Source organism: Chironomus tepperi, unplaced genomic scaffold, assembly GCF_022539635.2.
Source record: "Chironomus tepperi strain 1889 unplaced genomic scaffold, CSIRO-AGI_Ctep_v1 contig_461, whole genome shotgun sequence".
Taxonomy (NCBI): domain Eukaryota; kingdom Metazoa; phylum Arthropoda; class Insecta; order Diptera; family Chironomidae; genus Chironomus; species Chironomus tepperi.
Window position 1 is genome coordinate 871344 of NW_027226583.1, and position 288358 is coordinate 1159701.

A 288358-nucleotide genomic window follows, 5' to 3' on the forward strand; every position below is an offset into this window, starting at 1 on the left:
CGTACAAATTCTCGGTAATTTGTAAGGTTTTTCTTACAAAACCATATAAATTATCAAGAATTTGTACGGTTTTTGTCTGTTACAGGTGCCTGTTTTGCAACTCTGGTTGGAAGTATGTGACACACTATGTAATCTCGAATAGCACAATTTGATTACCTACTTACTTACTTTGCTGATTGTACAGATCAATTGTGATCCATGATTACTCTCAGATGGCACATGAACCTGTCCCCCTATGTAGCTTCCACTTGCTTCTTTCCAACTGTCAACTGTCTCTGTCAACAAGCTTCCTTCCATGAACTCTTTGGACCAGAGTTGCAAAACAGGTGCGTGTGACAAGCAAAGCCGTCGATAGAGATAGTGTCACACTTGGAATTGATAACTGGTAAGCGGTAGCCAGCGAAAGAGCCAGCTTGGGGAACCGACTAAGGGAGGCCATGGATCACACTTGATCTGTACGGCCAGGGAAGTAAGTAAGCAAGTGACAGGCAAAGCCCGTACAAATTCTTAATAAAACCATACAAATTCTCTACGTCCTTTTGGATAATTCAAAAATTCGGTTCCAAAAGGTATGACTCTGACTTGGTGTCGGATTCGGTTTCAATCTGGTATCATGCCAGAGTCACGCTAGCCTGTTGCCAAATTTGGGATCGATTATCTGACTTGTGGACTGTTCAGGAATGATTGAGAGATCAGTTTCTGATGAGATTCGAACCCATGTCCTCAGAAAAGAGAGAATTCATGACATTCATTGCATATCCATTCACCCACCGACTCCTTTCTCTTGCATTGACAGATTAGCCTACATATACCCTCGACACCCCAGATTCCTCTCTCTACTCCGACACCAAAAGTGTAATCAGTTCTGTTATCAGGATTATTTGGTTAGGTCAAGAACACATTGAGATTTAGAAATACTTTTAAAAAATTATGAATTTGAGTCAACAAACTTTAATCTCAGAGAAAAATAGGTATGTATGTCTTGTTGGCTGTTTGAATTGTGTTAGCTGGAATTGGTATAACTCAGAGTGTGGCTTTCTCAAAAACGACCGTTAATTTTTTTCAAAAAAATATTTTTTGTCGTTAATATTTAAATTTTTTTTGACCGTTACTTTTATTTTTCTTCGCAACGGAAATTTGTATTTTAAAATAAGTTGAGTTCGAAATGTTCGAATTTTTCGACAGTCTAATGTCGAAAAACTAGAATTTGAGACTAAAATAAGTTGAGATCGAAATTAGAGACAGCTACACTCTGGTATAACTTTTAGTTCGGTTTTGGGCAGCCAGCGTAAAGTACAAAATTTTTGAAAATGGCATCTGGCGTGTGCGGTTTCGGTCGAGACTCACGACCAAGGTGAGCTTAGATTGATCTCACCAGAGTTGGCAGGACTTTGGGAGTTCTGATTCCAAAAGTCCAAACAGGGGCCTCTATTGAAGTCCGGACTCAGCTTGTCTTTTGCTTTAATGGAGGCACTTCCACTTTAGAGTGATATCAACTATGCTTTCTTGATGTCGGGACATGAAAACTCCCGTCCGAATATCCTCCGGGACCGGTAATTCGGGAAAGTACCCCTGCAACTACTGGATCTGCCATCTGGATCTACAAATCAAATGTCAAATGACAACATTGGTTCCAAATCTGAATATTTACTCTTCATTAATGCCAAGAAACTACAAAGTTCAATATCAATCACCCTTTCAGTCACTTAGTTGTGAACACGAGTAAAGTTAGTTTATAATTTTCATTTAATTTCACTATTTATTGTGCACTAATTAACACTCAAAACTATTAAAATTGGAAATTTTTTGAAAAATTGTGCGAACACGCGACTTTACTCTTTCACGTTCGGTTTCAAAGGGAAAGATCTTCGTAAAAAGGGGTCTCAACGTAAGATTCGAAAAGAGATGCGAATATTTGAATTCGTAAAGTCCGTTAGATATCATCGCACAATTTGTACAATATAATTCGATTGTAAATACATTATAACATTGTGTAATTGTAAATAATTAATCATTTGTGAACAATAGTAATTAAAGAATGAGGAAAATAATTCATATAACTTGACATTAGAAAAAATAATAATATAATAATTCAAAAATGCAGAACTGTCGTAATACGCAACGACATCCTCGACCCCCGCCAAAGTTATTTCTCTGTAGCGGTAGTTGTCAATTCCTCATCGTCCAGCTGGACATCCTCATTGATGACTAGACTGCATTGTTCATCTGATGACGACAAGTGTGCGACTAAATCTGGTACCCTTTTTGGGGCTACCTTTGTCGTCCAATTAGTAACTCTGCGATCAACAGGCTTCACTATGCGAACTTCTTCTTCGGATGAGTCGTATACAAGAATTTCCTTTTCGGAAGTGACACTCCTCTTGCTCTTGATTGTTGTGACCGATAACTTATCCATGTCTTTACGCTTTGTCCGCTTGTTCTTGTTGCTAATTACACGTGCACTTGCCGCACTTGTGGATGGTTGAGACTTTTGTGTCTCATCAACTTGATGTGCAGTTGGTTTCACAATGACCGACTTCAATGTTGCAGGAACTTGCTCCTTTACTTTCATTGAAGGAATTGTGATTGACTGTTGTAAGACTTGTTGTGGCACTAAGTCTAATGTAGCAGCATTTTGTTCCTTGACTAATGCTACCGAAGCTAATTTGACTACTGGAACATGACGAATAATAGTAAGTTGGTTTAGACGATCAGCATCTTCTGACCATTCACACATACCGCGTTCGAAAATGTGAGCGTCAGGAACTCGAACCAACATTGGAACGTTGTCACTGAGTACAGCTGTGACTTGTCGATTAAATACTAAATGTGGCACTGGCTCAATTTCACCTCCAATCTCACGTGCCTCTCGTTGATATAAATACGTAACGAATCCATCGGTTCGTGTTTGACGTTTGACTGCGTCATAATTAAGACGTATACCCGTTATTACTGCTGAGTCTTCAAATGAGGTCACGATCCTCTTTAGGTATTCGGTAGTTCCAAAGCTATCCTTTTGCTTAGCTAGGCCTTTGACATGAACTGAAATTGGAAGTTGACCATATCGCTCGCTTTCAGTGCCTGATGTCAATTTGGCTCTGCCAAGAATTGAATCAACAATCGTCGGTGCTTGAAAATCACGTCCATCGCCCACCAATTCGATATAAGTTTGTTCCATAAATCTCGCATCGATTAATGACGTACAGAAGACATAAATGGTTCTTCCTAAGCGCTTTGCTCTGTAATCAGCTGTGCGAGCAATGCCAATAATATGTCTGGAATATTCCCCTAATTTAGTCAGCAGATTGTAAAATTTGATTCTGCTTGGAATCTCATCAATACGTAGTATGTAGTACGGGTTGGCAAAAATACGGGGCTCATCTATTTCATTCATGATAAAGACTGTAATGATAATAAGCAAATAAAATGTTAATATATTTCTCGTCTTGTACGAGATTTTAAAATCGAATAATTCAATTATTAGTTCAACAGTTAATTTTAGTGACAAGTTTGTTGCCACTAGTCACATTGATTTTATTTCAATCTTCGCTAAGCGCTTTACGCTGCGATTTTTTCTTGTTGCCCCATTAGGCATGAGCAAATCTACAACTCGGCCTATTTTATCTTTTCCGCTATAGATTTTAAGCACTCTTGCACGTTCCCAAGCTTTTCTGGTTTTATTGGGATCTATCAGCAGCACCAAGTCGCCAGTTTTTATGGGAGCACTATCTTTGAACCACTTAGTTCTTTTGGTTAGAACCGGAAGATATTGGCTGACAAACTTTCTTGCCATTTCATCTGCTAGAATTCTTCCACGCCTATATTGGTCTTTGTCGCTAAGTGGATCCGGAATTTCACTCAATCCATGAATAGACGGCAATAACGGCCATCCACTGCGATATTTTGCCAAATGATGAGGTGTTAGTACTTCCTCATCCTCAGAACTAATTGGGTTATGGGTGAGAGGTCTACAATTGACCCGGTGTGCTGTTTCCTGCAGTGCGATGTTGAACTCTATCCTGGTTATTTTCTTTCCTTCTATGGCTTCCTGAATAGATCGTTTAACGGTTTGAATTAACCTCTCGTAGAATGCGCCAAACCAGGGCGACTGCACTGGGATGAATGTCCAGGAAGCATAAGTCTCTTGTGCCAACTTGGCTTCTAAATCCTTCTTTGCTTCTTTGAGAAAATCAATTATAGCTTTACTATCATGTCGGATAATGTTGGCGGTACCAACAAAGTTGGTACCATTGTCAGAGATAAATTCTCTTATCGGGCCGTGGCTTGTCCACAAAACCATAATTGCTTGAAAGACTTCTAATGAAGTCAAACTATCCAGTACATGTAACTGAATAAATCTCGACATGGTGCAAGTGAAGATGAGAATCCACACTTTTTTCTGATGCCCATTCTTAGCATATATTGTGCAGGGACCCGCACAATCGAGACCAGTTACTTCAAAGGGCTTCAATTTCGCGTCTACCCTCACATTGGGTAACGGTGCCATTTTATACTCGACTGGATTAGCGCGACGAAAGCCACAATAGTTGCAAAGTGACTTGACTTCCTTCAGGGCTGATCTCAATTGCGGCATCCAATACTTTCCACGGAATTCAGCAACTTGCGCCTCTAACATAACATGTCTAAATTTGTAATGATAATCGAATAACAAAGTGAAACTTAATTCACTTTTCCTCGGCACGAGGGGAGCTAAAGTTTGTGCATAAGAATCATCCTCTGGTTTCACCCTTGAATTTATGCGTATTACTTCATTTGTGTCCATAAATACATTTAATTGGAGTAATTCTGGATTACTAATGCGCTTCCCTTTCCTCAATTTCTCATATTCATGAGTATAGACTTCTCTCTGTATGCGCCGGATTATAAATAATTCTGCACGGAGAATTTCTTCCTTTGTAAGTGTGTTGAAATTCTTGCTGGTCCTTATCGATTCTCTTGCCTCATGATTGTTCCATTGCTTTGACTTAAGTAATGGAATTATTGCTTCATAATATAATTTAAGAGCTCTTCCTATCGCTCTTACTAATTTTGACCAACGACTCAAAATTGTTGGTCTCAACAAGTCGATAATGAAATCGTTTGCTAGTTGGCAATCTATTGGTGGCAATTTGATGGTTGGTGTGACATTTATAGCCTGAACATTTCCAATAACTGCTTTTGGACCTCCTGAAACCTTTTGTTTCGGCCAATAATCTCTTGGTGCCCTTAAAAATGATGGTCCTTGATACCATACAGTATTAATGTCTGCAAAGTTTAACTTTTGAAACTTCGTTGCCAAATCTGCAGCATTATTCTTGCTGTCAACATAGTTCCACTGACTCTGCTCTGTCAGTTCCAAAATTTCCTCCACGGGTGATACAGCAAATCTCGGCAAATTGATGTTGTCATTTTTCAGCCAATTCAAGACTATTTGACTGTCTGACCATTGAAACCGCTCTAAATTAAAATCATCATGATGTTTTCTTATTGTATCCGAAAGTCTGGCTGCTAATAATGCTGACAACATTTCTAGTCTAGGCATTTCACTGATCTCTGTTTTAGTTTTTATCTTTATTGGTGCTACTTTCGCTTTTGACATGACAAAACTAACTTGCCTATATCCATTGAATGTTCCAACTAAGTATGAAACAGCTGCAATTGCCTCCTTGCCGGCATCACAAAATGTATGCAGTTCCAGTGTTGCAGCTTGTGTCATATTGTAGGACGGAAATCTTAAACGTGGTATTTTCAATAACGATACCTTTTCCAAATCGTTCAGCCAATTTAACCAAGCCTTGTGCTCATCATCGTCAATCTCTTCATCCCATCCTAACTTTTTCCTCCAGGACCGCTGCAGTAAAATTCTGCCTCTTATAATGCAGTGACTTATCAGTCCCAGGATATCAAAAATTCTTGCTATAGTAGAGCATTGGTCACGTTTTGTTGGTTTATGTCCACATTCTGTGACCAGTTTTATAAACGCATTTTTATTTAAATTAAATTCATAAGCATCTGTTTTGGGATTCCATGCTACCCCTAAAACCTTCGTAGTATAAGATGCTTCTTCAGCTGTCATAAACTCAATGCTTTCTCGCTTAACATTTTCTGTATTCAGAGCTTGTAGGACTTCTAAACTGTTACTTTGAAATCCTACTAAATCCCAGTTGATTGTCTTCAGGATCTCGATACATTGTGTTGCAACTTCAACTGCTGCTTCAACCGTTTCCTCGCTGCTTATCAAGTCATCCATATATGTGAAATCCTTTAATGCTCTTGCAGCTTTTGAGAATCTTGCTTCCCATTTATCAGCTGTTTTGTTCTTGACGAACTGTGATACAAACGGGCTACATTTAGGCCCGAATAACATTACTTGCATAATGTATATTTGCAGAGGGTCATCTAAATTGTATCTCCATAAAATCCGTTGACATTGTTGGTCTTGCTCACTTATAAATATTCGATGAAACATACTTTTGACATCCCCTGTGAATGCTATTTTATTCATCCTCATTCTCATCAGGGGTTTAAGCATATCCACCAGCAAATTAGGTCCCATTAAAAGTTGCTCGTTCAATGATGTGCCTTGGTAGCGAGCTGCAGCATCATAAACATTACGTGTCTTAATAGGATGCTTATTCTGATTAACTACCAGCGACATTGGAAGGTAGTTTACGTTGGGCCAGTTTCCATTTATGTCCTTCTCTCTTGCCGGTCGGACATAATTTTCATTAATTAACTCAATGAAATTGTTGTTGAATGCTTCCAGCAATTCAGGATTCTTTCTCAATTTGTTTTCTTGAGCTATTTGTCTCTTGTAGACCATTGGATAGTTGTCTGGTAGCACAGGATTGTCCGATGCCCATACTAGCGGAACTTCGACTGAGCCACTCGGCAGGATTTTCATTCCTTTCTCTAATTTCTCGATCGCTAATTGTTCATCTTTCTTCAGATGATTATGCATTGGCTTTATTCCTAAGCTTTCAATTGCACATGAATAAGTATAAATCCTATTCAATTCTTCATTCGCGTCTTGTATATCTACTGGACCTCCTTGATGCATGTTGACTGTAAATGCATGATGCACGCACTCTAATGCACCTCCATAAATCGTGTATCCAAGCTTACTCTTCAAAGCCACCGGTTTATTCTGTCCATCTTGAATGACTGGTTCAATAGCTTCAAATAGGTAAGCATGTGTAGAACCTATGAGTATAGAAGCCACTGCGTTTTCATATGAAGCAAACGGTACTTTCCTCAAATATGGGAATTGTTTCTTCAATGCCTCAACATTCAGTGTCCGTGGTGGAAGCGATAAATCATTGACAGCATAGCAGTTGTTTAACTCAATTATTTCACTGCCATTTCCTACTCCAGAAATCTTCAGTTTAATTTTTATTGCATCGACTAACTTCTTTGATGAGTCTGTCCATTGCAGTTCTATGATGCAATTCTCGCCAGTTATTCCCAATTCATCCACCAAATCTCTTTTAATTAATGTGATTTCTGCTGCTGAATCACCTATAGCGTAACCAATTGCATTACAATTATGTCCATAGAAAATTGTCTTGAACAATTTAATGGTACGTTCTGAACTTTCATTTACGGCACAAAGTTGCCTACTGATTGTAAATGTTGCATACGGTTTGACTTGATTCAAATCCTTTGGTGGATGACATGGATAGCCTTGCACTACATGTAATTGATTTGGAAGTCCATGATGAACGACAGCAGCAATATGATTATTCACACCTGATGCTTCTGGTTGATTTGATATTGTTGCTTGTTGTGATTGCTGATGCTCTTCGATTTTCTCCTTTGCTCTTGCTGCATTTGCATTTGTATTTTGTCTACGATGCTGTTTTCTAAATGTCTTCGAGAAATTAGTCGAAGTGTTTCCTCGATGCAGCGTAATATGATGTTTCGCTGAACATCTAGTGGTCTTGTCCACTTTGAATCCACATCCTGACTTTAAGTCACACTCACTTGCCATGTGACCAGATGTAAGTATGCAATTCATGCATAATCTTTTGGACCTCACAAGGTTGTACTTGCCATCCATTCTTAATTCGCGATAAGTCTTGCACTCCACCGCAAAATGATTTGTTTTGTTACAAATCTCACATTTTTTGGGCAATTGCTTAACTTTATTCATATCGTAACCAAGGTATTTGGCTGTTTGATTATCACGTATCTCATACTTATAAGAATCTGGAGTAAATGCTGATACGTTAGCTGAGTTGTTGATGACCGAAGCTGTCATCACTTGGTAATCTTTCGATTTATTCTTTGTTGCCTTCTCCTCTTCAAATTTGAAATTCCCTAGTGGAAGAGTTTTCGAAATATTATTCAGAAACTCAAACTGAACATCCAATCTCTCCATTCTTGTTGTGGCTTCAGGATGTTTCTCATAATAAAATTTGTAATACAGCTCTTGATGATATGGTTCCAGTTGTCCATGTAGCCTGGATGAGATGCTTGTATCAGCAATTGTTATGCCAGCATAACTACAAGCTGCCATAAAGTTTGCTATTCTTGTTGTTACTTCTACACATGAAGCATGAGTTAAGGGTCTTGATAGCTTGGTGCTCAACAATTTGTTTCGAGCACTCTCGACGACGATGTTTGAATTCCCGAAACTATCTTTCAGGTAGTCCATCATTCTTTGTGATGACATATTCATATATAGACTATCAATGCGTGCTAGGGCTTGTCCCGTCAACGCTTGTCTTATATGAGACTTCATTTGATCATCCGTATATTCTCCTTCTGCCCAATTCCTCATTACTGCTCGCTCAAATGATAACCATCGCTCTGGATTACCATCAAACTTTTCAAGTTTGGGCAAGTTGCGCCTTATTTCGTTTATTGACAGCTTATTGAGTTGCCTCAATGTTGTTTCAATGTGACTGTCAGATGTACTATTGTTTTGTTGATTAGGTAAGGACTGAGGACCTTCATGCTTTCCATGAACTCCAATCATTTCATTGATGACACGTGATGACTGACGAATTTCATCATCTAATCGCGTTGATGCTCTATTTGCATTCAAGACAGCATTAGTAAATGATGCTTCTTGATCTCTTGCATGATCAGCAGTATTATACGTGCCACTATTGGATCTTGCCCCAATAGTGCTTCCATTCATTGTCGATGATTGCAAAAATCCCATAATTTGAGAAATTTGTTCCGTCTGTGCGAGCACAAGAGACTTCAAGTCTTTATTGGATTGCCTAATAGACTTGAATTTCTTCTGTAACTTGTTGAAATCCGTCCTTAAATTATGTGACGACAGTGATCCATTTGCATTAATGTGCAACGATTCATTTATCATTTCATCATAATCGGAACTTGATTCCTCTGACTGATGAACGATATGACTTGTTTCCTTAATAAATTGTTTGATTCTCTCATCAAATGGCATCATGTAATATTCTGAGCTGACTACTGCTTGTGCTGCTGCATTCATTGGATTGGTTAAACAATACTGGCACATCCATGGTAGTTGAACTTCAGTTAAAGATGTAACATTACATCCAGCACAGCGTAAGTGATAAATCCTATCACACGTGATACATAAAACCAATTTTTGTAGATCTTCATGTTGTTGTTCTTCCTCTTGAGCTTCAAACCATTTGCATGCATTGTTTAATCCACATCGTACATGGTCCTTCACTAAATCAATAGCGAATATATAATTGTTGACGATCTTGCTCGTCGGGTTCTTCGCTCTATATTCGGCTTTTGCGTTGTGGTCGTTTAAAAACCATTGTGCGAGACTGCCTAAATCCTCGACGTTCATTCTGATTCGTTGTTGTAGATGGACTGATATTAAAGTGACTTGATCACTTTACTTGAAGTATGGAATGCGTTTCTTGCAACGTATCCCTATGAGAATTGCTACTTGTTTGTGCAACAATTTGTGAATGACAAAAATATGCGTCTTGTTGTCCGACGACTTGATATGAATGACAAAAAAATATGCGTCTTGTTGTTCGACGACTTGATGTGAATGACAAAAAAAAAAATGTGCGTCTTTTTGTTCGACGACTTGATGTGACTGATAAAATGTGCGTCTTTTTGTTCGACGACTTGATGTGACTGATAAAATGTGCGTCTTGTTGTTCGACGACTTGACGTTTCTGATAAAATGTGCGTCTTGTTGTTCGACGACTTGACGTTTCCCCTTTAATGTGATGATACACTTCCTTCAGAAGCTGCCGAATTATTGCACTGATAGCAGGTTGATAACGTGGAGAAATTCGATGATTGATGACGACTTGTAAATTTGCACAATTGTTGTGACTCACGATTGCACTTATAACTGGAAGTGACTAACTGGATGCACTTTTTTGCAAGTGACTGACGAAATGATGCGTCCCTTATTCGACGAATTTCCCAGCTTCAAACTAATATGTTTGTGCCTTTTGCACGGCGGTAAGTCGCCACTTGACGGCGACTATGATGTTGAATGTGAAAAATTGAAAGTGATGAAAAAATTGAAAGTGCCTTTTGAATAGCGGTAAGTCGCCACTTGACGGCGACTATGATGGTTTGTGCTTCTTGTATAGCTTGATGACCAGAATTTCGTGCCTCTGTAGGCTCTTGTTTTGTTGAATTTGTTTTTTCAACAAATTATTTGAATTTTTTAATGGGAAGAAAAAAAGACAAAATAAGGTTATAAATTTATGTGTACTCACTACAGAGGTGTTCTGGTCGATTTGACTGCGACTAAGCTTCTCAAACGGCTCTGATGATGATAATAATCCAGCAGATTTTGATCTTCTCACGCGGTGACAAATATTTTTGGCGAATATTTTTCCACGAGACTTTTACGCGCGAAATTTGGCGATTTTAATGAAACTCGATTACTTATCACTTCTTTAACACTATAAGCACACTTTAATTTCACTTTTCGTGAGTTTGCAAGTTATATTCACTTATAATTTTTTAATTGTAATAATTGAACCTCAAATTTTCTTCACTTTTGCAAATTTTTTCAACAAGATTGAATTTTTCAAAAGTTATCAATTTTTCAAAAAAGATGTGAACACGAGTAAAGTTAAATTATAATTTTCATTTAATTTCACTATTTATTGTGCACTAATTAACACTCAAAACTATTAAAATTGGAAAAAATAGGAGATTTTTTGAAAAATTGTGCGAACACGCGACTTTACTCTTTCACGTTCGGTTTCAAAGGGAAAGATCTTCGTAAAAAGGGGTCTCAACGTAAGATTCGAAAAGAGATGCGAATATTTGAATTCGTAAAGTCCGTTAGATATCATCGCACAATTTGTACAATATAATTCGATTGTAAATACATTATAACATTGTGTAATTGTAAATAATTAATCATTTGTGAACAATAGTAATTAAAGAATGAGGAAAATAATTCATATAACTTGACATTAGAAAAAATAATAATATAATAATTCAAAAATGCAGAACTGTCGTAATACGCAACGACACTTAGTCATTCAGGCAAAACAACAAAAAACTTGACAAAAACATCATCCATTAATTTTTTTGAAAGAAATCCAACAAAACAGACTTTTTTGCGACGAATTTTTTAATCGCACGATCTTTCCTCTCTTCTTATTTGCTGTGAAATTAATTTGACCATGTGCTTTATCAGCCAGTCAGTCATTCAGACGAAAAACGAACAGTGGATGAAGAAGAAGAAGTTGAAAAAATATTTTGACTTCATTTACGTCGTGTATATATTTTTTTGGAATTGATGTGATTTTTAATTCTTTCATTATAAACATTAGGAAATGTGCGTATATCGCGGATGTGGTGTGATTGTTGCTGGATATGTTAGTTGGAGACGTGGAGTGATCATGTCGGTGGACTGAAAATTCGTTGGAAAGGAGCTGTTGATAGGGATGAAGTTGCAATTGGGATTGGGAATTGTCTGGTGGATCCAACAACTTCAAGTGACATCGATGGGATGTCATGGATCTGTACCAGAGTTGCAAAACAGGCACCTGTAACAGGCAAAAACCGTACAAATTCTTGATAATTTATATGGTTTTGTCAGAGTGTGGCCGTCTCAAATTCGAGTTTTTCGACATTAGACTGTCGAAAAATTCGAACATTTCGAACTCAACTTATATTAACGAAAAAAATATTTTTTTGACAATATTAACTGTCGTTTTTGAGAAAGCCACACTCTGGGTTTTGTAAGAAAAACCTTACAAATTACCGAGAATTTGTACGGTTTTTGCTTGTCATAGGTGCCTGTTTTGCAACTCTGATCTGTACAGCCAGCAACTCTGTAAGCAAATTGCCAAAATTCAACAAAATGAGAACAAAATTCATGCAAATGTTTGCTTTATCAATTCCAATTTCACTGCTTACTGCTTATTTTCTGGTCGATTTCTCAGCTGTGCACATGATGTTTGAATAGAAAATCGGTCCATTAAAAGGCTTAATTTAATTAACATATCTAGATTGAAAGCATTTCATATATCTTAATTGACTTTTTACATACATGTTGAAAGCATTTCAATCATCATGAATTTGTGCTGTTGACGTCTAAATTTCAGGGTGACCTTCCTTGTTTATGGTTAGGTATCTGCATGATTTGGTAAGGATTGAGCCAGAAATTGCCAAACTTTCGAGAGTATGACATATTTATCAAGTAGAAATCCAGTGTTGTCATACTTTCCTGTTATATACTTAATGACACAGTAGTGCAGTGGTGGACAACCTTTTACTTTTTACGGCACACCTTTGTGGATTGCCTCAACCAAAACCATACACGTTAAACGGTTCTTGAAATTTTCAAAAAAATTAAACGGCGCCACTAGTGTGCCACGTCACACATGTCACCCATCGACGCACTAATGTGTCGCGAAGTACAGTATGAGTAGCATTGATCTAAATCAGTGGTGGACAATCTGTGTGTCGCGACACATTAGTGTGCCACGAAACATGTGTTGCTCGTCACTGCACTAGTGTGTCGAGAAGCACAGTTTGAGTAGCACTGTTTTAAACCAGTGGTGGGCAACATGGAAATGACATGAACTTAATGCTGTGTGCGGTTTCAGTCGAGGCATACCACCAAGATGTGTCGCGACACACATGTTGCCCATCACTGCCCTAAAACTCTCACGTATCAATTCCAAAAAAGCAAAGTCAATGAAAACATGTCCAAGAAATTCGTCAACAACTTTTAATTTGCTCAATAATTTTTTGAATAATTTAATGCTCATGTCTGATTATGTCCATAAACATTTGATCAATTCAACCTTTAAAGCTTATTAATTGCTATTTAATTTCGCTTACCACAGCGTTGTTTTTGCAAAAATCTAAAAATATTCACGACAAGTTTTCAACAATTAATAAGCCTACTCAATTAAAAATTAATTTTTCAACTTGCTGAATGTAAATGATCTGTTTATGTAACAAAGTAAGCAATTTTGCAGTCATTAAGTGTAAGTGTCATGACAGCAGGTTTGTGATGTAGTGGACAATAGGTTAAAGCAGTGGTGAGCAACCTGTGTGAGGGGAGGCACACTAGAGTGTGAGGGGAGGCACACTAGAGTGTGAGGGGAGGCACACTAGAGTGTGAGGGGAGGCACACTAGAGTGTGAGGGGAGGCACACTAGAGTGTGAGGGGAGGCACACTAGAGTGTGAGGGAGGTACACCAGATTATGAGAGGAGGCACACTAGAGTGTGAGGGGAGGCACACTAGAGTGTGAGGGGAGGCACACCATCAAGGTGTGCCATGAAAAAACGGTTGTCCGCCGCTTGCTTAAGGCAACAAATTTCACTTTAAACTATTTAACATGTTGACAAAACTATTTGAACAATGAAAAAAACAGTTAATTAAGTAGAATTTATACATGATTTACCAAATCTGTAAAACAAAAAAACACCACAGAAAGCTATTCATTCCATTTATATACAACAAAAAAAAGATTAAAGAAAGAAGAAGAAAATTAAATATTGCTGTGTTGTTTACAACTCTCGAAACCTGTTTCATCCATAATTTTATCCACACATCTTGTACATAATTCTGTGTATATGGAGTCAATTTGAGAGTTGAGCTTCTGAAATTTTTTTTATTTTTATTTTTGTAAACAATTGAATTCTGTATGTGGAATGGAAGCGAGAATTACATTAATATGAATATATGCATATAGTGTGTCATGCATACTCTTGCATTAGAGTGAACTGTGAAATGCAACAAGATATTATATTTCATTTTATGTGTGTGTATTTGTGTATGATTTATTCTTTCTGATTTTGCTTAATTTGAATGTTTTTAACTTTGTTTTCCACTTGAATGGATTTTGAGGGATTGTTGTTAGTTTGGCTTGGTTGCTTTGATGGTTTTTGATGATGTTTTAAAGTTATTTTACCTGGAAAATAAAGAAAATTACTGAATTTTGACAAATTTTCAATAAAATTCTGAAATTTGACAATATCAAACGGAGTGAAACTATGAAAAACCTGAGAAAATTCATAGTTTCAAACCCTTTTGCTTTGATAATTTTGTTTAATCTAGAAAATAGAGAAAATTATTGAAATTTAACAAATTTTGATCAAAATCTTGAAATTTAACAATATCAGAGGGTGTGAAACTACGAATTTTTTTGAAAATTCATAATTTCAACATCTTTTTTTCACTGTAAAATGAAGAAAATTGTTGAATTTTTCAAAAATTTCATTAAAATAATAAAATTTGAAATATCAAAGGGTGTGAAACTAAGAAAAACCAAGAAAAATTCATAGTTTCAGACCCTTTTGCTAGTTGAAAAATGACTGAATTTTGATATATTTTCACTAAGATTTTAAATTTTTAAAATATGAAAGGATGTAAAACTACGCAAAACCTGGAAAAACCAAGAAATATTATTAGTTTCAATCTCTTTAGCTCTTTAGCTTTAAAATTTAAAATCATCAAAGGGTCTGAAACTATGAAAAACTAACCAAAATTTCATAGTTTCACACCCTTTCAATGAGAATTTGAAAATTGAATGATCGTTAAAAATTTTTAATAAATTTCAACAAAATTAAAACTCAAGGGACTGAAACTACGAAAAATTATTTGAATTCCAATGATAAATTGATTGATTTTAAATTTATAACGGTCAAAACTCATAAACAACAAATCAAATGAGCCGGAAAACTGCGCTTAACCCTTTCAATTCATGAATCCATAACTGTGTGACTTTAATACCATTTTTGTGTTTTTGTTGTGCTCTTCAACTTTGTTTTTATTTCTTTCTTTTTCTTTCCCTTTTCGTTACACAAAAGAAGAAATGAATGTAAGTGAGTGAGTGAGAGGAATAAAGATTAAGAGAGAAAGAGAGCCTGTATAAGATTACAAAAGAAAACAAAAAACATACGATATTTATGTGTGACTGTATTGGTTAAATATGTAAATTTTCATGAGAAAATCTATTCAAAATTGAGAGAGAGAATTTTAAAATTTTTAATTAAAAATTTTTGCATTTCATTATTTTGCTGTCAGGGTTGGCTACGGAATGTCCAATAAATTTTATTCTGAATTTCTCATTTTTTAATTTTTATTTCCTTCAACAAAAACTTTAAAGTCACATTAAAATTTATGTTCCTATAAATATAACAAGTCGTACAAACACAAATGCAGCACATCCACAAAATGTCATTGAAGGAAAACGAAAACAACAAAAGGAAAAATCTGTTTTTCACTGTTTATGAATGAAAAAATAATAAATTTTCCCTTTTTTCACAATGACTACGTGCCATTCCTGACGTCCCTATCGTTATTAAGGATAAACTCTCTCATTTCTCTTAGATTTTGACTTCAATTCTCTCAATTTTTATCCACAAATTCTCCCAAATTATCCACAACAAGTATCATCGGGTCGAGTGGCAGTAAATAAGAAGAACCTGAGGGAACGAATGAGATATAACATTGAAAGACATCTTATTACGTCGTTTCTTTTAGAACTCTTTGCCTTTTCATCTACAGCAAGTCATGAAAAGAAGAAAATTCTCTTTTTTTTCTATTTTAAAGAATGGAAAGAACCTTTTTTGTTGTTGGAATCACATACAATGAAAAACTTATTTCAAGGTTAAAAAACAATTAGTAATTGGAGAAATTGTGCCGTACGTCATTTGAATACTATAAATTACAAAATATTAATAACAAAGGAAAAATCTTCTTTATAATTAACAATGAATTTTTAATTGTATATGCTTATAGTAGCTTATTCCGATTGAATAAATGAAAATTTCAGGTTTTTTATTCACAAAACATTCTGGTTTGGTCAAATTATGCAAAAATTTCCATTGAATATGTAAATGACGGCACAGAAGAGTCAATTCAGCAAGTGTGGATATGTATATTCACCAAATTTTGTATATATTCAGTGAAATCAATTTGGTTTGACTGTTAAGATTCGAAAAAATCATTGGTATGTTCGATGACTTACTTTTCAGCTTATAACTTCGGTTTTTTCTCGTCAAAAAAATGTTCAATTCAGCAACATAGTGAATTCAGTATTTAAACAGGTTTTAAACATTCAGAAGCTTTGTAACTGTGGACAATTCAGCAACAAAGGGGATTTCAGCATTTCAGCAACTTAGCAAACTCAGCAGCTCAGTAACTAAACGAATTCAGCAATTCAATAAATTCAACAGCTCCGCAATTAAATTAATTCAGTCAGTTGCCAAGTTCAGCAGCTCAGCGACTAAAGGAGTTCGACAATTCAGCAACCCCGAAACAAAAAATTATCAAATTACAAAACAAACTATCAAACCTCAGTAACAGGAGCTCAGCTATTCAGTAGCTTATCAAATTGCTCAAATATGCAATTAAACAAACTCATCAATTCAGCAAACTAACAAATTCAGGATTTCAAGAACTTAAGGGTTGTTCGATAATAACGAACTCAGCAACTTAACAAATTCAGCAGCTCAGTCAGTTAAGGAATTCAGCAATTCAACAAATTCAGCAGATTGTCAATTTAACAAACTCAGTCGTTTTGTAATTTAATGAATTTGGCAATTTAATTAATCTAGTAGTTCAGCAGTTTAACAAATTAAGACAAATTGACAAATTGACAACTTGACGAAGAATTCAGCAACAAAGAATCTAAGTAAATTCAGCAATTCAGCAGCTTAGCAACTAAATGAATTTGGTAACTTTATAAATTCAGCATTTTTGCAGCTAAATCAATTTAACGGCTTGAAAGAAATGAATTCAACAGTTCAGTCACAATTTAGCGAATTCAGCAACTAAGACAATTAAGAAGTTCAAAAATGAATTCAGCAACTCAGCAAATAAATTCAGCAATTCAGCAACTTGACGAACAAAGTAGTCTAATTCAGCAGAATAGAATCTGTTTACTACAAAATCTCATCACATTGTTCAACAATTCATAAACAAATCTCCAAGATGTTACTCAAAAAGAACGGAATTAGAACATACAAATCCGTTGATCTGAATGATCTCGTATTGTCATTAATTACTAAGAACTTTTTTCTTTTCTTTTTAAAATAGCAATTAAGCTATTAAAATGACACAAACAGATTCTATAATTAGAATATTATTCAAAGTAAAAAACACAGTAAACGTCTCCCTCAGCTGTTTATTGGATGCACCGTGCCTTTTTTTCCTCATTTCCTGTATTCATTCAACCATTTGCCCTTCAAAATAATAAAATACAGGCAGTAAAAACGAGAGAGAAAAGAAATTAAAAACGAATAACCCAAATTTTTTAAATTATTTTGTTTATAAAACTCGCCAAAAAGTGAGTGAATAAGAGAGACATACATAGAATATAGATACATAACGCAAAAAAACAGCAGCAAGCAAGAAGAAATAATCAATAGCAATATTTGCCGGCTTTTTTCCCAACGAAAACACCGAACATGTTGAACATTTTCAGCTCTTTTTTTCTGTATTTTCTCCCTAGGTACGGCAGAGACAGCTATTGCGTCGCAGAAAAATTATTCTTCTTGTCCCGATGTCTTGTTTCTATCTGACTTGTTTACAGCAGTGACTTTTTATCATATATAAAATTGTATATAAATGTTATCAATTGATATTAAGCATGTCCATTCTTTCAATTAAAAAATAAGACTTGAACAACTATAAATTAAACTATAAATAAAATTAAAACGACATATATGAGAGAGTGGATGTATATAATGCTTTATATAAGCTGAAAAACAACAGCAAATGCGTAGTTATTAAGTCTTTCGATACAGAGCAGAGCTGCTCAATGAGAGCGAAAATTTTGTCGAACGTGACTCATGAGCCTCTTGCAACACTGTATTTAACTCTGAGAGGATATTAGTGAGAGAATAGCTATAAAAACTGAGAGAATGACATGATTATTGTAAAGATTTGTCTGTTTTGCAATTACACATAGTATTTTTGTTATTCGTTCTGTATAGACGACCGGGTTATTTTTATGTATTTTATTTATCAAAGGTTTTAATGATAAGAAAGGCTTAAAAATTACAAAATAATTGGATAATTTAATGTATTATGAAAGACTTAAGCAATAGACTGATGAAATTTGTAACTTTTTAACGTCCAATTTGAATTTGAATTTTGTGATGCGAAATGAAATGATGCAAATTTGTCGCATCATTACGAGTTCAAAACCCCGCAAATCATAGTAAAGAGTTGAAATTATTTAGTGATGCAAAATAAAAGGATGCAAAGAATTTTCGCGTCATTATGAGTTCATAACCCTCAAATCACAGTAAACAATTGAAGTTTTTCAACGTTAAACTTGAATTTAAATTTAGTAATGCAAAATTGAACTGATGCAAAGAGATTTAGCATCATTATGAGTTCATAACCTCAAAAATCATAGTAAACATTAAAATTATTCAACTTTCAACTTAAAATTTGAATATAGTGATGCAAAATTAAACTGATGCAAAGAATATTCGCGTCATTATGAGTTCTTCGACCCCACAAATCATAGTAAACCATTTAAAAATTGAATTTATGTGATGCAAAGACTTTTCCTAATAACCTCGCAAATCATAGTAAACATTTAGTGATGCAAAATGAACTGTTGCAAAGAATTTTGGAATCATTATAAGTTCATAACCCCGCAAATCATAGTAAACATTTGAAATTATTCAACTTCCAACTTAAATTTGAATTTAGTGATGAAAAATTGAATTGATGCAAATAATTTTTTCGTATCCACATGAGTTCATAACCCCGCAAATCATAACATAAAGTTTGAATTTAGTGATGCAAAATGAACTGATGCAAATGAATTGATGAGTTCATAATCCCTCAAATCACAGGAGATAATTGAAATTTGATTAAAATGATGCAAAAAGAATTGATGCAAAGAGTTTCCGCAACTTTATGAGTTCATAACCTCGCAAATCAAAGTAAACAATTAAAATAATGAATAAAACTTGCTAAAAAGTATTTTAAAATGTGTTTTAATTCAATTATCACTGCCATATAAACAGAGATTCGCAATAATTGTGTGAATATTAAGAGATTTAATGAAAAAGTTAAATATAAATTCGAATCATTAAAAAGGATTTACAAGAATTGAATGAAAATGTTCTAGAACATTTGCTTCAAAACTCCTCTCATTTTCTCCCAATGCTCTTTGTGCAATCAACAACTCAAATAAGTTAAATAAACTTGAGTAAAATTGAGTTTTTTTCTCATTTTCTCCGAAACGATTCGCTTTGCTCGTCGCCATCGCCGTTGATTCGAATTCAGTTTGTGAGAAAAGATCGGAAGAGACAGACCAAGAAGTGAAATGGAGTGAAGTGAAATTTTTGTATAAAAAAAGAAAAACTCAAAGAAGTTTTTTTCTTTTTGATGAAAAAACATCGGCCTTTGTGTATGTCTCGCTATATTAGCGTTTTTACAATCATCGGTTTTTTATAAGAAAAGAAAAAAAGAAATATAAAGATATATAAGAATCCACACCATTCATCCCAGAAAGGAAAAAGAAAAAATTTAAAAAATAAATAAAATATTATTGAAGAAGAAGGAAAAAGAAGTTTAAAATAGATCTGGAATTATTATTGATTTACATCGGAAGAGAAGCAGAAGAGCAAAAAAATTCCAGTTTTTTGGCTGAATAAAAAGTTATTTTTTTGTTTTTTAAAAGAAAGTTAAGAGAAGTGGCAGAAATTTCACTCAAATAAAGGGAAATTTTCTGTCCTACACAACCACAACACTCAACAAAAACCTAAACCTTACATCTAACCGAATCGACAAATGAATGCATTCGATCCAAACGAGATACAGAAGTCAATTTCGTTTGAAAATATTGAAATTTAATTAAAAATCTATCAAATTTTGTTTTGAGATAAGCCAAATAATATCTTAGTAGAGAATTAGCGACGTTAATATCCATCAGATGATTAAAATTCATTTCAAAGATCTCCGTTCTTTGAAATATTTATCTAAGAGCTTAACAAGAAGTAATTAAGGCAAAAAAAATTAAAAAATAAGTTAAGTTTTGGGCAAGCAGCTAGCAAAAAGGCAAATTTAAATACATAAAAGAATACTTCCATTCAGCATCGGATATTACGCAGAAAAACGAGAGAGAGAGGAAGAGACAACAAAAATGGTGGAAAAAATTTTGGAAGAAAAACCATCAGATGCTAATTCGGGTAAATAACGTCCACATATCCTAAATTTAATTAACATTCCGTCATCCATATGCAATTGTTGTTGTGTCTCAAGCGTCCATTCCATCCATAATCTGGCAATAAGCAGCTAAATAAAAAGTCTTTCCTTAACACGTCAATTCAAAATATTTTTGTATATTATTTACACTAACACAATCACATCATATGCATTAGTGTTAGTGATCACACAGATGATATTGAGTAAGAGAGTACGAGTGTGCCTGTATATATACATAGAATTTGGAATGAAAAACAACAACAACAGCAACAGAGAAGCCGATGAACAACAATAACAAAAATCATACGATACTGACTGTAAAGGCTGAATATGGATAAAAATAAAGTTGTGTATACATACCCATGGTATGCATGTATTGTACCATTACCAACCTGCGATTAAACGGCTTTTAATTTTATTTTGGCAAAACTTTATGCTGCTTATTGACTGATTAAATGACAGATGATAATTGTTAGCCCGTATAAATGCACAATGCGCAGTTTATGATGCACTCCTCATTTCCCCCCGGTGACTTTCATGTACAAACAGCCGCGCATATGATGCATGACAATCTAAAAATACGTTAATATTCGTTACAACGGATTTTATAGCTTTACATCTCTTGAATCATTTCCATAACTTTGTAGAATTTTCTATATTAAGGCACATCTGTTGCTATGATTCTAGAATATTTTCCACCGAATTCTAATTTTATGTCCATCATATATCCTCTATAGATAAATCTGAGCCTCGAACACCAGCCGAGGTGACTCGCTATAGTAGCGAAGAAATGAATTCCGGTAATGAATCTAATGAAGTGCATTTATGGACGGAACAGGAGCGACAAGCTGACTTTAATCGTCGCAAGGAGGAGTTGCTTAAACGTAAACGACGCCGCAAGAAACGTACTAGCTCATCAATTCAATCAAGTTGCTTTCAAGGTAAGTCTCTAATATTAACTGAAATTTTTAAAATTCAATTGTTTAACTTAAACTTTGACTGTAACGGTTTTCAAAAAATCAAATTTTATTCTGTCTGATATTAGAGTTTAGTTAGCACTGACTAATATTCGCAATTATTTGATCATCATTATGCAATTTGCAGAGATTTGCAACGGAATAAGTTGAAAAATCCACGTTCAGGAAAAGTTTAATGAGCGAAAAGTCTGAAAGAATTATCTATGAACTCTCACTGGGTTCATGATGTAAAAACATTGAGTTCAATTAAACGTCGCCTACGTAAGAATAATTTATTTGGAGACGTCCAGTTAAGAAGCCACTGATATCTGTTAAGAACCGTAAAGCCAGAGTTCAATTTGCGAAGGAACACTTACTGGACTGCAAAAGAATGGTCGAAAGTTCTTTTTAGTGATGAATCCAAATTTAATTTGGCTCTGATGGTGTGAAGTTCGTGCGACGTCCAGCAACTCGTTTTGATCCTAAATACCAACTTCCAACTGTAAAACATGGTGGTGGAAACGTTGATTTGGGGGTGTTTTATCGTGAATTGGTCCTATTCATCGCATAGAAGGCATAATGGATCAGCAGGTATATTTGGACATTATGAAGGACGTTATGTTACCTCATGCGAAGAATAAAATGCCTCGTGGCTGGATTTACCAACAAGACAATGACCCAAAGCATACTGCAAAATCTGTAAAGCAGTTCTTTACTATGAAAAAAGTCAGACTACTCAATTGGCCTTCACAAAGTCCTGACCCCAATCCAATTGAGCATTTGTGAGCATATTGATCGACAGCTAGTTGGCAGAAAACCATCCAAAAAAACGATTTGTTTAAAATTATTCAGGATTGTTGAAACAACATTGAATTAAATGTTTTGATAAATTTAGTTGACTCAATGCCACGTCGCTGTCAGGCTGTTTTGAAGGCAAAAGGATATGCTACAAAGTACTAGTCTTTTAAATCATTAATAAACTAAAATCATTTTTTTTCCAATTTATTAAACTGTTTTCAAACTTTTGCACGGCAGTGCTTTTAATAAAATTTGATTTTTTAACAGTCAAAGGTTATTTTATTCATTTTTTAAATAATTAGTAAAAATTTCAGTTAATATTAGACGTTATTGTAAAAGATATAGCCAAAAAACTGAAAAAATCAAGGTGTTTTCAAACTTTTGCACGCTACTGTAAATCGAAAATTCAATTGTTTAATTTTTGTCTGATACAGAGTTTAGTTAGCACTGACTAATATTCGCAATTATCTGATCATCATTATGCAATTCACACTGAATGAAAAAAAATAAAAATGTATAAATACTTAATTTGCAATTGGATCTATGAACTCTCACTGGGTTCATGATGTAAAAACATTGAGTTCAAGTTGAGTCAGTAGTAGAGAAAAAAATAACAAACATATTAGAAGCATAGGTAGATGACTAGAATGCAGTTGATTGGAATTTGAAATCTAATTAACGGTTTTTTTGAAGTTTGAAATTTTTAACGGTTTTTCAAATTTTTAAATAATGCTTTGATTGAATTTAAAAATCTAAGGAACGGTTTTTTTGAATTTGAATTTTTAACCAGGTTGAAAAATTTGAAATTTTTGAAGAACAAACAGACTACTTTGTTTGAATTAGAAATCTAATTAACGCATAAATTTCAATTATTTAACGGATTTTTCAAATTTGAAATTTTTTCAAAAAGATTGCTTTGATTGAAGTTAGAAATCTAATTATCGGTTTTTATAAATTTGAATGTTTAACGATTTCTTCGGATTTGAAAAACAAATTGATTGCTGTGATTGAAATTAGAAATCTTAAAACCTGTTTTTTGAAATTTCAAATATTTAGCGGTTTTTCAACATTTGATACTTTTGAAAAACAAATAGATTACTTAGATTGAACTTTGAAATATAATTAACGAGTTTTTTAAATTTCAAAAAATTTGAAATCTAATTACCTTTGTTTTATTTAAATTTTTAACGGTTTCTTCAAATTTGAAATCTTCAAAAAAAGTAAATAGATTGCCTTGATTGAAATTAGAAATACATCTAATCTAACGGTTTTTTAATATTTCAATTTTTAACGGTTTTTTGAAATTTGAAATTTTGAAAAACAAATTATGAAAATTTCTAAAAATGTAAATTTCAACGATTACTATAATTAAATCTCAAATAAGATTCACATTGATTCCAAAATCCACACACATTAAGCAAGCTCGGTTGTTCACTACCCGGTCACATCATAATCATCAAGTCCACTCATTATATTGCAAAGTACTTTGCAAAATGATACTTAGAAAATAAAATATTATTATGTACTTTGAGTCGCAGCTTTATATACAATGCGACAACTCGACTGTAATTCAATTCTACATAGCACATTCGCTACTCGGATGAAAAAATATAGGTCAAAATTAAATATTATCGTTGTTTTTGTAATTTTGCCATAATTTTCCATCTAATGAATCACATTAATTGATATTGAGACATTTTAAATCCATTAAGATTAACAGCTATATCCAATACAGTCAATTTAGTTTGATTTTTTGTGTGTGTCTAAAGACGCACGACGCCATCTGCGGTCGTTAATGTAATTTTTCCTTCGTACGCTCGTCATCTTGTGTACATAGGTCTGTACATTGAAATTTTTTTGTTAAAAATAGCAAATAATCTGTGATACTTGCATCACACATCGCAACAGAACCGCCATAAATATGAACTTTCTCGTCATGGTACTACAAGCATGGGTTTTTGTGATAAGATCGGACATGAATAAAATAGCCTCCTTTATTCCACCATTTCGATGGCTAGCTATCGTGTGCTTTCTGTATATACATCATATCCAACATGTTCATTATGCTTTTGTGCTACAATATATGAAAATAAAAAAAAATGGAATAAAAATCGGAAGCGAACAAAAACTGATTGTTGAAATGAAATGAAAAGAAAGAAAAAAAAATCTAGTTTAGGTTATGAGGCAGTGGTGGGTAACCTGTGTGCTGTGGGGCAACTTGGTGGTAAGGGTCGATCAAAACCGTAGAGGGCAAAGGTTTCATGGCATTTTGGTAGCACACAAGTGTGCTCTAGTGTTTCGCGACACACAAGAATACCACAAGCATGTCACGTCACACAAGTATGCCCCTAACATCCCATGACACACTAGTATACCCCAAGCGGCATACAACTGTATCTCTAGCATGCCACGTCACAAAGTATTAGCGGCCCTTAGCGTGCCACGGTACACAAGTATACCCCTAGAGTCGCGGCACACAAGTATACCCTTAGCGACATACAAGTCTACCTCTAGCGTGCCACACCACACAAATATACCCCTAACGGCTACACAAGTTACCCCTAGAATGTCACGTCACACAAGTACACAAGTATACCCCTAGGGTGTCACAGATATACAAGTGTACCCCTAGTATTCCGCGACACACAAGTATACCTCTAGCGTCACACTAGTATACCCCAAGCGGCATACAACTGTATCTCTAGCATGCTATTACACTCAAGTATACCCATAGCGCCACACAAATTACCCCTAGCGTGCCGCGGCACACAAGTCTACCCTAGCGGTTCACAAGTTAGCCCTAGCATGCTATGTCACATAAAAATACACAAAAGTGTACCCCTTGCGGCACTACAAGTCTACCTCTAAGGTACCGCAGTACACAAGTTATCCACTACTGTTATAAACTATCTAACTAACTAACTAACTTGGGACAGCAACTGCATAGTATATATGGAAAAATTTCTATTTTTTTTTTTGTTACATTCACTTTTTGTGCTCGATGTGATTGTAGACATCTGCGTGCTGTAAAAGACTAAAAAAAATATTTTTATATCGACATGTCATAAAAGTTATCAAGCCTAAGCTTTAGACTTTGCGAAATTGAATTATTTTACGTAAATGAGCCAAAATATTCATAATGTGAATCCTCGAGCAGCAAAAGCAAACTATTGCAAATGACAACTGTGATTTCGACACTCGAATGACGTCATCGCCATTGGTTTGGAGCACTATGGAGTATCTCATGTAAACAGACAGTATTTTTTAATTTAATAAAAAATTTCATGTCGAGGCACGAAAAAAACGTAAAAAGCTCAGCATAAACATTACAAATTGGAGGTTATTGGCCTCAGCAAAAATGTACATTTTGTGTTTTTTTTTTAGGTGAAGCTTGTCTACACGCACTAAACGTCTCAAGACACTTTCAAAGTTGACTATGTCTTAAAGTAAATTTATTCACGTATAAAGACAATATGCATCTATAATGAGTCAATTGTAATATAGTCAATACTATGTAAATTTCTAATGTTCCTCCTTACGAACTGTTGCTTTATGTGACAATTTGCCTTTTTTTTTTAAATTTTATTTGATTTTCACAGCTCAATGAGAGGAAAAAATAATTTTTCAAGTCATTTTCTATGCCACTAGTTAGCTACGGTAACCTTCATGCCAATAACCATCTTGATGTTTTTGTAAAAATATAGCAAAGCACTGGCAAATGTAGTATATATTTAGAATAATAAGCATAAGATCATACACATCCCGAGGAGTACATAATGAGCATATATTGAGGATGTCAATCCTATATACACCTGGAAGTTGGGTCTTCTCAATGTGGTTTTCAAGTTGTTTTCAAGTCGGGATTCATTTGGCCACCTGGAAGTTGTCATCTGGAAGTTGTCTCTTCTGAGTTGGGTTTTAAAGCAGGGATCTTCCTATGGTCACCTGGAAGTTGGCTGTTCTGAGGAGAGTTTTCGAGCAGAGATCTTCCTATAGCCACCTGGAAGTTGTCTCTTTTGAGTTGGGTTTTCAAGCAGGGATCTTCCTATGGCCACCTGGAAGTTGTCTCTTCTGAGTTGGGTTTTCAAGCAGGGATCTTCCTATTGCCACCTGGAAGTTGTCTCTTCTGAGTTGGGTTTTAAAGCAGGGATCTTCCTATAGCCACCTGGAAGTTGTCTCTTCTGAGTCAGGTTTTCAAACAGGGATTCCTATGGTCACCTGGAAGTTGTCTCTTCTGAGTTGGGCATTTCAAGCAGGAATCTTCCTATGACCACCTGGAAGTTGTATCTTCTGAGTTGGGTTTTCAAGCAGGAATCATCCTATGACCACCTGAAAGTTGTCTCTTCTGGGTAGGGTCTTTTAGCAGGGATCATCCTTTGGCTATTCCAGAGTAGAATATCAATCCTAACACAATTTCCAGATGGCCATAGATATCCCGGCTTGAAAACCCTTAAAGATTCAACTTCCAGGTGGCCATAGGCTGATCTCGGCTAAAATTCCTACTGCAGACTGCTCTGTTGCTCATATGTATCGCCACAACATCGCACTTGTGCCTATGCCAATCCCACCATACCCATAATGTACATCACGGGCAGTAAGCAAGCATTAATTTTATTATTATTTTGTATAAATACATTGGAGGGATTCAAGAGGGATTGGCTCATTACCTATTCCGTGCTCGATCGCAGAAAAAGATATTATAATGAGTCGAAAGTGACAAGCAGGGATGCACTTTGGATATAAATGTGTATTTAATTTTTATTTTAAGTAAGGTGGGGACACGGCCGGTCATGTCAGAGAAAGTTGTTCATTTTGTACATTTCAATTTGCCTGAACAATTGAATGTAACCCGCCATGGATATCCGGTGATCATAACAAAAAAATTAACCGTGCGACAAATGTACTCTCATTGTATTGTCATCTCAAGATCAAAGAAGCCCAGCATTTTAATTTAACCCTCCCATTGTCAGTAGAACTTGTAATAGTCCAATTTCGACTAACAAACCAAAAAGTCAAGTCAGTTGCACAACAATCAAATAAAGTCTTAAAAAAATGTTAAAGCAACAACAACAACAAGCAATCCACATTTAAGAGCAACAAAAATACATAGATCATTAATAGTAAACTCGCGACAAGACAATTAAATAAGAGGCGCGGAGGTTTTTTGAGAGAAAAAGAGAGAAAAACTAGCGCTGCGGCATCAAAATGGCATTCAATCCGTTCATTGAACGCTGGTTACGATTGTGAAATGCATTCACATTGAAACTATGAAAAATAAAGTATAAAGCTATGAAAAAAGTTATGAAAATATCTTACGATCGAGCTATGCTCGGTGTGTACGTGAGAGTGAGACAAACATGTTATTAGATTCATAATGACGATTAGATGAATCAGTTCAACTAACTGACCGTCCCTTCAACAATATTCATTGAAGGTTGATGAGTCAAATTTTTAACGGTTTTAATTTGAATTTTGTCGAACGGAAACGATTTCACTTCAAATTGTTTTTTTTTTGCTAAATTCTGCTTTTAGTAACCATTTGTTGGCACAAAATGCACAGAGTTCACATAAATAACATGGCACAAACATGTTACATACACTCTAAGCACTTAAACTGGTTTAGTTTCATGAAAAAAAAGCAACATTAATCCCGCTAGTCAAAATGAGCATAATAACGCGTTTATCTAAAACAAAGGCGGCAAACAAAATAACTTTCATGTATGAATGTGCTACTGGTCACGTCACACGACACACGAGTATAGATAAATTCCTTTGTCGTAAACAAATGATTTTTTCCCTTGTGATCAGTAGAAATTAAAAACAACAATTTTTCAATGACTGCTGCACGACTTGATTAAAGGGAACGAAGTCGCCCTGGCAAGACATAATCTCGACGAGGTCATAGGGACTGAATTGAGAGCGTGAATCTGATGACATGAATGTGAGAAAGCATAATTCGGCATTAATGAGTCAAAAAAGAAAGCAAATAAGCAGTTTCTCGGTCTATTCACATTCAGTATGGCACTCTGTAGGAACATCTAACATTTATGACAGTTGTGAGCAACCTGTGTGTCGCGACACACAAAAAATGTTTGAAAATGCCATGAACCACATACCACATGCGATTTAGGTCAATGCTAACCATCAAAGTGTGCCATGAAAAACTAAAAGTTTGCCCACCACTGATCTATGCTAGTTCGCGTAACTTAAAAATAGAATTGCGACTTAGTTCTTCTAAATGTGAATTTATTAATTTAGCTCTCTCACCTTCTTCTATTTCCTAAGTCGTCGCCAAGATATGACAAGAAATTTGTCTATTTATAAAATTATACGAATTTGAAACAAAAATTTCGTATCTATCCGAATAGACGCGCATACTGGAGGACAAAACGTGCTAACGAGGAAGAGAAAATCACATATCACACATTTGTGAAATGAAGAGAAGACATAATATTGGTTTGATGATGTGTTACTATTACCATTGCACGTACAGACCAGGAAGTTTACAATTCTGCTTCTATTTTGTCCCTATCCTTCAGCTATGTCACTTTGACATGAGCTTCTGCTATTATTTATTCTAATATTAACTTCCTATTCTGTTTGTTATTGTGAGTCAAGGGAATAACTTAAGGTATGGATCAGGGTATGGATATTGTGTTCCGAGCGACACAAATGAAGAAGATTCCGCTGCGGAGCTTTAAGGGCTCTGCCAAATTTATTTTACTTACTTTACTGGTTGTACAGATCAATTGTAATCCATGGCTTCTCTTAGTTTGCGTCTGAAGCTTGCAATCGCTTGCCAATTACCGATCCCAAGTGCATTACCGTCTCTATCGTCCATATTGCTTCCAAAAATTGCCAACTTCCATTCGGTGTAACCAAGAGCTTTATCGTAGCCTCCAAAACTCCATAACAGACCCTTCTCCTCTTCTGCCACTCGGTCCTCATTGCACAAAAGCACCAACTGCATTAATAAACCTTTCAGTTCATTTTAATTGAAACGCGAATATGCTAAGTGGCGAATGTACAATAATTGAAAGCTATATGAATAAATTTTCCACAGAAGTGTTGAATTGGTGGTCGATGATTCATGTTGGCTATTGTAAAATAATTGGATTAAGTCTTAAATTACCACGAAATTGGTGAAAATGAATGGTATTATGTGTATTAATTTCTTGGAATTATTTTGATGATTTTTAATGCTATTTTCATTGTATGATTATGGGAAAATTGGATATTGAAGCTTTTTATAGCTTTTTATTTTGAAATTTGAGTCTTGAGCTTGAAATTTGTTGGATTCTGATGAAAATTTAGTTAATACATCTTCTGAAGTTCTCATTTGATGCTAATTTCATACTTTTTGATGCAATACAGCTGTTCCTTTATGTATTTCTTGATTCCGGCATCGTAATTGTATTAATTGTGACCTAATAAATGCACTAATTTGTATTAAATTGATAGAAATGATGCTAATTGTTTAAAATTTTGCAAAATACTGAAAATTTGTGTAAACAAAGGGTTGAAAACTATGAAACTATTTTATGAACAATTTATAAATAAAAGGGTCTGCAACTAAGTAACCACAAATTTCATTCAAATCAAAAACGACCGTTAGAATAATAATTTACAAAAATTCATCTCAGAAACCATTGAAATCATCTTTTCAAGTATTTTTGATCACATCACTTAATCTATCAAGAAGACAACAAGTTGATTGACTATATTAAGCACCCAACCGAACAACTAAATGACAAAATTCAATAATTGGAAGAATATTCACAAGGTTAAATTAAATAAAAATTTGATGGTTAGTTGAGCCAATAGTGATAATTTGTTAACAAAACAAAATAGTTAAATCAATCCACAGCAACTGAGCATGTCAAACAATTTCACCAAAAATTTCTTTAAATATTTGTCACTGATTTTTGTTTAAAGTTCATTCACTCATTTCGTAACATTTCATCGATTTTATATGACTTTTACACGACTTTCGTCATACAAAATTTGATCGATAAAAATGCCGAACATTCTAGAGCAGCTGTGGGCAGCCTGTGTGCTGTGGTACAAGTTGGTGATAAGCGTCGACCAAAACCTTACACGATATACGGTTCTTTGAATTTTCTAGAATTGTTGGCAGCACACTAATGTGTCTCGGCATAAAGATTGCCCACCAATGTTCTAGAAGAATCGCGAAACTATTTCACAGGCAAGAAGAAGACTCGTAACTTTCCTGAATCACGAAATAAATCTTAAACTTTATGAAATATTTTAAGTACAGACTATTCACGGTTCTAATACTAAATGGAAATAATTACAAATTCAAGTATGAGTCATGAAGACAAGGTGAGATAAGGAAATTATTACGTATCATCGTGCAAAATGCTGATGAAATTCACTCTGCTTATTTCCTTTGTCGTGAATCACAAAAAAGTTTTTTATGCGCGGATCTTTAAATGTCGTCATGTAAGCGAATATTTTTATTTTTATACAAAAATATCAGGTTTTTTTCCCGTGCTTGATGCTCTCCTACCGGCGATCGTCATGCAAATGACGAAATGAAATTTGAGAATTTTATCTTCTTACGTTAGTCCAGTGGTGGGTAGCGTGTGTGCCGCGATAAACTAAAATTGATCTGGAAAAGCCATGTACAATATCGGTCGAAGCCTTCTATCAAAGTAAGCATGAACCGTATGTATTGTACGGTTTTGGTCGAAGCCTTCTACCAAAGTATGCCATGAACCGTATGTATTGTAAGGTTTTGGTCAAAGCCTTCTACCAAAGTGTGCCATGAACCGTATGTCATGTATAGTTTTGGTCGAAGCCTTCTACCAAAGTATGCCATGAACCATATAAAATGTACGGTTTTGGTCGAAGCCTTCTACCAAAGTGTGCAATAATGAACCGTATGTATTGTAAGGTTTTGGTCGAAGTATACTAAAAAAGTAAGCCATGAACCGTATGTCATGTATGGTTTTGGTCAAAGCCTACTACCAAATTGAGCAATGAACCGTATAAAATGTACGGTTTTGATCGAAGCCTACGAACAAAGTGTGACAAGAACCGTTAACGGTATGCCACGTCACACAGCATACCCAACACTGAGCAAACCCATTAATGACGTTCATACCTGAGTTTATCAATAAAACAGATACGAAGATGTGTTTTGTTTGGTTTTTCCATGAAATTGTCTGTTAAAAATATACCCCGAAACTCGTTCCTACGTGTTATTATTATTGTTGTGTCCTTTGCCCATTTCTTTTTTAATAACATTGTTTATGTCCTCAATTTCTGCTACGTATCTGTTCTTGTGATAGCAATCATGATTTTTAATTATGAAATTCTTAAAAGAAGCAGCACAAAAAAAAATGATGAAAACAAAAACAGAAAAACAAATCGAGCAGTCTTATTATGGACGTAGAACGGAACAGTTGTAGCTGATCGTCTCTTGTGTGATATTTTTTAAAAAAGTGTTCAAAAATAAAAATTTATTTATTTCTCATAAAGTTAATTAAATTAATAATGACAGTGTTAATACAGTCACAGCCAATAAATATTAATGTGCATCACAGACGACGATGCAGACGGAAAAGACTGTCAATAGCCACACGATTTGATGGTAAATTTAAATATCAATTCTATGCTGTGGTACATAAAGCATCTGTGGAGATTATGTGGATGTATATGCTGCAATAGTGTGAAAGAACCGTTGAATTAGATCGGATAGTTTTTAAAATGGAGCAAGCATATCTAGCCCGAATATTCCATATTTCTATGCTTCATTCGGTTTATTTTTAGCGCATTTTTTTCTGTTTCTAATCCAAGTTGCAGTTTTTACTGTGTTTGTGCTTGCTGCTTGGTGAATCAAGAAGTTTCATGATGAAACTTGTGTGTTTAGCGGAAATGTGTATTACGCAGATGATTTTAATTATTTTGAAATAATTTTTAAAGAATTTTTTTGTGCGTTTTAAATTGAATTATTTTAAACGATGAGTCATAGCATGCGAGAATAGTTTTGAATTTCAAACCGTTGAATTTTCAAAATTTAAAAATCCGTTAAATTTTCAAAATTTACAAAATCTTTAATTTTAGAATTTCAAAAAACCGTGAAATTTTCAAAATGCAAAATCTGTTAAAATTTCCAAAAAAATTACAATTTCAAATTTTAAAACCGTTAAATTTTCAAAATTGCAAAATTTAAACTTTGAACATGAAAATTCTTTCAATTAAATTTCAAAATTTCAGAAATCCGTTAAATTTAAAAAAATTAAAAATCAATTTAAATTTCAAAAATCCGTTAAAATTTTCAAAATTATAAAATTTCAAAAAATTGTTTCAACTTTCAAATTTTTAAAATTGAAAAACCGTTAAATTTAAAAAATTTCAAAATTTGAATTTCATAAATCCGTTAAAATTTTCAAAATTCTGTTAAAATTGCAAACAAAAAAAATTTTCCAAAAATTAATTTGTTTCATTTCAAAATTTGAAAAATCGGTTAAATTTTCAAAATTGCAAAATCCGTTAAATTTCAAAAATTACTTTGATTTTAAATTTCAAAAATCCGTTAAATTTTAAATTACAAAAATTAAACCGAAATTTCAAAAAATTGCTTCAATTTTCAAATTTTTCAAAATTCGTTAAATTTTCAAAAAAAAACGTTCCAAATTCAAATTTAAAAATTCGTTAAATTTTCAAAATTTCAAAAATCTGTTAAAATTTCAAAATTAAAAAAACCGTTAGAAATTCAAAAATCTTATTTCAATTTTAAAAAAAAAAATCAAACTCAGCAATCATTTTCAAATGCTTTCTAGTCGCCCTCAGGCAATAACTCTTTCGCTCCGATGATTGCTTTATGCTGAAATAATAATAATATTGATTTGAAACGAAAAGAATGTGAAGAATTGAAATTTATGTAAATTTTTTTTCATTCGACTGAGCATATGTAAGGAGCTCAAGAGAGAATCTATATTGCATGATAATAGCACATTTTCCAAGAAATGATTTACTTTTTGCTGAACTGAACTGAACTCATTGATTACAATTTTTCTGATGAAATACACAATTTTGAGTCTAATTTTAAATATTTTTATATTTCTTTTGCAGAACTGTATAAATTGACGGGCGAAATATTGGGAGAAGGTGCCTATGCCTCAGTACAAACATGTATAAATATATTCACCGAAGTAGAGTGTGCCGTTAAAATTATTGATAAGATACCAGGTCATGCACGAGCTCGAGTCTTTCGAGAGGTGGAGACATTCCATCATTGCCAAGGACATCCAAATATCCTACAATTAATTGAATTTTTTGAGGATAAGGAAAAGTTCTACTTAGTATTTGAAAAGATCAATGGAGGTCCTCTATTGACGAGAATTCAAGAAAATATTTGCTTTTCTGAGCATGATGCAGCACAAATAATTAAGGAGATTGCCTCAGGATTGAACTTTTTACATAAGAAAGGCATTGCGCATCGTGATCTTAAACCTGAAAACATTCTTTGTGTCAATCCCGACACAATTTGTCCCATTAAAATATGTGATTTTGATCTCGGCTCGGGAATTAATTTTACGACTGATCTATCGGAATCGGTTGCTACACCGCAACTATTGACACCGGTAAGTTTATCTATTATATCTTATTATTTTTTTCTTGTGTATTGTGCGACTTACGACGTCCATGTCTCGACGACAAATACATGAATATACATATTGAGAACATCATGTTTATCACACTTGTATCGTGCGACTCAAGGACATTTGATATTGTATGCCTATTTATATTAAGCAAATAGCCACACATCGCGAGTAAATTCGCAAAGTCATTTGAACAGCACAATGTGCTTTGTTAGGGGCATCATTATGTGTAGGCGTATTAACGATAATAACGTGGAGTTGATCTGGTAGGGCTTCGTGATGACTGGGGGGAATGGGGTGGACGCCGGAGGGTGTCGCTGGGGGGTTTACCCTACTGGATCAAAGTAACCTCCTCAATAGACACTTATTTACTTAATTTGCTTGTCGTGCACATCAATTGAGATACAGAGCTAGACCACTGTAGGCACTCAGTAGACAGAACCACTCCTTTGATGATGCTACTGTCAAGCTTATTGCCTTTAGACTGCATATTGAGACTATAAGTCGTATTTCCATTGCATATAATTCAAAAAATGACAGGATTAAAAGTCTCCCCAGTCGAGTCTCGAACCCACGACCGCTTGGTCGGTATCACAATAATTACATACCGAACTACGAACCCATTCCGCCACCGACCCAACCACAACTCAATAGACAAAACCCATTAATTAATCCAGCTATAACTTTCCCTTTATTTTATGCAGTTTAAAGTAAATTGTCAACAACAATTACTGGTTTTGACTAGCTTGACTAGCATGTAAACAGACAAATGAAGATGAATATGTGATAGACATTCAGACACGTTTGCATGAAATTGTCATGTCGTACGATATATTCTTACGTACGAAAACATCCTTCTGTTTATTTGAGTTATTTTGTGAATTTAAAACGCAAATTATGGAATGATTTCATACTATTGGCGATAAAATAAAAGTTTTCGAGTTTACACAATTCAGCCAATGGAAGAAGAAAAATAACAAGATTGTCAGATTGTGTGTGCGAAAATGTTTAAGTATAGACAAACAGCACCAAGTCATATATTTGACCGGATTTAAAAAAAAAACATCATACATTGTTGTACATCGGGTATTTTTCTACGCACTCGCTGATTCTATGAGAAAACAAAAAAAAGTGTTAAATGTTCTCGTGCTGTTGATTGAGGGGCTTAAGCGCATTTTTGGTCAGAGATCAGAATTTGACTGAAACAATAAAATTCAAACAAGCAAGCATTTAAAATCAATTGAAAATTGTATGAAAAATAACGGTCAATTTTTTTTTGAAAATTAACGGTCGAAAAAAATTCATAATTTCAATGAAGCTAAAAACACGTGAATTTTCTTTGTATGGAAAATAACGGTCAAATTTGAATTTAATTTCAAAATTTTAAAATCACGTGTACTTTTTTTGTAAATTAACGGTCGAAAAAATTCAAAATTTTAAAGGGCTAAAAACACTTGTTTTTTGTAATGGAAATTTGAAAAAATCATTAATTAAAGCATTTAACCATGGAAAATTGAAACAGCTACCAAACATTTAATTATCGATAAGCTATTGACCAATAACTTGGTTGAATAGAGCTAATGCTTCAAACCAGAGCTCTCTACGATATTTGGTTGCTGAGATATCGCACCTAACTGCCAACCAGAATCCGATCAAATGAACTTCGAAGTGTAATTTTCACAAAAATGTGTTAAATTTTAATCGCAGATCTCGTGTTCTCAAAAAAAATATATTTTCGCACATCGGAATATGTAGATCGACATTGAAAGAAATAGCTTAATTACGCATTAAATAAATAAAAAAATTCTTTGATTATCTAAATAGTCAAAAAAAAGAATCTTTCGAGTTTTGCAATACATACATGACTATGGATATGTATGGATGTGTATGTATGTCATTCGATTAAAGCTATTTTGTATTTTATTTTCTAGTTTATTGTTTTAAAGTTGATACTTTATATTTTCTCTGAGACGACACATAGCATGAGCGATAATAGAGCTTCCACTTAAATTCCACAAAAAGAGTTGTTTACGGCAATAAAGAAATTTTTTTTTATATTATCACACGACTTAACCTATATTTTTACAATATTTTTTTTTTTCATCTCAGTAGTCATTTAATTTAATGACGCAAAATGAAAAGATTCGCATTGACTCTTTATACTATAAAGTTTCAAGGTTTTCTAATAAACGTGGAATCTGCCTCTTTTATGAAAAAACGTGGTTTTTTCGACTTTTTGGTTATTTGCAATCGCCGATTAGTTTTGTTTTGATTTTAAATGCCTGAATTAATTATCGTGGATTACATTTAATGAATGTATAGACTTTTATTGAACTTAGACTTACGATTCACCTTCAAATTAAATAATTTATGATTATTTTTGGAAATTTATTTGTAAACAAGCGATCAAGGGTGTGAAACTGTGATTATTACGACAGTTTTGTCCCCTTGAAAGATTTTTTCTTAGTTTGAGGCCCTTTGAAATGTTTTAATTGTAAACAATCGTGAAATTTCACAAAATCAGAGCAAATTCACATCAGAATTGAGCAAATTATAGAAATACTCAACAGATTCAGCTCAGGAAATGAGAATATCATCAATATCAAGTCTGTTTAACTTCTAAAAATAATCAATTTTGAAAAATTTTGCTGAAAAAATGAGCCGGTAAATGAAAATTCATTATGTATCTTATCGCGTGACCTCGGTAGCGTGCGAGCGAGAAGGAAAAAGAGTAAGGCAAAGTATTTTGCCTATATTTATTGTATATTCACACATCTTTTGTTGTTATCAGTAGACTGTACAATGTTGCTGCTTTATTTGATAACGATTTAAAGAGTATTGAGGAGAAATAGTGATATTTTATGTAATATTGGGTATATATCATACCTGAGGGGTACAATGGGGTGATTCGGATACCGATCGCAGTAAGCATGGATTGAAATCCGACGTCACAGCGCTGTCAAGGCATTTTGTATGAATTTTGGCATTTTGTATGGAAAAGTTGACTTGAGTCGACTCGACTTCTGCTTACCGGCAATGCAGCAGTACCCTACCTAACACAACGTCCTGTTCGAGACATACTTCAGTACGACAAGTCGCACAAACTCAATTTCCTTAAATCATTAATGACTAATTCCTATTTTTACCATTTAATTTTAGGTTGGAAGTGCTGAATTTATGGCACCAGAAGTAGTCGATTTATTTGTTGGCGAACGTGAGAGCAGCTATGATAAGAGATGTGATTTATGGTCAATGGGTGTCATTGCTTATATTTTACTATCTGGATATCCACCATTTTCTGGTAATTGTGGACAAGAATGTGGATGGAATCGTGGTGAAAATTGTCAAAAATGTCAAGAATTATTATTTGAGTCAATTCGTGAAGGTAAGACATAAAGGAACTGATCATTGTTTGACAAGATTAATTAATTAATTTTGTGTATGCAATTTCAGGACGTTTTTGTTTTCCCGAAACCGAATGGCGAGACGTCAGTAATGAAGCTAAGGACTTGATTCGTAATTTATTGGTCAAGGAAGCATCAAAGCGACTATCAGCTGAGGCTGTATTAAATCATCCCTGGATAAGAGTCGCTGATGAGAATTGTGACAACATGAAGCGCCATCGTGCGTTAAAAACTCCAGGGATCATTCGAAGGTATGCATGTATAACATCACGTATTGTTATTGACACGAGGCGGCTCATTATCAGGCACACATGCTGCCGAAATTTATCAATAACAATCGATGACTGTTTAAAAGTTTTAATCAGAGTATGGCCGTCTCAAATTCGAGTTTTTCGACATTTCGAACTCAACTTATTTTAAAATAGAAATTTCCGTTACGAAGAAAAATAAAAGTAACGGTCAAAAAAAATTTGAAAAAATATTTTTTTGAAAAAAATTAACGGTCGTTTTTGAGAAAGCCACACTCTGGTTTTAAATACTAATAAGCCTTATATCTTATACTTTACTTCTTCTACTTCCAGCAATCAATCTGCTCGTAAATTATCTCAATTCGCTGAGTCGGCAATGGCTGTGAACCGAGTTATTTTACAACAATTTTCCATGCAACTAAATTATTTGAACAAGGAGCGATCCAACATTTATCAACCATCAGCAAAAACACAACCGCAACCAATTCCACAACAACAAAAGAAGCAACAACATCATCCACATCATAGCAGTTCAAATGATTCATTCTTAATGCCTGAAATGCTACCACCAACAAATCGTCAATTGAGTAGCAGCGATGATGATGACATACATTACATCAGTGAATCATCATCACGTGGATCCCATCCAACAACACCATCGGAACCGTCATCAGATGAGGATATTCAAACAATTTTGGATAATGTCCTTAGTGATACAAATAAAAGTGGAAGTGGCATGAATAATATCATTAAGAAATGCGATGATGATGTTGCAAGTCCAATACAATCACGTCGTCGTTCAGCACGACAATTGTACATTGTATGTCCAACGCCAAGTGGTTGATAAAACTACAAAAACAACAATTTTTTTTATACTTACTATCTCTTTCTTACTATCTATACATCCTTCATTGAGTAATTTAATCGTCTATGCCTGGAAAATAATCCTTTATTATGGAACAGAAACAAGAACATCCGAAACATCCTTTTTAAATGCAGTTTCTATTATTATTACTATTATTATGTAGTTCTATATACTATCTAAATGAACTTTCCCTAACCCCAACGGGAAATGCAGTTGTGTTGAACAGATTTTTTTTCTATTATCATAATTTATAAGAAAAGTCCCAGAATGTGGCTGTCTCAAATTCGAAATTCGAAATTCGAATTTTTTTTTCGAAATTCGAAATTCGAATTTTTTTTCGAAATTCGAATTTGTCTCAAAACATTTCGAACTCAAGCTATTTTAAAATTAAAATTTCCGTTAGAAAAAAAGTAAAAATAACGGTCAAAAAAATTTAAAATTTTTTTTTTTAAAAAATTAACGGTCGTTTTGAGACAGCCACACTCTGGAAAAATCCATTCGCATTTCCTTATGCTGAAAGATATGCGTTAAATACATTGAATAATATTGATAATAATACAAAAAAAAAAATTATAAACTATTTAAAAAACACAAAACCTCAGTGTACAGGGGATCTTAGTAGGCTCGACTAGCACTTGATGAGAAACATCATGGAATGTATCCATTAAGGCTGTTGAGGCTTACTAATCTCCTACAAAAAACAACAACCTTACCTTTAATAGATTCTTTTTTATTACTTTTTAAAATTAATTTAATTTTTTTTTACCTTCTAATTTTTTTAATTATTTTTTGAACTTTGAAGACCTTAAAAATTTTAATTTTTCTAAATTCCTGCTTTCCATACGAAGTTTTTTTGAGAGATGAAGAAGGAAACTGATTTTATTAGGCTGTTTTGAGGGGAATTTTTGGATTATTGGGGATGTTCATTTGTTACGTAAGACCTCCTTTCGAAACAATATCACCATGTTAGAGGTGACCACCCCTGCTCCCTAAAGAGCACCACCTTACTTAACTAGTGAACGACCCCCAATATTGGAATATCTTTAAAACTTATTAATTTTTATTGGAAACATTCAAATTAGGCAAGAATTAGAAGTAGTGATGAAATTATTGTTGGCCATATCAAATCCAAATGTATGTCTATGAGGATGGATGTCCAGAGAAGGGTATGCAACCACCCTCAACCTTGTAACTGGATGATCCATACTCTACAGATTTAACTATTGGATAATACTTAGAAACCTTAGCAGACAATGAGTATACAAAAGTATACGTCAATGAGTATGCAATAGTATACTTCAATGAGTATGCAATAGTATACTTCAATGAGTATGCTCATGAGTATACCCAATCAATATAATTGAACATGCTCGAGTATGCTCCTTGTCTGCTCGGGTAACCTTAGTCATCTTGCCTATTAGTTTAAAAACTGCACTCCAAAAGATCTCTGAGAGTCAACCCATGAACTTAAAGTATTTTAAAGTTGAAGCTCACTAAGGATATCCAATAAAATTCTCAATTATTCTTCCAAAGGAAGTCCAAAAAGTCAGTTTAAATATAAAAATTCCCAAAATTTGTTTATAAACGTTTTTGAAAACAATAAGAAAGATAGAATTTTACTCACTTTGTGCTTCAATAAAATGATCGTGATAAGATTCAAAGCAGCGTCCTTGAATCGACCATAATGAAAGAATTTTAGTCATAAGGTGATCCACAGATTCATGCCGAAACTCCTGTTTTTTTTAACTGTCGTGATTTACGTAAAACGCTTCTTAATAAAGTTTTGTTCTGTTACAAGATGTACAATCCTCCTTAAAAATGCGCAACTTCTGTGGCACCAAAATATATAATTTTTTATTGAGTAAAATTTTATCTTCCACAAAAAAAAAAATTTTTATTGCCTATTAAAAATGAGAGAAAATTACTTAAAAAAAAATACACAAAAAAAAAGTTCTCAGAATTGACATTTTATTAAAAATTGTGAACATCAATCCTATCGAGTGATGTATCCCGATCGACACAAGTTATTCATGGTAGTCAAAATGACAAATACGTGATAGCTACATAACTACCACGTAGCAACATGGCATCCTAATGACGACCACATGATGTCTACATGACATTAAAATGGCGGCCATGTTGCATTCAAATAGCAACCAAGTGGCTGTCATGTGGCAACCTAGTTGTGACCATGTGGCCATGTGGCAACCAAGTGGCGGCCATGTGGCAACCAAGTGGCGGCCATGTGGCAACCAAGTGGTGACCATATGGCAACTAAGTGGTGACCATGTGACAACCAAGTTGCGACTATATGGCGACCAAGTGGTGACCATGTGGCAACCAAGTAGCGGTCATGTGGTAATCAAGTGACAGCTACGTGGGAACCACATGTCATCCAAGTGGCGGCTACGTGGGAACCACATGTCATCCAAGTGGCGGCTACGTGGGAACCACATGTCATCCAAGTGGTGGCTACGTGGGAACCACATGTCATCCAAGTGGCAGCTACGTGGGAACCACATGTCATCCAAGTGGTGGCTATTTGGGAACCACATGTCATGTGGTCAAGTGACAATTTTATGTTGAATGCCATAAGAAAACCAATAGACTGCCATGAATAACTTGCGCCAATCGAGTATGTCACTCAGGATATCAATATAATCATGTGATTTCATTCAAGCATACGCCATTCATACCAAAAAAGAAGGGTACATTAATGTGTGTGTCAAAAATTTATGTTAAATTTTTGCAATTAAAAAATAATGCATAATGCATAACTGAACTACAACTTAAGTGCTAAACAAAAAAAAAACTTTGATTCCTTGTTAAGATTTAGTTTTACAAGATGGATAGATCTTTACTATAATGAGTTAACGAATTTGTTGATTAACATCGTCAATCTAGGATTTATGAGATAGTGTGTATTTATTAAAAAAAAACCTTTGATTTTAAGCATATCCTTTACTAAAATCTTTTATGAAATCACGTGAAAAATTATATTGTAAAGCTAGTGAGGAACTTGAGAATCTTTTAAATATCATCCATGAGATAACTTTCGTTCTATGGATAATATTTCTAGGATTTTAATCCTCACTCGGACATTTTTTTGCATAAAAAAACAAAAAACGATTCTTTTTATAAAAAAAAAATTAAAAAATGCAATAAAAGTCTATTTTTTATATTTGAAAATGCAAATTTTATGAAAAATTCAAGACAAAGTAAAAATTTTTTTTACAACGAAATTCTTTTTTTCTTTTTATTTTAATTCTTTTTTTTCATTTTTCCTCCTTTTTTTATGTCAACCTGCATAATTTATGTTAAATCCCGAGCGACACAAGCTGATGTCATTTTCATCATAATTTCCACGTACGTAGCTTTTGAGCATTTCCAATGTGGTTGTTATGTCATGACAGTATTGCGACCAATGTACTTGTTACATGATTGCAATATTGAATGGCTGTAAATGTTGCATTGACTGATTATGTCAAAAAGTTGTGCGCACACAAGCTGTTGTTACGTATTTTTATTGAAAAGATGGCTTTGGAATTTAATTTAATGTCACTGATGCGTGATGAAGATGTTGCTGATACGTAAGGATGAAGTAATGTTGATATAATGTAGTCGCGATGTTGCTGCAACGTTGATAATACGTAGTTATCAAGTTGAAGCAACGTTGATGATACGTAGTTGCAAAATAACTGTCAATATAATGAAATGTAGTTGTAACGTTGCTGCAACATTGGTAAAACTACGCAACATTACTCCAACTTTGATGATAAATATTTGCCATGTTGCTGCAACAGTGATAATAAGTAGAAGCATGCTGCAACAGTGATATAAATTGTTGCCATGTTGCTGCAACAGTGATGTTAAACGATTGCAATGTTGCTGCAACAGTGATGATAAATAGTAGCCATGCTGCAACAACACTTGATGATAAATAGTATGATAAACATGCTGCACTACAATTTTGATAACTCGAAGTTGTCATGCAACTGCAAATTTGATACTACGTAGTTAATATAGATACTGCAGCTTTGATGATAAATTGTTGCCATGTTGGTGCAACGTTGATGATTTGCAGTGATAATGCTGTTGCAACGTTGGTAATACATAGTTGCTAAGTTGCTGTAACTTTAATTATGTGTAGATATCATGTTGTTGTAACTTTGATAATACATAGCTAACACGTTGCTGCAATGTTGATGATACTTAGTCATCACGTTGTTACAACAAAGATGATACATAATTCCCACGTTGCTGCAACTTGATGATAGGTAATTGAAACGTTGCTGCAACTTTGATAATATTGACAATAATGTACGTTGCCACGTTGCTGCAACATTGATGACGTAAATCCATGTTTTCAAATTTATTTTTCTAGTGTTGCTTGCACATTAATGCAACACAACACAAATGACATCAATTCCATCAGCTTTACGCAACAGACTTACAACTTCCAGAACATTATTACTAAACAACCACTAAGGATAAAGCTACACATGTCGAAATTATTGATTAAATTATATTTTTTCATAACAAACAAGCTTCATCACTGACTAAAAGAAACTTGTGTCTCTCGGGTAAAACAAAACAAAAAAAAAATTACATGCTGTTAAGGCAGACTAAAAATTATTAAAAATAAAGCATTGTGAGAATAAAAAAATGAGATGAGATCCATTTTGGACAGACGAGCGATGGTTGTAGAGTTGGAGATTCCTTCCATTTCTTCAAAAAAATAAAAAATTGATTGCATTTTTCGGAAGAAAATCATTAAAACGAGTGTGATTTTTACGGTATGCTAATAAAATTGTATAGAGTCGGGCTGGTCGGGGACAAAAAACAAAAATAAAAAAAAAATTTTTTTACGAAGAAAATTAAAATTTAAAAAAAAAAAAAAAAAATTTAGTGATAAGGAACGGCAAAGAACTGAAGTAAAATTTATTTAGAGAGGTGACATTAGGGGACGTTAAGGAACGAATGTGGGGCAAAGACTGCATATTCTCAGGTTTAATATTAGAAAAAAACATTATTGATGACAAATTTTAAGAGATATGAAAGAGGAACGGCTATAAATTTTTTTTTGGGGGGGAAGCATATAGTAAGTGATGATGTTGATGATTGAGTGACAATATTTAAAAATGGCCATATCATTATTGAGTTGCAGCGATTTCCAACTTTAGCCGATCGCTCAAGCAAAAAAATACAAAAAAAATATTTTAAGCCCTTGATGATTTTTTTTGGTTCCCTAAACGTCGATGACTGGTAGACACGACATTAAAGTTATGAGATACATTGATTTGCCATGTTTTTTGGTTGCATCGGATAAATTTTGTTAATAATTTTTTTTTATTTCAATCGAATCGAATTAGATTCATTTGTGCGATGTTTTTGTTGGATTTCTTGATGATAAGAGTTTCCCAAGGGTTCCCGGATAGTCTCGGTCGTGGTCTTGATCTTGAGAATTAGATGAGTTCGAGATGGCAGGGAACCCTACTTGTTGGCTATTGGCATAAATGTCTTTGTGCTGTAAATTCGAGGAGTGAAGCGCAGTTAGAGCTTAGTTTAGCGAATTTCGGGAATTGAAGTAAAAGATCCTTTAAAAGGAGATAGAGCAAGCCTATACACTGAATCAGGGTGGGTAGGACTTCGGGAGTCGGACTTCAAAGTCTGACTCCAACTGAGTTCGACTCCATTCTAAAATGTGAGTCCTGCCAACTCTATAGTGAAGGATATTGCGTCCCTAAGTACCCAAAAGGAACAGGATGTGATTATTTAACCATTTGTTTCATAATAAACTTGACATTTGTGGAACTTGCCATGATATCATCATTGACATATCATGGCAATTTATTAAAACGTCAAATTTATTTCAAGATGTAAAGTCGACTAATCGTAGTCTATTCCACTGGTTAGTTGGTCTTTCTTGCTGTAGATGCAGAAGCTTAGTTGATCATGTATTACAAAGTGCCAAAATAAGGTAAATGGCTAAATTACTGAGGAAAGGAAATCTTTAAAAGTTCTAAATTTGACTAATTTATCAGATGCACGGTTCGATTCCCCACAAATCAGACCTACAAGTTCGATTCCCAAAGGATCAGATCTGCAGGTTCGATTCCCAAAGGATCCTCTTCCATCCTCCTGGTTAATTCTTCCATACTTCAGTCAAATTTCATGGAAAGCTTTCATTAAAAAGCTTTATTCTAGAAAAACAGACCATACATTCTAGTAAAAGCTAACTCGTGTCAATTTCAAAGTTACGAAAGGACTTTCCTAACTTTATGAGCTTCTTGCATAACCTCCCCTAAAAATTCGACATTCACAAAAAAATATTGGTCAAGTTCCTAATAAACAAAACTTGTCAAATCAATTACAGAACAAATTTGTGCACGACTTTTCATTGGACATGCGGCAGTCAACAAACAAAAGAAAGTATGCCAATGTCTACGTGAAATGCATTGAGAAATCCAACAAAAAAAGCTATCGCAATGTGTTAAGGAATTGTAATTTTCGAACATCGGAGAAATAAGTAGTTGTAGACTTAAGAACAAAAGCGACAATTATGTGACGACAGTTGAGTGCCGCGAAACAGTTAATGGTACATTCGGCTGTTGTTGATTTGATTAATTAATTTATAAGATTGAAAAAAACATAAAAACACACAAACAAGAAAAATGTTACAAAGTTGATAACTATTACCAAGTCCCTCTAACCCTCATCTTAATCTCTAATTTACAAAACATACATATTCATAATAAAATCAGTGGTGGGCAACCTGTGTGGCGTGACACACTAGTGTGAGGCGACAGTCTATTGTTGTGCGACACTCTAATGAAATGTGACACACAACTTTATTGTGATGCTCTATTGTGGTGTGACACTCAATTGTGGTGTGACACTCAATTGTGGTGTGACACTCAATTGTGGTGTGACACTCAATTGTGGTGTGACACTCAATTGTGGTGTGACACTCAATTATGGTGTGACACTCAATTGTGGTGTGACACTCAATTGTGGTGTGACACTCTATTGTGGTGTGACACTCAATTGTGGTGTGACACTCAATTGTGGTGTGACACTCAATTGTGGTGTGACACTCAATTGTGGTGTGACACTCAATTGTGGTGTGACACTCTATTGTGGTGTGACACTCAATTGTGATGTGACACTCTATTATGGTGTGACACTCTATTGTGGTGTGACACTCTATTGTGGTGTGACGCGCTATTGTGGCGCAACACTCTATTATGACACGACACTGGATTGTGACGCGACACACTAGAATGCAGTCTATTGTGACACAAAACTCTAGTGTGATGCGGCACACAGGTTGCCCACCACTACCCTAAAAATAACAAAAAAGAAAAAAATTATTAAAAAATATGAAAAAAATTTTATAAAAAAATGCTTTAAAAAATCCCTGAAAAAAAAAATAAGTTTTTTAATTAATTTTTTTTTATGTTTCTCACACAATCAAATATTTTTTTACGTACGATATAAAGGAAGTACTAAGTCTTTGAATGAAAAATTAAGAAAAAAAAAAATTTAAATAATTATATGGATAAGTGTCCAATAAAAAAAAACTGAAATAATATGAATTTTGTGATGAATTAAAACTGTGAGACATGCATGCGTACATGGACATGTATCCTGATTATTTAATGATTGTAATTACCTTAATCATAAAATATATATATTTAATTTTGATCCTATTTGATAACAAAATGAATAGCAATAATAATTCCATCATTATAAGGGAGACTATCCTCATTTTGAATAATCCAGGAACCAAATGACTGACTTAACAATTTTTTAAAACTTAGTAAGCTTATGCAGTCATTTGATTCCTGTGATAAAACATTAAAAATTTGAATGATTTTCTTCTCAATTCAAACTGGATCAGTCACTAATGGAAACAGTGACAAGAACTGCAAAATGTGCAAAAATTTTCGACGAATGATCAAAAAACTGAAAACTGCAATAAAGTTAGAAAATCATTCAAAATAATTTTTGGAAGCAGTTTAAAGGACTTGGGTGATTTGAGGATTTTATTGATGATGATCAGCTTTTGAGGACGGAGTTTTATTGGAAATTCCTGTTGAAATACTTTATTTTATTACTTTGTCTGTTCGGCACCTATTGAAATGTTGACTCGACTGACGAGATGGACGAGGCGGTACGAAAACAACCAAATTTGTCACTTAGTTCTGAGTACATTTAGGAACAGTTATTTCTGTATGGTGACATTTGTAACGGTAGAAATATAAAATTTTTAATGTTAATTTTAATTGATATTTGCTGAATTAATCAAGCATATTGGCATTATTACTGCAAGTTATCAACTAATTAACCGTAAAAATTTAATTAAATGTTTTAAATTAAAGGAGAAATCAATTTTTTGTGATAATTTTTAACGGTTATTCAAAATTTAAACATATAGCTAAAAGCAAAGCACACTTTCCAAACAAGTTGTTCCTAACGGGAATCGAACCCACGTCCAAGATTCAAAGTCGTACGTCTGCTCTACCACTGAGCTATGTGGTTGTTTAAAATGCTTGACAGAATTCCAATGTCCTGAACAGTGTGCGAATCCTTGTCATGTTCTGATTTGAAGGAAAAATTGAGAGATCGGTTTCTGGTGGGAATCGAACCCACGTACTCACAAGAGAGTGATTCAGACATCCTGTCAATTACCCAACCACTAGGCCACAGAGACCTTACTCTTGATTTGACAGTTCCGTCTATATATAACTCGATACCCCAAATACCATTTTCTCAGACCAGATCTCGAAGTCGACTCTGATTTTGTTTGTAGAGACAAGTTGCTTCGATTCCATATGAAATTCGGGTTGACTTCGAATTCTGGTTTGAGACACCAAACCTTATTCTAGCCACTTCCTACTTTTTTGATCAAAAATTCTTCCAAATTGATTCAAAATTGTTGCCTTATTTCTACTCTGAACTACAAAAACATGATCATCATCTCCAACAACAATCTTCAATCCACTCAAGTCTACAATTTTATACAAAACTGCAAATATATAAAGTAACAATTTTGTAAAAAAAACCAACTTATAATCTGGATTGTTCAGTATTTAATGTAAATTTTGGACAGAAAAGGCAAAAAAAAAACTGATCGTTATGAAGAGCTTGTAAAATGTGACTAGATGGTGTGAGCATCACACAGAATGAAGATATTATGAAATGCGACAGTGAAATGATAATAAGTGACTAATTGTACCTTTTAATGTGACAATTACTCAAGCAGAGCTCAAACAAAAAATCATTTTGTGAATAAATTTGTATAAAAAAAGGCATAAAAAAGGAAGCTCTGTTATGATAAAAAGCACATTTTTAATAATGATGATGATAAAACATAAAGTATCAAGCGATTTACTACTAAAACAAAGCATATTATTCATTTCCTTGACAAAAAATACATAACAAAAATAGAACGAGATGCATTTTTCAATGATTAATATAAAGTAATGCTAGTGAGTTTATGATTAAATTCAAGTCTTTTTAGAAATGTCCATTGGATGAAGCATGTTCGTTGTGGGGGACATTGGGGTTGAATTTTGGGAGTTGGGTATGAATTTTTAATGTTTTAGAGACATTATGAAGTGAAATTTAATGTTTCTTTGTTGCTTATGGTTACAGGACATGCGGAGATATATCCTTGTCATTAGACAGGCCTAAAACCGTACAAATTCTTGGTAATTTATTTGATTTTTTTCTTACAAAACCATACAAATTACCAAGAATTTGTACGGTTTTTGTCTGTCATAGGTGCCTGTTTTGCAAATCTGACCTGAATATCAAAAAATCCCAAAAAAAAAACAATCAAAGCAACCCAAAAAAATTTGAAAATTTACACCTAACCTCAAAATTCAATCCCCAGACCCCCCTATCGAATGAACCAAAATTTAATTCATTTTTCGATCAGTTTTTTTATTATCAAATGAAACATTTACAATGAAAACAAAAAAACAAAAATCACATAAAATTTCATAAGAACAGACGATTATTTGAGATACACGAAATGAAAAGAAAAGAAAAAGAAAAAAAAAATTTGCAGAAAAAAAAAATAATAAAAAATGTTAAAAATAAAAAAAAAATTCAATTTTAATTTATTTAAATTTCTTTCAGGGTTCCTGTTAATTAAATATGATAAGCACGAAGTTCTTTGGAATTTTTTTAAATTACATTAATGTTTGAATTTATTCTATTAGCGACTGAGTGACTTGATAGAGTAATGGATTAAATAAGTGACGGCTGAGAATTTAGATATGTGGAATTGCTAATTTAGAACCTGATTTAAGAGTAATTTGCATACATTGTGGGTTGTTTATGGAATTTTACGCTTGTAGTTTAAAGTCATTCCTTTATAAATTGAATTAACTGCCTTAAAATCAATAAAATTCCATATTTAGGCTAATTATCACTTATTTTGCCTTCCTGGATCTTCAAACAGCTTCAAACAATCATATTTACTTTATTTGCAAAGCTTACTTATTGAATTTAAATTCAAAAAATTTGAACTTCAAAACCAACGACTTTTAAAAATTCAAATTTCTAAAGTTCAAATTTCAAATTCCAAAAAATCCGTTAAAGAAAATCAAACTTCTAAACTCTTTTAAATCTCAAATATTTCTATCCACAGACATAAGAAAGTAAAACACTCAAACTTGGTCAATAAACTCAATATAAGCTAATGAAATTCAATAAAAATTCAATCACGCAAAATGAAAACAAAGCTCAAAACATAATAAAAATAAAAAAGTATTTATGACATTCCAATAAAGGTAGTTAAGGCAGTGGTGGGCATTCTTGTATTATTTGTGCCACACTTTAGAGCAGTGATTGGCAACCTCTGTATCGTGGCACAAGAGTGTGTCGTCAAAACTTTTTTGGAAATGTCATGAACCGTATCATCAAGTGGACCGCAGAAATAAGACGATTACCTACCACTGCCTTACTCTAAGAGTTCTCGATGCCAAGATAGTTACCAAGACTTCACAGGTAGTCAGTAGTGAAAAGTTGTTGATAGAGACAGTGAAGCACTTAATATGGATAATTGCCAAAGTAAGTCCAGGTGGCTCGGTGGCGGAATGGTTTCGTACTATGGTTTCTAATTATTGTGATACCGACCAAGCGGTCATGGGTTCGAGACTCGGCCGGAGAAACTTTTTCAACTGCACTTTTTCGAATCATATGCAGTGGAAACGCGGCTTACAGAACCTTTCTGTGTAGTCTAAAGACAATAAGCTGACAATAGCATCATCAAAGGAGTGGTTCCAGATCTCACTATAAACTGTGTAGGTCAATTGAATGAAGTGGTCTGGCGCACCTTCATTGACAAAAGACATCCAAATAAAGCCAAATTTAGACACATGCTGAGAGATGTCATGGATTACAGATCTGTACGGCCAGCGAAGTAAGTATGTAAAGTACCTTGGTGATAAGCTTCGATCAAAATATCACACGGCATGCAGTTCATGACACACTAGTGCTGATAAGCCTGGATTGAAACCGCACGCGATCATACGGTTCATGGCGCACTTGCATGTCGTGTCACAATGCACAGGTTACCCAGCACTGAGTCAACCACTTCATACAGCTTGTTGTTTTGTCTTCAAGCAATAAATTTTTTGCATAAATAATTGCCATCCACAAATATTTATAAAAGCTCATTCAGTCATACAGTATTAAAAATATTTTTCTTTTATTTCATTCCTTTTCTCTTTTTTTGTTGTCTTTTTTTTGCTTTCATTCAAAATAAAAACGAGCGAAAATCTTTATAAATTAATTTAAATACACAATTTCTTATTAATGATATACAGCAACAAAAATAATATTTTTTTTTTTCGATGTCTTTTGTCTTGTCCATAGTTAATTCCATCAATTGAGGAGACTAAAATGAACTTTCAAATCACAAAAATAAAAGACATATTGTCTATGTACGGATCCTCATTTGTTTTAGTACGTATGGGTAAGTAAATGAGCAGGAGTTTATTTAACATATTAGCACCGACTTTATCCACTGAAAAAGAGAGATTAATTCATCAATATTAGTCATTTGTTTACTAAATTAAATAGGATTCGTCAAAAGTTGCAGACATACAGCTTCGGACGAACTATAAGGTACAGTCCATAACTGCAGGTTTGCAGCTTCGGACGAACTATAAGGTACAGCCGATAACTGCACACCTCCAGGCTTGGACAAACTATAACAAACAACCGATAACTGCAGATCTGTAGCTATGGACGAACTATAAGATACAGCTGATAACTGCAGGTCTGTACCCTTAGGCGAACCATAAGGTACAGCTAATAATTGCACGGCCTACATACTTTTGGATGAACTTTAAGGTACAGCCGATAACTAAAGGCTTGCAGCCTTAGACTAACTAAAAATTACAGCCGATGACTATAGGACTGCAGCCTTGGACGAACTATAAGATACAGCCAATAACTGCAGGTCTGCATCCTTAGCAGCCTTAGACAAACTTTAAGTTACAGCTGATAGCTGCAGGCGATTTAAGCTCGAATCATAAATTTGGATACCCAATCTTACCTCATTAAGGTTCATCCTAATCTGATTGTCCTGATTTGTATCTTTACTCTTAAACAGCTCAAATGCCATCGTCAGATGAAGTATTGCAGACACAAAATCAGCTAATCTCATTGTTCCATCTCGCCTCATGTATCTAAAATGGAATTGATTTTTGGAAATTGTCAATAAAGTGTCTGATTACAGCCGGCAAAAATCATTTAAAGCTCAAAAAAATTTAACAATAGGAAGTCAATTTCCTCTTACTTCAAAATCAATATTGAAAGAATGTCAGTGCTGAGTTGAAATCCGACGTCACATAGAGCATCACGAAATCTTTCGGCTCTCAAAATTCCCGTTTTTTCTTTTGTGTGCATCTTGAACACACCTTGCCTATAAAATATTCATAAAAATTTATATATACTAAAATGTCATGTGAACTGCTTATAGAAAAATGTATGAGACATAACAGATGTTACTTCTTACCAAGTCTTTAAATTAATCATAAAAAGTTTGAAATCATTAAACGTGATTCGTGATCGATTTTGTTTATCCATAAGGCAAACAATTTGTCGACAAACATCTAAATTGGCACAACTTCGAATATAGTCATTTGGTAAGCATGCTTCCAATAGTTCTTGAAGATCAAAGCAGTTAATTGTTCTGAAAAATTAAGATAAGAAGATGATTAGGTTGCTGTGATCGAATTTCATGTTTCAATGAAAGTTGCAATCTGTGCTTCATCAGAGTAGCAATTGAAGTATCCGCGAAACCCAGCAAACCACTTCCTGGATACCAGAGTTGCAAAACAGGCAGCTGTGACACCCAAAAACCGTACAAATTCTTGATAATTTCTTCTTACAAAACCATACAAATTATCAAGAATTTGTACGGTTTTTGCCTGTCACAGGTGTCTGTTTTGCAACTCTGCTGGATACTACTACAATGTTGTCCAAACTTGTTTGTGCCACGACACACCTTCACAACCAAACCACCACACGACATACTGTTCATGCCACTTCCAAAACTCACAACATTGTGCCACAGCACATAGTACGGACAACACTGCACCACAACACAGAAACTTGCAACTTTCCACAGGAAACACCCATCAAAAATCCATCAAAATCACTTACTTATGATCATCCGCAAGCTGTAGAAACACTGGCTCATATTGTGTAGTTCCACTCGTAATGCTAGCGTCATCATTCAATTGATTTAATTTATAAGATGATCCAGATATACCAGTCGTCTGGAATGGATCAAGAAGAAGCATCGTTTGTGTTTCGAGTAGCGATAAACGTATTGAACTTCCGAGTACACGCACACTAAATGCTGACTCTTCGGCTGGTTCAAATGTTGTTGCCATAATAAGATATCGTCCCGCCTCCAATGAACATCTCTGACTAATTTGACGCGAATTTGTATATTGTGAATTAAGTAGCGACTTATGTTTCTTGAAAAATGTTTTCGGTAGGCACTCTGTAATTTTGGTTTGTTGTGCTAAATTGTTTAGACTATAAAGCGTAAATCCAATGACTTTTGGCTCCATTACGCTATGCTGATTCAATGATATAATAACATCTTCCCGTTCAGCCAGTACAAGTTGTAATTGTGGATTTATATGGAATGTATCGTGATTATTTCGACATCCACCGGCACTAACACCGCGTTTCCATGTTCCTTGATATAATCTCATTAGCCATCGTCGACAACGATCAGTTAAAGATGGCTCATCACGTGCTGTGTCGGAATCGAGATGCACACACTCAAGATGTGTAAAATTTGTAATAAAATCAACAAATGACATCCAGAATTCACCAACATCCAATTGTCCTAAGAGTCTATCACGTTCTTGAATCGATACTCTCTCCCATTGATTTGAGTACGATGACCAATCACCATTATAGCCGCTTGTTTGACCAAATGACGAATCAGCTAATGGATCTCTCAATCTTATCAATTGAACAGTATCACCCATTAAGGTTTCCGCTTTGTCTAACGAACATAATCGATAATTTGTTCCAGAATTTAGTCCACTTGCTGTTGTATGATGACTATTTGAGTTATTGCTACTATTGCTGCTATTACTATTATTATTAATGTTGTTATTTAGATTACTATTATTGTTGGTTAGACTTGAATTAATTGTGCACGTTATAATACTTGTGCAATCTAGAAGGCTATGTAGGACAGGTGGTCGAATATTAATTTGATCTGATTTTATGGACATTGATTCTGTAATTCCACCCGTTAAATCAGCTAAGCCATCGAGTAATGTTCCATATTTGAGTGCCTCATATGAACCATGCAGTCTAGATTATAATGGATATAATTAATAAGAAAAAGTTGCACGCATTCTACATCCGGTCACAATTAAAAAAAACAACTTACTTTGCATAAGCCTTTTCCAACAATCCAGGCCAAAATGAATTTGAATGTTGTGCTTGTAAAAATGCCAATTTCCCGTTTATTGTTGGCAATCGATCATCAACAAGCACTTCTTGCCATTCACCGCACCACCATATACGAAAACGAAATACACCGTAATATGGTTGATCAAATGTTTGATCGGCAGGTACGACACGATAAAATAATCCTTTAGATAAATATAATATACCTAAACATGACACAAGCCATCTATCGCCCATTTTACCCGGTGCAATATCAAAGTATGCATTGGAATCATTAACAAAGATTGGATGTGTATTAAGCTCATGTGGTCGCTTCCATTGAAATGTAAATGGCGGTGTTTGATGATAAAAAACAGATGTTTGAACTGCTGGAAAATCTGGATCCTCCCATAAGACTCCCTTTCGTTTACACTCATTCTTTATACGTTCGAATGATGATGTCATTGTGGATGTTATTTTTAACGGACCTTAACTTCTTTCCCACAAGAAATACTGAATGTCGCGCTTGAATAAGTAATTTTAATGTTCTTTTGCTGTGTTGCTTCTTCACTGCCACCTGTCACCAACCTTCTTATTTTGAAAAATTCCTTAATGTATTTATGTCTTGGCTTATTTCTTACGCACCGATGTTGCTCAATTAAACATTTTAATCATGCTCTTCACTGTCTATGCATTATTAGCATTGTGTTTGTGTGTACCTGAAAAGCAGATATAGGAAAGAGATTTCTTTAATATTCGATTGTGTGTTGCGCAGTTTCACTGCGATTTTGTGTTTGGATGTGCTTGTTAACATTTTGTCTTGCTTATATTCCTAAATAGAAGTTATGGCTTTGCCATAAAAATGGTATTTATTGTTATTTGATAGAGTCATTGGGGAAATGAAGCTTGGTGCACCTTCTTTTAAAATTCTTTACAGTAATTGCCGATGAGTCAAGGTAAGATTAAGACTTTAGTTGTTCTGAAGGCTGTCAATTGACGCACCTCCATGACAACTACTTTATTGCTGTAGAATCTATTATTTTATTGTGTCAATTGAGCTATAACCTCGTAAATCGTTACTTAATCTTGTAGATCTTTTGATATTTTATAAATACATACTTCATATAGATGGTCAAATTGAGGTTGCTTTGAGAAAATAAGGGAATGCTGCATGTCCTTGAAGTTTTCTGTTTCTTGAAAGTTCACTTGACCAAAGTATGGGAAAAATTGTGTCCATTAATCTTGGTCAACATGAGATGAAGTTGTTGAGTCCATTAAGCATGCTTTGAAAATTATGAAAGGTGATCTAAGCAGTAAGATAAGCATCTGAAGAGTTTGCTTGCATATTTTTTCTACAAATATTATTTTTTGGCACTCAATTTTGTAATATACTTTAACTAAGTCATTGTGCTCATAATTGTATATCGCCTTTAGCCTAATTATTATTGTACATTGAATAAGCTTGCTAAGTTTAATAATTTTTGTGGAATTTTTAGGTTATTAGCAAATTAGCCTAAAAGATTATTCCGCAAAGTCGATTAGGAACAGCTTCTCATTCGCTATGAAATGATGATGATGATGTCAGATGTAGAGATGCTAAGATTGCTTAGATTTACATCAAATTTAAATTGACATTTTTCTTGTTGGCAAATTTTCTGCAAAATTAACTACGAAATGATGTCAGATTTGATGATTATTACTTCCAATAAGATCCAACAGTGCAATAGAGCTTTAATAACTGTCGAAATTCCATGTTAATTACAGATAATTTATTAAAAATCGAAACAAAATTTTATGTAAACAAAAAAACTAAGCCAACTTCGCGCTTTAAATTATTCAAAACCAAATTTAAGCCAACTTCGCGCTTTACATTATTCAAAATAAATCCGTTACGTGGCAAATTATCAGACACAATTAGAAATAACTTCAGGCACGAGTCTAGTTAAGTAACATTGATGTAATTCATAGATTACTGACATATTTTACAGACACTATACCAAAACAGCGGTATTGACACTTGATATCTCATGCCGATCAACATTATTCGCAATTAAAAATGCGTTCAAATTCCCCCAACCCGAATCCCATTAAGCAAAACATCGAAACTTTCAGTTTTTTTTTTCTTTTATATTATTATTTTCAAAAATATATAAAAAGAGATATGGCAAGAGATGAAAAAAAGAAATCTAATTGAGCAACACGAGAAATATTTTTTTTGCTTTTCTCTTATTTTCATGTTTTTAATAAATTGGGACAAGCGGGCCTACCTATCGAAAATAAAAAATTGAATAGCAAGCAGCATAAAGCAAGAATAAGAAGAAAATGTGCTTGTCGCATTCTGTCGTACATAATAACGACTACAGGTTCGTTATCAAACCAACCATACAAGTCTTTCAAGACGACATTCTCAAACTTTTTTAAGCTTTTTATGTATTATAATGATGAATGTGTCAGAGGTTAAACGGTTATTGTTATAAATACACGGAGGCACGGATGAGATTTATGAGTGTGACGATAATAATGAAAGTTTAGACAGAGATGAATATTTATGAAATATTTTGAGCGATTAAGAAAGTAATAGAATAGAAAATTCATGTCATGTAACAAACGAATTGTATAAACATCGCTGGAACTTATTTCCATAAATATTTTGTTATTGTTTGCACAACAATTAGAAATTCCACGATTTTATGGAGGTTTTTGAGGGAAATGAAGTGGGCTGGTTGTGGCAGCTTTTAGCATCAATGGTCAAATCATTTCATTATTCTCATTGACATGTCTTTGTTACTTAATTCCGTTCATGTTCATGTCACATGCTATTATGTTGCGGTACAACGATTAATTGATAATTTGGAAATTTTAACGGTCGAAATATTTTTGAAAATTTATCCAAGGGGAAATCATTATTGAAAATTCAACAATCAGTTTACTATGATCGATATTTTGATCAATATTTAGGATTTTGACAAGATTTTGGTAGTTTGAATACGGAACTTTAAAAGACGTCTAAGAGTGGCTATGGATAGCAATTGATCTGTACGACCAGCAAAGTAAGTATATTTAGGATTTTCTGAACTATTTCAATCAATTCTCATCAAATAATGCATTTTTCCAACCAATTCTCATCAATGTATGCATTTTACAGACTTGTTCCTTCATATTATCCACCGGCAATTTCACTTGAATTCCAAATGATCATTTAAAAGTGCAATGATCGTGTACACTTACAATTTGCTGCATTTAAGTTGTAAAACTGCAATGCAATCGGAAGTATAGCTATCATTGTGAGTACATTAAGCTGCTGAGAAGCTCATGAATTATTCGAGATGATTTCCACTAATAAATAATCACGGAATTAAAAAGAGAGCACGAAAGTGTTAGTTTTGGTTTTCCGTTCAATTTCACATAAACATCCACAAACTGATGGTTTGGATGTTCTCGATGATTAGAAGCAGAAACGTAAATCCAAACATCATTACTGGCTTGAATAATCCAATGGCAAAGAACATTGTGGTACTTCTATCTAATTATGATCACAATTCATTGTGAAGTGCAAAGATGCAAGTAGTTTAGGTAGTAAAGAAAAGTCAAAGAAAAACCAGTTTTAAGAATGAAATGAGAGGGCACGAAACGTAATTGCGGATGGGAAATAAAAAACGGGAAAATCTCGATTACGAATTGCTGTATGCTGTTTCTTATGCTTTATATGTATCTATCATGCTCTTGTTTTTACTCTATCCATTACAAAACTTCACTCATATCTCTTTGCCGTGTCGTTTTAATATTAATATTTCTTTCATAGTCTTTTTTTCACTATTTCTTCATCATTTATGGAGTTTGTTGGATATTATAATAAAAGAAATGAAATTTTACTTTTTTTGTTTCTCTTCTTTAAAGTATCTCATGTATTATGACTTGTATATATACTCTTTTTGAGAAATTAAATGAATGATTCAACATTATTAAGGCAAATTTCAGAATAAATATTTAATTTTCTTTCCCGTTTTCACAGTAGTTAATTTTTTGTTACGCACACACACATAGTAACGGCATATCACATCTCATGAGCGACTGTAATAGACCTCATATAGCAGTTTAATTTGTATATTTTTGTGTAGAATCTTATCTGTATTTTCACTTTGGTTAACATGTTTATAACATGAATTTTTGCAAGATTTTTTCGGTATGGATCTGATAACAGTGACCTTATGGCATTTATCGATTGTGCATATGCCTGGAGAAACTGAATTTTTTATGTAATTGCTGTGGTAAGTTGATTAAAATTGATAAAAACTTTTAAATTTGTTGAAAATCTGAAGAATTGTTGTTGTTACGTAGAAAACTTTACGTACGTATTTTTCTTACGTAGAAAATTTTACGTACGTATTTCTTCTTACGTATAACTTTTACGTACGTATTTTTTTTATTTTTTGATTTTACGTACGTAATTCTCTTGCGTATGATTTTTACGTACGTTTTTCTCTTACGTATGACTTTTACGTACGTATTTTCAAATTTAACCGTTCAAATCCACAATAAAACGACTCTTTTGCTATAAATTAATCCACAATCTAAGATAATCGATGTCACTAATTATTCAATTCATAAGTAAAATCGCACTCAAGCTATTCGCCACTAATGACTCTTTAACTCATTTATATTTTTTGCCACAAAGTGCCACTTTATGCTATTCATATTTCGCGGTCGATTGTATTGGTTCAGCTCAGCTCTGCTTTCTTGAGCTCTTTCGTTCGTTTTCTTTTTTTTTATTTTTTATTTTTTCATTTCTCTTTTAATTTTCAATTCGTTCATCAAGCACAAAAATAAATTCCTGAACACGTTGTCATTTTCTCGAGAGAGGAATTGCAATATTTTTTTCAGTCAAATTGAATTAAAAAACTGAATTTATCGGAGTGGCAATCTTTTAGGTGTCTTTTTTAAATTGAAGAAGGCGTTGCATGTAAAACGATCGTTGGCCTTGACCAGAAGTAGTTTTATATTCGAAGAATTCTCCTTTTTCTTAAAACTGGAAACTCATTTTTGCAGCTTAAAATTGTGAATTTCGAGTTAAGGACGCCCACAAATTTTACCAACTTCTTTTTTTCGGATATCGCAAGACAAAAATATTTAAATTAAGGAATTAAAATATAAAACTGCAAAATCTACCTCCAACGTGTTGAGCTTTTCACCGTTCGCGTACGACTGACACAATCGTACGAAAGAGAAAATAAACAAACATGCCTATATGAATTGTTGAGCTTAACACACATATTGCCATACTTATTATTATTGTATTGGTGCCAGTTTTCGCTATTGCCGCTCATTACTCTCGATAGTATTTAGTGTGGAATGTTGAACCAAAACGTTCTCCTCATCTCCATAATGCCGCGGGCTTGAATTTCGTAAGATTTTCTTCTTAAGATATAAAAAAAGTTATGCTTGTATGTAGATATATTTGACTGTATATGCGAAGAGAATACTTAAAGAGCAAAATGGGAAAAGAGCAAGTGAAAATCTCATTAAACCGGAGATTTTATAGCGCACATACAGTCAGTGATGATTCATATGCTATCAATTATATATTCATCATATTCGCGACATTACTAATTGGACAATCTTTTAAATATGGATATGGCATCTGGAGATATTGATTAACACTTTGATGGCAGCCTTGATGATTGAGTAGCCAACAAACCTTGACTGAATATTTTTGGATTTTATTAATTTAGCCTCAAAATGATGATCAACGGAAATTTATGATTTGAAATTTTTCATAGTTTCAGGCCCCTTTTGGAATTTTTGTTGTTTACAATTTTTGGACAAAATAAAATCACAAATTAGGAAATTTAATGGATTTTTGAGGTAAATATAGCTAGAGTCATTGACTAATTGGTAAAAAAAAAAAAAAAAGTTCCATAAATTCTTCAAAAAAGAAGAAGCGATCCCTATATTTGAATAATAAATTTCAATTTTTGAGATTCGAACTCTTACAAACATCCAGAATTGAACAATTTTTTGCCTTAGCAAGCTATCTTTAAGAACAATGTGACAATTCTCGAATGAAATACAGCAATTAACAAGACAATATGCAAAAAAGAGCATCAGAAAAGAAAGAGAAACTTGGAAAACTCGTTCAGCTCAAAGTTTCTTGAGAAACATTTAAAGCAGAATGATGATGCAAGAAGAAGACGACGACGACGAAAAGATTGTCAAGAGAAATTCAAATTAATGTAATGTATGATATTTATATGAACAGTTATTAAACGACAGCGCAAAAAAGGCAATAAAATGACATTGTCAGGGTGAAGGAATTTCAACAAAAAGGAAAGGCGCAAATTTCTCTACGCGCAGCAAGTATTTCAATCACCTGTTATGAAATAGTCATAATGAGTATATTTTGGACTTGTTTCTATTTCTTTAACAGGTGATGAATGAGTACAAGACGTAAGAAGTAGAATTGCAACTTACTCCACCTGTTATCCAACTCTCAAAACAGGTAGAATTATCTTTTACCGCTCATCTTTCCGCTCTTTTACTATTCCTTTTACTTTATATTTTCATTCTTTTATGCTTCATTGTTACCTTGACTACGCGATTGTTGATACACAAAAAATATATATTTGTGACTAATGAAAAGATTCTTTAAAAATTAAGTTTTTGCGTATATTCCAGTGATAAAATGAGTCAAATTTAGTAGCAATTAAGACATCACGATGAGTAGTGACAAAGTACGTTGAAGATAATACCGGAAATCCTTTAAAAGATTAATAAAATCATCAATAATAATTTTTTTCACATCACATTATGAAATTTTTTTCAGGTTCTTTTTCGTATTGATGAGCCTCACGGTCAAGGTGATGTTGCATTTGTATGGCAGTCTGGTTCAACGACAAATTATCTTGCTACAACCGGTAGTGATGGAACTGTAGCTATTTATAATCGTCAAGGTCAACTGCAAGAGCGAATAATACTACAAGGCTTATGTGCTGGATTCTCATGGGACTGCTTTGGAGATATATTGGCTATAATTACACAAAATACATCGCACATAACAATATGGGACTCGAATCAAAGGAAGAAGCAATTGATTGATACTGGCTTACGTGATGCACCAAGTTGTCTTGTTTGGTCAAAGAAGGTACAAATCTTAGCAGTGGCAACGACAAGAGGTAACTTGGCACTTTATAATCATCAAACATCAAAGAGAATTCCAATTATTGGAAAGCATACAAAGCGTATAGTCTGTGGTGCATGGTCAGCAGAAAATATTTTAGCACTTGGCAGTGATGATAAGACAATGACTATAAGTAACGATGAAGGTGATACATTAAGGACTGTTCCAGTTCGTGATATTCCCAGTGATATGAATTTTGCAGAAATGAAGACAGATGAGCGTGTTCCTGGAGAGAATACAATCAGTATGATTGTAGGAAAGCGTACATTGTTTCTGTATCATCTCCCAGAACCTGATAGTCCAACGGAACTTGGATTCCAAGCTCGATATGGAAACTTGTTGCAGCACAAGTGGTTTGGAGATGGATATATCCTCTTAGGATTCTCATTAGGTAATGTAGTGGCAATTTCAACACATCCACGTGAAGTTGGACAGGAATTATGGCAAGTTAAGAATCATCGAGACTCGTTGTCTAGTATTGCGATATCTAAGGAACTGGAACTTATAGCCAGCTGTGGTGATAACAATGTTAAAGTCCATTCCATGTCAAATCTTCAGGAAACAGTAAAGATCTTGACATTGCCTGATCAAGCTGGACTTAAGAATGTCGACTGGAGTTCCGATGGACAACTATTGGCAGTTTCAAGCAGTCAAGGTGTCATTTCAGTGTTTGTGACTAAATTACAGTCAATTTATGCAATTGCACCACCAAGAATTGCTCTCCTTTCAAGCCTTGCTGAAGTGTCTATCTACCATTATTCACCAGAAAAGAACAAGACTCAGCCATTATTGGTACAGTTAGAAATTGAGCCTACATTTCTAGCAATCGGTCCATATAATCTCGCATGCGGAATGAATAATCGCATTTGGTTCTACGATTTAGGACGGTCAGTAACTGATAATCCGGTTATGTTAGGAGATCGAGAATATATGGCAGAAGTAAAGCAAATTCAATTGAATACAGATTACTGTGCTGTTCTGTGTGGAAGTCAAATTATGCTTCATTCGGTAAGTAGTCTTAAGTGCTACTTAATATTTTATACTATATTCTATCCATTTTAGATTGAGAACACTTCAAATTCCCAAATTGGAACAAATTTGGTATCGTCTCAGGACAGAGATCCAAAAATTTTTCCAGATGAGCTACAGGGACTGCACGACACAATTATTACATGTCTAAATTTAACAAATGATTTTCTATGTTTTGGCACTGACGTTGGTCACTTGATTCACTTCTCATTGGAACATTGGAGCACTTTGATACAGTATCGACACTCAATTGGAATTAGGTCTATATTTACTGATTTGGAAGGAACGCGTGTTGCATTCATAGATGAACATAATCAAGGCTTTGTCTACATGCCGGTAAATATGCAAGCATTAATATATTTGAATTTTAAATTAATTTAATTCCATGTCCAATTATAGACGATCGAAGATACAATTTCAATACCCAATTTACCAAAACAAGTCGCTGGCATTTTATGGGATTTTTCTCATCCATCTGTATTTGTTGCATTTGACAGTAAAATCTGTTCTACTTACATATTTGTACGACATTCAGTTGATGGCAAATGCGTACGCAAAATTGGTGATTCAAAATTACTTTCCGATCAGATTCCTTTAATGCTGTATGACGGCGAGTTGTGCCTTTATAGTAATGGAAAATTAACATCAATATCATTGGATACGCATAAATTCTCGATAGCTATGAAGACATCCGATCAATTAAGTCAACTAATTAAATTACAAAAGTATCAAGAAGCGTGGGATCTTTGTGTAGCCATAAATGATCCAGATAGTTGGAAGAAACTAGGAAATGCATGCATTAATGATCTCGAAGTGAATTTTGCCATACGTGTATACCGTAAGATTGGAGATGCAGCTATGGTCCAGTCACTAGAGGATATTAAGCATCATGAAGACATCAACCTTCTTGCAGGTCATTGTGCCGTTCTACTCGATAGACATGACGAAGCAAAGCAATTGTTTGCAAAGAGTAGTAATCCACTCGAAGCTTTAGATTTATGTCGTGATTTATTACAATGGGAGCAGGCAATGGCACTATCGAATAATTTAGCTCAAGATCAAATGCCATTTATAGCACGTGAATATGCACAGCAACTTGAATTAAATCGTAACTATACTGAAGCTTTAATGAATTATGAAAAGGCAATGGGTGAATATCGTAATGAAGTGGACATTAATGGCGATGATCCATTCTCAGAGCATTTAAGGATGGCTAAGAGTGGAATAGCTCGATGCTCTATAAGATGTGGTAACTTTTCGATTGGAATTCAAATTGCAACGGAATTGAGGAATAAGCAGCTTTGTTATGAATGTGCTGAGGCACTGGAACAAGTCAATCAAATATCTGAAGCTGCTCAGCTTTATGAGAAGAGTGAGGAATATGATAAGGCATGTGGACTTTACATCCAGCTGAAGCAATGGCATAAAGTTGACAAGATCCTACCAAATGTCACCAGCATAAAGCTCCATGCCCTGCATGCTAAAGCAAAGGAAACTGAAGGAAAGTACAGAGAAGCTATACAAAGCTATACATTGGCAAATGACTTGGACAGTGTTGTGAGGATACACCTTGACTACCTCTCTGATCCACACAGTGCTTCTGAAATTGTACTCGAATCTCGGTCCATTGAAAGTGGAAAGATGCTTGCTAAGTTCTACCAAAAGATTGGTGACTATGAAAGTGCATTGCAGTTCCTAATTGTTTGTGGATCAGTTAGTGATGCCTTCACATTAGCTCATAAGCAGAATAAGTTGAAGCATTATGGAGAGCTACTTGAGCAGTATGACGGCGCTAAACCAAATGACTTTATAGCACTTGCTCAATACTTTGAGAATGAGAAGTATACGCTGCTTACTGGAAAATATTACTTCCTTGCCAAGGAGTACACAAAGGCTTTAAAATTGTTAATTAAAGCTGCTAGTTTTGGTAATGAGGAACAGCAGGCATTGTCACTAGCTATTGACTGTGTTGCTTCCTCAAATGATGACAAATTGGCAGGTCAGCTAATAGAATTTCTACTCGGTGAAACAGATGGAAAACCAAAGGATCCAAAATTACTATTCAGGTTGTATATGGCACGTAAACAATACCGCGAAGCAGCAAAAACTTCAATTATTATAAGCCAGCAAGAGCAAGTGGCTGGAAATTATAGAAGTTCTCATGACTTGCTTTATTCGATGTATCAAGAACTAAGGAGGAACAACTTGACAGTTGCTAGTGATATGAAGAGTAGTTTGAATCTTTTGCATCGCTACATCCTTGTCAGAATTCATGTCAAACGTGGTGATCATCTAATGGCTGCAAAATTGCTTGTTGAAGTTGCTAAGAATATTTCGCAGTTTCCGTCACGTAAGTATTATCGATTTAATGATGGATTCTTCATGATCTCCTATATTTAGGGAGTATAGAAGATCTGACACTTACATGCCTTAGTTCTTAATCCTTGATCTTTGGTGATCCAGTAAAATTCTAATCATTCTCTTTCCTTTTAGATATCGTTCCAATTCTAACCAGCACTGTGATTGAATGTCAGCGATCAGGAATGAAGAAGTCAGCCTTCAACTATGCAGTCATGCTAATGCGTTCCGAATATCGTGATCAGATTGACGCAAAGTATGCAAAAAAGATTGAATCAATTGTAAGGAAAGCGCCAAAGAATATAAAGCAATTGAATGATTTTGAGGAAGAGACGATCACTAATGGCAGGAGCAATGATAATGATGACGATGATGTTCAAATGGCAAAGAGGAAGAGTACAAATGTTGATTCTAGTCCATGTCCTTTCTGTAATACTAATTTAAATAATATGGAAGTAACTTGTTTTCAATGTAAGAATACATTGCCGATATGTATTGCTACGGGATATCACTTGACAAGTGCACGGGACTGCTGTCAATGTCCCGAGTGTCTGTTTCCAGCTTTTAAGGATAGTTTGATACAGTAAGTCAAATATGAAGTTGTTGTGTAATTAAAGCTAATTTATGATACTTTCCAGAATAATCGAAGCAACGAAGGAATGTCCAATGTGCAATGAACAAATCGATATTAATAGATTAGAAGTAATAGAGGATATTCAGGCATATATCAATGAGATTAATGCTTAGAGCTGTTTAGAGCAATTAGAAGTGAAAAAACGAATTTCAAGGAACTTGATGTCATGCAATGAGAATTATTAGATAATAAAGAATAAAGTATAGTAAATGAAATTAAATCGGAAGTACGTTTTGTTTCATTGAAGGCTTTCCAAATTTTCAGCTCAAAGTTTTTAAAATTTTTAACGACTTTTTAAATTTTGAATTTTATGAGGGGATAAAACTATGATAATCTCAATTTTCAGAGTTGTTCATCAAGTAATTTAGCTTTAAAATTTCATACAACACAAAGAACAGGACCTAAAATCATCAGTTATCAACACTGTGTCGAGCCCAGAAGTTGGAAAATTTAGTTAAAAATGTCTAGTGTAAGAGATTTGTTTGCTATTTTAATGTTTATGTGGTTAAAAGTAGTTGAATTCTTCCAGAAAATACCTGTATCAGTTCCATATCGACGTGATCCGAAGAAGTTCCTGACACCGACCAAAGATAAATCAGAAAACTTGCAAAAAACGCCAAGCAATGAAAATTGTTCCAATAAAAAAATCACAAATTCAGGCAATAAATTTAAACATGTTTCGTCTAAAGTATGTACACATTGGTCACCAGAAGAGAAGCAAAGGAATGGATTAAAGACATTCTTTCAACGTAAAGAGCAGCCTGCAAATTATGGAGTATCATTATCACCAGAAATAATTCGGCAAGTGTCACGTGTTAAAGCTAATCGTCGATCACTTCCAGCACAAATTACATTAGATCCAATTGGATCAGCTATAGAGAGTCTTAAACGGGGACCAATTTATTCATATTCATCATGCAGCAGTAGCAGCAATTCAAGTTTTGTATCACTTCCGGAATCACCCCCAGACCAAAAATAATTGTTGTGATCAAAACAGCTAAGTTCCTTAAAGTTTTTACCAATGAATAATATTATTAATACCTAAATGGATATAGTTAAGGCATAATTTTTTATGGATATCATTTTTTGTTACATTCAATTTGAATAAAATTTTCATTTTGTAATTTCTGAAGATTTTGAACGTCTTTTTTGTACGTTTCTGGATCTCAGACGTCGACTCTTTGGATATGAGATTGTAGAGCTTAAGTCCATATCCTTTTTGTCACGTACCGGTAAACTGTCAATAAGAAGTTGCTTTGATGGTCCAATTTTGTATTTTTGACATAATTCCTCAATCATTTTGGAATAATTGGCACCAATGTCTGGATGTGAATCTTTTCTGCAGATTTTCATCATAGCAACACGTACACGATCATTTAATTCTGTCAATTCCTCATAATCTAATGAGTTCATACCAAATGTCCATAATTTTTCAATAAGAATGTCTTCCGATTGGAATGTCACTTGATTCTTATTGGACTTTTCTTCAAGATATTTATCCCTTAAACATTTAAGGCTTTCATTTTCAGCCTCAAGAATTCTTATTTTTTTCTCATAACTCTGGATCATAAATGTTCGTTCCTTATTATATCGTTTAAGGTCAATTACTGAATTTTTGATCATGTTTCGTTGTGCTGCTGACGAAGCTTTCTCATGGTCCTTTTTACAGCTTATATCCTTCAATTTTTTAACAGCTGCAGTCAGTTCCTCAATAGTTTTAGCCAATTTTGTGTTTTTTTCCTGACTTTTGGCACATTCAGCCTTAACAGACTCAATTTCCTTTAATTTCTGTTCATTACTCATTTCAAGGCTTGCTATGGATTCTCTTAATTCCTTGCATTGCTTCTTATACATTTCCATTCCATTTAGTTCCTCCATAGAATCAGAAAGTCTCTTTTCAAGTTCATATTTCTCTTCCAGTTGTGCCTTAAGTTCATTTTCAATTGTCTGGATCTCACTCATCTTTTGGCATATTGAGGAACGATAGCTGGTGTTAAGCTCTTCCAATTCCTGACTGTGTTTGGATTTCAGCTCATTTATTTCACCTTCTAATCCAAAATTTGATGATCTTTGACCTTCAATTTCCTCTAATAATTGAGATGCACAGCACAGCTGTTCCTTTAATCTTTTAATTTCCATGTCCAGTTCCCGATTCTGTTGCCTCAACAGCCTGACTTCTTCACATGAAAGTTCCTCTTTAAGCCTTTCAGTTTCCGACATTGACAATTCTGGATTTTTCATGCAGTCACTGGATGAGTATGACTCATTAAGGATCAAATTCTCGCATGTAGACTCATTAGAAGATGTACAAAGTGATTTAGGGACATTAAGACAGTGACAATTCTTCATATTACATTTACATGTGCTATTTCCACATGATGATTCCTTGGTCATTTTCTCAACTATCGACTGTACTTTTCCAGGTACAAATTCATTACATTTTATTGCTTTCTTTTTGGATGATGGGCGGGAATTTTTACTAAGCCGGCTGTTAAGTGTGTTGATGTATACGTCACGTTCTTTCAGGTCCATATCGAGTTGTTCTATTTTTCCCTGTAAAGGATGTATGAGATTTAGATGATAATTTAAGAATTATGAAGGTCCAAAGGTGATTTTGGATGTTTTGATGTTGATGCTGTGGATACTGAGGACGGAAGGGATGTAGGAATAAACCTTGGGAGTCGATTGCTCCGGTTATGGTATGGTATGGGATAGGTACTGATACTGATGCGGCACAGGTTTACCGTACTCTAACATACGAGTATATGCTCAATAAGCATCTTATGTTACCCAGTGACCATGCTAATTGGTACCGTAAGGTGCTCAACTCGTAAATTATGTGTACCGTCGCACAACTATATGATATCAGTTATATCCCGTAAATAAGATACTTAACCATACCAGATGTACCATTGTACCTGTACCTGTACCTTACCAGTGGTGTGCCTGTTCCGTAACACAATCGGAGTAATCAACCCAAGTACCATCCATTGGCTACACCTTAAAACAGTATATCCAATAACTTACAATAAGACATTCATTTTGCTGCTCGGATTCCATCAGCTGACATTCCATAGTCTTCAGTCTATTCTGTGATTCCCGCAATTTAACCTCATTCATCTCAGCCATTATGATGACTTCCTTTAAATTGAGTAGCTTGCATTCACATTCCTCGTACTTGGTCTGTAATTATCATAGTAACTCATTCAATTTCGGGGATCCTCGATTTTAATATTGGATAGACCCCTCAATACAATACCTTATAAAGAATCAGCTCAGCTTCCATGCACCTTATCATCTCAGCACGTTGCTTCCAAAAATTCCTTTCAGCCTCAAATTCAATGCACTTTTGTTCCTTCAACTCAAGCATTGACCTACTTTCTCTTAATTCTGCGACATATTGTTGGCACTGACTGCATTGTGTGTCGGAATTTACTCGAGTCGGTTCTATTTTTAATCGGTCACCGGAACCGCCATGTCCACATTTTTGAAGATCATTTTTAAGTTGGGCAATTTCTTTTTCCATCTGATCTGCCTCGTCAGCTCTGATTTTCATTTTCTTCAGCAGTTCCTCAACATTTGAGAGTTTTGATAGTTCCAGTTTAAGTTCGTCGCGTTCCTTGATGATTTCTTCGTACTTTTCGGTTCTAGCTTTGACTGTCTCTTTGTCATTCAGTTTAGCTGTCTGTTGACTATTGTCAGCAGTCTCGTCATCAGCCTGAATCTCAAATACTTTGCTGGATTTGGTGCCTTGTTCCATATCCTTAAGTTTCTTAGACAATGCTTTGTACATGTTGTGGATCTTATCAAGTTCCTCATCCTTCTGCTTAATTTCATCAATCAAACTATTGATATCAGATGAGCTACTTCCATCACTCATGAACTGATTGAGTTCATTACATGTCAATTTATCACGTAAGCCAATGGACCGCTGTAAGACATCATTTGACCATATTCGATTATCAGAAGATTCGTATCGCTTAATTGCAGGCAATGCCTTCTTACATTGCGATTTAAATCCTTTTCTATAAGGATAAATTGTTGAAAAAGCCATAATAAAAATGTTAAAACTGAAATTTTGATGAATTAAAGAAACTTAAAAAGCCAACTGAGATTTAACGGTTAAAAAAATATTCAAATGAAAAAGTTCGGTATAGAGAAGTTGAGAAAGTTTTCGAGGGGCAATCCTGATGATTTAAAGAGGTTATCTTTAAACTGAATTCCAACTTTTGCTTCAGAAACCGAAAGCATAATTATCACAAATTATTTTTCAAATACCATTGTTAGTTGTATTCTTTAAGTTCTAGTGATTAATTAGAAAGAAAGATAAGTAAGTGAAATGGCAGATTTACATGAAAACGGTGATCAAATGCAACAAGATGATGGTTATAATGGACAAGATATGGATCATCAAAACGGCGGTGGAGATTCATCAGAAATTGGACGCGACGATGACAGGTGAGTTAATTAGATCTCAAATAGCATTAAATGATCTTTTTATATCCCTTAAAATGCTTATTCATATGAAATTTTTAATTTTTTCATCATTTACAATCATGGCATCGCATTTTTTTCAAAAGCATTTTTTCCCATGAAATCCGATGCCATTTGCTTTAAAAGTTAATTAAATAAGAAGATTTATGTCTATATGTTAGTTTACGATAACTTTTATTCAATCCAAGCGGGATTTATTGTCTAAATTTTGAACTTAAAGATTTTCATTGACTACGCATATTTAAGAAAGAAGCACATGCTTGTTAAAATGGCGGAATTGAGGAAACATCCAGAAATGATGTAAAAAATACACATTTTCTTTAACCATTTCTCATGCTTCATTTAAAGCATTTTGTATTACTTTTCAATTTAATTGTATTAAATATCAGTCAAATTAAATGAAATTTCATTAAATTGACAACATCCAGTGGATGTTTTATAAATAAGACGCCGCTATGTGACATCATTAGCAGTTCCTCTTTTCCATACATTTTTTTCTCTTTTCGTTCATTCGAAATGCGTACAAAGCAAAGCCAAAAAGAAGAAGCCGGTAAATAATAATGCTGCCGCTTACTTTTTGCTTGTCTGATGTGTGTTGTATACACACATAAAAATGTTTTTTATAGATTCGTGCCGCGCTTTATATTATATATATATATATACGGGACATGAAGCAAATCTTCAAATTTTTGTTCTCAGACAGAAACTTAACTTGATCCTCATAATTTAGTTAATTTCTATTTTATTTATTAATTAGTGTATAAGTAAAAGATTTAATAGGTGAAAAAAAAGTAAGAAATTATATTAAATGACGTCATACAGCCAGTGACCAAAATTAATTAATTTATTTTGTGGGTGCCGTTGATTCTTCTCAAGCCAAGTCGTGTGTTTTTTAGTTCCATTTTAAAGTCAGTGAATTTTTTCGTCCGAATTACAAAGAGAAATGTGTGAATGAGTTTACTAATTCCTTTATATTGATTTATATATTTTTAACTTTTATACAGTAATGTAAATTTACATGCTGAGAACAAAATTTTGACGATAAATGCTTTTGTCTACCTGAACATGCCTTACCTTAAATATGACGCGTCGATGAAATTCTTTAAAATCTATCCTTTTTTTCTTGCTATACCTTTTTTATTATCTTTAAGGACCAGAAAAAAAACTACTTTTTTTTTGTCTACCTAGTTAAATTATTTCAGATCTTTATTGGCTTATAAAAATATATATATTTGGGAGATATTTTTAGTCTTTTTGCTATTTTTGTTTTTAAGTACCTGATAACGTACATAAACTATATATTTTTGAATGATAAAGTGTTTGTGTTCGCCGGAATATGTAAATTGATCATCGAATTGTCTAGATTGTTGGAATTGCTGATTCATACATAATATATATATAAAAAATTCGTTATTGCTGAATATATAATTAAATAACTGTAAGATTCGGAGTAAAATTGATTTTTTGTTAAAGTCAGTATAAAAAAAAAGTAAAGAAGACTAAATAACTTTAAAAAAAACATATAGCGTTATGTCCAAAAATTAGTCCCAGCTGTAATGAGTGAACTATAATCTTGTTCCTCTTATGCACAGGTTTATTTAGTGAGAGAGAGAGAGAATTGTGAATGTGAATGAGGATGTCTCGGAGGTAACGGATTTGAGATATACGAGGATTGTGACACTACTGCCACAAAATAAACACACGTGACAAATGACGGATGATCGGGTTGGACAATATCAATGATGTTGGAGGCTACAAGCAAGCTGTGACGAGAACATCCATGAGAAGTGAGATGGTATTTATCCGTCATAAAAAAAACACATAATCAAAAAAAATTAAAAAAAAAAAAAACTTTTTCCAAAATAATTCATTGATAATGAACAAATATGACAGATTTGTGATAATTTTAAGATCCAGCGAAGTTAAAAAAATTTGTTCTCTCTTTTTTGATCGTTTTTCATCTAAATTTATGACAATTTTAAACACAAGACTATTTAATTTTGATTAAGTCGGCCGATTTGAATTGAATTTCTGTTGTAATTAGTGCATTTTCCCGTAAGCAAAACGAACGTTAATGTCTGTAGATTGTCTGTTTGGTCTGTAGGTTTGTCCAATTTTCCAAAAATTCCGTTACTTTTCAAAAATGACGTACGTAATATTCAAAAATAACGTACGTAAATTTCAAAAAACCGTTTGTCGTACGTAAACTTTACGTAACATTCATAAATAACGTACGTATTTTTCCAAAAAAACGGTTACTTTTAAAATGACGTAAGTAATTTTTCTCTAACATTCAAAAAACCGTTACTTTCAAATAAGACGTACATACATTTTACGTAACATTCAAAAAACCGTTACTTTCAAATAAGACGTACATACATTTTACGTAACATTCAAAAAAACCGTTGAAATTTTTCAAATATTTTTTGACCGTTAAATTTTTAAATTTTCTTTGACCGTTATTTTTCCAACTTAACTTTATTTTCTATTGATTGTTATTAATTTTTGGCGGGTTCTTGTTCCATGCTGGGGAAAATGTGCTGTTGTTGTTTGGTCACGAGTGATCAAGTTTTGCTATAGATTTCTATTCAAACACACAAAAAATAAATATTTTTTTTTTTTTTGGTGATGATTCTTTTACTTTTGATGATCCAGCCCCAAATTTTTTTCGGATACGTTTCACTTTGCATTTGTCGAGTCACATCGTTTTTCTTAATTAATAAAATAACTTTTTTTTGTACTGTAATATTGTTATAATTGTAATAAAATTTTAAATACATTTGTTTTTACAGATTTTACTTACTTTATACTTGACATATAAACTTAAGAATAAAAAAATATAAAATTTGTAGCTTTGTTGCTGGGGTTGTTGAATACTTTATATACTTGGATATTAAGTCGTAATAATATTATTAATGCACACAAAGATACTTTTTTTAAAAAAATTTGCGTTTAAAATTTCGTTAAGTCTAATGATTTTAAATCCTTTTTAAAAAATTTCCTAATTATTAAAAAAAAATTTACTTTTATTCACAATTTTTATAACATAAAATTGACATATTTATAAACTTTATATAGACATAACTTAAGCACATTATTAACCTTTTGTTTTTCTCTTTCTTCTTCTTTTCTTTTTCGGAAAAATTCAATTTTGAATTTGAATTCATTTAAATATAAAAAAAAATTACAGAAAGCTGTTTGTCGGTGGATTGAGCTGGGAAACGACAGAAAGTGAGTATTTTCAAATTTGCCTACGTTACGTAAAATTACGTACGTATTTATACGTAGCAATTTACTAATAAAAACCATTTTTCCAATTTTTCAGAGGAATTACGTGATCATTTCGGTCAATATGGTGAAATTGACAGCATTAACGTTAAAACCGATCCAACAACTGGCCGTTCACGTGGATTTGCATTTATTGTTTATAAAGCTGCTGAATCAATTGACAAAGTTGTTGCTGCTGGTGATCATATAATTAACAACAAGAAAGTTGATCCAAAGAAAGCAAAAGCAAGGACTGGAAAAATTTTTGTTGGTGGATTAATTCCTGAAATCAGTGACGATGAGATTAGAGCCTATTTTGCACAATTCGGAAATGTGAGTGACTTGTTCTTTGTTATTTTATGTTATGTTGGGGTCTTTTGCAAGTGTCGTCAATATTTGGGATGGGATATAAGATAGGAATGGGGTTAAGCTAGTCGATGTCATTTGCGAATGACCCCTTATGCCATTAAAGTAGTTACTAATTGTTTGTCTTAATTGTTTTGTCGATATTCAGATTGTGGAAATGGAAATGCCATTTGATAAGCAAAAGAATCAACGTAAAGCCTTCTGCTTTATTACTTTCGATTCGGAAACAGTTGTAAATGAACTGTTAAAGACTCCCAAGCAAACGATTAGTGGTAAGGAAGTTGATGTGAAGAAAGCCACACCAAAACCAGATAATGCTCCAATGATGAACATGCGTGGAGGCGGTGGAGGCAGAAATATGCGTGGAGGACGTGGTGGCCGACGTAAGTTAAAAATTTGATATTTATTTTTGTTGATATATATATATTCCCCATATTATTCTCGTATAATTAATGGCAAAAAATTTCTTGGAACTAATGTAGAATTCCAAGGTGGAAATTGGGGCGGCAATTACAGTAGTGGTGGACCATATCAGAGTGGTGGTGGTAGTTGGAATCAAGGAAATTGGGGAAGCAATTACGATAACTATCAGGGTGGATATGGTGGTCCAATGGACGGCTACTACGGAAACTATGATTCAGGCTATGGAAACTACGGAAGTGGCAATTACGGTAAATATAATAGTAGTCAACAACATCAAAATTATAGAAATCAGAATTAAGATGATATAGAATGGACCTTTTTTACTGTAACCATTAAGATTATGTATATCTCATGCTCTTAATTGTTTTCATACATAATATATTGTCCATTCCACGCATCTTTTACCACAAATGAATACACATTATGCATATAAATACTATAATAATTATAAAAAAAAAAATAATAATCATAAAATTTGTCAGAAAGAAAATTTTTCTTCTTATTTCTTATTTTATAAAATATGAAAAAAACAAAATTTGAGCTTTTTTTTTTTGTTTCATAAATTTTTTTTAATACTTTTTACTACTTTTTATATACTTTTTTTCCCGTTTCGATAAGGATCGTTTTGTTATCAAATCAAACAAATACATAAAATAGTAGAATCTGAACGATATTAAACTCAATTTAAAAGTTAAATTTCTTTTCGTGGTCATTTGTGCTGTTTTTTTTAAAAAAAATAAGAATCGTATAATTTACATTTTGTTTCTTTACGCTCCATAGATCGCGCAACTTTCCTGCCTGAATCATAAACATCCCTGATTCGTGCACAAAATTGACGAAAAATTTCCGTCAATCTTTATACGATTTGCAATTGCTTTTTTGTTAGTTTCATGTCGTTCAAGAAACTTCTATACATTCACTTTTTATATAATTTTCTTTTTTTAATTTTTAATTAATTAGTTTACATTTTTCCTCTTTTTAATTATCAAAATTTCACTTCATATAAGTTTTTTGAAAAGAAAAAAAAAGAAAAGAATTAACTTTTTTTATACAAAGTTTCTCGACTGTTGCTGTTTTTTTTAAATAATAACAATTTTCTTAAAAAAATAATAATTCAAAGTTTTTGCTGAAAAATATTAAAAAATTAATAACAAAATGAATACCTTGCGAAAAATAAGAACCACGAGAAAATACCTCGTAAAATATTATTTTTTAAACTTTTTTTAATTTCACATTTAACGTAAAGAAAAAAAAAGCAATAATTTTTTGTGCTGATGAGTTACCAAAAAAAGATTTTAAAGGATTTTCAAGATTCAAATCTCTCCATTTTCATTATAAAATGTTGAATGCCAGATGCTCGCGATGTGGGTTACTTAAGGGACGATATTTGAACTTTTTTCAATTTTTTTTGAATTTTGAATTTATAAAAGCCGTTAAAAATTTGAAATTTGCCAGAACTAAAGAATTTGAATTTTTGAAAACCGTTAAAAATTTGAAATTTACCAGAACTTAAAAAATTTGAATTTTCAAAAGCCGTTAAAAATTTAAAAATTCTGAAAATCCGTTAAATTTTCAAGATGTTCCATTAGAATCGCATCTGATGCATCCTGATTAAATGTTGTGATTTAATCAACAAATATTCTTTAAAAGTGCCTTCCCACAAAAAAAAATAATAATAATTATATGTATAGCACATACACAACAAACAAAAAAAATGAATATATTCATCCCAACGATACAAAGAAGAAGCTTTTGACTATTTCATAAATCCCAGATGAAGGAGATAGAGGACAGTAGAGCTTAGCAAATTTAACTAATTAATTCGCTTAGTTAGTTTATTTTTTAATTCCTTTATTGGATGATGTCAGTGGATTGATATTTAAATATTGAGCATTGATATCTTCCAATGCTAGGTTTATATATTTTTTATATAATCGAAAATAATAATTTTTCATCCTATGGATGATTTTTATTCTTTTTGCGGGTTTTAGAACTGAAGATAAAAAAAAAAAATAAATAAAAAAAGTATTTTCCAAAATAATATCTTAGAAATAGCGTAAATGGGGGTGCAAAAAATTAAATTTTTTTTTTCTTTTAAAAATGACCTTTTTTTTTGAAAATATAGAAACGCGGCAGAGAAAGTTTTAAGGAAAATGATAAGCTTGGAAACATTCAGTTAAATTTCTTTTCATTAAATCATAAATTTTTTGAGGTATTTCTTAATTTTTTGGCACAAATTGAATTATGTCGAGTCTTACTTTTTTTTATATATATATTCCAAGTCAGAGTTGCTCCCCTGCTTGCTTTTTGATAACTATTATTTTAGGTTAGGTTTTAGTTGCTTATCCTTTAATTATTGCTTTTACAAATTTAGAATTTGCTTTTTGTATTAGGCTAGAGTTGGATACTCCTGTAACTGCATGTGGTTATGGGTGACCAACTCTGGAGCAACTCTGATCCTCAATAATGATGAAAAATCAAATAAAAAACTAAAATTTCTTGCATAAAATGCAATTTTTTTTTAAGTTAAATTTTTATTAGTGGAGTGGGTATGGAAGAAGCATAAAAAGGATTCTAATTAATTCTATTATATTATTATTATTACAATCATAAGAAAAAACAACAACAAAACATAAATGAAGTGCAAATATGCAACTTTCAGAATTTTTTTATCATTTTTTTTTTTTACATTTGACTTTATAATTTTTATTATTATTTTAGTCATGTAAGATCCAGAACATTTTTTCTAACATAAAATCCGGATAAAAAAAAAGAAAGAAAAAGAATAATTTTTGATGATTAAGTAGGCTTGTTGAGTAGGAGATTGAAGTTGAATTTTTATTTTAATAAAGGGTTTTTAATGGTTTATGTGAATTATGTCGATTAAAAGCTGATTTCTGAGATGAATTTTGCGATAATTCGGTTATTACGTAGTGGATTACGTTACGTATTGTTACATAGCATCATTAACTTACGTAAAATGTTGCGTTTTCGTATATTTAACGTTATTTTTGACGTACGCTTACGTTTGTATTTTTTAACGTACGTAAAAAAGCTTACGTTTACGTATTTTTAACGTACGTAAAAGCTTACGTTTACGTATATTTAACGTACGTAAAAGCTTACGTTTACGACGTACGTAAAACCTTACGTTTACGTATTTTTCTAACGTACGTAAAAGCCTTACGTTTACGTATTTTTCTAACGTACGTAAAAATCTTATGTTTACGTATTTTATTATCGTACGTAAAAAATCTTACGTTTACGTATTCATTTAACGTACGTATGAACCTTACGTTTACGTATTTTTAACTTGCAAAATAATGAAAATTAATGGAAAATTCCTCTGTTATTTGTCCAATATATTGAGTATCTCTGACATTTTTTCACTGATCCATGTTGATCAAATTAATCAAAAAAATAATCATTTAATAACTAAATGATTAAAAATTGTTAAAAAGCTTAAATTTCATAAAAACCAACGCAATATGCATTTATTGAAAAAGGAACCAACTTCATTCTCGTACATTTATTACATATTTAAAACGAATGAGAAGTATTTTTAAGTTTATTTGCTATAAAGTGGCATTTAGTTTGTGGACATTAGAGCTTATTGTCAATGGATTAGCATGATTAGTAGCAAAAAAAATTTGAAAAGCTTCTCAGCCGTTTTTTAAACATTTTTTAAAAAAACACAAAACAGCAGCAAAAAAGAAAAATTTTTGCAGACAGTAAAGAACAGCATAAAGAAAGTTGATTGCATGTTTCCAATGTTATTTTGAATTTATCTTCTTATTTTTGTTTTTAATTCTATATAAATATATATATATACATATTTTTTTTGTCTAATTTTCCATCTCTCCCTTGAAAAAAAAAATATACAAATTATTTAATTAGTTAATATGTGGCCGCCTCATGAGTTATAAAAACAGAACCAAAACTTATTGTCATTAATCATAATTTTTTTTTTTTATTGAAATTTTTCTTTATTTTTGCCCCGTCTTTTTTTGGTTTTTGGAGATATTAAAAAAAAAAAGGAAGAAAATTGAAAGAATTTCACTGAACTTTTTTGATGACAAACTTAAACTTGGGAAACGATTTGAAATTTTGATGAACTTTTTTACTTTTTTTTTTCTCTTTTTTTTTTTTTTTTTGTTTATTACTATTTGTATGGAAATTAATTAATAAGTATTTTTGATGATTGACACACAAACACAAAATAGAAATTAATCAAATATTAATGTCCAAAAAATTGAAAAAATTTTCAAAATAGTTTAAAAAAAAGAATTTTTGCCCCATTAAAATATAAAAATAATTGAATGATCTTGATCGCTACTTGTCTCTTATGAGGTGTGACACATTTTTACGATGAGAATATAAAGAAAAAAAAAGGTGAGATGATACATGAGAAATACATTGAGAAACATGATAAAAAAATTCATATTTTACACATAAATATATGCAAAAAAATCATCATTTAAGGTTTTATTCTTCTTTTTTTTTAAATTAATTAACAAAATTATTTTTTCTTGATTTTTACATTTTTAAAAAAACAAAAAAATTATTTGTTTCTAACACAAAATTCATTATTTTTTAATTTTTTTTTTTGAAAAATTTTATAAAAAAACATCAAATTTATTTGTGTATAATTTGCCAAAATTACAAAAAAAAAAAAAAATAGTGGAACCGGAAGATGAAGAAAAATTATACAAAAAAAAAAAGAAAAAAATGTCATTCTTGGAAGACAAAATAAAAACTTCTCTAAAATCGAAAATGTGTTTCTCATGATCGTCGCAAAATAAAAACAATATTTTTGTTGCAATTTCTTATTTTTCAGGCTCAAATTAAAAATGTGTCACATCATTATCAGCGTTCAAGGTCATTGCAATTTTCACTTTTTTCCTCAATTTTTTTACTTAAAGTTCTTAATACACAGTCAGTCAACAGAGAGATAAGATAAGGAAGCACTTTTGAGCTTTCAAATTTCTAAGTAATTGTTGAATTCTCTGTGACTGTTCTAGATAGTCTTAACTAGTTAAAATTGCAATCTATCGCTTACCTCAGTATGGATTAAGGTTTGATTTAAATTTACTTAAAAATTATTAGAATTTCAGGGATGTGAAAAAGTCATCAGTCATCAAAATTTCAAGAAAGTTGTTTCAAATTCCTTTAAAAATTTGTCATTTTCAAACTTTGAAAACCGTTACAAATTTACATTTTCAAAAACCATTGGTTCAATATCTGAACTTGTCAATTACTTCCAAAAACCGTTAAAACCTAATTTTGAGCTTGTCAATTTTTGAAACCCTTTACAACTTGATGCTTCCAAAAACCATTAATTGAAATTTTTAAACATGCCAATTTTAATCCTTTGAAAACCACTACGAATTTGTTCTTCCGAAAACCTTTAAAAATAGTTCAAATTAAATTTTTTTTGAACTTGATGAATACCAATTTTGAATTTTATAAATCCGTTAAATTTTTGTAACTTAAAAATTTGAATTTAAAATTTAAATTCATAAGCTTAATTTGAAATTTTGAATTTACAAAAACTTAAAAATTTAATTTTTAAATAACCGCCACCTAAATTTTGAATTTTAAAACCTTTTAAATATTTTGAAATTTTAAAATTTAAATTTAAAAATCACTAAAAATTGATTTTTAAAAGTAACTGCCACACATTTTGAAATTTAAACCCATTGCAAATTTTAGAATACGGTAAAAATTTAAACTCACAGAAACCGTTAAATATTTGAATTTTCCGCCACATAAATTTTAAATTTTAAAATCCTTCACACATTTTGAAATTTAGAAATCTGTTAAAATTTGAATTCTCAGAAACCTTTGAATATTTGAATTCACAAAAACCGTTAAAAACTTAAATTCACAAATTTCACACATTTTGAATCTTGAAAAACCGTTAAATATTTTTGAAACTCAAGAAACAGTTAAAAATCAACTCAAATTTTTATCATTTAAATTTCAACTAATTTCAATAGATTTTTGTTAAAATTCATACATTAATTGATGAATTAATTTTTAATCAAATATGCAGTTTGATTTACCGGTTAAATTTATTATCTATTTCCATTTAAATTTTTCAATTTCGTCGCTGCAGACAATTATGGCGGAAATTATGGTTTCAATGGTTACCGACAAGGAGGAAGAAGTGGTAGTAGAGGTATTTGTCAATCAAAATACACAATTTTCAAAACAATTCAAAACCCAGTCTTAGTGAAATTTAATTAATTTAATTTAATTTACATCCTGTCCTGTCAAATTTTTTAGACTTTTTAGTTCCAAAAAAAAAAATGCATAATTTATAATTTAATTCATAACTTTTTATTGCTTTATCATCAAAATTTTTAATTTGTGTATAAAAGTGTCAAAAAAAAAATTGCTTCTTTATGTTGTCAGCCAGTGTCGATGCGCTTAAAAAATTGAATCCACTTTACCTTGATATATTTAGAGACTCGTAGCGACTCTGGATGCAAAAATGAAGAAAATATTAAATTCGGAAATTATTTTTGACTTTTTGAGAATTTTAAGAAAAAAAAAGCATGTCCAAGAAATTGTTTGCATAGATGTTCATAGTTTAGGGAAATATTGTCAAAATTGCCACAGCTTAATTTTGACAATAATTCCCTAAAATCCACAGTTTAATTAAAATTACAACAAACAATTTCAATTAAATTAACTTAATTTTTTCATTTATTTTACTTTAGGCGGCGGCAACTACCAAGGTGGAAAGCAAAGAGGAGGCGGACGCCAACAAAGACATCAACCATACTAAATTCATTACAAAAACAAAAAAACCACACATAAATAATAGTTCATCTCATCATTACAATAAAAAGAAAATCCTTATTTGTATTTTTTTGAGTATAAGATACATACAACAAAAAAAAAACCATTTAATATCGTTCAGTGTCTTCGATGAAAAAGAATATTTTGATTGGATAATTCAATTTGATAGTAAATATTATAATAATGTAAGTATGTGCTGTTAATTCCTATTTTCATGCGTTGGATGGCTTAATTAACTTCAGAATCTACAATTTTCTCGGTTTATTATTCATGCTAAATGCCAACTAAATGCTTAATTTACTACGGCTTATTAGCAGTTAATTACATGTTTCATTTGTCACGTGATTTATAATGACTCAGCGTCAATCATCACAAATAATCACATGATTTAAAATTAATGGACATTCTTAAGCTGGTGAATATTTGAAGACAGTTAGAATTAGATTGAATCAAAATCAAGTTCTAAAATTCGTTAATTCGAGTTTTTGAATTCTTGAAATCCGTAAAATTTTGATTCTTTAATAATTGTTCAAATTTGAACTTTTGAAAACCGTTAAATTTGAATTTTTGAATGCCGTTAAATTTTGGTTCCTTGAAAATCGTTTAATTTTGAATTTTTGAAAGCTGTTAAATTTTGATTCCTTGAAAATTGTTCAATTTTGAATTTTTGAAAGCCGTTAAATTTTGATTCTTTGAAAATCGTTTAATTTTGAATTTTTGAAAGCCGTTAAAATTTGATTTCTTGAAAATTGTTCAATTTTGAACTTTCGAAAGCCGTTAAATTTTGATTTTTTTAAAATCGCTCAAATTTGAACTTTTGAAAGCCGTTAAATTTTGATTTCTTGAAAATTGCTCAATTTTAAACTTTTGAAAGCCGTTAAATTTTGATTTTTTTAAAATCGCTCAAATTTGAACTTTTGAAAGCCGTTAAACTTTGATTTGTCAAAAATTGTTCAGTTTTGAATTTTAAAAGCCGTTAAATTTTGATTTCTTGAAAATCGTTCAATTTTGAATTTTTGAAAGCCGTTAAATTTTGATTTGTCAAAAAATTTTCAATTTTGAATTTTAAAAGCCGTTAAATTTTGATTCTTTGAAAATCGTTCAAATTTGAATTTTTGAAAGCCGTCAAATTTTGATTCCTTGAAAAAATTCAAAATTGAATTTTTTGAAAGCCTTTTAAATTTTGAATTTTTAAAAACTGCAAAATCTTTTTGAAAACCTTACTAACTTTACAATTCTATTATCCATTTTCAGAATTTTCATTCACCAAAAAAAAGAAAAACAACAAACAAAAAATCAAATCAAATCACACACAGAGAGATAATAAAATATAAATAAATAAAAATACACACCGACGACCATCATGAAGGAAAAAAAATAAATAAAAAATAAAAAATTACTCAATGAAATGAGGAAATTTAATTAACATTGTTCGAGAACATGATTCATTCCACAAAACCAGAAACACCGTCGACACACAACCCAAAAACCATTATCTTTCCATTTTTTAAAAAAAGCATTAAATACATAAAAATTGATAAAAGAAATCTTTTTTAACTGATATGATCGTCGGAACTGATATCAGAATTTAATGATAAAAGGAAAAAAAAATTGTGAATTTAATTAAAATTTTCTCTTTTCCCGCGCTGAGTATTTTTCGATAGTGAAAAATAAGAAAACAATAACAAAAAATTATTTACCGTGTCACCTGACTGGATTTTTATTATTATTTACTATAATTTTCTCTTTTTTTTTTTTTGTTTTGAAATATTGTGAAATATTTTGTATTTATGATGATATTTAGACAGATTTATATTGTAAACAATCAATGAAATTAGGAAGAAAAAAATAATTGAAATATCTTTAACATTCAAAGACCTCGATATTTAAGATCTTTCTTCATAAAATAAGCATTAATGATAAATTTCCTTTTTTTTTTGACTTTTCTTCAATACAAAACTTTCCTTTTTATTTTGTCTTTTTTCATTAATTAATTTAACTATACACACAACAAAACAGACAGACAGAATACAGAAAATTGCAATTTTTCTGACTTATTTTTTTTTTTTTTGTTCTCATCCAGAAAATTAAAAAAAAAAAAAACTGAAATGAATTAAAAAAAAAAACACAAATAAATAAAAAAAAATATCTAGTAATTTAAAGAATAGAATTAATTCACGATGGTAACTTTATAATGAATAAAAAAAGTGAAAAAGTAACTATTTTTAATCATTTCTAAACAAAAAAAAATTTATTAATAAGATATAAAAAAATACAACTCTTAAGATTAAAGAATGTAATAAAAAAAAACAAATGGACATAATAACCGTATCTTGCATTTTCTTGGTTCAATTTTAAGACAAATTTCTATGTGTTTATCTCATTAATTAATTTACAACTCATAATTATCAAATGAATGATAAAAAAAAATAATATGGAAATAAAGAAGAAAATATTAATATTTAGTTTTGTGTACTTAGTAAATAAATGAAGTAATCGAATTTTTTTTTATTATTTTTTTCATCTGAAAAGTAAATCCATCATGTTAATTAATTAAAAACTAACGTGGAAAAAAAAAACATTAAAATAAAAAAACAAAAAAAAATTCTTTTTTTTCCAAAACAAAAAGGTATATCTTCTCTTGATATGACAAAGGCATATATTATTTTCAGAATATAGAAATTGATTTTTAGGTATCGAACCTGGACTTCAGATTGTAATAATATATCTATGAAGACTTTAATGGATATTTTAGTTTTTCTGTTTGACAATATGACAGATTTTAATTCAAATTAATGATTCGGATACATTGAGCATGCAGATATTTTGATAATTGTCACCTCAATATTATTGAATGATCTTGGGTATTTTGGTTCTATTTTTTAGCAATGCAATTTGGCAATACGTGAGGGTGTCAAACATCATCATGATGATGAAGAGCATAGTCACAATTTGTGTCGACGTGATTCAGGAATGAAGATTTGCATACTTAGGATAATAATTGACTATTTTGACATTCTTGTTTCATCCACTATCACAAATAGTAGAAAGCAGTCTATCAATTATGCTGCAAAGTAACTAATATTTTGAAGATACTGACTTAGACTACATAGAAAGGAGTCTGGTGTATCGAGCCTCATGTGAGCGAATCTCGCATAGTATAATTTTTACGTAGTTGACGTGCATGGCAACAGATCTCGAACTGTTAACAAATTTTTGTGAGACTCTGTGATCTCAATCATCACAAAAGGAAACGTTCGGAAATTAGGTAACGCTAAAAAGACTCCCCTTATCCTCTCAATAACGCTTTATAACAAAATAATGAACCAAAATTTGTACTTCGCTACAACATTGTAGACCACCTCCCATCCCATAAGCATTACTTAATTTCTAAACGTTCCCTGAAGAGCTTATCAATATGCCAGGAATTTCTCACCCAAATAGGCGAATAGCATGATTTTGAGAGCTTGCCCATTAGCCTGCTAGATCATTATGTTCACAACATTACAACTACCTCTTATAATCGACTTGAATTTTCCATCAAAAAATTTACAGGAGATTAAGAACAGCCAAAAAAGATTCTTTTTTTAAATTCAAATTTTTTATTAACAATAAAAACTGTGTATAAATGTTAATGAAATAATTCAATAATCTTACAATAATGATAAGTAACTAAAATTAAAAAAACTTTAATCGTATAAATTAAAATCGATTCTTTTTTTTTGACTTAAAATAAAGTCGTCACATATAGTAGTCAATCAGCTAATGAAATCATAACTGATATTATCTTCATCTCTCTTTGTACCAGTAAACTAGCATTGAAATCTAATAATCTAATAATTACATTAATTCCTTTATATTCATCTCTTACAGCTATTGTAAAATAATGAACGTCCTAGTGATTTAATATCAGCAAATTCTTGTTTTGGACATAGTCTGTTTGATTTTTCAAGTTCACGTTTCCTGTAATGGAATAAGAACAAATTATATGACATAAATCCATAAATGGAATCAATTAATGGTTCTACTTACTCCCTAGTTGGCATCTGCATCATGTCAACAGTTATGGACTTCACATACAAGTGATCATTACACCAGAATAGACACAGATTTCTAGGTTCAAGAACGTTCATCTCGTGACTCCAATTCAGCTCAACCTGACAAGTAGGAATTCAATGTTATAACCGACTTGAACTGCTTATTGATATCTTACCTTATTGACTCGATCACCAATATCGTTTGGATTCGTAATGACAATCATGTATGACTTGCCATGCTCAAATCGTTGAGTTCCTTTCGGAGTCAAATCTAAGTTTCTAAGGCTTTTCCCACGCTCAGTAAAGATGCCGGCAGTTAAGAAGCCCTGCACCCATTTTTCAGCCATGACAGGCCTAGCCATCTCAATAATAAATCTGTAGTGCCGTTGACACAGTGGTTCCTTGCCAGTTATAAGGAAGTATTTCCCCTGAACAGGCGCAATCGGTGGATAATTTTCAGATGGAACGACATCGTTCTCAGATGCATTATGATTATGGTAATTTTGATATGAATAAGGCATTGTTGAATGATATCCCATTAAGGCACAATTTCCTCCATTGCATTTGAAGCATTTACCGTCCGTAAAATGTTGATATGATGGGCAACTAGATGAATTATAAGATTTATTAAGCTTATGCTGTAGATTAATAATAGTTTATGTCTTACCGATGAGCCACATATGGACACTTTCCATTAATTGAGTCTGTAAATAATTTTATTGCTCTAACATGATTACAAGCCAGAAGAACTCGACTTGCCTCCTCAATTCCATCTTTTATAAGTGTAAGTGGAATCAGTGCACTGCTTTCTTGTGACAATATACATCCAGGCTGCTCTTTACCGTTATTTGGATAAAAGTCTAAGTGACCGCATGGCTGTGACATTCCATAGCCTGGTATTTCAAGTAGGAACAAGCTTCTTGCATCTGTATGAATGACATCGACGAACTGCACAAAGCAGAAGTATAGAGTAGATTGGAAATTCAATGATAAATGTATGACTACTTACTTTTGCATCACCTGGATCTAAACGTACGAATTCAGGCATGCCTTGAAAGAATGGCTCAGCTGGATCTAATCTGTTGGATGTAGAAAGTTAAGCTTATGTTAATTTCATTCATTACATATTACAACTGCTTTTAACAAGTCAAGATAAAGGCTTGCCAATAACTTGAAATGATTGCAACACTTACCCAGTAATGCGTCCTATATTCGGAATTCTTTCAGCTGTTGGAAAGACAAAAGCAAGCAAACGAGACGTAGGTGTTAAAATAAATACTTATCTAAGTAATAAGCGAGACATTTACCTGCATATGCGGCAAGATGAGAGCCAAGTGAATGTCCTGTAATAAAAATAAGTAAACATTATGCAATGAACCAGTAAATTTTGGGTCAATTATCTACAGAACAGCTTAAAAGTCATCAATGAGACATAAAAATGAAAGTATTACCTATTAAATGCACGTCTTCTGGATTAAGACCATGATCATCAATTAGTTTCTGTATTAAATACGAAAGTTCTAAACCTACAAGTCGAGTATTTGCAACAGCTTGTGTATATAATGGCCTAATAAGAGAAAATACAGCATTTAATGGCTTGATATTGAGTTTCTAGTGATCAGTTAACTTACAATGAACCGCTTCCCCAATCCACGACGATAACTGGAAGTAAATCAATAAAAAACATCAGAAATTGTCAAAATTTAAGCAGAACAAGCACCAAACTCACCTTGAATTTGATCAGAATGTTTGAGCAACTCCTGTTTCATCTCCGACACCCAATTAGACAAGGGTGTGTCAATGAATCCATGAATAATGAACTTAGTCGGTCGATCTGGCTTAAAATTAGATCCATTGATGGAGTCCTTTTCTTCGGCAACAAGTAGCTGCCCATCGGTGGGATTATCATTAGTATATAGGATGAATCGTGTATTGATGACATTTCGTGGTAATGGGAAGACATTGAATGGCCTATGAATCAAATGATACCATTCTCTGGTGATATTTAAGCATCCAATTTCACCGTAGCATCGTGTCTCGTTTTCAACTTTAAGAGAAAATAAAAGAGAAATTTTTTTTTACTTTAATTCATCGTGCAATTTATGTTAAGTGCATTCAGCACTTTTTTCACAGCACAGCTTTATAATAGCAGACCGATGATTGGAAGGAGAAGAAGATTTTTAATGAAATTTCAATGAGAAGTGAAATGAGATTTAATTGACTTGTTCCTTACTACACCAATTGGTTGCAATTCACAATATTTCAACAGATGCTTAAATGCTAAGCTTAACTTTTTCGTAGTAATTGGCATTTGAGTGCGTAAATTTGGCATTTAAATGATTATTGCACTTTAAGTGGTTAGTTTCTTGTATATTGGTTGATAATCCAGGTTGGAATGTTATCTTGATGAGTACATCAAGGCACAAATATTGTATTACTGGATTTTACACTGATTTTTACTGCTGATAATTTGGAATTTTTCAAATTTTATCAAAAAATTTGCTTTTAACTGTGTTTTTGCAAAATGGATGTCGATTTTTTAACTGTAAATGATGTAGCACAATGTATGATTGCTAACTAATGACTTCTTAATGCCTATTTAATAGAATTTTAATAAATTTATCTCTAAAATATCAACAATGACTTTGAAAACCTTACAAATTCCAACAAAATTTCAAAACATTTGTAAGGTTTCCAAAAAATCAATTATTCAAATTCCAAAAGACCGCTAGAAATTTCAAAACCATTTTAATCAATTTTCATGGTCAACAAGCACATGTCGACTTATAATCTTACAAAATATTCAACCGGTCAAATTATACTCAGTCAAATAGCTTTTCGCAACAAACATTCAAACAGATTTTAAGTATACATCTACGGATGATTGAGTTCAATAGCCTTTTTTAATACAGTGTGTTGTCTCGTAGAATTAGAAAGCTATAGCCGGCCTTTGTATATATAAGGTTTATATTTTCTCACACTTGTCATCAAGTATGCATGTATATGCGTAGTCAATAGACTTTATTGGGAGTACAAAAAAAAAAGAAAATTATGAAAGCAATTTCTCTTTTTATTTTTTGCGAATGCACGTGGACGTACGCATGTTTACCATAATGATGAATGAGTAATCAATGTTTATGTTAAATTGACATTGAAAAGGCATCAAGAAGAAGGCAAGAGAATCATGATGGAAGGAAAAATCGTCGATAACGTAATGATGATAATAAAAATATATCCAATATTGATTACCTTGAACCCATTTTTCTCTCGACTAGCAAGTCACACATACATTCGCATGTCTAGTTTACATGCAAAATTTACTAATAGGAAATGTGAGATTTAACAAATTTGCAAGCTTTGGCAAACATCTTTTATTATTTTTCACGCACTTTTATTTGTCAACCTTGACCAACTCACCGACTGATTGATTTAATTAGTGTTGTATACTTGCTGTTTAGAAACAAAAATAAAGTTATCGTCAACAAAACAGAAAAAATTGTGTTGCAAGCTCCAAAGGAAAGACATATTTTCATGGGCAGATCGTCAAGTCAATAATAAACGATCGTATAAGTAATAATTAGTATTATGAGCATATAATATAATGCATGCGCCACATATATATCTCGTAAAAAACAAATTTATTATGCAATTTTTTTTATATTTCTCATTCATTGAATTGCAAAGCTTGCTTAGCTTATTTCTGCACAAAAAAAGTTGAAGATCAGTTTGGGATAAGAGAATTATGGCCATGTGATTGAAAATTTCACAATTTCTTGTGATTTTGTTTACAAATGTTAGGAATTTTAAGGTTAACGACATTTCCATGAGCTTAGCTTTGGATGCATTGAAATAAGTATGCATATTTCCTTATATATCGAGGCTGTAAATCATGAATTTTGTTTACTCAATTCTTATTTTGTTTTATTGCGGTGAAGTATGTCTTGCATCATTTCATTCTAGTTCAGTTCTGTTCATAAATTCTGACTTCATTTCAAGTCAGTTCAAAAAATCTGACTTCGATTCAGTTCAGTTTAAAAATTCTGAATTCATTTCAAGTCAGTTCAAAAAATCTGATTTCAGTTCATAAATGCTGATTTCATCTCAGTTCAGTTCATAAATTCTGACTTCAATTCAGTTCATTTGACTCATTCAGTTCAGTTCAAAAATTCTGACTCTGAACGGAAGTAAATAAATTCATAAATTCTGACTTCAATTCAATTCAGTTAAAAAAATTCTGACTTCATTTCATTTCAGTTCAATAATTCTGACTTCAATTAAGTTCAGTTCATAAATTCTGTCTTCGATTCAGTTCAGTTCAAAAATTCTGACTTCAGTTCATAAATGCTGATTTCATCTCAGTTCAGTTCAAAAATTCTGACTTCATTGCAGTTTAGTTCAAAATTCTGACTTCATTGCAGTTTAGTTCAAAATTCTGACTTCATATTAGTTCAGTTCAAAAACTTTAACCTCAATTCATTTTAGTTCAAAAAATTCAAATTCCAAAAATTCCGTTAAAATTCAATTTTCTACAAAAATCCATAATTATGCGTTATTATCCCATTCAACTGCACTTTCAACAAATTTCTCCATCAACCCTGATATATATAGCAGAGCTTAAGCGTGATCCAGTGAAATATATACACACCAAAAAGCACATGTTTGTACATAAACAGTGCAAATGTAAACAGAGAGTCTGTGAGAAGAAAATTGGTGTTTAATGTTATGCAATGAACTAAAGTTTTAAATAAATTCAATTTTAAATATATAAAAATATTCATCTTGCTCCTTTCGAGGAAGATTTCAAATTGCTGACATAAAACTTGTGATGAATTTTAATTAAATTAAGGAGACTTGGTGACTTTGTAGATAAAATAAATTTGTATGCAAAAGATTAACTCACACGTGATGAGAGAAAACAGCTTGATTTATTCAAAAAGATTTTACAGAATATGATTTGGTAAAGCTGTCATTTAATATTCGATTATGAGGAAATATCAGATTTTATGGATGGTTTAAAAATGTTATTAATTTTTGCTCATACATTTTTAATTTTTCTGAGAAGCGTCGAGATGATTTTTATGTTGGACAAGGTTCAGATACACGTGAGATACAATTTTTATTGTATTGAAGGAATTGGCTGATATAAAATAAAATGATAATCTTTATCTGATCATATATGTAATCAAAAAGCAAAAAAAAGGCTAAAAGATAAGCTAAACGATGCAAAGCCTTAAATATTTAATATAATTAAAAAGGATTGAAAAAAAAAATGCGTGGAAGTTGAAATAATTTTTACTAGATGCAGAAACTCACACGATTATAAAAATGTTTATCTGATTCATAAAATATGCAAACTGGCAAATAAATTGCTTCAAACGATGCTAAAAAATCAATCAAAATGGATCCTCCAAAAGATGCAAAGAAAACTTTTGGATATGCTCAATTTAAAACTGCCTTCAAAGATGCAAAAAACTCAAAACTTTCATGAAAATATGCAAAAAAAATGCTCAACTTGCATGAAAAGATTCAAAACATTCTCCAGTTGCATCAAAAGCGGCAAAAATGCTCAAGTTACATCAAAAAATCCAAAAAGAAACAACATTTGAATCAAACAGTCCAAAAATGATTCTGAAAATGGATCACAAATTACGAAAACATACAGTAACTACATTAAATGTTACAAAATAGATTCAGAAATTGCGTTAAATTAAAAAAAAGTCTAAATTGCTTCAAAATATGCAGAATGAATTCAGAGATTGCTCTAATTGTAACAAAAGATCCAGAAAAAACAGAAACTGAATCAAATGATGTGAAAAAGATTCAAAAACAACATTTGAAGATGCAAAAAAGATTCAGAATTTTTTCAAAAGATGCAAAAAAGATTCGGAAATTGTATCAAAATATCCATGAAAATATTCAAAAAATTATGCAAAAAAATCCAGAAATCTGATTAAAAGATGCAAAAGAGATTTAAAATCAGCATCAAAAGATGCAGATAATCTCAGAATCTACATCAAAAGATGCAAAAAAATTATTCATATTCCTTTAAAGATGCAATTAATTGATGCACATAAATCATCTTGAAATGAAATAAATTATAAATTTTAATGATCGGAAGTTGAACATACATCGAGGAAACACATAAAAATTAATCTCTGCATCCAATTCCTTTAACATTTCAATAAAATCGCATCAGCAGCAATAAAACGCAGATTCTCTCCAAGTCAAGTCAATTTACAAGATAACAATCAAGCAGTTCTGTTGACATTCAAAAACATTTTGATTCATAACACATCAATATTGATTTCTTTGTTGAAACGCTTTTTGAAATTTAAAGCTGATAAATTATTTTAATTTAAACTCAACTGACAATAACATCAATGCTAAATACTTGTTTGAATGCAATTCTCGAAAATTCGATAAAAAAAGACAAATTTTTGTCTTCTTTTTTTTACACCTCGAAACAACCTCAAGCAAGCAAAAACCCGTGTCGGTGTCGATACATATGTAATTGCATGCTAATATTCTTCAAGGATAAGTAAAGCTCATCGATAAAAGAAAAGTAGATATCATTAACATTAACATGAAGATGATGACGACTGTTAAGTCAATAACTTAAATTGAAATGAATTTTTAAGTATACATACATAAATTGGTCAATTGATTTCAGATGTGAGACTAATTAATGTGCTTAATTACGTTTTCGCAGCAAATAAAGCGTGAATTGGTAGCTCATATAAAATTATTTAATTTTTTTATTTCGTGCCCAACTTTTTAAGCCATAACGCAATTTTCATTATCTGTTGCAGTCAAACCCGAGCGATATAGTCGACTAGAAGGCAATGAGTATGATTTTAAGAGTAAAGCAATATATGATCATCTATGCTCATGAAGAGCAAGCTCTAGAGAGCATGGTCCTTGCTTGTTATGAACTGAAACATTCGAAAAATGTCGATTAAATTGGATTCTTGATTTTATAGGATGGAAGGAATGATTTGATGCCATTTGATTTAGCACATCTGAAGTTCACTTCCTCACAAGAGTTATTGACAAGATTTTTGAATTCAATTATCATGATTAGACGAAAAATTGTTCAATTATTCAGACTTTCAACTGCAATTCAGAGCAAAACAGAGAAAGTCCCGAAAATCTTCCGGAACCGGGTTTTTAGGAAAGCATATTCAGGAGTAGAAAGTTTAGCTCATGAATGTTAAAAAGTGTCGCAATGAGAAAAGGAAGTATAAAATCGCTACCCCCAAATAAAAGACGAGCCCTAGTGCTCGAAAAACAACATGGCGTAGAACAGTACTGCGGGTATGTCAATTTAATGTCATAACAGAGAATTTGTACAAGTTTTGTGATGTGACCAGCAATAAAGTCTTTTTTAATAACCTAGGCTTCAAGTTGGAGTAAGTAAGTAAGTACTCGAAGTAGCACAATGCAGCGAAGATGTCAATGAACATGATGTGCTATTCGGGTACGTAATTTCCGAATACACCCAATTATTTGTTTATGTAATTTGAATTAGATTTAAATTGGATGCCGTTCATTTATGACGTAACGTTCTTAAGGAGGGTGTATGTAAAGTCGATGTTTTTGCGTTTCGTAATAAGTTAGTGGACCCTTTGGATCCCTATGTTTCTCAAAACCAACCCAAAAACTTCACTTCTCGGATCTCCTTCCATTCAACGGATATAACAATTCACTCAAGTCTTTCAAATTTCTTTTGACTTTTTTTTCATACAATTAATGCTCCGTATCTAGCAACAATGTAAATTTCAATTATAATGCTTCAATTACTTACATGGCAACCACGGTAAATTTACATCAATGGGAACTTTAAGGAAGAAATAGAAGAAAATTGATTATTTAGTATATTTATGTCACAAATTATTTACACCGCAAGGCAATCAATTTATCAATCAACTTTCGGCATGTCATTCATTGTTATGAATTGGAACTGCCTTATCCGGACCATTTTTGTTATGCAAAATTGATCTGGGAATGATATTTGGGCTTAATTCAGTATTTGCCCTCAATAGACAATGGACATGCTCATATGTTACTGTGATTCGGTCAAGTACCATTTAAGCATGTCCATTTGCCTGCTAAGGACCATCTGTATTATGTTCATAAAATCATAATCTGCAGCACAAAACTTACTTCGATCCGCTCTTGCCCAGGGTATTTCCACTCTCGCCCAATCAAGTGGACCAGCTTTTGTCAGTACGAAATTTAATGCAATTATTACAATTGAAGCTTCAAAGCTCAGCATCATTTAAATACTGAAAAATAAAATGAGATTTTAATTAGTTTTAATACTTATTATGCTGAGTCATTGCAGCCCAATTAACAGACGATTAGATTCTTGTCTGTTGTTTATATTTAAGGATTAGCTAATAAGAGCAAGAGATTGAGCGCTTAAATGATTGTATATGTTGAATTTGTTGACGAAGTTGATGAATTTTGTGTTTAGGCGTAATGACGCAGTGCAAAGCTTACTTTGGAATCTTGGAATTTAAGAATTATGATCAGAAAATATTCAGATTTGAAGGTTAAAAAGCCATCCTAAGTATAAAGTCACGATTATGAAGGTGGATTGTGTTGATCATGAATAAACGACCTTTAGAGCATTGACCACAACTTGAAAGTAATGGTCTAGGTCAAGAATATCATCTGGAATTCAATATAACATGATCTTTTAAACTTCATTGCCTACTTTGATTTGTTCTGTGCTTGTTTTATAATTATCTTATAAAAAAGCACTAATAAATCATAATACAGTAATCGTAATACAGTTCCAGCTGCTGAGTCAAACCAGTTAAAACTCATTGGTTTCTATAACATTCCAAACATTCTTTGTATTATGGACTGAATATGTAAATGACATAACAAAATATTCGAGAATTAAATAATTTTTAATCATATTCTCTTCATGTCTATATAAAGAAGTTCAGCTTGCCGTTTGAATTAAATTAATTATCAATTGACATTGCCCAAAAAAGAAACAAAGAAAATAAATTGCAAAACAATTGACATATCCAGTGCAAATCGCATTGTTTAATAGTTTATGGTCATCAGACTAGATGAATTCAAATTAATTGTTAAATTCATGCAAGGTAGTACGATGCCTTGACTGTTAATGAGTCAAATATGCCGATAAAGCTTCAATGATTGAATTTTAATTATTTTTTTTTCACATGAATTATATTTTAAGTCTTTTTAAGGAGGGATGTAAGGTTTGGAGACTTGATCTTTGCGATGTATTAAGTAATTGCTGGTTGTTAAGATAGTTACGGATTAAAGTATTGATGATGTTTATTGTTTGAAGTTAGAAAACAGACTAAAATATTTACATGAAGGGGTCAACAACTATACAAGGGGAAAATCAGCTATTTGTAGTTACATATATAATTTGAATACAAAACGACAGTTGACATAATATCAACATTCATTGACATTACATGAATCAGTAACTGACAATTTCGAGTTTCTAAGCCTGAAAAATGATATCACATTCAACATTATTACGCGGTTCGATGAAGCCATAAATTACATGTCCAGTTTTCTTTTGTCATAACAAGATCATTTCACTTATCTCATCTCATTTCACTTGCTATTATTATTATTATCTCATAAAAATATTATATACCTTTTGTGTTGTACCTGTTTGTACTGTATTTAAGAAACCTATAATAAATATATTAAATAAATAAATGTTTGGAGCACGTATGTAAGTAAAATGAAAGCGAAATCTGACGAAATGAAAGAAAGCAAATTGGAAGTGTAGGAAAGTTTTGATTTTTTTTGTTTTCTTTTACGTTATCGATTAAAGCTCAATGTCGTAATGGCTTTTTAATGGTATTTGTGGATCAGTACAGATTCTATTGTACTTTTATGCAATTAAATGCAGTTCTCATTCATTTTTTAAATTGTATAATGTTCCATCAAGGTAATTTAATTGAATTTGAGATGTTTCAGATGTTGAGTTATTTGAGGTTATTTTGGTTCAATGATGGAATTAGCTTGTGTCGTCTGTCTGGATCGCACAAAATGAATAATAAAACATTAACAACTATGCACGATTCAGATTCCATCAGCACAAACAGTCAATACATTTATCTCAGAATGATTAATTAGAATTGGATCAAGGAATGAAAATTGGTCAATTTATCCTCAATAAACAAACAAAACCTAATAAAAATTTGTTGAGTATTAGTCACCAGTTATTTTATATTCAAAATATAACCTGAAACCACAATTAGTTGATTTTCCCCTTTTAAAGTTGTTAATACCCTCTATAGAAATATTTGGTTTGTTTTCAATCTTCAAACAACAAGAATTCCTCCATATTTACACATTTAATTCTTCTTTCCCGTTAAGGGTTTATAAGTTCTTGCTTTTAAAAGTTACAGAAATGATTCCATCAAGAATCAAGAGGAACTGGAAGATTAAATTCCAATTTAGAATAAAAGGTGTAATCTAAAGTAATAGGTAAGTAAACCAAGAAGTGAATTCAATTTAATGACTATGATTGCCACTCTAAGAAGATAATATTGACGCCTCTCATCAAAATTAAATTGAATTAAGTGATGTTATATGTTATATGTTTTTGTTTGTTATGACTGGATGTTTTAAAAAAATTACACATTCACTATTTCATACAAAACGCTTCCACAATACGAGTAATTCCAATAATCTTCAAGATTTTTTTAAGTGAACTGCTTATTTCATGGCTTATGGCTTGAAAAAGTATGTTGGAATATATTCAATTATTTCAACAATTTGTTTAAAATGCATAGGAAATAAAGTAATTCATTTGTTTGTGCTTAAAATATTGTTATTTTTTTGTTGATTAAGTGCTTTGTTCCAACAAGAAGAGATCATTAATTATGAAGATTGGATCTGTGTTATAGTAATATGTGCTGAAACATTTGATCTTCGATTCCATTTGTATGTTAACCAATTTTTTACAAATTAAATTTGATTAATGAATAAAAATGAAACTACAGTTTGCAGGACTCCTTTATAGACATGGCTATTTGGACTTGTGGAGTTCAAGCTGACAAAGCCCTGGGTATAATTGCAAATTCTGAAGAAATAATTCTTCATAACGTTCATTTGAGATTTGTATAATATTTATTGTACATAGTTTAAGACCCCTTTTCATAAAAAAAATCATTCTGTTTTTAAACTCCAAAGAATAAACCAAGATATATAGATGTGTACATACAAAGTATACTCGACCATACGGAATTTCGTATACTAATGTAAACAATAACATTTGAAAAATATTGTAAAATTGCATTCAAAAATTTTCAAACAAATATAAATATATATAATAAAGCATATAATAAAGCATTTACAATGCTTCTGTACTAACTAAACTCATCTAAAAGTAGAAAATTTTGCAAATCAAATTTTTTATAAATTTTAGCAATTTTCTTTCGTAGTGTTAGTGTTTAAATTCAAATATTTGACCGTTAAAAACGACCGAATTTTTATATGAACACATCTATATATCTTGGAATAAACATAATCGTAAATAAATAAATCAATTAAGAGATCGACTTAATTAGACTACAAATCCCACAATTACAAGATAAGTCTTTGGTTATTGTTGTTAAACAACTTCCGATTTCCCTTTTGGCTATAGCACTGATTATAACAGGTGAACGTCTGTAAAATGTAAACATGTAGACTAGAACAACTATTTGTTAAAGACACAAGCCACAAAAATGTTATGTCCACTCACATGGTTCATTAATTCACATTATAAACAATAATAACTCAAACACAAAGAGTTAAATAACGTCCAAATCAGGCTTGAAATGATTAATTATTAATGAAAATTTTGTTGACTTTAAAAATATTTAATAAACTTGTTATAGCCTATCATTCCATTGTTGTTTTACATGTGATTCGGTGCATTGACATTAAACTGACAAAAATTTATGTCCGACAGGTTAAAAAGTATATTTTTGGCTGTCATTTAACACATAAAAGCTCATAATTGATCGATATCTCGTGTAGCTCACAATATTATATTTCATAATGCTATTTACGATCAGCTGTCTCTCAAAAAGCAACTCCGAATATGACAATTAAATTATACGATTGAGCTTTAGCTTTTTTTTTATAGATTACACAAGAGCTTCGCCTTCAAATCCAACATATATATTATATTTGCAATAACATTTTTCGCGCTTTTATAGCTTCATTTCCGTAATCAACTGCATAGTCTTATGCTGCCTTCTACACGCTATTCAAATGCTTACCACTTAAAATCATATCACAACTTCGTGGATAATCAATTTGATTACTTTTTTTTTGTAGGAAACAATTTTGTGGTCAGTCTTTTGTCAAAAAAAATCAATAAAAATTCACAAACTCAGCAACTTCACAAAAATAAATTAAGCATGATTTTTAAAATTTTCTTTCTTTCTCCTTCATGATCTAACTAATTTCCTGAGATTTTAATACTTTTTATTTTTACTATTAATTTGTCCGCGTCAATGATTATTTTTAATGAGAATTTTCACTTAAACAACGACACTTGGATAGGAACGACACCTTTTTATTTTTTTTGCACTTTCTTTAAACTAATATTAATTATTTATGTACGATTAAAACACGTTTTAAATGGACATCTGATCAAAATTATTTTACGACTTGCTTCTTCTACGATCGAACTAAGACTGAAATTGAAAAAAGCTTCATTATTACAGTCAGGAAAGTTTCGTCTACTCACCATTATTTCTTTTGGCTGTTGTTCACATTTGCTGTTGTGTGTGCGAGCTTGCTCTCGCCTGTACTTATGTATAAGTATGTCAAAAATTGCTTATTAAGTATGAAGATTGTTGTTGGCAGCAGACGGTCGATAATGATGCGAAGCTTTTCTTTCATTTCCATTAGTTACACAGGAGCTGTTATTACTATATCATTTTAATGTGATGATTAAACACTCGAATGTTGTTTACATTCATGTCTGTATGTTTGTTTTGGCTCATTCTCTCTTCTTTTCGTCTCCTTCCTTCACTTCTTGTACATACTCTCATAAACTGATATTGACGCAATACCATCGCTTTGTAATGTGATTTGTATGACATTTCATTTTTTTTCGTTTTGCAGCTTGTTGTACACAGCAAGTGAGATAAAAGCTCATTCAATACACAGGCAAGCATTAAAAGTCGTCGAAATCGTCCCCAAATGGAATGAAGCTTAATTTATTGAGAAATCGAGGTGAGATGGAAACTTCTCGAACTCACTTTTGCTCGAAAAGTTGAAGAATTTTGAAATAACTTAACTTTTTAATACTTACATGGTATTTATTGTGCAGGCATTAACGATGTCATTGTGAGTGCTTATATTTATTAAATAAAATTTACGAGACAGCATCACGTGTGTCAAACTTCTTATTTTATTGCCCTGGATTCATGCAGATTCTGTTTTTTTTATTTTTGGATCTTGTGCGTGTTTATCAGTGAAAGTTATCAAAATTTTAGGTCATTTATTAACTGTTATTCATTCTTGCTTATTATTAGCATTCAAAGTCATCTCGTGGCTGATAATTCATGTTTATTGCTTTGAAACTAGACCAAGTTCTTGACTTTTATGTAAATTTTCAAGATTTCTTCTGAATTAAATTACAATATTCTAATTAACCATAATTTATCAATACACACCTTGACCATTTATTTACAAAATGGTACTTGCGAGCTTATAACCCATAAATTAAATCGTATTTTTCTAGAAAAATATTTGTTAATTAATTTTTTTAATGAAATTATGTTGTTGCAATATTGTTCACGACTGAATACTGTTGTAAGGCTTTTGACGAAATTTTCTGGAAGTTTTTGATTTTTATGAATTTAATTATCTGCATTGCAGCTGAATACTGTAATTTTAATTGGGCAAAATTATGCTAAATGGGTTTATTTATTCGAAATGATGTTTATTCTTTGGAGTTCAAAAACAGACTGAACTTTTGTATGAAAAAGGGGTTTTCAACTATGTACAATAAATATTATTCAAATCACAAATGAACGTTAAAACGCTGAAACAGACTTGCTTTATTATTTAGGCTCCTGCATTGTTTAATTAACAAGCATTTTAAGTTATTTAGCTTCTTATGTGACACGAAACATGAAAAATACAATTTTTTAATTTGTTTACTTTTTGTATGGTTCTGATAAAAACATTACAACAGCAAATTGCAATTTAAATCATAATTAATCGTTACAAGATTCAACATGCTGATAAGACAACAAACTCTGTATAATTAACAACTTAATCCTTAATGTAATTCCACAACATGCAATCGTTTTGACCTTTCACAATTTAAAATTCTTAACGTACTGCTGTAAAGCGCAGCTTATTTCTTAATGAATATTGCAGAATAATGCAGCAGTCGCGAGACAGTCTCACTTAAAATGCAATGAATAAGTGTCAAGAGCTGATGTTATTGATATTTAAATTAACAATTTATGTATACTTTTTTTTTCAAAATGTGGCAACATGTGAGAATGGCGTCGAGTCCTTTACAATGCAGCAATTGCATCTCGTGCGTCAATCAAATGCGGCATTTAGCTTGCAGAAGAGCTCATGCTTATAATGTTATGGTGATTAACAATTCTGGTTACATAAAATTTCTTGGGCGATGATCACAGGAAGGCATAATAATTATAATGTTAAGGTAGGACACCAAACCAGACATGAGTTAAAGTCTTTGTTTAAATATTTGAATTGGCAATAAAATTAATGATGGATATAAATTTTAATACAAACATGTCTGTCTGCACATTTGCAGTCTCTTATTTGCAATTGAATGGGGAATAATTGTACCAGACTTAAAATCATTGACATAGAAATTGCTTAGACCATTGAATTTATTGATTTTTTTATATTTTTCATCATGCATTTCTTTACCATATACAATAATTTTTTATTTTATTACATCTTAACATGTTTTGTGTTAGCACAATTTTTTAGCAGATAAATGGGGTGCTTGTGCTCTTTTGTACTTGACCGATGATTATTGTTTGGCATAAAATTTTGTATCAAATTAGGATCATGGTCTACACGGTTGGACGTGTTGAAGAAGAAAATTTCGTGTTTTGTGGTTAAATTTTAAAAAATAATGTTATTTTTGACATGACCTGAATAATAAACTGTTTATGCACAAAAGGCTGTCCATCAAAAAGTTAGACTTTCAATCATCATTTCAGTCTCTTTCGCAAAATTTGCATATTGAAAATTTATTAACGGTCGTTTGAAATTTAAATTGTATTCAGAACAAAAGCAAGTTGACTCCCCTTTCAAAATTGTCATAGTTGGAAACCCCTTCATAGAAATATCAAGTTTGTTTACAATTATCAAACAATAAACATCTTTTACATTGTTAAGTCATTTAGCTTTCATAAAGCTGTACAGTAATGCTTTTAATTGCAGTAGATTTATCGTTGATACTTTGTCGTCAACACGACGACGTAGTCCTGCTCTAGCGAGTTTGTTATGCAGAATAGGAGTTCTATTTACTCAATGTTGCTTTCTTTGTGGAATTGTAATTTGGAAATTGTCTATTGTGAATCTTAAGATCCTTAACTTAATTAAGTGAAGCTCCTACTGTAAGAAGAACTTAATGGTATCAAGGGAATCACTTTAAAGTAATTAATTGAGGTTTGGTCAGATTTAGAATTAGAAATATGGTTCACTATCAAACCAAGTACATACTCTTATGATACTAGATGAGCATACTCAAAAGCGTGGTTCTCTGCTTACTTTGCTCTTGAGAGCACGCTTCCTGCCTACTAAGAGTTCCTATTTCCCAAATTATTGAATGCGATCAGCTATGCAATTCATGATTTACTCGATAATTTCCATATAAAATGCGCAAAATGTTCTTCCATTTTTACAAAATGCATTTCCATTGCCTACTTCATTTTATTCAATAAACATCATCTAACTGCATTATGCAATAAATTATTGTTTTTCTGCAATTTTTCTTCATAAATAAACATTAATTCTGGATGTAAATTCATTGTTTACCATAGCAATACATCAATCTGTCTTATCTAATTAATTGACCACTTTTCTAAGAGATTAATCTGCTTAATTATACAATTTCCGATGCTGATTTGAAATGTTTTGAAATTTCAATAATGATGGGTTTTGAATCTCAATGCAGCAGCTTGGTAGCCTTACATTCTTAACATAAACATGACTTATGGTGTTTTTGTATCCATTTTTCATGCATGCTGATGCAATTTGTCGATAATCAAGATGGTACGTATGTGGCTTTTTACACATAATACAATAAATTAAGACGGAAAAGAGCACATGCAGTTATTTAAATAATTATGGTGGAATAAAACTTATTTTTTTCGTAAATACTTTGAGTTATGTGTTATATTATGCTGAACGAAAAATTATTAGGTTTGTGTGTTAATTGACATTATGCTGAGTTTATTTCAAAATTAGTTAATAATGCTTCAGAATTTGAAGAAGTGCATTTGAAATCAATAAAAATATTCAAGTTGTGAATTTTAGTTTGGAAGAATTTATTTTAGCCAAAAATTTTTAACGGTTTTTCGAAAAATTCAAATTTTACCTAAATTTTTTTACCTTCATTCAACACGTCATTTTTTTGAATGCTGTTTTTGTATATTAAAGTTACTGAAATCTTTTTAAAAAAATCTTTTTTGGTTACCGTTAAGGACGAAAATAAATTTGTCAAAATTTCTTTCATTCTAAGAAAAATGGCTGTTGTAACAAAAAATTAACAGTTAATTGAAAAAGGGTTTATCAAATTTTATAAGATGATTTTTATAAAATTTGACCTCCAAAAACAAAATTCAAATTTTCAAAAACCGTTAGAAATTGTAGTTAGTTTGGAAGAAGAACTTTTAACGGTTTTTAAAAATTCAAATTTTATAAATTCTGTGTTTTTGAAATTCAAATTTTTAAAAGCCGTTAGAAATTTGCATTTTAGTTTGGAAGAAGTTTTGTAACTTTTAACAGTTTTTTGAAATTCAAATTTTATAGATTTTATGTTGATGAAATTCAAATTTTCAAAAACCATTAGAAATTGTAGTTTAGAATTTTATTTGGATTTTCAAAAATTCTGATGATTAAAAATTCAAATCTTGAAAGGACGTTAAAAATTCAAATTTCTGAAAACCGTTAAAAATTTAAAAAACTGAACAAACTTTTTACAGCATAAAATTTAACCTTGGTAAGCGACATAATCTTAATCTCATAAAAAACATGCAAAATCAGTGCAAAAATCACAAACAACATTTTAAATGAAGAAGAATTAGTCGAATTTCAAAAGCTATTATGCACACCGATGTGTACATCAAAACTGTACATTCATATTTTAATTGCTAAATAAATTGCAATTTTAGCTGATTCACGGCTTATATGAATGATATTTAGCAACATAATGAATATTCTTAATACTGTTGACAAATGCTTTGAATTACTCACCTTATTAACACAACTGGATTAACTCATAATTGTAGCAATATTATTTTTTATTATTGTCAATTCCATTAATGTGTCTCGTGTATTTATATTCGCGACAGAAGCCATTTAAGAGAAAAATTAATTTAATAACAAAATGGATTTCATTTAATTTTTTCACACATAAAAATAAATGTTGAAAAAATGTGCGCCAAAATGCGAACTAGCCCAATTTCTCAATTGCTTCAAGCTACAAGATATATTTGTTGTATTTCTAATTATTTTGATTAAGAAATGCAACAAAATTTATGTTTTTTTACACCTCTTTTGGCGAGACATGAGTTGTTATCTCTATCATCGCGGTGCTTGTATGCAGGGTTGATGGTGATTTTGTGTCTTAGTGTTGTCCAAATATCGAATTCGCTATCGAAGGATTAAAAAACGTTTTTTTAACGCGGCACACTCGACATTTCCACAGTGTCGAATTTTGTTGGAAATGTCATGAATCGCATGTCGTGTGCGGTATCAGTCATGTTTTACCATCAAAGTATGCCGTGGCACAAAAGAGTTTGGACAGCACTCAAGAATGTATGCATTCAAGAATTCAGATCAATCTCAAGTTCTCCATAAAATTTTTGCCTTTCTTTCCTGCATCATATACAGATTCTCTTAAACTTGTCAACAGGTTCACACTTGAGTCGTTAATTATTGGATTTCAGACATAACTTCAGAAACAGTCAATGATTATTATCTGAGATCTTAAACCAGCGATAGAGCCAGTTTTAGACGCCAACTGTCTAATTAATCACAGCTGATTTTTACAGCCGGCGACAGTAGCTTTGTAGATTATCAACACATTCTCAATCATAGTAACCATATCAACAACCCTGCCTGTATGTTTTATTTTCGGCATTAATGCATTGACATAATATAAACATCTAATTACATCATTGAATTTTTAATCTTGTTGCTATTACACTTAAGAGTTGGACCATCTATTTAAATCCCTCAACTTGCTACTACTAATAACTTGGATATGCAACAAAGAGCTCCAAAAAAAGATTATATAGGAGAGAAAAGTGCTGGTGATTAAATTTAATTCCACTACTTTTTTCTTCTCGCATTCACTTGTTTTTCATATTTGTACATGTATGTCTCAGATCGAATGGGAAAAAAATGTCAGCTGGATGTTATACAATTTTGTTAATGTCATAAAAGTCATATTATTATTATTATTCAATTTTTTTTATCTCAACTGAATTTAGAGCGAGAAAAAATGGTGATAGCCATTAAATTTAGGTCTATTTATGCTGTTAAATCTTCTGTTGCAAGTAATGCTCTAAAAATTTTCAATAACTCTGCATCTGATTAAGTTAGGTGAGATGAAGTCATGGTGTCAAAAGATAAACGGTTGATGTGATAATCAACCTTGAAAATAATCAACTTGATTTCATGCCTGTCATCATCCATAGGCCTATTTCTGATCTATTAACTTTTTTTTTGAAGAAAAAGTAGATATTTTGGGTGTTTCTGCGGAATAGCTGAGTGTTAATGAAATCATTGACCCCTTGGTGGTTTTTGTGCTGGATTTGAATGATGTTGAACAATTAATTATGTTAAATTTGTTTTTGGATTGAAAATTTGTTGTTTTTGCTATGATATTCTGATTTCCACGCTTTTGACTGGATCTAGAAAGATACATTTATTATGTATTGGTTGATGAAATGATGTTGTCGTGATCCAATACTTACCAATAATTAATTAATGTTTAAAAGCGGCTTTCTTTTACAAAATTCGAATCAAAATGAATAAAAATTCCCACCAAAATGTGATCCTTCGATTTTTCTGAATTTAAAATTTTCAAAACCGTTACAAAATATCAATTCGCAGAATCCTCCACTTGCGAAAGCCTTTCGTCACTATTATTTTTATCAGACGAGACGTTTTAAAGAAATAAATTAATAAATAATTAATTTCTTCTACTGACAGTGTGGCAAACAGTAAAAAAATATTTTAAAGGCCATGCAAATCATTTTGTCAATTCCTCAACTGTGAGGCACAATAAATTGTAAATAAAGAAAAATTGCACTTTGTAAAAAAACTTCAAAATTGCCTTGAAGATCGTTGCTTGCTTAATAAATCGCAAATGACAAAGATTCCATTATTCTCTGTTATCCATGAAGGCATAAACTGTTTGCAAATCAATATTCATAAATTTGTCATATTTATTCCAATTTTATTGATGGATCTACCGGCTTTTTAATGATACGATCGGAAGATGCGGAAGTACAATTAATGTTATTAATGTATCTCTTAGGCATCGACCTTTAAAAACAAAGCAGAAATCTTATTTTTTTTTTGTGTTCGGAATCTTCGAGATGCATAAATTTTATTATGTTTACACGTGATCTTCCGCAGTCAATGATCTGTTTTCAAAGTCAAGTCAATGTTTTGTTGAATCTTATTAATTCATGTTTAATATGATTTAACTTCCGATGGGGGTCTGTTGATTTATGACAGCATGTGACATTTTCCCGGACAGTATGTGTTTGTAAGTGCCACGCTACGTCATCGTTTAAGTGACAGGACACGAAGTTACCTGACCCTGATTTCGACTTTTACGTTGTGGTTCTTCTGCATCGTGCTGGTCTGTGGATTAGAAGACTATGCGACATTGAGGGAAGTATAAGTTCTCTGCAGAATAGACCCAAATTCGAACAGCAAAACTGTACAGCAAGCAACTGTAAGACCAAAGTTGGATCACCCTGAGTGAAGACTTACTCTAATGGCGCTACGACGGATGACTTCGACCCTCGTTCACAGGTATTGTTTCTCTGGATCTTATACAGCGTGTTTGTTATGGCACCGGTACATCGCCGCATCAACGATAAAACAGGTGTTGTCCAGACGGCGCCGTGACTTCGACGCACTATGTCACTCGGGCAAGATCGCATAAGAAGATAAAACCTTTAAAATTAAGTTTTCAATTAACATCATTTTCGGACAGTTGTGGACGATTCCGATGGCCTTCTGTGTTTTTCGAGAATAATGCAGAACATTGAAAATCAATCAAAGACATTTGACAATTACAATGATCTTGAAATGTTCACTGTTAATGTCTGCCTGTTGTTGAAGCTTTAAAGAAATTCACTGACCTGCATCAATAATGTAATTTATTTATAGTCATGTAATCGCGATGAAGATGTTTAACTCATATGATTGTTATTAGGTCAATGGAATTTCGTCAAAAATTTACGAAAATATAAAAATATTGCGTCCATTTTACGCTAAATACTGTAATTAATCTTCTTTCTTTCGCTTCATGTGGATGCAAATTTAGCGTAGCTCGCAAAAAACAGTCAGCATAGCCATAAAGTGTGAACGAGTAAAAATTGGGACAAAGCCTAGATTTTTCTCTCGTTTTTGGATGAAAAACTTGATGAACTGGACTGGATTCATGCATCACTTTTATTTTATCTTTAATGTATGTGAAGTAAGTAAGTTGTTGCGATTATGCAATTAAATAACATTTCGTTTCTCTCTTTCCTTGGTGCTCAATCTTAAACTTATTGCATGCATGTCTACCCACCCATCTGGCATGACTGTATGTGTAGCATGCATCTTTCTTCTTCTATGAGAAATCGAGAGAAAAAATAAGTGAGTAAAAGAAGAAATCTCACACTCTGCACGGCCTTGTACTTCCGCTAAGAGTAAATGAATGCAGTTATCCGCAGAAAAAATGCTGTTTCATTAATTTATGCGAGTCTTTTGTTTATGTTTTTAAGATGCTTTTTTGGGCGTTTCTCTTTTTTAACATTTTGCGCCTGAAAATTGACTGTTTTTATAAAAATTTATTCGAAGCACGTCGTCGAGCTTTCATGTTCTTATAAGAATAAGCTTTAATTACCAATACAATAACACTTAAAAGTACAAATTCTCAGTCTAACTACAAAAATAACCATTTATTGTTTAACGACCGAATTAAATTTGAATTTAGAATAATTTGTATGGTTTTATCTTCCATCTTTAAAAATTGTGTGGGCGAAAATATAATTTCCTGTTGTAAAGTTTTGAAAACTCAGAAACCATTGTAGGGTTTTCAAACATTTCCAAGTCTACTTCAATGTACTTTATTTAAGAAAATTAAAATAAATTTAATTAAACTTACATATCAGCTTATTAACTAAGCTTTCAAACTCCACAAATCGTAACGTCCACACAAATTTCAAATTGTGCTTATTGCGTCGCAGGTGGTGTAGAAATCTTAATTAAAACTGAAAAAACTTGGTGTTTTTCGTCAGATTTTCCGTCGATTTGGTGTTTAAAAATTTCCTGAGGCTTAAAATGGCATTAAACTTGTCAAGGTAAGTGAAATATTGTCCAATAAATAGTTGACAATACAAGAAAATCTCAATAATTAATTAATTAATCAAAATTATGTAACTTTTCGAATAAAAAAATACAAACAATAAATCAAATCATAAAAATATTCTAATTTTAGGACTTTCTGCAATCGAGCTTTGCTCTTCAATCCAGCAGTATATAAAGCTCAATTAAGTGCTGCACGATGTGTATCATTGAAAGTTGTTCCAGCACAACCACCATTAAATGAAAGTCATGATGATAGAAATGCAAGAATGAAACGTCCACAATCACCACATCTTACAATTTATGCCCCTCAATTGACCGCTATGCTTTCAATTACACATCGTGGAACTGGATTTGCATTGGCCGGATATGTTGCAATGTTAGGAATTGCTGGTAAGCTTAATTAGTAATATTTTGTGATTCCAATTGGTTATTTTGTTTTGTTTTTTAGGACTTGGATGCCCAGATGGCGCAAATGCTATTGTTACTGGATTAGAATCATTACAACTTGGAGCTGCTACATTAGCTGGACTGAAATTCTGCGTTGCTTTTCCCTTTGCTTATCACATGATGAACGGTATTCGTCATCTTTTCTGGGATACCGGCAAATTTTTGAGCATTAAGGAAGTTTACATGACCGGATATGCTATGGTCTTTGCCGCAACAGTTATTTCTCTAGCACTCACATTCATGAACTAAATAAGCAGTCACAGTCAGTACAAGAGTATTTCTATCTATTTTGAACAAATTCACAAGTCGTAGATGAGATATTCAAGTCATGAATTTTTCATTTAAATTATAATTTGTATTAATTAAATTAAATTTATTATTGTGTTGGATAGTGCATATATATATCTGAAACGACAAATACCAAAATAAAGATTTTGAATACCTAATAAAAATGTTATATCTCTAGATTGTTTTGTTTGTTCTTTAAATTTACTTTCAGATATGTTAAAACAATCTAATTGGCTTAACGTGTGGTAAACAAACTTTTGCTCATCGTCAAAAATGGAAATGATTGATTCCAAAATTATTGTCTTTAATATAACGGTAAAATAAAAATTCAAACAAATTAACGGTCGTTTAAAATTCAAATCTCTTCGGGTTTTAAAAATTCTCTCATTTCTTCTAGAACGAAATTAATTTTGCAAATAACTGACTTACTCTGCAATTTATCAAGTTGAGATAAAAGTCAGAAGATGATTTTAATAATAATTCATATTAATAAAGAACAATCAAACTGTAATTTGGTGTATTTCAAGAGAAAATCGGTTAAATAAGTGAACGTGTTTGATTTTCCCCTCAAATTTGTCTCACAAGCCGATTCTCCCCTCCAAAAAAATTCAAATCGCAGAGAGCATATAAAAGCCGTTTGACGGTTTTTCTCATTATTTGAAGTTTGATATCCAACGTAGACGGACGTTCAAGCTCTCGCTTAAAAGCATTAAATTAATTATCTCAAGTTTTTGTGAAGTTATAATACATTAAAACCAATCAAAATGGTAAGTAATACAATAATAATAAGAAAATTGTAAAATTTGGGTGAAAAAAGGTCAATTTTCCAATGAAATATCGATAAAACATTTTTTCCGTTGAAAACGCCATTTTGTTTTTTCCGGTGAATCAACTTTCACATGATTTAAAGTAAAAATAGGGAAAAGTACAGTTAATTGCTTTATGTCGTGCTATGAGCTCAACATAAGAAGCATTGAAAAATCGATTTTGACTTTCTAAATTTCATGTGAAAGCCTTTTTTCATACCACGCCCAAATTTTTATGAATAATCGATATAAATGACGTGTATGACTCATACTTAATTTTCTCTTATTTCCTTCATTCCATTTCTATAGCGTGAATGTATCTCAGTTCATGTTGGTCAAGCCGGTGTCCAAATCGGTAATGCCTGTTGGGAATTGTACTGCTTGGAACATGGAATCCAGCCAGATGGTCAAATGCCATCAGACAAGACAATTGGAGGTGGAGATGACTCATTCAACACCTTCTTCTCAGAAACTGGAGCTGGAAAGCACGTTCCACGTGCCGTTTTCGTCGATTTGGAACCAACTGTAGTCGATGAAGTCAGAACTGGAACATACCGTCAACTTTTCCATCCAGAACAACTTATTACTGGCAAGGAAGACGCAGCCAATAACTACGCTCGTGGTCACTACACTATTGGAAAGGAAATTGTCGATTTAGTCTTGGATCGTATCCGTAAATTGGCTGATCAATGTACCGGATTACAAGGTTTCTTGATCTTCCACTCATTCGGTGGCGGTACTGGATCAGGTTTCACATCATTGTTGATGGAACGTCTCTCAGTCGATTATGGCAAGAAATCAAAATTGGAATTCGCCATCTACCCAGCACCACAAGTATCAACTGCTGTCGTTGAACCATACAATTCAATCTTGACAACACATACAACATTAGAACACTCTGATTGTGCATTCATGGTCGATAACGAGGCTATCTATGATATCTGCCGTCGTAACTTGGACATTGAACGTCCAACATACACAAACTTGAATCGTTTGATTGGTCAAATTGTTTCATCAATTACAGCATCACTTCGTTTCGATGGTGCATTGAATGTCGACTTGACTGAATTCCAAACTAACTTGGTCCCATACCCACGTATCCATTTCCCATTGGTCACATACGCTCCAGTCATCTCAGCCGAAAAGGCCTATCACGAACAATTGAGCGTTGCTGAAATCACCAATGCCTGTTTCGAACCAGCCAACCAGATGGTTAAATGCGATCCACGTCACGGAAAATACATGGCCTGTTGTATGTTGTATCGTGGTGATGTCGTTCCAAAGGACGTCAATGCTGCTATTGCAACAATCAAGACAAAGAGAACAATCCAATTCGTCGATTGGTGTCCAACTGGTTTCAAAGTTGGTATCAATTATCAACCACCAACTGTTGTTCCAGGTGGTGATTTGGCTAAGGTACAACGTGCCGTCTGTATGTTGTCAAACACAACAGCCATCGCTGAAGCATGGGCTCGTTTAGATCATAAGTTTGACTTGATGTATGCCAAGCGTGCATTCGTTCACTGGTATGTCGGTGAAGGTATGGAAGAAGGTGAATTCTCAGAAGCCCGTGAAGATTTGGCTGCTTTGGAGAAGGATTACGAGGAAGTTGGCATGGACTCTGGCGAGGGTGAAGGTGAAGGTGCCGAAGAATATTAAACAACTTCAGACGAGACGAAAATTCATGCTGCATTTATTTTCTGCTTCATCTCAAATGAAAACAGCATTGGACGATAATATATTGTAATAATTTATTATTTGCAAATTCAACTATATTTTGAGACATAAAAAAATCCTCAATTGAAAAAAAGAAAATAAACAGTAAAATTAATGAAGAATAGCTTAACAAAAGCATGAATTGAAAATATCTCTAGTTTTTATTTCGACTTTCATGAGAAACTTTCTCATTTTTACAGGCAATTACAGACTTAACATTATTTTTAGACACCGTTAGACATAAAAGAAGTTTAATGAACCTGCTGTTCGTTTTTATATGCTGCATATGCTTCGTCTACTGGAAAGCATTCATTTGCTTATGCTGGATTACTTATTATTCATTTGATGATGCATGCAGTTAAGAATCTAAATTTTAAATGGAATTTTCATATGTGTGTAGATGTTTGTTCCTCTTAAATCATGCTGTGCACTCAATTGAAACGAAAAAAATATATAAATCAAATAACATCTATTTATAGTATGTGGGCAGACAAGTTGAAAATGATTTCATTGACTACTTCCATTTAAGATTATTGTCGATATAAAAGCACAACACACGACCATGTATGAATGAATATTTTAAAAGTGTGTGGTTAGATAGACAATTACATCATTCGTTAAGGCAGTGGAAAAAGTTAATAGCCATATTTGGAGATGTTTTGAATGTAGAACCTGCAAACAAGTGACGCGACTAAATAGAAATTTTTTTGATTTCCATTAATGCACAAGGTTTGATTTCATTCCAAAATCAATATTATTCTACGACTTTGGCTCAGATTTATGCTGCATTGCGGTATGTTTTTCTTTTTTTCGAGTTTTCTTCTTATGAGTCATGTTTTTGGGTTCTCTGCATTGTTCTTGTTTTATGCTGTACGTGTAAATTCTTGATAAATTGTTATGGATACGGCAGAGGAAATGGTTTTTAAAATGAAGCCTTAATTTACTGGAGTTAGTAAATTTGAATTTTATGTCAACACTAACACTATGATTAAATCTGTTAATTTTAAATTCTCAATGTTTTACATATTTTGCTGCATTTCCTTAATTCCAAAGCATTGCAATCATTGAGACTACCATTAATCTTGCTGTTCCAGTTAGAATAGTATTGAAAAATATCTTATTTGAGTAAGAATTTCTGATAAGAATTTTTATTACTGGATGTTTTTATGTGTTAGTGGATGATCATAACACAACGGCTTTTAACGGCATGAGCTGACATCGATATGATGTAATGTTATCATAAATAATTAAATAATAAGTAATCCAAAATTTAAGGTATATTAGAACTGAACATGTCCCTTTAGTTTCTTAGAAATGTTGAAAATTGTTTAATTTTTCTGATTTAAGGTCAATTAATTAATGACAAATAGCTCAAACATAATGTATACAAATAGAAATCAATGACTAACCGATAATTAATTAGACTTTTTGTAATCTTAGAGTAAAATTAAGATTTTTATTAAGGAATCAAAATACAGCTAAAGCAGTGACAACAGCTTTCGATGTCATTAGTCCATAAATGTCAAAAATTCTTGTTCCGTCCATAAATTAGCATAATTACTTCCATACTATGCATATTCATTTTTAACATACATCCAGCAACAATTCTATGGAAGAAGATAACATTTCTTGATACGTGTATATTTGCATGTATTTCTGTGTTAACATGATGTCAAAGATCATGAGAAATTTCTTATGTCTAGAGAAAATCGATAATGCAGATTTCCCGTACTCAATAAATTGCAAATCATAGATTCTTTGTTATGAGTTTTTAATGCATTCAAATGCAAAATTTTCAATAACTATTAATTAAAGAGTTTTTAAGGCCAGGAATTTTTTCGATTAAATAATAAGCAGGCATATTGTAAGTAATATCTTATCAGTCATATCTATCACCTTGAATCTTCTTCTCATTTCCAAATAAAAATTTCATTGTGTTTATCGTAGTGAGCATAAAAATTTAAATTAATGTAGTTTTTCAATTAGGACGGGATTTAAGCTACGTATCATCGATTAGTTAGCGGCAAAAGACTTTTATTAATTGATGTGATAACAAGAAATAGTTAGTAATATGGATAATACAAGGATTATAATTATTGGAGCTGGATGTTCCGGAATTTCTGCGGCATCAAAATTAATTGAAAGAGGCTTTAAGAATGTGCTTATTTTGGAGGCTGAAAACAGGATTGGAGGTAGATTGTATACTACTGAATTTGCCAGCTCGGTCGTTGATCTCGGAGCTCAATGGTATTAATAGAAAAATTATGTTTTATTAACCTAATTAAAATTTTTTGTTTACTTTTTTTAGGTGTCACGGAGAAGTTGACAATTCAGTCTATGAGCTGGTCAAGGACTATAAAATACTTGATGAATCAGCAATATCTTATCCTAATGTTAGTTTCTTGAAGTCAACAGGACAATCGGCTGATAATGAAAAGTGTGGAAGATTAGTTATGCTTTGTTCTGATATTTTGGACAATTGTACTGATGATCTTAAGAATTCAAAGAGCTCATTAGGCAGTTACTTCGTTAAGAAGTATCAAGAAGCATTAGCAACACCAGAATTTGCTGACATTGATGCTGAAACAGCAACAGAAGTTTTGGAATATTTTCATAAATTCGAAAATTCAATTGAATCTTCAGATACTTGGTATGATACGTCTGGAAGTGGATATTTGCAATATTGGGAGTGTGATGGACATCCATTGTTAAATTGGCGTGATAAAGGATATGGTAGTGTACTGGATTACATCATGAAGAAGAAACCAGATCCAGCAAAAGACTTGAAAGTTGAAAATAAGATTAAATTCAACAAGGAAGTAGCTAATATCAATTGGAATGATCCATCTCGAAGTCATTTAGTGGTCTTGTGTAATGATGGAAGTTCATATGATGCAGATCATGTGATTGTCACTGTCTCTTTGGGAGTATTGAAGGAAAACTACAAGAAAATGTTTAGTCCACAACTTCCAGACCTTAAAGTCAATGCAATTGAAGGCTTATCGATTGGTACTGTCGACAAAATCTTCTTAGAATTCAATGAACCCTTCTGGCACAAAGACTGGGCTGGATTTAGTCTATTGTGGACACAAAAGGATTCTGAAGAAATAAGGAAGACACCAAATGCATGGCTTGAAGACATTTTTGGATTCTATAAAGTTGATTATCAACCAAACATTTTATGTGGCTGGATTGGTGGCTCATCGGCACGTCAAATGGAACAGCTGGATGATGAAACTGTTTTGAATGGATGTATGTACTTGTTTGAAAAGTTCTTAAGCAAGACAATGAAATTTACGAAGCCTATTAAGATGCTCAGATCAAACTGGTACACCAACAAGCATTTTAGAGGTTCTTATAGCTTTAGAAGCATTACAACTGATTTACTTAAGACATCAGCTAGTTATTTAGCCATGCCACTTCATGATGCTTTAGGGAAACCTGTTTTGCTATTTGCTGGAGAGGCTACACATGATCATTACTATTCAACTGTTCATGGTGCACTCAGTGCTGGATATCGTGAAGCAGACAGAATTGTCAACTATTATACCAGGTATATTTTTATGTCTATGATGTCATTTTATGTTTCATAAATGTGGTTAATTTACGTGCACAGTCATCAAATTTGCATGCATCATTTTCGTGATTTCATTTCCTTTACTAACTGATGTGATACTTTTTTGACAGAAAATCGCATCTATAAATATACATGGACAATGGAACTTACATTTTATGGAACATAAATGGATATAATCACTATTTATTTATTTTTTTATACCTTAATTCCTTATTTTTTTAAAATAAATTTCCAGCATAAATAATCCAGATATGTTAATTAATTCATTAAGCATGCCAAAAGAGGAATATTACGATGTAATTGTATTAGGTGCTGGAATCAGTGGATTAGGCGCTGGAAGTGTCTTAAAAAGTTCAAATCTTAATTTTATGATCTTAGAAGGATCATCAAAAGTTGGTGGACGTATTTATACCTTAAATATGAATAATTTAAAGAATGGAAGTAACGATGGACCGAAATGTGAGGCTGGTGCACAATGGCTGCATGGAAAAAATAATGAACTTTATAGATATGCTGAAAAACTTAATTATATTCGTCCAGAATTGTCGGAAGAAGCAGAAGGTGATTATATCAGAGAAGATGGAACTAAATTTGATGACTTTTTCGTCCGTAAAGTTGATTTTAAAGTTGGACAGCTGCTGGAAAAATGTGAAGAATTTGTGAACCATAAAAATGATCCAAATTATAAATTCCCGTCGTCAATAGCTGAATATGTTGAGAAAAACTTTGCAGACTATGTCAGCACACTAGAAACAGACGAAGAAAAAAGACAAGCCATGCAACTTCTCGATTGGCACCGAAAGTTTCAAATAATTGACAATTCATGCTTTAATTTTGATGATATATCAGCCAAAGATTGGGGAAATTACTCATTTAATGGCGAGAGCTGTCAAACGCATATTAATGTCACAGATGGAATGGGAAAAATTACAGATAAGCTTTTTGAGGAACTAAAATCAAATATAAAGCTCAATCAAGTTGTTGACTATATTTATTGGAAAAGTGAGGAATATCCAGGAAAATCTAACAGCATAAGAATAGTCTGCAAAGATGGATCTACTTACTGTACAAATAATTTGATATGTACCTTCTCATTAGGGGTACTAAAGAAGAAACATCTTGAGATGTTCAATCCACCGCTACCAAAGCAGCATCAGGAAGTTATTGAGAATATTGGATTTGGGACAATCAACAAGATTTTCATTCATTTCGATAAGAAATGGTGGAATGATGATTGGAAAGGATTGCAGTTGTTGTGGAATGAGGACTTGAATGAGGTAAGCACCATTGAGGTAAGCACTTCAAGTAAAGAAAAACGTAGAACAAGTTTTAAAAATTGGGAAACGATTCTGTCACAGCCAATTATTTTTGAGTCACTAAATTATACGTATACGTAAATGACAAAAAACGTAAAGCTTTACGTATACGTAATGAAATACGTAAGATTACACAAATTAACGCAATAAATTTATTTATTTCAACAGAATTCACATTGGACAAAGTACATCTCTGGATTCGATGTCGTCTATCCAGCTCCAGAAAATACATTAATTGGATGGATTGGAGGTCAAGGTGCCATAGAAATGGAGAAATTAAGTGACCAAGAAATTGCCGATCAATGCATGAAAATCATAAGAAAGTTCCTGAATCGACAGGATATTCCAGATCCAACACATTTCTACACATCTCGATGGAATTCAGACGAATTTACAGGCGGTGCTTATAGCTTCACAAGTAGGTTCACAGATCTTATTAAAAATTGGGAAACGATTCTTTCACAGCCAATTATTTTTGAGTCACTAAATTATGACACAAATGTAATTTTGATGGCTGGCGAAGCATGTCATGAACAATATTTCTCGACAGTTCATGGAGCATTTTTGTCTGGAATTGATCAGGCTAAAAATATTTTAAAATTTCGTGCACAAAAAATGACAAAAAACTTGACATTTCCTTCTAAACTTTAATTCATTATAATAGTAAATCTGCCAAATATTCATCAAATTCCTCGTCACGTCCACGAATTTCAGGTCCACTTTTCCTCTTCCATAAGTCGTCATCATCTATTGGATCAATTTGTTCCTGCCTATTTGGCGATTCCTCCCTCTCTTGTGATATCCTTTGAGATGTTGATGGACTTTGTGGATCAATTGTACTTCCTCTAATGCTAGGTTCTTTAGTTCCTGATGACTTTGACTTGTGCTGCTTTTTAAGTCTCTTAATTTCTCGTTTTTTTGAATGATAATTGAGTTTCTCTGAGCATGAGTCACACAGTCCTAAAATTATAAAATTACTTAGTCAGTTCCAATATAGACTATTTAAAAGACAATCTTACTTATTTTAACTAGAGCGTTCTTCCTGTCTCCTTTCTCGGTATAAGCAAAATTAACTTCCCAGGACCTTAAATTAGTATTTTCGGAACATAACTTTTCTCCACAAATGAATTGTCCTTTTCCAACAATTACTTCCTATAAGAATTTAATGTTATTACATATTTGTAATTAATTAATAAAAATTTACCTTTTCAACTCTAAATCTATTGCCAATTTTATTCTCTTTATATCTAGACAGGTCACATATAGCATATTCACGGAATAGCTTATCATAATATTTTTTAGCAAGTCGCTCCTCATATGTTGAAGGCATACTCTCCTCATTCCAGATGAATCTCATATTTTCCATTATCACGTCCTTGTCACTTTTGAAGTTGTCTATGCTTTTCTTCTGTAAATATTTTGTGTCACCGGGTTTTAGCAGCACATACTCGTTGATGAGATATTTGTGATAATCGTATGGATTCATATGAGGCTTATTCTGGATTCTTGAAGTCATTTTTAATTATTTTAATTAAATTTGCTTGAACTTCTTTGAAATTTTGTTTGTTTTGAATTTTAAGACTGATTTGCTTCTTTTTAAACAAAAGATGCGAAAATTCAAATTTTAAATGGCAGTTGATGATAAATAAATCTGTTTATTTCATATCATAATTAAGTAATTTACATATTTCTGAACTTAGTCGATATAATGGTAATCCAACAACAGTAAAGTAATCACCTTCAATCCTCTCTATTAAGCATCCACCAACGCCTTGAATGCCATATCCACCAGCCTATAAAATATCCATAAATTACATTATAATTTAATGAAATCAGCACAAAGTTTAAAATTACCTTATCTAATGGCTCATTAGTATCCACATATGCTTGAATTTGTGCCTCAGTAAGCTTACCGAAATACACTTTGGTATGCTCAGTGAATTTGACGGTTTTGTCATGGAATTTTAATACACATCCGGTGTAAACGACATGTCCTCTACCTTTAAGCTCATTTAACATTTGAAATGCAACATCATGTGTCTTTGGTTTACCGAATATCTTTCCATCAAATGTGACTATCGTGTCAGCCGATATTATCAAGTCTGGCTTCTTTTCGTCATTTTTAAGCCGCTCATAAACTTCTTCAGCTTTTCCATAAGCCACAGCCTCTACAAATTCTTCATAGTTTGGATAGTTCTTTGGATCGACTGTGCTTTCGTCAAATAATGATGGACATAGCTCAACATTTTTAAGTCCCTAAAAATCAAAACATGAGTTCAGATGACAACTTGAATTAAAATTGAAATTTCTTACTAAATTATGAATGTATTCTTGTCGTCGAGGACTTCCACTTGCGAGAATTATTCTCATTGAATTGAGTTGACTTCTCAATGGAGCTAACATTGTTTAATTTAATTATAATTTATTAAAATGTCAAGAATAAGTTTTTATTTTGAAATACTTTTTGCGTCAATTTTAGTTTAAATTTTTGAATTTTTAAAAACCGTTGATAGATTTTGATTTTGAAAATGTGTTTTAAAGGACAAGGACTGAAAATAGTCTTTATTATTGTTGGAATATAAGCTAGAAAATATCGAGGATCACTAACATCTGAGCTGATAACATTCATGGTCGTGTTCTGACCCACTTTTGGGATTGATCTGACAAATAATATGAAACAATGCTTTGCACAATTAAATCAAGTTCATGGCTTGCTTGACCTTGTCAAATTTGGTTCCAAAAGATCCTGTACAAATCGATTCTGCTGAAACTCAAGAACAACAAATCATTTGCAATTATGCCTATGAATCATTGTAATTCTGGGAATTGGCTGAGCACCACTGGCAGCTTAGGTGAAATACCTGCTTTAACAGCGAATGACTAGACAATAAAGATCATTACTCAAGATTTGTCAATTTGTCTGTAACAACCTTAAAAATAATCAAAATTAAGTGATTTTAATAAGCAAGAGAACAAAACATGCATTTAAGTAGTACAAAGAACATTCAGAACTCGAATCAGATCAACAAAAATAAACAAGAAGTCAATTAAAACAGAACAGAGTAGTTTCTCACGATTGATGGGGAAATCCCCATAAATATTCAAATATTTATTCTTTTAATTAACATAATACTTTAATACTTTAAAGCAAATCCGAACGATAATCAATTTGATAAAGTTTCATCATCGTAAAACCCCAAAGATTGTAAACTTTTTATTGTTCTTAATTACATACTAAAGTGCTAATTACTCATTAAGATTATCAAAATACTCGGAGAAATGAATATTCTCTGATTTTTAAGTTAGAAATGTCATAATGCACCCAAGTCACTAATATAGACATAAAATTCACGAGTGAAATTAGTTGCTTAATACCTGATTTCAAGGTCATGTACACCGGACAGACACTTCTAAGAAGCAAGCAAGTTTTTATTTTTGGGAGAGAGAAAATAAACAATAACAACAGACAACAAAATTAACATGTATACTCATTTTTTAAATAAAGTTGATACTCTGAGTTAGTAGGCGACGGATGATCAGTGCGTTAAGACATAATCGTCATTTATTCGCTGTGATTTAGCAGTTAAAAGAACTTTGTTTTTTTTTCTTCTTAATATTACCTAACATAGAGTAATCATGTTATTACGTACAGGAATAATTGTTTTAATCTCTGTGTACGTTAGCGGACAACGTCAAGTCCCGCGACAAAATAGTGATTTAGATCAAAGAATTCAGGATGTATTTTATACACTTAATAATCGTGGATTTGACACAATTGTCGATCCTGAACCAGAGAATTTAGAACCAACAAAAGCACCACAGGTACTTGAAGAATCTGGTGCTAGTTGTAAATGTGTGCCTTATTGGCGATGTAACAACAATAATCAATTAAGTCAACCGACTGAGTCTAGATTTTATGGTGAAATTGATGTCCGTTACAATCCTGAATCATGTCAGGACGTTCTTGACGTTTGTTGTAAATTTGAGAATGAAGTGAACGTCCAACAAACACAGACACCGCCACAAATATCCAGTGGGCCAACTGATCAACAAACAAGTCCAAAACAGTGTGGTGTTAGAAATCCTGGTGGAATTGACTTTACATTAGTTGGAAATACAAAGAATGAAGCAGGTTTTGCTGAATTTCCATGGACAGTTGCATTGCTATCATCACATAAAGAATGTCTCTGTGGTGGTTCATTGATTCATCCACAAATTATATTAACCGGTGCACATTGTGTATTTAATATTAGTCAAAATGATTTAACAGTCAGAGCTGGAGAATGGGATACACAAACAACAAAAGAGAGATTACCGCATCAAGAACGAAGAGTCAATACAATACTTACACATAATGAATTTAATACAAAGTCATTGGCCAATGATATAGTAAGTACATTGCAATTCAAACAGGTTCTTAAATAACTTCAGGTTGTTTAGAATTTAAATGAATACTTGATGGAGATTCCCAAGAGCGACAATGAACTTTTAAACATGATTATTTTTTGTTTTGTAGGCTTTATTGTTTTTGGATCAGCCATTTTTCATGGATCAACATATTAACACTGTTTGTCTGCCACCTCAAGGATTTGTTGCAAATAACCGTGACTGTTTTGTAAGTAAATTAAGTAGTCTTTATTATTAATGGAACAAAAGATTTAATTTTTTTTATTGTCTATCCAATATTTAGGCAACTGGTTGGGGTAAAGATGTATTCGGTAAAGAAGGAAAATACTCGGTCATAATGAAAAAGATTGAATTGCCAATGGTGCAGTTTAATGAGTGTCAAGAAAAGTTGAAAAATACAAGATTAGGCAGAAGATTTTTATTGCATCCAAGCTTTGTCTGTGCTGGTAAGTTGAACAATTGTCTATTTCAACGAGACACCATAGCGGTAAGCAATGGCCGAAGCCGCACGCAGTATTCGGTTCATGGCTTTTCCGTAAAATTGCGACTGAACAAAAATGTGTTTCGACATACAGTTTGGACAACACTAGCCTACTTGATGCATTTTTGAAATGTAAAAATTTAACGGTTTTCAAAAATTCAAAATTTCAAGCTAAAGAAATGTAGAAAATGTAATTTTTTAACGGCTTTTGGATTTGTTTACGGCAGTTTACGGACTTAATATCATAGTCCTTTGACTTTTAAACAATAATATGCATATTTCGGGGATCTCCAACAAATCTTCTAATTATTTAAATTTAAAATTCAAATTCAAATTAAATAAGATTTATTTTTTTTATAGGAGGAGAAAAAGATGCTGATGTTTGTCAAGGAGATGGCGGTGGTCCATTAGTATGTCCATTAGGAAATAACCGATATATACAGACTGGCGCTGTTGCATGGGGTATTGCTTGTAATCTTAATATACCTGGAGTTTACATGAACGTTGCATACTTCAGAGATTGGATTGACCATAATGTTAGAAGTCATGGATTTGATACGAGCAGTTATACTGTATAAGTTAGGCATGGAAATTTCATTGTGAATTTAATAAATGATTCGATTACTTTTTAATCTTCATAAATTGTATTAATGTCCTTAAATGCTTATTGTATTAAATGAATATGATGATTGCTGGCAATTGCAATGCATCTCAGACTTCAAATGAGCACACAATGTATTAAATTAATAGAAAGTAATCGGTATTTCACACTGGATATTCCCAAATCATTTGGAATACTTTCAAAGTAAGACTTTCTGAATATAATGACGCTTGGAAATTCTGTACTGGATGCTGATATAAAATAATAAACTTACCTTGACAATGAATCACAAAATTGACTCAAACACTGATATTACATCAACTATGCTACGCAACTGATAACAATCAAGAGGTCATTGACATCATTCACACAATTTTTTTAAGAATTGGAAGGGTTGCCTATAGATATATACTCAGTAGTATTAGATTTGTACCAAAAGGTATGAAGTGTATCCAAAGCTTTTTGGGATCTCTCCTAATTTGGCTACAATAGTCACAAATTTAGATACATCAACTTCCTTTAAAAATAAAGCTTACTTCCTTACTTCGCTGGTCGTACAGATCATTTCTGATCCATTACCTCCGAAAAGAGTCGCATGAAGCTGACTCAAGCGCTTCCACTTGCCAATTTCCGAAAAATAAAGCTCTCCTATCCAAAAGTCTGCACATGGAAATCCCATAAATTATGACATATGCCCATTAAAAATAGAATCAAAAACAAATATGAGTAACCAAAACTCACATCCAAAACACGACAATGATGATTCAAGAGTCGTTAAAAAATCGTTGACAGCTTTATCGCATCAAAAGCTTTTATTTTTTCATTGTGAACCTGACCTACCCTCACACACATGTGTTTACATTTTATAACTTTTAAATATGTCTAGTGACAGTTATATCATAAGGCTATCTATTTCGAGCACTAGGAAGAGATTTATAATTTATGTAATAATGAAAGGAAGCCATACAACATGTATACAGAACTAAGGTGCGAATTTCTTATTCTATACTGCTAGTTACTGTCGATAAGTGAATGGAGTAGAACTAGACAGCAATCAGATTCCAGAAAACTACAGTCTATAACTTACTGCATCTAGTGCCTGAGTCAGTACCTTTATTTCATAGAAAAATTAATTGAAAACACGCCACATTTATCAAAAGTCCACAAACACAAACATATTGGTAATCAATATTACGCAGCAGGTGATAAGGCTGTAATTTATTAATTTCTTTTGGTACCTTAAAAAAAAAAGTCAGTGATTACAAGAATAATTAAATTTTTTTTGTGTGACATGTTGGAAATTCACAACAAATTCCTTCCAGGTGTGTACGACTTATTAAAAAATTATTATATTTTTTTTTTGATTTCTTCATGATTCACGGCGTGTTCCTTATCTTAAAAGCGTCTGTTGTTAAATTATAAAAAAAAGCTGTGAGTAATATTAGATAAAGATTATTTTGAAGTTTTGAGGGCGAATTTCTCAGAATGGGCAATTAGAATTTGAAAACGAACTTGTGTTATGGACTAGTATAATCACTTAGGTCAGTAAGGTGTCGACTACTAACACTTACCTGACCTACCAGATTATGCTTTCTCGAAATCCCGGTCCCGATAAGTTATCGGGATTGAAATTTTCGGGATCCCGGGATATTACGGGATCGGGATATCCCAGGAAACCCCGATCCCGATAGCGAGAAAGCATATACCAGATCCACCATTTAGAATTCTATTCTATTCTAAATTAGAGTTTGAAGTTTAATGTCATACATATTATTCATTTCAATAGAAAAGAATGACTTCACAATTAACATATTAGCCCTTAATTATGTACGTTATTAAATCCAATTTGTCACTATAGAACAATGTTGTCCAAACTTGTTTATGCCAAGACACACCTCGGTGGTATTCTACGGTCGAATCCGTTCATATTACGCAATTCGTAGCACTAATGTGCGGTGACACATAGTTTGTACAACACTGCTATAGAATATGGCAATAAATTGGCTACAAGATAGTAAATGGCTTTAGGATATTTAAGAAAATCTCTAGAAGAATGAGTTCTAGTTATTCAATTTAGAAATTGAACACAAGTTCTACATACTTTGGTAACATGACCAGTAGACCTGATTAAACAATTCGCATTAGGTGATCTGGTGTGATCCAGTAATTTTGAGGTTAAATAAGAGTAACTTTGAGGTCCAAACAGCAAAATTTATTAAGTTCCATTTTTTGTCTTAAAAATGAGTCAAAATCAGTCGTCAGGGTAACCTTACGTCTTACCATCAATTAAGCGATGGAGCGACAACATGCCGATTGTGTTGTGCTGTTCGCATTTATCTCTCGGTTAATGTTGAATTCTGAATGACACAACACAGTCGATAACACACTACTACGATGATATATTAGCAATGAAAAGTCAAAAAGATGCTATGATGTCTTTGAGATCTTTACAAACTTTAAAGGTTATTTTGAACATATTTGGCAGTAAAACGGAGTAAAAGAAAAAATTAGTCGTAGTGTACCATTAGAAAATGTCTTAACCGAATGACCCTATAGCCAAAACCTTCGTGAACATCTGATTCCAATACAAAACTACAATAAATCATGAATCACAATAAAAACTATGAATCACAGTAGAATTCCATGCACGAAAAATGCGATAGTTTCCATTTTAGGGTTCAATACTTTATCTCATTTGTGATAAGATATCGGAATTTTATTGATATGATAAGGAAAAGCTGAGTGTGGCGACACATAAATATTAAATTAACAAATTTTTACACCTCCATTTCAGTTTTACCGCTGAACTCGTTGGATAAGTATGAAAAGTATTTAAAACATAATTGCATAATGCCTGAAAAAGTCGGTAAAGTTTTGCGTCGTACAAGTTCGATGACTAATTCGATCCAAGATATCGAGCTGGAAGTGCTCAAACAAAACATTTCCAATAAACATAAACAGATGGTTACTGAGATTGATGAAAAATTGGATAAAATATTCGATGATTTCCTTAATGAAGTCAATAAGTTGAGTCTGAATCGATTTGAGGTTGAGAAGTTGTTTGAGGATGAAAAGAGTGGTAAGCCACGACGAAGAATCACAGAAAAGTCAAAAGCAGATGACAGGAAAAAGTCAAAAAAAGTTGACATTAAGAAATGCCCATCAAAATTACCAGAAAAGCATTTTCAGCCACGAAATTCAATGCTTACAGACTTGTTCGAAATTAAACACATCAATACAATCTATCATATCTTTATCGTTATCTTTAACCTTCTACTTCTAAATGTCTTCGTATCTGACTTTGCTGACACGGGAAAAATTAATATTGGATTACGACCGATTAGATCAGGATTTAAAGGACTTCATTATTCACTATTCATATGGTGTCTTATGCAGTTGACAATATTTTCATTATATCCAGCATTCAGGTTATGGGCATACGTCACAACAAAATTCTTTTTCAAGCGCGGACCGATGACAAATTTATGGCACTTTATCGGCATCTTATCAGTAATTGGATTCCAAAGTACATTCATTTGTGGATTTACTTACATTATTATGCAATTTGATTTGGGACAAGCATCGGCTGTTGCTGTATTAATGGAACTTGTAAGATTCATGATGAAGTCATATGCCTTCATACGTACCAATGTACCGCGAGTGATATATCAACGTAAGAAGGTCAAGTCATCGGACGAAAGTGAATTGGATTATGAGGAGGATAAAAATAGTGATGATACGGAAGTAAAGGAAGAAGTAAAATTACCAGAATCAGGAAGCCCTAAAGTGAATAATAAGCGCATATTGACAACATTCAAGCAGTATACTTACTTCCTATTTGCACCGACTCTTGTGTATCGTGATGAGTATCCACGTACAAAACACATTCGATGGAACTTTGTTGTCAAATGCTTCATTGAAGTTATATCCATTATATTCATAATGAGCTTCATATCCGAAAGAATCATGTATCCCGTCTATAATCAATTTGGATCACAATTTTATGAAGTTGGTGTGAAGGAACTTTTAGCATCAGTTTTTAATGCTATGCTTCCTGGTCTCCTGTGCTTCCTTTGCGGATTTTATTGTGTACTTCATTCATGGATGAACGCATTTGCCGAGTTCCTTAGATTCTCCGATCGAATGTTTTATCGCGATTGGTGGAACTCAACAAATTTTTCGGTCTATTATCGCACATGGAATGTAATTGTACATGACTGGCTGTATTTGTACGTCTACAAAGATTTATATCTTTATGTATTCAAAAAGAACCGAACTGTGTGTCAATTTTTAGTGTTCCTCTTATCAGCAATGTTTCATGAATATATTTTGGGATTCACCTTCAGATTTTGCTATCCAATTTTATTTATCGAGTTTCAAGGTGCCGGCGTACTTCTATTTTTTGCATTACGAAAAGATTTAAAAACGATTGGAAATTGTATGATGTGGATGTCATTAGCTATTGGAATGGGATTATTATTGAGTCTTTATCATATGGAATTTTATGCAAGAGAAAATTGTACATTTGATAGGGAGAATTGGCTCAATTATTTCATACCGATAAGTTGGAGTTGTAATGGATTACGATATAGTGACAATTGGGAAGTCAAGATACACTTTTAAGTTTGACATTAGTTTTTAAGTTCTTCGTTCTAAATTAAATTTATTGTGGATTAGTCAAGTCTTAGTGGAATAAGATTGTTGGGGAAGTTAGTGAAAATACACAAGGTCAGTGTTGCTTAACTGCTGTGCCAATGACTGCCTATAAGAACGAGAGTCGTTATTTTTTTTGAAATTCTGATTTTCCCGCACTTTTGTTCAAATGACGTTCGAAATTCTTCGAAAATGTAAATTTATATATTATTGACAAAATCTCAATTTTCATGCTTAATCATTCTATTATCATGATTTTAATCACTTTCGTAGTATTTAATAAACCTAAAGAACTGCTTCTAATCTTCTTCAAGCTTCAAATTAAGAAAATTTTCACAAATTTTCATTTTCGCAAAATTTGTAAACAAAAATATTTGTTTACAAACACAATTTGCGAATGAAAATATTTTGTGCAATAAATCTCTTAGAATAGACAAAAAATAGTTGAAAACACTGTAATGTGATATTTAATATCGGTTAATATCAAATTAAAGGTAAATTCAGCGATAAATTAGCATTTAAAAGGGAAGAACATTTTACAACTGTCATTTTTAATTTGAAAAGTGCAATTTCGAAATTTCGATTTCGAAGAATAAGAACAAATTTCGAAAAATAAGAACCGTCGGCAGCCATTGGCTGCTGTGCAGTAGTATACTTGCCTGAGTGTTAGTCGCTACGATTAGTCGATTGCATGTCTAGTTAACAACTTTATATTCCATGGGAATTCCAACAAATATCAAGTTTATAACTAGACAGTGAGGTCCAAATTGTGTGTTAGTATGTATACTGTATGTCGTATGCTGTTTGTGTCGTGAATATTTTTTTGCTTACCAGCAAGGTGTGCCATGACACAAACAAGTTTGGACAACACTGATCTATACATACGGTAGACTCATCTGTTCAACTTTTGAAGTGTATCGTCGAAAATTCACTGATATAATGTAGAAGTATTCAATAATCAAAGCTTGATAGAACCAGAGTGTTCCCTCTGTGGCCGTTTCAAATTCGAACAATTCGAACTCAACTTATTTTAAAATCAAAATTTACGATACGAAGAAAAGTAAAAGTAACGGTTAAAAAAAAAGGTTACCGTTAAATTTTTGAAAATTACCAACACTATTATGTGTATTTTACACGGAGAACAATGGAAAATTGTGATAGTGTTAATTTTGTTTTGGGCGAAGTTTGTCTGTATGACCAGATATATTAATATTGTTTTTGAAAAAAAATTAACGGTCGTTTTTGAGTAAGCCACACTCTGGATAAAACTTGACGGCTGGACATCACTAAGACTACTGCAATCTTATTCCATTTAGACTAATAAATTCACATCTACGACAATTGCTTAAGGGGTCGTTCACTTATAACATAAAACTCTTGGAGGGGGGTGGGATAGGGGTGTCTATATAAATGAACAGCCCCTTAGCTAACCTATCTAAAAGATACCAAATAACTTCCAAAATTCATAAAATAATTCATGAAACCTTATAAAGTAATGAAAACATTTAGGTATATTTTTAAGTCATTTTAATTATATAAAATGGCAATAAATTTTTATTATGTGTAAACTTGTTGCATGAGCTAGAGCAAATGCTAGCTGTATAATAAACAATGTGATAATTTTAAAAAAAATATATATATTCAGAATACCAAGATATTTATTTGCATTTATTTGTTCTTATTAACACAATATTCTCTTTTAGGCACTTTGCATGTATTTTATTGATAGATTTTCGACTGCTGTGACTCTCTATAATTCTCTCTCATCCTTTGCACTCCTACCATATTGTCGGTTAGAACTCATTAGTTGATTATTCGCTGACAATATCGGATCGGATTTCAGGCTTTCAGGAATAAAAATTAAATTGTTTTTAAAATGTTCATTCGGCAGTTAATTATAGTATTTAGCATCTTGATGGTATTCTACGTCAATAGCAATATGGGAGCAGCAACTGGAAGTACTGATGATGACAGCACTGATTATAAGGTTTTTACTTACATACATATATAGATTCGAATAGCTCAGTGGTGGGCAACCTATGTGCCCCGCGGTATGCTAATGGCCACTCAGTAGCACTAAGGTGTGCCTTCAAGCTCAGCCTAAAGAATTTTGAAACCAGGAAAATTTTAAGGAAACAGGAAGATTGAAGAAAATGTCAGATTCCGTGCCGTGACTCACAACTTGAACACCACTGAGCTAGACCCTTATTATCAGAAGTCCAGCCATAATTTAAAGCAGAGCAAAACGGAATATTTACTTCCATTTTCCCTTGCATATGCCTCTGCTGATTATTGATCTGATTTCCATATAGTTAATCTCATTATCATTCTGTTCTAGAAATGCAATAATGGCCTTGGAAAGTGCGTTCCATTCTTACTGTGCAAAGAAACATTTGAGGAAGGAAAAAATTCTGGTGATTCAAAATCCAGGATAGACAGTGAATGTACAGACATCTATGAGTTATGTTGCAGTACAGCAAGCATTAAGGTATAGAATTATTTAGTAAGAATTCGATTTAAATTAAAAAAATTTTCTATTTTTATAGGATTCTATTGATTGAAAAAGTTTGAGGCCAAATCATCGTATGACATCATAATTCATTGTCATGTCATAAGAGTATCAATATTTTGAGAAGATTTCGGTATTTGCTGATTTATATGATATATTTTGATGGAATTTTGATGAATAAACATAAAATAGAAAAGGAACTAAAAGTGTTGTATATATCCCTAAAAGGTAAAGAGACTACTTTTAGGTACCGTAGTGGTCTTTTAGTACTTATAAGAGAGAGTATGGTCTTCATCTTTTAGGATACATACTTGTCCTTACTAACTATGCATCCCTGTTTGGGAAGGTAAAAAGATTAAAACTTTTAAGTGCTTGTGAGCCATTATAGTCGATTAATGTTTAAGGTAAAGAGAGTAAGTAAGGGGTTGTTAAACCCATCCCAATCCCCACCTCTAAGGGGCTTTAAGGGTTCGTCCGCATATTACTTATCACAATAACGATTGCTTTACAACAAAGAACAAAAAAAATACTTGAAGCAGGCTTTGAATTTCAAATGTTTACATCTCGTTTACACTCCGACCCCTGAATTGTCATTAAGTCCAATACAAAGATAACAAAATCGCAGCCTCTCCTTCCTTCTCCCCCAAAGAGCATTACTTAATAAATGAGAAAAATTTTATTTTTGTACGAATGAGATCATTGCCTTTCAAGTAAGCGAAACACACCAAAAAGTAGAAAACAATTGGGTTTCTCCACAAAATTCAAGCTTCATTTAATTTAATTTGAACTTTATTTCTAACAAAGTAATTTCCCAGACTCTGTGTAGTGACTGCATCTAATAGCAAGCTAAGACAAATACTACAAGACGCGAATAGACTATCCGTATACATGTAAACGAGGGAAATCCCTGAGTCTGTATGCTTCATGTATTAATCTTACTGTCTTTTGACCTCTAGCCTTGTTATTTCCATTATAATCAATATGAAAGTCGCGGTTTTTACCATTTGCAAAAACATGTTTGAAAAAATGCGGTTTTTCAGAAAATGTGATGCAAATAATTAATTGGATTTAACCCCAAAACATTTGATTAATGCCAAACACTTTAGTTAATTCTGACAGATCATATGATCTTTTAAAGGATTGATTACTCTCCCGAGTGGCACAATGCAGCTAATCCCATTTTTTGTCGTTTAAATATTGGTTGAAATCAGCCATAATTAGGCCGTCAGGGCAACTTTGCAACTTATTTTTGATGCGGTACCCTAGCGAACTCTTTGTGCTTTTTGCAGAGGTCGAAGTCGGTGTTAGTCGACTATAGTCGACTAAGGTTTGTTTTAGTCGACTAAAGCCGACTAAAAAATTTCTGAGAATTTTTTAGTCGACTAAAGTCGACTAAAACCGGCTAAAGCCGACTAAAGCCGCGACTAAGATCGACTAAAATGAAAATTTTTACACTTGTGAAGTATATGGAATTTCATATAAAAATTTTTTTTTAGTTTTCAACAAGCTTAAGTTCGAACTCACATTATTTTTTGAATATTTGTTCAACATTTAACTACTTTATAATCTCAGAAAAGTCTAATTTTCTTATTCTAAGATGAAAAACTTAAAAAAGGCGATTTTGAATAGATTTTCTTATTAAATCGTGAAAAATTCACGAAAAATCCGAATTTTGTCTCGAATTTCTAATTTTTGGATGAAAAACTCACGAAATACTGAATTTTGCTTCAAATTTTCTTAATTAGTGAGAAAGCCGATACAAAACTTGGTTTTTCTGGGTAGTTTTTCACACCAAATAAGATATTTCAGGCAAAATTTCAATTTTTCGAGAGTTTTTCATCCAAAAATTCGAAATACGAGACACAATTCGGATTTTTCGTGAATTTTTCACGTTTTAATAAGAAAATCTATTCAAAATCGGCTTTTTTGGGAGTTTTTCATCTTAGAATAAGAAAATTAGACTTTTCTGAGATTATAAAGTAGTTAAATGTTGAACAAATATTCAAAAAATAATGTGAGATTCGAACTTAAGCTTGTTGAAAACTAAAAAAAGGAATTTTTTATATGAAATTCTATATACTTCACAAGTGTGAAAAATTTTCATTTTAGTCGATCTTAGTCGCGGCTTTAGTCGGCTATAGAAGGTTTTAGTCGACTATAGTCGACTAAGAAAAAATCTGTAATGCTTTAGTCGGCTTTAGTCGACTAAACTTTAGTCGACTTTAGCCGACTAAAGCCGACTAAAAATCATCCGACTACGACCTCTGGCTTTTTGGATTAATAATGGATATATAATGATTTATCCTGCTATTGATTCTTTAACGAGTGATTATTTACCAGATCTTCCGCTCCAAACTAGACCAACAGTTTATAGTGGGATCGGAATCACTTCTTTGATGACATTATTGTCGCGTTTTTTCTACTTATGATTGGAAAAAATTACAAAAGTACTCGTTCTTATCGAGTCACTTCAGCGCATTTTTGTCCCAGCGATCAGTAATTGATTAATAACACTTTCAGACCTAAAAAACGAGATCCAGTAGGACCCAGGTCACTTCCAAACCCACAAAGCAAGATCCAGGTCACTTTCAAAGATGGGATTGCTGTATGAGCAACGATGTAAAAGTGCTGAGAATTAGAAACTGGCTGAAGTTACCTGAAAACAGATCTAGCTTCCGATGAACTCTAAATGCGACCACGGACCCTCATGCGCCATCGTCAAGGAAGTAAGTAAGTAAGTCTCGAACCCACGACCGCTTATTCGATATTGCAATAATTAGGTACCGAAGTACTAAACCATTCCGTCAACAAGCCACTATGATTCCAATAGTTTACTCCTGTTGACATTACTCTCAACAAGTATGTATACTTTAACCTGCTTATACATAAAGGTAACTTCTGCTTAGTAACTAAACAATCATAATACATTCAACAAAGTACAAAGCAATTATTACACATTGGTTGCAGTGTCATTAATATGTATGTACAAAAACAGGATAAACAGTTAGTTATATTCTAACCCGAACAGTTCAATGCATTTCCTAAGGCATTCGTATGTCGCCAAAGTGACGGTAAGATGGTGAACAAGACAGTTTCCTCGAGGGCTGAATTTGACTAATTTTTAAGGTCAAAAAAAGTTCACCGTATTGTGCTGCTCGGGTCATGTAAAAGTATATGCATAAAAATTAAAGTTGCTTCTCTTTGTCTTTCAAATTCAGGTAATATTGGTTTTGAACACATGCTGATTAAAAAACTTGAGACAATTTTTTTTAGACTAATGATTTATTGGTGGTGTCTATAGCCATCATTAATGATATTTTGTGTTTAGGTCATATTCTTTGGTAGTTCCAGTCATATAATAATATCTGCTGTTCATAAAGAAATCCAGTCTCTCTTGTTCTCATTAAAACTTAATCTCTCATTCGTAAAAATTAAAATCTCTTTTTTTTATGACTAAAAGTATAGGATTTCCCGAGAAACTTTCAGGGAATATATGTACATATACAAAACAGTTATGAGCTGCTCAATCGTAAGCTGACTGCACAACGTATCGCATCATTTCTCATCGCAGTCTTAATTTATTTATTTCTTTTCTTATTCTTAATTTTGATAGACTTAGTGCTTTGTGGATGTAAATAATATATTTTGTGGTTAATTAAAGTCAACAGAATGTGTACAAAATTATATTTAGTTCTATTGAGCATCATAGTGACAATCAGTGCACAGCCATTAGAAGATGCAACATTAGATGATGACGGAACTGTCAAGACTTGTTCAACTGTTAATGGAACCGGAGAATGTGTGCCATATTATCAATGTGACAATGGAAATTTCAATACTGATGGACAGAACATTATAGATATCCGTTTTAATGAAGAAAAAGAATGTACTCAATATTATGAAGAGTGTTGTGGCGTAGAGCATATTCTAGTAAGAATCTTTTATGTCCAATTAGACACAAGTTCATTAACACTTTATAATTATTTTACAGACAGAAGAGAACAAGCTTGTGCCACCAAGGAAGAATGAAACCTTTCTTGCTGAATGTGGAATAAGGAACAGTGCCGGTGTTGGAGTTAGAATCACCGGGGATGGTGATGGAGAGAGTGAATATGGAGGTATAACAATAAGACATCTAATAAGATATTTTTTAAATCATTATATTAACTTAGTTGGCCTTTTGAGTTTGTTCATAAATTAAGTAACGCGAAAAATTTACTTTTTGACCAAAAAATCAGTCACAATTCTGTTCTATCTCTATCTTGAGCAGTGGTGGGTAACCTTTTAGTTTTCGCAGCAAACCTGGTGGTAAAGCTTGAACGAGCTTGTGCATAGGTCTAGATCTTTGTTCTAGTGTGTTACGTATTGATTTAACGACCCCTTACCTGATCGGCTCATATTGAATTGCTGTCAAGTGGCTGCGCCGCTTTTTCGCCGTGATAACAACATTTCAGTATGTCCCGATCGTGTCAACTCAATTTCCCATTACAATACAGAGTTGAAAAACAGGCACCAGTGAAAGACAAAAACCGTACAAATTCTTGACAAATCCATACAAATTATTAAGAAATTGTACGGTTTTTACCTGTCGCAGGTGCTTGTTTTGGAACTCTGTTGAAATGTCCAGCAATTTTTAAAAATTTACCCTTTTGTTCTTCCATAGAATTCCCATGGATGGTAGCAATTGTCAAAAGAGAGGCTGAAAATGATAGTACTATCAATGTTTACCAGTGTGGAGGAAGTTTGATTGCTGAAAATGTTGTCCTTACAGGTAAATCAAAGTGCATTTAATCATTTGCATCCTTACTATAACTTTCTTCTCTAGCTGCTCACTGCGTTAAAGGAAAAGATGTCAGTAAATTAAGAGTTCGAGTCGGTGAATGGGATACACAAACAACATATGAACTCTTTCCACATTCAGATCATGAAATTGAGAAGATTGTCGTTCATGATAAGTTCTACAAAGCTAATCTTCATAATGATATTGCACTTCTGTTCCTTAAAACGAACGTTGAGATGTCTGAAGTTGCTAATACAATTTGCTTACCGGCACAAAATCAGCCATTCGATGGTAAAAGATGCTTTGCAACAGGTTGGGGAAAGAATCTGTTTGGAAAAGAAGGAGAATATCAAGTCATTCTCAAAAAAATTGAGATTCCAACTGTTTCGAGCGATAAATGTCAAGCAAACTTAAGAGAGACACGTTTAGGTCGAAGATTTGTTCTCCATGAAGGCTTTATGTGTGCTGGTGGAGAAGAAGGAAGAGATACATGTAAAGGAGATGGTGGAAGTCCTCTAGTTTGTCCAGTTGATGGAGTGCCTGATAAATATTATCAAGCTGGAATTGTTGCATGGGGTAAGTGATGCAAATTTGATCAAAGTAAGCATTTACTAGCTTTAAATTGACTCCTCAGGTGTTGGATGTGGACAAAAGGATGTTCCTGGTGTTTATGCGAATGTCGCGTTCTACAGAGATTGGATAGACCAACAAATTGCCTCACATACTAGATCATAAGTAATAAATTGAGCTTGTTTCGTATTAAAATATTACTTTTAAAATGTAATACAAAACGTAAGTGACCGAATCAAGGTCTGAAATACAATAAATCTCATCAAAGCACTTGATTCATTTATTTAATCGTCAGTAAAAAATAGAAATTTGTAAACAGAAACTTTCGGTCGCATGTGAATGATAAGGTTTCAAATCTCTTATGACTCAAAATACAAGTTGACCTTTGGTGATTTTTGTTTTGAGTAAGTTTTAATAATCTCTTCTTAAGATTGTTCCTCTCTATTCTATTTCTGTCTGCTGTAAAATATAACTCTCAGATGCTCAGATCTGAAAGATCAATAGCAGTGCATTAATATGGACAGTAATAGTTTAACGAATGAGAGAAGATTCGCCAAGTCACCGACTTCAAATCTTAAAATTTTAAGCTGGATCTGAACAATAAAATTCACGGTATAACAACATAGTCTAAAAAATGCAGTTTGTGTGCTGCATTTCTACGAGATATGATGCGAAAAAGTGACAACTGTAAAAATTTCCATTCCGAACACAAGTTTTTCTTGTCAGCCTTATGAAAGCCGATTAGTAGTTAACATGGAAATTGCCACTTGGACGTTATATGGCAGCCCCTTGGTAATTTGTGCTGATTTGGAACCTGAGCTCGAAGTTGAATTGATTTTGTATGGCAAAGTTGAGCCTAATCCATGTAAAAGTTGATCCGACTTCAAGTTCTGTTTCGAACCTATGATTGCCTTGGGGTAATGATTTACTTCCCAAGAACAAAACCGCCAATCAATCAAACATTACATCAACAATCACTTCGATTCAATTTGTAACTCGAGTGTATGTCAGAAGAAAGAAAACATGTCCAACAAATTGCTCCAAACGGAAATCGAACTCGCTTCCTACAACTTCCTGTTGAATGTTCTTTTCTTACCACTAGGCTATTGGGGTTGTTTTGAAGTGCTTGGCAAAATGTCTATATAAACTATCGTTCTGCTCTGAAGGTTTTAGACAGTATATGTACATAGATTCTTAGAATTGATGGGGTAGCCATGTTAACGGCAAGACTTGAAGTTGCCAAGACTGCACCATGACGACTGATTTGGAACCATTGCTACGACGGAAAATGCAGTTCACCTCATCATGTCACATTGATATGCATTGTTTGAAACCATTTAAGGTGCATATTCACTTACTTTCTTGACGAAGGCGCACGAGAGTCCATTGCCGCATTTAGATTTCGTCGAAATCAGTCTTTAGATAACTTCTGTCAGTTTCTAATTCATGCATAAAAAAACTTAGCTATTCAGATCTTTAAGATCCAGAGCTGCGCTAGGGCGATTCGCGGCTAAAGATTGTTTAACTAGTGAGGATGCGCCAGACAAACCTTTTCGGTGTTGCAATTATTATGTACTGAAGTACTAAACCATTCCGACACCGAGCCACTTCTACTCTCATACATAACTTAATGCAATACCATCAAAATCATTTTCAGGTTCAACAACAACAAAGACTCATCAGCCACACAGTACATCACTTTCAAATTATTAACATGATGCAACAAGATACATAAAAGAATTAATCAGAAATTGTAAACAATTCATAAAACTCATCAGGAAGGGGCCAACATCACATAAACTTGTTGTTTACTCTACATGTGCAAAAAAAATAATTCTTAATAAATTGACATAAATTACACTAAATTGAAAAACTAGTTTTAAGCTGATAAGTTCTTAAATTCTTCGATTTCATCGTGTTCGGAATGCCCCACTATAGTTAGTTACGTTATCATAATATATAATATATATCATATTATGTACATAATCACATAATTGAATGAAAGTTCTCAAAATTGTACTAACGAGACTGAATTGATATGTTTTAGTATGCGCTTGACTGAGTAACTGATTGTTGCACATTTTATTGGAACTATATTTTTGTTTGTATTAAGAAAGTAATAAAGAATGTCATTAAAAGTTTGTTTTGTGCTTCTAACCATCATGCTTTATGCAAATGCAGACTCGAAACCACAATCATGTGACAATGGACGTGGTGTTTGTGTTCGTTATAATCTCTGCAAAGGTGATTCAAGTAATGAAAAAGAAACAGACTCGGAAACTTTAGATTTTGAAGCAGAATCAGAATGTACTGCGCTTTTTGAAATTTGCTGTAATGCTGAAAATGTTTTGGTAAGAAGAGCTTGTTGTTTTTGATAGTTTAATCAGGAGGAAGATAAAGTAATCCTGATGATACGATGGAAGGTATCAGGGATCAGGAGGGATTTATGTCCTGCCGTGAATATTTAAGAGCCAATGATACTCATTTAAATGGACATACTCAAGATCATGCTACTTGTCTGTTCGGAAACACGGTGACGTAGTCATTCCTTCGATATTGCTCGGATAGATTTGTGTTTATAGAATGAATTCTGTTGCTCATATGTCCATGTTGAGTTCGCATCCAATATTCAAAAATGGTCGGTTGTTATTCTTTCCATCCCTAGCCTGATTGTAGATCTTCCACCATTAAGACAAGGTGCTTTGGATAGGCTTTTGTTCTATGCTTTAATGAATCTTTATCATGGCACATAGATCGATCGTCAGCGGTGTATTTTGCGATATCAGGGAATATTACGACAAAGCATATCCGATCGGCACATATTGAAATGTTGCCACCACGGCGACGAGGTGACAGTATACTTACTTACTTTACTTCCTTAACGAAAGCGCACGGAGCCCGCATTTAGAATTCGTCGAAAGCTGGATCTGTCTTTTGATAACTTCTGCCAGTTTCTAATTCCCAGCACTTTTGAGGTGACTTTTAAAACAAAACAACTCAATTTGCCAAGTGACTGCAACTTTGTTCTAAGTATGATGTCACTCGTCGCCGTGGTGGGAATATTTCAATTATGTCCCGACCGGGATACACTTGACATTTGGTCATCAGCTTAGGAGTCAGACTTCGACTTCCTCAATTCCCAAATAGAGAATTGTCCTCTTTAAATTTCTTATACAGCATTATTGGAACTAAAATCCCGTTTATTTATTTTTTTCAGCAACGAATAAAAGCGACTAACAAATCTTAAAATACTATCTCAAGATTAACATAATTCGACAGGCGAGTGAATGACCTCATGGGAGATATTAGAAATTTGTTGTATATTCAAAAAGTATCAATAAAAGAATCGACAATAATGTCAAATGACAAGATTTAGTTTCATTGATTCACTTTCTAAGAATTTTGGATGCTTCTTCTCATTTATTTACGATAAGTTTCAGGATATGGTTCCGGATGAAAGATTTTCTTTGAACAGATGAATGAAATTATTGTTACCACGCCTGGGGAATTCCTGGCTGTATCGTATTCTCGGAAAAAATATTCTTCTTAAAAACAGGATTTTGACTAGAAAGCTTCATTGAGTGCCTATATAAAGGAAGAATTTAAATTGAAAAATTTTAGAAAACGTTAGATTGAGTAACTGAAAGGAAGTGATTATTGATCTGCAAAATGTTCAAAGCTGATTGGTTCCTTGTTTTAAGTTTTATATCTATCAGTGCAAAATCAGTGCAAAACATATGCAAAAGTAATAAAAGGATCGCAGGAGTCATGTGGAAAACAAAGTATTGTTCCTCGAGATCATCCTTTATTCCATAACGAATCAAACATTTCACAGTATGGAGGTACATACATCAATCCATTTTAGTTAAGGATATACTTTTATAATTTGGAATCATTTTAGAATTTCCATGGATGGTTGGCATTTTGAAGAAGGATATATTTAACGGCAGTCCTGTAAAATACTACATTTGTGGTGGAAGTATCATTTCTAAAAATGTTATTCTTACTGGTAAGTGAATGTTGTCCAGATCAGATATTACCAGGCATGGCTCTAAGCCAATTATCTGACCAGGGACCTAATCAGGCATCAAACTTGGCTCCTTGTCTGACCAGACATGAAAGGATCTTTAAATTCTTTCAAATATTATACGTTCCTTAATATTAATCAATTCATCCCTTTAGATGCATACTGTTTAAAGAATTTGGAAATATCAGCCCTTGTAGTGCGTGTTGGTGAATGGAATGTACAGCATAAAAATGAATCGTATCTCCATGTAGATCATGAAGTTGAAGAAGTTGTGATTCACGAGAATTTTAATAAGACAGCTCTTGAAAATAATGCCGCACTTTTGTTCCTGAAGAATGATATCCAGTTTAATGAGAAGATTAACTCAGTTTGCTTGCCAGAACAGAATCAGAATTTTGATGGGAAAAGATGTCTCGTTTCTGGTAAGTCTTAAGATGAACATGATCAATAGGTATAAAAACTATAAAAATTTTAAGGATGGGGAAAGAATAAACTCGGGAAGGATGAACGATTCTCAAAGATTCTTAAAAAAGTCGAAGATCCAATAGTACCACGTGGTAAATGTCAAGAGAATATAAGAAGTCAGCCTACATTTTCCAACTTTTCTTTGCATGAAAGCTACATATGTGCTGGTGGAGAAGAAGGAAAAGGCGCGTGTAAAGGAGATGAAGGAAGTCCTTTAGTTTGTCAAGTTGATGGTAATTCTAATCAATACTATCAAGCTGGAATCTTGGCATGGGGTATGCAATTATTAAATTCTTATGTATGATTTGTACAAATTTAATTTCAACCTTTCAGGAGTATACTGCAAAAAGAAGGATTTACCAGTTATTTATACAAGTGTTGCTCATTTCCGTTCTTGGATTGATGACAAAATCGCCACACACACTCGAATCGATATTCAGGATAACAAGTAAAAATCGCTGTTATGCTGTTAATGGTTAAAAACTGTAAACTCGATCATAATTATTAATAAGCTTTGAAGAAATAAATCAAATAAGACCTTAAGTGACAGTAGCTTAATTTAGTACTTTTCAGGATCATGTGTTCAAGAAAAAACGGCTCAAAAAATTTTAAATTTCAGAACCTTACAATTTTAAAACTTGAAACATTTGAAAGGTTTTGTCTATTCGTCAAAGTACAGAATTTTTTGGTTTCATTATTAAGCTTTAATCAATGAAATATTTGTTGATGTGACTTAGATAGGGAATTTGCTTGTAGGTAAAGTTGATATTAAAAGTGAAAAACATTGTCGCACGATTTAAGACTTTTAGCACTATTGGTTATTTAATTAAGATCGGAATAACCCTTAAGTCACTATCGTTATTTCCAAAAAAATATAAATATGATTTATCATACAAAAATTCATTGAGTGACTATATAAATGAAGAAGTGATATTGAAAAAATTCAGTCTACGTTAGATTGAGTAGCCGATTGGAAGTGATTAGTGATCTGCAAATATTTGATTACTTACAAAAATGTTTAAGGCGGATTGGTTCCTTGTTTTGAGTTTGATATCTATCAGTGTTTATGCAGAACAAGGATCACTACAGTCATGTGGAAAACAAAGTACTGTTCCTAGAGATCATCCTTTGTTCCATAATGATTCAAACATTTCACAGTATGGAGGTACTTACATTAATCCATTTCAGATTAGGATATACTTTTGTGATTAAGAATCTTTTAATTTCAGAATTCCCATGGATGGTTGGCATCTTGAGAAAGGAAATAGACGATGGAAAGACTTTGAATATCTACACTTGTGGTGGAAGTATTATTTCTAAAAATGTTATTCTAACTGGTAAGTTTATTTCATCTGACGATTACTCTTAGCTTCTCATCAGACAGTTTGGTCAGTAGTTCCAGGATTGGCTATTTGCCTGATGAAATCTTCTCGGGAGGAATTAAATGAATATTTCAATAATTAATTTATCTCATTAGGCGCCAACTGTGTAGACAATGAGAAAATATCAGGATTTGTAGCGCGTGTTGGTGAATGGGATGTACGACATAAAAATGAATCGTATCCACACAAAGATTACGAAATTGAAGAAGTTGTGATTCATGAGAATTTCAAGAAGACAAATTTTCAAAATTACATTGCACTTTTGTTCCTGAAGAATGATATTGAGTTTAATGAGAAGATCAACACTGTCTGCTTGCCAGAACAGAACCAGAATTTTGATGGGAAGAGATGTGTCGTTTCAGGTAAATCTTTATATGAACATGATTAATTTATATAAAAGCTTTAAAAACTTTTGAAGGATGGGGAAGGAATACACTCAAGAAGGATGGAAGACTTTCACCAGTTCTAAAAAAAATCGAAGATCCAATAGTACCACATGACAAATGTCAAGAAAATTTGAGAAGTCTGCCTGCATATTCGAACTTTTCTTTGCATGAGAGTTTCATGTGTGCTGGTGGAGAAGAAGGAAAAGGTGCCTGTGTAGGAGATGAAGGAAGTCCCTTAGTTTGTCAAGTTGATAGTGGCTCTAATCAATATTATCAAGCTGGAATCGTGGCATGGGGTAAGCGTTTATTAAATTGTTATGTAAGATTTATATAAACTTAATTTCAACCTTTCAGGAGTATATTGCGGAAAGAAGGATATACCAGTTGTTTATACAAATGTTGCTCATTTCCGTTCTTGGATTGATGATACAATCGCTAAACATACTCGATCATAATTATAAAAAAGCTTTGAAACAATGGAAAATAATAAATCAAATAAGAACTTAACAAATGCTTAATTAAGTACTTTTCAGGATCACGTATTCAAATAAAATCAACTCAAAAATTAGAAAAACAGAAATTCTTTCATTACGTCAGAAGAAGTTAACTACAATCAAGAATTTTAAAGAAACTACACCATCTCATTGATCAAAATTATCAAAGATCAAGAGAAATCCAATACAATTATCAAGTGTAAGAATTGTTACTAATGAATTGGCTTCAGCACAGCTTAAAAATCACATCAGTTCCCCAGAAAAGCTTTAAGAAGCATTCTAATTTGATAATATCTGTAACATATTAATTATAGCACAGAATAAAGTGATAAAAATTTAGACATAGAAGAAGCAATTGATGGCTTCTGCAATTTTGATGACGAATCATTAGAAGTTTTTAACCATATACCTAGTTTCAAGTTAATAATAAAGGTGAAAAACATTTTCGCACGATTTAAGATAAATAAATTATATTAACACTATTGGTTATTTAATTAAGATCGGAATAACCCTTAAGTCACCACAGTCATCTCTTAAAAAAATATATATTTATAGAAATAGAATTTTCTATAGAAAGTTTCGTTAAGTGCCTATAAAAATGAAGAATATGTATTGAAAAATTTCAGTTAACGTTGGCTTGAGTAGGCGAAAGGAAGTGATCTGCAAATAATTGATTATTCTCAAAAATGTTCAAAGGTGATTGGTTCATTGTTTTAAGTTTGATATCTATCAGTACATATGCACAAGAAATAAAATGATCACAGGAGTCATGTGGAAAACAAAGTAGTGTTCCTCGAGATCATCCTTTGTTCCATAACGAATCAAACATTTCACAGTATGGAGGTACATACATTAATCCATTTTAGTTAAGGATATACTTTTATAATTTGGAATCATTTTAGAATTTCCATGGATGGTTAGCATTTTTAGTAAGGTTAAAAGCGATGGTGTCCTTTTTAATTACTACATTTGTAGCGGAAGTATCATTTCCCGAAATGTTGTTCTTACTGGTAAGTGAATGTTGTCTGTCGATTAGCGTGCGATAATTCTTTGATCAGGTATCACGATCAGCTATTCGTTTGACCAGATCTGATCCTTCTATTCGAAGAGGGTTTTGACTAGGTTAACTGGTCATTTTTGGCCATTTAGAAAGGCTTGAGTGAATATTAATTAGATTATCTCGTTAGGCGCTGACTGTGTAAACAATGAGAGAATATCAATCCTTATTGCGCATGTAGGTGAATGGGATACACAGCGTACAGATGAATTGTATCCACATGTAGATCATGAAGTTGAAGAAAGTGTGATTCATGAGAATTTTAATAAGACAGATCTTAAAAATAATGTCGCACTTTTGTTCCTGAAGAATGATATTGAGTTCAATGAAAAGATCAACGCAGTTTGCTTGCCAGAACAGAATCAGAATTTTGATGGGAAAAGATGTCTTGTTTCAGGTAAGTCTTAGGATGAACATGATTAATCTATCTAAAAACTATAAAATTTTCAAGGATGGGGAAAGGATAAACTCGAAGATGAAGGACAATACTCATCAGTTCTTAAAAAAATTGAAGTTCCAATAGTACCAATTGACAAATGTCAAGAAAATTTGAAAACTCTAAGTCCCGATTCGGAATTTTCTTTGCATGATGGTCTCATGTGTGCAGGTGCAGAAGAAGGAAAAGGTGTTTGCGAAGGAGATGAAGGAAGTCCTTTAGTTTGTCAAGTTGATGGAAATTCTAATCAATATTATCAAGCTGGAATTGTTGGATGGGGTAAGCAATTATTAGACTTCATTAAATTTGGATATATTTACATGGATTTACATAAATTCATCTGTTAGGAGTAAGCTGCGGAATGAAGGATATACCAAGTGTTTATACAAGAGTTTCTCATTTCCGTTCTTGGATTGATGATAAAATTGCCAAACATACTCGATCATAATTATACAAAAGTTTTGAAATAATGGAAAATAATAAATCAAATAAGAACTTAATAATAGCTTAATTAAGTCCTTTTTACATATTCAGTAAAAACGGCTCAAAAATTTTTAAATGTGAGAACCTTATAATTCTATACTGTTTTAAAACTTGAACATTTGAAAGGTTTTATTTTCCCAAATACAGAACTTTCTGGCTTCAATATCAAGCTTTAATTAATAAAATTTTTGTTCATGTGACTTTAAAAATTGCTAGTTCAATGATGTTGCATTTTCGTACTTTCAAATGTCTTTGTTCTTAAATTACGTACTATAACAACGGCTATTATAAATTTGAATTGTATTCAAAAAATTTAGTACAATTAAATTTTAAGCGGTTCTTTCCAACAGTACATTTTGTAATTATTTAATTAAACTACAATGGAGTGCGCAGTTTGTATGATTTATTATGAAGATGATATTTACAGTACTTATTGTGGTCATTTATTTTGCAAGGTAAGTTTAACATTTACGATTTAACACAGAATTTCATTAATTTATTTTTTATATCCAGCAATGCGCTAATGGTATGATACAAAGGAAGTCACAGTGCTATACATGTAATTGTCCAATTCAAGCTAACTCTGTTCATAAGATTTATCTCCCGCCACGAGATGAAAGGCAACAATCAATTGATTTATATCAAGAAAATCAAGGAATAACAAAAGAAGAAATTATTAAAACAATGCTTGCTGATCTGGAAATTGAGTGCGAAAAGAACGTAAAGAAATGTGCTAAAATAAAGCATGATGTTGATGTTTATGCTATGAATTATGCAAATTTTGTCTCATTGAACGATGAATTAAAGCGAAAAAATGAAGTATTGGAGGAAAAGTTGTCAGTTATCCAACAAAAACTCGATCGCTGTGAACAGATTGTCAATGACTTTGATAGACATGGTTATAATACACGCTACAAGCGTAGAACAGCTAAATCAGACCGAAAAACGTATTAAAAATTTAATATTATACGATATTTAAAATTTGAAGAAATAAAGCACTCATTTTAAGCAGTAAACATGCTGTATTTTATTTGTTTAATTACAGTGAAAAACTCAATTTTGACTAAAATTTATAACGGTCAAATATAATTTAAAATTTCATCATGAATGTTTCTGTCGAGTAAAAATGTAATAGTTCCAGTTTGAGATCTAATCTGACTCCTTATTATAGTATGAATGGTGTTAAAGATGCTTGCAATGTCCTGAACAGTAAATTACAATATATTCCATTCTGCTGGAATGTTGAAAATAGCCTTGTATCCAAAAATGTCCACAATAAACATGAACTTGATCAATTTTTACTAGCAAGCATTCGAGCAATTTTGTGTGAAATTTAATTTCATTAAACCAATAATAATGGACTGTGTAGTTTGTATGGATTATGTCGAGAATGACATTTATAGTACACTCTGTGGACATTTATTTTGTAAAGTAAGTTCCTTTTAATTTAAATAGTGCGTATTTGCAATTTTTTTTAATAAAAGCATTTTTTGGGAAATTTCCCAGTTAAGAATGACAATAATTAGTCAGTTCTAAAGTTATTTAAAGTTAAATATAGTTTAAAAATATATTAGCTATGTGAAATAGGCTTAATTAAAGTGAAAATTGTATTAAAAAAAATGCACATTTTCTCGAATATGATTTTGAATTTTAAATAGCCGTTAAATTTTTAAATAAATTTATTATTTTTCCAACAGAAATGTATCGATAAAATGACTTCTACCTCTGCCAAGTGTTGGATTTGCTCAGCTGCAGTGTGTACAACTGAAATACGTAAGATTTATTTAACATCAACACGTGATGATATGAAATTAGTTAAAGAAACTTTGCAAAAGCTCCTGAAAAATGACAATGAAATTATTAATAGATTAACTGCTTTAGAGGAAGCAAAGAAGGCTGAAAAAGCAAATATTATTTGGATTCATGAAGACTAATGATAGCTTAATATAGCATTAATTTTTATAAATTAATTAAATGAATTTCATGATTGTGGAAGTAGACCATGCTGGATTTATAATCATCCCAATTATTAGCAGCCTGAAATTCCCAAACCAAATATTAAAGCTAAAAATAATTTAATTTCTTAAAATTTATTACAAAAACTGTAACATGATCAAAATAAAAGGAATTAATTAAACTTATTCCATATCTTTGTAATTAACTTGTAGATTAATATTCATAGCACTTAATTGTGCTATTAAAAGCCGGAAGACGTGAGGTATTTCAACAATATCAATTCCATCGCTTCGTCCACATAATTTACATTTTTCCATTTGCTTAACAACATCACCTCCTTTATTTCGTCCCACAACAAATCTGTCAATTGGAGTTATTAAGTTCCCGCATGGCTTACAAATTAAGGATGTCGTCAAATCTGAATTTCTTAATAAACGATCTTGTAATAAAAATGCAGCACCATGTGAAATTAAGGCATCACGTTCCATTTCACCAAATCGAACGCCACCACCTCTCTTTCGTCCTTTTATTGGTTGATGTGTCAATAAATCAACAGGTCCAGTTGAACGAACTTGCCACTTGTCAGATACCATGTGACGAAGTCGCTGATAGTGAACAACACCAAAGAATATGTCAGCTTTTAATTCACGACCATCAATTCCACTGTACATTCGTTCTGTTCCATAATAATTATATCCAGCTTTTGTGAGTAAATTACCAAAATGATCAATTGCTGTATTGTCTTCAGAATATGTGAATGGCGTAGCATCATGAACATCACCATTAACAGCTGCACATTTTCCAGCCATTGACTCGATCATCATAGCAATTGTCATACGAGATGGAAAACCTAGATTTGATGAATAGGAAAATTGAATTGATTTTTACTGGTCTATAAAAATTTGAATTTAGTTTAAATCCTAAAATTCAAATTTTTGACTGTCGTTAAAATTTGAATTTTTGATAACCGTTAAAACTGAACTTACCATGAGGATTGAAAATGATGTCAGGAATAAGGCCACTTTCAGTGAATGGCAAATCTTCAGCTGGATATTTTTGTGAAAAGATACCTTTCTGACCAGCACGACTAGCAAATTTGTCACCAACTGTTGGATTTCGTGGTATTCTCGTCGTAATTGATGCTTTCTTTGGAGCAAAAGGATTAAAGTCACCTAATAGCTTGACATTATCCACAATAACCATTTCCTTTCCATGATGTTTCTCAACAACAAATGCAGTCTCATTTGCATCATAATAACAACAAATTGGATCGCCAGGATTGACTTTTTGTCCAGCAAGTGGAAATCCATCAGTATCTAAGTATTTAGCTAAATCAGCCTTCTTTGGATCTCTTGCAAAATAACTATCGCCTTTAAGCTCAAAAAATTCTGTATGATAAATTGTTCCATGTGCAAAACCTCTTTCAAATGCTGACTTATTAATAATCATAGCATCTTCCATATCATATCCAGTATAACTAATAACTGCAACAATTGCATTAGTTCCCATTGCAAAATTATCAAGTTCTATGTTATCATGATGAACTGGACGAAATAGAGGAGTTCCAGGTGTCTGTAGACGATACAATTTTGTTGATGCTTGTGTGAACCAATTAAGGCATGGCGTTCCCATCGTTTGTTTACCCATCTGACATTGATACATATTTCTTGGTGATTGGTTGTGATCAGGCAATGGAATTAAGTTGGCGAGATTTGATAGGAACGAAAGTTTTGATAGCTCTAAATGTGTCGTCATTTCTGGATGAATCTCTTCCTTTGTTATTGCTATTTCCAAGAATATCTGCTCAAATGTTCCAATCATTTCGATTTTATTGAATTTAAGATTCAGCACTGGTCTCATCATTCGAGCAGCACCAATAAAGATAAAAAGTCCTGGATATTGACCAGCATTCTTCTTTGGAACTAAAACTATTTCAGCTGTATTTGGAATTCTTTTTCCATCAATTTTAACGGCACGAATTTGTTCCTCAACTTTCTTGATCAATTCATCTTGTACATATCCAATAACTTGTCCTTCCAGCATAACTGAGTAATAGTTCTCAAGATCACAAAGGAAATTTGAATCTATCGGTTCCATTCCTAGTTCAACAATCAATTTAATTATGTCTTTTTTATCAATTTTATGTAGCAAATCTGGTGATGAAATGCAATCGGTAGTCAAGTGATTTAATAAGCCACATGGAGATCCGTCAGGTGTGTGGACAGGACAAATATATCCCCAAGCATCGGGTAATAATTGACGTGCTTCTGTTGTTCTCATTGTCACAAAATAGGAACCACGATGAACAGCACGGAAGTGACTCATGTAACGCATTCTATTGATGTTTTCAGCCATAATAACCAAACCTAAAGTATTGATATAAATATTCATTAATTAACGGTAAAAATTTAAAATTTTCAAAAACTTAATTTGAAATCTTGAAAGTCGTTAAATTTTAAATTTAAAGTATCCGTTAAATTCTCACCTGAATTCTGCATTAATCCTAATCCAGTTTTACTGACTAAATTTCCTGTAGCCAAAAAGTATTCAAAATGTCTCATTAAATTTCCACAATAACGTCCAGCTGTTTGTAGATCTGATGCTTTAATTCCAATAGATTGATCAGTTTTGAGTTTCTTATTTAAATTAATTTTCATTGAAGTCATCCAGGAGTCGAGAAACTCCTTAAAAATCTTTTGATATAAATGTCCACCAAGAAGTAGTTCCTGCATCATTACTGAATCTGCAGACTCAAGCTTAATTTTACCTTGAGCAGCTTGAAACAGCTTCTTTGTCATAAAAATGATAAAATTGTATTTGTCACTATAGTCATCAAGATGAATGAGGATGCACTTCAACAGCATATGGTCAGCTACTTCAGAATTTGTTGCCCATGTTGGTAATTTATCAAAACGTGACTTAAAAACTTGACCCAAGTAATTTTTGGCATCAAAATGCGTGTGCACATTCTGTCTATGAATCTCATGAAGCATTTCTTGAAGGCATGACTTATAGTACAAGTCATTCTCATATCCAGCAATTAAGTCTTTATAAATTTTCTCATCACTATAATTCATTAAAGCTTTGAGCAGTAAAATGACTGGAATATATGACAGTAATTTCTTGTGACTGAACATAAATTTGGCAGTTCCATTTTTGAGGAAATGAAGGACATTATTTGTCGATGTATGATCAACTGACACACATCTTACAATTATACCGTAATCTGTGAAATATTTTCCTCTGTCTTTCCAGGTTCCTCTTTTCATTGCTATTGGATAGTTTCGACGCATCATCAACAGCATACGAATCAATTTCTCATTTCCTTTGACCACAAAATATCCACCCCAATCATGCTCGTGCTCTTTCTTCTCTACCATTTGCTCTGGTGTCATCCCATCCAAATTACAAGCATTTGACTGAAAAGAAGGATTTTGACCGTTAGATTTTCGAAAATTTGAAATTTAATATCGAAAAATATAATTTGAATTCAATTTGGCCGTTAAAAATTAAAATATTCTAAACGTATTTTCGCAGCAGTTTAATCAACTACTGGACGTTTTAAACAGTTTGAGGAAGTGAATATATGACTTAATTTAACTTACTCGAACCATTATAGGAATTGGTCCTAAATCAAAATCAATAGATCCATGTCTCGTGTCATTTTTACTCCATCCAAGAGTCATTGAGCAGTTTCCTGTGTATGTTACGGATCTTTGACGAGCTTCTGCTGGAAATACTCTACGTTCCTTTACATCAATTTGTGATGTGATTCTTGGTGGTGTTATTTCACATTGTTCTATATTTATTTTAATTCTCTCTCCATTAATTAACTCAAACTCATAAGGATCCAAACTTTCAAGAATTGTTTTCATTCCATCAGTAAGGAAGAAGTTGAATGAAGAAACGTGTGGATGTCCGAGGTTTTCTAATATCTACAAATAATATTATTTATTAAGCTTGTTCTATGTAATCTTGATGTTATTTCAACTTACTTTGTTCCTATCATTCTTTATTTGATAGAATAATGGATGTGTATTCGTTAGAACTGGCTTTTTATGCAATTTCTCCATATTTCTGTGAATTTATAAAAAAATATGTTTCTAGGTTATGTCGACACAACATAGAAAATCTACTTGATATCCACTAATACTAACTTATTCAGGTACATTATTGCTTATTTAATAGGTATTCGTTGATAGGAGACTTTAAATCAGCATGTGAAGGACTTAAAATTGATTATAAAGAATGTAAACAATCTTTGTACAGCCGCACTCACATGTAAATAAACAGATTACTATGACTCATTTTAAATTTTCATCGACCGTTAAACAAAGAGTGAATTATAACCTGTTTCACAATAGTGGTGTGCGTCCTGCAGACTTTTGTTTTGATTTCTCATCTCATCATCCGAAGTTATATATTTCAGTAATTTTGCAAATTTAACTCAATTAAGACGTAAAAGAGCAGTTATGGAGTACGTATTTTGTGGAATTAAGTTTGCTGAACCACGTAATTATGAAAAAGTTCGTGTGGATATAAATTTTAATGAAAATTCAGTGGCATTAAAGGAAAAAATTCAAAAAGATATTTTAAAAACAAAGGATGAAATTTCTTTAGTATTTTGTGGCAATGAACTTCATGATGATGAGCCTATTAATAAGTATAAATTGCGTACTGGATCTACAATTCAAGTTTTAAGGAGGATTGTTGAGATTCCACCGAAAGAATTTACAACAAAATTCACAGAAATGGATGTCTCTCGTGTCAGCTCATTATTTAGAGGCTTAAATTCCGGAAATTTCCATGTGAGTTATAACTGAGTGAAAAGTTATTGACAATAATAAACAAATTTTCTTCTTTGTTCCTTTAGAAAATTTCAAGGCCGGAAGTGATTCAACAAATTTTCAGAAAACATCCAGAATTACAAAGAGACATAATTGCTATGAGCTTTTTAAAAGATCCAATTCTTTTATCAACTCTCCAAAATCCTGATACTGTCCGTAATATGGCTGAAAACCATCGTATATTGGTTGAAGCTGCAGAAACCATCTGTAAGGCACTCAGATCAGTTAAGTCTACAGCAGCTGAACCTCAAATGCCAATAAGACGTAGTTTTGAAGATCTTTCTGACTCATCATCATCGTCTGGATCTGAAAACTTGCCAAGAGCATCAACATCTAATGCATCGAATATTCGCATTACAACTGACTTCCTTCGTCAATCACTTGAACAAGCACGACAAAACCAAAATTCATTGGACAGTATCTCTCAGAGGAATTTAAGTCAAAGTAATTCGATTTCACCATCAAGTTCTTCGTCATCAGTTCCAAATAGACGAAATATTATATCCAATTCAATGGTCATGAATGCAATTGGTGAGGTTTTGAGAGCTCGTAGATCTGAGACTGATATTCCGGCAAGGGAAGCAAGTGTTACATCTACAGCATCATCGAATGTTGAAAATCAACCACAAGAAGCTGCTGAAGAACCAATTGATGATCCTGAATCTGATAGAATGGATGAAGATAATAGTGAACGTGATGCTCGTGACATTGAAATGATTACAAGCTTCCAAACTCAATTAAGACAAATGGAAGACATGGGCTTGTCAAATAAGGCTGCAAATATTCAAGCACTAATGGTATGCAATGGAAATTTAGAAGCTGCTGTGAATTTAGTTCTTGCTGAAATGAATATGAGTTAAATTATTTATTATTAAATTATTATAATATCTTTTAAATAAAGTGTGACGAACTTAAAAGGATATTAATGGATTTAATTCAATTAACGGTCATTAAAAATTCAAATTCTTATCATCAGGGGTACTCGAATTGAAAAATATCATTTTTACTGAAATTCAGCTCAAATTGAAATTATTCAATCAGAAGACCCCTTTATATTGAAAACAAAAAGATCCAGAAGATAAATCATATTTTAATTAAGATTCTAAGCATTAAATGAATATATTTAGAGTCCAAATTGGTGAGTTAAAGTGCACAATAACATTATCCATCAAGAAATGATGTAATCCTGTCGTATTTCAGCAAGATTATCGTCAAAAATGTCAACAGGGCCGATACAAGCAAAAATCGAGGAATGTCTTAATCGTGAATTAACTCCAAATATGTTAGAAATTGTGAATGAAAGCTATATGCATGGAGTTCCAAAGAATTCCGAGACTCATTTCAAGGTGCTTGTTGTGTCAGAAAAATTTAATGGCTTAAGTTTGATCCAACGACATAGAATTGTTAATAATCATCTTAAGGAAGAACTGAAGACGGAATTTCCCCATGCATTGTCAATAGTAGCTAAGATTCCAACAGAAGTTGATGGAGAGTATAAATTGGAACCTTCTCCAAACTGCAGAGGTGGATTTGGCAAATAGATATAGTTTAATTAATACAATTTTGGTGATTCCTGTAAATTCAAAGACAAAACTGGAAGTAAATCATGATTAAATACTCTAAAATATCATTGATTTATTGGTAATCATTAATTGCACTATAATTTACGTATAACGGTTATTTTAGATTTGAATTTGAAAACTTATGTTAGTGTCAGTGTAAATTTCAAATTATGACCGTTACTTAACGGATTTGACAACATGCCTGCAAATCGTGCACGTGTTGCAATATTGATAATAAAAGCACTTAATTAATGTACATATAATTGCTGATAAAAGCTTAAAATCGCACGCGACATGAAATAAGATTAATTATAAAGTTAAAGGTTCCGTTATTTTATCACAAGACATGTTATCTATGAGTTGATAAAAAAAAATGTTGTGTCTATTTACTTCAGCTCATTGTTGTATTGATAGATGATTCTGTTATCGACGATTGACTTTGATCACTCGAAGACTCAAATGTTGTGCTTTGATTCATCAATCCAGATAAATCAGGAGTTACATTATTTGATTTTGATTCCATTGATTGAAGTAGGAAGACTGGAAGTTGTTCCTCAGTGCTTACACTTTGAGATGTGCTGTTTGTCGACATTAAACCAGATAATGCAGGAAAATTCGAAGATTGTTGTTCTGCTGAGTTTACAGTTAATGGAATGGCAGCACTGACATTTTGACTGTCCAATGTATTGATGGTCGTTGGAACTAACTGAGTAGTCATTGGCTTTGAGAATTTCATCAAATCTGACATTTCGAGTTGATTAAAAATTTTACTTTGACCGGCTGCAGTTCCATTTTCAAATACATTATTCATATAGTCATTCATGTTAGGTGTATGGATGTCAGGCTTAACAAAATTATTTATTCGATTAGCTTTCGTCGTTAAATCAATTGATGAAAACGGATAATTTAAGTCATTGACAATCTCATCGATATTCTCGTTTGGCAATGATATATCAACACTTGATGCCGGTCCATTTGATGGCCTTTCTGGTCTCCTTTCATTTAATAAGTCAGCCATAAAATCAGCTGCTTGAAATAATTGACACTTAATTAACAAATCCAGAAAATGACCAATTTTTGGCCTTAATCGTCCCATTGTACTCCATTCATCCAATAACACTAAGATTGCTGATTTATTATGCCTTTGTGAATGTTCACGTATTGCATCAATATGCTTACTATTAAATCTTAACTCTGAATCATTATCCTCGAGATTTTTAACAATATTTCCCATTAATAAACTTAAAACTGAATCATCAACATCCAAAAGCTTAACTAATTGTGATTGAATTTGTATCGGTAGATGTCTTAATTCTGTGTCTTTAGATACATTTGGAATGCTCATTTCTAGTGAATTATGTTATGAATTTAATAATAAACTATATAACAAAATTAAAAACAACAAAAATAAAACAAAACTGATTTTGCGATTCGCAAAGTAAGCTTTTGAAAGTTTTTAAACTTTTTTAGATCGTTGCGGGAGCTTTTTTAAAATTTTTGTTCGGAACTAAATTAAATAAAAATGATGAGGAATCACACATGTCAGGCTGCAAATGTAAGTGCTAATATTACTTATAATGATGATTTCATTCAGAAATTCCATAAAAAGTTACAGAAGAAGCGAATTGTTGCTCCATTCTCAGTGTCAGCTTATCAGAAAAATACTCAGGTTTTTCCACCATCCAAGTAAGTATTAAATAAAGATTATTGTGATTTAAAATGATTATAATTCATAATCTTACACAGAATTAATGTATATCAAGAGAAAATGGTTTATACAAGTAGATTCCGGATGTTGTTTCTGAGAGGTGACATTCCATGCGTTCGTTCATACTGCAAAAAAGAAGAGGGACACTTTATTTCGTGGAAGGTGACCTCGTTGAAGGATTTAGACTATTCTCATTATCTGCCGATATTTTTTGATGGGTAAATGCTGGTATTTCCTAGAATTGTCTGGTTTATGTGATTTGAAGGCATACAGCATGCTTGGCAATTTGAAGCGATTGTTCCTTAGTTTAGGAAAAGCTCTGTTAAGGCATTGTGTCCATCTGAGGTGGATTGACCTTGTTTGACCGTTTTTTTATTCACCACTTATTTTGAAAAAACTTTGACAGATAATTTTCAAATTTTAATTGACCGTTTTTTTATTCACCACAATTTTTTGAGGAAATTTTTACCGTTATTTTTCAAATATTTTTTGACCGTTATTTTTCAAATATTCTTTGACCGTTATTTTTCAAATATTTTCGTCCCTTTATTTTTCATAAAAATTTAATATTCTCAAACTACAATTTTAATCTCCCACACATGCTGCATGCCTTTCTATGTTTATTTCCTATTATCATATTTCATCTTATTCTGTTCATTCCTATTTTTAACCACACATATACCTTTCACCCCCACTTCATCCACACATACACATTCCGATAAATTTCAATTTCATTATCAGATTATGTGAGGCCGCATTCCCTTATAACTTCATCGCTCGATACGCCATACACGATTTGTTGAATGCCGCAAGCGATAAAATTCTACCCGTGATTCCAAAACTCATAATTCCGATTAGGAATGCTCTAAATACCAAAAATTGTGATATTATAATGGCAACATTACGAATAATTCAGCACATGTGCATTTGTGGTAAGTTCCTTCAAACTTATTTGACTTGCTGCTTAATGATAATACGTGATTTTTGACTTCCACTGGATCACGTCTCAATTCACTTTATTTTAAAAACTATTTTCTTTCAATTGTCAGATCCATGTGTTGCAGAAGCACTAGTTCCATTTTATCGTCAGTTACTTCCAATGTTCAACTTATTTCGCGACTGTAACCCAAAGCTGTTTGATGGAATTGACTATAGTCGTGCTGGACGAGTTGGGGATGTCATTGACGAGACATTGTCAGTTCTTGAAGTCTATGGAGGTCCTGATGCATTTATAAATATCAAGTACTGTATTCCGACGTATGAAAGTTGCCTCAATAACTGATTATTATTCACTGTATCTGTAATCAGTTTTAAGGGGAAATAAAAGCACATACTGTAAATTCTGACTTTCCTCTTATTTTGTTTAGGTATGATAATGTGGTCTAGAGAAATGTAATTGAGCACGTTCATGTGGCATAACTTAAGCTCATTTTTTTACTTACACTTATTCCAAATGTATTAATTTACTTTATTTATTCGATCTTTTTTCTTTAATAAAATATTCGATTGGATATTGGGTATTGTAATTGGAGAGACATATGTGTGTTAGGGTATGGTATGCATGAATAGATTTGCAATTATTACGATCTATTGTGGCTGTTCTTGTGGATTTTTCTTTGTTTTTGTAGTTCCTGTGCATTTATAATAGCTTTCTTTGGAATAGTGATGTTTGAGACTGTCTATAAAGTTGAAAGTGTAGGAATAGTAATTTGACAGCTGACTAAAAACGGCTTGAAGTCAATAAAGTTGAAAAACCAATTAATTTGGGTGAAAATGGTTCAAAAAATTATTTAACGGTTTTCAAAAATTTCAATTATATTTTTGAATTTTTCTTGTTTTCGAAAATTCGAAATTAGAAAGCTCAAAAAGTGTAAACAAATTAAAAAATCATGAAAAATTCATTTTAACGAGCCATTATTAAGCAATAAAGTCGATAATCTCATTCTAAGAGTGCTATATGATGAATCAATTATGTTCAGTTCAAACTATCTTCAAATTAGCTTTAAATTTCAAGAAATAAACAGAGTGCGGCTATCTGAAAAATTTCTGTTATTTTTTTCAATATATATATATGTGGTCATACAAAAAAATGACGGTTATTTTTTGGAAAGGCACTAACACAATGACAAAATTTACAGTACGTAAAATATTGAATTTCAAATGACGGTTATGAAATTTTTATTTATCAACACGTATACATTGATTGCGACGAATGCTTGAGTGTTACATTTGTGTATCCTAGAAGTTACGTTTCTTTAAATCTACTGTTCTTTAAATCGATTGACAAATAATGCAAAAAATTATTTGTTTACATTTTTCGTAACGGTTATCTGAAATTCAAATTTATCTTTTGTCAATGTATTAGTTTTGTTTGGGGCGATTTTGGGGCGATTTTTTTCCGTATGACCACATATATATATATTGATTTTTTTGTTTGAATTATTTTTTTCGTTACTTTTTTCAAAAAATAAATTTCCGTTACGAAGAAATAACCGATTATTCCAAAACACATTGAAAATTTTTTTAATGTTTACAAAAAATCTTTAAGCAAATTTATGCACAAAACATCGTTAATCCACATCAAGGGAATTGTATTAGGATATTAGAAGCTTCAAAATTTGTATTAGAATGAGAATTTCTAATGAAAACTTCGTAAATATTTATTTTGTTACAAAATTGCTAACTGTCAAATTATTTTTAAATTTTCTAATGAAACATCGAATTTTGAGAAAAAATTCGACAATCAAATGTCGAATTTTCGATTTTCAGGTTGCCGCACTCTGGAAATAAATTTTATCGAATTTCGACAAAAATCAAGAAAATTTCCAAAAATTTTGAAACTAAATTTTGACAAAAAATTTCAAAAACCATTTTTCCGTTGAAACTTTAATTCTCATTAAAAATTCTAAGTCATAACAAATTCATCTAAAACAGCTTCAAACAACTTAAAATATAATTCTAAAGACAATCTTCACATCATAATTTTACCCACTGCAAATGTTTCCATCGACTTTCACATATTTACGATGACTTAATTTAATACACAGTATGGAAGATAGAAACTTATTTTTCCCTTAAAACTTAGCATCGCTTCCTTCTTCGTAGAAAAACTTTTAGCATGAGAGAAGAAAAAGTACATTGTTCGTTTATTGCAGCTTCTAACTTCTTCGTACCTTTCTATAGATTATAATATCATGTTGTGGGTAAAAGTATATGCAATGAGATGAAGCACTTAATTTTCATTTAAAAGAAAAGGAAAAAAAAATGTTCTTCTTGCTCTCTTTCAATGAAATGTTTATGATGACAGACGGGAGTGACGAAAAAAAAAAAAAAATATAACAGCTTAAGATAGAACAAGCGACAGTACATTATGTGGAAGTGAATGTTGTGTATCATATAATTTGATAAAAAAACAGAACAGAACTCTTCTCATTATCTGATGATGCTGTACATAATTGGATGAATTTAGTTACACAACATTTGTATATACTGAAAATGGAAATGATATGGCACAGAAGAAGTTTGGAGAATGCGCATTTTTGACCGAAAAGTTTCTATTCCAAAATAACGGTCAAAAAATATTTGAAAAATAACGGTCAAAAAATGTTTGAAAAATGACGTTAAAAGGGTGATTCTCTGGATAAGTCAAATTCGTCTAATTCGTGTCTCAAAAACTACAAAATTTGCTTCATAGAAAAATATTACTTTAACTTATTAAACAAATTAACTAATTGTTAATTTCGTTAAAATATTATTTATAATATCTCAATCTGTCTTTATTTTGTATTGTTAGTCTATAATTCCTGCAAAAACATAAAATCAAAAAACGAATTTTCTCACGGATTAGGAAAAAAGTTTCTCGGAATCACTAAAATTTCAATTTTTCTCTTTAATTAAGGATTTATGCAGCGTTTAAAGAGCAACAAACGATAGTTTTAGGTGTAATACACTCGAAATATCAACTCAACCATAGTGCCAAGTAGAATAAAGTGCAAAAAATTCATGTTGAATGTCGGAATTTGATATTTTGATTCCGAGAAACCGGCATAAAAATTGAAATATTTAATTAAATAAAGCATGACGGTAAAAAATAATTATACATAAATAAAGATCTGCACAAATCCCGTAAGTGTATATAAAGTATGGAGCTATAAAATTGCCAGATTATGAGAAAAATCAATTCAAAGTCGAAAATTTTGAAAAAATTTATCCAAAGAAACATCCAAAAGATTATTTGAAAATTAACAGTCAAAAAATTTTGAAAATTTGTGGTGAAAAATTGATTAAAAATTAACGGTCAAAATATTTTCAAAATTTGTGGTGAAAAATGAGTTAAAAATTAACGGTGAAAATGTTTTCAAAATGTGTGGTGAAAAATGAGGTCAAAATATTTTCAAAATTTGTGGTGAAACGGGGTTTAAAATTTACGGTCAAAAATTATTTGAATTTGAAAAATAACGATCAGAAAATATTTGAAAAATAACGTTAAAAGATTATTTGAAAATTAACAGTCAAAAATTATTCGAAAATTTGAGGTTAAAAATTAACGGTCAAAATATTTTCAAAATTTGTGGTGAAAAATGAGTTAAAAATTAACGGTGAAAATATTTTCAAAATTTGTGGTGAAACGGGGTTAAAAATTTACGGTCAAAAATTATTTGAATTTGAAAAATAACGGACAAAAATTATTCAAATTTAAAAAATAACGGTCATTTAATATCTGAAACGGACATTATGACAACAACAGAATGTTCCTCCACGTTAACAATCCTTAATCCATTATTTATGACACCAATGGACATGATAGCGTTGATGACGAGGACCCATGTGAAAAAGATATGAATTTATTTACATTATTAAAGTGGCATGTAAAGCACGAAAAATTTTCTGAACATTTTGACAGGCACTCATTGTTGAACAGAATGACGAATAGACCTTACTTCATTAAACATGTTAATTAAAATGCAATGCATAATGTCTCATGTATAGAATCGCATGTATAGAACACATTGTAGATCTCGTCATGCGCAGTGGGTAAATCCGAGTGATTTACATGCTGTATCCTTACAGTAAGTTCGAAAATGAGGATGTATAGGTGCAGTACACAGCAGCAGTTGTGTAGCACGAAGTAAGAAAAAAAAATTACAAGGACAATCACAATACAATGTGGAATCAGTCAGAGTACAATAAAAAAGGGGTAAACATTTACCTCTGTCTGCTGATTATGACATTGCGAGCCAAAAAATTTGAGTAGAATGAGGAACTTCTTCCATCAACCGGAAATGATTGAGAATGTATCAAATAAGTTACACCGCAGCATATGAAGGAACAGGAAGAAAAATCAAGAAATCATTAATAAAAAACAATGACTAATTCATGATGTAAACACGATTATTTCATTCTTTTATTTATGAACGACTGCATTGTGTTCTATTGATCAGCTTATGCTGTAAGTGGCTGGAAAGTTTAGCTTTTATTTGTGGAAGTTTTTTATTGTACATGATTAGGAAGTTTTAGTTTTGAAGTCATTAGCAGTTGACATTCATTGAAAAAATGAGAATTCTTGTTCCTGTCTAGACCTTTTTGTTGAATGTCATGTTCGAATAAATCCTTAATAATTTAAGATTTTGTTCGTTAGTGGCACAAAGAATCTATATATGATCCTCATGAGTTTTAAGCTTAATTGGTAGCTTTTAAAGGTTGTCAAATGGAACCTTATGTCTTCTAGACCTTATTCTTTCGAGTGGACAAAATACGTTAAAACTGGTCATTAACTGCATATTAACTGGTCTACTCAATTTGGACGCAAAAAGCAACTGACTGGTCATCCCATTCCTCACTATTTATTGGATCACAAAAGTTTGAATAGAAAATTTAACGGTCAAAAATATTTCAAAATGTATGCAAATTCTATATTTGAAACGGTTTTTAAACAAAATAATTCAGTTTTTTCCTTAATTTTCTGTTATACGATGAACTATTGTTGAACTATATCATTCAGCAGTGTAAAGCATTTTCATATTTGACGATTGAATGATATAAAAGCTATGTTTATGGTTGTTTTAAGACATTTTTTAATGAATTTCTATTTTCTCAAAATTTTGATTCTCGAAAAAAATCGAAGATAAAATTTGAAATCTTGAAAACCGTTTATTGATTTTTTGTAGTTTTTGACAATTTTTGAGATTTTCATACTGTTATACTGGGCCATATTTTAGGCCATTGAAGTTATAAGGATATACAATATACAATTTTTGACAGTTTTGTCTAGAAATAAATTTTTTCTCTCATAGTATGCATTATCAATGCATTAACTATTTAATTACTTAGTTAACTAATTAAAGTCTTATTAAAATCCCTTAAAGTCACTACATGTATTAGGTATTATGATTAATAAGATTATAAATCATAAAATCCACTTGTCATTTTCCTATGATTTCCTCCGACACACATGGAATTAAGTCTAATGCTAATAACAAAAATGCTGTATGTATTAGATTAAAGCTTTAATTCCATTTTGTGTAAACTCATAACTTAATCCTCCCTGAAATTCAATTTTACAGATGTGATTTTACACAATTGGAAATAGTTATTTAGGTTGAATCAAAATAAAATCCCTGCTTCATGAGTGGAATATACAAGAAAAAGCATGTTAATCTCAGCAAAAATATACTCAATTAAATTCAGACAAAAAATACACGAACGCGCATATAAATTGCTTCCAATTTATATGTATTTTTTTTTTGCAAGCACTCAATTAACACTGCAATAGTTCTATGATGTATAAAAAGGAAATGTGTATCACATCAAGTTGGGAATGGGAAAAAATGCAATGAAGGACGAAAAACTGGTGCTGCAAAATTTTTTCCCATTTAATATAAAAAAAATATAAAAATTCATTATTTTAACAGCTACATTTATTTGCAGTTCTGGTGTCCATATGCTGGCAATTAAGTTTATCACTGCTTTTCACATTACTTATTGTCATGTTCCATACATTCAAGCTTAACAAGAGATTCTTTAATGATATTATTTTGAATTTAATCATTTTTATGTCCAATGAAGATGTTTTTAATTATATTTGTGATTTATATGCTTTATTGTGATTTACTATTCAACATCCATTAATATTTAATCCAATTCTATCCTAACATCCCTCAAAAATCAAATTTCAACATCGCCATGTGATTCCTTTATAAAAACCCGTTAAAAAAGCTCAAATTCAAAAAAATTCTCGAAAATTCGAATTGTTTCATTTCAGTTGATTTTCCCCTGTTTATTTCGAAAAACGTGCTACTTACTCTCTTCTGTTTACATTCTCGCGGATAAATATTTTTCATCGAATAAACTAAATATGAAGGCTAAAAAAGGCAAAAAAGGTGGTAAATCGGACGCTATTTATGACAAAAAGTCAAAAGTGATTGTTAGAAAAGAGAATCCATTTGAATTGCATGTAAATAGAGAAAAGTTTAAAGTGTTGGATAGAAAAACTCATCATAGTTTTGGAAAACCTTTAGTTTCACGACAAAATGCATTTGAGAAGCGAAAACAGACACTTGGTGCTGAATATAAGGTCAAAAATAAATCTAATCTGTTTGAAGACAGAAGAAAGTCGGGAACTAAGAAAATTCCAAAGGAGTCAATTTACAATTTAAATGACTCGGAACAGCTTACACATCGTGGACAGACATTGGAACAAATTGAACAGTTTGATGATGTTCCACATGACGACGACGATGAAATGAGTGACGAGGAACTAAGATTAGATGGTAAATAGCCGTTAATTTTATTTTTGAATCTTTAAATTCTCAAAAACCGTTAAAAATGGCAAATAATAAACTAAACTACTATTAAAATTTCTAGCAAATTACACTAAAGTAGCGCATTTTGGTGGTGGAAATGACGAAGAATCAACAAGAGACAGAAAGACAGCTATTGATGAGCTCATTGCTGATTCAAAGAAGCGAAAAGCTGAAAGAATGAAGGAACACGAAGAAATGTTGGATCTAACAAATAAACTAGACAGTGACTACAAGGATCTGCTGTCAGTAGTAAAAACTTTAGAACGAACAGAAACTCCAGAAAAGCCTGAACCTGATGAATATGATCGATTAGTTAAGGAAATGATTTTCGCACCAAGAGGCGAGCCAACAAACAAATTGAAGAGTGAAGAGGAAATAGCAAGGATTGAAAAGGAGAAGTTGGATATTTTAGAGATGGAAAGACAGAGGAGAATGCAAGGAGATGAAGATAATCCAGAAGTTAAGTCAACTTATAGATCTGCAGATGATTTAGATGATGGATATTTCCTGGAACCTGTAATTGATGATGAGAATGACAAAGTATTAAGCTATCCTTTAGAACCTGAAGATGAAGAACGACAGAATGGGCAAGAAGATGAGGAAGAAGCAGACGAAGAAGATATTGCTGAAGAAAATGGCGAAAATGGAAATGAAAATGAATCAGAAGATGACGAAGATGCTGAGGATAAAGAATCAGAATCGGAATCAGACGTAGACAGTCTAGAAGACTTAAAGGCTGATAATTCAGAAAGTGAAGAAGACGAATCTGATGAGAAAGAGGAAATTTCAGCAAGTACAACATCCAGCAAGCTCGACAAGAAGAACACAGAACCTATGGATCATATTCCATACACAATATCACTTCCTGAGACATATGAAAAGTTTATTGAGCTATTAGGTGACCAGTCCATAAAAATCCAGTCCACAATAATTGAAAGGATTATGAAAACTGACCATCCGAAACTTCATTTCTCAAATAGGAACAAAATGATTAAATTATTTGCATATTTACTGCAATATGTCAATGACTTGTTCCTTAATAATGACGAAAGTAATATAACTAAGCATTTCAAGCTGGTCCACAATATTAGTCCATTAATGTTCGATTTAATTCAAATGAATTCTGAGGATTGTTCAAATAGCTTCCTGGAAGTTTTTAAAGAGAAATACGAGGATTATAAAAAGAACCAGAAGTCATATCCAAAATTAGACACAATTATCTTCTTCAAATTCTTAGGTTCGCTATTTCCAACATCAGATTTCCGACATCCAGTCGTTACTCCTTGCTACATCTTCCTTCATCACATATTGTCGCAGTGTAAAGTTAAGACACGATCAGACATTATGTCTGGATTATATTTAGTGACTTTAACTAATGATTATCAGAGAATATCAAAGAGATTCCTGCCAGCAGCGCTGAACTTCCTTAAAGGAATTTGTTATTTAGGAATTAAAAAGTCATTGATTGACAATTCACGGCCAATTCCTCCATTTAAGAAGAAGGATGAACTTTTAGTGATCAGCAGTGAAGTTGAGGCTAGTTCCTCAGAGAAGCTTAAACCAACAGACTTTGTAGTCACTGATATTGATGATGAGTTTAAGGTTCGTGCAATTAACACAGCAGTTGGTCTAATTAAGGACTTTATATTGCTTTATGAGGAGCATGTAGGCGTTCAATATTTGATCGATTCCTTTGAAGGTGTATTGAGTAAGCTTTCAGATCAGCAGAATCTTCCGGAAGCCTTGAAAGCTGCAATTAATGAAACCCTGAAAGAATTCGACAGAATCAAGTCTGAGAGGAAGTTCAAATATCCAGAACCAGAGAAGAAGAGCTTACCAATGTTGAGAATGTTGGAACCGAGATTTGAAGCTGTTCATTCCGATCGTCGTCAAATGTATTGTCAGTCACAAGGAAATGCTGCTGAGAAGAAGAAGCTACAGCACATGCTGAAACGCGAGAAGAAGTCAGCCAAGCGTGAACTGATTAAAGACAATGAATTCTTGTCGAAGATTAAGCATAAGAGAATGCTGCAAATGGACATTGAACGTAAAGAGAAAGTCAAAAGAATTCTACACGAAGGAAATGTGCAGCAGAGTGAATTTAAGGCACTGTCGAGAACTAAAGGACGAAAAGGAATATTTTAAATTTTATTTGTGGATTTTTTTAGTTAATGAAATAAATTTCTTGAATTCATTAAAATATTTGTGCATTAACTTGCGTCGATTGTGACTTATGGCAAATATAGACTTGGACAGGCTTGGATTTAGACGTGACTTGTCCAGGATGTCATATAATGTTGTTTGATTCTGTTCTTTTATGAGAAAATTGCAGATTCTTTGAATTTCTCTGGCTTTTCTTGCATATTTTCTCCAGATTTTCAGGTACTTTTTCAGAATTTTCCTTTTGTAATATAAGTCGACAATGCTGATTCTCAATCTTTTGGCTCTTCTGTATAAAGTGTACTGCCTTAATTTTATTAAATATTTTATTTTTAGCTCGTTATTCTTGTCCTCCATGATGACTATGATTGAATTATTTTGGGTAGAAAAAAACGGTTATTTTGAATTTTTTAAAACCGTTCAAAATTCAAAACTTTTTGAATCCCTGAAAAATTCAAACCTTTTTAGACCGTTAAAAATTCAAAATTTTGAAATATGTTTAACATTCAAAAATCAAACATCCGTTAAAATCATTCAAATTTAAATCAGACTTGATAAATTTTATTCAGCAATTTGGTAGTTAAATTCACTATAATTCGAGTACATCAATTTAGTTTGCCTTCGAAAAGTATTCTTGTGAGCCTTTTGGATCAGGCTTGATAGTTGCTTTGTTCTTCTTCTCATCCCAATTAGCAGGACATACTTCACCGTGCTTGTCAGTGAATTGGAAGGCTTTAATAAGGCGTAAAGTTTCATCAACACTGCGACCAACTGGAAGGTCATTGATTGTGATTTGACGAACTACTTGATTTGGATCAATGATGAATAAGCCACGTAGAGAGATTCCAGAGTCTTCCAATAAGACACCATAATCAGCTGATACTTTCTTTGTCAAGTCAGCAAGTAATGGATATTCAATTTTGCCGATTCCTCCTTGCTTTCTTGGAGTATTTGACCATGCTAAATGACTGAAATGTGAATCAACAGATACACCAACAACTTCACAGTTCAATTCCTTAAATTCACTAATGCGGTCTGAAAATGCAATAATCTCTGTTGGACATACGAAAGTAAAGTCCAATGGATAGAAGAAGAGCACTAAATAACGTCCCTTGTAATCTGATAACTTGATTTCCTTGAAATCATTATTAATTACAGCAGTTCCAGCAAAATTTGGTGCTGGCTTTTGAACTTGAGCTGCCAATAATCTCGATGATGCTTAATTGATAAGAAAAGCTTGTTAATTACATAAAATATGGAGATTAAAAAGTGAAATACTTACTTGAAATTAATCGTGCATTTTGACGGATCTGGAAGTGAAAATTGGAAGTTACTTTAATATATTCTGATGGATTAGTTGGTTATTAATTATACTTACTGATCGAAGTAGTGAATTAACTGCAAATGCCATGTTTTTTAATTAATTTAATATTTGTGAAATTTCAATTTAGAAAATTCAACTTTCTTTGAAAAATTAAAGTGATGGACCCCCTAAACGTCCGCACTTGATGTGTAGAAGTCCAGCAAGTTTGTTTACAATTTATCGTGTTGTTCATTGAAATAAATTTTCTTCAATATTTAATTAATCACACAGTTTTCTGGAAGTTAAATCATTCAAAATGGTAGATAAGAACTCAGATCAAAGTATCATGGATAAATCCATGAGATCCGTATTCGGTAAGTCCTCTAAGTTGTGGAAATTATATTAATTTCCTGCAAATCACTAAATGATGCCGGTGAATTAATATCAGTGCCTGGGTTCTTAGTGTATCTAACTATTTTTGGATGATATCAAGCTAGTTTGCCATTAAATACCAATCAATCACTTAATATTGTCAAATTTACCAATATTAATTAATCCATTTCTGTATCTTTTTATTTTTTCCTCATAATCCAGTTGGGAACATTCCATATGAAGCAACGGAAGAGAAGTTGAAGGATATATTCTCAGAAGTAGGACCTGTTATTTCTCTAAAGCTTGTATTTGATCGAGAAAGTGGCAAGCCAAAAGGATATGGATTCTGTGAATATAAAGATCAGGAGACAGCACTTTCAGCTATGAGAAATTTAAATGGATATGAAATTGGCGGTCGAACATTGAGAGTCGATAATGCTTGTACGGAAAAGTCAAGAATGGAAATGGCTGCATTGTTGTCTGGACCACAAGTTGAAAATCCTTATGGTGATCATTGTAATCCAGAGGAAGCACCAGAAATCATTAGCAAGACAATTGCTTCACTTCCTCCAGAGCAAATGTATGAGTTGATGAAGCAAATGAAGCAATGCATTCAAAATAATCCACATGAAGCACGTCAAATGCTCATCCAAAATCCACAACTTGCTTATGCTTTATTACAGGCACAAGTTGTCATGAGAATCATTGATCCAGCGACTGCTGTGGTAAGTTATTTAGGATTTGAATAAATTGTGATATTTCCGTTGATTTTTAAATTTTTGAATTTTAAATTTCTCGAAACCGTTAAAATCAATAATATTCATCCTATTCCCACAGACATTCTTATTCAAACCAAACATCATGCCACCAGTCTTGACTACACAATCGACAACACAAAGCGTTCAAGCAATGATGAATACAACATTAGCAGGCATGGGACAACCACCATTAAGCATGCAACCATCAATTCCAATTCCATTTTCACAAGATGTTGATTTGAGAGCTGATCCACGTCTTAGTCGACAACCTCAAATGCCACCAAATGCAATGGACATGGACATGAGAATGATGCCAACTCAAATGCAAATTCCATCTGCATTTGATCAACGGTCTGTTCCACCACAAGCGCCACAAGCATCATCAACACAAAGACAATTTCCAGCAGATCCAAGACAAAGAGCAGCTGATCCGAGAGGAGATCCAAGAGACGCTCGAGATCCACGCGATCCACGTGATCCACGCCAAAAGGCTCAACAACAATCTCAAAGTTCACAACTTGCTGCACAAATTCATCGCGGTATTCAAAATGATGCAAGCGATCAAGAGAAAGCTGCACTTATCATGCAGGTCTTAAAGCTGACAGACGAGCAAATAGCAATATTGCCAGCCGAACAGCGTGCAAGCATCTTAGCTCTTAAGGAACAAATTGCCAAGAGTGCTAATTTGAAATAAATTAATTAAATTTTCTGTAATTTTTGAATGTTGGGATGAAATAAATCATATTATTAATGACAAGTAATTCAAGAAGAACTTAGGGATTTAAGGTATGTTGTATACATGTTCTGTTAGTCAATAGTCATCACTTACTAAGGATTTAATAGAATTCAAAAGGATAAGAAACATGCTAGCATGCATGCGAACTATGACGGTAGCATGCAAAAGGATAACAGGGAGAAAGCTTTAAATGGAGCTTTTAAAGAAGTTCAGTTAAGAGCTTTTAAGTTTGATGTGCTTTAAAGCTTTCAAATGAGCTTTGGAACTTCTTTTGAAGCTTTAATTTGAAAGTTAGAACTAAATTGCATTTTAGTTAGTGAAGTCGAGCAGGACAGACTTGTTAGTTAGCTGAACATTAAGATGGAAGTGACTATAACTATTAAAAATGGAAATGCACACTTACTTAATATTATTCTGCATCCTATTGATCGCAATTAATTTCAATAATTGCGAGATTCTCACTCAAATAGTTCAAAATGACACTACAGTTGTTTCTAAGGCTCTCACCGACATTATTGATGTATTTTACTTAGAAAAGAATGACTTATTTGACATATTAATTATTGAAAATGATCAAGATTCTATTTTTAATAATTTGATGACATCCAATAACGGAAGTTTCGCGTATGAGCTGAGATTCATGAGCAGTGTAAATGAATTGGCAGGTTTTCCGTTTTATGAGCAAGCACTTATTATTATACCATCATTCGAAGATGTTTCCATTCTTAATGAATTAGTAGTGTTAGTGCTGCCTCATTCAAAACAATTAAAGTTCATAATTTATATTGAAGAACCAATTGATGATATTGAGGCATTTATTCAACGCACTAAAGAATTAGGGATGTTTGCTGGAAGGATAGATTTATATGAATACTTCATTATAGACGAAGGAGATGCTATATCATTATATACAATTGAGTGGTACTCAGAAATTTTTTGTGGAATTCCGTTAATCAAACCTATCAACAAGTTCGATAAAGACCCAATGGAATGGAGAAGTAAACTTGAGTATCATGATAAATTCATGAATTATTATGGCTGTGAATTAGTTCTGATGCTGCCAGTTGACAATCGTGTTTGGGGATATGCTTCATATGACAAACAATTGGATAAATATGAAGCATGTGGAATTGTACCGACTGTGTTTAATGCAATGGCAAAGTATTTTAACTATATAGATGGTTATCAACCGGCAAAAATAGGCAGCACTCAAAAATTCTTCGATAAAGTACCTGTGGACCTGATTCATGTTAATGGAAAGTTCAAAATTCCTTATGTTTATTTTGATGTCTGTCGTGTGCTACAACATGGTGGATATATACAGATGACATCAACATTCATTCAGAATCGTTATAAGCTATGGATAACGCCTGGAGAGCCATACACGATTTATGAGAAACTTGTTATGCCTTTTGATCTTACAACATGGATAAGCTTAATAATTACGTTTGGAGTTGCTTTTGTTGTTGTTTTCGTCATTAATACTTATTCTGTAAGGCTTCGTGAGCTGATTTACGGCAAAGGAATAAGTACCCCATTACTCAACATAATTAGCACATTCTTCGGAATCTCACAATACAAAATTCCTAAATTGGATTTTCCTAGAATCTTATTGATCATCTTCATCTGCTTCTGTCTGATTATTCGAACATGCTATCAAAGTAAGCTGTTTGAGTTTATGACAACCTTATTGAGGAAATCACCACCGAAAACAATTGATGACTTATTCTTGAGAAAATACACAATCTACTATATTGGTGATGGACAGCATTATGAAGAAATGGTCGATAAGGATAATTGGTATGATTGTTATGTTAAATCCACATGTGGACGTCGTTCACTTATTACTTAACGGTGTTAGAAGAGGTGGGGAGATCTAAGAGGGGTTGCCTGGTGGTCACTCATCCAGAATCTAGGGGGAGGTTGGAGGTTAGGATCATAGTCAGAAGCAGAGCCAGAAGAGGAGCGAGGAATGTTGCGTACACATCCATTGATTAAGGGAAATGGGGGTTAGGAGTAAGATCATAGACAGAAGAGGAAGGGGTTGTTTACGCAGCGAAAAAGCAGCAGTGGGTATGGATTAGAGTGTCGGTTACACTCCAACGACCCGGGTTCGATCCTAGGATAGTCTGGTCAGTCTCTTTTTCGCTGTTTCTAGTCACACCAACTTGATTTGTGTATTCGCGACACACAAATTGTGGCTAGATGCGTTGCATTGATATATTCTGGATCATGTAGCGTAGGTTTGGGAGTAGGATCAAAGCCAGAAGCAGAGCCAGTAGAGGCGGGAGAGGGGGCTGTTCACGCATCCAGAGATGTGGCAGGTGGGAGGGGTGATGGTTGGGAGTAGGATCATAGATATGAATCGGGAACTAAAGCTTTACGTAATAAGTGAACGATCCTCAGGGTATACCAGGGTATATTTCCCCAGGTATCACCACGATATTCCAATGAACAATTATCTAACTTTTCTGTTTCCAGGTCCTTCTTCAAAAAAGTCTCATATTCAGAATATGACCGTATTTATCTTCACGAATCTCAAAATGCATCAATGAGAGCATCCTTATTAGTAACTGATGTGTATCAACAGGTTGACAAATCATTATCGAAGAAAAGTCACAATTGGCTTGAATTGCATGATCAATACTTGCTTGTTCTTCAAGTAGGCTTTACATACTTTGGTAATACATTCTTTTCACATCCACTTGAAAAAGCTGTTGTAGCTTTTACGGATACTGGAATTATTCAATATTTATTTGATAATAATTATAACACGAAACGACCTAATCAGCCTTTAAAAGTCCATCCGAATGTCCTTACAATTCATGATCTTTTATTTGGATTCAATATTTGGTTTGGTGCTTGTTGTGTCTGTGTTTTGGTATTCTTCATTGAGCATCTGATATGTATGATTAGTAAACATAGACGTTCGGATGTTTTTGGTACAAGCTTGATTTTTCCTAAAGTGCATCCATCTTCAAATGACTTGGTTGATGCAAGCAACAGACTTGTAAGAGCAGAAACATTGTTGAACTTTAGAGTTAATCAGGATAGCTGGGAGTCGAACCGGAGAGCACAATATGCTTGCTAGAGCATTCCAATGTCGTATTAATGCAAGACCCGTAGTTGCCCTGACTGTGGAATTTCGACAGTATTGTGCTGCTCGGGCAAGATCATCGGATGACTTCAAATCCATCACATCAGAGATTCGTCCAACGTCGTGACAAAACGCAAAGTTGCCCTTACGGAATTTCGACAGTATTGTATTAATGATGACACGAAGTTGCTCTGACTGCGGAATTTCGACAGTACTGTGCCGCTCGGGCATGACCATCGCTTAACTTCAAATCCATCACATCAGAGATTCCGTCCGTATATCTTCATCACTTTCACAACTTTGAGTGAGGAAAAATCAACAAGTCACTTGAGACCCCCAACAACCCTCTCATTTCCTCTCATCTTCTCGTCTGCGTATGCTCTCGACCAAAAAAAAAAGTGTTTTTTCAGCTGAGAAGCCAATAAAAATTATGGAAATCAAAACGTTCTCACACGAAAAAAAGAAAGAAAAGAAGTTGTTTTGATGAAAAAAAAAAAAATCAGTTGTGTATAAAAATAAATTTTAGAGTAAAGATGAGCTGGCATTCCTCAATTTTCAAAATTTTCTTCTGTGAATAATCCGTTGAAGATCTTCTCTCGCTCATAAGTTTTTTGATGTCTTTTTCTAAGGCATAGGTTGAAAATGGAGCGTTTTGTCTGTTTGATTGCTGAATGTTCTCGTTGTAGGAATATTATACCCGAACAGCACGTTGCGGTGAATTTAATTTTTTGAGTCCATAGAAATTGTGGCTAGGCACATTGCATTGATATACTTTCGAGGGGACAAGAATATGTTATAATTATTTGTTGGCAAGTTAATGTCCAGTTAATGACTAGTACTAACGAATTTTTGTCCACTTAGGAGTCGGATGTACTCTATCCTAGGTATAGCTCGTAGTCGACTAGAATTTTACATTGAGTCTAGTCGACTTGAATCGAAGAATGCTGTTAGATCATTTAGTTGGCTACTAACAATAGTGTCTATGTCAATAGCTTTTTTCCATTAGTTCTTTGGTCACCTATTCAATCTATTGTCATCTTTATTCAGCTATCACTGGTTTCCTGACAACGCTAATTCTGTTCTTTTTCTAATGGTCTGAAGCTGATAAAGATGACTTTTGAGAGTATTTGACATTTTTTGTTACACTGATTGAATTTGAACCTGTACTGAAATTCTTGTAAAATTTGTTGTTCACATATTACGTAATGCTTTTAAGTGTGGGAAGGACGGTAGATGAGATTTGTTCTGTCTGTTTGCATGGAGATTCTCAAAAAATTACAAAATATTCAAAGTGTTAAATTTTAACCATGCACGGTGAATTTACCAGCTCTATATTCTTGGTCCGTTCATTCTAGCCAACTCTTAGTAAAAACCTCCGGTTTTAACATCTCACATTGTCCAATTATTGGTTTATATCATTAAACTGCTACAATTAAGAAAGAAGTCGAAGTATCCAAACTTCCGAAAATAACTCAAGGGCTGATGGTGGGATTCGAACCCGGTAGTTCAAATTTTGACACCAACTTTCGTAATCCACACTAGCTATCTTGCTATCAAGCACTTTTGCTTTTTACATTTATACAGATTGCTCTATAAGAATCTGAGTATCTCTAGTAATGAGTTGTATGATCATACATAATCATAAAATGCGCCTCTGATCCACATCACCCACAAACGTCACTCCTTATTTAATATTCTCGCGGATTTTCTTCTTTGAAAAAAATTTGCTAGGCAATTTTTTCGATTTTATGCTCCTTATTTTCTTTCAGGTTTGAGGTTTGAGCCGGGACAGATCGAAGTACGCGAACTAGTTTGTATTTTTTTCCATCTTTTTTTTTATTTTATATTTTTTTTTTGTGCCACACGAAAAAGAAAGAAAAAAAAATGAAAATTTCTTCTTATTAATGTCGAAATATCAGAAAAAGTCAAATAAAAAGAAATTTTCAATTTTTCCATTCCTTCGTTTCAGATGTCCCGCAAGTGAAATTTCCTATTTTATCGTGAAAAAAAAAAATATTGTTAAAATTATAAAAATTTAGTGCGAAGGCGTGAAACTTATCATAGCTATAAAGTAAAAAAAAAAACTTATTTTTAGGGACGAAACATGGGACGAATTAGGAGTTTATGGCTCTTTCTCGGACTCGTGTTACTTGCCGTCTCATTTTATGGTAAGTAAGAATTGTCCCCAATTATTGAAGGTGGTTTGATCCAGAGTTGCAAAACAGGCACCTGTGACTGGTAAAAACCGTATAAATTCTTGATAATTTGTATGGTTTTTAAGAAAAACCGTACAAATTCCAAAACCATACAAATTATCAAGAATTTATACAGTTTTTGCCTGTCACAAGTGCCTATTTTGCAACTCTGGTTTGATCATGATGATCACATGACATTGAAATTTCTTCATTCGCCATAAAGGCACTCTTCGTGTGCTTTAGTGTCACCGTACTCGATAAATTAACATTCGAAATGTTAATCGTCGATGCGAATTAATTTTGAAATAATCAGACAATTAACAAGAGAGGAAGTTCTTTTTTTTTTCGTACAGAATGAAGGATTATGCAATGACTTTTTGGCTGAATTTTTTTTCTTTCTTTCTTTTCTTATTAAAAGAAGTAAAATATGAAAAGAAAATGAGCAGAATTTTCCCTCACGAAAATGTATTTTTATAAAGCCAAGAGGAGAAAATATTTGTTCATGTGACGTCATGTACGAGAAGTAGAGCAAGGGAAATTTCTATGTGGATGCTCTTGAAAAGTTTCGCTTTTTCAACTTTTTATCTCTGGATCTGGGAATGCAGTTTATACAGTTGCAAAACAGCATCTGAGATAGGCAAAAACCGTTCAAATTCTTATAAAAACCATACAAATTATCAAAAAACGGTTTTTGATAATTTGTATGGTTTTTTTAATATTTGAACGGTTTTTGCCTGTCACAGAAGACTGTTTTGCAACTCTTCAGCTTACTTGTTTCGCTGTCCGTACAGAACAAGTGTGATCCATGGCCTCCTACAGTTGGTGCCTGAAGCTGGCTCTATTGCTTCTTCTTACTTACTTCCTTGGCTAAGGGCGCCCGTGAACCCATTGCCGCGTTTAAAGAACGTATGTAGACAGCTCTATCTTTCGATAATTTCTGACATATTGGGATATTGAGACCTAGATTCCTTATCAACATATCCAATCCAGGACATTTTCGGACTTCCTCGATCTTTTGCCGTCTGCAAAACTACCATATATAGAGATGGTCGTCTGTTTATATGACCTGCCAAACTCAAGCGATTCACACGAACTATCGTTAGTTACCCCTGGCCAATTACCAATTCCAAGTGTGATACTGTCTCTATTGAAATCTTCTTTCTATGTGTTCTATGGCCTATCGTGGGATCTAAAAATTCGGATAGATATGCAGTTTGTCAGGTGCAAATGTCTTGCTCGATATTATCTAAATCTCGACATTCTCGCTGCTTGTGAGGTCGCCAATATTCTATTTTGTGACTTTTTAAGATAGATTCTATCATTAATTATTAGACTAGACTCAAATGAGTGATATTCAGCTGGTGACAATATATCAAAATTGAAGTGTTATGTTTATACTTGAATTTTAAAATTAATTGTACTGTCTATTATTATTTTAACTGATTCCCGTTCAAAATGAAAATGTTTTGGGATATCATGAAATAACTGAGGTAATTATTTAACTTAAAAGAAGAAGACATTCATTTAAAATTGTAAAGCATTCGCAAAAATGTCTTAAACAATGGTGATTGTAATGTATCAATTTGAGTTGGCAGGGGAATAGGGACATCGCTTACTTTGCTAGCCGTATGGATCAACTGTGGTGTATGGGTTCAATTTCGATAAATTTTCGAAACCGAGACTGGGACTGCAAAAGAATTTCCCAAAGTCTCATCTTCACAAATCTTGAAGTCGAGAATTTAGTGATAACGCGTCAAGCTTGCTCTATCGCTATCCCTTGCCAATTTTAATGAATCTAAAAACTGCACTGCAAGCATTAAAGTTCCGAATGAAACAGACTGCGATTACTCTATCGCTTAATTTTAAATTTGACAAATTTGTGAATCTTACCAAGTTTATAATCATATGTATGGTGAAATAATTGAAGCTTGTTTATTCGGAACTATGGTATATGTCAACAAGTTGTTAGACACGAGTTTGAATTATTTGAGCATTTGGTTTTTAAAAAAGTGACTCCTGAAGAAATCTTAATTTTGACAATTTTAACTTGAAAGACACCGAGACTACAATAGAAAGTTTTCAAGTTTCGATCTCGACAAATCCTATGATTGAAATTGGATCTTGATGTCGAATTAGAGAACCCTTAGTGAATCCCTCAATGTTGATAATATATCTAGAATGTTGATGATATAACCGGAATTCACACAATTTTCATTATGATACAACCAAAACTGTTCCAAAATTGTAATAAGCTTTGAAATAATTGAATAACTACCTCAGATTCATTAGTTTACATTGCTTAATAAGCAGTAGTAAGTATCAATAATTTCAAGAGTCGTTCAAATTATTATACACAATTGATATTTAATCTGAAGAATTTAGAGTAGAGATCTGGTAAAGTTTGATCTCATTTTCTTGTTATGAATTAGAAATGTAAAGGAAAAAGTCTGTTGTATACCTTAATATACATTATGACATACCTTGCATGCCATGATTGAGAAAGATCTAGAGATTGATAATTACTTTAAATTTGTACTTAGTAAAGATGCGTGCATTTAAGAGTAGAGTAAGGTGAGAGCAATCTAGTAGATTTATTGGAGGTGAGCAAGCTTTCAGAGCATGCTCTTTGCCAATTTGTGTGTAGAACTGATCTTTATTATTGTTAATTAGATATATCTGAGATTTTTCAATTTATTCTGATTTCTGACTCATTGCTACGGAAAAATCTCAAGATCCGAACTTATTGAATACTTTCCAAAGATGAGATATTAAGATTTCGTGTACTGTTTTGATTCTGGTTTCATTTCGAAAGTTTGTTATAGCTAAAATGTTTAAAATACGTGATTTCAAGTACTGAATGCAAAGATCATCAACATAAGGCATTCAACAAGCGTTTAAATTGACTAATTGTCCTTATAATTAAACGTAGGACTAACTAACCTTAGAAAAAGACATAAAGTTTGTCATACTTAGAGTTAAGACGCAAAGCTAGTTTTCCTTAGAACTGGACGTTAAGCTAGTCAAATGAAAAATCTGTCTGAATAGTCAGTCGTCCTTGTTACTTACTTACTTATTTCGCTGGTCGTACAGATCAAGTGTGATTCATGGCCCTAATTAAATACACAATTAATAATATCAAGAGCAGTGACATAATAAAGCTGATTTAAAGTAGGAATTGAACCGACATCTGAACAGGCCAAGCGCTACAAAAGCCTAACCTGCTGTTAAATCACGCAAAACTATTACTTCACAGTATATATCAGAAATGTCTACATATGTATGGCATGATGTCAAAATTCTACTTTGTGCTGGCATCACAATGGGTTATGAGTAATGTCTTAGTTCAATCTATATGTAGACCCAATAGAAATATATGTAGATCAATAGGAAAAAAAGCAAACAACCGCCAATATTATTCATCTCTTCCACAAATTTAAAAATACCAAAAAAATCATTCGTACGAGACTTTTGTCATGAACACAATTTGAATTCATATTTTAAATCCTTTTGTGAATCAGCACCTGAAAAAGTCAAACGCAACAGCCACATAAAGTACGATCAAAAGATTGCTTTACAGCCCTCAATTCTTGTTGTAGATTTATATTAAATTTAAATAAAATTTATTTAAATTGTCATCTTTACACTTTCTTGGCTTAAAACTTTGCAGCCGTACCAAAATATAAAAAAATGAAAAATTAATATTGTGGGAAAAAGTACGAAAAAAAATTTGTGCATGTCTAAACTAATAAATTAAATAGATTACTTTTTGCAACATTTCATTTCAACTTTTTCTTACTCTTATTTTATTCTCATTTCGCCTGATTGTTTAGATGTAACTGCTGATGTAATACCATCCGAAAACGAATGTAGGCCGTACATTGAGAAGGTGAGTGTAACTCATTAGTAAATTATTTATGTAATGTCGTCGTGAGCAGTAAGCATTGTGTGAATCCTTGTCATATCGACGCACCCACTCTATGTCAGTGATGGGCAACCTGTGCGCCGCGGGGGCACCTTCGTGGTGGATTCACGACTGGAACGACATGCATTTCTCAAACTGTGTCACAGCACATAGTTTGGTGAACACTGATCTATATCAGTGCTGTTTAAACTTGTTTTTGCTATGGGACACCTTTGGTGGTTAACCACGACATGACATGTAGTTCATGGTATTTCCCAAACTGCAATATTATGTCGCGACACACAGTTTGGACAACACTGCTCCATATTATGATTGAGAGATCGTCTTTCTGGTAGGAATCGAACACTTGAATTCACAATATAGTGATACATATATCCGGTTCGTTGCCTAACCACTCGGCCACAGAGGTATTGCGCTCGCACTGACAAATTCGCCTTTAAATGGCCCGGAAAACAGACCGTTAACAGACAAAGAGCATGCTTTGATGATATAGAAATACCACTACGGTACTACGGTATCTTGAGATTCAGCGGATCCAGCGTGACCCTGATCCCAAGTCAGACTCGATGAAATTTGAATCCAGGCTAGAGTCAAGTTAGGAACCGGATTCGGCCATTTTTACGCCATATGCTTTTCGAGTGCTCAATACCCCAGATTCCACTCTGCTAACACACCACAATTTACACAAAAAATACTTATATTTTCATGTCTCCATCTACAGGCAATTCATGAACTTAAAAATACTGAACCGACAGCGACTGATAATGATTCGATTGAAGATGAGGCGAGCATTGAAACTGTTACGACGTCAGAGGCAGCAGTAGAAACTAATGATGACGAGAAATCTGTAGAAGAAGGAGCTGCTGACGATCAAAAATCCACAGAAGAGGGTGCTGAAGATGACAACAAGTCATCAGAAGCAGGAGATGATGGAAAGGATTCAAAGGAAGAGGATGATCAAAAATCTGGCGAACAAGAATCAGAAACTGACCAAAAGTCAGCCGAAGAAGGTACAGAAGATGATGACAATAAATCTGGAGAGGAAAATGATGACTCAAAAGAGCAAGACGTAGATGGTGACAGCAAGGAAGAGAAATCAGATGATGATAATAACACTCAAGAGCAAGCTGAAGATGGCGACTCAAAGGAGGAAGCTGCTGATGATGACAAAGACTCAAAGGAAGCTGCTGATGATGGCAAAGACTCAAACGAAGAAGCTACAGCTGATGATAAGGACTCAAAGGAAGAAGCCACAACTGATGATGCCGATGATACAAAGGAAGACACAGTTGATGATGACAACGACACCAAGGAAGCTCAAGCTGATGACAATGAGGCTGATAACCAAACAGACGAACAAAAGGATGAAGAATCTGCAGAAGAAGCACAAAAGGCTGAATCAGTAGAAGAAACTGAAAATGTTGCAGCCGAAGAGGATGGTGACTCAAAGGAAGATGAGACTAAATCAGCAGAAGAAGCTACTCAAACTGAAGAGGATACAAAGGAGCAAGAAGTAACTGATGATAATGAAGGTATGTAAATATCCTTATGGTAATGAATAGTTCTTAGCAGAGCTAGATGTCGACTTCTTTATACAAAATCCCAGTCGACATCAAGCTCTGCTTCATACTCAAGAGAATCCATAACTTAATTAATGTAAATCTTTACAGATTCAGCAGAAGAAAAGGTTAGATCAAAGCGTAGCATTGGAGATGAAGCCACGCCAGAAACTGATGACAATGATACTAAGGAGGATGCAGCTGACGACAATGACACTAAGGAAGACACAGCTGAAGCTAATGACACTAAGGAAGACACAGCTGACGACAATGACACTAAGGAAGACACAGCTGAAGCTAATGACACTAAGGAAGATACAGAGGAAGCCAACGACACCAAGGAAGATACAGCAGACGCTAATGACACCAAGGAAGACACAGCTGATGATAATGTTACTAAGGAAGACACAGAGGAGGCTAATGACACAAAGGAAGAAGGATCACAAGAGGAAACAGGCGATGCTGTAGCTGACTCAACTGAGGAAGCTCCAGAACCTGAAAATTCAGAAAATGATGCTGCTGAAGAGGACTTGACATTGGTATGAAGCAATAAGCATGCTTAAGAACTAATAATTTAATTGATTCCTTTATTAGGGATATGAAATTCCAACAAATTTGCGTCCACGTAATCACATTACTGAGTTGTTGGGATTAGATGCCGTGTCATCAATCAAGGGTAAGAAGAATACTATTTTTAATGCATAAAGACTAACTACTTACGAATTAATTCACAGAAAATGCCCTCAAGCAAACTGGCGATGTAATCCTTAAGGAATTGAAGAAGATTTACGACAATGCCATTAAGCCACTTGAAACAATGTACAAATATCGTGAACTTAGCAACAGACATTATGGTGATCCAGAGATCTTCTCAAAACCATTGATTGTCTTCATGGGACCATACTCAGGTGGCAAGTCCACCATCTTGAACTACTTGACTGACAACGAATACAAAGATACCTCAATTAGATCAGGTGCTGAACCATCACCAGCATACTTCAATATTCTTATGCACGGAGATGAACCAGAAGTTCTTGATGGAACTCAATTGGCTGCTGACTGGACATTCTCAGGATTACAAAAGTTCGGACAAGGTCTTAATGATCGCTTGAGAGGTCAAAAGCTTCCCAGCAAGTTGTTAGAACGTGTAAGTATGACTCAGTAGCTGCAAATTTGTTTAAAAACAAATCGAATTATTAGTTTCCGCTATACTGCCTGTATAGCGTCTGTCTAATTACTAACAATTTAATTGTTTTGAAAAACATCAATTCATTAATTATAGTAAACTTTTCATCAACAACATCATCATTATATTCTCATTTTTATGTGGCTGTAATGGCTACTTGTGAGTGAATTTTCGCAAGTGAATATTGTGTGGATGTACATATGCTATTTCATTTATTTGCCGTCACTAAAAATAATCGCGGACTAAAAATAGCACATAAATGTTTTTAAAAGAAAAAATCACCACAAAGCCTGTGATGTAAAATAGTTATTTAATGTCTATTCTCTTTTTATGATCATCATTAGGTCAATATTGTTGAGATTCCCGGTATATTGGAAGTGCGTAAGCAAGTTTCACGTTATTTCCCATTCAATGATGCATGCCAATGGTTCATTGATCGTGCTGATATCATCTTTTTGGTCTATGATCCAGCAAAATTGGATGTTGGTCCAGAAACAGAAGCTATTTTGGATCAATTGAAGGGACGTGAATATCAAACAAGAATTTTATTGAACAAAGGTGATCAAGTTAAGCCTGAAGAACTTCTCCGCGTTCAAGGTGCTTTGATTTGGAACATTTCACCATTGATGTCATCAGCACAGCCACCAGTTATGTATACTGTCTCATTGTGGTCAAATCCCTTCGAGAATGGTGCTCCCGTCCGTTTATTGCAAGCACAAGAACGTGCTATGCTTGCTGATTTACGTGAAGCAATTGATAAGAGAATTGAGAATAAGATTGCTAGTGCTCGTCGCTTTGCTGTAAGTATTATTAAGGGACATGACTTTTTGGTACTTATGACTTTACTTTCTCAATCAGGTACGCATCCGTAATCACGCTAAGATGGTTGACTGCTATCTCACAACTTATTACAATCAGAAGTCACTGTTCAGCAACAAGAAACAAGTTTCCGATAAGATTATCGAACATCCTCAAAATTATAACATTTACGAAGGATTATCGACTCTCACAAATATCTCACGTTACGATCTACCAGATCCAGAAGTCTATTTGGATTTCTTCCGTTTGAATCCACTTTATGAATTCAAGAAATTATCTGAAACTTGCACATACTTTAAAGGCTGTCCAATTAATAAATTAGACATTGCAATTGCTTATGACCTACCAGAGCTTGTAGGAAAATATAAGAAATTACTCGATGAAAATTACGCTAAATTGCGTAAAGAATTCGACGAGAATTGTAATCAGACAACAACTGAGCCACCAGTTAAATTAAATTCTCGATAAAGAACCAAAAATAACTAAGTCATTCAGTAGATTAGCACATTCACTTTATCCACAAAAACAAATAAAATTGTCCATGAAAAATTTTTGAACAAAAAAAATGTGCGAAAAAAATAAAGAAAATTTTTACATTATGTTTTGTGAGAGAGAGAATAAAAGATATGACGATGAGTCATAAAGACACACACATACACACACACACACACACGAATATATAAAAATAACTCTTAAACAGCTGATGTTGATCATAAAATTTTTTTTTTTCTCATAACCACTTTTACCATAAAAATTATTTATAATGAAGATATTTTTTTAGCTAGTCATCATTGAAAAAAAATGTGTAAATTAGGTACTTGCTTCTATCGCCATTATAATTATTCAAGTAGGCGACTAAGACGGATTTTTCTTAATAACGGCTTTTAAGAATTCAAATTTTTTAACGGCTTTCAAAAATTCAAATGTTGTTGCGGTTTTCAGAAAATCAAAATTACTACGACTTTCAAAAATTCAAAATTTTTCAAAAGCTTTCTAAAAATTAAAATTTTTAACGACTTTTGAAAATTCAAATGTTTTAAAAGCTCTTAAAATTTTCAACGGCTTTCAAAAATTTAAATTTTTGAACAGCTTTTATGAATTCAAATTTCTTAACGGCATTCAAAAATTCAAATTTTTTAGAGAAATTTTGACAAAATTTGAATTCGAAAAAATCCGTTAAAATCCTCATCAATCTTTATTAATTTATTTTGTTATCTACTCATACGTATTTATCTCGTTATTTTAAATAAAAAAATCAAATCTATTAAAAATCATGGTGGGTGTTGGTGATTTTTCTAATTGCATCAAGATACTGAAAGAGAGAGAGACACACAAACAATCAAAAAATCATTACACACCGCAGACATAGACAACGATGAACAATAAATTAATTAAAATGTGTTATTAAAAATTTGAGATTGTAAAAAAAGTTAAAATTGAAATAAAAATGTTGATTTTTTTTTTCCAAAATTTTATTAATTGAGGATTTCTTTATGATGGGACATACTCGGTCTCATTGACAAGTGATTCCTTTTCTTTTCCAATGTTGGAGATTTTTGGCAAAACGACAGCAATATAGCCATGTCCTTCATGTTCCAACTTCTTCATGTCATCATGCAGACGTTCATTTACTTCCAACAATTTACCGCCAACACAGCTGAACACTTTATATTCAGTTCCATCGACAGTTTTGATGATTGCTATTGTTGTATTCTTTTGAAGATTCATGGCACCTTTCTTGTGCTTCCCTTTCACTTGATTTTGACTGCGATCGCAATTTCCAATGTCATAATTGATGCTTTCAATGCCTTTTTTAAATGCAATGTGACTTTTGGCGATTGACACTAGACATACTCCATTGGTATGGAATAATATCAAGTGATCTTCATTGTCACCGTTCTCTGATGTCCTTTTGCAATAGAATCGTGTGAAATAGCGATCGACAACCGATGGAAATGGCTTACTTTCATCAATATATGTTGTTATTGACGGAATATTCTCATCATATTCATCCTCATTAAGATAATATTTATCCATAACTTTATGTACTACTAATGCTTTATACTACTATTTACTGCTTGGCTTGCTCCTCCTGTCGCATACGCTCGTAAACTTTCTGTCTATTTATTTTTGATTGCTCAAAGTTTTTCTTTCTATTATCAGCTAATTCCTTCTTTAGACACCTTTGGACTAGTCTATCGATATCACTACAAGCACCGAGAAACTTTTGGAACTTTTTCTGTAATTAAATTAATGGAAATTGTGTTAGAAATTGCAAATTATTTATTGCACTGGATCTTGAAAGATCCAGAAATATTTTAAATTATTAAAACTCATTAATTATACTATTTTCTAATTAACAAGGAATCGTTCAATGCTTATCAATTAAATTCTACTCAAAATAAGCTTAATTAAACAAAATTTAGCCTAAAATTGTAAAACATTTAAAAAAAGTCAATAAACTTACAGTTTCGTGACATTCCTTCAACTGACTAATCAGTTCGTTACATTCAGGAGTATGTAAATGCGATGATAAATCAGGATGCATTTAAAATCACTTATTAATTTATTGAAATTTTAATGAATTTCAACTTTTTTCGTGAATATTACAAACGCGTTGATTGTTTGTAAACATTCAAGGGTTGGACACTTAACAGTTATTTTGAAGTTTTTAAATTATTGATGATTTTTATGGTTTTTAAGCTGTGCTGAATTCTATAATAGGACAACCATGAAAGGCTCGTGGTGTGTTATTAGAGGAACATACAAAACATGATATATTGTGGAATAAATTCAATAATTCACAGAGTGTCCAATCCTTGCACAAATCAGCTGTTAAAAAATGAACTGAAATGAAATGAACATTTTCAAATTATTTTTGACCGTTAAATATATTTCAATTCTTCCAGACTTATCGATTTATTTAATCTTTTTAAAATAATATATAGTAAGGCACAAGGATATAATAATGAAAATTGTATTCATAAGTTGCATACACAATTGTCAATTACTAATCATGTCAAATGATGTTTAATATTTTATGAATTACTCTTGGGGTAATGATAACAATAATGTCAAAAGTAATTTAACTTAACATGTAAATTGAATATAATGGAATTATGGTAACTAGATGAAGAATATTTTATATATTCTAAATTGCATTAGAAAACTTTTTGAATTATGTCTAATAATAATAATAATAATATGATTACATGTAATTTTCATGACATTAAATTATCATCAATCTGATTGTGATTGAAGGCTCGTAAGCTATCCCTTTTAAATATGTCATTAGTGTGCATAATGAAAATAAATTAATTGAGAATCTAATGAATAAATCATTTATAATATGACTATGTCATGTAAATTATCAGGAATTGCGTTGACAGAGTGATAATGTGTGTAGAACTTGATTGCTTCATGTTAGGAATCTAATCTTTAAGGTAAAATGTTGTGAATTGAAGTCAGAGGGTGGAAATTAGTAAAGGATATCCTCTAATTAAATAATTATTGCCTGGTTACATTATTGGATCTTATATTCTGTATCTTGAATTCACTTTGAAGAAGATTGTCCAAAAAAGCAGAGGAAGTAGGGAAGTTTAACCTCAAAAAAACACCTTTTCCTCCTGAATATGCTCTAATCGCTGATCCTACCACTCCACCCTGGATTCGCTCCTATTACTCAGCTTATCTCTTAACTCTGGATACGCTCCTATCGCTCGTCCCATCCCTCCACTCTGGATACGCTCCTATCGCTCGTCCCATCCCTTCACTCTGGATACACTCTATTGATCGTTCCATCCCTCCTCTCTGGATACGTCCCAATCGCTCGTCTCATTCCTCCACTCTGGATACGCTCCAATCGCTCGTCCCATCCATTTTCCTTGGATATGCTTCTATCGCTCATTCCACCCATCTACTTTGAATACGCTCCTATCCCTCGTCTCCCAGCTTCAACTTTCTCCAATAACATAACCTCAAAAAAATCCCACCCAAAACATCAACACTGGAGTTATCAGTCGCAAAATTCATATTAATATTAATTCTGTTATAGCTCAATAAATCCAAAAAGATGTTCGAGTCATTGAACCTACAGTGCGACAACTTGCAAACATGATTGTGAAACATCCAACAAATAATTTTGTTTTATCATATATGCACATTCTTTTGCAGCTGACAACATCATGTAATTAATTTTACATGCTGTTTTTTTAAAAAATATAAAAAAAATAAATATCGTACGAAAAAAAAAGAGTGTAGGGGCAATAACATTAAACTAACGCATGTGTAGCATATTATTTTTTTCACTTTCAGCATAAAAAAAAAGTTTCTGTGCTGCAATGTTTAAATGTTTACTAGAAACGTGAATTTATTATTCATATGTCAACATATAATCACGTCACAGGCATGATGATGATGATTACGTAGCGTAAGTATTTTCTGGCCTATTTCTATAGCTTTATGCACATGACACAATTAAAAGCTTTTAGGTATCTAATGAAATTTGCATAATTTTCTGCTGAAATCTTTCTTTTTTTAAGAGTTAAAATGCTTAAATTTGTGTCATGTTAAGAATATTTCAATGCTCACTTCAACACAAAGTGCTCTTGTCAAATAAACAACAAAGTTTTAGAAAGTAACAAGGCAGAATTTGAATATGAAAGCATGTTTTTGAGTGATTTTAGTCATTATTAAATTGGATTACATTTTAACGGTAATTTGTAATTTGAAATAAATTCTAAGGTGTGTAGTTTCACATCCCGATTACTTTGTTTTGGTTTTTCAGTCAATTTTCAAAATTTAAATATTTAATCCCAATTTATCTCAATTTTTATCAAATTAGACCAGAATCCAGCACATCTCAGCCACACAATCATCAACAACCAGACAAAGTTCTCACAAAAACTCAAATCCACAAATTAAAGCTCATTGAAACGTGAAACCTCGCAAGGATTTGAAATTTGATGCCTTAAAAGGCAAAGATAAACAGAGATAAAAAAGTACGTACGCAAAAAAGAGTGGTTGAAAGTAGAATAAAAACCACTTTTTCTGCCGCACTTCATCGCAACAAAATATTGACACATAAAATTCGATATTACCAGTGAATTCGCGCGCTTTACTAATATTTGCTCTCGTGAAACCACCGCTGTATTTGCATAATGAATGATTTTTATCCACAATTGTACACCAAATTCGTTACTCGTCACAATTCTACGGCATGACATAGATATATAAAAATATTGATTATTCCACAACATTTGACCAAATGTGATATTTACTACTGATTGAGTGAACGTAAAACCTGTAGTAATTAATTTTATATCAACAATATCCAATACCTGATAATCAATCAACAGATGGTGTTTGATAAATACTTTTAGACATTGATGAATGTCATTAGAATCTGCTGAAGTAGGATTAGTACGGCAATTGAATTAGTATGATGATCTTGATTCTAGTGGATCTAATGTTAAGGGCACTTAAGCTACATCATTGGATGAAAGAGTGTCAGATAAATGTGCGGACAGGCAATTTGTATAACAAAGGTGACAGAGCCAGCAACAGAGTCAGATGGAAAGGCTTTTGTTGTAATATACGCTCCACATTGGAACAGGGTTGCAGCAAGTATATAAGTAAGTAAGATTTATCCAGGCTATATCCAAGCATTATAATCTAGTTCCGTTGTGGGATCCTTTTCTACGCATGACACACCTCAGTTCCTGTAGAATCTCTTTTAAGAAAGGGATGACTTCCTGGATAGCAAAAGATCACGTGGATGTCCATCATCGTCTTCAGACATTCCCTAAGCGCGGCAATGGGCCCTCGTACGCCCCTGCCAAGGAGGTAAGTAAATAAGTAAGGATGTCCAAAGAACTCATGAAAGAAAGCTTTTGAGTGGCTGTAGAGACAGTATAGCACATGGAATCGGAAATTGGCAATCGGTAGTCAGCTATAGAGCTAGTTTAGGAGACCATGGATCTGTTCGGCCAGCGAAGCAAGTAAGTAACCGCCTCAGCTTCATGTGCCACGCCACACAGGTTGCCAACCACTGATTTATCTAAACTGAAGCTGTAAAAATTTGCAAACGACTGATTATCACCTTCTGGATCATTCTTAACAATCTTAATGAATGTGCGAAACTATAACAGTACGACATCGTTCATTGACATTACTAAGCCACTTAGCACATCCAAAATAAAATCTTTGACCGTGACAGAACAAGAGAAGAAGTAAAATTGTTCAGTTCAAAATGCAAAGTGATGTCTTTAAGAGAATTAAATTGAATAACCTATTTACAAAAGCCATCATCAGGTACCGCACAATAATAGAAAGTATATGCTGAACACTGAGAAAACACGAGTCATACATTCAGAAGCAGAACACAAAATTTAATAATATCTTTAAATATAAGAATTACATGGAGTGACACATATTTTTCTTAACACAATTTAAGCATGTAAATAATAAGCATGTTAAGTCTGAAATATCACAGAATAATATTTAAATACAGCTAATTTTAATGGATGACATAAACCACAAGAAGGAGGTAAAGAATAACGTAATGAAATGCCACAGAAGAGAAGAGAATTTCTTTTGTTCTTTTTTTGTTGCTCTTTCTCTTCCGCATGAAGAGATGAACGCTGCAAAAAAAAGTTTGAAGACATACTTAACAGTGTTGAGTATCAAGATTCTATAAATGGTATTTAAGATGTTATGTCGTGGGTATAATAGACTAATTTTTTTGTGTATAATAATGCTGACCTGAAGAAATGTTTGAAGATAACGGAAATGTTTTGCCGATTTTTGGGTATAAAGGCATTAAAAATGTGGGGACGTTTGTAAATGACGTCTTCTAATGCACAAATTTTACTTAACCTCAAAATTTATTTTTAGCAACCATTGAAATAATCGAAAAAAATCTAAAATTTTAGATTATTTTTAAACAGAAATCAAAGTCAACTGGATTTCTCTCCGGTTCATTTAAAACTGAATAAAATGAACGTGTAACGATTTCTGCTGGCACTTGTGAAGTATAACATTTCAAACAAATTTCAAATTACGAATTTTCCATTATTTTTAAACAGAGATCGAAGTCAACTTGATTTAGCTCAGATTCGCTCAAAACTGATTAAAACGAACGTGGAATTATTTCTGCTAGCACTTTTGAAGTATAAAATTTCAAACAAATTTCTAAAACTCAATTTTTCCACATAACCTAATAACTGAACTGCCCCAAAGTGAATCTTCAATACAAATTCCATCACCAACCCTGGTAAGTACACTCCAATAATGCATAGTAATGATAGTAATAATCATATCATATTACGTAAACAAGAAGAAGTTCAACAACCTCGTGTAAAAGTTTTACTTTATTAAAAATACATGAAAAAAATCTTGTATAAATAGGTCACCGCATGTCAATTTGTTGTTCTTTATGTATACAATCTGTATAAATGATATAAAAAATTGAATTAAATTACAGGTTTAAGGCTGAACATATAATAATGTTTATTATCTTGTTGTCATTACTTCAAACACCGGTCAGGTCACGAATATTTGAAGAGAACTGGAACTAATATTATGATATCAATTGGCTTATATCTCGTTACTAATTGTGCTGGTTTAGAAGAAATTAAGAAGAGTATTTTCAAGCAGGTTCCATTCAAAAAAATTTGTTGAAAATATTGTCATCATTACTGTCACGTCGCAATTGCTATTTCCATGATATTCTATGGCACACTGCTATAAATCTCCAGCATGCTGACCCAAAAAAAGAGGTGTTCAAGACAAAAGAGAACCTCAAGAGACTATTTTAAATATAGGTGAGTGCATAAGAAGTATATTTGAACAATGTAAAAACAAGTATAAATGTGGTCAGATGTGACCGACGGAAGCGCATTTCCCAAATTTAATTAACTTTCTGCTGCACCAACCAATTTGGTTTTTCGGCGGTCACTTATATAGACTATTACACACAATAAGACAGACTAGAATTACAGACGGACAAACTGACAAACAAACGGACGGACAAACAAAAGGACCAATGGACGAACAAACGGAAGGACAAACGAACGGACAAACGGACGGACAAACGGACAGACAAACGAACGGACAAACGGACGGACAAACGGACAGACAATCGGACGGATAAACGGGCGGATAAACGGACGGACAAACGAACAGACGGACAAAATGCGGACAATTGTATCTTTTCCTGTTACTAAAATGCACTAAAAAGTTACATATTTTGGGTACGCTAAGCAAAGGAAATAGCTTAAGATAACATTTTCATTTCTCTACACTTCCCATGCTGTTTCTAAGCATTTTCATTATTCTATTTCATTTATCTCTTTCTTTTCTTTCATTCTCACTACATCAACATTACATTACATTTTATTTTCACAAAAATTGACCATTCAGCGGTTCATTAGCCCAATTACCTCTTCTTTAATTCATATCTTGATTAAATCTCAGCTCGATTACGCGAAAATCTACAGCGATGATGATTTTTTATAAAATTAAATTTAATATAAGGTTTGAACTTCCACGTGGTGTTTTATTTGGGGGTATTCAGGTGTGGGATTTGAGGTGTCATTCTAAATTAAGTTGATTATGTCAATTAAATTAAACAATTGTCAATGTCAAGTCAATATCAATATGTAAATATGTATCTGTTTACATTTGTTTTGTTGGAGAAGGGGTTCGATTCCCATGACAGGCTTTAATTACTCAATAATTTTAATTAAACATAATTAGATTCTTATCTGTTCTTTAGTGACTTATAGTTAAAAGTAAGCAATTCTGGACAATTCTGAACAGGTTTCTTATTAGAAATACGAGTTCTCGAGACCGTGACCAAAATTTCATCAAACTGAGACTGAAACCCTACTTAGCACTAGACATATTACTGATCACATAAAAAGCAATCCATTTAGGAAGGTGTTTATAATCATGTTGATACCACGGCGGCGAGGTGGCAGTATAGTTAGAACAAAGTAGTAGCCACACTTAAGATTTGGTTGTTTTTGTCAAGTGACTGCCATTTAGTTCCAAATATGTATACTGCAAACCTCACCATTTATTATTAAAAGATTATCTATTATTGAAGGCATGTATAGAAGAGTTGAGTGAAAATATAGCATGCAAGTGAAGGAAGGGGGTAACAACCAATCTTTGCCATGATATCAAAAACTATTCTTTAAAAAAGCTAGACTTGATCTACACATCACATTCACTTCTCTTTATTAAATTCTTCCAAAAAACCTTAATCTTTCGCACGGAAGTGCCACAATTCAAAAGAAATACAGTAAGAGAAAGACCTCTTGCGGGAGATAATTGAGTAAGAGAGCTTAACTGCAATGAAGTGAGCCAACCATTAGTCTAAGTCGGTTTTTTCATCTATGAGTAAAAAGAAGTAAGAAAGAAAGAAAAAAAGAACTAAACAAAAACGCCAACACCGTGCTGAGATCTAAAAATCTGTTGCGAGCAAATGATAAGCAATAGGTAGGAACAGAAGAAAAAAAACGAAATAAAGTTAAGACATTTAAAGAGCGAAAGATTTGAAATGAAATTTGAAATAAGTAGAGAAAGAGAGAGAGAGAATTGTCGTAATAAACTTAAAGCAGCAGCAGCAGACACAAGAGCAACAACAACAAAAATGAGTAATAAGAAAACGTGAAAAATAGTAATATTATTTAAGCCGACAACAACAAAAATAAATATCGTCGAAAAAAAAAAGAAGGTAAAAAAAATTGTAATTGCAGACACAAGAGCTTTATTTCTTACTATAACTCAGTCACTTATACGCTTCAAAGTCGTTCGGTTCGCGCTCAACACAATCTTTTTTTTCTTTTCTATTCGCTACAAATCGTGTGGCTGAATTTTGTGTGTTCTTTTGTGCTGACCATAAATGAAATTTAATTGGACATAAAATAATATAAATTCTGGAAAATCTGCTGGCTGGATGGCAATGAATTAGACTCATCTAGAGATTTTTCTGTTCCTTTCCTGATAATTCGAATGAAAAAAAAAATTCAGCTTAATTGCTGCTGGTTCCAATAAAAAAAATCATAACATTCGGTCAATTTAATATCAAAGTGTAATTAATATAAAAGAAGTGAATTCGAAAGTACCGTAAGCAAAATTTTGTGCTGATCAATCGGAAGATATTTTCTATTTACATAAACAATCAAGGCACTGTTCACATGTGAAAACGAGGCATATCCAAAAAAATAAAGAGTTTTCGCAGAGTGTCAAAGAACAAAAGACTTTGTGTACATACTTAAGTGCTAAAAGTGCTATTAATCAAGACAAGAAAGTGTCCCACGGTGTGAAATTTTACCTCAATTTTATTTTTGGGAGTATATCCATCAACATATACATGCTTTAATCCACAATTCATTCAATTGCATTCTCAAAATATTATAAAGCATAAAAAACTTCTTGACGACATTCATTCTAAATGCAAATGGATTTATTTTTCAAATCAAGTCGGAGAATGATGCTGTTCCCGAAACGGTAAGTGACTGATAAAGAATAAAAAATTATTATTTTGCACACAAAAGAATCTCCTCAAAATGAGGTTCATTCAACTTTCGCACTTTTTTTTCTCGTCGTCGTCGACGTTTGTTGTTGCTGCTTAATGCTTAACAGATTCAATCACATTTTATGCACATTGGTTTAATTTCTGGAAAGCGTACCATTTTCAGATGTTTTGTGATAAAAATATATAGGAAGTTGAAATAGTTCTTGTGGGATTCGATTGGGGGATTAGAGCGCATTATTTTTATGTTTTAGACAGTTAGAATCAGATTTTTAGAAAATCGAAAGATTTTTCTATTTGAATAGTTTTTTAATTTTTTATATGAATTGAACTAAATTGAATATTTAACTTAAATTCAAATTTTATAAGTGAAAAGCAAAAGTCAGACTCTATCGCAAAAATCAAGATTTCTACGACTCTTACGATAGTGTCTGATCATTGGTTAAAAGTTTGGTAATGACCCAATTTTGATTCTGGAATCGATTTCTATGACGGAGGAACGACACAAAGCAATACGGCTGCATTATTGGCATGACATAAGGTTTACCATTTCACCAAACCAAGTGTGTCGTACCAGTAGTGCACCTTTCAAAAACCGTGTTGAACCTTGAGTTTCTCGAAGTTTCGGGTTTGACAAATTATTGAGACTGAGACTAGGAAGCTTTGGTTTCGGAAGGAGAGTATTGATTAGCAAAGGTTTGAGGGATAATTTGGTACGATATTTTGAGAGAAAAATTCAATCCTTCTTAATTTTTATGTTTAATTCGAATCACTAACCACCTCCCAAATTTCTGGGTATGCTCCTTAGTCTCGGTATCGAGAACTCTTAGTCGTAACGGACCACCACTCGAGAAATCAATCCCTATGGCTAAATGCTTCAGAATGCTCCAATATTAGATTATAAGTGTGTTACTTTATACTTGCTGTTACAAGAAGTTTTCAAAAGTAATGAAAGGTAGCTTTGTAAATTGAAAATAATATTGCAATTCCTCGACCAGACAAGGAACTTGTTCATAAGTATGCTTACAAAATTGCTCGATTATTCTGATTGAATATACTTATATTAACGCACATTTGATGTGAGTGTGCTCATTGTTTGTTAGGATTCCTAACTTAGGAATAATTAAGCAACTCTCCTAAAACCAAGCCCCTCACAATATTATCATTCCTCACCAATCTAGTCTGGCAAAATGAAGTCATCAACTACATCTATGTTCAAATCAGCACCATTCAAAAAATTCTTCTCTTGACTTTCAATTTTACCATTTTTGCATTCATTCATTCATTCACTTTCTTCCTTTACAATTTTTCAATCTATTGTTAAAGACTGTCATCATTTCTTACATTTTGCATAAATTCAATTGACAAATACATCGAAGCAACGAGCTGAATAACTTTTTATTGTTCGATAGAAATTTTTTCTATTTTTGATAGATTAGATATTGAGTGAGTAATTTTACACTTAATTGAATTCCATTAAATCATCACAAAAAAAAATGTAATTTCGTCTATAAAATTCTTTTATGCTATTGTGCATGCAGAAATCCCTTTAAATTTACATTCTTGCTGTAAAATATTTATCTATCTCTGACTGAATATGTATGCATGATATTTTTGTGAATTGCACAATGGAAATTGCTTGTGGGTTTGGAATATTTTTGGATTTTTGGATATGAGAAAGTAAAGGAATTGAGTTATTTTCAGCTTTTTATCTACATATTAAAATTTTGTGTCGGATAGTTTTGTAAAATTGAAAATGATTGAAATACTTTTTTTTTTTTGCCTTCAAAAACCTCAATTACTGAATTGGATGTATGGAGAGATTTCGATTGAATTTTAATCTATGCTTATTGAGGAAATTTAATTCATGTTTGAAATTTATTTTCGTATGATTTAATTGAAATTTAATTGACTAGGTGGTAAATAAGATGTGCGATTTGGATATAGCGTAATACTGGGTTATTTGGAGTTTAGTATGAATTTTGAGTTATTAGTTCTTAAATTATTTGTATGTCTTGGTTTCGATGAATTTTAAAGACTAAGAACCGGAACTTAATCCAAAACTGGGACTGAGGACAAAGCGACTGTCAATCTTGACAATTCTATAGACTGAGACCAGGTTCAAGACTTCTGAATTCGCTCTATTCCGCTAAAAACCGAGTGAAATTTGCATGTATTTTTTCTGCTTTTATTTGTGAAGTATAACATTTCATACACATTTCAATCGGTTCTTAACGAACTCAATGTTGTTTCGACATCTGGTCTTAGGCATGATTCTGAGTTAGAGCCGGATTCGGTTTAAATCGGTTCAGAATCATGCTGATCTAGTGTCGGATTTTGGACTGATTATGATTAACCGACTTGTTTGTTATTTGGTTCAACAAAAAGAATGCATAAATAACCTTAAAAAGCCATAAAATCTTGTCAAAATCCAACAAAGTCATCAAAATTTTCATTCCCAAAAAAAGCGCTTTCGCTTTTAAATCTCCAAAATGTTTTCATAATACCATGACTGATCTCGTTAGATGCAATCTAATGTAGATTGACTCCGTTAATGAAGTAAATTCCAATTATCGATCAAAATAGAGAGAATTTACCACAATTATTTTCTGCTAAACCTCTTTTCATCTACATTTAATTTCGAAGCAATGAAGAGGTTTTTGGAAGTAATTTTGTGTTGAAAGAATTTTTAAAGAATTTTCTTTCATATTGCGTCGTAAATTGAGATGTGATTTTTAGTTTTAGAGGGGAGGTAATGCATTGTGATAGTAAGAAGGATTGTTCGCTTATTAAGTTACAAAATTAGGAACGAAATTCTAGGAATTTCTATTGTTTAAATGTAATTTACCTTCATACCTCCTCCTAAAGGTGATCCTGGAAATAATAAGTGAATATTTCCCGTAAGAATCTAGATGATTTAACTCTTAAAATAGGTAGGAAGAAGATAAGCAGCATTAATCCCCGACAGCACACTGTGTTTGCTACAGAGCTCGTAGTCGACTCGGATTTTGTATTGAAAAATCGACTCAAATCAACTCGAATACATTTTAAATCCAGGTAAACTTTGAGTTCTGGTTTGACACAACACCGCTGCTTCGTCGTATTAACGATAACACTCAGAAGGCGAATTGGACTTGAATTTGCTCCAATTCGGTAAAAACCGATTAAAATTTGCACGGATTTAATTTCTGTTGACACTTGTGAAGTATAAAATTTTATACAAATTTCAATTGGTTGTTAGCGATCTGCGGCGAATTCAAGTCGAATTCGCTCTCTTTGAGTTGATTTGAGTCGAACATTGATGGCACCTTGCATCTCGGAAAAAATCTTAAAAAAGCAATACAACTCATGAATGTTAGAACTCCTTAAGGAACTTCCGACTCTTTTAATACTTCCAGAAAAAAATTAAATTCTCTCTATTATAATGCAGAGTATAAAAGAGAATTTCCTATTACACTAATGGCACACATTATGATTTCTATTCTGTCTTGAGACTTAACATCAAAAGACAATGATTTTTCTTTCTCTTTTCTTCATGAGCATATGCGTGCATTTTAGATTTATTTAACATTTTCTTTCATTTCTTTTCACATTTTATGTTGCGGAACCGTGCATTTTGTAAAAAAAAAATTAAAGTAAAATTTTTAAGAATTATTTTCATGTTGAACTGTGCGGAAAATTTAATGAGAAATAAAAGTTTTTACAACATTTATTTTACATTAGTCTTAATTGCGCTTTTTTTTTGTTACGATTAGATGATGATTAAATGTGTAAATATTGTAATTAAGGTTGATTGTTTGATACTTGATGGTAGTGACACTTGATGTCTGTTGAGAGCAATTGAGATGTTATCTATAAAGTTATCGATTACTTATTATCTTAAAGTTTTTAAGTTGTTTTTATGTGGATTAGCTTTTATGGATTATTGGAAAACTTGCTCTTGTTGGGGAATTGTGAAGTTGCATATTTGGGTGTGACTAACCCACTCCACCACCCCCATTCTTCTCTAACTCCCCTCAATCCCTACGATCCTCTTACTCCTCACTCCTCTCAATCGTCCCAGTCCTCTCAGACCTCTCAGTCCGCTCAGTCCTCTCAGTCCTCTCAGTCCTCTCAGTCCTCTCTGTCCTCTCAGTCCTCTCAGTCCTCTCTGTCCTCTCAGTCCTCTCAATCCTCTCACTCCTCTCACTTCTCTCAGTTTTTTCACTCCTCTCGTGAGAGGATCCTCTCTTTCAATTCGACTCAAGACTGACTTGACTAGACTTTTACGCAAATTTCATCGAATCTAGCTTGAAGCAATAGTCACGATGGTCTAGACCCGCATTTTCGGCTATTCCTACGTCATGAGCATTCTTGGTAAAAAAGTCTAACAATTCAATTCCACGTCATTTTCTGATGAACTCTAAATTTGTCCATAAAATTTAACAAGAAATTGAAGTGAATATGATTCGCAAAATTTAATTGAGCTTTTGGTATTGAAATTATGAACAGCTATTCCTAACAATTACCATGTCAATTTGCTACCCCAAAAATTTGATAGACATTCTAATTATAGACAATTTGTGATTGGATATTCTGTATATTTTATCGATCTCTTATGTTTATTACTTGCTTTTTACCCGAGTGACACAATGGAGTGAACCTCATTTGTTGCTGTTTGGGTTGAAATTAGCTGTCATGGTGCCGTCAGGGCAATTTCGCGTATTATCGTTAATATGGCGAGGTAGCTGTGTATCAAGAGAGCACATGTGGGCGCTTAAACAATTTATGGAGCGAAGCTTTCGCGAGCATCGCACTTTATATTGGAATTCGGCACACGGTAGGAAGTGATCGAGTTTGCTTTGGGTGACATCTTGGCGTGGACATGGATCACAGATGATCTGTTTGGCCAGCGAAGTAAGCAATCAGTTCCCTAGCAAATAAGCTGCATTTTTCGGGTTCAATTCTTCCACTAAAGATTACATTGTTATAACATTTACATCCTATCCAAAAAATAATATTTTTTCTTTTGACTGAGTCATTAGCCTATTCCGTGAACTTTCAAAAATTACATGTAATATGAATTCATCATTATGTAGCATCGTGTCCGTTCATTGTGATTGTAAAGTAGAAATTACTTTCGCCTTTTGTAGTAATTAATTTATTTCTCATAGACACATCCAAGGCACATCATAGACCATAAACTAAGGTCGATAATGAGGAAGTTTATGACTTTTTTTTTGAAAGGTATTAGTTTGTAGCGTATTGGAAGTGGTTATGCAAAATGAGATTCATAATTGTATCCTTTGGGGAATGTTCGGAAGTGACGTAACGCTTAAGGAGGCATGAGAGGGAGGGATGATTGGTGTTACCAAGCGGTCCGGTTAGAGGACGGGGTCTTAAAAGCTGTTTTTAGCATTCCGTACTTGTCGAATGATCTTGGTGACAAGCCTCGACCAAAACCACACACGGCATACAGTTCTTGGCATTTTCATGGTACCACGGCTCACAGGTTGCCCACCATTGCCTTAATTTGTTCACTTTTAAAAAATCGAAGATTAAATGAGCAAAAAACTCAAAACTTATTTCCTCGTCGCATCTTTTCACAATTATATCTATGAAAGTTAATCATCTCTTTTCTGACACACGCCCAATTTAATTTTATGGATTTTTACTCTCTTTTATGATATTTAAGACATGTCTAAATAGTTTGCAGGAAGTCTAAAATAGTTTTTTTTCATAATTCACATTTCATCTAGTTTTTTTTGATCATGTAAAGCAGCACTAATGGCAAATGTTTGCAGAGTTTAGCAACTTTTTCTGCATAGTCGAAGTTTACAATAGCATTGAATTTTAAGGGTGTTGTCCATATGATAACGAATGTTAAACGATTAAAATGCTCCAGCAATAATAGCTGTAAACATATTCTCGTGTGTATGTCAGATGCAGATAGCTATAAAACAGAACGGAAGGTTAACGAATTTAAATTGGAAAATTTTTTTTCGTTTATTTTACTTTTTTCTTTTTTGGTTACTTGCAGGGTTGGTTCTTATCTAAAGGAATTGTGGTGTGGGAGTCAGTTTTGAGTTTTCTGATTTCTATACGATGTTCTAGTTTGAAACCTGAACAGCACGATGCTCGAACATTGTGCCGCTCAGTCATTATGACGCTCGAATATTGTGTTGCTTGGACATTGTGTCGCTCCATCATTGAACCGCTCGATCATTGTACCACTCGAATATTGTGCCGCTCAAACATTGCGTCGCTCGGACATTGTGCCGCTCGAACATTGTGTCGCTCGAACATTGTGTCGCTCGGACATTGTGTCGCTCGGATATTGTGTCCCTCGAACATTTTGTCGCTCGAACATTGTGTCGCCCGATCGTTGTGGCGCTCGAAGTTATGTAGTTTTGCCCTAGTTACTTGATCATGCTCCTCGGAGCAGGCTAGAATTGACATTGTGAACAAAATATAGACGAAATAAGAATTACAAAAGAATCAACCCTGAGCGATTTCTAATCGCGAAAAATGGGTCACGATGTCCCAGTTCAGTAAAGTTGACAAATTTCCCATCGATTATTCCAACCCGTTCCTATCCATACATCCGTCCCCACTCATCCAATTCGTAAATTCGTAAAAATGCACTTGGTAGAAATTAAATTTAATCAGAAGTGATATTGAAATTTTTATATTCATGCTTTCCATGCAATTTTTTTTTTCTCGTCCAATTCCTCTCAATATTGAGCATATGAGTTTTGCTTGCCGTTCAATATTGTGTAATTGATTTTCGAGTTATTTTATCCACTCCTAAAATTTGTTTGCTATTGCTGCACTATATACCTCATAACAAGAATATATATACATATTTTTTTTCCGGCTCTTAATCGTATGTGGATAGTTTTCATAATGCTGCAGATAAATAGAAGCATAAGGAAAAGTTTGTGTCTGTCTGCTAGCATTGCAATAATTTTTATCATGTGAATAAAAATAGAATTTATTCATAAATAGACTAAAAATATTGCATAAAAAGTTTTATTTAAAAAAAAATATTTTTTAGTCTAATTAAAATTGGGAATTGGAAGCTTATGCAATAAAAGTAATGCTTGATAGTTTAATGCATTAAATATTTTTATATTTTCTGGGATGTGTGTAGGCAAAAATTAAGATTGAAATTGGATTTAAAAGTTAATTTAAGTTTGGAGAATCTAGGAGAAAGTCGAAATGGAGCAGTTTAAAGCTAACATAGCAATTTTGGGTTTGGGGCTTGATAAACAGGTCAACTTGTCAATTTTTGGAATTTATGTATAACCTAATAAACTAAAGAGAATGCCTTCTTTCTTCTTATTATATCATTAGAGATTGTATGTTATAGACAACATCGATTCTGGAGATGAAGGATGACTTAAGGTCAAACCTAATAACTTTGGGGGACATTAACTTATTAAGTAACGCTCTTAGAAGAAGACGTAATACTTTAAGAGGAGGAAGTACTCGCTCTTGGAAAGGGAATACATAATGCTCTATTGCTCTAAGTTGGGATTACGTAACCGCTCTTAGGAAAATTGCGTAAACCTCTAGGAGGGGGATTATGTACTGCTCTTGGGATGGTGGGGAGTCTAAATTACGATAATATATGAAGCAACAAAATGTATCATTAGCTCAAATCGCAATTGGGAAAGGGACCATTCACTTATTACGTTCGCTTTTTAAAGGGAAGGGCGAGCTAGGATTTTGTAACAGCCTAAACAAAAAAAAAAAAAAATTTTTGCATTGGCATTTTGTAACGAGGGTGGGAGGGGTTGGTCTAGAAATTGGTTTTTTTGCGTGACGTAATAAGTGAACGGCCCCAAACAGGTTTTTTTTGATACAGCTTGTGGTAAATAATACAGCAAATCAATCAATACATCATTGGTCCAAGTCATTGGTGGCACACAAGTTGTTCACCACTGTGCTAAATGGTAGAGCGTTGGTCTAACGTGTCGAAGGTCATGGGTTCAATCCCAGGTCATATTCAATTTTCGAAGCTCTTTTTCAATTTAACTGTTCTAGTTACGAATCTAGACTCTTGTGCTAGGTGCAGTTTTGGTGTCTTTGGGGTATGATGTGCTTCTTCAAGCCTAGCAGTACTAGGTATATCCATACACTATATCATCTGTAAAGCACAGTCACATTCAACAATTATTCAGCTGTTTTTTTATACACAGTTTTTCCATTTTAATTTAATTAATACTTAAAGTAGATCGTAATCATCCATTTAGTGGAATATCCACTTTCATTTTATGCAAATTTCGAGAGAAGTTTTTTAACAACTTCCTTTAAATTTCTCATATAAGTACCTTTCCATTAATGCTCTCAAAAAAACGAGAACAAGTTATTTAATGGTTCACTGAACGGTCATAAAGTTATGAATAAAGTCATCATGTATTAACAGGTTTCATGTAATATTCTTGGAAATTGGAATTATTCAATATATATATTCACAAATAATCTGTTTTTGTGTATTTCCAATGATTTCACGTTCACCTCAATTTATATCCTTCGTTAACTTTGCTAGTGCTAACGTAGCAACTGAGTGTGATAAGCATATTCACAAGAATTTAAGCTTTGGTAAATGGGGACATTTGCAGGGATGTAGGTAGAAGATTAAGGAGAGAGGAATAGTTACATTAAGTTGCTTTATTTGGACAAGTTGGTATCGGAAATGGTCGGTTGTAAGGCTTAGCATTCGTTGCCTGGTTGTGGGGGTATCAACTTCCAGACAAGGTGCTTTAGATAGGCTTTTACTCTATTATATGTATTTAGCGATATCAGGGAACACCATGAGCAGTTATACAGTCAACACAAACTTGACATTTGTTTAACATGTGAGTTAGACTTTGGCTTTCCGGGGAATGGGGAAATCCTAGAAGTGTCCCGGAGAAAGGAAGCGGGTTTGCAAAAAGAGCCCCGGGGAAAGGCAGGGAGTTTGCGAAAAGAGCCTCGGGGAAAAGTAGGAGGTTTGCAAATAGAGCCCCGGGAAAAGGGAGCGAGTTAGCAAAAAGAGCTCCGGGAAAAGGCAGAGTATTTGAAACAAAGAGCCCCAGAGAAAAGGAGGAGGTTTGCAAAAAGAGCCCCGGGGAAAAGGGAGGGGTTTTGCAAAAAGAGCCCCGGGGAAAAATAAGGGGTTAGCAAAAATGAGCCCCGGGGTAAAGGGAGTGGGTTTGCATATAGAGCCCCGGGGAAAAAGAGGCGATTTGCAAAAACAGCCCCGGGGCAAAGGTAGTGGGTTTGCAGGAGGGTCAATCTCAACCACTCTACCTCCCTTAATGCACTCCTGCATAATCGTATGTAGACGATGAATAGAAAAAACTTTTTCTGCAATGATACACACAATTATATTGTGTTGTGTTTCAACGAATGTAGGATATATGCTCCCCAGACAATGTACTCTTTATCAGTAGCGCAAAGATTCGCAAAAAAACATTCACAATTGGATTATACTATGAAATGGATTTAAACGAACCGACTATATTCATTTAATTCGTTGTTGTCAATCTTTCTTCCTTTTCATCGCATTTTCTATTTTTTTTTTTTTTTAACTATTTCTACTTCTTTCAATTCAGCAAATTCTCATCTCTCTTTTATCACGAAAACGAGCTTCACAACTGAACGATTTGTTGTTTAACTTTTCTTTTTTTCTATTCTTGTGAATGTCTTTTTCAGTATTTTTTCATTGCCATTAGCAAATCAATTTAATTTGTCACACAATTATGTTGCATTTTCTGTGATTTTCTAGCTCTAGATACTTTTCCACTTCGTTTCACATTTGTGAATTTGTTAGACTATAAAATTTTTGTATGATTATGTCCCGAGTAGTAATGTGTGGAGCTGGATTGTATGGTTGGGATTATCCATTTTTTAAAGCTTTTTTGGGAGGTTTACTGGATGTTGTTGTGGTTTTTGATTGGATAGCTGAAGTCATGGTCAACCTTTTATTTCTGGTGGCACACCTTGGTGGCATGGCTTGACCAAAACCTCACACGACATACGGTTCATGGCATTTTCGAAAATTTGTGACGTTACTCTTGTGTGCCGTAATCTTGATCCTGAATCTTAATAATTTCGATTAACGAATCCTGAGTGGGAATCGAACCCACATCCACGGTTCTATGATTTCCAGTCGCATGCTCCTACCACTGAGCTATCGAGGGTTACTCGACTATATGACAAACTGACTTATTAATCCTTAATAACTTATCCTGAGTGGGAATCGAACCCACATCCACGGTTCTATGATTTCCAGTCGCATCCTCCTACAACTGAGCTATCGAGGGTTAATCGACTATATGGCAAACTGGTTTATTAATTCCAAAAGTCCAGAAGCTCATTCCATCATGCCATGTACTCCTCGGTTCCTTAAAAGCAAGATGAATAGTGAGATATAAACATTTTCCTATTTTTTTCCCATTACTTCTGCAATTTTCCAATTTTTTTTTTGAAGAATCGGAAATTGAATATAGAAAGAAGAAAGAAGGAAGAAATAGAAGGAAGAAAAGTTTGAAGCAGAAAAGTGCTTTAAATTTTTTATGTGGAACTGATTCTCATTTTTTTTCTTTCTAATCTATATGTAGCATCAATCTGAAAGAGTTTCAGATGAGAATCAGATGAATGGAAAAATATTGTTGCAACTAGTTGGAACTTTAAGGAAATTATGAAGAATTATTGGGATTTGGTATGGAATTGGATAAGAGTTTTAGAATGAATAATACGATAGGAAAGATGCAATGTTGTAAAACAGGAACCTGTGACAGGCAAAAACCGTTCAAACTCTTAAGATTGTCAAGAATTTGAACGGTTTTTTTCTCTCACAGGTGCCTTTTTGCAACTCTGGGCTGAAGTCGACTTGAGTTCATTCCGATTCGCTAAAAATGTATTAAAATTTGCATGGAATTTTTTCTGCTAACTCTTGTGAAGTATAAGATTTCATATCAATTTCAATCTGTTATTTTCGAATTTTAGTGAATTTGACTGTAACTTCTGGATAAAGCTAACAACTCTGAATAGCCATTATGTCCGTTAAATCCGTGAAACGTTCAAAAAGGAATTAAATTCAAAATTTCAAATCTTTGTTTACATTAGATTTTTTTTTCAAAGTTTAGCTTTTCTGTGTATAGTTTCTTGTCATATTATCAATCTTTTGGTAGTTCATAGCTCAGGATGACATATCCAACACGTTTTCAGCTCGTAAAAGGCTCAGAAAATACTTAAATTTCCAACAAACTTCAAAGTTGCTCCAAAGCTTTAGAAGCAAGTTAATAAGAACGCGAACAAGAAGATAACATCAAGAATTTCTTTGAAAATTTCATCATACATACCTTTGCCAGCTAATCCCTTTTTCCAAAATGTTAAGAAGACATAAAACTTTTTCGATGTAATGAAGGCAAACATTTTTATAACACGAGCGAAAATGCCAATTATTTATGAATGAATTTCGGTACTCAAATTTCTCCGAGGAGTTCTCAGAGATTCAAAGGCATCTCTTCTTACAGCTGAGGGCTTTCTCGAGTACAGGAGTCTCGAGACTCAAGACCAAGAATTCTCAATCTTGGTCTCCAGACTTTTCGAGATCGAGACCATGAGGAATTCCTCTGGAGCCTTGTTCTTGATTTCAAAAATTCGTCGGAACCGAGACGGAACCGAGATGGAATCGAGTCGGAACCGAGTCGGAACCGAGTCGGAACCGAGTCGGAACCGAGTCGGAACCGAGACGGAACCGAAATTTCAGGAATCCCAATTCAAATCGACCGTTTAAATGGAAATTTCCTCTTTCCACAAACAATCTCATTTTATTACCAAAAAATCAGCTAAATTCTTACAATTTTATGTACCTATGTGGATGATATGTTGTCATATAAATCACGACAAAAACTTCTCATTCAAATCCATAAAAAGTTTTCAAGCATATCTGCACGACATATCAGCTTGAACACATCTTAAAAAATATTTTCTTCTTCATCCATAGCATATAGCTCGCATCACTTTATCTTCATATCTTCAAAACTTGAAAAACGCTCATTTTGTTCCAAGTACACGTCGAGCGTGAATGCATAATAAAAAATAATAACCGTATGAAATAGAGAATGACAAATGAAGGAAGAAGTGAAATAACTTTATATTTATGTCTTTAGCATGATACACTTAACAGTTGAAACATGAGACTATGATGTGTTTAGACTAAATGAAGATACAGCAAGCATTATCACCTTAGATATGAATTTTAAAGAGGTAGTGTACTTAGGGGAGTGAGAGGGGGCAGAGATTAATTAATTAGAAATTGTAATGCAGTGAGTAATTGCTTAGAAATGGGTATTTGTTGGAATATAGAATGAGTTAAGAGTACATTGATAGCTCACTACGCAAGGTGTCAGTCACAAAAGTTTGGAATTCAACCTGAATTCCTGAGTTCGAATCTCATTATGCACAAGCTCAAATCTCAACATCAATACTGATGTATACAGAATCAAAAGTGCCTCAATAGCTTACTAGGCAGGGTCTGAGTCCCAAAAATTGGGATTTAACCTGAATTGCAGGGTTCGAATCCCATCATCAGCAGGTTGAATCTCAACATCAACAAATACAGAATCAAAAGTGCCATTGATAGTTCAATGGGCAGAGTATGAGCCACGAAACTTTAGTTGAACTTTGAATCTCATCTATCAATAGTGATTTTTCGGAATTTAAGAATGCAGACACAGTTTTAATGACACGAACTTAAGAATTGAGATGTTTCAGGGTTCGAACCCCATCAATCAATTTTCGGAAGCTAAGATGGGAATTCCGGTTTCTTATGTCAAGCATAAGAATGCATAAGCATGAATTAAGAATCATAAGATGTTCTAGGGTTCGAATCTCACTATTTTCTTAGTGACTTTCTCGGAAGTTGAGATACTTCAGCTTCTTAAGTGAAGCAGTTTAATGACGGGCACTAAGAATTAAGCTTCATAAAAGCATTAAGCCTTCAGAGATGCTTCATGAAGCTAGAATGAGTCATGAGTCGTGCATTTACATTGAGAATAGCCACAACATCCATAAATTACACTTTCAAGGGCTCCAATCCACCCCTGCCTCAAGTCACTATACCTCTTTAGTCTAAGTTCACATCAAGTGTCAAAAGCTTTAATGTGTGACTGTTAAAAAATGAATAATAAAGAGTAAAGTTATGCGGAGGTTAAAAAGCAAATATATGCAAATGACATATATTAAAGTACCAAGAAAACTCTCTTTACAGTGACTAGTTGAGATACAAGATGTCTGTTGCCCATGACAATTGTAAGCAAAAGTCGTAATTAGAGTATGAAAAAAAAAACTGTTCACACACTTTATTAATGTCAGAGATTCATACAATTTGATAGTACTTCTTTTATTATATCACGGATGGAGATGAGATGTGAAATTGAGAAGGAAAGGAGACAAGCAGCAATGCTTTAGTGCAGTGAAAAATGCCTATTTAAGCATTTTTTTTGTCTTGTGAATATCAGTTCTTTTTTTATGAATTGAGAGATGATATCAAGGGTATAATATTTTATGTCGCGACAGTTAAATCCTCTAACTTTTATATCTGTGGCATTTAGAACATAAAATAAAAGTATTTTGCTTTTTTTGTGAAACAACAGACAATAGAAAGCTATGGAGCAGCGGTGGACAACCTTTCATTTTTCGCTGCACATCTTGGTGGTAGCCTCCGTACGCGACACACGATTTATGGCATTTTCAAGCATTTTTGGCGGCACACAGGTTGACCAACACTGCTATAGAGTAAAATACCGTAGTATAGTTGTGTTTTGGATAAAACAAATGTTGCGGAAGTTTCGGCAATAAAATATCTTTTGGCTCTATCTATATCGAGCATAAAAGTTCCTTGACAAACTGACGAAGATTGCTGTGCCATTGGATAATGGTTGCTGCTCAATTAAATGCTTGTTGCTGCTCGATTGGAAGCTTACCGTTGTTAATAAATGGCTATGTGATGAATCTTTAAATGAGTTTTGTCTTGAACCTTATCTATTTGTGTTGCTTGGAGCCTAGTCCAAAGAAGCTGTTCGTTGATTATTTAACGATGTTAAGATTCCCTTCCTACCTCTCCTGGGGATGGTCTACTAGAGAAGGTCTTCAAGAGAAGGTCCTCTCCAGGGTGAAAATGGTTTTATAACGAGACCTCTAGGGAAGCCAAAGGGTTGGAATGATCGTCTAGGTAAGGCCTTCTCCAAGGTAGAAATGGCCCTCTAGGAAAGGCCATCCCAGAGTTGAAATGTTCTAATAGGCGAGCCTCTCCCAAAGGTATGAATGGTCCTTTAAGTAAGTCCCTCTCTCGCGTGGAGATGGTCTTCTAGGGAAGGTTCTCCCCAGGGGGGAAATGGTACTCTAGGGAAGAGTCTTGCCAATGTGGAAATGGTCCTTCCTCTAAGGAAACCTTTCCCCAGGATAGGGATGGTCCTCTAGGGGAGGTCAATTCCAGGGTGTTGAGATTTTGTCACGATTTTGTAGCGATTCTGTTGCAGTATGATAGAGAAGGTCCCACCCCCTAAAGAGAAGAGGCTCAAAAAGTCAATTTTTCACGTTACGTGATAAGTGACCCCTTTATACCCTTACTATACTGGTCTTCTTGAACATTAATTTTTATTTCTTTACATACCTAATTTAATTTACTTTTAATTTTTGCTCATAAAAAAAAGCCTTAAAATCTCACAGCTTTACACCTTTTAATTGTTTTCCATTTCAAATATTTTAAATAAATATTTTTTTTTCGTGCAAAATAATTAAATTTAAGACATGAGCTAGCAAAAAAAAGCTAATCGCATTACGGCTGATGAATCAGCTTTATGAAAAATTGTAAAACAAGCAAGCAACAAAAGTAATTTATGAGATTTTAAGCTAAGCACTTTCAAAAAATAAAATTAATTTATGATATCTTGATGAGGTACAAAGCTTGCAGTTTATGACCTATTCATGATATCAAGCATGTATATAAAAATTATTTCAATCAACAAAACTTCGTCCAAGATTGAATTTCATTGAACTTGACTAAGAATAATGGACTTTCACCTCTCTATTTTTTTTTTGTTGCACACTCATTACAAATTTAAAGTTGAGCAAACGAGAAGAAAATGATTAAAAATTAGATGCGGTCAGCAGCATCATATAATCTGATTATATATAAATTTTGCATCACCATGCAGATATATTCAGTGTGAATGAAATTACAATAATACAAGTTTTTTGAGCAACAAAAATCTTAATGCGTTCACTTTTACTTTCATTTTGTGCACATTCCGGTGAATCTGTGTAGCCGGATGGGATGTTGTTCATGATTTTTTTTTTCGGGTCATTTGCTGATGATGTGGAAGATATTTAAGAGTAGAGGAGATGAGGTGATGAAGATGGGGGGATTTGGAAAGGGGAGAGAGTTTGGATGAGGAGATTGTATGAAGCTTTAAGGCATTTTTTTTTAAAATAGGGAAATTGTTCAAACACCAATGAGGTTTGAATTTATATTGGATGTTTGCAACTCAGGAACGTAGGTTGGGTATGGACAGATTAGTGTGGCACGTAAATTACACTTTAATTGCTGTTTGGAACTATTTTTTGTCTCTTTTTTCAAGTATCTAGAGAAAAATGCCATTTTTTAAGTCAAATCTCAACCGGGATTCGAACCCAGGCCTTCTCGATTACATGTCAAGTGCTTTTACCAAGTAAGCTAACAGGCACTGTTAAGAAACGTGACAAAAGACACACTTAAACCTTTTCTCTTATATTCATTACTCATTGCACTGCTTTTATCATTGTATTAGGACTATATGCTTAATGTCCCACAGTTACGGACATTGTAAGTCTGAACTAAATGCCGTAATTCTTAATTTAATTTCAAATGACTAAAACAGACCAAAAACGTATTTTGTGGAGTAGTAATTGGGTGTTTTGTGACTGACAATAGTTTTAACACCTGAGGGAATTGGCCTAACCACTCCTGTGTTTATGCATAAGATCGTCTAGTCTATATACTTATAAACGAAAGCTGAAAGCTGCATTTGTAGTCTTTATGGTTTGAAAAAGATCAAATGAAAATTTTTCCATGTTGAGTCTCGAACCCATGATCGCCAAGTCGCTGTGGTAATGAGATTCCGCAGAAGGATACAGTCCGCCAACGAGCCACTAAAACTAACATTAAATCAATGACAAAGGAAGCATAATTTCAAAATTGATCCCAATTCGGGCCATTTAAGACGTTTCCCAAATAGCATAGATCAAGTTTAATCCGTATCCGGTACCTAGGCCTAGATGTTTGATTGATTAGTCGACGTTTCGCATTCAGATCTAGTATGTCGAGGATATTGATGGCTTGTTAATAGAGACACTATTGTAATTGTCATTCGAAATTAGCAGATGGAAGGCAGTAATTGAGCTTGCTTTAAGCGTCATCTGCTGGACACAGATCACAATTGATCATTACTGCCAGCAAAATATGTAAATAACTAAGCATGTCATTGCAAACATCACCTTTCACAGACCCATCAAGCATTGATTTTTGTGAATATTAACATTAATGATTGTGGTAAAAAAAAGACTTCTTTTTTTGTTTATAGCAGATGGTGGCAAGGTGCGACTGCTAATTAATTTTTATGAAGATTTCAACATATAATTTATTATGTTAGTTAGTCTTACAAATTAGTATAATAATTTAATTTTAATTTGTATTCACATTAAACTTAATGGGACATTTGAATTGTTAACTTTCATTCACATCCACTGTCTGTTATGCCTTTAAGTATTAGTTCACATACTTTTTATTTTTCGATTTCATAATAATTCATTCTTTTAATTAAATTAATGATAAATATTTATTTACTAATGGATTTCCTTTTGTTGGATATACTTTTTTTTTGAAAGGGCACGTTAAGCCATAAGAGAATGTCGACAAAAAAAAAATCAATTTTGTAGACGCGGAAATGGAAAGTTGACTTGAATTTAATATTCTTTATAATTTATCAATTGTTGCTGTTTAATATGATTTATGCAACACAACCTGCATCTGGACTTTAGTTACAGAGTGAAACTTACTGTCGGGCATCGAATTTCTCATTTTATTACGCCCGTATAAGTTATATCCAATATCAGTAAAACGTGATATCGATTTTCAACTCAATTACTTACTTATGCATGTATATTAATAGAGTAGCTGCTTTGATGTTGAAGGCTTTTGATAGACAATTTGATATCTTTCTTGGCTGCATGAAATCATGTTGATGTGACGTCATGCATGGACGGTCAGCAATGCAGCAGTTATTTGAGACGTTTTAAGTTGCTACTTAATGATGCTGTGATACAACATAAATTACATTTAATGGAATGCTGTATTAATGGATCGTTTGAGTTAAGGAATTTTTAAGCTATATGATGATTTCATGAGTTGATATGGTGCGGTGGTGCTGTTGTTTAGGATGTTGGAACTTGAATTCTTTTAAATTAGTTTATCGATCATAAGTTCGAGACTCCACAGGACATATAGCACATTTTTGAGTCATTCCTAAATAGTGGATGCTTGAAATGAAACTTTTTGTAGATTACATAGAATAAGCAGCACAATGTAAGACATACGGTGAAGTAAAGGCTGATAATCTGAACCTAGGTCGACTTAACTCTAGAGCAGAGCTCAAATCTGAATTGAATTTTGGATGAAAAAGTGGACATGATTCGACTATACTGAATACAAAATTCGAATCGACATCGAACTCAGCATTGGATTGATGTGTGGTTTTTGATCGAATCTAGTCTGGAGCCAAAGTTACGTAATGTTGGGGTTCTACTTTCAGCTATTTCTACATTGTGTGTTTTTCGGGAAGAACTTAAAGTTGACTCGAATTTTATATGGAATTGAGTCGACTTGAGTCAAGTTTTCTTTTCGAAAAGTTGAAAATGGTTATACTTATATAGCACCAGAGAAATGCTCACTATGCAGTTTCTGTTTGTGCTAAGTCATGGAGTCACCTATTTCTTAGGGAACGTTCTGCCTATGTCTACTACACACCGCTATGTTGCCGTATTGATGGCAAGACGTCGAAATTCTTTAAACGCACCTTGACATTCGTTTTTGACCCATTTCTACCACGAAAAATGAAATTTGGCACAATATGCCTTTCAGGAAGAGCATTGCATTATTTGATCATATTCGAATCTTGATGTTTTGACGAATATATCATTATATTGGGAACTCGGTCATAATGATGCCTTACAATTGAAATTCGCTCATAAGACCTAAGAATTGAATATCTACTTCCATATACGCCCAGGTGTCAAATTTGCTTAGCTGCTATATTCAGATGACTCAGAGACTTTATGCTGATTCAGTCTTATGAACTTAAAAATTGAGTTTGAAGTCTATCCATTGTTATATGGAAATATTGACTCTAGTCAACTCAATTCCATATGAAATTTGAGTCTAATTCAAGCTTGGCATTAAGACATGTCTCAAAACTTTCAATTTTTACTCCATAATTTACAAAATTGGACATAATTTCTCCAAAAAAAATTTCTCTCAAAAAATCAACATGAATGATTTTGACATCTACAATCTCTTCACATTCAGTTCCTTGAATTCGAACCATACTGTCTAAATTACTATCTAATCCACACAAAAAATAAATTGCATTGTATATTGTTAAATAACTATTGCAAAAAAATCACTTCATATTGCCATGTCCTACCGCAAATAAATCATACCCTACCACAACTACTGAGTCATTTGTTAAGTCTGTTCAATTTTTTGCAATATTATTCCCTTTCAAACTGTACAATTTGTGCCAATGATAAAAAAAGCCATGATTTATATCGTTTTGTGCTAATTTCATGAACATGCTGAGTCATTCTCCATTGTTTTCAAAAAAAAGCGTTCTGGCGCTCACAGAAGGCTTTTCATACTTTGGTGTCAAAGAACAAAAGTTGCTTCTCGCTGAGACCTATCCAACAATGTATCATATGTCTCTTAACTCGTTGCCGTTCTCGAGATACACGTGTTTTTGTTTGAAAATTGAAAAAAACCACGTGTTTTTTGTTTTTTTAACTAAAACTTGCGTTGGTGCCTCACAGAAGGACTTTCACGTTTTGGTGTCTTCAAACGAAATGTGGCCCAATCTGACCGCTATCCAACCCTGCAACAACCGTCACTAATATTCCCTTTCAAACTGTACAATTTGTGCCAATGATAAAAATAACACAAAAAAATCCATGATTTATATCGTTTTGTACTAATTAAATAGCAATTACTGTAATTCCATCAGTTCTGTTTTTTTGCATTATGATGTTTCCATTTCTAAAATATAAATGTCCGTCCTTGTCGTCTTAATGTTGTAGCCAGAGGAATAAAAAGCTCTCTTTCTCTCTATTTATTCTGTAAATATTGACTTTGAATTTTAGTTTTTTCAAAGTTAAATTTTGAAATTGTTACAGGCATGCTCTTTACAATGAATTGCTGTAATTGACCGAAATTGGATTTCAATTGAAATTTTAGAAAGGCATTTGATGAATTTGTCGTTTAAATTGAAGATGATTTGCAATGATTTATTTAGAGCTAATGGATATGGCCGTGATTATTGAAACATTTTGAGTTTCAGAGGTGTTTAAGGATGGACGTCTCAAAACAAGACACCTGAAAAGGGAAGTAGGATGACGGGGGGACTCTAACCATATCTATACTTCACCCGAAGTAGCACAATATGGTTAGAAGGGTGCGTTGGCTGGAAGACATGAGAGTTCATGGAATATAGTTACACAATACAATTGCTAGAGTGAGTTGATGACAAGATTTGAGGGTACTATGATGGCAACTTGATGGCTGAATTCAGTCCATTTTTAGGGCGAATAATAAAGTGTGTCGCTTTGAACAGTTCTGGTACTAGATCTAAAAAGCATTGTCTTATTGTACAGACATACATCATATTTGAATGGGATTTCTAAAATGTCCATTTACGGTGTATTATCAGGTTGTGTAGGAGTTAGAGGGATACAGAAAATGATTTATTTACCACTTTATGCCACTTTTCCATAAATTCAATAAATCACTCGATTGCTCAGTGGCAAGAGCATGTGACTAGAAATCTTAGGACGTGGGCTCGAGTCCCATTCGAAATTAAAAATTTTCTCTTAAATCATTTAGGTCAATTTTTTTTTGAGCCACGGCACATCTTGAGGATAAATCTAGACCAAAAGAGTACCACGAATAGGGTTCTTGGTATTTCGAAGAAATTTGGAAAATGACAACGTACAGTTTGGTGGATCAGAGTTGCAAAACAGGTGACAGGCAAAACCATTCAATTTCTTGATAATTTATATGGTTTTTCTTACAAACCATACGGTTTTTGTCTGTCACAGAAACCTGTTTTGCAACACTGAATGGGAGCATGCAGTTTGGATTGTAAGATCAACATTACATCTGCAATGCTGTTTGCCCTTGTTTGACCCCTTCAGAATTCCCTTACTATACCTCTTCTTAACCTTATTGATACTTAATCCATAAAACTTCAAATAAATTCCAAATAAAAATCATCAAACCAAATTTAGTTTCCCCCTTGATTACACAAAAGATGCTCATAAATTACACAATTCAACATCAAAATCATGTTAAATGAGACCACAAATACGGAAATTTATTTCAGTCATAAGTGATTAATTTACGATCATTAAGTTATTGTAATGAGAAATGATCACAATAAAAATAAAATTTCAAATAATCTTTAAATCTCAAGATTCAAATTGTGTGAAAATTGTACATTAATGCTTGTTTTCATTTTAACCAGAGTGTGGTCGTTTCGACATTAGATTGTCGAAAAATTCGAACATTTCGAACTCAACTTATTTTAAAATACAAATTTCCGTTACAAAGACATTGTCGAAAAATTCGAACATTTCGAACTCAACTTATTTTAAAATACAAATTTCCGTTACGAAGAAAAATAAAAGTAACGGTCAAAAAAAATTTGAAAAATTTTTGAAAAAAATTAACGGTCGTTTTTGAGAAAGCCACAGTCTGATTTTAACTTGTTACTTCATCTCGGATCTTCTTTTATAGACTCTAATTTTATGCACTTTTTCCTCCATCAAAAAAAATTAATTTCATTTCAATTAGACAAGGTATTTAATTTAGATTTGCAGCACATAAACTATAAACGTGATCGTAACCTGTTGTCTCATCCAACTCTTTTTTTTATTACCACAGCTTTTAATTGAGTGTCATGTCTCTTCCCTCACAATAAATCCAATTGATCCACATTTATTATGCCAACTAATATTTTGCTTCTCATGCATACGGATCCGAATGAAATTTCAATCATCTTCTAATGACTCTGACATGACACCCATCTGTGAGTTAAATCCATTCATCTTCTCTCCACTATGTTTTGTTACCTAACATGTCATCTCGTTAGTGTTGGCAAATTTAGAGTTAAGAGTGAAATAATAAAAAAGTGAAAAATTAGTACAAAGTGAGTGGATGTGGATTATGGAAGCGCATTCTGTTCTGTTGACTTATGTTTAGTGTGATGTAATCTGGGTCAGACCGCATGCTGATGAGATGAATTGATATTTGGATGTGATAAATGTTGATTAACAGATTTGATGAAATTCAACCTCAAGTGTTGATTCTCGTTGATATTGGATCTGATTTTTTGATTTTCCTACCTTGGCACTTAAAGGAATTAGTCCTTAATTTAGTTATATTAGAGGTCTACCTGTTTTGATTCATTGAAATACAATATTTTATCGGCTACATAAAGTACTCAAAAGTGAAAAGTACAGCAACTTCCATCACTTAAACTACAAATTATGTCAAAACACAACTCACTATTTATTCATTAAAGTAACATTAATTCACTTCCAACCTAACAAATTTCAATAATGTTCATTACAATCTCCATATCATTTTCTAATCAATCAGTCAAAATCGTACAGTAACCTACTTAATTCCAACAATAAGAAGCATTAAATGTTTTATATCTTATACATAAAATGAAATGAAAAGTGAGTGAGATGTTTAATACCAAAAAGGCACAAATCAGTAAGAAGTCAAAAGAGTAAAATAATAAAAAAAAGTGAATGGCTTTTGATGCTGCTTACTACCTACAATAGACTAATTTTTTTGGATTAAAATAAATAAGTGATCGTGCGATCTTCTTTTTGCACGCCCAGCTATCATGTAGATGTATCAAAAAAATGGAAAATTTATGTATCTTTTGCAGTTTAAGACATGCCACTAATTTTTTTTAAATTCACTTTACTTTTCATCATCGCCATCACGAATTTTTCAGTTACAATGAAGGCACTAACTTCTTTTATTTTGTTTATTTTAATTTCGTGTATCATTATCATGTAATTTTATAAGCACATTCAACGTAATAATAACAATAAAAAGCTGATGATATAAAGCGATAAAACAGTGGATAAGGTAATAATTTGCGAAAGTCTACTACATTTAATGAAGTAAAAAGTAATGCGATGCGATTTATTAAATGAAAAAAATAGAAGAATTTGAGCTCGTGTCTTGATATAAAAAAAATCCCTTTCAAATGTCTTTGAGGCAGTGTTGGTCAAACTTTATTGTGGCATGATACGCATTGGTGGTCCAAAATCGCATGCAACATATGGCTCATCTCAGCAATACACTAATGCAACACTATTGCAACATCTCAGCAACAAACTTGCGCAACACTATCGCAACATCTCAGCAACATATTAGCGCAACACTACCACAACATCTCAGCGACATATTAGAGCAACACTATCACAACATCTCAGCAACTAACTAGCGCAACATCTAAGCAACATACTAGCGCAACACTATCGCAACATCTCAGCAACATACTAGCGCAACACTATCGCTACATCTCAGCAACATACTAGCGCAACACTACCACAACATCTCAGCAACACACTAGCACAACACTATCGCAACATTTTAGCAAAACATCGACAAATCACGTCACACATTTTGACCAAAACTGCATTAAGGCAACGACAGCATGACAACACCCACATGACATCTCAGCAACATACTTGCATACACCGACCAACAGTTTGACCAACACTGTATTAGACAACAACAGCAGCAACCATATGACATTACAACAACACACTAGTGTGTCCTGCCACACATTTCAACCAACATCACATTAAGACAACAACAGCAGGGCCTAAATGTCACTTCAACAACACACTTGTACACCCCGACTCACAGTCATAGCAACCCTGTATTAAAGCAACAACATCAGCACCCGTCGACTACAGATTAGCCGAAAATTATATTTTTTGCTTCTTCTCTTCGTTTTTTATTTTCGAATGTCTTAATTGAAATAGTGCTTAAGCCAGCACATTATCATTGCACGCGACTTTCTACAATATAGTTTTGCTTTTCTTTTTTTCGTTTGGGGATTGCTATTAATCTAATAAAGCTTTTGTTAGAGATTTAATGTTTTTTGATGAAATTAATTTGATGGAAAATTTTCAAAACATTCTAATTTCTGAGATTGGTTTTTATGTCTGGGTCGATGGAAGTATTATTATCATTTGGAGGGTTTTTTGGATTTGTTTTGAATCAGAGTTGTTAAAGAGGTCCAATTTTAGGGGATATTAAGGCATATAGTGCTTGTTTTAACTGTGATTAATTTAATTAATTAATTTCTAAATGTACCCAAGAGGTACAGGTTGTGATAAGTCGACCGTTCGTCGACAAGTAGTTACAAACTTGACATTCAATCGCTGTAAATTCCATGTTGATTACTGGATATATGACCGACTAATCGCATCCTGTTCTACTTAGTCCAGAAATATCTCCCGGAAAATCATGCAGTTTAGTAATAGCCAAAAATTCAACTTCTGGTCATCATGACTATAGCCTTCAGGTTAGGTTAGAAGGTAGATTAGGTCTCATGTCAAAGTTTATGCTGGAAATGGAGCTAGATTTTCGGACATCTTTAAAACGTGAGCTTTCCTGGCTGTACACTGTGAACTCATAATTTGATACTTTAATTTGTTTGGGATAGTTACAATATCGCCATATTTTAAAGTTAAATATGGATCAGAACCACTTCTTTGATGTCATTACTGCCTGTAGGCAATAAAGGAAGACTTTGAGTCACATTTCCAATTCATGTCATTCGAAAAAGGACAAATCAAAATTGTCTCCTACCGAGTCTCGAACCCATGACCGCTTGGTCGGTATTACAACAATTAGATACCAAAGGACTAAACCATTCGGCCACCGAGCCACTTCTACTCTCTAATAACTGATTACTAATTCTTACTATATTCTACTCTGAAAAACCATATGCAATCACTTCCAAGACATTAATACTTTACTTATCTCAACAATCTGTGAGTAATCTAAAAATATCCCAACACAAGCTATAAAGCACCAAATTTATCATCAACCCACTCTTAAATCACAACAATTTCTCCAAACTTGTAATTCATTTTCTTCCCTTCTTCGCTCCACGATGTATGTTAAGCTGAACATAAATCCTCTTGACTTATCAAAATGAGTCGTTATAACTCCTACAGTAATAAATATTTTCCCACTGTTTCATACAGACTTTATTTGATTTTAACAAAGGAATAAAAGCAAATGGTCATGACAAGTGGAATACAATACTGTCAAGAATACTTTTTCCTTGCTTGCTGTTCTTTGTAAAGTCTAACAGACAACTTTGTATAGAAAAAAAGTTAAATAACTATACAAAAGAGCTATAAGCACACGTGATAGTAATTTTCATGATGTTATTAGGGTTGTTTGCAACAGTTTTTATACCTAAAGTTAGTGTATAGACTTTTTGAGAGCTTTTTTTTGTGATGATAAATGTTGGATAAGAGATGTTTATAGTTGGCTATATAGGACTAAGTTTCTGGTAGATTTAGCAATAAATTGATTAGTTTAGAGTTCTTTTGCTGAGCACAATGTGCTATTGATTTCTTGAAATTCAATGGGTGCTTTTGTTATGATAATTGGAAAATTTCACTTTTGTAAGGAACTCGACATGATGCTGACGGAGTATTTGATGATGGGCAGGATTTGGCATTTTATTGAGCAGATTTGATCAGATGAAATTATGCAAGTCCTTAACAGAGTTGCAAAACAGACATTTGTGACATGCACAAACAGTACAATTCCTTGATGATTTGTATGATCCTGTAAAAAACCATATATATTATCAAGAATTTGTACGGTTTTTGTCTGTCATAGGTGCCTTTATCATTTTTCAAAGATTGACTTCTGATGGGAATTGAACCTAAGTGCCTACAAAAGCTCAGTGTTACAAATGTCCGGTCTGTTGCTTTACCATTCGACAAATGAGGCTCTTCTTTCGTATTTGCAGATTTGCTTAAATAAGTCGATAACCAAGATTCTTCTGCTGCTCAGACACCACATCTTCAACAGATTGCAACTTAATCGAGAGTCCCGGAACGCGACAAAAATCCAAAAATCCGAATTAGTTCAATTTGACTCTGGCCTCAGGCAGGATTTAATCGAATCTTGCCTAGAATCAGAGTCACGTAAGACAGCGATAGATTTCAGCCTCTCCTGCGCCGTGTGCCTTTTGAGACACTTGCTTTTACTGAATACCAAGTATTAAAGAGAGTTTAAACCCATATTCAACGATTTCTAGCCTAATTGTTCTACACTGTGCTATCAGGGGTTACTCGACTATATTCCTAAATGCCATACACAATCGACACACTTTAATGCTTCCTTTGAACTACTATCCTGAATAGTAAAAGTCGGCCAATCGATCCAAATTTCGCCTCCAGTTCAACGTGACTCATGCCATCATATGCCATCATAGTGCCATATCTATGCCGAATCTGGCATCAAGTCAGAGTCACGCCGAATTGAGAGGTCAGATTTTTGATCAATAGACTGTTTTGAGCTATTCGGACTATGATTTATTACTCCACAGGTCATTCAAATAAAAATCCTATATCCAACAAACTTTCAATTGTTTCTCATCTCCATATATCAGCACCGCAGTCGCAATCTGGGTGGTTATATGATTGGCTATTCTATAAACTGCTTATTTTGTAAATTACTATTTACATAAAACAATCCACAACAAGCAAGTCATAAAACAAAATTGCACTCAAGTCATTAACCTTTGATGACTTTTGGTTGATAATAATGCACAATAAATGAACGAGCAATAAGCAAACACTTAAATTGAATCATCACGTTGCTAAAATTAGAATTTCTCGTCAGACTCACTTCCAAAATGCAATCATCGTGTACAGTCGACAATGGTCTTGAAAACTGCAGCTTTATGCTTTTCATTGGATCATAAAAATGTAAAAAAAAATTTCTCTTAAAAGTAAAAAAACTGTAAAGTTTATTTTTTTTTTCGTTGAGATAACAAGCACAAGCACATGAAAGTAAATAAAAATGAGAAATGTAACAAACGTTTTGTAAAAAAAGAAAATGTAAAGCAATTAAATTTTATGTTTAGAGAAAATTTTCACTCAATTTAAGATTGCATTTTATTGCAGAGTTGTGAAATGGTGGATTTGGTTGTCTCTAACAGTCCCCTTTCCACAGGATGACCTCTTCTTTAGGTTGCAATCTTCCATCGGTTGTTCCTTCTGCAGGTTGTCTCCTTCTGCAGATTGTACTCTTTTGCAGATTTTCCCCTTTTGCAGGTTGTTCCCTTCTGTATGTTGTCCCTTTCTTTAGTCTGTCTCCTATCGACGATGACCCCCTTCTTTAGGTTGTCCTCTTCTGCCGATGGGGTCTTCTGTAAGTTGTCTCTTCTGAAGGTTATCCCCTTCTGCAGATTGTTCTCTATTGTAGATTGTTCCCTTTCTGCAGATTGTCCCCTTCCGCCGATGACCCTTTCGAACGGTTATCCCCTTCTGATTTTTGTCACCTACTGTAGATAATCCCTTCTGCAGATTGCCACCTTTCTGTAGATGACCCCTTCCATAGGTTGCCATCTTCTGAAGATGACCTCTTGAGCTGGTTGTTAACTTCTGCAGATGACCCTTTTCCCAGATTGCCAACTTCTGCAGATGGACTCTTTTACTGACAGCCAGCTTTCCGCCGATTTGCTCTTATGCAGGTTGCCACCTTCCGTTGATTGTCTCTTCTTTAGGTTGTCCTCTTTAGTAAATTGTCCCCTTTCTGCAGGTTGTCACCTTCCGCCGATGATTCCTTTCTTTAGGTGGTCCCCTTTCTGCAGATTATCACCTTCTGCAGGTTGTCTCCTGTCGCCAATATTCCCTTCAAGAAATGCAATCATTTCAATCTCACCTGCATCCCAGCTCTGATTTTACAACGCAACAAACTTAATATAATCATGAAACTAACTAAAATATCCAGCAAAAAAAAAGAAGTGTATATAATCAGCCAATTATGGTCACAATGTTATCGTTCAAAAGCATTTATTTTGGGAAATGGTTTTCCATTCAATATTTCTATACGATGATGTGAGACGTGGGCTAGAAAAGAGCTAGTCATCGAGAATATTTCGTAAAAGCACATAAAGATCAATTTAATGTAATCTCATCATTTAGATGTCAAATACATTTCATGGCAGAGCGATAATAAACAACAACAACAACAGCACAAACTTTTTTTTTGGCCATAATTCACAACTGTTGTGTGAGGTTGTTGCCTAAAAAATTTCTGGTCTATAAAAGTGTATGTATGAATGAATGGTTCATTTGATGACGGAAAGGCCACGTTTTCTCAATCTAATACACTCTCTTCTTCATCTAACGAGAAGTGAATGAAAAGTGACTTGAATCATTATTAAAGTCGTAACAAAAAAAGGCCAAACATATAATTTTTATGAACATTACTTACTTTTGGCTATATACTTACTTTTGCGAATAGATAGGAATAATGAGCGATATTTTATTTTTGGAACTATATCGATTGGAGTGGTTTTGACGCATTTGCAGACTTATTACGTGTTGGAATAAAGAAATCACGAGTTTTTGAGTGCTGTTATGTCGAGAGCATGGGTGAGCATCAGAGCCAGCATGAAAACCAGCATCAGAGTCAGATGGAAAGCCTTCTGTTGTAACCTGAGCTCCTTATAGGAACATACTTGCAGTAAGTAATGTCGTGAGCATTTTTCAAATCCTTTTTATATTGACAAACTCTTTCTCGAACTGTGGGCCGACAGGGGCACCACAGTGGCTGATTTTGACTCAGTTTTACTGCTACCGGGTTTTTGTAATAAATAGCAAAATCGGTCTCTGATGGGAATTGAACCCATGTCCTTGTGACAACTTTGAGATGATATATGCTCGGACTGATGCTTACCCACTCGGCCATAGAAGTTTTATTCTCGCACTGACAGATTCGCCTATATATGGCTTGATAACATTGACTTCTAAATCATATTCATGAAAATTTCTTAGTTACTTCGCTAGACAGTTCATTTATCAATTCTGATCCAATCTATAATCTAAGTGCTAAATCAAGTACAATACCCAATGCCAAAGGTCAGTTAATCGATCCAAAATCTGAAATCATGGCAGAGTCACATCGGTTTGACTTCCCGGTGTGACTTTCCGGTGTGGCTTCCCGATGTGACTCCTTTGTTTGACTCCCCTGTGTGAATCCCCGATGTGACTCCCCGTTGTGACTTCCCCGTGAGACTCCCCGATGTGTCTCTGGCCAGTGAGGTCGGTATCATTCAAAGATGGTGTCAGATTCAAACCATAAACGACCAAAAGTCAAAGTCACGTCAAAGCCACGTCAAAGTCAATTTAGCCATTCGGGATTCCTATCTCATTCTACTGTTTCCTTCTAAAAGGCCGTCTACGTAATCTTTGGTCATCCAGAGTCAAATGCATGTTGCTAACTTAACCATCAAAGCTTTTTAACTCTAGAAATTCTCAGATTCATAATGATACTCACCTGAGAAGCACAACTCGGATTCAAAATTTTGCACAAGGCGTGACTTGGGCATGGTACTGGATTCAATCCAAATTTGCCACCAAATCAAAGTTACGTCTACATTTGGATTTGCCATCGATTAACCGAAATGTGCTAATTGGGTCAATGTTAAGGCTGAATTCAACAATATTCACTTAATAAAAAAGTTGATTTGACATTCATCAGGTGTCCTTTAAACCTTGAAAAGAAGCATATTCATTCTTACAAAAAAAAAAATAAACAATAATAGCAGACAAAGAGCTAACAATACTTTATTATATCCTTGGAAAAAGGTGTCGAAAACAAATAAATTGTTATACTGTATACAATGCAGGCTAAAACCTAGATGAGTATGAGGAGAACTTTTATTCTCCATTTAGACTCAACTTTGTATCTGCCGGTTTTTTTGTGGACATTCAAGATGAATATAAGTGAGGAAGATACAAAAGTTTTGCAGCACCACTATTAATGATGAAATATTTTTCACTTTATTTTGTTTTTCCTTGTTATGGTCTCTGAAAGCTTTATAAATCCACAACTATAGAGTAAGTAAATGTGGTCAGTTCCCACAGAAAAATATTGAGTGTACACATAAACAAAATTCAGATAAATAGCAAGAGATAGATCAATTTAGAGGATATATATATTGAAAAGGCTCTGGATATAAAACAGTAATAAATCGATAGGCAGCGCTTGGGTAGGGTGGCTAGAGGATTTTCGCAAAATATTGGAACATTTCTGAGTCTGGCACTATTGGGGTTCTTTTGAACTATTTTGAGTCTTAATATTCACGGAACTAATTAAATTACGCTAGAAACTTGCAAAAGAGGAGGCAGGAACTTGCAGAAAATAATTGAAATTCTGAAAAAAATATTTTCAGTCCTGGGCTTGAACCCGGACCTTCAAAACGAAAATGTTCAAAATTTGTCAAAAATTCCAAAATTTGTCAAAAATTTCAAAATTTGTCAAAAATTCCAAAATTTGTCAAAAATTTCAAAATTTGTCAAAAATTCCAAAATTTGTCAAAAATTCCAAAATTTGTCAAAAATTCCAAAATTTGTCAAAAATTCCAAAATTTGTCAAAAATTCCAAAATTTGTCAAAAATTACTAAATTTGTCAAAAATTTGTATGGAATTTTTGATTTTTTGAAAAATCGGGACATTTTGACGCTTTGTCGGGACACAGCAGCAAAGGAAAAAAGTCCCGGCATATATACAGCAGATGGCCATCCTACCCTTGCCCCATGCCCCAAAAACTTCCTTTATTTCTCACATAAATTCCTTTTTTTCTTTTTGGGAGGTGGAAAAGAATGAAAATCAATTTTTATTATGAATCTTGCGTATATCCAACAACAACAACAACAAGGGAAGGAGAAAAGAAAAATTCATTTTTGTGAATGCTTTGGCAATGAACTTCAGACCTTAAACATTACGCAATAGTTTGGTTTCTGTGAAAAATTGAATTTTATTTGAAAGGCACTCGCTGCACGTGGTAATTTTGTAAAGAAATAGAAGATGGAGATAATCTTGAATATGTATTCAATTTTGACTTTGAATGGAGAATATGCAGACTCAAATTTATGTTGCCTGTTTAGTTTTTATGATGATGATTTATTCATCTTTTGCATAGCATGCGGATGCTTCAAAAAGAATCAAGAAAGAGCTTCAAGTTTTGTAAGAGTTTTGAGTGCTGTAATGTCGTGCATATTGTTCGAATCCTTGAAATATCAACCATACTTTCCCAAACAGCTTAACGTGTTCGCTGAGATATCGTTGCATTGCTGTATTGATGATGAGTGGCTCTGTAAATTTGCATCATTATTGCTGCAAAATATGTCCCACTGAAATGTATGTAATGAATAAAATACCGACATTTTATTCAAAATCGAACCCATTTCCTGACAAAACAGCATTACAGATGCCCGTCTAGCTTGTTGCCTAACCATTCGACCATAGATGCTTTTCTCTCGCTTTGATAGAATATCAGCAATCTTGTAGGATTCGAACTCATCTCCTCCACAAATACAGTGTGTTTCAGATATCGGACTTCATAAATCTAGCACTGGCAGATTCGCCTAATTATGGCATAATCCCAAACAGCACCTTTTGTTCACTTGAGTACCGCTGAGTCACCTTATTTTCGGGAGGACGTGAAGTCTAATGGCTGATTTCGACCCATTTTTATGGCTACAAATGCGTTTCGCCTTATTTGTGCTGCTCGGGATCATGCAATGATAAAGAGATCGACCTCTGATGAGAATTGAACCCATGTTCTTGTTAAACAGTGGCACAGATACCTTGACTGTCGACTAACCATTCGGAAACTTCATCCGTACTCTCTCACTGGCAGATTCGCCTTAATATGTACCCTGACACAATAGATTTCCTGAACATATAAACAAAATAGCTCAATTCTTCCTGATTATGTCTTATTTTCCACCAATCACTTTCTCAATACATTCAATTATCAATCCTCCCAAGTCGCATCAAATTAAATAAAATTCACTGAATGTTGCATATAAATTGCAAATCTCAGCAGATTCCTTTCATTGACCGCAACCAATTTGTGTATATATGTGGAAAATTGATGCTTCTCATGAATGTAAATTGAAATCTTATTGTGTATGTGTGGCATTGCTTGAAATGATCTAGGGGATGAATGCTTATTGAATGAGCGTCATTTCAACTCAATTATTGTGTCCGTCTGCAAAGTTTATTCCTCGATATTATTAAGTTTCTCTTTATGAATGAATTGTTGCTGATTTTGATTCACACCTTCTGTCATGTGTGATTTGTGAAAGTTGGATGTCTGTTGCAGCTTTAAAGTTTGAACATCTGAGCAACTGTCTGTTCTTACTTTTATTTTGGCTAGAATTTCGTCGTTAAATTTTGACTTTTTGGGGTGAAAATACTCATAAAGATTCCAATCTTTCCACTAGATTACTGTGACACATTTGACAATAAAATTGAAGCCATACACAAATTTTTATGGAACGTAAATTTTTTGAATAATTTTAAACGCAATATATCTCTCACTTTCTACTGAGAATGAGTGATGACAGGGCTGGAAGTTAGAGGAATAGATTGACTTCATTCTAGACATTTGCAGTCGAATGTAGTTGAATAGCTTAAAATCGGGTAATAGACCACATTTCTGACCTAGGTTCGGTCTAATTTTGATCGATACCAGGACCCAGTCCGACAAGAATGACTCGATGTCGGATTCTATTTGAATCGGGCACCATGTGAGAGTCACGCTTATCTGTTGCCGGATTTTGGATTGATTAATCGACTTTTGCTTTTTGAGTCCATGTCTCCACCTATATTGTGTTAATGGCAAGGCATAAAGTTGACTTTGAGGCTGATATCGGTGTTTGAAACCATACCACTTCTAATATTCTGGAAGAAAAAGTAAGTACTTCCTTGCCATATTGTCAGAGTGGGACTCGAACCAACGGTCTTATGAATTCCAGTCGCATGCTGTTACCACTGAGCTACCTGGAGTTGCTTAGAGAGTAACACAAATTACACTTAGCCTTCTTTCTCTATCCAGTGCACATTACTTTTATTGTTTTATTCAACTTCATCATAAATTCAGCATTCGGCTCATTTTAAGAGTAAGACTTGTACCCACGTCCCGTTCTATTGTTCTTAGTCGCATGCCCTTACCTCTGAGCTACCGGGGGTTATTAAGAAGTTTGGCAAAAAGCACATTTAAAACCCCTTCCTCTATCAATTTCTCATTACACAGCTCTTATCATTGTAGTAGACCAAAGCACAATTCCAACATTCTCCACATCGTGCTGTTCGGGAATTGGAATCTTGACCAAATATCACAATACACGCCATGCTGCTGGGATCTACAATAATGTATTCAACATACAATAGTTGTCTTTCGTGAACCAATCCTTCGAAATTCTAGAATCTAACAAAATCACCCAACCCTGATCACTTTCACAATTGTACAATTTTTTTTATATGCATTGTAATAAAAAATGGAATTCAATCATGATAAACAATGCAGAATCAATAGCCAATTTGAAGTTTTATAGATATAGAAAAAGAAATCTATCGACTGAATAGAATATGTGCATTTTTTATGCTATTGCTGTATGCTTCGAGTCATAAATTTAATGGACATGGATTGAGACAATGGTGCTTGATATAACGGCATTAAGTCAATCACGACTCAATTGGTTGGGATTTTTACTCCGTTTGAATTTTAATAGATGAATAATAAAATGTGTTTTGAATTTGTTAGATTTATGGTTTGGAATTCAATTTAAAAGGCTAATCTGGACTGAACTTACTGTTATGGAGTTGATGTGTCAAAGGTTGAAGGCTACTGTTTGATATGGTGTGCTGATGGGGGGTGATGAATTCAGTTAAAATACTCAAAATTTGTATACAAAATTCTTAAATCACTGAATTTAAGAAAAATCACAAAAAAATCAATAAAATCTCATTACTTCCCTAATTCCAGTATTTCTTGCATCACAAAGTTCTTTCAAGTTTTCAAGGGCCGTTCGTTAATTACGTAACGCAAAAAATTGATCTGAAATTGACCCAACCCATTTTTATATCCTAATATCGCCTTTAGAGCGTTATGTAGGTTCTTCTAAGAGCATTACGTTGGCTCTCTTTTGAGCGTTACGTAGGCTTTCCCAAGAGCGTTACGTAGGCTCTCCTAAGAGCGTTACGTAGGCTTTCCTAAGAGCATTACGTTGTCTCACCTAAGAGCGTTACGTAGGCTCTCCTAAGAGCGTTACGTAGAATCTCCTAAGAGCGTTTCGTAGGCTCTCCTAGGAGCGTTACGTAGGCTCTCCTAAGAGCGTTACGTAGGCTCTCCTATGAGCGTTACGTAGACTATTCTAAGAGCGTAACCCTCCTTAAGAGCGTCACGAAGCCCTCTATTCTCTTAAGAGTGTTACGTTTAATCCCTCCCACCTCCTAAGAGCGTTAAGTAATAAATGAACAACCCCCAAAAGTTATTTCATCAAAAACAACATCTTAGGGGTGAAAATCCGCACTCGTACACATTTTTTTGATGAATGATGTTTCCAAAACTGTGTTACTTAAAGACAACAAAACATCTCCAAGCAGATGTTAATAAATCACAAAGATGTACGCCAAAGAAAAAAAAAAAGGATAAAAAATATGTAAATTATGTTAAGACAATCCTTTGGAGACAATTTGTGATGCAAATAGCATGGTATGTATTTTTGGAAAATGTAGAACAAAGAGCATCATTACCTCAAAATTAATTAGGCACAAAAGGCACATTAAGAGATTGAGTGAACTTTATTTTTTTTTTTTTAAAAAGTGACAGAAAAAGAGTGTGAGACAACCACAACAAGATTACCACAAAAAAGGGGGAGTGAAAATGATAATTTGAGAATTTATTTAGCAAAAATATCATTTAATGACTAAGTTAGTGAGTGATGAAGAAGAATTAGAGACATTTACATTTATGAATAATTCATTAAATACGAAAAATAACATTTTTCTATATGTCGGAGGCTTAAAATGGTTTTTAACGTCTATATACTCTAACACGCTTGTTTTAATAATATCAGGGGTGGAACTAATTAATTTTTTGATAAAGTTTTTTTATTGGATTTTGGGATTTTTTTGTTAATTTCACTTTTAGTTAAACAGATTGCTTGGGTTGAATTCTTCGGTGGTGGTACCCCGAGTGTACATCAACTGGACATCAACTTACCATTGTCTAGTTCTAACGTATTTTTGTTTTCTAGAGGATGCTATCATCCGGCATAGTACGGTACGGTATAGGTACAACCACTGGTCTAGTACAGTGATGGAGTGGTATATTGTGACGATAGACAACCTTTTTGAGTCATGGGACATCTTGGTGGTAACTTACTTACTTCCTTGACTGGGGCGCACGGGGGCCCATTGCCGCGTTTCAAGAACGTCTGTATCTTTCGACAGCTCTATCTTTCGATAACTTCTACTAATTTGGGATATTGAGAATTCTAACGTCCTTATCTTGGTGGTAAGTTAGGACCCAATCCGCAGAAGATAACACTGGTATAGTGGTTAAGGTGAATCGGTAATGGTGTATCAATTGTAAGATACTGTACGATTGACTCTGTACAGTTGTACCATTGTTCCATACGATGTATACCACTGTTTAGTACCTGTGGTGTACATATATAGTACCATATGTAGCCATATCCTATCATGCTATCACCAGATATGGTCGACTGATTTTTTCATGGGATTCGAACCCATTTCTTTAATTATTTTCGCTACAAATCTCGAATTTGACTAAAATTTCTTATAGAACAGTTGGCTAAAGTCGAATGAACTTCATATGTTGATACTACCAAGTCTGATACATAGTCGAAAATCTGCCTATCATCTCCCTAACAACAGCATACACCCCTCTTATTCGGGATTATGTCGATTGCCCATTTTCACTTGCCCACTGATTGTTTGCCCACTGACATTTTCCCACTAGTCTTTTTCCCACTGGTACGTTTGCCCACTGGTACTTTTGCCCATTGATTTTTTCCCCATTGATTTTTTGCCCACTGGTACGTTTGACCACTGGAAGTTTTGCCCACTGCTTCTTTGCCCACTGGTACTTTTCCCCACTGATTATTTTCCCACTAGCTTTTTGCCCACTCGTATGTTTGCCCACTCGTATTTTTCCCCACTGGTACGTTTGCCCACTGATTATATTCCTTCAAAAGCAATGCGTTTGAAGCCCTGCTATGACTGGCTTCCTGGATAGACAAAAATATTACGCAGGAAGCACTTAGAGACTTCGGGGTTTCTGCATTCAATAGCTCAAAATTCGTAGAGGTGGTTAATACTTTTGGTTTTTTGTACTTGATTACTTTATTGTTTTTAGTGGTAACATCATTGATAAGTAAGTAAGTAAGTATGAGATACTGGATGTAATTATTATCAGTATAATGATAATCTGGAAGTTAACTAGATCTTATTATGTTGCACATAATGTGACTGGTTATTCTCTAGATCTTATTTTATGATCATGTTGTTGAATTAGTATTTTCAATCGAATAAGATCCAGTGAACATCCAGAATCATTATACTTATTTACTTACTTCCTTGGCGAAGGCGCACGAGGGCCCATTGCCGCATTTAGAGTTCGTCGGAAGCTGTATTCTGTCTTTAGATAATTTCTGCCCGCTTCTGATTCCCAGCACTTTTGCATCGTTGCTCACACAGTAATCTCATGAGCTTATTAGTCTACCTCGAGAATCAATATACTCATAATAATTACATCCAGATGAGATACTTACTTACTTACTTACTTACTTACTTACTTATCAATGATGTTACCACTAAAAACAATAAAGTTAAGGGTAATCAAGTACAAAAAACCAAAAGTGTTTACCACCTCTACGAATTTTGAGCTATTGAATGCAAAAACCCCGAAGTCTCTAAGTGCTTCCTGCGTAGGATTTTTGTCTAGCCAGGAAGCCAGTCATAGCAGGGCTTCAAACGCATTGCTTTTGAAGGAATATAATCAGTGGGCAAACGTACCAGTGGGGAAAAATACGAGTGGGCAAACATACGAGTGGGCAAAAAGCTAGTGGGAAAATAATCAGTGGGGAAAAGTACCAGTGGGCAAAGAAGCAGTGGGCAAAACTTCCAGTGGTCAAACGTACCAGTGGGCAAAAAATCAATGGGGAAAAAATCAATGGGCAAAAGTACCAGTGGGAAAAAGACTAGTGGGAAAATGTCAGTGGGCAAACAATCAGTGGGCAAGTGATCAGCGGGCAACCGAACCAAACCCCTCTTATTCAACTTCCCATCAGAAAACCCTCCCTTTCTCCCATAATTCCAACCCTCCATCAACATTATTTATAGTATTAAATAATATATAATTTAGAATGTTTTTTTGCGTGTGTGTTCATATCATCGCATCATAATCAAACAAATTTTTTTGGAGGTGTATCATACAGGTGTATATATTCACATGTACATATATGTGTTTTGATAGTTGTTGTAAGAAAATTCTCAACGAATTTACCAAAAATATAGAATGAGGGAGTTTTGTTAGAGTTGAAGGCATGTAATTAATTTTCATTAAAATAAATTTATTAAACCTTCGCATAACATCATTCGTCTTCCCGGTTCTTTTTTTGGTTATGGAGTTCTTATTCTTCATTCCTTAATTTTGTTTCGCGTGGTGTAAAAGTTGTAATTTTGATGGGTGTTGAAGTGCTTTGGCTAAAAATTGAAGGCGCATTGTCTTTGATCTGGGAAGGTTGGATGTCCCTAAAAAATTAGGAGCATGCTAGTCATGGTACTGTAATACCACTAGGGTAGCTAAAAGTGTTCTGTTAGAATATTTATTTTGGACCTTCTTGAATTCTGTTCCTTCTTTACTGACAATACAGATCAATTGTTATCCAAGATCTCTCATACACTTTAAGCCAGCTCTAACACTGTCTTTCGTTAGCTACTCCCAAGTGCGAAACTATCAACAGCTTCTTTCCATGAGTTCTTTAGTGTATTTTAGGGTCAAGCAACATAGATGAATATTGGATCGCCACAAAGCTTTCCATGCTCCGCTAAACCTCATTTTCTAACAACAAACAGAAGCCCCATCCATGTGGATACCATATCGTAGCCATTTGGATCTGTTTGGCTTGGCTTAACTGTTCTGTCCTCAGAAGTAGCTTTTCTCGTAGTAAACTTAGATTTTAATGATAGTTTGTTGTTTTTGATGCGATGACCATCCAGAAGAACGGCCTTATTGATTGTTTACCATTAATGACGTTGCTTTTTTAACTCTACACAGTTGCATGGCCCAGGGTATACCAATGCAATGTACTTAACCACAATTTGTATGTCACGATTCACACTAGACTTTCCCTGGGATCGAACTCGGATCGATAGGGTCGGTAGGTCTGTGTAGGCCGACACTCTATTCACTACGCCATTTCGGCGTTTCTGCTGCCTTTACCGGCCTACCCAAAATGACTAATAATAAATACTTTAAATAAATATAAAGCTATAAATTGCTTAAAATGATGAAAAATATCAACATCAGATATCAGATGTTGAGATAATATTTTAAAATAGGAATCACGTCTTCATTTTTCGCTAGAATTGATTCTTTGAAGGATTTTATGTTGAATTTTCTAAAAACATAATAAATGCGACACTAGTATGATTAATTCACAAAGGATAAATATGATAATTATGAGATATTTTTAATACCCGTAATATGAGACTGATGTGTAGGCGTTAATAAAACGGAATTTTATGATCATAAAATATTAAAAGCATATACACGAGAAATTTATTAATTTATAAATGATGTTATCTTACGTAATAAAAAAAAAATATAAATTTAGTTGTTGTTTTTCGGTATTTTCAGTTCTTCTTTAGGGAAAAAGTTTCATATTTCTTCTTATTTTCATCAGCACAACAATTTTCTCAATTAAAATTTATGAAAACTTTTTCGTATGGAGCTCAAAAAAGAAATTTTGTTCTTAATCAGTGGTGGGCAACCACTGATTCGCGGTACACACATTTGAGAGGGGTCATTTACTCATTCCTTAACCCCTTTAGAAAGGGAATAGTCCATTTTTCGTTGTTATCACGTTGCTTTTACGTCGCTGCCATGTCGCCGTTATGTCACAGCCATGTCTCCGTTACGTCACAGCCATGTCTCCGTTTCGTCACTGACATGCTGTTGTTACGTCGCTGCTATGTTGCCCTTGCGTCATTGACATGTAGCTGTCATGCTGCCATTACCTGGCTGCCATGTTGCCGTTATGTCGCTGCCATGTTGCCATTATGTCGCTGACATGTCACCGTTACGTCGTTGACATATCATCGTTACGTCGTTGATATGTCATCGCTACGAAGCACACATTTCACTGTTACGTAGGTAATATGTCACAGATACGTAGCTGACATGCTACCATTACGTTACTGATACGTCGCTGTCATTCTGTCATTATGTCGCTGCTATATTGCTGTTGTGTCGCTGCCATGTCACCGATTCATCACAACCACGTTGTTGTTACTTTACTGATTCGTTATAAGTCCCTTGGTTGTTAGCCTCGACTGGTACGGCATACGGTTCATGGCATTTAAAAAAAAACGTACCACGACACAAAGGTTGCCCACCCCTATTCTAGATATTAGAATCGTTTATAAATATTATAAAATATTTTACGCGAATCCATTTCATGAGAGAATGAGAAACTTTTTTTTTCTATTTATTTCGTACTCGTACTCGGTCTTTTTGAAGATAAACTCTTTCAGCACAAAATATTTTTCATGTTAAAAATGGGATTTATGAGAGAATACAAAAAAAAAAAAAAACTTTTCATTCAGTTACCTTAAGGCTAAAGGAAATTAATTTCTTAAGTGGCAATAATTTTTTTTAAAAACTGTTTCAAGGCAAAATTAAAAGCTTAGAATGAATTTTCGATTACGTTAAGTGCTAGATTATGTTTAATACTTTCATTTAAACCCTTAGGGTGGACATAAAAAACAAAAAAACATTCAATATTTAATTGTGGTAAATAAATCTTTTATTTGTTGGGGATGATGCAGACTCTGGATCAGTAATTGTTGAGTTTTTGGAAGGCTGCATGTAATTGCAGGATCACGTTTATGTAGAATCAGGAATTATTTATGTTTATGTAGCATCTAGAGCTTTATAATATGTACAATTTTCTTTAAATGCTACATCCCCGACTAGAGTACAAGCTACAGCTTCTTATATGCACCAAAAGTTCACTAAATTTAATAATTTTAAATTAAAATCCTAATCTGATTTTGCCAAAAAATATTCTTCTACTTCCAATACATCCCAAACTCAATTTTGTGTCTCTCAAAAAAAAGTTTCTATCTGATGCTGACAATAGAGACATGCTCTCAAAGATTTTTTTTATAGTTGACATTTCCTCCTACAATGTGTGAATAAAAGGAAGCAAAATGTATTCCTCAATAGAAAACTTTGAGCATCACAATATGATGCTGATTAAATTTTTTTTTTCTTGTGCAAAATTGTTCAGCTTAACAACAAATTTGAGTGGGTTGACAAAAAAAAAAATAAACTTATGGATGGATTGTCATACATTCTTATTTTTAGATGAAAATAAAAAATTCACAAACACTCTTTATGAAATTGGAGATGTTTATTTTTATTTCAAATTTAATATAATGAATTTCATGTGTGTCATCCGAGCAGCACAGTGTGGTCGATTGGACACAACTACGTCACCATATCCAATCTTAGACAAAGAGCATGCTTTTGAGAGCAGAGTACGTTGAGATCGTGTTCGAAAGCATGATCAATTAGTATATTAAAGTCCAGCATGCTCTTGGAAAGCAAACTTGACAGGACTTTAGGAGTGGGGACTCCAAAAGAGGAAGCGCTTCCACAGTGGAGTCCTTCCAACTCTGTTTGAAAGAATGCTCATTGCCTGTTAAGGGTGCTTACTTATTTACTTACTTCGATGGCCGTAAAGATCAATTGTGATTCATGGTCTCATTCAGATGTCACCTGAAACTGATCCAATAGATAGCTTACGTTTGGTAAATTCCTGAACCAAATGCCATGCTGCCTCTGTCAACCGCTTCCTTCCATGAATTTTTCGGACTAACTCTTGAACTACAAAGTCAACGGTGTTGTAAACTCGCAATATATTTGATCAAAGACCATCAAACTAAGCCAGTGGAGGATAACCTTTTATTTTTTGCGGCACATCTTGATGATATGCCTCAATCGAAACCGCATAAGACATATGATTCGTGACATTACCAAATATTATTAGCGCCTCACTAATGTGTCGAATCACACAGGTTATCCACCACTAATCTAAACCGTATAGTGAGGTGGAGTAAACGAGGCTCTGGTTAATACATGCTTTTTTAGCCTAGCAAGCCGCCATCCTCAAATAAAAGCTAAGAGTATCAGTTAGAAAAGACACTGCTAAGTTGCCATGTAAACGTCAAGACACAAAGTTGCCCTGACTGCACTATGAATCCTGACTATTTCTACGGCAAATAGCCAATTTGTACTCCTCGGTTCAGTTGACTAGCGCCAATATTATTTACTGTAAACAAATCATTTGTTATTGTAATAAATTTTGAGGATAAATATAGATGTGAGTCATTCTTGATACTTTCTCTTTGGTATAAAAAAAACAAGCATGAAATTTGTTTATATACTAAGAAATTTATTAAGTAAATGGAATTTTTGTGAATAGAGAAGACACTAATGTGCTTGTTTATTTGGTACTTTGTTAGATACTGAATGATGTTTTCGTAGAATTAACATAAGAATAGATTTTAACAAAACACATTTACGGTAATTTTTTGCAAAAAGGAATATATCTTTTAGATCTATGATTCATGTTGAGACTTCTAAATTGTGGGTATTCTTGAATAGTTCGGAATCTGCTGTGGGAATATACGGAAATTGATGCTTTTTAACAAATCATGGTCCAAAATTATCTCATCCTTTTCCTTAGGGCTAACGTAATTTCCGAATGTTTCCTATATCAAGTCATATAAAGTTTAATTTGTCAGCAAAAGATTTCCAGAAATTTGAAATTTGAAACGTTTTGATTAAATTTCGATATCGATCTTCATTATTAACCCGGAAGGCACACGGTGTAGACGATAACTACGACTTGCATTAAGGTTCATCGAATTTCGGCCTCAGGTTAGTCTCATGACAGTCAGGTGCTTGTTTTATTCACTTCTCTAAGTCACGTATTTCCTGGAAAATTTGTAGTGTTGTTCATTTATCAAGGATGCATAGTTCATAGTTCATGAATAGGGAGTCTTCCTCTTTAACCTCTGAATACTTCATTGATGCTCCGACTTGGAGCCTAGGTTGCTACAAAAGGCCTTCCATCTGACTCTGTTGCTGGCTGTATCACATGGCATTATTAACCTGTAGCATTGGACGAACTGTCCCAAAAATACAAGGAGCATGATCATGAGAATAGTCACAAAATTGAGCATGATCAATTAAATTGATTGAGTGTACTCATGAGCACAATAATTTAAGTGAGTATGCTTATTGTCTGTTAGGGTATAAGATACAGGTGCAAATGGTCGGCATGCGAATCTAAATTGCAAGTTCTAAATTGCAAGCTCTTTGTCAAAATCTAGAAAATAATGTCCCGGGGTGGTCCAACATCAAAATAATTCAAATAGATGAAAAGTGTATTTCCTGACATTCCCTTGTGATGCATCTGCACTACACTGCAAATGTAAACATGTGGATAGATAAAAGTCAAATTACATTCAATAAACTAATTAATTGGAAAATTCGATCCACATTACCGATGAAATTTTCATTACCTTTCCTGATTACCTCTCAAAATATTCTCAAATATTGTGTACGCTAATTAGTCAAATGCAGACAAAATGTTGATTAATTAATGAAATCAGTTTTGAAATGCGACAACAATTTTCCATTCCAAATCATCTGCTTAAGTTAGTTGTGTCAATGTGCCTTAATTACTTAATAAAAAAAAGGCATCAATTTTGTAACAAAAATTTTCATCATCTAATTGTATTCATCTCTATCATTGTTGTTTACCTGACTCTAGTTATTAATGATTATAAAGAGACACACAAAAAAGGGGCAAATCAGAGTGTGGCTTTCTCAAAAATGACCGTTAATTTTTTTCAAATTTTTTTGACCGTTACTTTTATTTTTCTTCGTAACGGAAATTTGTATTTTAAAATAAGTTGAGTTCGAAATGTTCGAATTTTTCGACAATCTAATGTCTTTGTAATGGAAATTTGTAATTTAAATTACGTTGAGTTCGAAATGTTCGAATTTTTCGACAATCTAATGTCTTTGTAACGGAAATTTGTATTTTAAAATAAGTTGAGTTCGAAATGTTCGAATTTTTCGACAATCTAATGTCTTTGTAACGGAAATTTGTATTTTAAAATAAGTTGAGTTCGAAATCATTTTGAATTTTTTGACAATCTAAGTTGCTTTGTAACGGAAATTTGTATTTTAAAATAAGTTGAGTTCGAAATGTTTGAATTTTTCGACAATCTAATGTCTTTGTAACGGAAATTTGTATTTTAAAATAAGTTGAGTTCGAAATGTTCGAATTTTTCGACAATCTAATGTTTTTGTAACGGAAATTTGCATTTTAAAATAATTTGAGTTAGAAATGTTCGAATTTTTCGACAATTCAATGTCGAACGGCCACACTCTGGGGTAAATAATGACAATAACGGTAAACATGCAAGAAGCAACAGTAACATTATAATGGACAGTCATGCTTTTTTCCCAACATAGATTGATGACTTTTTAAAGTAAATAGAATTGAGTTTAATGGGCTTTAAGTTATAAAAAGGAATTAATTACAACATTAATTATACTTTTTCTACGTCTATGCTTCATTCTGAGGTAAACACTGAATGCCTTCGTGTAATTCAGTAAATCTCATTAAATAATAATTTTCTTTTATGCTGAATATCTCACTGAATAAAAAGCTACAACTTGCTTTATTGTAGCATCGTGTTGCATTTAAATTTTCATTCATTTATGCTGCTCTCCAGCATTAATGTGAATTATGGCTATTGCTATGGCTTTTTTTTTTAACTTCATCCTTAAGGGATACAAGCCTTTTGATACTGGATATAATTTACAAAACGCTTTCATAATTAGAGAATGGAATGGAGAATATCTTGTTAATTAGCTTGTTGGAATTTATGAATAATTCCTGTATTTTATAGTTTTGTAAGAGCCAAAGGTACCATTTAACAACTCAATAGGAATGGCTGAAGGGATTTCAAGTGTTTAGTTGAGTAGATGAGTTATCAGCTACACCTTAACTTGAACATTTATTTGAATCAATCTACATACTAGGTTGTAAGTTATATTTAGTGTTTGCAAAATCAAAGTAGAAAAGTCGACGTAGCTCGGTGGCGTAGTGGTTTCGTTCTTAGACCCTTAATTATTGTACACAGACCAAGCGACCGTGGGTTCAAGACTCAGTATGTGAAACATATTTTTGTGTATATGCTCTAAAAATGCAGCTTATAGGCTTCAATTATGGGCTACAGGAAGTAATTAGTTCTTAAAAATATGATTAGTCTTGACAAATCAGTAATGAATTTTATGACTCATATAATGAGCAGCTATAGATCTTAAGGCCAAAACTAGAGTTGGCAGGACTCAAATGTGAAAGGTGCTTTTACTGGTGTCCTGACTCCATTGAAGACGACTCCACGTTTTATTTGGGAAGCGACTCCATTGTGGAGGCGTCTTTTTGCAAACTTTTTTTAGCATGGATTCCCAAAGTCTAACCAACTCTTTTCTAAACAGCAACCCTTAACAGACAGTTGAGCATATTCAAGCTTTTGAGAACATGGTCTTTGCCTACTTAGGAATATAACCTTTAATTTACTTGTAAGGACTGTATACTGAATCTTTGATTTACATAGCTGCAACACTCTATAGAATGATAGTGTCTAATTACTTTAATTCCCTAATTAAACAGATATTTTAGATTTCTGACCAATTGCTCATATTATCTTTACTCTAGATATTATCAGATTCATCTACATATGGCTCGATACCCCAGATTCTTCTATCTCACATCTAATAAACCTAAAGCTTCCATTTTTAAGCATAAAATTTAAAGAAATTTAATACAAAATTAAAGAACATTACACAATCTAAAATACTGTATTCATTGAAATTCTCACTCTTCCGTAAATTTTTCAAGTTCAACTATCATTTGCTATGAAAAGATCTCTCTCAATTGCTTAGACACAAATTGCTTTCATAATGTTCTTTAATCTCTCTGCAACATAATTTTCATTTCCTACAACACGTCTTAAATACCATGAGTTAGATTATCCATTGTAAAGCAAGGGATGGTGAACTTAAGGATGGTATGTGGAAATGGTGGTTGGTTGTTTTTTTTGGGAGGGGATTGTTCGAATGTGATGTTTAGGAAAGGAAGTGGGAAAGTTGAAGGTGGACAATGCATGATGGGATGCGAACTCGATTAAGATGTGGTTTTGGTCGTTAATATGGGCGGAAATCAACTATCAGAGCAATTTAGTGTCTTACTGTCAACTTGGCACTAATGGAAGTAGTAAGGAAGGAGTTGGACAGTTGATGATGTGATTCGAACTCGATCATGGATGTGGAAAATTTGGTTTTTAATGGTATAAATGGGCCGTTTTGTAGCATCAGACCAACCTTCATGGCTTGCTGTCAACAAGGACTAAAGGAAGTGGCAATAGTAGATGGACAGTGGACTGTGATTCAAACCCTGATTCGAACTTGATCACAATGTGGTTAATGTTGGCTTTTAGTACTACTAAAATTGGGTCGAAATCAGCCATCATGGCACCTTCATGTCTTCCTGTCAACGTGGCACAAAGGAAGAAAGAAGTAAGAAAGTGGACAGTTGCTGATGGGATTCGAACCCGATCAGATCGGAAAAGGTTGCTTTTAACTGGTAAAAATGGGTCGAAATCAGGAATTAAGCCGCTAACAGATCAACCTCATGCTTACTGTCAATATGGCAAGCTGGTGACTACATCATGTTACTCAAGGAAGGGGAGTCGACTGTACATTTGAGTCACATATATTATTCATACTCTAAGAGTCTAAACCATGCCTCCTTCGGACGTCAATTCTAAACTAACCCCCACTACCGATTAAATAATAATATTCAAATTAATTCAGCCTTTAAAACCAAACTTAATACCTCTTATTTACATCTGGTAAACACAAAAAAAAGTGGTTGTAAATGAGACATTTAAAATTGGAATAAATGTAAATTTTGGATGAAAAAATTGTAAACATTTAATTAAAAAACTTTTTTAATAAAAGTCAAAACATATGAAAAAAAATTGAGGAAAAGCTTTCCTTGCCATTGTCGCAGGAGAAGGAAGGAAAGAATGTTAGAATAGAAAAAAAAAATTATCACACATCAGAGAGCATCCGAAAGTGTTGAAAAATTAATTAAAAGTCATTAAAAAGTTATTTCATTTATGCATTGTGTAGAAGATGGAGAAAATTGTCGACAATCATCATATCTTGTCATTATTACAGTCAGTTGGAAATGGAAGTGAGAAGAGACAGAGACGAATTAAAAATTGGAATTCTTTTTTTTTTTTTGTTCATCTCTTTTATCTCTTCATTGCAGTAAGAAGACATGAAAGGGAATTTTAGCTGTGTATTGAGATTATTGTTGGGATATTCTATGGATGCTGGAGTGGTTAGAGACGCTGTTCTGTTTGAAAATTGTCGGGATAGTCTACGTATGTGTTGTTGCTGATGTTGGAACAGCTAGATTGACAATTTTCATTCTGGATTATTGTATGAAGATGTTAACTTTAGTAGATGAAGGAGTAGCCACCTTCCAAGTTGAATGTCTAAATCCAAATCCTGGATTAATGCGTCCTTAAAATTTATCCTTGGGCACATCCAGAGCCTGGTGGTCCCTCGAACCCATTCATTCTTAGGCCAGGGTTGTCACCTTAGTTGCAAAACCCCTGTATCCATCCAAAGGATTAGCTTTTGAAATTTGGGTTATACGTGCTTGAGTCTGGTTGTCCACTGTGTCCATCCATCCCTGACTCCATGCCTGGAGCAACCTTGAAACCAGATTTTTCGGAAATTTGTGTTTGAGCCAGGTTTTGCTGTCATTTGTGCCGACTTGACAATTCCATTGTAAAATGTGCCTGAATTACTTTGAAGAAAACTCGTATGATCAATTCAAATCGATTAGTTATACTTGTTTATTAAACGATTAAAAGTTACAAATCAATATTAGGTCGAACTCAATCGTCGTAGAAAAATAAGTGAGTATTGACCAATGTATGGTCACAGCAAAAAGGTCATGGAAAATATATCCGGTAAAGTTAAATTCAAAAGGGATAAATCGAACCATTTGAATTTCAATCGTCACCATGCCATAAAATATAATGAAAAATAAAATGAATTCATTTAATTCATTTATCGCAAATTGTCACACTCTCTCGATCATGACCTCATTTAAAGCATATGGAATCAAGTCAGAGTCTCTAATCTCTAACCGCTAATCAGATTCTCTAGAATTGACAGTTCCACCTAAATATATCTGGAGATCCCATATTAAATTAGACTAAAATACCAAACCGCAAATTTCACACCACATTAAATCATCAAACTTCCAATGTAAATCACCTTCTTCTATTAACCAAAATTGTATATCACTTCTGATTTTTCTTCTACATCTGTCAGTTGATTCCTCATCCATCAGACATAATCTTGTTCAGCTAAAATGACACTTCTGTTCCATTTAATTCATCAAGAAAATTGTGTGCTAAAATGAAACCATTTCATTCACTCAGTCATGCATTTGAGGAACTTGAAAAGGAGATGAGAACAAAAAAAAATTTAATTTTTCATTTCGACAGCTTTGAAGATTGTGTTAAGCTGCTCATTGCTACAATGCAAGCATCTTTTTTTTGTGTGTGTAAAAGTTGAAGAATTGATTTTTATTTGAATTCCCATGTTTCTTTTACCCTTCATGTTTCATTTTCTTCTCCTTTTTGATGCCTTTTGGGATGGAATTAGTTGAAATGAATGAAAGCATTTAGGCAGGGGTGGAATGATGGTGGGGGTATGGGGTCATATGCGTCATGAGATTCTTATAGAGTCCAATATTGTTCAAAGCTGCAATATTGTTGTCTTAATCGAGCGCATTAAGCATGCTGGGGATTGAAAGCTTTGATAAATCATGAAATTGAAGATTTTAGGATTCGAACCCATGAATTATTAATAAATGCATCAAATTTGAGTTAAGGCAGGATACGGCATGACTTGTGGAGTCCAACCGATGGCTTTGGAGTCAAACTTATGGCTTAACGCATGGCTTGAGGATCCAACTCATGGTTTTGAGGTTCAATCTATATCTTAAGGGTCCAATCCATGGCTTTGGGATAACAATTTATAGGTTAAAGGTCCAATCCATAGCTTCGGATTCTAATCTGTAGTTTAGGGGTCCAATTCATAGCTTAGAGGTTCAATTCATCTTGGGGGTCCCAATTGCATAGTTTTCCTGTCCAATCCATAGCTTGAGGGTCCAATTCATAGCTTGAGGGTCCAATTCATAGCTTGAAGGTCCAATTCATAGCTTGAGAGTCACGAATTCATGAGATAAGGTTCCAATTTATAGTTTGAGGGTCCAATTCATTGCTTGAGGTCCCAATTCATAGCTTGAGGTTCCAATTCATAGCTTGAGGTTCCAATTCATAGCTTGGGGTTCCAATTCATAGCTTGAGATTCCAATTTATAGTTTGAGGTTCCAATTCATTGCTTGAGGTCCCAATTCATAGCTTGAGGTTCCAATTCATAGCTTGAGGGTCCAATTCATAGCTTAAGAGTCCAATTCATAGCTTGAGGGTCTAATTCATAGCTTAAGGGTCCAATTCTTAGATTAGAGGTCCAATCCATAGCTTGAGGTTCCAATTCATTTTTGGAGAGTCCAATCTATGTTTAGGGCTGAACATATCCATAGCTTGTGGGCCCATTTAAAAGTTTGAGAATCCATCCCATAGCTTGAGAGTCTATTTATGGCATTTTCAAAAGTTCAATCCATGGCTTCCAAATTGTTAAGCCTTCCTTCCCTAAAGTGTCCTGCTTCTTGACTATCCTGACCACTCCAAAAACCATTCAATAGCTTCCTTCATTCACCCCTGCATTCCAAACATTAATGGATGACACGAAGAAATGAGAATATTATCCTTATAAAAGATGCTATAACGCCCTAAAGCTCTTTTAATAACGCAGCAATTTCTGTTCACCCCTAAAAGCTTTTAATTCCCATGGATAAAAATTTATCTGCAATAGCTTTTTTTTACACTCTTTGGAAATAAAATAAAAGGGAGAAGTTTTGAGGACAACTTAAAAATTGGAAGAAAAGCTTCTTGTTTAGCTGAACATGTCAAGCTAAGTAAATTAAAAAAATTTTTTTCTTCTTGTTTAAATTATGATTTATGAACATTTTCAATTAAATTACTATGAAAATGGTTGCAGATGCAGTTCCTATGTTGGCAATGTTGACAAATTTCTTTGGCAACAGTTGCTTTTGAGGATGATACTTGGATGTAAGATGGAAGTTTTCCTTTTTTTTTTTTTTGGATAGATAAATTTACTGTTGGACTTGAATGTATTCAAAAGATTTTTATTTCAATTTTATTCAAGAGGAATTTAATAATTTTATGAAGGAATGAATTCATAAGAGACAGATGAGAGTTCTATGGACATTAATATTAATAAAAACTTTTTTTTTTTAAATTGAATGGATAAAACATTTTTGTCTCGTGAAAATTGCAGAAAGTGCAGTTTTTAAGATTTACGCAGATATAATGAATTTTATATCTTGCCTTTTTTTTGGGGTTTGAGTAAATTCTGATATAATCAGTATGAATGTTCGTTAGATTTAAAATATTGCTGAATTTTGCAAATTTAAATTTTAACGGATTTTTAAGATTCAAATTTTCACGAAATATTGAGATTTAAATATTAACGACTCTTCAAAATTTATGAAAATTCTAATTTTAATGGTTTTTGAATTATCAAATTCGTGACAATTTTTAAAAATTTTGAAATTTTAAATAAAACCATTTTTAAAAATTCAGATTAAAATTTCAACAAAATTTGAAAATTTAAAATTAAATTATTTTTTTAGTTTTTTAGTTTTTAAATTTGTAAACAAATTTTCAACAAATTTTGAAATTTTATATTCGAAGAATCTTTAAAAATGCGAATTGAAATTTTATGTTGACGATTTCTTTTAAAAATTTGAACTAAAATTTTACGTGATATTGAACATTCAAAATTGGAACGTTTTTTTTGAAATAGATTAAATTTTTAACAAATTCAAAATTTTAAATTCAAAGATTTTTTTTCAATTTTATTCAACTTTAAATTTAATAATTTTAAATTTCAAATCTCAGCAATGAAATCTAGCACAAAATTAATAAAAATTCCTTTAAAATTTACAACTTTAATTTGTCAATAAAACTCATAAGTATTTTCAACTCTATTGCCAAAAGCTATCTATGCTTTCAAAACGAGACTAAATTAATATCAAATTCCATAACATTTCACATGTAATGTTCATGAATAACATCCATAAATGAATGAATTCGATCCATAACAGATGAAAATTTTTGTTAACTTTATTGATGATATAAGATCATTAAACTTTACGCTTTTGGATCTCACATAGTGTTTTAATATTATTGCAATTTTTTTCGTGCATGTTAGATTAAATAACATTTCAAATAGCACATACTTATGGCCATAATGATGATGATGTTGATGCTTTTTGAAAGATATATTTGATTGATTGAAATGATGTGATTATTACTGAATGGATTGAGATGAATTACACATTAATGTTTTTTTTTTGCAATGGAATGGCGTTTAGTCATGGATTGGGAGATATGATGCGAATTATCTGTGTTTTATGTGCAGATAGGAATGCTGTGTAGCGATGAATACTTCGTAACAAAAGATAATGAATTTTTTGGTAAATTCTAATTTGCAAATTGATTTGGAATCGTGGATTGAATAAGATTTAATTTTTTTATAAATGTTGAATATTTTGAAATTGAATTTTATACTATTTTACAAATTTTTGTTAAATAAATTTCAATTTTTCAAAGAAATTTTACGGTTTTATTGGCATTTTGAAAATTTTTACAAATTTAACCACAAATGAATTCATTGTTAAATTTTAAATTTTCCACTGAAATTTCAAATAATTAGTTTTAAAATTTTGAATTTTTTTATGAAGTTTTTGTTATTTAATGTTCTTAACTTTTTTAAAATTTTTAAATTTTATAAAATTTTTAAATTTTTTTAAATTTTGAATTTTGAGTTTTTTTAATTTTAATTTTTTTTTACAAATTTTATTTAATTTGGAATTTTGTAATTTTTTGAAATTTTGATTTTTTTTGGAATTTTAAAATTTTTAAATTTGAAATTTTGAACTTTTAAAATTTTAAACTTTTAGATTTTTTTGAATTTTAAAATTTTGATTTTTTTTTTAAAAATTTGAACCTTTTGAAAGTTTTTTTTTGAAATATTTGAAAGTTTTTTTTAAATTTGTTTTCTCATTTAAAAATTAAAAAACTTTTTAATAATATTTTAAACTGATTTTCTGAATTTTCAAAATTTTAAAGTTTTTCAAAATATTAAATTTTAAATTTTTCAAAAACTTTTAAATTTAATTGAAAAAAAAATTCAAATTTTTTAAAAGCTTTAAATTTATTTCAAAAATTTAAAAAATTTTTAAAAGTTTTTAAATTCTTTATTGTTCATGAGAATAACAAATTTAAAATCCCACTGCAAATATTTAAAAAACTTTCGATAGCTTCAAGCATTTTCAAAAAAATAAATTTTTCCTGCCAACAACAGTTATCATGGTTTGAAAAGTTCATTGAATGTTCAATAATACTTTTAATCATTCCACCAAAACAAATCAATTATAACCTTTCAATTTACATTGAAAAGCAATTTCCACAATTAATTCTTCGGAAATTAAAAACTTTCACAAATAAACAAACTCAAAATTCAAATTGAGAATTTAAATGGCTGTGAAAAATTGCTTGTCCAATTTCAAGTTCTGTTTGCTTTTATTAATCTTCGATTAAATATACACAAAATTTATAGTCATTGGATAGATTGATTGATATTTTAACCACACTAATTATTTGTGAATTTTGTGGAAGAAACAAAATTTAGACAATAATGATATGTGGTTAAATGATCTGTTGAGAATCATGGCTAATGCCAATCGATAAATGGGTAAATTTCTTTTGATGAGTTTATTTTGAAAATTGAGAATTTATTTAACAGTTTGAAAATTTGTATTTAAATGTTAATTAATTCAAATTGTTTCAATTTTGAAAGTTGAATCTTAAATTTATTCAATTTTAAAAGTTAAAATCTTCAAAATTAATTATAATTGAAAATTAGAAATTTTCTTAATTTTCAAATTTGAAAAAGTCGTTGAATTTTTAATTTGAATTTTCAAAAGTAATTGAATTTTAAATTTCAAACTTCATGAAAATCATCGCTTAAACTTAAAAGTTTGAATTTGAAATTACAAAAACTTTAAAATTTTTAATTTTCAAAAGTTGAATTTAAAATCTCAAAATTTGTTTAAAATTGTCGAAAACTTGAATTTTCAAAATCGGCTAAATTTTTGAATTTACAAATGACGTTTAAATTTCAATTTGAATTTTTGAAAATCGTTGAAATTAAAATTTTGAATTTTTTGAAAATTGTCTCCAATTTAAAATTTCAAAAATCGTTAAAATTTGAATTTTCGAAATTTGTAAGAATTTCAAATTTGAATTTTTAAAAGTCATTGAATTTAAATTCCCAAATTTGAATGAATTTTAAACTTCTGAAATAGAAAATTTAAATCATATGTCCGCAAAACTGAATTCAAACCTTCATGACATCCAAGATACAATCTTCATTCCATCACATTTCATCAGTAACCAAATCGAATCACTAACAGCAGCTTTTAAAAGATTCCAATAATTTCAAAAAGCCACTTAAAATTTTGATACACCTGTTTAACATTACCAATCATAACAAGCAGCTATTATTTGACTAATGGCGATTTATTGTGCGATTCTTCTTGTTAATCAATGACATAAAAGAAAGGCATTAACAATAATATAATCATTGCAAAATCAGATTTAACCATGAAATGAATTTTCATAGATATTATTTATGCTCAATTGATTCCATTAAAAAAAGAGAACCATTTGATTTGAATAGGTATGTAAATTGGAGATGATTATTGTGAACGTGATTCTGATGTTTATCTGTTTTTTAATTAAATTTGTATTGCATGAAATTCAATTCGATTTTATTATTGATTTATTTTGCAAAAAACTTTTATTTGATGGAATTTTGATTTGTGATAGTTTGTAACAATTGATATGTTGATGATCTGGTCATGCATTAGGTTAGGATTTAAATAGTGAATTTACTCAAAAATTTGATTTACTCATAATTTTTAAATTGGAATGGTTACTTACTTACTGTAAACATACTCTTATGTGGAACTAAAGTTTGCAATATAATGCTTTCCAACTGATTCTTTTGCTGACTTTACCACCTAGTTTCTACAAATTCTCTGTCTGTGGGTTTAGGCGGCATTCTTTTACCACTGTAACGAGTCATTTAGCTTTTAGAGCTACAAGAAATCTTTTCTAGTACAGATTCCAAGCAAGGGTTGTCTAACAAACTTGTGTTTTTGATCCAACATTGGTAGTTTCTCTGACATTCTTCTTACATTCTATGTCTAGGCCCAATCTAACCATACTACCTCATTTTGATCTCATTGATGTCTTGTTATACTGCTAATTAAAGAAACCTTATTTTTAAAGACTAACATTCTGAGAATCTGTCGTCTACAGCAGCTATTGAAATCCTGTAATTTACGTCCGATCTCAGTGATCTCACAAACTATGCCTCACAGCCATACAGTAGTGCTAAGATTAAATTTATTTAGTTGTTAATTTGTCTAGTATAAAGGGTGTCTAATTTGGTCTTGATGTAATCTACTGCGATCTAGATACGACTGGTTGCATACAAAGCTTCTAGTGCACTTTTCCACACAAAATTCGAGTCGACTTCGAGCTCTGGTTCAAAAGTCTCCTGAATAAGGTCTTTGACGGTCCAATGTCGTCTGGATGCAACTAATCTTGTCAAAAATATGAAGCGTTAAAGATCAAACTAGATAAATTATAGGATTCAAACCAACGATTTTCGAATTATTACTCCAAATTTGAGCAGTTCATTCTTTTTTAAATATAATTTGTCACAAATCGGCCATCAAGCTAGTCTGCTATTAATACAAATTTAACCAGCTCTTCATAAGATCATTATTTAAAATTTTACTTTTCTAGTCATGTCTGTATAAGAGAAGATTGACTCTTTATGTCTCAATAATTAGTTCCGTTTATCGCAAAATAAAGCATAAAATCCTTTAATAATTTAATTAATGAACACTTTGAACTTCAACTTATACAATTTAATAAACTATTTTTCAAAGCTTTCTCAGATTACAGCATAAAAACACTTAACATATTAATATCTATCAACATCTCATGCACGAAAAAAATATTTTCAACATCTTCTTTTAAATAAAAATTTCATCAACTTATCTCAAGGAACAATCCACTGCTATTTATGAAATTTAATCTTTCTTCATTTATCTATCAGCAATATTTTTTATTTCTCGGTTCCTTTTCTTACATTCTCATGAATGCGTGTATCTGTAGCAGGAAATCTTGATGATAAATAATGCTTTACTAAATTTGTACGAAAATATTCATCTATTATTTTTTCATCATTGCTCGGTACTGTTGAAGTTTATGATGAAAAATCTACCTTACATACAGCCAGTGCTGGACAACCTTTAAATTTCCCCGGCCCAAACAATTACTGAGCTTGGACCGAAACCTCACATTTCATACAATTCATGGCATTTTTATGCTACGCGGCACACAGGTTGTCCATCCCTGCATACATACAGCTTCAATGTTCCAAATCCAATCTGCTATTTCTGTTGCTTTTTATTTTGATGATTGAGTAAACATTTAAAAGCCCTGAAGAACGTGATTAATTAACAAAATTTTCAAAATTGACTAGAATGAAAACAAGAAAAAAAATTATGAAAAATGAATAAAGCACAGTATCGAGAGGATGGAAGACGAAGATGTGAAGTATGAAGTATGACTCATTGTTCAATAGAAACGAGGAAAAATGTTGATTTCTCAAATCTCATAGGTTGAACATCTGATACTGATCTCAATCTTTGTTTGATTTTATGACCCGAGTGACATAGATAAGGAAGGCTGGAAGGGTCGGACAATCCAATAGGCAGTACAGAGCAACTGTACTTAAAGGCTCACTGTACCTGTATGAAATACAGGACTTACCTGTACTTAGGTACTTACTGTACTTACTGTACTTTACTGTACTTATTGACCTTACTGTACAAACTGTACTTACTGTGCTGTACTTACTGTACTTACTGTACTTACTGTACTTACTGTACTTACTGTACTTACTGTACTTACTGTACTTACTGTACTTACTGTACTTACTGTACTTACTGTACTTACTGTACTTACTGTACTTACTGTACTTACTGTACTTACTGTTAAGAAGGTATGAAAAGGATATAAGTACAGTACAGTACATTGGAGTGCCTGACTGAGAGACTGTGTCAAGCAGCTTTTAAGGTTCCGTTAAACCTCTTTTATTAATACAAAATGGAAGCTGGAAGCTGGAAGGAAGCTGCCGATAGAGACAGTATTGCATTTGGCATTGATAATTGTCAGGCAGAAGCCTTCAATAGAGCCAGCTTTAGGCGTCACCTGAGGGAGGCAATGGATCACTGTTGATCTGTATGACCAGCGAAGTAAGAAAGGAAGTAAATGGAAGCCACTTCTGTTTGACGTTCATATAGCTGCCAAATTAGGTAACTTTCATTTGTCATTAATAGAAGCTTAGCCGAGCCTTAAAAGTTCCGTTTCACAGTCTTCTTCATTTAGTGCCACTCGGTACACATAAGACTGACACTAAATAATATTTTTCGAATCCAATACCGACTAAACTCTTGATATATCTGTACATATTGCAGATTATTTGCTCTATATTCTTCATGAAATTAAGAAGAAATAAATTCTGACATCGTATTTAGGCTGCTGTGTGTATGATTGCTATAGTTTAGCATTATTTGTATTTGTAGAGAATTGAGTATAATTTTGGATGGGCAGGTATCAAACTGTTATTTTGAGTTGAATTACAACGGGTAATACGAAGAATTCTATTTATGGATATCTATTGTAATTCTGATGAGAAGGTTTAACTGATTAGACGAGATGAGTTTGTGTCCGCAAGGCTGCAGTTTTGGACGAACTATAAGAGAATAGCTGAAAACTGCCGACCTGAGCATTTGAATGGTGGAATCGTAAATAGATCCTACAGTTTTTTATCGAACAATTATTCAGACCTCAAGATTCATTGCACGTCATATGCAGCCCTTATGTATTACAAAATTAATGACAGTTTAACGAGTTGTAGACTTAACTGCAACTTTTGCTCGGGAACTTACTAAAGTTCTAGAGAAAAAAGTACACTTTTCCAAATCATAGCTCCCGAACGAGACTCGAACTCACGTCCACTCACGTCCACTCAATTACAAGTTAAGTGCTCTTACCTACTGAGCTACTGAGCTACTGAGCTACCGAGGGCTACTAGAGAATGTGGCAAAATGCAGACTTAAACCTTCGTTACTAAACAGTGCTCAGTTGCAGCTATTATCGTTGTATTAGGCTAGCTGTGAGCAACCTTTGTTCTTCGCGGCACATCTTGGTCGTGAGCCTCGACCGAAAATATACGGCGTACGGTTCATTGCATTATACACAATCTTTTGGCAGATACGATTTTGAGTCCGGACTTCACAGGTCGAAAAAGGTCTTTCCATTAAAGTTCAGACGCTAGAAAAGTAGAATCTGAAACCCAGTGAATGAGCTTTCCACAATAGTGCCTACCAACTCTGCTCTCATCAACATCACCATCCAATTTATCCTCCACAAGCAGGCCAGTTCAATGAATCAATATTAATTGCACTTGCGTAAACCTTCAATGTACTTTAAATCTTATAAATAATTTTTCAATGCTACTCAACTTTCAATCTTTAAGCCTTACAATAACCCTTTTTGCATACATTAATCTCTTTAAAAATTGCTACATCAACTGAAGTGTTTTGGTAATTCTGCATCAAGCTGTTCATCACGAGCTTCAAGATGATGAAGAAGTAAAAGGGCAATTGATTTCAAGTCTATTAATGCTCAGCATTGTTTACGTCAATTCTTGATCTCATTTTGTTTCAAGGCCTGCTTATTCTTTTGTTGGACACTTAAAAATAAACATATTCAGCATAAAAATTTATTGTGAATGACATTGTGTCGAAAGTGAGAGGGGCTGTAAAAAAAAGCATGTTTTAACATAACACAGCATGCTGTGCTGTTAATACGATAATTTTGGATGTGACAGTTTACAATGTTTTTTGTCATTTTTTTTCCTATGGCGAGGAATTAATTGGAATTGATGTTGACGTTGTGCATGGCTATTTTTAAATGCTAAAGCTTACTTCCTTTATATGCTTGCAAACCTAATATTCATCTACACTTTATTAACTAAATTTCATGTCCAACAATGTCCAAAAGTACAATCATAACCTCAAAATCAATGTTCATCACACTTAAGTCCAGCCTTCTCAGCAGCTGACTTCAAACAATGAAAAATGTCACTGCCGCGTGTACATCTATCTGGATCAGCAATTGCTGCACATTCCTTAAGCATATCCTTCAATTTATCCATCATATCTGCATCTGCATCCATTTTACCGGCTGTCATTTCAAAAAATTTATCGACATCAACTGTATCCTTCTTTATAAATCCCATCTCTTCCATAACACAATTCAACATGCATTTTACATCTTGAGGAATAGATCCAAGCTTGCTCGGCTTAAACATACTCAAATCCGGAAGATTTGGCATTTCCGATTTGCATTTTTCAAAGCTTGCCTAAATTGAAAAAAAAGATTTTTTTTGTACATTTAGGTATTATCGTTTATTTATGAAATTCAATTTAGGATTACCTTCATGTGCTTCATGTACTCATCAGGAGATTTGCAAGATGCAATCGCAACAAATGCCATAAGAACAATCAATATGAATTTCATTTCTACCTTTTTTTTTATATCTCTTTGTATTACAAATTTACTTTGAATAATGATCGATATTGAGGTTGGATTTGCTTTTATATTAATATTTTTGGGGATTATTTTGTCATGTCATTCAGTTGACATAATTATATGGGGTTGTATGTGGATTGTCGTTCTTGTCAGTTTTGGATTTAAACCGAGGTCCTCGTTACTCACTTCTATGGCCGTACAGATGGGTGTTTTGGCCATAGTGGGCATATGTACCAGTGGGCTTATGTACCAGTAGGCTGATCTACCAGTGGGCTTATGTACCAGTTGGCTTATGTACGAGAAGGATTTTGTCGGTAACCCGTACAGATTATCTGTGATCCACGCCTTGAGCCTGAGGTACGAATCTTATCATTTTGGCAGTTAGATCCCAATTAAAGCAAGTTAAAAAAAATGAAGAAGGCTCCGTAGAGCTACATTGAGCATTTAAGGCTCCTAAGCTGTATGGCAGCCATTTGGAGGCTTCATGGAAGCGTCAACCATTTGGTGTTGACAAAAGAGCTTTGGCAGAGACTTAAAAGCTTCATGGCGGAGTCTTCTTCATTTGGGTTGTTCGGAATTGTTTGCATGTCCATATCTCATTGATATATTGGCTCTAACACTTGGAGCTACGGTTTTCAACTCTGGAATTGAATTGTACGTCATCTGGGGATTTAAGAGTATTGCCTGAAAGTTGAAGGGGGGGGGGGGGAGGATGGGTTAGGAGGTAGGATGACGTCTATATTCCATCCCAGAACAAAGACCACAACCCCGAATTCTAGTTGAATATACGCCGTACTGGTTCTGAGCAAAGCTACTTACCCTACCTATGTTTAGCCTTTCCCCCTCCTTACCCCACCTAGCTTCACCTCTGCAATACCAAAAACCTCATTTGAATCAACCGGCAAAAATTAATTCACAAAATCCGTTAAAGACTTTAATCCAAAACATTCATTACTATCAATTAATATTTCATCGTTTATTAACTTTTTTATAGTAACATCAAATTAGAATGGTAATGAGCCATGAAAATGATGATGATGGAGATTTTTCTTCTTTAGTGATTAAGGTTTATTAGCGAATATAAGTAGCGCTATAAGAGTTTTTCTAAACAGTTTTTTGTAATTATGATTTTGGAGACCGTCTATATGATTATGTGGGTGGAGTGTGGCTTGATACTTGGATGACATTGGCTTGTCTAGAACAGTGGTGGGCAACATTCTACGCAGGTTGGCTTACACTGGTCTAGAATTACCGAATCTTATGAACTGGCAGACGACTGAGTAATTCTAGATTTTAGAAGACTTTAGTGAGGATTCGCCAGATCTTCCGCTCAGACCTAGACCCACAGTTTATTGTGGGATCAGAACCTCAACAATTTTAGACTCTAATCTAGTCTTATAACTCATGATATTCGAGTCTACCCTAAGGAGTTTCTGGATTATTTCTCTAACGCTGCATTCGTCCAAAAACTGGAGGTTTACATTTCTTGCGTTTAAGATGCGCAGACCAACAGTGTTTTAAGGAAACCATAATAATCTTGTCTATTTTTCTAAGTAAAGAGTTCTGGCAAATTTTATCCATACAAGAAGCACTAGCTCCATCTAGCCTAGAAAGCTCTGGTAGTGAAACACCACACAATGGCCCTTCTACTATGGCGTTGCATTAACTGTAAAATGCGATGTTGCTTTGTTGTCATCATGAGACATGCTTTCGATCCATTTTAAAGGAGTTAATTCGCCTGGCTGGTGACAAAATAACGGGTTTACGTACCTGGAATCGATAAAATTTAGGGCTACCAATAATATGAATGCTACTGAAACTTGAAACCCTGACTAAGGTTTCCCAAAGTCTAGGTCTCGACAAATTCTCTAGACCGTAACCGATACCCAGACCGAGTTTCGGCATCGGGAACACTTACCCCTGACTCCTTCTCTGGCATATCCAGATATTACACAACACTCAGCACAAACGAAGAGATTTAAACCAGACAATTTTTTTGTTAATTCTCATTCTCATCAGTTGTTTGTTAATCCTCAACAAATGAAAATCATCCAAATTGTAGTCGCGTTGTTTGTCGTTCATAGCAATGGCAAAAGTTTGCAGGAACGTACGGATTTGTTTATGGTATGACTCAAATTATTATGCAAAAAAAATTCCAATTTCAAGCTGAAATTCTATTTAGGATGCAGCAAAAAAATGTCAACTAATGGAAGGATTTCCGGTGCTGGATATTCGATCAATATTTTTAGACAATCCAATTATTTACAAAGAGCCACGATGCGTATTGACTTGCATATTGGAAGAGCTGGAAATTATTAAAAATGGAAATGTAAATTTCATCAATTTAGTTGACTTGCTGCCGATTCCATTGTCGACCAATGATTTGATGAATCCGAGATTATTGGCAATTGCCAGCAAATGCAAGCCAAATGTCGATCCAGAAAAGTGTGAATTTTCATACAAATTGGTGACGTGCTTTACATCCGTTGTGTCCAATTTGCAGAGTTTAATGAGCTTTTGAGGCAGCACGTGACATCCACAAAGATCAAATTAGTTCCAAACGTTATTTATCAGCTTTAAATTATCTAACATTAAGGCTGAATTATTTGTACAAATTTGTAATAAAAATGGACACGCATTGTGTGTGTTTGATGCATGACAGTCATTAAACTGATGATCAACAGATATATTAAGTGAAACTGATTAACGAAAGTTGTTTTGATTGCAGTTTTGGATTTGGGGGGTTATTTGACAATGACGGTTGATGTCTATGAGTGGGGGAAGAGGGGTTCCAATGATCTTGGAGTTTATGAGATGCAGATGTTGCTGTTCCTTGTGCCGTCCATTAAAGGTACCATGGTGGTTTTTCTGTGCGTACTCTATGAACGTCTATGAATGCGTACTCTTTGCCTGTTAGGATTTGTTATGAGTGTCACATGACAAAGGTACTAGAGACCGAGATCAAGACTTCCCGATCTAAGTCTCGAAAGTTGTCAAGACTTTTTGGTCTCGATACTTGTCAAAATTCTAAAGAAATCTCTTGTAGTCTCAATCTAGGTCTAGGTTTTGGTCTCGGCCTAACTCGGTCTCAGTTTCGACAGTTCCTCGAAACTTCTTGGTCTTGGTCTCAAGATTCGTTGAGATCAAAGTCTCTGTCTCGGTCTTAGTCGAGCTCGGTCTCCGTTTGGAATTTTCCTTAAAACTTTGACTTCAGGAAACCCAATCAGCTTCAAGCCAACCGTATGTAAAATTGGTCTGCTTCTCGCAAGCTTCTCGGGTATAATGTTACCTCGCGGATATTAGATGATGTATACGGAATTACTTTGAACATATTGAGATATTATTTATAGCAGCTATAATCTTTTGTTCAACTTTCGTTCAACATCTGCGCACCCTACACTCTAAACCAATCTTTTAAGCTCACAATTAAAGTTTGTAAAGCTTGATTTGTTACTCCAGCACAATCAGTATTATCTAATATTGCTGTTGATCTGACAGAAAAAGTATAATTCGGTAAAACGGATCCCGAGTGGGACTCGAACAGACGTCTTATGGTTTTTGGTCGGGTGGGCCTAACACTGAGCTATGAGAGGGTTATTTGAGGTTATGGCAAAATGCCATATATTTTGTGTATAAACGTGAGCATGCTCATTGAGGAGTACTTGCTCATTGTCTCTTTGGGACCACTTCAGATCAAAGAAGTAATATGAAGTTTGCAAACCAAATTACTGATGGACGTAATTTATGAATTATCCCCTGCCAAAAAAGCAAATCAATTTCCTCATTCCATAACAATCATTGATAATAATGATTGCAATAATTATAATTATACATTTTTTGGAAAGAAGTGAGAGAGAAAGGCACAGAAATTATCAGTCAAATCCACACCATGTCCAAAAAATTTCTTCTTCGAGATTAAATGACACGCCTTATGCTTCACTGAGGATTTAATTTCAATTGTATGAAATTCCGTATTTTATATCCATACAAAAAAAGTTCTTCTTTTCTTTCCAATCGAGCGAATGTATTCATAGATTATAAACGAAATTAACTTTGCTATCTATCACTCGACCATTCATTTTCCTATTGTCCATTTGATTTAACTTTCAACGATTTACAGCTCATTCACAGTCAGTCATTCATTCAATCAAGAAATAAAGCATTTCTTTCCTCTTTTGCTCGTTTTTAGTGCATTTTTCTGAGAGGACAAGACACTTTTGTCCGCATCCGTCTGTCTGACTGTCTGTTTGAGTGTCCATCTGTCTGTTCGTCTGTCTGTTCGTCTGTCTGTTCATCAGTCTGTTCGTCTGTCTGTTCGTCTGTCTGTTCGTCTGTCTGTTCGTCTGTCTGTCTATCTGTCTGTCCTTCTGTATGGCTGTTCGTCCGTCTGTCAGTCTGTCCGTTGGTCCGTCTGTCTGTTGCTCAACTACTCTCTCATAAAATATGATGTTTTATGACAGAATTGTGTTCTATAATCATGGCATTTAATGTGCATTATGTGTGGGTAAATACGCATTATGAACGGGAAAAGTGCGCATTATGTCCGGGGAAAATGCACTTCCGTCGGTCACGAGTGTCCACGTCTATGCTAGTTTTATTTTTATTTTGTGTTGATATAAAATTAAATTAATTGAATTGGTCGTCAAGTTGACTATCGATGTCTCCCTGTGGAGAAATAAAGCCAGAGATGAAGTACTTCAGCTATTGTTCTTATAATCCAACTATTGTTACATTTCTTTTCATTTTATACTTTATTATATATATATTTTTATTGTTCGTGTCTTATGAAAAATGGTACAGCAGATTAAGAGATAAATGAAATTGCAATTGGAACTGAGAAATAAAATAAATAAAAAATAAAAGTTGTAGCAAAAGTCGTGCACATGGGAGGACAAAAAAGCAGTGTCTAAAGATAATTTTGTAATTAATTGTTGTGTTCATGAAAAATTGAATGAGATGAAAGAGTTTTATTGCTCTTTTTTTACATTGACTTATATTGGACAGCTAGTAAGAACAATAAAGTTATATTGAAAAGATTTTAAATGAAATGAGAAATATTGAAATGGTGACGATTTGCTGAAATTTTAAAAAAAATTTAAAACTTAAAAATTTGAAAAATAGAAAATTTTAATTTTATTTTTCAATTTTTCAAATTTTAGAATTTTGAAATTTTAGAATAATTTAAATTAATAATAAAAAATTTTTAAATACTTTTTTATTAAAGTTTTAAATTTTTCTAAATTATTAATTTGTCTGTAGATTTTCAAACCTTAACCTTCAAATAATAGACGTCATGGTTAAAATAAACTTTTTTAATTATGTCGAATTACTAGCCTGAAGTCTAATTTTTGCTACATTTTAATAATACAAATCAAATATTTTTACTTAAATATTTCATTCGAACAAATTTTAGAAAACTTTTGATTGAAAAGAAATAACTAAAAATGAATGGAACGCTAGGGGCTATTTACTTATTATGTAACAATTTGAGTGAAGATGAGATGGTTGAAATTTGCTGACAATTCAGAACTTTTTGATTTTTTTTTTAAATTTTCAATAATTATTAGCAGATTTTTAATGAATTTGAAATTTAAGTTTTTGATACAAATTTGTTAAATAATCGTTTAAAATTAAAACAATTGAAAGCTATTTTTTTAAATTTAAAAAATTTGATTTTTTTTTAAACATTGAATTTTAAACTAAACTTTCGAATATTCATAAAACTTTAGATTTTCAAAAACATTGACTTTTGGGAATTTAGAAGTTAACTACTTTAAAATTTTTAAATTTTGCTTTCTCAATCACTAAATTTTGTTAATTTCGTACATAATCCATTACCATATCGTCAATTCGTGATAATTGTGATTTTTTAAAGACCTTTACATTTTTTTTAAATTAAAAATTTTAAAATTTTAGATTTTAAAAAAAATCCAACAAACAATTAAAAAATTTCAATTTTTGAAAGAAAATACCATACAAATTACCAAGATTTTGTACGGTTTTAAACTGTCATATTTGCCTGTTTTGCAACTCTGATTCAAATCTTAATAACGACTTCATTCATAAATGTCCATCAACATTCTCATTGTTCTTAAATCACGACAGAAATCACACAAAAAAAGTGAACAATTTAAATAATTTTCACAAAACACAAAACAACAGAAAAGAAAAATTCAAAACATAAATCAACTAGTGTATCGGGTAGAAACCCAATGCGGATATATTCACACCGTCCATAAAAAGTCTCGCGGGTAGGCCAAGCTTCGCTTGGCAAATATTTGAGGAATCAGGCTCCAGCGCGTAGGCCAAGCTTCGCTTGGCAAATGTTTGAGGGATCAAGCTCCAGCGGGTAGGCCAAGCTTCGCTTGGCAAATATTTGAGGAATCAGGTTCCAGCGGGTAGGCCAAGCTTCGCTTGGCAAATATTTGAGGAATCAGGCTCCAGCGCGTAGGCCAAGCTTCGCTTGGCAAATGTTTGAGGGATCAAGCTCCAGCGGGCAAGCCAAGCTTCGCTTGGCAAATATTTGAGGAATCAGGCTCCAGCGCGTAAAGCTTCGCTTGGCAAATGTTTGAGGGATCAAGCTCCAGCGGGTAGGCCAAGCTTCGCTTGGCAAATGTTTGAGGAATCAGGTTCCAGCGGGTAGGCCAAGCTTCGCTTGGCAAATATTTGAGGAATCAGGCTCCAGCGCGTAGGCCAAGCTTCGCTTGGCAAATGTTTGAGGGATCAAGCTCCAGCGGGCAGGCCAAGCTTCGCTTGGCAAATATTTGAGGAATCAGGCTCCAGCGCGTAGGCAAGCTTCGCTTGGCAAATGTTTGAGGGATCAAGCTCCAGCGGGTAGGCCAAGCTTCGCTTGGCAAATGTTTGAGGAGTCAGGCTCCAGCGGGTAGGCCAAGCTTCGCTTGGCAAATATTTGAGGAATCAGGCTCCAGCGCGTAGGCCAAGCTTCGCTTGGCAAATGTTTGAGGGATCAAGCTCCAGCGGGTAGGCCAAGCTTCGCTTGGCAAATGTTTGAGGAGTCAGGCTCCAGCGGGTAGGCCAAGCTTCGCTTGGCAAATATTTGAGGAATCAGGCTCCAGCGCGTAGGCCAAGCTTCGCTTGGCAAATGTTTGAGGGATCAAGCTCCAGCGGGCAGGCCAAGCTTCGCTTGGCAAATATTTGAGGAATCAGGCTCCAGCGCGTAGGCCAAGCTTCGCTTGGCAAATGTTTGAGGGATCAAGCTCCAGCGGGCAGGCCAAGCTTCGCTTGGCAAATATTTGAGGAATCAGGCTCCAGCGCGTAGGCCAAGCTTCGCTTGGCAAATATTTGAGGAATCAGGCTCCAGGGCGTAGGCCAAGCTTCGCTTGGCAAATGTTTGAGGGATCAAGCTCCAGCGGGCAGGCCAAGCTTCGCTTGGCAAATATTTGAGGAATCAGGCTCCAGCGCGTAGGCCAAGCTTCGCTTGGCAAATGTTTGAGGGATCAAGCTCCAGCGGGTAGGCCAAGCTTCGCTTAGCACATGTTTGATGATTTTCATTCAATGTTAAATGTTTCAAAAATCATAATAATCATTGAAATTGTTTTTGAAATTTTGTATGAAAACGAAGGTTTTTTGCTTTTTTAGAAACAACGGCTGTTCCTGCCATCACCAAAAACTAATCAGCTCTTCTATAGAGCAACACGGATCGTTTGTAAAAAACTAGAAGTCTCTACGATGTCTCGTTATTGAGATTTCTTGCTGATTAACTTGTTTGTTTGCTTGCTTACAGAAAGCGAATTTTTCGATTTTCTCAGCAATGCCTCCACCAAAGCCAAATCTGTTTTTTGATTATGATGTAAAATTCCAGGCACAAACTTTTTGCGATAGGACATAACTTGCAATTATGCTTAGTTTGGCTGAAAAATCCAAAAAACTGGTTTTTCAATCTGAACAAATTCAATACATTCACACGTGAAAACGGTGTGAATATAAAAAATGAAGAGTCCTCACAGGATTTATTTATGCTTTTAAGTCATCACAAGAGTTTTCTTTGTTTTCATATCAGAAATGCATCTCGTCTCCCAACTAGCTGAGTTATTTCAAAGCACGAAGACAAAAAATGAAAAATAACAGCAGAAATGAAAAGTAAATTTGCTGGTAAATACAAAAACTTTCAATCTCAATTGAAAAGAAAACAGCACAAAAAAACAGTGAAGAGGAGACAAAGCATGAAAGAATGAGGAGAAACAGAATGAAAATGTTTGCATTGTCAACTGATAAGAGTTCTAAACAGAACTGGAAGAATGAAATAAAGAGAATAAATTTTGTGAGTGGAATGAGAAATGGAATGAAGTTGTTTGAAGTTGAAGGCATTGCTGATGGGATGGATAAAGTGCATTTTGGAATGGCTAATGAATGGGTTTTTAAAGGCTTTGCTGACAATTTAAATTTAAAAGATTTTTGAAATTTAAAAAAAAAAAAAAGATTTAAAATTCAAAATTTAAACGATTTTTCAAAATTTTAACTCAAATTGATTTCAATTCCTATAATTTGAATTTTAATTTGAATTTAAATTAGACAAATTTAAACTATTTAATGGCTGTCTAAAATTCAAAACTTTAGTTCACTGTTTGACAATTTGAAATATCACAGTTTTGTTGAAATTGAAGTTATATCAAGGATTCTTCCAGGTTTTAAAGTTCGAAATTTAAACAGCATTTTGAAATTTTAATGGTTTTTCGAAATTCAAAATGTAACGATTTGCTTTAAAATAGAAAAAATTTTCAAACTGTTTTTTGAAGATAATTAAATAATTTTAAATGTTTGTTTTGATTTCTTTCAAAAAATCCAAAATAACAGAATTCTGAAATTTAAATTTTATCAAATTAATTAAATTTAAATTAAATTTTAGCATTTAATGACTTTAAATTTTTTTACATTCAGCATTATTTTTCATGAATTTTGAATTTCTTTGAATTTTCTAAATTCAAATTTTACCGAATTTTATAATTTCAAACGTTTAACTTTTTTCAAAATAATTTTCATTTTAGAAAACTTTTCATATTTTAAAAAAATTCAATAGATTTTTTAAATAATTAAATTTTGATAAATTTTAAAAAATTTTAACTTTTAACAAAACTTTTTACGAGTTTTAAACTTTTTTATTCGATTTGAAAATTCTTAAAAAAGTGTCTCAAAAATTATAAATTTTAAAATTTTTAACTTTTAACAAAACTTTTTAAGAAATTTGAAACTTTTTTATTCCATTCTTAAAAATTTGAAAATTCTTTAAATCATCTCAAAATTCTTTCACTTGAAAATTTGAAAAAATTATTTAAATTTTAATTATTTCAATTATTATGTAAATTAAAATTTAAACATATTTTCAAATTTCAAAAATTTATGAAGTCTTTGAAAATGAAACAATTTTAAAAAGAATTTAAAATTTTTTGAATTTAACAATTTTTTTAAAGTAAAATTCTTTTCTTTTACTTAAATATGACAAAACTAGAACTTTTTATTCCAGAATTGAATTGTAAATAATACTGAGTACAATCCTAAGAATTGAAATTGAAAACTCTAGACAAAACAACAATAAGTCTTTTTCTGAACCATCGTCTTTCCATATTCTGCAGAAGTTCTGCACATTAAAAATAATTTTATGAACTCGAATGTGAAATAAAAAAAACAATGTTTATTTAATGTTTTTGTTTTCTGCTGTTATTCGGAATTGAGTTGTCTTTGTTTTGTCGTATCAACACAGAATGGAACTGAAAAAAATCTAAGGAAGAGACAGAAAATTAAATAAAAATTAAGTTTTCTTCGGCATTGAAATGCAGCAGAGCAAATTTTTTTTTATTTCTGAGAGATTTTACAGCATCAGTGAACAGCATGAAGTTACAGTACACGAGCAAAAAAAAAAAAAGACACACCACAATCCATTACGAAATCAAGACACAAGACGGCAGTGACATTCATTTCTGTAATTTATTTCACATTTTCTTTGCTGGGAATCATCAACATTTTTTATTGTCATGCCATGCTTGAAAATTATGTCGCTAAATGCACGATTTCATTAAAATCATTTTAAAAATTTTTTTTATCTTTTTTTAAATATTTTTTTTCTTCATCTTGTCATGACAGTTTGTTTACACAATTTTCAGTGTCAAATACGTAATATGCTCTAAATACATTAAATTACTTTTTTTTTTGGCAAATAAGAGGAAAAATGTTATTATTGCTCACTTTAACGCTTCTTGGCTTCTTTTAAATTCATATTTCAAAAATAATATAAATATTCATTAATATTTATTGTGTGATGAGTTTATGTTACCTACTTGTGAGTAGGCTAACGAATTGCTAATTTTCGTTATTTTTGTAAATATAAATTTTGATGAATTTCAAAATATTTATATTTTCAAAATGTTGAGATGTTAAAATTCAAATGTTAATTTTTAAAAAAATTTAAATTTTGAGAATTTTTAAAATTCAAACTTTGAAATTTTTTGAAAATTACTTGTTGGCTATTTTCATGAAAACCAATTTTAACAAATTTTAAAGATTCAATCTTTGACCATTTTAAAAATTTGTAATTAAATTTTATAATTATAATTCACATTTTGAAAATTTTCATAAATTCAAATTTCGACAATTTTCTTGAATTCAAATTTTAAAAATTTTTGAAATTCAAATTTTGACAACTTTCATTAATTCAAATATTAACAATTTTTAAAAGTCAAATTTAGACAATTTTCATGAATTCAAATTTAAAAAAACTTTGAAATTCAAATCTTTAAAATTCAAATTTCGACAAATTTCAAAAATTCAAATTTTAACAATTTTAAAATATCTAATTTTGACAATTTCATGAATTCAAATTTTAACAATTTTAAAATATCTAATTTTGACAATTTTCATGAATTAAAGAGTTTAAACGAATTCTTAAAATTCAAATTTCGAAAATTTTCATGAATTCAAATTTTAATAATTTTTGAAATTCAAATTTTGACAATTTTCATGAATTCAAATTTTGACAGTTTTCATGAATTCAATTTTTAACAATTTTTGAAATTCAAATTTTGACAATTTTCATGAATTCAAATTTTTGACCATTTCCAAAAATTCAAATTTTGACGATTTTCATGAATTAAAATTTTAACAATTTTGAAAATTCTAAATTTGACAATTTTCATGAATTCAAATTTTGACAAATTTTTAAAAATCATGTTTTAACAATTTTCAAGAATTCAAAAATTTACAAAATTTCAAAAAACTTGATTTAAAATATTTACTTTTAAAGTTCCAAATATTAAAACTTGAGCAATAACTTTCGACATTGAAAACTAGAAAACTGACTCCAAAAGTCCTTGTCTGTCAAATCCATCCAATTTCATAAGAGCTCCATTTGTTGATTAAATTTCAATATTAAATTTATCCATCAACATCAACATATTCCACATGTGATGAGATAATCGCTACAAAAACACATCAAACAATATCATGATTACGAGAAGAAAAAAATAACAAAAAATAAAGCAGTCAGCTAAAACGAAAGCACAAGCAGTATTTTTTATTATGCAAATAAATAAATTCAAAATAGAGAATTCTTTAGTTCGAAAATCCAATCTGTTTACTGTTGTGTGGCCAAGCGTGATTAAGCCAGCTGACATGCGATGAGACGAATTATTTTTTATGTATATATATTGATATTTATTAAATCGTTGCTTTAGTTTTATTTGCAATATCAATTTCAATAAAACTTCATCTAGCGTGCATGAAAATAAACTGCTCATATTAATATCCAGTAGTGAACAATGTCGTCAGAAAAGATTATAAAAAGAGCTGCTTTTGACTTATTCATATGTATCCATAGCTGATATTTTGGGAAATGATGTTGAATTGTTTATAATTTTGAGTGAATTGACTGTTTTTAGAACTCAGAAAATTTAAATTTTTAAGATTACATTAAAATTCAAATTTGAATTCAAATTTCAAAATTCAAAATTCAAAATTCAAATTATGATTAAAATTCGAAAAGTTAAAATTCAAATTTGAGTGCAAATTTAGGTATTTAAAAATTCAAAATTGAATTAAAATTAAAAATGTCAAAAATTAAATTTTTTAACTCAAAATTCAAATTTTAATTTTAAATCTTTTCAACTGATTTTAAGATTTAAAGTTTTGAAATATTATTTTTATTCAAATTTCAAATGATATTTTATTTGAATTTTCCACGATTTTAGAAATTCGATTTTGAAAAACTATTTCTTAAATCAAATTTTAAAAGTTTTCAAAAAAAATTCTGATTCGTTTTTCAAAAATTTTCAATTTCCAAATTTTAATTTCTAAGTTTTTCAAAATCTATTAAAATTTGAAAATGGTTAAAATTTTTAAAATCTTTAATTTTTTTTTACATTTTTAATGTTTTTTGATTTTCAATTTTTTCTAATTTGAATTCGTTTTAAATTCTTTAAATTTTCTTCTAAATTTTTTAAATTTTGACGAATTTTTAATTTTTAAATTTTTCTATTAATTTTTAATTTTTTTCAACATTTTATTAAATGCGCTAAAGTCATCTCCAACATTTCAGTTGCTATCTTCATAAAAAGTACAAATGCATAAAACATAAATTTTTTAAAATTTTGTATACAATACATGAGTTCGCTTAGCGAAGCTCTTCCATTTTAACAAAAACTTTGAACATGCAATATCGCAAAAGAATATGGCAATTGCGGATTCATGTTGAACGATTTTAATTTTCTGTGAATATTTGGGATTTACAAATTTATAAGTGCTTCATAATATCAATTGTTATGTAAATTGGATGCTTAGCTTTAAATTTTTTATTACTTTTTCAAATTTCCAAAAGATCCTTTTCATGTCTAAAATTTTAAAGATTTTTGTAAAGTTCGACTGGAAACAAAATTAAAATGTTTTTTAGAAATTTAATTTTGCGACAAATCCATGAAAATTTCTTGTAAAAAATGCAGATTTTTTTTAAATCAATTTGATATAAAAGAAGGATTAGACATATAATTTTCAACAATAAATTTCAGGCTATGAAATTGACAAAGAGGAAAAATTTCTTTGTTTTGTTTTTTAAGGCATTTCAAATTGGATGATTTTTAAACATTAAGAGTATTTTCAAAATATTGGAATTTTTCTTTTATATTTTTGAGTTTCTACTGTGACATTTTAAAGGCATTGTGCGCCATAGTCATCTCCAACAATGTTCAGTTCTTATCTCTATAAAAAGTACAAATGCATAAAACATAAATTTCCTGTACCGTAAAAGTGCATTTTGTATACAATACGCGAGTTCGCTTAGCGAAGCTCTTCCATTTTAACGGGAAACTATGAACATGCAATATCGCAAAAGATTATATGGCAATTGCGGATTACATGTTGACGATTTTAATTTTCTGTGAATATTTGGGATTTACAATGAGGATTATAAGTGCTTCATAGATATGATTGTTATGTAAATTGGATGCAGCAGCAAACATTATTGTTATTACTTTTATGCGATATATCATTCCAAAAGATCCTTTTCATGTCTGCACTCCTTCATGAGGCAAGATTTGTTGACGTCGACTGGAAACAAAAAAAAAAATGTCATATCGTCAATTAGACAGCACAAAATGCGACAAATCCATGAAAATCCTCCCGTCTTGTAAAAAATGCAGACACAAAAAAAAAGATGATATAAAAGAAGGATAATAGACATATAATGTTTCAACAATAAATCCACAGGCTATGAAATTGACAAAGAGGAAAAATCTCTTTGTTTTGTTCGTCTTTAAGGCATTTCCATTGGATGATTTTTGGACATTACAAAAGTATAGCTAAAATAATATTGGAATTGAATTTCTTAATTTTAGCATTAAAGTCAATTATTAAAGACATTGTCGACTGTATGAATGGAAATAATGTTTTCTTTAATGGATTATTTATGGAATTAAGTTTACTTTGATTTGTCATTTTCGAGTTGGTTAGTCAAAGTGATTTGGGAATGATCAATGTAATGATTGAGAAGTTGATTAGGGAGAATTATGCTTTCTCGATATCGGGACCCTAACCCTAGTTCTGGCCTTCCTCCGATGCCTCGTTTGCCCATGCTAGTTCCGACCCACCTTCCTTGGATCAACTTCCGTCCGGTTAAGCGACGTTACATAACGTGAACGACCCCCAAAAACATCCTCAATATTTGATTCTAGAGATGGTTAATGAATAATGCCATCAAAATGGAAATGCTGATGACAAAGCATCGTATCGATTTTCTTATTATTTGTTGCTCAAACAATAAATGTCTTTCTATCCTATATCTTAACAGATTAGATTTCTCTGTCTGTATAATAAATATGTGCACAAAAAAAAAACGAGAAGGAATACAAATAAATACATAAATAAATGAATGTGCCGCATTTATTTGGTTTCTTAAAAAGCTGAAATGCCTCAAGGCACTTTTGCTTTCATTTCTTTCAATTTTTGCAAACAATGGATTAAAAGAAGATGTCAAAAATTTGAATTCTAACAAATTTCAAAAAGAATTAACAAAATCAATAATGAGCGGATTTTGAAAGAACAACCGAACATTTAATCAAATATTTAATGACATCCTTAACAACTCACATATTTGCAAAAATTAAAAGAAATGAAACCTAAAAGTGCCTCTGAGGCATTTCAGCTTTTATAAGCGCAAACCAAATAAATGCGGCACATTCATTTATTTATGTATTTATTTGTATTCCTTCTCGTTTTTTTTTTGTGCACATATTTATTATACAGACAGAGAAATCTAATCAAGTTAAGATATAGGATAGAAAGACATTTATTGTTTGAGCAACAAATAATAAGAAAATCGATACGATGCTTTGTCATCAGCATTTCCATTTTGATGGCATTATTCATTAACCATCTCTATTACTACAAATATTAAGGATGTTTTTGGGGGGTCGTTCACTTGTTATGTAACGTAGCTTGAGATGAAGGGGTAGTTGTTCCGAACCCATGGGGGTTTGATGGCTAGCAAGAGGAAGACAAAAGGACAATAATGATGCATGGTCAAAATCTCAATTCTTTACGTTACCTAACAAGCGCACGTCCCAACATTCTTTTTGCCATTTTCCTCAATGATCTGTCAATAACAGTCATGTTAAAATTATTCCATATTAATTCATAAATATCTTTATTTCACTTTCATACAGTCGACTATATTATTTGTCTTATTTTATTGACTTTAATGCTAAAATTAAGAGACTGACGTAAATATTGTGTGATGAATATTCAATTATAGTATGAAATAGAATAATTCATTCATTTGGAAGTAGAAGTTGATGTTAGAACAAAGAAGCATTCAAGGAGTATTGAGCCATATATAGTACAATTTGTGGATGAGAATGTAAAGCTTGTAGTTGATTTGTTTGGCATCAAAATTGTGATTTGTAATTTTCTGTGAGGATGTGGGTTCGATTCCCACAGAATCAAAATGAACTGGGTATACTTCAGGCAAAATAATGCAGAACTTAAGCTTCAGTCGGGGCAATTCGACGGTATCTGGCATATGCGTTGATAATCTGTTTGGCCACTGCACTCAAACATAGACTTCCTGGATTATGGTCCGATCGGAATCATTCCTGTGATTACATTACTTTCTGTAACCTTCAAAATAAGGCTGTGGATCTGCATTTTCAGTACATTTGATTTGAAAAAGTAGCATGAGATGAATTTGAGATTCGAACCCATTTGTCGATGTTGATAATTAAGACCTGAAGAACGAAATTGCTGCACCACCGAGTTTAATTCTTTATCAACTCAAAATTAAACTCAGCTTAATTCTATACACAATTAACAGCATTTAAAGTACAATTAATAATAGAATTAACTTTTGAATTTTTATGCTCTAAAAAATTCATTTCCTCGACGTGATTTTACAGTATGTCACGCCTCATCTCCTCTAGAAAGATGAAAATTCATCAAAAAATCCAATTGAAATTTATTTAGTTTTAATTGATAATTTAATTATTCATGTGTATTGAAATCTGAAAGCGCAGCTAACAGACACACAAAAATAAAGAAACATAAATTCAGTCTATTCAGCATAAAAAAAAATACATAATTTTTTATCTCTTTTTCAATTTCAGATCTACAGAATTTGTTGCTGTCATTGCAATAGTTTGCACACTTTTCTTATTTCTTCATACACAAAGCCTCACGACAAGACTTCGTGAAATGGAAAATCGATTGCAGCCATCTGCTCTTAATTCTGGCAATGAATATTCAGGTGAGATGAAATATTTGCATAGTGATATTAATGAGTAGTTTTGATAAGTTTGATCAAAAATGGGGATTATGGCGCATTTGACCAAATTCAAAATTTAACGATTTTTGAAAATTCAAAACTTAACGGTTTTCAAATATTCAAAATTTAACGGGTTTCAAAAATTCGACATTTAACGGCTTTTAAAAATTCAAAATTCAACGACATTTAGAAATTCAAAATTTAACGATTTTCAAAAATACAAATTTACCGGTTTTCAAAAATTCAAAATTCAACGATTTTCAAAAATTCAAATTTAATCTCTTCTAAAAATTCAAAATTCAACGATTTTCAAAAATTCAAAATTTAACGATTTTCAAAAATAAATTTAATGGTTTTCTAAAAATTCAAAATTCAACAATTTTTAAAAATTTTAAAATTCAACGGTTTTCAAAAATTTAAAATTTTAATGGTTTTCAAAATTCAAAATTTTAACGATTTTTAAAAATTCAAAATTTAACGATTTTCAAAAATTCAAAATTTAACGGTTTTCAAAAATTCAAAATTTAACGGTTTTCAAAAATTCAAAATTTAACGATTTTCAGAAATTCAAAATTTAACGGTTTTCAAAATTTTAAAATTTAACGGTTTTCAAAAATTCAAAATTCACAATCTCCCAAAAAGCCCAAATTGCACAATTTTCCTCAAAATTCCCGCTAATTAAAAGCACAAGAAGATGAATATCGATTGGAGATGACTAACGTAGATAATTGAGCGCTAAATCATTTGTTATTAATGTTTCAATATTTAATGACGATGTTGAAGAGTAAAATAAATTGCAAATTGATTGAGGTGTATATGGTGATGTTCCAAAAAAGAGAGCTTATAAATTATATCTTTCACAATCATTCATTTCCTCTTCAATCTTAATGATTCTATCCCGGAAAGAAAAAAAATAATTCAAAAAGTGCTTTGGTGATGCTGTGTATTATGTCAATTCATATGGTGCGACATGAGAGAGATGATGATGAATTTGATTGATTTTTGTGAATTATTGGGAGAATGTGGCAAGTAAGTCTCTAAGAGGGGAGGTTCGGAAATTACGTGGGGACCCTTCACTTACTACGAAACGTTTATACAGCGCTGGGGGAAGAGGAAGTGGGGCTGATTTTGTTAAGTGTCAAAGAATGAACCATCACGATTTAGTTGCAGGGGGTACAGGGGTCGGGTTCAAAAAGTCGAGTTTCTGCATTACGTAATAAGTGAATTGGCCTAGGGAAGAGTCGGGAGGATGGATGGATGGAGGATTGAGGGACGGTTTGAAGGACGGATAGAGAGACTGATGGATGAACGGATGGAGAAAAGGATGGAGGAACAAATGGAGGGACGGATGGATAGACAGATGAAGGGACGGATGGAGGGAAGGATGAAGGGACGGATGGAAAGACGGATGAAGGGACGGATGGAAGGACGGATGGAGGGAAGGATGAAGGGACGGATGGAAGGACGGATGAAGGGATGGATGGAAAGACGGATGAAGGGACGGATGGAAAGACGGATGAAGGGACGGATGGAAGGACGGATGGAGGGAAGGATGAAGGGACGGATGGAAGGACGGATGAAGGGATGGATGGAAAGACGGATGAAGGGATGGATGGAAAGACGGATGAAGGGACGGATGGAAGGACGGATGGAGGGATGGATGGAGGAATGGAGGGACGAATGGATAGATGGATGGAGGGAGACGTCTAAATATACCCGAGCGACACAAATAAATTAGTTCTCTTAGTGGAGTTCGTGTTGCAACCTTAAAAGCTCAGTTTGTATCACTCGTTGTAGCATCGACAGAAGCTAGAAATCCGACACCAAACTGCATCACTTCTCCCCAAAAAAACTGCACTTAATGCCAATAAAATAGTAAAAATCTCCAGCATAAACAACAGAAAAACTGCAATAAATTTTCCAATCTTCCTTTTGTGCTGTAAGCATTTTCAGACAATAGATTACTCTTTTTTTTTATTTCTTGGCAATTCCAAATCGTACCTAGAGAATATCACTTAAAGACTTTCACTCTATATCCACAATTTAGGAACAGTTAAGAAACAAAAACAGATCCAGAAGCTGATAAAGAAGTGAATGACATAAAAAGTCATTTAAAGACTTCCCATAAAGCGATTTAAAAAGCCAACAGTCAGGTTAAATGTTGTAGAAGCTTTTGTTAAATGCCAGTGCGACACACTGTCTCCTGCTTTTATTACCCACTCGTAATTACATTTATTTCTGCTTCCATTTTTACTTCTCTTGGCTGTTGCTGTGAAGTGATAGACAAATATTCTTATCAAATACACATTCATACAAATCAAGCAAAATGTTAAGTATGGAATTGACACATCAAATGTGCTGATTGCAATAAAAAAAGAAGAGGGCGAGAAAGGAAGCGAACATTACCCTACGTGTAGATTTGAAAGGAAATTTTATGGGAATTGATGGAAATTGTGATAAGATGTAATTTTATCAGGCAAGATTCTTAAGTGATTCTTGGTGAAAATGGAATTGTTCCTTTTACTGAGAACATTTTTGTGATTTGCTGATGAGAGTTTTAGTTAGGGTTGGAACTGTCTTGGTAGTCGTCAAGAAACATGTTGAACAAAGGGAATCATAGTATCTGTTACTTTGGGGTTATACAAAGAATTGCAAGCTTGCATTTCGTACGTATTATGGTCCTGATGTGCTTTTTTGTTCTGTATACTCTGCAGCGACCGGCTGACGTGACTTTGACTTCAATCAGATTCGATAAATATGGATAAAGATCCAGCCTTAGGCTATATTCTCGCAAGCATGGCGTCAGATTTCACACCATGTCTAAACCTTATGCCTTGAGGGTGAATTTCAAAATTTAGAATGATACTGAAGTGACAAAAAGTCACTTTCATCAATTGTCCACTCTCCAGAATGACATGATTTGACCTGACGACCTTTGATTTGCCACACTGAATCCAAATCTTTAAAAGTTCTAATTTCCTTTAACATTTCAAAACGCCATACCAATTAAAACAATCCATTAAGATGTCAATACTTATTTAATCCTTAATTGAACAACCATACAGCAAGCAATGTAAGAGTTAATCCTTCTATTGAGATCTTTTAGTCTTGAATCTTTTCTTAAGTTAGAAAGTAAATCAACTAAGAGGATTTATACTGTTTTAAAAAACTCGATTTGGGACACATTCTTATGGAATGACCTACTCAACCTTCTCAGGACAATTTTTAGATAGTATCTCAAAAATTGACAAACTGTAAGGTTTTCTGAAGTCTGGGTTTCCTGAAGTCTGGATTTCGACCATTTCTCGAGATCAAGACCGAATTCGGTACCGATACTGAGATTATAGGAGAGTTTCCTGAATCATGGAATCATCCGTCTTGGTCTCGGCATCGTAGAACATTAGGACTTTAGCTTTTGAGCCGACATGGTGAAATAAAATAGCAAATACAGTGACATAGCAATGTTAAAGCCCTAAAAGCCTAAAGGCATCCTAACATAAAACAAGCAACATAATAGATGAACGCACCCTCCCAACCTCTTTGTCTCAACACCCATTTCAATAAACTCCTTCCTTTCATTTTCACATTATCCACATATAAAATAAAAATTACAATTTTCTTCATCCAACCTACTTACTTGTATCGTTCACGCAATTTACTAGATAATGTCATTGGAGGTGCTTTAGCATTGAAAAAAAAGGGATCGAAACATTATGAGGTTAATAAAGGTACGACGACAAAAAAAAGCAGAATTTCCTCTCCCTTCGAATGGTGTCAAAAGTCAATTGTTAGGTTAATAGGAGCTATAAGCATCCATCCTCAATATTTTTTCTGTGTCGCTTAAATAAAATATAATGACATTGGCACTAAAAAGTATCAACATTAAAAGTTCAACAGATATAAAATGGAATGGAAATCGGAAGTGAAAAAAAAAAACCCAATTTTTGTGGCTTCTGACTGTTAAATTTATATCATTTAAGGATGTCAAGTTGGTTAAGAAAAAGTTTCATTTGTTCCGTTATCAATAAATTAACTTCAATGACCATAAAAAGAAGTACTTCCATCAGAAAAATTGAATTGTTAAGTGGAAATGAGTGTTTGATGTTCGTTAGAGCTGCAATGTTGTGGTGGACGTAAATGCAATTAAAATTTATATTTTTTTGTTGTTTATTGTTTACCATGATGCTTTTTGTGGCAGAAACCGCATGAAAGGGCATCCCACATTTTGGCTATTATTTTATACTGTTTACTGTCTGTGTCTCATTGATTAAACTCTTTTTTTAGTTTCTATTTTATTTGTGTTTTCGTTTCTTTTGAATAATTTATTTGGTTCTTTTATGAGCTTTTATTTAATTAAAATATAGTGTTTTGGACATGCATGTTGTCCAAGATTGATGATTTAGTCATATTTTATATTCAAATAAATTCCAATTTTCAAATTCACACAATTAAAATTGTAGATGATTACAGAAAGCTCAAAGTTGTTCAATGAACCTCTAATTTGTGGCATGAAGCTCAAAATTTTGACATAAAGCTCAAATTTGTAGCATAAAGCTCAAAATTATTCAAAAAAGCTCAAATTTGTGGCATGAAGCACAAATTGGTTCAAAAAAGCTCAAAATTGTGGCATAAAGTTCAAATTGGATAAAAAACTCAAATTTGTGGCATAAAGCTCAAAACTGTTCAAAAAAGCTCAAATTTGTGGCATAAAGCTCAAAATTGTTCAAAAAAGCTCAACTTTGTGGTATGAAGCTCAAAATTGTTCAAAAAAGCTCAAACTTGTGGCATAAAGCTCAAATTGGTTCAAAAAGCTCAAATTTATGGCACAAAGTTCAAAATTGTTCAAAAAAGCACAAATTTGTGACATGAAGCTCAAACTTGTGGCATAAAGCTCAAATTTGTGGCATAAAGCTCAAGTTTGTGGCATGAAGCTCAAAATTGTTCAAAAAAGCTCAAATTTGTGGCATGAAGCTCAAAATTGTTCAAAAAAGCTCAACTTTGTGGCATAAAGCTCAAAATTGTTCAAAAAAGCTTAAACTTGTGGCATAAAGCTCAAAATTGTTCAAAAAAGCTCAAATTTGTGGCATAAAGCTCAAATTTGTGGCATAAAGCTCAAAATTGTTCAAAAAAGCTTTAATAATTTAAGAATCTTGAATTCATCTTTAAAACGCGTCTCATCATTAAATTTCCTTTCAAACTTGAATAATATTTCCTTCCACATTTATTCAAATACAAAAGATAGATCCTGAAAATATAAAATGAAAAGAATATTTCATTTTGTGGCATCTTGGTTATGTTGGCACACAAAAAGCTCAAATTGAAGAAAATGAAAAAAACAAAAAAAAATAAGTGAAATTTTATTTATTTATCATTTTGAGTGATGAAAAGACGAGAAATTGTGATAATGAGAGGAAAAACAAGAAAAAAGCTCAAAGAATTTTAAGATTTTTTCCTTCAAAAATTTAACTCGAATAATTTAAAGAAGAAAAAGTTGTTCCAAAGAATGATTTCCTTCTGCTGCTGTGCTGTATAAAGGCAAAACAAGCTTTAGAAAATTGTTATCAAAGCATTTGAAAAATTCTAAATGGAGGATAGGAATCAAGTCGATTTCAATTTAACCTTTTGGAAACACACAGAACAAGTCTGATTGGTTCATTATCCTTTAATTTTATTTCATTTAAGATTCTTAAAGTTAAAAAAGCCTTTGTGCTGCTGTTTGAATGACTATAGCGCATTTGAAGCATCTCTTCACATTCAAGGCAGTTAGGGAGTCAGGCAAACAATGTCAAGTAGCCAGGCAGTAAAGGCACTTAGTGAGTAAGGCAGTCTACTACTATGGTAGTCAGGTGATAAGTCTGTTAGTCAATGTCAGGTAGTTTTAGGCAGTGTCAGGCAATGTCAACCAGTGTCAATAAATGTTAGACAGTGTCAGGTAGTGTCATCCAATGTCAACAAGTGCCAGGCAATGTCAGTCGGTGTCAGAAAGTGTTAATCAGTATTAGACAATATCAGACAATGTCAGTTGATGTCAGGCAGCATTAGGCAATGTCAGGCAGTGTCAGTTAATGTCAGAAAGTATCAGCCAATGCCAACCAATTTCAGACAATCTCAGGCAGTGTCAAGCAATGCTAGCCAGTGTCAGGCAATGTCAGCTACTGTCAGGGAGTTGTTGGCAGTGCCAGACTGAGTTAGTCAGTGTCAGGAAATGTCAGTCAGTGTCAGGCAATGTCAGACAGAGTCAGGCAATGTCAAGTAGTTTCAGGCAACGTCAGCCAATGTCATGCAATGTCAAGTAATGTCAAAAGTGTCTCAACCAATGTTGCAGACAGTGTCAAATAGTGCCAGACGCAGTCAAACACATTCACCCACAGTCAGACATAGTCAGACAGTCAGGAAAATCCCTTTCTCTACCATAAAAATGTCAAGTTGGTTCCACTTTATGCAATTAAATGTAAATTTTTATCCTGAGCAATTCCAAAAAAAAAATTGTTCTGCAACCTTCCACCGTGATTTATTAAAAATTATGTTTGAGTTGGGTATGTCTGTATCTTAGGGCATTTGCTCTCGCAAACTGTTTTCCCTTCCAACACAACAATTTACATGCAATGAAAATTTCTATTTTAAATCTAACTGTCTGTTTTGTAATTCTACTTATTATTGTGCTGTTGTTCAAAAAAGGGTTGAATGCCTTAAATATTGAAGTAATTTATTCATGGTAGCAATTAACATGGAATTTTTGTGGAAATTCTAACGTTTATTATAGCTATTCAGACATTGAATATCTGAAATATTGATTGTTTTATGTTTCTTAAGAAATTTGATTCATTTTGGGATATTTTGAGGTTATAATGAGCTTTTGTTAATGTTGAGTATGAACTTATTTGATGGAAAATTCAATGAATTTTGGGTGGAGTTATAAGGTTACTATCCGAAAGGATCTAATTCAAGTAAAGATATTAATTCGGAATGGATACCATACCTGTCTTTGTCTAATTTGCATTTATACTGTCCTACTGACTGTCTGGTTGAATGGCTGATTATCTGGCTGTTGTCTGACTGTTGTGTGACTGTTGTCTGACTGTTGCCTGACTGTTGTCTGAATGTTGTCTGACTGTTGTCTGACTGTCTGAATGCTGTCTGACTGTTATCTGGCTGTTGTCTGACTGTTGTGTGACTGTCAAAATGTAGTCTGATTGTTGTCTGACTGTTGTCTGACTGTCGTTTGACTTTCTGACTGTTGTTTGACTGTCTGACTGTTGTATGACTGTTGTCTGACTATCATCTGACTGTCATTTGGCTGTTGTCTGACTGTCGTCTGACTGTTGTCTGATTGTTGTCTGACTGTTGTCTGACTGTTGTCTGACTGTTGCCTGACTGTTGTCTGAATGTCTGAATGGCGGGGTGTCAAAAAGACGATTTTTCACATTACATAATCTCTGAACCCACGTTCTATTGAAGATTCCATCAAAATAATTCATCATATAGCATAATCCAAGCTTCTCAGAAATATTAAATCAAAATTAAGTGCAGAAAGTTCTCATTAAGTTCAAAATTCAAAACCCTTCGCTCAATTTCAAAAGAATCGCATTCCTGCAAATTCAATCACAGAAGAAGCTTTTGCAAAAGTAAGCACCGATTTAATTCTTTCAGGTTCGTTTACATTGAATAAGATTTTTTCTAAGAAAATTTCAAGCTTATTTTTCCAATGAAAAAATTTTTTATATAAAAAAGAATAAAATTCAAGCTCAGCAAAATTTCTGTCGAATTTTGAGTCATAAAATCGTGCAAATTGGATGAAAATTCCTTTATATAAAATTATAACCTTATAAAATTTACGGAATTACATTTTAAATGTATGAACATTTCTAACAATTTCATTAGAATTGGGGAACGTTTGGAAGTTACGTAATTGTAAAAACAGCATTTTTAGGCACGTTGCTCCTACTGTAGTGCTATGTAACGAGATCATGAACCAAAATTTGTATTCAGTAATTGAATTAAAATCTTCATCATTCCTAAGTATGACGTAATTTACGAATCTTCCCTTAGGAGTCGTCCTTTTATCACGAAACGTTCTTATAGAGAGATTAATTATTATGGAGGGGAAGGGGTGTAAGAGGGAGGCAAGGAGGGCAAAGAAGTAAGAGAGAACAACAGGAAGGAGAAGGCATAAAGAGAGAAAAAAGAGAGAGCAAGAGAGAGGCAAGAGAGGGACAAGAGAGAGACAAGAGAGAGACCAGAGAGAGACAAGAGAGAGACAAGAGAGAGCCACGAGAGAGAGAGAGAGACAAGAGAGAGCCAAGAGAGAGACAGAGAGAGAGCAAGAGAGAGACAGCCAAGAGAGAGATAAGAGAGAGAGAGAGAAAAGAGAGATGAGAGAGAGAGAGCCCGGAGAGAGCCAAGAGAGACAAGAGAGAGTCCGGAGAGAGCCAAGAGAGAGACAAGAGAGAGACAAAAGAGATACAAGAGAGAGCCAATAGAGAGCCAATAGAGAGCCAACAGAGAGAGCCAACAGAGAGCTAACAGAGAGCCAACAGAGAGCCAACAGAGAGGAAAAAGAGAGACAAGAGAGAGCCAAAAGGGGGGCAAGCGAGAGGCATGAGAGAGGCAAGGTTAAGCAAGAGAGAGGCAGGAGGTATCAAAAAGCCAATTTCTCACGTTACGTTACAACTGAACATCCCGCCTTACTTACTAGATATAAAAATTTAATTTCAACCTGAATTAAATATTATGAATTTTGGAAGAATAATTACTCTAAAGTACTTTCACATGTAGCATAGAAAGCTAGAAGCCACAAAATACAAAATTTCAAATTTTATGATGCTTCATATCAAATTCAACTCTTTTAGGCGATAAACATTAAATTTATTTCTACTTAATGGATTATTATTATATTCAAAAATTAGTTTACTACTTTTACATGCAAAATAGATAGCAAAATTTTATTAGGTATGGGATGAGTTAGGCATACATATATGCTAAATAAGTATTTTCATAATGTACACACTGATCTACATTTACAATGTTTTTTTTTTTTTTGCATAAGTAAACCTCATCAATTTGCTCAACAGTCGACCAGAATGGATAAATGTTTAGGCCTTTTTATCCCCTATTTACTAGACATGCTTCAGATTCATCCTTACTCATTCTTGTCATATTGTGTGTCTGTGCTCTTTTTTAGACGTTTTGGAAATTGGGGACAAATTTGTTTAGTTGCTGGAAACTGGTTGCTTGATGCTTATTGAAACTGGTTTAAAGCGCAGCTTTAATTCAAATATCTAGAAACCGTTAAAATTTGAAAATTTTTTCAAAAACCGTTAAATTTGAAAAATCGAAAACCGTTAAAATTTGAAAATTCAAAAGCCGTTAAAATTTGAAAATTCAAAAACCGTTGAAATTGAAAATTCAAAAGCTGTTAAAATTTGAAAATTCAAAAACCAGTTAAAATTTGAATTTTCAAAAAAGTTTAAATTTGAAATATTAAAAACATTTAAATTTCAAAAGTACAAAAAAATTTAAAATTTGAAAATAAAAACCGTTAAATTTGAAAATTACAAAAAGTTTAAATTTGAAAACACAAAAAAGTTTAAATTTGAAAATACAAAAACGTTTAAATTTAAAAGTCCAAAAATATTAAAATTTGAAAATACAAAATGTTTAAATTTGAAAATACAAAAACCGTTAAAATTTTAAATTCAAAAATCGGTAAAATTTAAAATTTTAAAACAGTTAAAATTTGAAAAGTAAAAATATTAAAATTTGAAAATACAAAATGTTTAAATTTGAAAATACAAAAACCGTTAAAATTTGAAAATCCAAAAACCGGTAAATTTTTTTAAAATCCAAAAAACCGTTAAAACTTAAAAATTCAAAAACCGTTAAAATTGCCAATCCAATCCACATTTATTAGTAATCCTGAATTACTCATATCCAGTTCATCATTTTACTATATCCTGTCTCAGTCAACCCATTAAATTTTATTTATATAAACTTTCATATTCAGCTCATATATTTAAACAAAACATACATCCTTGCCTATTTATATTCATTTTGTTGCATCATCCTTACCATCCATACATATATTCATGTATATATCAGAGATTTATTTTGATGAATAAATGATCATAGGAAAATTGTTGAACGCGATTATGTTGCCATATATGTTATTTGTGGAAACATATTAAAATATTTTCCAAAGGCAGCAGATGGAAGGGAATGAAGATTGCATGTTGTGAAAATTTTCCTGTGTTTTATGCAATAAATGGTGTTAAATATTGAGTTAGGGATGTGGCTGAATATATGAATAGAATAGATTGTGAAAAGATTAATATTCAAAATTTTGAAATCCGTTAAAATTTGAAATTCTCAAATCCGTTACAATTCAAATTTTGAAAACCGTTAAAATTCAAATTCTGAAAACCGTTAAAATTCAAAATTCTTAAAATCCGTTAAAACTAAAATTTCAAAATCCGTTAAAATTCAAAATTTAAAACCATTAAAATCGTATTCGAAAACCGTTAAAATTCAAAATTCTGAAATCCGTTAAAACGAAAATTCAGAAATTTGTTAAAATTCAAAATTTTGAAAACCGTTAAAATTCAGAATTCTTGAAAACCGTTAAAATTCAAAATTCTGAAATCCGTTAAAACTCAAAATTCAGAAATTTGTTAAAATTCAAAATTTTGAAAACCGTTAAAATTCAGAATTCTGAAAACCGTTAAAATTCAAAATTCTGAAATCCGTTAAAACTCAAAATTCAGAAATTTGTTAAAATTCAAAATTTTGAAAATATTAAAATTCAGAATTCTGAAAACCGTTAAAATTCAAAATTGACATCCGTTAAAACTCAAAATTCAGAAATTTGTTGAACAAATTCAAAATTTTGAAAATTTTTTTGAAAATTCAGAATTCTGAAAACCGTTAAAATTCAAAATTCTGAAATCCGTTAAAACTCAAAATTCAGAAATATTCGTTAAAATTCAAAATTCTGCCCAACCCTAATTAAAATTCAAAATTTTGAAATCCTTTAAAATTCAAAATTCGAAAATCTGTTAAATTCAAAATTCTGAAATTCGTTAAAATTCAAAAATTTGAGATTCTTCGAAATTCAAAGTTCAAAAATCCGTTAAAATTCAAAATTCTAAAATCCGTTAAAATTTAAAATTCTGAAAAAATATAAATTGCTGTATGGTCAAATTTTAATTAACCATATTCATGCTTCCCCTTGTTTGGAACCAATTTTAATTTTTTGCTCTATTTTCTTCAACTTTTTCGACAGCTTTTTCTCCTTGTTCTATTTGCTCACATGTAGCATGAACCAAAAGTTGAAAACATATGTTATGGATGCTTTCCCTCTTTTCAACAATCTTATAGATTAATTCTTCTCATATTGTGTGAATCTTCTTCCTTCCGTTCATGAATATTCATGTATGGAGCTTTTTTTTTGTTGCTGATTTTTTGTTATGGTTTTGTGGAATGAAGAAGGATTTTTGTGGCATTTTATGTTTGGTTTTTAATTTTTAAAATTTAAATTGAATTTGAAATTATGAATTTTGAAATTAAAAATTTGGATTTTAAATTATAGATTTAATTTTTTTTTGAAAATTACTGTTATTCTAAATCTTAAATTAAAATGTGAAAATTGATAAAAATACTTTTGAATTTTTGAAAACCGATTAAATTTTTTTTCAAATCTTCGAAATCTGTTAAAGTTTTTACAATTTTTTGAAAACTTTCATAACATTTTTCATAATTTTTAAAAACGTTTAAATTTTTTGAAAATTTTGAAAGCTCTCAAAAATTTCAATTTAGTAAAATATTAAAAATTTAAAATTTTTGAAGACAGTTTAAATTTTTTAACCAAAATTTTGAAAAAGTTACGGTTTTTAAAAATTTTCATATTTTGACATTTTTCAAGTTTCAGCGGTTTTCTATTTATTGAAAAAATTGAACTATTTTCAAGAATTTAAATAAAAAACGGTTTTCAAAATTTTGATTGAAAACCGTTAAAATTTTTTAATTTTTTTTTGAAAACTATTAAATTTTATTTCAAATTTTTCAAAATCTTGAAACTTTTTTAAATTTTTGAAAACAATTTAAGACTTTTGAGAACAAATTTAAAATTTTTGAAAACTATTGAAAATGATTAAAAATTCGGTTAGTTTCAATATTCAAAAGTTCAAAATACCTGCCAAGAATGATTCAAAATCAAAAATACCAAATTTAAATTTTTTCACGGTTAAAAAAATATTTAAATCTTAAATCGTTAGCATATCAGTCAGTCTTACCAAAAGCAAAAATGTAATGAATATCCATAAAAAATCATGAATCTCCATGAAAAAAGAGAGTATACAGGAACAACAACGATGAAAAAGAAGGAATTTTTGATTGAACATTATGAAAAATTATTCAAAAAGGGTTTTACCTTCCTCAAAAGCATTCTTCTTCATCTACCAAATAAGAATCAAAATTTGGCTGTCTCAAAAACGACCGTTAATTTTTTTCAAAATATATTAATTTTTGCTAAAATTTAAATTTTTTTTGACCGTTTTCTTTGTAACGAAAATTTTAATTTTAAAATAAGTTGAGTTGGAAATGTTCGAATTTTTCGACAGTCGAATGTCGAAAAATTCGAATTTGAGACGGCCACACTCTGAAAAGAATAAAGTTTATTTGCATATATTTCAATATGTTTTAGCTTCAAAAAAATTTCACTACCCACTCATCGTATATACTTTCAGGAATGGCAATGACTGGCGAAAGCGTTAGCAACAACAATAAATTTTATCCATCAAACAGCAATGGAAATGTTGAATTGGAGAATCTTTACAAATATTACAAAAGCACGGGACAGGTGAGTTTTTGAGTTATGCTTGATGTTTTTGGACATGATGTGCAGCAATTAACCTCGACATAAAAATGTCAATTGGACAATGCAACTTGACAAATATTTGAGACAATTGTGATACACAGATAGAATGTTGAGGTTAATGGAATCAAATTTAATGGACTTGTTCACTAATGCTTGGAGCTTAACAGGAGTAACAAGTTCAATTCGACACCTTGTTAAGCTGCTTTTGAGTTGGGACAAAATTTTACTGTTTTCAATTAATTTGTTAAGTTGTGATGAATGTTAAAGTTATTGCTATTTATAGCACTAATTGGATATTCAATCGAAAGCAGTGGTTGTTTTTCAGCAATTTAAGTTATATTTTGAGGGGATTTTGCTAATTACTTGCTGATTTGTGGGGAATTAAATTAAACATTTCAAAATTTTCAAAAACTCTTCAGAATATTTGCTGGATAATAGCTGAATTGGGCTGAATTCATACTGAATTGTGCTAAATACTTATTAAAGAGCGCTGAATTGAGGTGATATTTGCTGAATAGTGGTGAATATTTACTGAATTGAACTGAATATTTGCTAAATTGAGCTTAATTGTGTTGAATACTTGCTTAAATGTGGTGAATATTTGTTGAATTATGCTAAATTGAGCTAAATACTTATTAAAGAGTGCTGAATTTTTGCTGAATTGAGGCGAATATTTGCTGATTTGAGGTAAACTTATGCTGAATTGAGCTAAAAACTTGTAAAATTTAATTGAATATTTGTTGAATTTTCGTGAAGATTTGCTGAATTGTGGTGAATATTAGCTCAATTGTGGTGAATATTTGTTTAGTTGATCTTAATATTTGCAGAATTGAGGCGAATATTTGCTGAATTCTGATGAATATGATTATGGTGAATAATTGCTGAATTGTGGTGAATATTTGCTGAATTGTTTAGAATATTAGCTGAACTGTGTAATATTTGCTGAATTGTGAATATTGGCTGAATTATGGTGAATATTTGCTGAATTGAGCTAAATCCATTGCTAGTGTGAACTGAATATTTGCTGAATTATGGTGAAAATTTTCTGAATTGAGCTAAATCATTGCTAATGTGAAAGGAATATTTGCTGATTTGTGATGATTATTTATCGAATTTTGTTGAATATTTGCTGAATTTTGTGAATTTTGGTGAATATTTGCTGAATAGTGTTGTACATTAGCTGAATTTTAATAAATATTTGCTAATTTGTGCAGAATACTTGCAAATTCAGCTAAATACTTGCTTAAAATCAATACAATTTAAATGACAATTCTCTAAAGCTTCTAAGTTCACTGCTTACAAAATCACAAGAACAGAATAAACTCAACTCCAACCAAGCACTCCACCAAAAGCACATCATCCTCCACAACTTTATCTCCAATCCAATAATATCCATTTTAAAAAGCTTCTCCAATTCCATATTCATCACAATTCACATGAAGGCATTTAAATAAATTAATGTCACACAACAAGTTGATTGAAAAAAATTTCATTAACCCTTCACAACAACATCATCAGGCATTAAAAAAGGCATCAGCCTGTAAACCTGAAACAAATTTACAATTCATATATATAAATGCTATTAAATTTTTTTCAATATGATTTCATAATCGGCGCGAATATGGAAATAATTTTAACATTTCCATTAAGCCTTCCCCCCTTTTACCATCAAGTACACTTCTTATGTTAATGATGAGAAGCTCAAGGGGAAAGACACAACATTCAGATCACTTTTTTATATGCTCCAAAATTGTTAGGAATATAAATGATGTTAAGGCACACTTTTTTGTGCATTATTGACAGTAATCATCACTTTATAGTCAGTAATTCTTATTTACAGATTATTAAGCAATTTGTCATGTTTTAAGTCTTTTAATGCTTTCTAAATTTAATTTATTTTAATGAATTGGAATATTTAATGTGGAAAATATCAAAGAGTAAATGAGTGAGGAGCTTTGAAGTTGTGATGATTGGCGTGACTTGATGTGCTTGAAACGTGAACAATAAAGAGAATCTCACACTTGTTGTGACTTAGTCAGATTAGGATGGGGATGTTCACTTATTACATAATTAGGAAAATTGACTTTTTGACATCCTTTAAGTGCAATAAGTCGGGATGGGTTCGTCTCGGAATGGTTTCGTACTTTGATACCTAATTATTGCGATTCCGATCAAGCGGTCTTGACTTTTTCACATTTTAAGCGACTCACAACCTCCTTTTATAGGCAAAACGCAATAAGCTGACCATAGCGTCATCAAAGAAATGGTTCTGATCCCACTATAATGTAGATCTACTCAGTCTAGGGGTCTGGTGCACCCTTACTTGTTTATCAATCATTAGCCAACGTCCTAGTGCTGCTCTGGATCTGAATGATCTGAAAAGCTAAAGGTTTTTTACCAGCCGTGGGTGGTCTCACCGATATCTCTAAAAGTCGTGTCCTCTAAAGTCACCCTGGATACGTCCCTAATTTTAAGTGATACAAAATCTCAGTTTACAGTCATCTCTCAGTCCTCTACAAGAGCCCCGAGTGGACAAAAATTCGTTATAACTAGTTGATGGCTAGTTAATGTCCAGTTGATGACTAGTTCCAGAGTATTTTTGTCCACTCGGAAGCGTTACTCAATAACAGAATGATCCCAATTTGAAAATTAGAATATTCATCAATTTAACTTTTCGGCTACTTTAAGACATGATGAATTTTTTGTTGAAATCTAAAAGAAGGTATTCATGAAGATAATTAACTGCACAACAACTCTTGAGAGCAATTTTGTCCGTAAAAGAGCTTTCAAATAAGCTTATTTAAAAGTTGATCTTCTGCAAGTTTATAGTTCAATGTTATGATATTGACATGCTAATGACTTATAAAGCAAACAAAATGAATTTAAATTATCAATTTATGGTAATTTTAAAGTTCAAAATATGCAGACAAAGCTGACCGAATAGAAAAATTTGTGGACAATTCAGGTGACGATTTCATGAAATTAAAATTCACGCTAGATCATAGACTAACCTGGGACATATTTTATCACTTTTTGTTGCCCGATAGCTTTTGAGAATTCTAATATAGCTAGCCCACAGATTTCGATCCCTTACTTGAATTCTCGAAATCTCTATTGAAAAATAATTCGATTAAAAAAGAAAGAACAAATAAACTAAAAAAAAAATCTGATGAAATCCCTTCAAAATGTAATAAGTGACCTAAGGACCGTTAGAGCTCTTAAGAATAGGCATTAATCTCAATAATCAAAATGGTGATAGATACAGCTTTAGGTTCAATATAAGGCAAAACTTTGAGTTGCAAAGCAAACAAAGTAAATTGAATAGTCATCATTGTCGAGTACTGTTAAAGCAAATTTGACTTCATTCAACTCACTCCAATACCTCAATTCGGTTAATAGATCCAAAATGCAATACCAACCCGGTGTGACTTTAGCCCAGTCCTAGTCCTAGTTCTAATCACACCGGATCTAGGTCATCATAGTTAACAGTACCAAATCCGACACCAATGATCGACACCGTGATAAGACCAACAAAAGTGTCAGATGGAAGACGATTTGTAGAAACCTAGGCTTCACATCAAAGCATGGTTCCAGTTATCCGACACCAAGTCATTGTCACACTGATCTGGAACCGAATTTTTGATCGAATAACCTTATTGCTCTATTAAACTCACACCATAAGCTCCAGTCTCTCAAAAAATCATCAATTCCGCATCATATTCATAAAATTTTCCAAGACAATTCCTCAACATCAATTTTCCATCAGCTCCACAGAAGCACAAACAAAAATTTATCACCAAAAACCCACTCACAAAACTTAAAATATGAAAAAAATATAATTCATTCCGTTATCTTTTTATCCCCAGATGAGCACATTGAATGCCTTATCATTGAATAATACTCGTCGTTCTGAAAATCAAATCATATTCTTCAATCGCGTGCCAAAAGTCGGCTCACAAACATTTATGGAATTACTGCGTAGACTATCAATAAGAAACAATTTTCGCTTTCATCGTGATGCTATTCAACGAGTGGAAACTATTCGATTAGCACCATATCAGCAAGAGGAGCTAGCAGAAATGGTTAGCGAACTTGAAACACCGTCAGGTATTGTATAATATTATAATAGCGGGTGGAATAGAAGAATGGAATTGAGTTTAATGCTATTAGTGTTTTGAAAAAAAAAGGAGAAGCAAAGTATTAAGAAGATGTGAATGAATAACAAGGGGATGGAACTTGTTTGTAGATGCATTTTTGGGGTGAAAATTCTTGGAATGCCGATTTTCGGCTTAACTTAAAGTGAGAATTCTGGCCGATTTTCGACTTAACCTTAAGTGAGAATTCTGGCCGATTTTTGGCTTAACTTAAAGTGAGAATTCTGGCCGATTTTCGGCTTAACCTAAAGTAAGAATTCTGGCAGATTTTCGGCTTAACTTAAAGTGAGAATTCTGGCCGATTTTCAACTTAACCTAAAGTGAGAATTCTGGCCGATTTTCGGCTTAACCTAAAGTGAGGATTCTGGCCGTTTTTCGGCTTAACCTGAATTGAGAATTCTGGCCGATTTTCGGTTTAACTTAAAGTAAGATTTCTGGCCGATTTTCGACTTAACCTAAAGTGAGAATTCTGGCCGATTTTCGGCTTAACCTAAAGTGGAAATTTTAGCCGATTTTCGACTTGACCTAAAGTGAGAATTCTGGCCGATTTTCGGCTTAACTTAAAGTGAGAATTCTGGCCGATTTTCGACTTAACCTAAAGTAAGAATTCTAGCCGATTTTCGGCTTAACCTAAAGTTAGAATTCTCGCCGATTTTGGCTTAACCTAAAGTGAGAATTCTGTCCGATTTTCGGCTTAACCTAAAGTAAGAATTCTGGCCGATTTTCGGCTCAACCTAAAATGAGAATTCTGGCCGATTTTCGGCTTAACCTAAAGTGAGAATTCTGGCCGATTTTCGGCTTAACCTAAAGTAAGAATTCTGGCCGATTTTCGGCTAAACTTAAAGTTAGAATTCTAGCCGATTTTCGGCTTAACTTAAAGTAAGAATTCTGGCCGATTTTCGGCTAAACTTAAAGTTAGAATTCTAGCCGATTTTCGGCTTAAATTAAAGTAAGAATTCTAGCCGATTTTCGAGTTAACCTAAAGTGAGAATTCTAGCCGATTTTCGGCTTTACCTAAAGTAAGAATTCTGGCCGATTTTCGGCTAAACTTAAAGTAAGAATTCTAGCCGATTTTCGGCTTAACTTAAAGTGAGAATTCTGGCCGATTTTCGACTTAACCTTAAGTGAGAATTCTGGCCGATTTTTGGCTTAACTTAAAGTGAGAAATCTGGCCGATTTTTGGCTTAACTTAAAGTGAGAATTCTGGCCGATTTTCGGTTTTTTTTAAGTAAGAATTCTAGCCGATTTTTGGCTTAACTTAAAGTAAGAATTCTGGCCGATTTTCGGCTTAACCTAAAGTAAGAATTCTGGCAGATTTTCGGCTTAACTTAAAGTGAGAATTCTGGCCGATTTTCGGCTAAACTTAAAGTTAGAATTCTAGCCGATTTTCGGCTTAACCTAAAGTAGAAATTCCAGCCGATTTTCGGCTTAACCTTTATTGAGAATTCTGGCCGATTTTCGGCCAATGCACGTTAATCCGGTTGAATTTTCAAGTTCCATCCTCTTGATGACTAGCTTGATACCATTTTGTGGGTGTTTTGTATACATTTGAATACATTCCTTTTTTTTGAGATTACTATTTGTACTGACAATAGATGTTAAAAGTAAATGTGTTGGTAGAAGCTTCTCTTAATGCTCCTTATATGCATAATCTTCACTACTTTTAACTCTTTGTTACTTTCTTATTCCCAACATGTATATTTATCTATTTTCTTCGAGTATTGTACAGAACGGAAGAATGATGTAATTTATATGTTTATGTAGCAATAAGCAAAATGTTCTCTAAGTACACCTTCTATGCTACATAGCATATTATATTGATATTTATATTGTATGCTAAGTGAAAAGTTTTTACTATTTATTCAACATACATACATGCTGCAATTTTCTGGCTTTCTTCTTGGGAATTATTCAATGCCTTTTTTTGTGCTGTATGTTGAGATTGGCAAAGATATGTTTTATCTATTAAGGAATATTTTTGATATGGATGATTTATTTAGGTGCTTCATTGTTCTAGAATTTAGATATGAAAAGAGCAATTTAATAGTTGGCTTCATGCTTTTTGTTGTAGGATATGAAGCTTCATAATATCATATTTTTGAAATTAATAATTAATTTAAATTGATAGTATTATTATTTTAAGACTGCTGTTAACTGATTCAGTACAAGTGATTAATATTTAAGTAGTTCATTTCCATGTAAGGAACTAGAAAAGGTTTGAGTGCGATGCAATCTACGATCGATTTCATTAAAGTGCATTGTTCATGATTTTATACTGTTCACTTCAGTTTCTTGGAAATAATTTGAATTAATGCAAGAGCTTCATCATTGTTGATTGAACGGCACAATGCAAATCAGTCGTCACGGAATAATTAGGGAAACTTCACGTCTTGCTTTTGATACAGCGCTATAGAAAATTTGGGTGATGGTTTCAGGCTATAGTCCTTATTAGTAAGTTTTCCTCAAGTCTCGGTCTCGAAAATTTCTTGAAACTAAGAATACCAAGGAAGTCTTGGGTAGCCCATTCGTAGCAGCACAATGTAGTCTCTACAGCCCCTTTATGTCATTAGGTTGACCGTAAATCATCCCATATTAGACAATCATCCATTTGACAGTTGCACGATGTTTGATTTACAAATCCGTTTGGATTTTTTGGATCCATATGGACACCCCGCCTCTTATTTTTTGCTGCCTGGGCTTGAAGGGGTTTTAATGACACTGCGATCGTTATTTTTAGAGCAACTAATGAACAATCAATAGTGCTCCGTTCGAGAGAATTATTCTACATAAATAACTGCGTTATAGAATACATCACTGGTGGATAACCCTTGTATCATGCCACACATTCATTTTTGTTTGATGATGTTTGAAGAAAAATGGTTGACGGCACTGTAATGTCATTGGGTCAAATGTAAACGTCTTCATATGTCACATGTGTGTCACATGGGATGTCATTTGGAAGCCATATGGACTACTCTTCATTATTTGTGTCGATAAGAGCTTGATGTGTCCTGATGTTACCACGATGGCTATTTTTTGATGATATACATCTTTGCGCCACACGTCATACACTTTATCCTATTTCAATACACAGTCATGGGAACAGGGTACCATTTGAGAGAATTATTCTATGTAGATGAATAAGTTGTAGATAATGTGATTCTTAGTTGCACTAATAGATCAATTATTAAATTTCCTATTTAAATAATTCGACTCAACCAACCTTCATTCAATATCGATCCCAATGAAATCACAGCATTAGATTAGTGATTGAGGTCAAAAAATCCAAATCCCTCCTTAAATCACATACGTGAATCTCACAAGGAATCTCATGCAGTAATGCAAAAATAATTTTCACATGTAATATAATTTCCACAAAGCTAAACATTTTCTTACTTTTAGCATCTTTTAGATTTATTTTTGCAATCAATTTACTACATACGAAAATTCATGCATTCATGTGTGAATCCTCAAATCATCTTACGTGAAATAAATCTTCTCGAAATTTTTCTTATTTCTGTTCTGTTCACTGTTTCACCATAAATGGGTTTCATGTTACCTGCTAGAAGCGTGGGAAACAAAACAAAAAAATCTCGAATTTCGGGTGATATAACAAGCTTTAAAGCACATAAAATGGGGAAGAAGGAATGAGGGATGAATATGTATAGAAGCTCTTTCGAGTACTGAATATTATGTAGTGCAAATTTCCAATTCCGCTTTGCTCTTTAAAACATAAAATAAAATCTGTATTATAAACATCCAATTCCTTTGCTGATACAAGAACTCAAGCCATGTGAAGCCATGTGAAGCCGAAAATTGAGGGGTATCAGAGGGTATGGGGGTGTAATGTGATGCCACATGAAGCCGAATATTGAGGGGTATCAGGGGGTATGGGGGGCGTAATGTGAAGCCATGTGAAGCCGAATATTGAGGGGTATCAGGGGGTATGGGGGGCGTAATGTGAAGCAGAAAATTGAGGGGTATCAGGGGGTATGGGAGGCGTAATGTGAAGCAATGTGAAGCCGAAAATTGAGGGGTATCAGGGGGTATGGGGGCGTAATGTGAAGCAATGTGAAGCCGAAAATTGTGGGGTATCAGGGGGTATGTGGGGCGTAATGTGAAGCCAAGTGAAGCCGAAAATTGAGGGGTATCGGGGGGAATGGGGGGTGTAATGTGAAGCTGAAAATTATGAAGATGGGCCGCCACGGGCGCTACCCATACTCTAGTATATAAAACATACATACATAAAGTAAAAATGTTCACAAATTGTAGCGACGAAATGGAAAATGTGTTCCATTAGTTGCATGTTTTATGGCAATAGGATTCTCTTCACAATTTCCTTTTTATTTCGCTTTTTCACGTTTTTTATTTCAAATATTGAATGGGAAGATAAGTGCAAAGAAAATGCAATTTTCTGCTATCGTATTAAAACAAATACCTTTTCCTATGTATATTTTCAGTGTATGTGAAGCATGTTGTTTATACGAATTTTACAAAATTTAACTATCCGACACCAATCTATGTTAACTTGGTTAGAGATCCAATCGAAAGAGTCATCAGTTGGTTTTATTATATTCGAGCACCATGGTGAGTTATGTGGCATATTTCTGACAAATCGATTTTTTATTTATTTTAGATTAAGGAGTGTGGGTAAGGGATGGGAAAAAGAGATTTTTTGATGAATTTTGGATAGAATTTTGACATTTGTATTATTTCAGATGATATTTCGTCCAAATTCTGGTATAAAAGGCTAACCAATGTGTCAAAATTCATCTTTAATAGGACTTTTCTGACAAAATTCGGACATAAAAACAAAATCGGCTAAAATTCTGGCCAAAACTTAATTTTCTGCTAAAATTTTGGACAGTTGAAATTTTGCAACAAAACCATAGTTCTTCATTTTTTCGGCTAAAATTCTTTAATTTAATTTACCAAAAACATTTTTTCTGGACAATTCCAGAAAATTAAATTTTTCGGCGGAAAATCTGGCTCAAACCTAACTTTCTGCAAAAAATTCCAAAAATTTGTGGTTTTGAGCCGAAATTCTGCAATGAAATCATTTTGAGCAAGAAAATTTTCTGCCAAAATTCTGGTCAGTTCAAAAAATTTTGTAGTTTTTGACAGAAACTCTGTGAAAAATTACAAAATTTAAGTTTTAATAATTTTACCAAAAATTTTGCCTCCAAATAATTGTCCGTCAATTTTCAGCCATTAGCTCCATTTATACCCCATCAAAAATTCCCAAACCTGCCCACACACCCTTGAATTGCAGAGCAATTTACCTTCATTTGTGTATTGCCTCATCATCTATATTAATTTTTCATTTCTCATTGAATTATTAAAGGTATTACGTCGAACGTAAGCAAGCATTTCCTGACTTACCATTGCCTGACTCACACTGGTTAAGAAAGGATTTTGAAACATGTGTTTTACGCGGCGATCCCGAATGTACATACACGCAAGGTGAATCCCACGAGGGAATTGGCGATCATCGTAGGCAGACGCTATTCTTCTGTGGACATGGGGATGAGTGCACGTAAGTGAATAATAATAATACAGCACTGACTGTATACTTATGTATGACTAATGATCATATGTTATTATATTAGGCCATTCAACACGAAAGCAGCACTAGAAAAGGCAAAGTATAATGTTGAGACACAATATTCAGTTGTTGGTGTACTTGAGGACTTGAACACAACACTTGCTGTGCTGGAGAAATATGTACCGAGATTCTTTGCAGGCGCAACTGAAATTTACTATAATGAAATTAAAAACTTTAATAAAATTAATAAAAATAATTTTAAGCCACCTGTAAGCGAGGAAGTAAAGAATCTTTTACGAGCAAACTTTAGTCGCGAAATTGAATTTTACAAGTTTTGTAAGCAACGATTGCATAGACAATTTTTGGCAGCAAATTTATTGGATTTAAAGTAAATAAGTAGAATTTTTGTAAATCAGAGTTGCAAAACAGGAATTTGTCACAGGCAAAAACCGTACAATTTCTTGATAATTTGTATGGTTTTGTAAGAAAAACTATACAAATTCTTAATAATTTGTACGGTTTTGTAGAAAAAAAAATCATAAATATTTTTATTTAAAAACCGTACAATTTCCTAAAAATTTGTATGGTTTTTCTCACAGAACCATACAATTTTAAGGTAATTGTACGGTTTTATCCTGTGACAGATGCCTGTTTGCAATACAATTGTATTGCAATACATACAATTTTCTAATAAATTGTATGGTTTTTCTTACAAAACCATACAAATTATCAAGAAATTGTACGGTTTTTGTCTATGACAGGTGCCTGTTTTGCAACTCTGCTGTAAATAGACGCAATTTTCCGTCCTCTAATGAAAAACTTTTGCATGCATTCCATACTTCCCATATACTTGCTTAATTTTCTAAATTTTAAACTGCTTTTAAATGCGATGAAAAACTTTTTCCCTTTTTTGAGCGGTTTTTCATCCTCAAGTGCACATATTATGTATAGAAAATTTTATAAATTCAATTAAAATTGATAATTTTTTGAGTTAAAATAAAAAGTTTTTTTGGAACTTTAATTTTTTTGATGTACTTATAAAGTTCTTGCTTATTGTATTACTATGATGTATGATATAAGTCCTTTGGCGTGAATGTTGTGCTGGGGATCAATACTGTAGCTGTGAGGTACTGTTTTGTGCTGTTCAGGTTTATAGAACAGCCGTGTGGAATCTGTGTGCCGCGGGACACTGGTATATCGCCAATATTTTTGAAAAAGTCATGAATCGCATACCGTGTGCGGTTTTAATCGTTGACTACCTGTGACGACTTAAAGGCTATTCTGAAAGAAGGGAAACTTTAAATAAACGAAACTCGACCGTTTCTATTTCAATTAAGCTCTATAAGCAATTTATTAAAGTATATTCTTTTTTAAATTGTTGTCTCTCCGTCGTCTCAAAAACAAGTGAATGGAAGTTGAGAAAAGCGGGGTTGCAACTATGTAATTAGTGAAATTGTAAGGTTTTGGAATTTGAAATTCTAAAATACGTTAAAGTTCAAATTGAATAATTCCGTTAAACATAAAAGATAAAATAAATTCATAAGGAATTTATTGTTACAAATTTGAGTTTGTGACAAACTGCGGGGGAGGACAATAAAAATCAAGTACTCATCCTTTATCATCCGGCCTATGCGTTCCGTCCGATTTCTTTTTTATAGGTCCATCATCTAGGAGTGGTATGCGTAGCAGAAGGTATTCATAAATCGTTTCGACGTCCATTACCGTGATAGTGGTATTTGGATATTTCTTGTGGTAATATTCTTTGCACCGCAATCGATCTTCATGATTAAATTGACCGACAATAGCTTCAGCTATTTCATTTGTGTTGATATATCCAATGTTGGCGTAGCGACAAGCGGCAAAATAGGCTTGAATAGCAGATTGCAATTTGATTGCTTCCATCCTATTTAAGTTGGAACTGAACTTGAAATTTTTCAGCTCTTCTCCTCGATTCCTAACCATTCTCATCTCGTCGCCATAAGCTACTTTCAGAGTAGCCATAATAACTTCCAAAGGCTCAGCATCAAACAGGTCTCGTACAATTTCAAATGCTTCTCCCTTTAAAGCACCTTTGACGAAATATTTTAATGAAACTTCATCTTGCCCTAAATGATCTCGATATCGATCGACGTCTTGTTTAAAGGCGAGCCACTTATTCTCTTCACCTTTAAATTCTGCGATCTTAGGTAAAGCTCTTCGTCGCAAATTCTCCAAGTTCCTCCTTTCGTCTCTCTCTTGTGAAACGGTAAGGCGTTGCAACAAAGTCGTGAAGTCACCTTCGTTTACTGGAACTTGAGGACCATTGTTAATAGAATTGTTGCTTGTTTCATTTAATGAAGGAGTTACTAAATGTTCCCGATTATAGTCAGGTACCATGTTTGAAGATGTGCGATTCGCTTCAATGACTGCTGTTGTATTTCCAGTTGTATACAAAGCTGATAGAACATTCGTAGCTCGACTAGCTGTCGTACTGTGCATAAAAGTTGATGAAGAGGGAACGTTGAAGCTAATTGAATGATCAGCATTATTTTCATGCAATAATTTTGCATGTTGTTGAGCAAGATTAATTTCTCTTAATCTGGTCTGAGTTCTTTCGATTTCCTTACGAAAGCGTTCATTGACTTCCAACGCGTGTTTTTTGTTTGCGCGTGACTGCATAACTCGCTTTAAAACATAAGCATTGATTAATTCCGGATTTTTTGAAACTTCTGGATCTTCCTCAAGAAGTATTTGCTTTGCTCTCCTATCGAATGACTCCAAATCCGATTTTGCAAATTCTGGTTCCATTTGAAACGTTTCATTCGTTTCCTTGATATTTGATTTCAGAAATCTGGCTCTTCTGATAATCAAATTTTCTTTGTATCCACCTTGATTATAAAATAGTTGGCAAAACTGATTCATCAAGTCTGCTTTGCAATCTGGACATTTCCATGGAACAGGTTGATCTCTAATTAAATAAGCATCTAAGTCCATACAGCTAGTATGGAATAAACGGTTGCAAAAGAAGCACAACATCATTGGGTTGAGTTCCGTTGCGGCAGGCGTTTTTACTTTGCCGGTTCTTTTGAGCATGATACATTCCGAATAACAGCACCTCGCTTCGGGATTCAGTTTGTCTCCTGACATAAAATAAGCCGCAATTTCTGACACTGCTGGATCTTTACTTGTGATGAACTGAAGCCATAACGGATTTATGCTACCGTCACTAGCAAATACATCTGGATCACTTTCTGGCATGTTAAATTGTGACTAATATATACTACAATACTGAATTCCTCGAACGGAAAGCAAGATTGAAAGACTCGACCGTCTAACAATAACGAAATTAATTCACTAAATACTCGAACGAATTAGAACCGCTGACGACCTCTTGAATGGTCCACGCTGACTTAGCTGGATCTTCACTGGATCTTTAAACTTACTTGAAAATGTATTTAACGTGTCGTTAAGGACCCCGTACGATCGTACACGATAAATATATAGTTTTAGGTTTGCTCGATCGCAAATCCTTAAACTTGGGAACTAATCGACCTTAATTCCTTTTGTGCTTTATAATAACAAGCTTTGTGTCCTTTGCTTGGACAAAATCAAGCTAACTGTTACGGACGCTTGACCTAACTCTAAGATTGCTCGACCGCAAATTCTTAAGTTATATTATGACGTGCCTTTTCTACACGTTTCGTTCAATCGTTTACGATAACTGAACGACCAAATTTGAGTCTCCAACACGAAGTATTCCTCTGGATGTGCTCCTGTTTCTTTACTGGATCTTCCGGAAATTCGGTGAGACGATGAATTAGCGTACTATTGTAGAAACCACACGATAAGCACTGCTAAAACACTGGGTTTTGGCTGCTTCTTCCCAAAACCTAAATCCAACACGTGAAATGATTCTTGATTTTTCTGAAAATCACGCGTTTTCAGAAAATTGAAATTAACAAGGTTGATCGACCTCAAACTTGTATTATCGCTATTGCTATCGATCTAGCAAATAGTTAGAGCATATAATTGAACCAATCGATCTTGGTTCAATTTCAGAAAATGTGAAAATAAGCCTTGGTTGGAATTTTCACGTGAAAATTGTGAAAACAATTTAAAAACTTTTTGTGACGACTTAAAGGCTATTCTGAAAGAAGGGAAACTTTAAATAAACGAAACTCGACCGTTTCTATTTCAATTAAGCTCTATAAGCAATTTATTAAAGTATATTCTTTTTTAAATTGTTGTCTCTCCGTCGTCTCAAAAACAAGTGAATGGAAGTTGAGAAAAGCGGGGTTGCAACTATGTAATTAGTGAAATTGTAAGGTTTTGGAATTTGAAATTCTAAAATACGTTAAAGTTCAAATTGAATAATTCCGTTAAACATAAAAGATAAAATAAATTCATAAGGAATTTATTGTTACAAATTTGAGTTTGTGACACTACCATTAAGGTGTGCTATGGCTAAACAAAGGCTACCTACAACTACTTTAGAGG

General features: G+C 32.9%; 33 protein-coding genes and 1 long non-coding RNA gene across 37 annotated transcripts; 21 read left to right on the forward strand and 13 right to left on the reverse strand.

The window, feature by feature from the left end:
- Positions 1-1739: 1739 nt before the first annotated feature.
- LOC139099035 (uncharacterized) lies at positions 1740-10978 on the reverse strand. Its single transcript, XM_070651429.1, has 2 exons — positions 10698-10978; positions 1740-3402 (listed from the first exon to the last, which is right to left on the reverse strand). The coding sequence occupies exon 2, from the start codon at positions 3392-3394 to the stop codon at positions 2147-2149; it is 1248 nt and encodes a 415-aa protein (XP_070507530.1). The 5' UTR covers positions 3395-3402; positions 10698-10978; the 3' UTR covers positions 1740-2146.
- On the reverse strand, positions 3524-9799 carry LOC139099070 (uncharacterized). Its single transcript, XM_070651468.1, has one exon. The coding sequence runs from the start codon at positions 9797-9799 to the stop codon at positions 3524-3526; it is 6276 nt and encodes a 2091-aa protein (XP_070507569.1).
- Positions 10979-19695: 8717 nt separating the features above from the next.
- Lk6 (Lk6 kinase) lies at positions 19696-38868 on the forward strand. Of its 2 annotated transcripts, XM_070651523.1 has the most exons (6): positions 19696-20617; positions 21371-21574; positions 33488-33999; positions 37177-37402; positions 37471-37672; positions 38003-38868. In XM_070651523.1, exons 1-6 carry the CDS (start codon positions 20572-20574, stop codon positions 38511-38513), a joined length of 1701 nt encoding a protein of 566 aa, XP_070507624.1. In that variant the 5' UTR covers positions 19696-20571; the 3' UTR covers positions 38514-38868. The 2 variants fall into 2 exon arrangements, with proteins under 2 accessions (XP_070507624.1, XP_070507625.1); XM_070651524.1 differs by lacking the exons at positions 19696-20617; positions 21371-21574 and adding an exon at positions 31692-32003.
- Positions 38869-45393: 6525 nt separating this feature from the next.
- On the forward strand, positions 45394-45816 carry LOC139099072 (cysteine-rich, acidic integral membrane protein-like). The gene has a single exon (XM_070651469.1). The coding sequence runs from the start codon at positions 45394-45396 to the stop codon at positions 45814-45816; it is 423 nt and encodes a 140-aa protein (XP_070507570.1).
- A 4419-nt stretch (positions 45817-50235) lies between these two features.
- On the reverse strand, positions 50236-58678 carry CalpC (calpain C). The gene is made up of 7 exons (XM_070651495.1): positions 58647-58678; positions 53482-54199; positions 52224-53402; positions 51574-51750; positions 51355-51480; positions 51112-51244; positions 50236-50577 (listed from the first exon to the last, which is right to left on the reverse strand). The coding sequence occupies exons 2-7, from the start codon at positions 53943-53945 to the stop codon at positions 50551-50553; spliced, it is 2106 nt and encodes a 701-aa protein (XP_070507596.1). The 5' UTR covers positions 53946-54199; positions 58647-58678; the 3' UTR covers positions 50236-50550.
- A 1392-nt stretch (positions 58679-60070) lies between these two features.
- Positions 60071-64901, forward strand: Oseg6 (intraflagellar transport protein Oseg6). The gene is made up of 6 exons (XM_070651500.1): positions 60071-60208; positions 60301-61662; positions 61717-62019; positions 62083-64033; positions 64177-64624; positions 64680-64901. The coding sequence occupies exons 1-6, from the start codon at positions 60194-60196 to the stop codon at positions 64786-64788; spliced, it is 4188 nt and encodes a 1395-aa protein (XP_070507601.1). The 5' UTR covers positions 60071-60193; the 3' UTR covers positions 64789-64901.
- Positions 64902-65029: 128 nt separating this feature from the next.
- On the forward strand, positions 65030-65807 carry LOC139099099 (uncharacterized). The gene is made up of 2 exons (XM_070651499.1): positions 65030-65144; positions 65205-65807. The coding sequence occupies exons 1-2, from the start codon at positions 65136-65138 to the stop codon at positions 65652-65654; spliced, it is 459 nt and encodes a 152-aa protein (XP_070507600.1). The 5' UTR covers positions 65030-65135; the 3' UTR covers positions 65655-65807.
- LOC139099073 (girdin-like) lies at positions 65789-68729 on the reverse strand. The gene is made up of 3 exons (XM_070651470.1): positions 67935-68729; positions 67703-67858; positions 65789-67228 (listed from the first exon to the last, which is right to left on the reverse strand). The coding sequence occupies exons 1-3, from the start codon at positions 68727-68729 to the stop codon at positions 65789-65791; spliced, it is 2391 nt and encodes a 796-aa protein (XP_070507571.1).
- Positions 68730-68881: 152 nt separating this feature from the next.
- On the forward strand, positions 68882-82056 carry sqd (RNA-binding protein squid). 3 transcript variants are annotated; one of them, XM_070651496.1, is made up of 8 exons: positions 68882-69133; positions 72360-72400; positions 72495-72769; positions 72951-73185; positions 73285-73473; positions 79344-79406; positions 79951-80217; positions 81287-82056. In XM_070651496.1, the coding sequence occupies exons 1-7, from the start codon at positions 69015-69017 to the stop codon at positions 80016-80018; spliced, it is 990 nt and encodes a 329-aa protein (XP_070507597.1). In that variant the 5' UTR covers positions 68882-69014; the 3' UTR covers positions 80019-80217; positions 81287-82056. The 3 variants fall into 3 exon arrangements, with proteins under 3 accessions (XP_070507597.1, XP_070507598.1, XP_070507599.1); XM_070651497.1 differs by lacking the exon at positions 79344-79406 and having other exon boundaries at positions 68883-69133; positions 81287-82053; XM_070651498.1 differs by lacking the exons at positions 79344-79406; positions 79951-80217; positions 81287-82056 and adding an exon at positions 74006-74261 and having other exon boundaries at positions 68883-69133.
- A 1613-nt stretch (positions 82057-83669) lies between these two features.
- LOC139099087 (pancreatic triacylglycerol lipase-like) lies at positions 83670-96749 on the reverse strand. The gene is made up of 13 exons (XM_070651485.1): positions 96348-96749; positions 92233-92354; positions 91874-91906; positions 85799-86116; positions 85701-85731; positions 85521-85636; positions 85377-85412; positions 85263-85296; positions 85079-85148; positions 84737-85017; positions 84246-84675; positions 84065-84189; positions 83670-83995 (listed from the first exon to the last, which is right to left on the reverse strand). The coding sequence occupies exons 2-13, from the start codon at positions 92345-92347 to the stop codon at positions 83893-83895; spliced, it is 1692 nt and encodes a 563-aa protein (XP_070507586.1). The 5' UTR covers positions 92348-92354; positions 96348-96749; the 3' UTR covers positions 83670-83892.
- Positions 96750-105742: 8993 nt separating this feature from the next.
- Positions 105743-106741, forward strand: LOC139099049 (succinate dehydrogenase cytochrome b560 subunit, mitochondrial-like). The gene is made up of 3 exons (XM_070651444.1): positions 105743-105896; positions 106034-106293; positions 106352-106741. Exons 1-3 carry the CDS (start codon positions 105877-105879, stop codon positions 106597-106599), a joined length of 528 nt encoding a protein of 175 aa, XP_070507545.1. The 5' UTR covers positions 105743-105876; the 3' UTR covers positions 106600-106741.
- Positions 106742-107251: 510 nt separating this feature from the next.
- On the forward strand, positions 107252-109309 carry LOC139099036 (tubulin alpha-1 chain). The gene is made up of 2 exons (XM_070651430.1): positions 107252-107405; positions 107754-109309. The coding sequence occupies exons 1-2, from the start codon at positions 107403-107405 to the stop codon at positions 109101-109103; spliced, it is 1353 nt and encodes a 450-aa protein (XP_070507531.1). The 5' UTR covers positions 107252-107402; the 3' UTR covers positions 109104-109309.
- A 1922-nt stretch (positions 109310-111231) lies between these two features.
- Positions 111232-115272, forward strand: LOC139099074 (uncharacterized). Its single transcript, XM_070651471.1, has 4 exons — positions 111232-111407; positions 111469-112713; positions 112973-114014; positions 114222-115272. Exons 1-4 carry the CDS (start codon positions 111232-111234, stop codon positions 114702-114704), a joined length of 2946 nt encoding a protein of 981 aa, XP_070507572.1. The 3' UTR covers positions 114705-115272.
- Positions 114681-115627, reverse strand: LOC139099130 (protein FRA10AC1 homolog). The gene is made up of 3 exons (XM_070651531.1): positions 115258-115627; positions 115073-115205; positions 114681-115013 (listed from the first exon to the last, which is right to left on the reverse strand). Exons 1-3 carry the CDS (start codon positions 115567-115569, stop codon positions 114709-114711), a joined length of 750 nt encoding a protein of 249 aa, XP_070507632.1. The 5' UTR covers positions 115570-115627; the 3' UTR covers positions 114681-114708.
- Positions 115628-115708: 81 nt separating this feature from the next.
- LOC139099075 (dTTP/UTP pyrophosphatase) lies at positions 115709-116513 on the reverse strand. The gene is made up of 3 exons (XM_070651473.1): positions 116367-116513; positions 115908-116309; positions 115709-115846 (listed from the first exon to the last, which is right to left on the reverse strand). The coding sequence occupies exons 1-3, from the start codon at positions 116454-116456 to the stop codon at positions 115709-115711; spliced, it is 630 nt and encodes a 209-aa protein (XP_070507574.1). The 5' UTR covers positions 116457-116513.
- A 1044-nt stretch (positions 116514-117557) lies between these two features.
- On the forward strand, positions 117558-132322 carry LOC139099076 (transmembrane protease serine 9-like). Its single transcript, XM_070651474.1, has 8 exons — positions 117558-118442; positions 118570-118668; positions 118744-118906; positions 119302-119513; positions 130344-130634; positions 130696-130822; positions 131368-131475; positions 131530-132322. The coding sequence occupies exons 1-8, from the start codon at positions 117690-117692 to the stop codon at positions 132066-132068; spliced, it is 2292 nt and encodes a 763-aa protein (XP_070507575.1). The 5' UTR covers positions 117558-117689; the 3' UTR covers positions 132069-132322.
- On the forward strand, positions 120819-125003 carry LOC139099129 (sterol O-acyltransferase 1). The gene is made up of 2 exons (XM_070651530.1): positions 120819-120864; positions 122337-125003. Exons 1-2 carry the CDS (start codon positions 120834-120836, stop codon positions 124163-124165), a joined length of 1860 nt encoding a protein of 619 aa, XP_070507631.1. The 5' UTR covers positions 120819-120833; the 3' UTR covers positions 124166-125003.
- Positions 125992-126825, forward strand: LOC139099134 (uncharacterized). The gene is made up of 3 exons (XR_011545270.1): positions 125992-126182; positions 126534-126683; positions 126742-126825. It is a non-coding gene; the product is annotated as an uncharacterized lncRNA (long non-coding RNA).
- A 3466-nt stretch (positions 132323-135788) lies between the features above and the next one.
- Positions 135789-137011, forward strand: LOC139099131 (phenoloxidase-activating factor 2-like). The gene is made up of 5 exons (XM_070651532.1): positions 135789-135896; positions 135956-136063; positions 136237-136503; positions 136558-136821; positions 136880-137011. The coding sequence occupies exons 2-5, from the start codon at positions 135967-135969 to the stop codon at positions 136996-136998; spliced, it is 747 nt and encodes a 248-aa protein (XP_070507633.1). The 5' UTR covers positions 135789-135896; positions 135956-135966; the 3' UTR covers positions 136999-137011.
- Positions 137012-137560: 549 nt separating this feature from the next.
- Positions 137561-140764, forward strand: LOC139099077 (transmembrane protease serine 9-like). Its single transcript, XM_070651475.1, has 8 exons — positions 137561-137711; positions 137776-137883; positions 138024-138290; positions 138347-138610; positions 138669-138764; positions 139996-140262; positions 140317-140580; positions 140649-140764. The coding sequence occupies exons 1-8, from the start codon at positions 137561-137563 to the stop codon at positions 140747-140749; spliced, it is 1518 nt and encodes a 505-aa protein (XP_070507576.1). The 3' UTR covers positions 140750-140764.
- A 344-nt stretch (positions 140765-141108) lies between these two features.
- LOC139099125 (uncharacterized) lies at positions 141109-141800 on the forward strand. Its single transcript, XM_070651525.1, has 2 exons — positions 141109-141239; positions 141298-141800. The coding sequence occupies exons 1-2, from the start codon at positions 141165-141167 to the stop codon at positions 141736-141738; spliced, it is 516 nt and encodes a 171-aa protein (XP_070507626.1). The 5' UTR covers positions 141109-141164; the 3' UTR covers positions 141739-141800.
- A 1122-nt stretch (positions 141801-142922) lies between these two features.
- On the reverse strand, positions 142923-146848 carry Polr1B (RNA polymerase I subunit Rpl135). Its single transcript, XM_070651476.1, has 5 exons — positions 146736-146848; positions 146346-146675; positions 145226-146159; positions 143727-145106; positions 142923-143590 (listed from the first exon to the last, which is right to left on the reverse strand). The coding sequence occupies exons 1-5, from the start codon at positions 146811-146813 to the stop codon at positions 142923-142925; spliced, it is 3390 nt and encodes a 1129-aa protein (XP_070507577.1). The 5' UTR covers positions 146814-146848.
- A 271-nt stretch (positions 146849-147119) lies between these two features.
- On the forward strand, positions 147120-148507 carry LOC139099042 (ubiquitin-like protein 7). The gene is made up of 2 exons (XM_070651436.1): positions 147120-147548; positions 147614-148507. Exons 1-2 carry the CDS (start codon positions 147213-147215, stop codon positions 148445-148447), a joined length of 1170 nt encoding a protein of 389 aa, XP_070507537.1. The 5' UTR covers positions 147120-147212; the 3' UTR covers positions 148448-148507.
- Positions 148508-148804: 297 nt separating this feature from the next.
- Positions 148805-149128, forward strand: LOC139099079 (bolA-like protein DDB_G0274169). The gene has a single exon (XM_070651477.1). The coding sequence runs from the start codon at positions 148805-148807 to the stop codon at positions 149126-149128; it is 324 nt and encodes a 107-aa protein (XP_070507578.1).
- Positions 149129-149202: 74 nt separating this feature from the next.
- On the reverse strand, positions 149203-150542 carry tub (interleukin 1 receptor associated kinase 4 tube). Its single transcript, XM_070651452.1, has one exon. It carries the CDS (start codon positions 150492-150494, stop codon positions 149541-149543), a length of 954 nt encoding a protein of 317 aa, XP_070507553.1. The 5' UTR covers positions 150495-150542; the 3' UTR covers positions 149203-149540.
- Positions 150543-150671: 129 nt separating this feature from the next.
- On the forward strand, positions 150672-152139 carry LOC139099080 (parkin coregulated gene protein homolog). Its single transcript, XM_070651478.1, has 4 exons — positions 150672-150835; positions 150896-151075; positions 151599-151789; positions 151907-152139. Exons 1-4 carry the CDS (start codon positions 150672-150674, stop codon positions 152137-152139), a joined length of 768 nt encoding a protein of 255 aa, XP_070507579.1.
- A 6014-nt stretch (positions 152140-158153) lies between these two features.
- Positions 158154-160861, forward strand: l(3)07882 (Nucleolar protein 14 homolog l(3)07882). The gene is made up of 2 exons (XM_070651443.1): positions 158154-158626; positions 158721-160861. The coding sequence occupies exons 1-2, from the start codon at positions 158212-158214 to the stop codon at positions 160802-160804; spliced, it is 2499 nt and encodes an 832-aa protein (XP_070507544.1). The 5' UTR covers positions 158154-158211; the 3' UTR covers positions 160805-160861.
- Positions 160862-161343: 482 nt separating this feature from the next.
- Positions 161344-162330, reverse strand: Prx3 (Peroxiredoxin 3). The gene is made up of 3 exons (XM_070651492.1): positions 162198-162330; positions 162102-162129; positions 161344-162037 (listed from the first exon to the last, which is right to left on the reverse strand). The coding sequence occupies exons 1-3, from the start codon at positions 162228-162230 to the stop codon at positions 161430-161432; spliced, it is 669 nt and encodes a 222-aa protein (XP_070507593.1). The 5' UTR covers positions 162231-162330; the 3' UTR covers positions 161344-161429.
- A 5-nt stretch (positions 162331-162335) lies between these two features.
- On the forward strand, positions 162336-163976 carry CstF64 (cleavage stimulation factor subunit 2 CstF64). Its single transcript, XM_070651491.1, has 3 exons — positions 162336-162496; positions 162717-163219; positions 163332-163976. Exons 1-3 carry the CDS (start codon positions 162439-162441, stop codon positions 163944-163946), a joined length of 1176 nt encoding a protein of 391 aa, XP_070507592.1. The 5' UTR covers positions 162336-162438; the 3' UTR covers positions 163947-163976.
- Positions 163977-168850: 4874 nt separating this feature from the next.
- LOC139099081 (uncharacterized) lies at positions 168851-177432 on the forward strand. Its single transcript, XM_070651479.1, has 9 exons — positions 168851-168883; positions 169181-169253; positions 173111-173166; positions 173924-174734; positions 174873-175300; positions 175356-175437; positions 175496-175908; positions 176292-176747; positions 176806-177432. The coding sequence occupies exons 2-9, from the start codon at positions 169190-169192 to the stop codon at positions 177232-177234; spliced, it is 2739 nt and encodes a 912-aa protein (XP_070507580.1). The 5' UTR covers positions 168851-168883; positions 169181-169189; the 3' UTR covers positions 177235-177432.
- A 790-nt stretch (positions 177433-178222) lies between these two features.
- Positions 178223-178803, reverse strand: LOC139099132 (protein Abitram). The gene has a single exon (XM_070651533.1). It carries the CDS (start codon positions 178801-178803, stop codon positions 178258-178260), a length of 546 nt encoding a protein of 181 aa, XP_070507634.1. The 3' UTR covers positions 178223-178257.
- Positions 178804-178837: 34 nt separating this feature from the next.
- On the reverse strand, positions 178838-179400 carry LOC139099133 (COX assembly mitochondrial protein 2 homolog). Its single transcript, XM_070651534.1, has 2 exons — positions 179234-179400; positions 178838-179005 (listed from the first exon to the last, which is right to left on the reverse strand). Exons 1-2 carry the CDS (start codon positions 179312-179314, stop codon positions 178838-178840), a joined length of 249 nt encoding a protein of 82 aa, XP_070507635.1. The 5' UTR covers positions 179315-179400.
- A 7803-nt stretch (positions 179401-187203) lies between these two features.
- pip (heparan sulfate 2-O-sulfotransferase pipe) lies at positions 187204-284274 on the forward strand. Its single transcript, XM_070651480.1, has 7 exons — positions 187204-187284; positions 261155-261294; positions 274053-274165; positions 278050-278290; positions 282798-282924; positions 283682-283873; positions 283947-284274. Exons 1-7 carry the CDS (start codon positions 187229-187231, stop codon positions 284272-284274), a joined length of 1197 nt encoding a protein of 398 aa, XP_070507581.1. The 5' UTR covers positions 187204-187228.
- Positions 244473-245091, reverse strand: LOC139099111 (pheromone-binding protein 1-like). Its single transcript, XM_070651509.1, has 2 exons — positions 244962-245091; positions 244473-244887 (listed from the first exon to the last, which is right to left on the reverse strand). Exons 1-2 carry the CDS (start codon positions 245043-245045, stop codon positions 244546-244548), a joined length of 426 nt encoding a protein of 141 aa, XP_070507610.1. The 5' UTR covers positions 245046-245091; the 3' UTR covers positions 244473-244545.
- Positions 284275-288358: the final 4084 nt, after the last annotated feature.

Bases quoted from the DNA above. Each gene is read 5' to 3' on its own strand.
- LOC139099077 (XM_070651475.1), top strand. From the start codon at position 137,561: ATGTTTAAGGCGGATTGGTTCCTTGTTTTGAGTTTGATATCTATCAGT. The intron at 137,884-138,023 runs GTAAGTTTATTT...TTATCTCATTAG, and splicing joins TAAAAATGTTATTCTAACTG to GCGCCAACTGTGTAGACAAT. The intron at 138,291-138,346 runs GTAAATCTTTAT...AAACTTTTGAAG, and splicing joins GAAGAGATGTGTCGTTTCAG to GATGGGGAAGGAATACACTC.
- LOC139099075 (XM_070651473.1), bottom strand. From the start codon at position 116,456: ATGTTAGCTCCATTGAGAAGTCAACTCAATTCAATGAGAATAATTCTC. The intron at 116,310-116,366 runs GTAAGAAATTTC...TTTGATTTTTAG, and splicing joins AAGAATACATTCATAATTTA to GGACTTAAAAATGTTGAGCT. The intron at 115,847-115,907 runs GTAATTTTAAAC...GATATTTTATAG, and splicing joins CTAATGAGCCATTAGATAAG to GCTGGTGGATATGGCATTCA.
- Lk6 (XM_070651523.1), top strand. From the start codon at position 20,572: ATGGTGGAAAAAATTTTGGAAGAAAAACCATCAGATGCTAATTCGG. The intron at 20,618-21,370 runs GTAAATAACGTC...TATCCTCTATAG, and splicing joins ACCATCAGATGCTAATTCGG to ATAAATCTGAGCCTCGAACA. The intron at 37,403-37,470 runs GTAAGACATAAA...ATGCAATTTCAG, and splicing joins ATTTGAGTCAATTCGTGAAG to GACGTTTTTGTTTTCCCGAA.
- LOC139099080 (XM_070651478.1), top strand. From the start codon at position 150,672: ATGATGAGGAATCACACATGTCAGGCTGCAAATGTAAGTGCTAATATT. The intron at 150,836-150,895 runs GTAAGTATTAAA...AATCTTACACAG, and splicing joins CAGGTTTTTCCACCATCCAA to AATTAATGTATATCAAGAGA. The intron at 151,076-151,598 runs GTAAATGCTGGT...TTTCATTATCAG, and splicing joins CTGCCGATATTTTTTGATGG to ATTATGTGAGGCCGCATTCC.
- LOC139099073 (XM_070651470.1), bottom strand. From the start codon at position 68,729: ATGGCTTTTTCAACAATTTATCCTTATAGAAAAGGATTTAAATCGCAA. The intron at 67,859-67,934 runs GTATTGTATTGA...TGATAATTACAG, and splicing joins CTGAGCTGATTCTTTATAAG to ACCAAGTACGAGGAATGTGA. The intron at 67,229-67,702 runs GTAAGTTATTGG...CATCCTTTACAG, and splicing joins AGCAAAATGAATGTCTTATT to GGAAAAATAGAACAACTCGA.
- LOC139099131 (XM_070651532.1), top strand. From the start codon at position 135,967: ATGGTTGGCATTTTGAAGAAGGATATATTTAACGGCAGTCCTGTAAAA. The intron at 136,064-136,236 runs GTAAGTGAATGT...TCATCCCTTTAG, and splicing joins TAAAAATGTTATTCTTACTG to ATGCATACTGTTTAAAGAAT. The intron at 136,822-136,879 runs GTATGCAATTAT...TCAACCTTTCAG, and splicing joins AGCTGGAATCTTGGCATGGG to GAGTATACTGCAAAAAGAAG.
- LOC139099079 (XM_070651477.1), top strand. From the start codon at position 148,805: ATGTCAACAGGGCCGATACAAGCAAAAATCGAGGAATGTCTTAATCGT.
- LOC139099076 (XM_070651474.1), top strand. From the start codon at position 117,690: ATGTTATTACGTACAGGAATAATTGTTTTAATCTCTGTGTACGTTAGC. The intron at 119,514-130,343 runs GTATAAGTTAGG...GGATGTAAATAA, and splicing joins TTGATACGAGCAGTTATACT to TATATTTTGTGGTTAATTAA. The intron at 131,476-131,529 runs GTAAATCAAAGT...TTTCTTCTCTAG, and splicing joins TGAAAATGTTGTCCTTACAG to CTGCTCACTGCGTTAAAGGA.
- pip (XM_070651480.1), top strand. From the start codon at position 187,229: ATGCAAATGGATTTATTTTTCAAATCAAGTCGGAGAATGATGCTGTTC. The intron at 274,166-278,049 runs GTGAGTTTTTGA...TTTTATCCCCAG, and splicing joins ATTACAAAAGCACGGGACAG to ATGAGCACATTGAATGCCTT. The intron at 283,874-283,946 runs GTAAGTGAATAA...TTATTATATTAG, and splicing joins GGACATGGGGATGAGTGCAC to GCCATTCAACACGAAAGCAG.
- sqd (XM_070651496.1), top strand. From the start codon at position 69,015: ATGGCAGATTTACATGAAAACGGTGATCAAATGCAACAAGATGATGGT. The intron at 72,770-72,950 runs GTGAGTGACTTG...GTCGATATTCAG, and splicing joins ATTTTGCACAATTCGGAAAT to ATTGTGGAAATGGAAATGCC. The intron at 73,186-73,284 runs GTAAGTTAAAAA...GAACTAATGTAG, and splicing joins TGGAGGACGTGGTGGCCGAC to AATTCCAAGGTGGAAATTGG.
- Polr1B (XM_070651476.1), bottom strand. From the start codon at position 146,813: ATGGAGAAATTGCATAAAAAGCCAGTTCTAACGAATACACATCCATTA. The intron at 145,107-145,225 runs GTGAGAATTTAA...TCAATACTTTAG, and splicing joins AGGATTAATGCAGAATTCAG to GTTTGGTTATTATGGCTGAA. The intron at 143,591-143,726 runs GTAAGTTCAGTT...CATCAAATCTAG, and splicing joins CATCATTTTCAATCCTCATG to GTTTTCCATCTCGTATGACA.
- LOC139099125 (XM_070651525.1), top strand. From the start codon at position 141,165: ATGGAGTGCGCAGTTTGTATGATTTATTATGAAGATGATATTTACAGT. The intron at 141,240-141,297 runs GTAAGTTTAACA...TTTTATATCCAG, and splicing joins GTGGTCATTTATTTTGCAAG to CAATGCGCTAATGGTATGAT.
- LOC139099049 (XM_070651444.1), top strand. From the start codon at position 105,877: ATGGCATTAAACTTGTCAAG. The intron at 105,897-106,033 runs GTAAGTGAAATA...TTCTAATTTTAG, and splicing joins ATGGCATTAAACTTGTCAAG to GACTTTCTGCAATCGAGCTT. The intron at 106,294-106,351 runs GTAAGCTTAATT...TTTGTTTTTTAG, and splicing joins TGCAATGTTAGGAATTGCTG to GACTTGGATGCCCAGATGGC.
- LOC139099035 (XM_070651429.1), bottom strand. From the start codon at position 3,394: ATGAATGAAATAGATGAGCCCCGTATTTTTGCCAACCCGTACTACATA.
- LOC139099111 (XM_070651509.1), bottom strand. From the start codon at position 245,045: ATGAAATTCATATTGATTGTTCTTATGGCATTTGTTGCGATTGCATCT. The intron at 244,888-244,961 runs GTAATCCTAAAT...TTTTCAATTTAG, and splicing joins AGTACATGAAGCACATGAAG to GCAAGCTTTGAAAAATGCAA.
- LOC139099129 (XM_070651530.1), top strand. From the start codon at position 120,834: ATGTTGGAAATTCACAACAAATTCCTTCCAG. The intron at 120,865-122,336 runs GTGTGTACGACT...CCTCCATTTCAG, and splicing joins TCACAACAAATTCCTTCCAG to TTTTACCGCTGAACTCGTTG.
- LOC139099074 (XM_070651471.1), top strand. From the start codon at position 111,232: ATGGATAATACAAGGATTATAATTATTGGAGCTGGATGTTCCGGAATT. The intron at 111,408-111,468 runs GTATTAATAGAA...TACTTTTTTTAG, and splicing joins GTTGATCTCGGAGCTCAATG to GTGTCACGGAGAAGTTGACA. The intron at 112,714-112,972 runs GTATATTTTTAT...ATAAATTTCCAG, and splicing joins ATTGTCAACTATTATACCAG to CATAAATAATCCAGATATGT.
- CstF64 (XM_070651491.1), top strand. From the start codon at position 162,439: ATGGTAGATAAGAACTCAGATCAAAGTATCATGGATAAATCCATGAGA. The intron at 162,497-162,716 runs GTAAGTCCTCTA...CTCATAATCCAG, and splicing joins ATCCATGAGATCCGTATTCG to TTGGGAACATTCCATATGAA. The intron at 163,220-163,331 runs GTAAGTTATTTA...CTATTCCCACAG, and splicing joins TTGATCCAGCGACTGCTGTG to ACATTCTTATTCAAACCAAA.
- CalpC (XM_070651495.1), bottom strand. From the start codon at position 53,945: ATGACATCATCATTCGAACGTATAAAGAATGAGTGTAAACGAAAGGGA. The intron at 51,481-51,573 runs GTAAGAAGTAAC...AATATTTTATAG, and splicing joins ATGATTAATTTAAAGACTTG to GCAAGGTGTGTTCAAGATGC. The intron at 51,245-51,354 runs GTAAGAGGAAAT...ATTCCATTTTAG, and splicing joins CTTTCAATATTGATTTTGAA to ATACATGAGGCGAGATGGAA.
- LOC139099081 (XM_070651479.1), top strand. From the start codon at position 169,190: ATGGGACGAATTAGGAGTTTATGGCTCTTTCTCGGACTCGTGTTACTT. The intron at 174,735-174,872 runs GTATGTAAATAT...AAATCTTTACAG, and splicing joins AGTAACTGATGATAATGAAG to ATTCAGCAGAAGAAAAGGTT. The intron at 176,748-176,805 runs GTAAGTATTATT...TTTCTCAATCAG, and splicing joins CTAGTGCTCGTCGCTTTGCT to GTACGCATCCGTAATCACGC.
- LOC139099070 (XM_070651468.1), bottom strand. From the start codon at position 9,799: ATGAACGTCGAGGATTTAGGCAGTCTCGCACAATGGTTTTTAAACGAC.
- LOC139099087 (XM_070651485.1), bottom strand. From the start codon at position 92,347: ATGATGCTGAGCTTTGAAGCTTCAATTGTAATAATTGCATTAAATTTC. The intron at 85,149-85,262 runs GTAAGTGTTGCA...TACATCCAACAG, and splicing joins AATATAGGACGCATTACTGG to ATTAGATCCAGCTGAGCCAT. The intron at 85,018-85,078 runs GTAAGTAGTCAT...TGCTTTGTGCAG, and splicing joins TAGATCCAGGTGATGCAAAA to TTCGTCGATGTCATTCATAC.
- LOC139099132 (XM_070651533.1), bottom strand. From the start codon at position 178,803: ATGGATAAATATTATCTTAATGAGGATGAATATGATGAGAATATTCCG.
- LOC139099042 (XM_070651436.1), top strand. From the start codon at position 147,213: ATGGAGTACGTATTTTGTGGAATTAAGTTTGCTGAACCACGTAATTAT. The intron at 147,549-147,613 runs GTGAGTTATAAC...TTGTTCCTTTAG, and splicing joins TAAATTCCGGAAATTTCCAT to AAAATTTCAAGGCCGGAAGT.
- LOC139099130 (XM_070651531.1), bottom strand. From the start codon at position 115,569: ATGACTTCAAGAATCCAGAATAAGCCTCATATGAATCCATACGATTAT. The intron at 115,206-115,257 runs GTAAATTTTTAT...AAATTCTTATAG, and splicing joins ATAGATTTAGAGTTGAAAAG to GAAGTAATTGTTGGAAAAGG. The intron at 115,014-115,072 runs GTAAGATTGTCT...TTATAATTTTAG, and splicing joins GAACGCTCTAGTTAAAATAA to GACTGTGTGACTCATGCTCA.
- Oseg6 (XM_070651500.1), top strand. The intron at 62,020-62,082 runs GTAAATATGCAA...GTCCAATTATAG, and splicing joins AAGGCTTTGTCTACATGCCG to ACGATCGAAGATACAATTTC. The intron at 64,625-64,679 runs GTAAGTCAAATA...GATACTTTCCAG, and splicing joins TTTAAGGATAGTTTGATACA to AATAATCGAAGCAACGAAGG.
- tub (XM_070651452.1), bottom strand. From the start codon at position 150,494: ATGAGCATTCCAAATGTATCTAAAGACACAGAATTAAGACATCTACCG.
- LOC139099133 (XM_070651534.1), bottom strand. From the start codon at position 179,314: ATGCATCCTGATTTATCATCGCATTTACATACTCCTGAATGTAACGAA. The intron at 179,006-179,233 runs GTAAGTTTATTG...ATTTAATTACAG, and splicing joins TGAAGGAATGTCACGAAACT to AAAAAGTTCCAAAAGTTTCT.
- Prx3 (XM_070651492.1), bottom strand. From the start codon at position 162,230: ATGGCATTTGCAGTTAATTCACTACTTCGATCA. The intron at 162,130-162,197 runs GTAAGTATAATT...TTTCACTTCCAG, and splicing joins TTAATTCACTACTTCGATCA to ATCCGTCAAAATGCACGATT. The intron at 162,038-162,101 runs GTAAGTATTTCA...TTATCAATTAAG, and splicing joins AAATGCACGATTAATTTCAA to CATCATCGAGATTATTGGCA.
- LOC139099072 (XM_070651469.1), top strand. From the start codon at position 45,394: ATGCTCTATTGTGGTGTGACACTCAATTGTGGTGTGACACTCAATTGT.